This window comes from Hyperolius riggenbachi, chromosome 1, assembly GCF_040937935.1.
Source record: "Hyperolius riggenbachi isolate aHypRig1 chromosome 1, aHypRig1.pri, whole genome shotgun sequence".
In the NCBI taxonomy this organism is placed as follows: Eukaryota; Metazoa; Chordata; class Amphibia; order Anura; family Hyperoliidae; genus Hyperolius; species Hyperolius riggenbachi.
Genome location: NC_090646.1, coordinates 428,272,823 through 428,524,915, shown reverse-complemented (window position 1 = coordinate 428,524,915; position 252,093 = coordinate 428,272,823). Strand labels below are relative to the sequence as shown.

General features: G+C 43.0%; 1 protein-coding gene across 2 annotated transcripts; it reads left to right on the top strand.

The window, feature by feature from the left end:
* Positions 1–28,442: 28,442 nt before the first annotated feature.
* On the top strand, positions 28,443–209,428 carry AGTPBP1 (ATP/GTP binding carboxypeptidase 1). Of its 2 annotated transcripts, none has more exons than XM_068237116.1 (26): positions 28,443–28,594; positions 38,468–38,532; positions 93,081–93,211; positions 102,537–102,604; positions 106,182–106,245; positions 113,835–113,981; positions 116,301–116,432; positions 122,781–122,874; positions 125,903–125,940; positions 127,498–127,706; positions 128,845–129,022; positions 138,945–139,042; positions 142,999–143,115; positions 147,403–148,106; positions 154,957–155,040; positions 157,662–157,748; positions 157,827–157,975; positions 160,279–160,366; positions 166,537–166,681; positions 168,317–168,470; positions 170,930–171,110; positions 172,623–172,752; positions 175,985–176,116; positions 177,351–177,527; positions 191,896–192,056; positions 209,127–209,428. In XM_068237116.1, exons 2-26 carry the CDS (start codon positions 38,501–38,503, stop codon positions 209,329–209,331), a joined length of 3,705 nt encoding a protein of 1,234 aa, XP_068093217.1. In that variant the 5' UTR covers positions 28,443–28,594; positions 38,468–38,500; the 3' UTR covers positions 209,332–209,428. The 2 variants fall into 2 exon arrangements, with proteins under 2 accessions (XP_068093217.1, XP_068093227.1); XM_068237126.1 differs by lacking the exon at positions 28,443–28,594 and adding an exon at positions 63,912–63,970 and having other exon boundaries at positions 38,484–38,532.
* Positions 209,429–252,093: the final 42,665 nt, after the last annotated feature.

The window sequence follows — 252,093 nt, the reverse complement described above, 5'->3', positions numbered from 1 at the left end:
ATATCTACCCATATATGGGCTCTATCTCACAGAACCGTACAGGTCAGGGCAGATTTATTAACATTTTCAGGTCTGTCTCGATTTACCCAGCGCCCTGATACCAGACATGAGGGGTGGGACCCCTGTGGTATCATCAGGGCCTTTTCAAACTGCCTAACTGGCAGTCCTTACCTCAGAATGTTCTGAAACTTCCTCAGAACCAGCACCGGGGCTCATGCTACACTTCCCCCACGTTTGGTGAAGCTGCCATCTCAGGAACCCCAGAAATATGACAGATCTGGGAAGTTATGGATTTGCTATGAGACTCAGGTTATTCCCAGGCAAAGGCTCTTTGAAGTTTGGAGCAGCCAGCGAGGTGTCGCCTCCCCTGCTGGGAATGAGCCAGTGGGTCTGGCTTTTAGCCCAACTAGATTGCTCCTGCCATGGTGCTTGTCACCTTATACCTGATGGATGGGCCATCAACACAGCTTGAAGCCAGGGACTCTCTGGGGCAGATTAGGCTCAGGCTCATTAGCATATCAAAAGAGCCATCCAGCCTTTGGAATGGTGCTCTCTTTGCTAAGAAAAGGACTTCAGCTGTCCCTACACACTCAACCCAGATTGTACCGTTTTGAAGCGCAATCGATGCAGGAATCGAGTGCGATCGTTCTTTTCTTCACGGGCGGTTCCAGGACGCGCCTGCGTCCCCGCAATCGTCCGTGACAGCCCTCCCCCTTGTCCGTGGCTTAGCCACTCATCCGCAAGATGTGTGGCGGCGCCGCTAACCTGGCTGACGGGCCTCGAGTTGCCGGTACGGCGGGAAAACCTATTGGAGCCTGTGGCTCGGTTCCCCTGGACCGGTCGCGGTCTGCTACCCTCAGGGTTGACCCAACATGGACCGTTCTGGACAGGGCGTTTGCGCCACTGCAGTCGGACGTGGTGTCTGCCGGGACTGCTGACAACGGGCAGTGGGTTGGTTAGGTCAACAGCCAGCCCACGCAGGGTTCCCCTGCTGAGTGGCTGTGGACCTAAGGGAACCCCGCGGGAATCCCTGGACCTTCCCAGCTCCTGACAGACGGCACATGCCCTGCAGTAGTTGGCTACATCCCTGTTCATCCGGGGCCAATAAAACTGTTTCCGAATACCGGCGAGTGTCTTGCGGACACCCGAGTGCCCTGTCAGAGGATTACCATGTGCGGATTTCAGCACATGTCCCCTGAACGCACTCGGGACCACAAGCCATTTGGTATTCGCGTGGGATCTACCTGTAGGGGGCTGTACAGACTCACTGTACAGTCTCCCACCTTCCCAGTACACCTTGAAAGCGGCCCCGTCTGCGAGGGGCTCAGCGGCTTGCTGCCTGAGCACCTCCAGGCTTGGGTCACTTTGTAGTGCGGCTGAGAATATGGCGCTGTCAGTTTCAGCCAACTGGCTCATGTCACACGAGGCCAGCGGTCTCATCCCTGCGGTCAGAGGAGGGGGAGGAGGCCGGAACCCCCTCCACCTGTTCTGAGCTCGGGTTCTGAGCAGTGCAGCTGCGCGGTACTGCTAGCACAGGTACACTGTCAGAATGGCACAGACGGGCATTATTCAAATCATCATTGCATGCAGTAATGACATTGACAGGTATAGACATTTTTTCATTACAGACAGGTTGTACAAGAAACTCAGGTACAGTTACAGCATCATCACAACAGACAGCCTGTACATCAAACTCAGGTGCCTTTGAAGCAGGCACTATTGAACCTGGTACCCTTGAACTGGGCACATTCAACCCACCTCCCCCTGGTGCTCCCCCAAGTGTATAAAGTACCTGGTGGTGGGTGGAGAGTCCGTCTCCTTCCGTGAGCGACAAGGCGGTCGTGGCAGGTTCATAGTAGGACACAAGCTTGCCCAAATCAGTCCCCAGCAACACAGGGACTGGGAGATCCTTCATAACCCCAACAACCCTTTCGTGGACCCCTCCCACTCCCCAATCCAGCTTCCCTCTTGCGTGGGCTATGTGGAAAAGGGTGCCCTCTACTCCAGTAAGGGCAAGGGATCGGCTGGAGCTGATGCTCTCCCTTGGCACAAGATGTGAGTGAACTAACGTGATGTCAGCTCCGGTGTCTCGAAATCCGGTGACAACTTTGCCGTTCACTCTAACAAGTTGCTGCTGGTCCGTTCGGTCGCGGATTTCCTGTCCGCGTGCAAACAGGACAAAATCTGATGATCCAGGCTGTGGTTCGCTGGCGGGTTGCCTCTGCTGTGGGTGAGGTACAGGTGATGCAGATGATCCAGGTGCTGGTGGTGTCTGTCTCCGCTCCGGACAGTCGAATTTCATGTGTCCGGGCTGGCGGCAGTAGTGACAGGTGACCTCTCCAGGCGCTGCGGGCCTGGGTGCAGCAGCTGCGCTGGGTGGCCTCTGTGGCGGACGGCTCACAGGGGCAGGAGGGTCTGCCGAGGTATTGGGCTGACCTCCTCTCCAGCTGGATGGGACAGTTCTGCGGGTATCAGCCACCCGGGTAGTTGCAAAAGTCTCAGCAAGGTCTGCAGCGACAGTGGCTGAAGCCGGCCTGCGTTCTAACACAAACTGTCGTACATCAGCAGGGCAAATGTTCAGAAATTGTTCGAGGACTATCAAGTCCTCCAGGACGCCATAAGACCCTTTGGTGAGGCCTAGCGTCCACTGGCGGAGTGTGGTAAGCAAGCTGCTGACCACATCTCGGTACGAATCAGAAGGCTTTTTCTGCCAGGCCCTGAACTTTTTCCGATAGGCTTCTGGCGTCAGCTGGTACTTAGTAATGATAGCGTCTTTTATAGCAGCATAATCATTATCCTTCTCCGCAGGCAATTCTGCGAAGGCATCAAGCGCTTTGTAGCGCAGCAAAGGTGTCAGATGTCTGGCCCACTGGTCTTGGGACAGACGATACTGACGGCATGCTTTTTCGAAAGATCGCAAAAACAAGTCAATGTCTGTGTCTTTCTCGATATTAGCAAATTTAAATTTTTCACTTACGGGTGCTGCAGCTCCTTCAGCAGGGAGGCTGGGCGGTGAACTCCCGCTGGCCTGTTGCACTTTTGCCATGTTTAGCTCATGCTGTCGTTGGCGCTCCCGTTCTCGCTCAGCAGCATCCCTCTCCGTGTGGCGTTCTGCAGCAGCAGCAGCAGCCTTGCGTTCCGCAGATTGGCGTTCCCGCTCCTCGCGGGCTTCCATGTACTGCATGTACTTGTCCAGGTCAGTCTCCATCAGCTTTTGTAATGCCTGCTGCATTACCGGGTCAGCACCCCTGGACAGTCCAGTACTGGCCAGTTCCGGGCGAGTATTTTCAGAAACTTTGGGGTTGGGGTCCACACTGACATTCTCCTGCGTAACTGTTGATGCAGGGCCCTCAGGATGCACAACCTCTGTACGGTCAGGAGTCTCAGTCTCTGGTTCCCCTTGCCTTGAGTCAGATGGGTCAGCGTCTACCTCAGCAGACACATCCAGCTCCTGCAGTTGCTGGGTATCCCATTGAAACAATTCCGTTACCAGGTCCCCTTGTTTCTTGCGGCCGACATCAATGCCTCTCTCTTGGCAAAGATTTTGCAGGTCCGCCAGGCACATTTTCTTGTAGTTCCCGGACATTTCCACGCCAAATAAAATAAAACTTTTGGGGAGGGGTACTGGCTACACAGTCTCTCTGTATATATAAAAAATATATTGCCTTCCAGCTACACCAACGAATTAGTTCGTTTCTCGATAGCGCTAGCGCTATCGCAGATACTTTCAGCACAACACAGGTCCCAACCGCTGCCTAACACTGTCACAGGAGCCCTCGTGGCTGACCGCACTTAGCCTTCTAAACGGTGCCAGCGCACAGATCGTGCGAACTCTGGTCGCAGTCAATGCGCAGGAACCGTTAAGAATTAGCCGCAGACAACTCAGAAGGGAGCCTGTGAGACACGGGTGATTACCACTTCACCCACTGGTTCAGAGTAAACTGCCACCACCGCGGATACTATGGGACCGTGGAACCCACTAACTGACTGACTAATCCTGCGAATAAAACGGTTAAACACACGATATTCTGTCTAGCCAACAACAAACAAACAGTAGCGTATCTTCAGAGACCCGGGATCAGTTCTGTGTGTGCTGATAAGCAGGGTAGCAGACAGTGAATGACTTGGAGAAAGTCGTTTATTCACGCAATATAAATAATTAATATATACAGACAATTATGAAAATCAACAATTATTAAAACAGTAATAGCCAGTATGAAAAATAAAAGAAGGGAGAAAAATACTTAGTTCCTGGAAAGATGTCCTTATTGTGGGAAGAATCATAAAGTTCTTGGTTTCAAAGTCCAGAGTTCAGAGTTCAGACCAGGTGGATGCCAGCATATCCTCAAGCTGGCATCTGATGAGTGCAAGATGGTTCAGTGTGGAGGACCCTGAGTTTGGGTCCTCAGCCATTCTTAGGCCCCTGCTTCAGTAGGAGGGAGTGAGGGCGGGGAGCCATACACCCCCTTCAAAGATGAGATGAGCCCTCCCCTTGTACTGGGGCTAGAAATCATATCTACCCATATATGGGCTCTATCTCACAGAACCGTACAGGTCAGGGCAGATTTATTAACATTTTCAGGTCTGTCTCGATTTACCCAGCGCCCTGATACCAGACATGAGGGGTGGGACCCCTGTGGTATCATCAGGGCCTTTTCAAACTGCCTAACTGGCAGTCCTTACCTCAGAATGTTCTGAAACTTCCTCAGAACCAGCACCGGGGCTCATGCTACACTTCCCCCACGTTTGGTGAAGCTGCCATCTCAGGAACCCCAGAAATATGACAGATCTGGGAAGTTATGGATTTGCTATGAGACTCAGGTTATTCCCAGGCAAAGGCTCTTTGAAGTTTGGAGCAGCCAGCGAGGTGTCGCCTCCCCTGCTGGGAATGAGCCAGTGGGTCTGGCTTTTAGCCCAACTAGATTGCTCCTGCCATGGTGCTTGTCACCTTATACCTGATGGATGGGCCATCAACACAGCTTGAAGCCAGGGACTCTCTGGGGCAGATTAGGCTCAGGCTCATTAGCATATCAAAAGAGCCATCCAGCCTTTGGAATGGTGCTCTCTTTGCTAAGAAAAGGACTTCAGCTGTCCCTACACACTCAACCCAGATTGTACCGTTTTGAAGCGCAATCGATGCAGGAATCGAGTGCGATCGTTCTTTTCTTCACGGGCGGTTCCAGGACGCGCCTGCGTCCCCGCAATCGTCCGTGACAGCCAGTATGAGTGCTCTACACACATCTGGCAGTGGCACCCATGTCCCCTCTCTCTCATCTACCTGTCTCCCTGCAAGGCTGCCTCCCTTCCAACAGAGCGATCCATCTCAGCTCTGCTTCCAGGACCCCGCTGCCCGCTGAGAGAGGGGGGCGTGTCGCTCCTGGCCCCGCCCCTTTTGCGATCCGAATCACTCATTTTGATGATTCGGATTATCGACTCATAAAATAGATTCGAATCGTTCATGATCCGGACAACACTAGCTGGTAGCGCATTTGCGCGGAAGCTGAGCTGCGAGGGCTGTTGCTGTCATTTTCATGCGCATGTGACAGTTACTCTGTGCTGAATGACCAAGCAGCTACCACGCATAGATAAAATTAACCCATTGCAGCTAGTCGGCTCAGCTTATTAGCAATCATCTTCAGACGAAAAGACCGTAATCATTTCCTTTTCAGTAATTTGTTGCGATGAAAAGTCGGCAGCCGACCTCTGTTACATTTCTGTTACATTTCTAATGCTGGGTACACACTATGAATGATCCAGAAAATTGGGCATGCTTGTTTTCCTGATTCAATAAAATTAGCTTTCCGAGCATTTTCCATTCACTTTAATAGGAAAGCGATCGAAAAAGCTCGGAAATCGATCGGAAAGCAAATCGGACATGTTGGAATTAATCGATCTGACAGGAAATCGGCCAGAAAATCTCATAGTGTGTACCCAGCATAATGGCTTCAGTCTGCTCTTTCTACAGGATGAAACATGCTTATCCACTTACAGGATGAAACAGCCTTCTCCACAGCTTAGGCCATACATCTACCAATTTTATGGCCCGATCGATCATCCAATTTGCTAATTTTATTGAATCATGAAAACAAGCATGCCCAATTTTCTGGATCATTCATGTTCCACACGGCTCTCTTATTTTAGCAAATAAACGACTAAGTGACCATTGCTTGTCACATGAAGAGGGGCCTCAACAATAGTACAGGAGTCGGAATAACCACATCAGTGTCACAAAAGAATATGGATACTCTAGACCAGGGGTCAGGAAACTTTTTGGCTGAGAGTAGGGCTGCTCAAATCCGGATCCAGGAGATGCCCGGATAGTTGCTATCCGGATATCTCCCAGTAAACCTGTGCGAGGTGCGCGGGGGGTCAATCTTACCTGTCTGATGTCTTCTTCCGTCCCTCGGACGTCCCTCCCACGATGTGCTCCAAGCGCGTCACGTGATTACAAACACTCCCTCCTTCAACCCGGAAGGAGGAAGTGTTTGTAATCACGTGACCGCCGCTTGGACCGCATCGTGGGAGATGCCGAGGGACGGACCGAAGAATACGTCAGACAGGTAAGATTCCCCCACACACACACACACACACACAGGTAACTGGGAGATATCCGGATAGAACTATCCAGATGTCTCCTGGATCCGGATTTGAGCAGCCCTGGCTGAGAGAGCCATAAACGCCACATATTTTAAAATGTAATTCTGTGAGAGCCATACAATATGTTTCAAACTGGCACAGTGCGCATGCGCAACAGAGGGCTCAAGCCCCTGTTGCTATGGTGATGTGTATACAGTTAATGCGCCAGGCAGCGGAAGTGTCAGACATCTTCAGCTTCTCTTGGGTTTCTGCAACATCAACAATTTTCCCGAGAGCCAGACAGAAGAAATACAGACTAAGGCCTAGTGCACACACCAGAGTGGTTCGGTCGCGTTTTCTGATCCGATTGCGGATGTGGAAATGCTAGGGTAATGTATTTCAATGGGGTGGTGCACACCAGAGTGGGAGGCGTTTTGCAGAAATGCATACTCCCGGGCTGCTGCAGATTTTGGATTGCGGAGGCGTTTCTGCCTCCAATGTAAAGTATAGGAAAACCGCTCCGGTAGTTCAGAGCGGTTTTGCAGGCGTTTTTGTTACAGAAGCTGTTCAGTAACAGCTTTACTGTAACAATATCTGAAATCTACTACACCAAAACCGCTTCCCAAAACCTCAAAATGCTATGTGAAACACTACAGAAAAATAAGAAAAAGCATTTCAAAATCTGCTAGCATTTTGCGGATCTGCTAGCGGGTTTTGGTGTGCACCAGGCCTAACAGCTTGTACAATTAGCTGGCTGACTTGGGGGTTGATTCACTTTGTAGGACGAGAACCCCGCACTTTGGCCCAATAGGCTGCCTGTCAAGTGACAGGCAGCCTATTCTACAAAGTCAATGGACCTGACAGGGTCCAAAGTGGGATAATTGGAGCAGCTGTTCTTTTTGGGGTAGCGCGAGTAAGGTAGTAGTGCATGCTACAGCAGTAGCGTGCACTACTCTGAAAATTTTACTTGCACTGCCACACTAAAGCTGCACTGCTTGAGCAGTGTAGCTTAGTGAATGAACCCCTACTGATTTGTCTGTGAGCCAGATGTAGCCTTCAAAAGAGTCACATCTGGCTCCCGAGCCATAGGTTCCCTGCCCCCACTCTAGGCTGACTAAAGCTGGCCATACACTGGCCCGATTTGCGCCCGTTTTGACAGCAGATTCGATCACTGGGATCGAATCTGCTGCCAATCGTTCACGCTACACGCCGAATTTCGATCCATTTCGTTCGATCCCGTCGATCGCGCCGTGCGGAAAATAACCGTCGATCGCCCACGGGTAAAGAGCGCATCGCTAGCGGCGTTCGAGTGCCCGACGACCGACGCAATAGAGCCCGCATACATTACCTGCTCCGCCGGCGCGACTCCAGTCCCCCGGTCACCGCTGCTCTGTCTGCGCTCTGGTCTCCAGGTCCGGCATGCCTCACTTCTTCTAGCCCGGCAGGAAGTTTAAACAGTAGAGCGCCCTCTACTGTTTAAACTTCCTCCCGGGCTAGAAGAAGTGAGGCATGCCGGACCTGGAGACCAGAGCGCAGACAGAGCAGCGGTGACCGGGGGACTGGAGTCGCGCCGGCGGAGCAGGTAATGTATGCGGGCGGGCGGGGGCAGCAGCACCACCACAACAGATTGTGAACGGTTTCAGGTTGAAATCGGTTCACAATCTGCAGTAAAGGCAGCCATACGATCACTCTCTGATCAGATTCGATCAGAGAGGGATCTATCTGTTGGTCGAATCTGATGGCAAATCGACCAGTGTATGGCCACCTTAAGTGTTCCTACTTCAATGACATTTTATTGTTTTAGTTGTTCCCAGGAGATTGGTCAATTTATGTGTAATTATGGGTAAAAGACCCCCAACATGTAACTAAATTTAGGTCAGGGTGTATGAAATATTTGTGTAATGACTGGTGTGGGGCTAAAGGGATCCATTCTAAGGAGGCCACTGGATCAGAGTAACTGGCATAACATAAAACCACTAGTCTTTTTGGGAGACCAAATGCCCTACATTTTTAAAGCATCCCTGAACGGGGGGGGGGGGGGGGAATAATGAATTAAACCCATGGTGGGCTATATTAGCTCTTTCCTTTACCCAAAAAATACTAGTATGTGTGTGTAGGGGTGGGGGATAAATCTATACATTGCAAAGTGAGAAGTTATAAAATAGTAGAAACATCAAGAAATTATTGATATTTGCCATGTAATTCATTCATGTTGTTTTAAGATCCACAATGATCCAACACGTGTTCATCCTTTTTACTGGCAGTCAAGAAAAAAATCTAGCTACAACTGCTATTACCTCTAACCACTCCCACCAGGGGTGTAGCAATAGACCCTGCAAGGGATGTAGCCGTAGGGGGGCCCCATGGGGGATAAGTTTCTATTCCCTGTCCTGAGAGACTGACAACTAAGGGCACAGAGAGAAAAAGCTTTCTGCTCTCTACACAATTGTTCTAATGACTGCATCTGCTCAGCCACTGATAAGAAATTATACAAAGTTTTGTAGACAAAGGCCTCAATTCACTAAGGTCATGCTGGAGATAATAAGGCAAGAGAAAACTGACCTCCACACAGTGAGAGAGTTATCTTATCTTTTCATTCCTTAAGTTACCTCCTCTGTAGTTAAATTACCTCCTCTCTAGTTAAAGGGGCACTATGGCCAAATTCTTCTTTTTATGTCCCTTTAACATAAATATTTCTATGTGCAGCATTGTTAATGACATGTATGGTGGCTGTTCAAATTTTTTTTTTACTCTGGCACTACCCATTTATTGTCAAGGAGGCACGTCAGAAGATTTACCTTACTGACGCCAAATCAGCATAATCCATTGTGTGGTAGGAGGCATCTAAGTGTTGTCTGTTTTGCCGGTTTTTCCTCCCCCTTCTGGTTTTCTCAGCGAGGATTATTCCAACTGTAACTTCAGTTACTGAGCTATGTGTACAGCTACAGCGCAGGACGAGATAAAGCAGAACACAGCAATAGCGCGCGTGTCTGCTAGTTGCCGCCGCCGCCGCTGTATGCGCACTTGAAAAGACTAGTGCTGGTTACCACAGTAACGGACAACAATAGGAAAAAGGGACGAAGATATCCGTACGGCTGGGGGTAAAGTGGTTAAGGATTGAAGAGTTAACTTAAAGAGAACCTGTACTGAGTAAAAATATTTAAAATAAACACATGAGGTAACTTGAAATGAACATTACATAGTTACCTTGCCATCACTTCCTCTCAGAAGCTCACAATTTTCTTCTGACAATAATCTCTTCCAGTTCTGACAACATTTTGTCAGATCTGAAATATATCAGTTGCTGCCAGTAAAATATCAGTTGCTGTCAGTTATAGCTGAGAGGAAAACGTATGTACCAGGCAATGTCCATGTTTCCCTATGGCTCAAGTGGGCGATGTTACAGTTTAACTGTGTGCTGACCAGAAAACTGTTATGGGTAATGGCTATTTTCAAAATGGAGGACGGAAAATTTCCTTGATCATAGTGAACAAATAGGACGCAGGACAGGAGAAAGACACTGAGGAGTAGACTACATGTAAGGTAAGTATGACTTGTGTATGCCTATTTTGACTTTTATTTTCAGTACAGGTTTTCTTTAAAGACAGAAGAGTTAACTTTAGGTTTGCCTGAGGTAAAATGTTTCCTGAATAGGACATGCCTTATCACCATGGCGATAACTATAGAAACGTTATTAAAGACAGGAGATAAACTTAGTGAATTGAGGCCATAGATTTGTATACAGTCCATATGACGGAAGACTGAGAGGGGCGGGGAGAAGCAGCATTCGGCGGAGATTGACTCCAGTAGAGACAGAGCTACAGCGCAAAGCTCTGCCTCTTACAGGAACCGCTCTCCAATTTTTGCCCGGGGGATATTAAAATCTTGTTCTGCCGCGGAAATGCGGCGTTCCAGCTCTACTCATATTGCTTAACATAAATAGCTAGTAAAAAGAAGAATGTATTTTGGCTTCAGACTCTCTTTAACCCCTAACTTTAACCTCCCCCTCCTTAACTCATAACACCCCTCCCCCCCCCCCCCCGCATAATGCCTAACCTTGGGGAGGTGGTTAAGGTTAGGTGTTGAGGGGGGCAGAGAGCATAAGGTAAGGAGTTAAGGGGGAGAGGTCAGGGTTAGAAGTTAAGGAGGGGGGCTTAAGGGGGGAGGTTAAAGAGACTCTCAAGCGAGAATAAATCCTGCGCGGTTCGCCTGCGGGGAAACTCTCCGAAATTCGGCCCGGTTTCCGCAGTAATGGAAACGGGCACTTAGAGACACAGGATCAGCAGGAGAGTCAGGCAACTGCTATTATTTTAAAAGGAAAAATCCATATCCTCAGTTTAGGTTCCCTTTAAGGAGGGGAAGGGGGAGGTTAGGGGGGAAGTTAAGGGTTAAGGTTAGGAGTTAAGGAGGGGAAAGGTTAAGGTTGGGGGGGAGGTTAAGGGTTACTAATTTTACTAAACTATTTTTTTCCTGTTACTTTCCTTATGTACTGACATTTATTATGTAAGTATAATGTGTTCATTCTGCACAGCCACTGCACCTCCATTGAAAGAGATTCCAGGCTGTTATCTGAGACACTGACACTGAAGGGATTGAAACATTGTATATACCTGCTGACACTGAAGGGATTGAAACATTGTAGATACCCGCTGACACTGAAGGTATTGAAACATTGTGTACACTTGCTGACACTGAAGGGATTGAAACATTTGTATACACTTTTCCTAAAGGTATCCATACACTGGTCGATTTGACATCAGATTCGACCAACAGATAGATCCCTCTCTGATCGAATCTGATCAGAGAGGGGTCGTATGGCTACCTTTACTGCAAACAGATTGTGAATCGATTTCAGCCTGAAACTGATCACAATCTGTGGTGGTGCTGCCGCTGCCCCCCTATCCCCCCCCCGCATACATTACCTGCTCCGCCGGCGCGTGTCCCCGCTGTCTTCTCCGCTGGGCTCCGGGTTCCGGCTGGCTTCACTTCTTTCTGTCCGGGGAAGTTTAGGGCACTCTACTGTTTAAACTTCCTGCCGGGACAGGAAGAAGTGAAGCCTGCTGGACTCGGAGCCCAGCGAGGAGACGCTGTGACAGTGGGGATACGCGCCGGCCGGATCAGGTAATGAATTGCCGCTGTATTGTGTCAGTAGTCGGGCATTTGAACGTCGCTATCGACGCACTCCCGACCTGCCGGCGATCGAGAAAAGTCTTCCGCACGGACGGCTTGACGGGAATCGACGGGACCGATTGATTTCGGATGGAAATCAATCGTTTGCGTTTGTGCAACGATTCCACAGCAGATTCAACCACAGTGATCGAATCTGCTGTATATCGGCGGGAAAATCGTAATTATTTGAAGGTTGACTTTTTTTGTTTTAAAAACACTTTTCTTTTATTGGTCGGATGAAATATGCTAATTTTTTGAGATAAGAATTTTGGGTTTTCATAAGCTGTATGCCAAAATCATCAATATTAAAACAATAAAAAGGCTTGAACTACTTCAGTTGTGTGTAATGAATCTAAAATATATGAAAGTCTAAGGTTTATCAGTACATTACAGAAAATAATGAACTTTATCACAATATGCTAATTTTTTGAGAAGGACCTGTATATGTACAAAAATACAGTGATAAACTACATGGTTAAGCACTCATGTGAAGTATAAAGAACCACATTTAAATCAATGAGCAAGCCACAAAGGAGTGTGGAGGCGGGGAAGCTTTGAATAATGGTGCTAGCCAGTAGTGGGTAATGTCCATAGACACATATGAAGCAATATAGTCCAAGAGAATGTCAACAGAGAGAGAGGAGCACTATCACCGCTAACTTACACAGACGCGGCGTTTGGGATCAAAAGCCTTTTTAATGGGGTAGCAGGCTGAAGTAGGCAACTGGAGCAAGTAGAATGCGGTGAAGTCCTGGCGTGATACCGCTGTAATCTGTTTAAATAGCACCCAATGCGCAGATGGGGGAGCGCCGTCACACCGGGGCCGGCCCAGTGATGGAATGACGTCACGCGACGTGCATCGCTGCGCCATTGCGTCACATGTGGACGCCAACCATCTCCAAGGCGCGGCCAGCCAATGTGGGGAGTATAAGCTCCATCCACAAGATGGCCGCCACGTCAGTCATGGGAATGGGAGGTGCCGCATAACTTATACACATAGCGGGGATAAAGGAAAAAGGCGAACAGTTGCATAAGAGTCCCCGCTGGTGGTATATGCTGGTGTGTTCTAGATCGACGGTGTGAGGGCGTCAAATGTCTGAAAAATGAACAAACAAAAATATACATAAGTACCACAAATATATACAATATGTACAAAAGCCAGAACATAACAGTTTAATGCAAAGTTATGGCTTAGATTGCGATAGGTATAACTATCCAGCAATGAGAGCGCCCCCTAGCAGAAAACCAGGATACAGCAGTAAAAAGATTATAAGAAACAATTCAAAACAGTCTCCTCATTTAAACCATGTGGAATGGATACAAGGTATCCAGTTTATATATCCAAAATAACTCTCTTTGGAATAGTTTATTCTCAAAGTCCCCACCTCAGGGGTTGATTTTTACAATTTCAATAATTTGGAATCTCAATTGAGAAACATTGTGTACTGCTTCCAAAAAATGCCTTGCTAGGGTAGATGTGAGGTCACCACCTCTGATGTCACTGCGATGTTCGCTTATTCTGCACCTAATCTCCCTAGTGGTCTGGCCTACATATGCCAGGCCACAGGGGCGAGTTATCAAATAGATAACACCCTTGGAAGACCAATTCGCAACATTTTTAAAGGGAATCCAGACACCACTACGTGGATGGGCAAATTAATCACCCTGTGAAACAAAATTGCATTGTGTGCAATGGCCACAGGGAAACATGCCCTGTGGTCTATCTGTATTGGTAAGCCAATTACCTGTAGGCCGTTGCTGGGGAGTACTTTGCGCATGCATGAGGGTGACACGGATGTTCTTAGATCTGCGATAGGCACAGATAGGTTGTTCTCCAAAGGTGTCCTTCAAGGTTGGGTCACTGCCCAGGATATGCCAATGTTCATGAACGACTGTGGCAACCTGTTGGGATAAAGAAGAGAAGGTAAATACCATGGGGATCCGAGAGGAATTGTCCTTGGGTTGGAAGGAAAGTAAATCCCACCTATTCAATCTTGATGCACGATCAAGGGCATCTTTTAATGAATCATCGCTGTACCCCCGTTTTTTTAAATTCTCGTACATTTTACCAGCTTCCCTAAAGAAAACCCATCGTCAGAAGAAATACGACGAATCCGAACAAACTGACTGTATGGTAAACCCCTCTTAAGTCTGGTCAGCCAGCTGATAGGTAAGTATTGCGATCAGTTGGTTTTCTAAAAGGGCTGGTATGTAAGGTACAATCCTTGAGACTCACCATAACATCCAGGAAATGGATTGCTGATGGATCGTATTCAAGGGAAAATTTGATGGTGGGTACTGCACTATCCAGGTCTTGCTTGAATCTCAAAAGGTCACTCTCGGTCCCTTGCCAAATAAAAAATAACACAAACACTGGTCCACATGACAGCCCAGGGGCCCCAGGTCTCTCTCACTCACTGGGGCCCCCAAACCACCATGCGACACCTAGAGGGAAGTGCGGGCAAGCCCTGGACCTCTCACCTCCAGGGAACTCACCCCACCACCTCTAAACTGAATGCCAACTGCAACAAACACAATTGCTAACTTCCAGTCAGAGCAATATCCTGCCTCTATCTGGCCAGCAGACGCTTGTCAGCCAATCAGGTGCACTGTCATACACCCTTTGCCTGCTGTACCATACCTAGCAGGAATTACATAGATTAGCATTCAGGTGGGAGGCTTCGGTTGGACGCAATCGTGAATTGCGTCGTTTAACAGGGACGCCCCGTGTAGGCACATCTCCCACACGGTCCCCTCCCTAACCACTCACCTGTCAACCGCATCATAGAAGCTGCAAAAAATAAAATTTAAAATCACAAACACTGGTCCACATGACAGCCCAGGGGCCCCAGGTCTCTCTCACTCACTGGGGCCCCCAAACCACCATGCGACACCTAGAGGGAAGTGCGGGCAAGCCCTGGACCTCTCACCTCCAGGGAACTCACCCCACCACCTCTAAACTGAATGCCAACTGCAACAAACACAATTGCTAACTTCCAGTCAGAGCAATATCCTGCCTCTATCTGGCCAGCAGACGCTTGTCAGCCAATCAGGTGCACTGTCATACACCCTTTGCCTGCTGTACCATACCTAGCAGGAATTACATAGATTAGCATTCAGGTGGGAGGCTTCGGTTGGACGCAATCGTGAATTGCGTCGTTTAACAGGGACGCCCCGTGTAGGCACATCTCCCACACGGTCCCCTCTCTAACCACTCACCTGTCAACCGCATCGTAGAAGCTGCAAAAAATAAAATTTAAAATCACAAACACTGGTCCACATGACAGCTCAGGGGCCCCAGGTCTCTCTCACTCACTGGGGCCCCCAAACCACCATGCGACACCTAGAGGGAAGTGCGGGCAAGCCTTGGACCTCTCACCTCCAGGGAACTCACCCCACCACCTCTAAACTGAATGCCAACTGCAACAAACACAATTGCTAACTTCCAGTCAGAGCAATATCCTGCCTCTATCTGGCCAGCAGACGCTTGTCAGCCAATCAGGTGCACTGTCATACACCCTTTGCCTGCTGTACCATACCTAGCAGAAATTACATAGATTAGCATTCAGGTGGGAGGCTTCGGTTGGACGCAATCGTGAATTGCGTCGTTTAACAGGGACGCCCCATGTAGGCACATCTCCCACACGGTCCCCTCCCTAACCACTCACCTGTCAACCGCATCGTAGAAGCTGCAAAAAATAAAATTTAAAATCACAAACACTGGTCCACATGACAAATAAAAAATATGTCATCAATATAACGCATGTATAATAGAACCTGTGAAAGGTAAAGTGGTTGTGAATACACAAATCGTTTTTCAAAGTCGTCCATGAACAGATTGGCATACCCTGGGGCCATGTTACTGCCCATGGCAGTGCCCTTGCACTGTAAGTAGAATTTACCCTCAAAAGAGAAATATCTTTTGTCAACACAATCTGCAATAGGTCAAGCAGAAACTTCAGCATAGGTGACTCAAATGTCATGGTACTTAAAACTTGTTCAATCACCCTGATCCCACAATCATGTGGAATGGAAGTGTACAAGCTGGACACATCCATTGTACAGAGCAGGATTGGTCTGTTGATTGGACCAATTTCTGCTATTCTGGCCAAAAAAGACATGGTGTCAAGAATAAATGACTGCATACCTGCTACTTTGGGTCTGAAGACTTGGTCTTGTAAAAGTGGTTGGAAGACAGATTCACTGCCTGCCACAATGGGGCGTCCAGGTGGATTAATTAAAGACTTGTGGATCTTTGGAAGTATATAAAATTACGGAGTCAACGGGAAATCGGTAATCAAAAAATCCGCTAGACGTTTGCTGATTGTGTTGTCATCTTGTGCAGTGATAATCAATGAGTCTATTTTTCGTTTAATTTGAGACAAGGGATCTTGGTCTAGCCTCAGATAAACATCGTTATCGTTTAATTGTCTTGAAACTTCACTCCTATAGTCAACACTGTGGCACCCCCATTATATGCAGGCTTGACCACTAAGCCAGGATCATTACATAAGGACTGCAAAGCTTCTTGTTCAGAACGTGTGAGATTATGCTGCAGCTGTGTGGTCAAGCCTAGAGATGATAAGTTAGAAACATCACGTTGAACCAAGTTAATAAATGTCTCTACAGATAGAAAAGTGGTTGGAGGGGTCCACTTACTCTTAGACCTGCACATGCTGGTATCAACTTCTGGTGGAAAATGTGAGGAAAAGGAAACTGAACGGAACTGCGGTTGGTTTGCAAAAAATGCCTTGGTGCGAAGTGTCCTAAAAAAACAGAACAGGTCAGTATCGGGTTCCAATCGGGAACCTGTATGGCTAGGGACAAAACCAAGTCCTTTTGACAGTACCTTATTTTCAGTATCTGTAAGTATCCTAGATGATAGGTTAACCACTTCCCGACCGCCTAACGCACAGCGGCGGCCGGGAAGTGGAGCCCTTAAGGACCAGCTCACCCACAGAGGCGGCGGTCCTTGTAAGGGCATGGGCGGAGCGATCGCGTCATCCGTGACGCGATCCTCCGCCGGCGCCTGTCACCGCTCGCCCGCCGCAACATCCCGCCGGCTATACGGAAGCGCCGGCGGGATGTTAACCCCGCGATCGCCGCATACAAAGTGTATAATACACTTTGTAATGTTTACAAAGTGTATTATACAGGCTGCCTCCTGCCCTGGTGGTCCCAGTGTCCGAGGGACCACCAGGGCAGGCTGCAGCCACCCTATGTCGCACCCAAGCACACTGATTTCTCCCCCCCTGCCCCAGATCGCCCACAGCACCCCTCAGACCCCCCTCTGCCCACCCCCCAGACCTCTGTTTGCACCCAATCACCCCCCTAATCACCCATCAATCACTCCCTGTCACTATCTGTCAACGCTATTTTTTTTTATCCCCCCCCTGCCCACTGCCCCCTCCTGATCACCCCCCCCACCCCTCAGATTCTCCCCAGACCCCCCCCCCCCCCGTGTACTGTATGCATCTATCCCCCCTGATCACCTGTCAATCAACTGTCAATCACCCATCAATCACCCCCTGTCACTGCCACCCATCAATCAGCCCCTAACCTGCCCCTTGCGGGCAATCTGATCACCCACCCACACCAATAGATCGCCCGCAGACCCGACATCAGATCACCACCCAAACGCAGTGTTTACATCTATTCTCTCCTCTAAACACCCACTAATTACCCATCAATCACCCCCTATCACCACCTGTCACTGTTACCCATCAGATCAGACCCTATTCTGCCCCTTGCGGGCACCCAATCACCCGCCTACATGCTCAGATTGCCCTCAGACCCCCCCTTATCAATTCGCCAGTGCAATATTTACATCTGTTCTTCCCTGTAATAACCCACTGATCACCTGTCAATCACCTGTCAATCACCCATCAATCACCCCCTGTCACTGCCACCCATCAATCACCCCCTGTCACTGCCACCCATCAATCAGCCTCTAACCTGCCCCTTGCGGGCAATCTGATCACCCACCCACACCAATAGATCGCCCGCAGATCCGACATCAGATCACCACCCAAACGCAGTGTTTACATCTATTCTCTCCTCTAAACACCCACTAATTACCCATCAATCACCCCCTATCACCACCTGTCACTGTTACCCATCAGATCAGACCCTAATCTGCCCCTTGCGGGCACCCAATCACCCGCCTACACGCTCAGATTGCCTTCAGACCCCCCCCCCCCCTTATCAATTCGCCAGGGCATTATTTACATCTGTCCTTTCCTGTAATAACCCACTGATCACCTGTCAATCACCCCCTGTCACTGCCACACATCAATCACCCCCTGTCACTGCCACCCATCAATCAGCCCCTAACCTGCCCCTTGCGGGCAATCTGATCACCCACCCACACCAATAGATCGCCCGCAGATCCGACATCAGATCACCACCCAAGCGCAGTATTTACATCTATTGTCTCCTCTAAATACCCACTAATTACCCATCAATCACCCCCTATCACCACCTGTCACTGTTACCCATCAGATCATACCCTAATTTGCCCCTTGCGGGCACCCAATCACCCGCCTACACGCTCAGATTGCCCTCAGACCCCCCCCCCCCTTATCAATTCGCCAGTGCATTAGTTACATCTGTTCTTCCCTGTAATAACCCACTGATCACCTGTCAATCACCCATCAATCACCCCCTGTCACTGCCACCCATCAATCACCCCCTGGCACTGCCACCCATCAATCACCCCTTGTCACTGCCACTCATCAATCAGCACCTAACCTGCCCCTTGCGGGCAATCTGATCACCCACCCACACCAATAGTTCGCCCGCAGATCCGACGTCAGATCACCTCCCAAGTGCAGTGTTTATATCTGTTCTCTACCCTAAACACCCAATAATTACCCATCAATCACCCCCTGTCACTGCTACCTATCAGATTAGACCCCTATCTGCCCCTAGGGCACTCAATCACCCGCCCACACCCTCAGAATGCCCTCAGGCCCCAGCCCTGATCACCTCGCCAGTGCATTGCTTGCAGCACGGTGGCGTAATGGTTAGCTCTCTCGCCTTGCAGCGCTGGGTCCCTGGTTCGAATCCCAGCCAGGGCACTATCTGCAAAGAGTTTGTATGTTCTCTCCGTGCCTGCGTGGGTTTCCTCCGGGCACTCCGGTTTCCTCCCACATTCCAAAAACATACGGATAAGTTAATTGGCTTCCCCTAAAAAATTGGCCCTAGACTACTACAGTACTTACACTACATAATATAGACATATGGCAATGGTAGGGATTAGATTGTGAGCTCCTTTGAGGGACAGTTAGTGACAAGATATATATATACACTGTACAGCGCTGCGTAATATGTCGGCGCTATATAAATACTAAATAATAATAATAATAATAATAATCTATTCCCCCCTCTAATCACACCTTGAGACACCCATCAATCACCTCCTGTCACTTCCTAGCACACCTACCCATCAGATCAGGCCCTAATTTGCCCCGTGTGGGCTCCTGATCACTCGGCCAAACCCTCAGATCCCCCTCAGACCCCCTTCCGATCACCTCCCCAGTGCATTGATTGCATCTATTTTCCCCTCTAACCACCCCCTGAGACACCCATCAATCACCTCCTGTCACCCCCCCTAGCACTCCTATCCATCAGATCAGGCCCAATACAACCTGTCATCTAAAAGGCCACCCTGCATATGACCGTTTCCACAAAATTCGCCCCCTCATAGACCACCTGTCATCAAAATTTGCAGATGCTTATACCCCTGAACAGTCATTTTGAGACATTTGGTTTCCAGACTACTCACGGTTTTGGGCCCGTAAAATGCCAGGGCGGTATAGGAACCCCAGAAACTGACCCCATTTTAGAAAAAAGACACCCCAATGTATTCTGTTAGGTGTATGACGAGTTCATAGAAGATTTTATTTTTTGTCAAAAGTTAGCGGAAATTGATTTTTTTTTTTTTCACAAAGTGTCATTTTTCACTAACTTGTGACAAAAAATAAAGTCTTCTATGAACTCGCCATACACCTAACGGAATACCTTGGGGTGTCTTCTTTCTAAAATGGGGTCACTTGTGGGGTTCCTATACTGCCCTGGCATTTTAGGGGCCCTAAACCGTGAGGAGTAGTCTAGAAAACAAATGCCTCAAAATGACCTGCGATTAGGACGTTGGGCCCCTTAGCGCACCTAGGCTGCAAAAAAGTGTCACACATGTGGTATCGCCGTACTCAGGAGAAGTAGTATAATATGTTTTGGGGTGTATTTTTACACATACCCATGCTGGGTGAGAGAAATCTCTCTGTAAATGGACAATTGTGTGTAAAAAAAATCAAACAATTGTCATTTACAGAGGTATTTCTCCCACCCAGCATGGGTATGTGTAAAAATATACCCCAAAACACATTATACTACTTCTCCCGAGTACGGCGATACCACATGATTGGCACTTTTTTGCAGCCTAAATGCGCTAAGGGGCCCAAAGTCCAATGAGTACCTTTAGGATTTCACAGGTCATTTTTGTTTCAAGACTACTCCTCACGGTTTAGGGCCCCTAAAATGCCAGGGCAGTATAGGGACCCCACAAATGACCCCATTTTAGAAAGAAGACACCCCAAGGTATTCTGTTAGGAGTATGGTGAGTTCATAGAAGATTTTATTTTTTGGCACAAGTTAGCGGAAAATGACACTTTGTAAAAAAAAACAATTAAAATCAATTTCCGCTAACTTGTGACAAAAAAATAAAAACTTCTATGAACTCACCATACTCCTAACGGAATACCTTGGGGTGTCTTCTTTCTAAAATGGGGTCATTAGTGGGGTTCCTATACTGCCCTGGCATTCTAGGGGCCCTAAACCGTGAGGAGTAGTCTTGAAACAAAAATGACCTGTGAAATCCTAAAGGTACTCATTGGACTTTGGGCCCCTTAGCGCAGTTAGGCTGCAAAAAAGTGCCAATCATGTGGTATCGCCGTACTCGGGAGAAGTAGTATAATGTGTTTTGGGGTGTATTTTTACACATACCCATGCTGGGTGGGAAAAATACCTCTATAAATGACAATCTTTTGATTTTTTTACACACAATTGTCCATTTACAGAGTTATTTCTCCCACCCAGCATGGGTATGTGTAAAATACACCCCAAAACACATTGTACTACGTCTCCCGAGTACGGCGATACCACATGTGTGGCACTTTTTTGCACCCTAACTGCGCTAAGGGGCCCAAAGTCCAATGAGTACCTTTAGGATTTCACAGGTCATTTTGAGAAATTTTGTTTCAAGACTACTCCTCACGGTTTAGGGCCCCTAAAATGCCAGGACAGTATAGGAACCCCACAAATGACTCCATTTTAGAAAGAAGACACCCCAAGGTATTCTGTTAGTAGTACGGTGAGTTCATAGAAGATTTTATTTTTTGTCACAAGTTAGCGGAAATTGATTTTTATTGGTTTTTTTCACAAAGTGTCATGAGCACCTTTAGGCTTTACATGGGTGCTTACAAATTAGCACCCCCCAAAATACGAGGACAGTAAACACACCCCACAAATGACCCCATTTTGGAAAGTAGACACTTCAAGGTATTCAGAGAGTGGCATGGTGAGTCCGTGGCAGATTTCATTTTTTTTTTGTCGCAAGTTAGAAAAAAATGGAAACTTTTTTTTTTTTTTGTCACAAAGTGTCATTTTCCGCTTACTTGTGACAAAAATTAATATCTTCTATGAACTCACTATGCCTCTCAGTGAATACTTTGGGATGTCTTCTTTCCAAAATGGGGTCATTTGGGGGGTATTTATACTATCCTGGAATTCTAGCCCCTCATGAAACATGTCAGGTGGTCAGAAAAGTCATAGATGCTTGAAAATGGGAAAATTCACTTTTTGCACCATAGTTTGTAAACGCTATAACTTTTACCCAAACCAATAAATATACACTGAATGGGGTTTTTTTTTTATCAAAAACATGTTTGTCCACATTTTTCGCTCTGCATGTATACAGAAATTTTACTTTATTTGAAAAATGTCAGCACAGAAAGTTAAAAAAATCATTTTTTTTGCCAAAATTCATGTCTTTTTTGATGAATATAATAAAAAGTAAAAATCGCAGGAGCAATCAAATAGCACCAAAAGAAAGCTTTATTAGTGACAAGAAAAGGAGCCAAAATTCATTTAGGTGGTAGGTTGTATGATCGAGCAATAAACCGTGAAAGCTGCAGTGGTCTGAATGGAATTGAAAAAAAGTGGCCGGTCCTTAAGGGGTGTAAAGCCCACGGTCCTCAAGTGGTTAATCACTAGGTTGTCGTTTGGGTCTGGCTCTTGGTTATGCGAGCATCCACAGGAGCATCTCTTCCCCCACCTCTTTTGCTTTGTCCTAAAAAAGTGCTGGAGGTAGAAGAGCCCTCTCCTGAACTATTGTCAGAAACTGGATTGGAGTTTGGATTAAACTTGGGCCTTTGGTCTTGGGAAAATCTATTATAACGTCTGTTTTCACGCCAGGAGTATACCCTGTCTTCCTGATAGTCAATAGTATCTCGTGGGAATGCCCAAGAATTAACCCTTACAAGACAGAGGTGATGCACATTACATACAATTAAATCAGATAAAACCATCTCAATTATTTAAAAAAGGCTGACATTTTGTTGCTGTCATTGAAACCCAAACTACCCAGGGCATTGGTCATGGATATCAAAGAGGCCTCCTTATGTAATAATAAGTCATCCCTTGAACCCCCTCTAGGCATATCAGAGATTTTTATAAGGCCAGCTACCTCCAAGCAGTCTGCACTACCCCCATGTTCGGAATTTACGTGATCAATCATACGGCGTGCACCTATCCTGCTCCTGATTGATCTTTCATGTTGCAAAATCGGTCCTTGAGTGGCTGAGTGGTCTTCCCTATGTAGAATCTCCCACAGGGGCACCAAACGCAATACACCACATATCTGGACCTACAATTAATACATTCCTTAACATGCCATGCAATTCCTCCTACCTGGACCACTTTACCTTTCCTAAGGCCAGAAACCCACTAGGAGTGATTTCTAATCACTAGAGATTTGAAAAAGCTCTTGCTAATACAATGCTATGGGGGATTTTTATAAAATCACATTGCCCAAGTGGGATCACACCCATAGTATTACATTAGCAAGAGTTTTCAAATCACAAAGCACTCAGAAAATCGCTCCTAGTGGGTTTCTGGCCTAACAGATCTACAAGCTGAACAATGACCACACGGGAAGTAAATTATATATACTGCATTTTTTTCTGGATATCTCCTACCCAGCCCTTACCTTATTTTTTTTCTTATCTACCAATAGGAAAGATGATTACCCAGCTCACTGTGGATCAATAACATGTACAAATTTATCATTAAGGTATTCCAGCGCACATCCCATTAAAAGATAATGACATGCAAGTCCATTAAACTTTCAGGCTTCCAATGTTCCTTGTCTTGCCATTTCCTGATACCTCCAGTCTCCGCCCTATCGATTTTGTCACTGCCTCGTGACTCATCAGGGGCCCCTGATCTTGAATAGATACATTGTGGTAGAAAGACAAGGAACATTGGAAGCCTGAACGTTTAATGGACTTGCATGTCATTAACTTTTAAGGGATGTGTGCTGGAATCCTGTAATGATATATATGATATGTGTAATGATCTGCTCTGCTGTCTGCACAGACAGGCAGCTTTTTGACGATTTTTCAGGTCTGTATGCTGCAGGTCCCTGGAAAGGAGAGTTTCAGCGTTGCTGTTCTGGTGAGGGATTTGCATTCACTTATCTGGCAATTGATGGCTCTGCCTCTCTTGAAGGCTTGCAGTATAAATACCATTTCCTCCCAGTATTCCCTGCTGGTCATAAAGGTTTGGTTCTGCTGGACTTACCTTGAGTGACAGCCCCTCTGCAAATTGCTAAATATTGTCTTAGAATTGTTATCCTTGGGAGTGCACTAGCATTCTTTCTAGCACAGTCAGGTTGTTTATTATCTGTATTGCCTAGTTCTGTCTCATCTTTTGCGATTGCACTTTCTCCAATGGCGGCTGACAGTGAATCTGTGTCTGTTGGGATCGCATTCGCCCTAGCGGTAGAGGTGGTGGATCTCTCGGTACTCTGTCTTGGAGTGAAGCCAGAGCAGCGATTGCTACTGGTTACTCCTTCTGTCTGTCTTGTCTTATCCGTGCGATGGTATTGTCGCCAGCGGTGGCTGACAGTGAATCGTTCTGTCCTGTTCCTAGATCGCATTCGCCCTAGCATTAGAGGCGGTGGATCTCTCTTGTCTGAACCTTGGAGTTTAACCTTAGCTGCGGTTGCTACTGGCTACTCCTTCTGTCTGTTTTGTCCGGATTGAATGCTTGCTGTTGTCTGGGTGAGGCAACCGATTAGCAAGCGTTCCCGTTCTTTGTTTGTTTTCTTTTTTCGTGTTTCATTTGTTAGTCAGGGTTGGTACGCTTTGTCACTATTGCGCTTAACGTGTGGTGACCGCGTGTAGCTAGTCCTGTCTGTTCCTTCGTGTTGGATTATAGTTTGTTATTGGTTCTGTCTTTATTCTTCCTATGATCTGTCTTTACTCAGTCTTGTGTCTCTATTAGCAATCCCCATTCTTGCGATTGCTTTCCCACTTGGTCTTCGCTGTTGTGTGTCCACCATCGCCAGGTGGCGACTAGATTGGTGGCCATACATACATTCTGTCTCTGTGCTCACTCTCTCCCTCGAGAGGCTATCTTGCCCTGTATTGCTTCACTTCGTACAATTTTTACCTGGCATCTGTGGCAGTGCAGACGGTTTATTCCTCTGCACTCCACAGCTCCATCTGCCGGTTGGAATTCCTCTCTACAGGTGCATTTGCACCAAAGCTGGGTTCCCTTATTAAAACGCTTGTGGAGGGTTTCCGTAGTGTCAGCGCACAGGTTGTGCGCTGACCACGGAGATAATTCCACATTCGTTACAATATGGTTATGGCCTAAACCAGATTGGAGCGCACTCCTGAGAACAACTCTTTGTCTTTGGCTTTATTTTAATTTTATTAATATTGCTGTAGCGCTTTGATATTGATTGGTGGAACATGTACAAATTGCATGGCAAATATCAATATTTTATTGATCTTTCTTCTATTTTTTAACTTCTCACTTTGCAGTGTATTGATTTTTTCTCCTTACTAGTATTTATTTTTTTGGGGGGTGGGGGAGGGGGGGGGGGGGGGGTATAGCTCCTCTTAAGAAAGAGGTACTGTAAACTAGCCCACCATGTGCTTTATTAATTTTTTTTTGTCTCCGGTTCAGGGGTACTATAAAAATGTAGGATATTAGTCTCCCTAAAAAGACTAGTGGTTTTTATGTTATGCCAGTTTACTCTGACACAGTACCCTCCTTAGAATGAATCCCTTCTCAGTGCCATACCAGTCATTAGGCAAACAAATATTCCATACACCCTGATCTGAATTGTGCAAATTTTGGCATTCTTATGCCTTTATTTAAAGGGAACATACACATGCATCGACCAATCTCCTGGGAGAAACTAACACAACAAAATGTCAACTAATAGTCATCCAAGTAGGACCACTTTGTCAACCTGGAGTATCCATATTCTTTTGTGACACGGATGTGGTTTCTCCGACTCCTGTACTAGTGCTGTGGCCCCTCTTCCTGTGACAAGCATCGGTCACTTAGTAGTTTATTTACTAAGGTAAGAGAGCAGCAGGAAACATTGGTGAACATAAATAATCCATAAAATCAGGAATTTATTTTTTTAAGTGTGCTGCTGCTTGGCAAAAAAAGTTACAATCCATGCCTAAGTTCTAGTAGTACAGATCCCTAAAAGATTAGTGAATTTGAATTTCTGCTATTGCTGTCACATGCACACACCCACAGCTAGAACTTATTGTTGAAAAGTCCAGGCTAGCCTAGATTTCTAAAAAAAATGTTCAGATTGTGGGTGCTGCCCATGAATATAGTCACACAACTGCTAATTTACCAACCTTCCAGGAATTCAACCATGTCCTAAAATGACACAGGTGCATTGTCACAAAGCAACTGGAAGTGACGGTGCCGGGAAAGCCTGGCATGTAGTGGCTCATGTCGGGAAAGTACCTTGGTGACTTTGGCAGTGGACGGTGGGTGACGGCAAAGAAAACGGCAGATCTCTGAGGGGAGCCAGCAGTGCTGTGGTGCTGAAAGACAGCTCCATGCCACAAAACCTCACTCTCCATCACCTGGCACATAGCAGTAACACTTTTTTTTTGCTATACACATTTATTCCCTTTGTGTGTATTGGAACGAAGCATAAAAAGGGAGGAAAAAAAGCAAATTGGACATACACGTTTATTCCCTTTGTGTGTATTGGAACAAAACATAAAAAGGGAGGGAAAAAAGCAAATTGGACATAATGTATAGAAAGGTAGTATAGTTTTTAGATAGATAGTATAGTTGCCCCCAATAAAGGTAGCATAGTTGCCCCCAATAAAGGTAGCATAGTTGCCCCTGTATAGATAGTTAGTATAGCTGCCCCCAGTATAGGTAGTATAGTTTTTTTTTTTTTTTTTTAGCTTTCTTGGCCCCTGTTGCATGCAACAGAGGTCCCGGGTAAGCAAGGCTATTAGCCCCATGCACGGAAAAAGCGTGAGTGCCCTAAAGCACCCCCACAAAACGTGCATGAGTAGCCACAGGCCCCACAATGCTGCAGGGCCCTTCCGGTTGTTCCCCGAAGGGAACCTTCCCCCTTTGCCTTCGGCTCAGGGGGTGGCATCCTCCAACACCCGAGGGGTTGGAGGATCCTGGGGTCCTCCGAGGAGGACCCCTACTGCGCCCAGTGGTTACCCAAAGGGCCTGGCCATGTGGCATCCGTGTCCACATGGTCCGGGTGGCTCCCCCGAGGGGGAGCCGGGTGGGAACCGAAGTCCCCGGTGCCAGTAAGCTGGCCCCGACCTTGCGGCCGGAGTGATAAAAATTCCGCACTCTCCCTAGCCAAAAGGCCGGGGAGCTGCGTTAGTTGGCGATGCATATGGGCAGTACAGACCAAAGCACCCTACTTCCGCCTGAGATCTGCCACATCTCAGGTTTTTTCAGGTGCACCTGGAGCGCCACTTCCAGGGACAGTACGCCTAAGCAAAGCCCTCAGCCATTCAGCCTCGACCATGGTATAGATCCATTCAATCAACTCCTGGGAATTACGACCAGGAAGGACACCCTGCCACAGTGCCATCCTTCCAGGTCCCCCCAAAAATTTCAAGAACAGATACTACACTTGATCGTATAGGTAGTATAGTTGTCCCAGTATAGATAGATTGTTTACCTTATTTAAACCAGCTGTGTATACTTCCTAGCATACACGCAATGGGAGCCGCCGCTGTCCTCTCTTTAGGGGCCTTGCGGGTCATAATTAAGATCCGAAACAGTCTGTATGCATGTTGGATTATTATGGCTCTGTACAAATTAACAAGCTGACACATCATTGCATTCCAGCGGTTCTGGAGGTGTGTTTAGCTTCTAAGGGTACAATGGTTAATTTGCATATATTCAGCAGTGATGCCCTGGGAGACATCTCAAGCTCACTCCAACCTGAATTATCGCAAATTCTTTCTGTTTTAAGAAAGCAAACTTTTGTTTTTCTTAACATCTTAGTAAGGGGGCCTTTTAGGTCCATTGTAGTCCCTTACACACTCCAATGAGTTCTGGGTCACTATGAGCTTGCTGGTTAGTCTGTACCGACAGGAAGAGGGGAAGCCATACTGGTAAATGGTCTAAGAAAAGACTGGCTGGAGCAGGGGGAAGACAGATTACAATTTGGAAGTGAAAGGGGGAATAGGCTTGGATTGAGTGTACTTCCATGGATGAAAAGCAATGGTTAATTTGCATATATTTAGCAGTGATGCACTGGGAGACATCTCAAGCTCACCCCAACCTGAATTATCGCAAATTCTTTCTGTTTTAGGAAAGCAAACTTTTGTTTTTCTTAACATCTTAGTAAGGGGGCCTTTTAGGTCAATTGTAGTCCCTTACACACTCCAATGAGTTCTGGGTCACTATGAGCTTGCTGGTTAGTCTGTACCGACAGGAAGAGGGGAAGCCATACTGGTAAATGGTCTAAGAAAAGACTGGCTGGAGCAGGGGGAAGACAGATTACAATTTGGAAATGAAAGGGGGAATAGGCTTGGATTGAGTGTACTTCCATGGATGAAAAGCAAAAAGGGTGGGGCAAGGGGAAGGGAGCTGAATGGACAGTGCTGTCTGGAAAAGAATGATGCTATAACTCCAGCATGTGACTGTAAGCCTGCATATCAGGGTGCATTGGGAGAGACAGTGTCTGAGGGTTCTGATATAACCCAGGAAAGAACTGCAAATGTTAGCAGTCTTAACAGTCCAGTCGCTAAAGCACATACATTTTCCAATGCTCACTGGAGGGGTCCTCCTAACTGTGAAACACTAACTTTGCAGTAAATCCATAGAGAAAGCTGAACTAGGTGCATTAATTAAAACCAGACTACACAGTCAGAAGAGTAGAAGGGCCAGTTTTGGCGGACGCAGGGTTAATACGGACATAAGTCATCCTCATCAGCTGTTCTCACTGCAGCGACTACAACTGCCCCCTTCTCTCGCTTCCGCACCGCCACCAACCAGAGAGCTTGGTTCCGCCCAGCGAACGTCTCATTCACGCCTTGCAATGTCTGCCCCTCCTCTTCAGACAGGCAGGCTGTGCTCAATCATACTGCTCGTCACCTCCCCTTATTCAGTAGTTGCGTAGACACGCCCAGTTGCCCATCACCGGATCCTAGCAGCTCCCCAGCTCCGCCCTCGTTTCCATCTGCTGCTGCTGCTGCTGTCTGTATGCTGTGCTAGAAGGAGCAGCCTGGTGCAGCCGGAGGCGAGGTGCAAGGATCAGGTAATGAGGCCTGGAGGTGTGGGGTGAATGGTGACCGCACTGTCCTCCTCGCAGGGTGGCGATGACTTGCTAGCTGCTGTTAAGGTGGTGTGGCTCTGTTGTGGGTGATACTGCGCTTGCCCCAGCCTGCACCTGCCTTATGTGGCTGATTTGTGTGTTTATGCTGTTCTGGCATGTACATGTCATTGTGCCGACTGAAACAAGGTTGTCATAGAGACACAAAGCGTCCTCCTCATTTAGTGGTGGTTTTCGTGTTGGAGAAATGATGTCATTGTTCAGCAATGCTACTCATACATAAAATATAAAGGAATCTCATCTGCAGATCATTATATGATGCATAGTTAAAATGATGCAGGATTATTTGTTAAATGTCAGTGCAGATGTTCAGAGGGTCCTGTTTATGCTGTGTGCCTAGTACACACAATGCAATATGCCGGCAGATGGACGGTCGAACCAATTATTTCCGACAGGTACGGTCTGATTTCCAATTTTTTTTTCCTGATCGATTTTGTATAAAAGTTATTGGTCAGATCTGATTCTTATCGTGCCTACTTCAAGCTCTTGTACACTAGGAATGAGTTATAATATGTTTGAATGCTAGTTGCACTGTTATGTATCAACTAACTCAATGGGCTATATTCACAAAGCCTTACCGCATGCGGTAAAATAGTATGTGCAAAATATCACCCAAAAGTTTGCCATTGTGTAATTCTCAAAGATTTATCTCCTTAATTTACTGCGTGCGGTAAATGTACGGTAAAAAGTGTCTACATTTTCTCCACTTTGAAATTCTTAACTGAATAAATGTGCGGATAATTGGAGATAAATAAGGATTTTTTATCACCTATAGAGGGCAGGTGATAATTTTCACTTCTCTTCTGTTGGCCTTTAGGATAGAGCCTTTTGAGCTTTGTTTGCTTGATTTATGTCAAGTTTACATGAGAGACAGAGAAGACGAGTGTATCTAATCTCCAGGCGTGCTTTCAGACCTTGTACAGTCATTTAACCCCCTTGCCGTTCCAATTATGTCGGCAAGGGGGCGGCGCAGCACTTTTAAAAAAATATTTTTTTTAAAAAAAATTTTAAGATCCTGTAGCTAGCCTAGCGCTAGCTACATGATAGCCGCTGAGCAGCGGCATCCCCCACCCACTCCGATCGCCTCTGGCGATCTGCGCAAGCAGGAAATCCCGTTCAGAACGAGATTTCCTGCTTGGCTTCTTCCGTCGCCATGGCGACGATCACGATGACGTCACCAACGTCATGGATGTTGGGACGTCAGAGGGAGTCCCGATCCACCCCTCAGCGCTGCCTGGCACTGATTGCCCAGGCTGCGCAAGGGGTCTGAAGGGGGGCAGCGCGGCACAGCGTGAATCGGCTAGTAGCGGCGGTGCTCGCATACTACACGCAGCTAGCAAAGTGCTAGCTACGTGTAGAAAAAAAAATTGTGAAAATCGGCCCAGCAGGGCCAGAGCAATCCTCCTGCGCAGGTTACCCCGAGCTCAGCTCGGGATAACCGTCAAGGAGGTTTAATGATATTATAGATGCCAAGGAGGAAATTCCTCTCTGATCTAAAAGATAAGCAACAGAATAATAACCTTTAAAAAAATTATTTGTTACAGCTGATATAAATCCTGCAATAAATCTCCAGTATGTCTACTTCCTGCTTTTATGGAAGCAGACATATTGTTAACATCCTGTGTTTACAAATTAGCTGCTCTGCTGAGGCACCCAGATGGCACAGCTGAGAGCTCAAATTACAGTTGTGATTAGTCACAGATGACGGGGAATTAGACAGGCTTAACTCTCTAAATTCACACAGGGTGAATTTCTATACGTTTTCCCTCTGTCTTGTGTAAGAGTTCAGGTCCACTGTTAATGTGACAGGCTATCCTGGGTCATTTCTGTGTAATGGGTGGCAAGCATATGGGCTGCCTTATAGTGGTCAAAAAAGCTTTATTTCCTCACATATTACCGACCAATTACCGCAAAGTTACCGAGACCGTGATAGAAAGCGTTCTGACCAATTGCATGACGGCCTGGTACAACAGCTGCACAAAGGCTACTAGAGAAGCCCTGCAGCGAGTTGTTAAAACAGCAGAAGCCATTATTGGCACTGAACTACCATCACTGGAACTTTTGTATAATACTCGCAGCGTGAGAAGGGCCAAAAACATTATCAAGGACAACACTTACCCTGGAAATGCCTTGTTTGAGCTCCTTCCATCAGGTAAACGTTTTAGATTAATCCGCACACACACAAACAGACTGAAAGACAGCTTTTTCCCATCCGCCATAAACTTGATGAACTTTGAAAAAAGTCGGTAATTATCACTGGAGGTAAATTTGCGACCAAAAAAAAAAGTTACTGCAAGTTATTGTGAATAGAGCCCAATGTGTATTTGCATTGTATAAGCAGAAGCACACCAGCTGATTCCTTGTTATTGTTAAATTATGTTTAAAATTTCAGTTTTTCTCAATTAAAAAAATGTATTGAAACAAAAAAGATATTGGAAAATCGATCAGAAATCAGATCGGATCTGTCTGAAATAATCAATTTGACTGTCAATCTGATGGGAAAAATGCATTGTGTGTTCCAGGCACAATGCAATTTCACACCATGCAATTTCCCATGGCGTTTCTGGGGTGAATCGATAATTTCCAACAGGTCTGATCTGTTTTCTGATTGTTTTTCTAATTGATTTTTCAATAATTTCTGCACAAAATCAATCAGAAAAATGATTGGAAATCAGATCCGACCTGTTGGAAATTACTGATTGTTGGGCCAGATTAGACCTGTTGAAAATTACTGACTGGAAATTTGATGGGAAATTGCATGGTTTGTACTAGGGTTGTGCGAAATGAAAAGGTTTTAAGTTAAGGAACAATTATGTTAGGAGCCACTCCTCACAATGTTTACTTGACAGACAGCTATGTAATGTAACACGATTGTTAGGATGTTAGGAAACCAATCATTAACCATGCGGTCAATCCACCCAAAACTGATTTTATACTTATCGGTGGAAGTTTGAGGGATGTATCAGCCATTGGCTTGTCAGAACTCTCTTTTTGGCCTGGTGCACACCAAAACCCGCTAGCAGATCCGCAAAATGCTAGCAGATTTTGAAACGCTTTTTCTTATTTTTCTGTAGCGTTTCAGCTAGCATTTTGCGGTTTTCTGAAGCGTTTTTGGTGTAGTAGATTTCATATATTGTTACAGTAAAGCTGTTACTGAACAGCTTCTGTAACAAAAACGCCTGCAAAACCGCTCTGAACTGCTGTTTTTCAGAGCGGTTTGCGTTTTTCCTATACTTTACATTGGAGGCAGAAACTCCTCCGCAATCCAAAAAATGCCTAACCCTGGGAGTATGCGTTTCAGCGAAACGCCTCCCGCTCAGGTGTGCACCACCCCATTGAGATACATTGACCAAGCGTATAACGCTCAAAAAGCTACTCGGTGTGCACCAGCCCTATCTTTGGTTTCAGAGAGACTCATGAGTATCACTCCTAAAGCTGCATTCTTTAAAATGTACAATCAACTCAGTAATGCAACTTTGTTTAACTACACATTATTTGAATTTTTGGAGTTAGACAAAAATTATCACTGCAGTGCATCAACATGCAGATTTACCAAATCTAAAAGGAAACCTTTTCATTAAGCAGACCTGAACTCAGAACTTCCTCTCTGCTCTAAAATATACAGAACAGCATAATAACCTTAGAGGCCTAACTCACAGTGCGACGTTAAAGTCGCACGTTAGAAAATGTTTTAACGTGGACTAACGCACAGCAAAGTCTGTGCAACATTCACAGTGCACACGTTGCGTTGTGTGTAACGTGTAGCAATATTTAGAAAGTGCTGCATGCTGTGCGTTCAGCAATAAATCTGCTGCGTTGTGTGTGTTGTACATGCTCAGTAATTTTTTTTTAATGTAACGCATGTGCCGTTTTCGTTCCATCACTGTGCAATGAAAACGGCGCACCAAACGCAGGGCTAAAGAGTGTACTATAACGTCCAAGTTATAGTCTTTCAATGCGTTGCATTAGGGGCACGTTATGCGACCTTAACGTCGCATCAAACGCACCATCCAAAGAGGCCTAAAGGACAACTGTAATGGGGGGGGGGGGGGTATGGAGGCTGCCATATTAATTTCCTTTTAAACAATACTAGTTGCCTGGTAGTCCTGCTGATCCTCTGCCTCTATACTTTTAGCTATAGACCCTGAACAAGCATGCAGCTTATCACGAAGCAGTGCTTTTCAGCGCAGGTAGATTTGGGCACAGCCGGCCCCACCATTGACTGTAATAGGAATTACAGCTACAGTGATGTCAAAAACTATTTGCCCCCTTCCTGATTTCTTATTCTTTTGCATGTTTGTCACTTAACCCTCCTGGCGGTCTAATGTTTTCCGCCAGGAGGAGGCGCAGCAGTTTTTTTTTTTGTTGTTTTTTTTTTTAAATCGGCTCGCTACATGATAGCTGGCCCCTCGCCCGCTTTGATCAGGAAATCCCGTTCAAGCGACGGATAGCGGCAATCGAGCGCGGGCCGGCGGCTATCGGTGTGCTGACGCAGCTAGCAAAGTGCTAGCTGCGTTCAGCAAAAAAAAAATTAAGCAAATCGGCCCAGAAGAGCCTGAGAAAACCTCCTGCGCGGCTTACCGCCAGGCAGGTTAAGGCTGCTTACACACTAAGACGTTACAGGCGCACGTTAGTGCGCCTGTAACGCTCCCCCAACGCACAGCAATGTAACACAAGTGGGCTGTTCACACAGCCCACGTTGCGTTACATGTAACGCTGCACGTTCTGCCGAAAGTGCAGCTTGCTACGGCGTTAGAGCGGCTATAGCCGCGTTAGACTGTTTGCACATGCTCAGTGGGGGGCGGGGAGATGCAGCTACAGTAGCCGCGCACATGGCTACTTAATATTCACTGCACTGGCGGCCGCTGATTGGCTGGCGGGACCATGTGATGCGGAATGTCTCGCTCCGCATCGCGTGGTCCCGGCGGCCAATCAGCGCCACTCTGGGAGACCTTATACGGATAACGCGGCTCACTCTACCGTCCTCTCACGCACCACCATACGTTGCGTTAGGTGCACGTTATGCGACCTTAACGTAGCACCTAACGCAACGTCTTGGTGTGCAAGTAGCCTAAATGTTTCTGCTCATCAAAAACCGTTAACTATTAGTCAAAGATAACATAATTGAACACAAAATGCAGTTTTAAATGATGGTTTTGATTATTTAGTGAGAAAAAAACTCTAAATCTACATGGCCCTGTGTGAAAAAGTGATTGCCCCCCTTATTAAAAAAATACTGTGGTTTATCACACCTGAGTTCAATTTCTGTAGTCACCCCCAGGCCTGATTACTGCCACACCTGTTTCAATCAAGAAATCCCTTAAATAGGAGCTATCTGACACAGAGAAGTAGACCAAAAGCACCTCAAAAGCTAGACATCATGCCAAGATCCAAAGAAATTCAGAAACAAATGAGAACAAAAGTAATTGAGATGTATCAGTCTGGTAAAGGTTAAAAAGCCATTTCTAAAGCTTTGGGACTCCAGCGAACCACAGTGAGAGCCATTATCCACAAATGGCAAAAACATGGAACAGTGATGAACCTTCCCAGGAGTGGCCGGCCGACCAAAATTACCCCTAGAGCGCAGAGAAAACTCATCCGAGAGGCCACAAAAGACCCCAGGACAACATCTAAAGAACTGCAGGCCTCACTTGCCTCAATTAAGGTCAGTGTTCACGACTCCACCATAAGAAAGAGACTGGGCAAAAATGGCCTGCATGGCAGATATCCAAGGTGCAAACCACTTTTAAGCAAAAAGAACATTAAGGCTCGTCTCAATTTTGCTAAAAAAACATCTCAATGATTGCCAAGACTTTGGGGAAAATACCTTGTGGACCGACGAGACAAAAGTTGAACTTTTTGGAAGGTACGTGTCCCGTTACATCTGGCGTAGAAGTAACACAGCATTTCAGCAAAAGAACATCATACCAACAGTAAAATATGGTGGTGGTAGTGTGATGGTCTGAGGTTGTTTTGCTGCTTCAGGACCTGGAAGGCTTGCTGTGATAGATGGAACCATGAATTCTACTGTCTACCAAAAAATCCTGAATGAGAATGTCCGGCCATCTGTTCGTCAACTCAAGCTGAAGCGATCTTGGGTGCTGCAGCAGGACAATGACCCAAAACACACCAGCAAATCCATCTCTGAATGGCTGAAGAAAAACAAAATGAAGACTTTGGAGTGGCCTAGTCAAAGTCCTGACCTGAATCCTATTGAGATGTTGTGGCATGACCTTAAAAAGGCGGTTCATGCTAGAAAACACTCAAATTAAGCTGAATTACAACAATTCTGAAAAGATTAGTGGGCCAAAATTCCTCCAGAGCGCTGTAAAAGACTCGTTGCAAGTTATTGCAAACGCTTGATTGCAGTTATTGCTGCTAAGGGAGGCCCAACCAGTTATTAGGTTCAGGGGGCAATTTCTTTTTCACACAGGGCCTTGTAGGTTTTGAGTTTTTTTTTCTCACTAAATAATAAAAAACATCATTTAAAACTGCATTTTGTGTTCAATTATGTTATCTTTGACTAATAGTTAACAGTTTTTGATAAGCAGAAACATTTAAGTGTGACAAACATGCAAAAGAATAAGAAATCAGGAAGGGGGCAGATAGTGTTTCACATCACTGTAAAGCGCGCTCCGTGAGTAACGTCGGCGCCGTCAGAAGACGGAGCCGAAGTTGCTTTTAAAACACAATAATTCGGCCTCCAGCAATAGCTGGAAGCCAAATTTTATCATTCCCCACAATCCATGGCGGCCTGGAGGGGGAATAATAATTAAAATGGCCCGGACTTGTGCAGAAGCAGGATCAGCCATATACTGGCTGTATCCTGCGTCCAAGTCTACCGGCGCCGATTTCAAATGTATGCGCATATCAGGTGTTTCTGACAATTTATTTTCAGATTAGACCAGATTAGCTGCATGCTTGTTTCTGGTGTGATTCACACACTATTGCAGCCTGATAGATTAACAGGACAGCCAGGCATCTGGTATTGTTTAAAAGGAAATAAATATGGCAGCCTCCATACTCTTCTCACTACAGTTGTCCTTTAAAGAATATTTCTTTGCTACAGCTAATAGAAATCTTGAAATACATCTGCAGTGTATCTACTTCCTGATTTCATGGAAGCAGACATATTGTTAACATCAAGTGTTTACAAATTAGCTGCTGTGCCTTAGGCAGATCAGTTTCCTGAGCTGACACAGCTGAGATCAAATTACACTGGTGATTAGTCACATATGAGGGGGTATTAGACAGGCTGAACTCTCTCAATACATACGTGGTGCATTTCTCTGTTTTCCTTCTGTCCTGTGCAAGGGTACAGGTCCACCTTAAATTGTATGTTGTAGAAATAACGTTTGTTGTTCTGCCTTTTAAAGCCCACTTCCAGGAATTTGGCTAACAGTACCAAGACAGCCATTAACTTATTTCAAATGTAATCCTTGCAACTATGTGGCAACTCTTGTTCTACCACCAAGGTGGAGCAAGCATCCTCTCTATAAGGTCTATACTAGACTAAGGTCTATAAGTCATAGAGGCAGCATCCACTGCTACAAAGTCAGTGGAACGGTCACATAACTGAAGTTTACAATTGGAAAAGCTAACTTAATATTTTTATAAGCTCCTCAAGTTATTGGCTGTATGGGTTGCTGAAGGTGCGTTGTTGTTGATCCAGAACCCCATCAAGTCTAGTACCTGCACTTATGCGTAGTAGTAGACATGTCATGTCCCTCTTTAATGTTCTTCTTTAAAGGGAACCAGAGAGGATCAAGTATACATACCTTGGGATTCCTCCAGCCCCATACGCACGGATCGCTCCCACGCCGCCGTTATCCGCTGCCTGGATCTGCCGATACCGGGTCCCGTCATTACCGCCAGTCGGCCGGCGGACGCGGCCAATTCTCTGCATCACAGGGGGCGCCCTCTATACAGTTACGCGTGTGGCTGCCTACTGCGCAGCCGCATGCGTACGGGTATGGAGGGAGCCCCTGTGATGCGGACAATTGGCCGCTTCCGCCGGAAGAGACTGGCCCGGTACCGGCGGATCCAGGAAGCGGAGGATGGCGGTGTGGGAGCGATCCAGGCTTATGGGGCTGGAAGAAGCCCCAGGTATGTATAAAAGCCTTTTATATTTTAAAAATGCATTCCTCTCTGGTTCCCTTTAAGTTCTGCAGTGATGCAAAGACTAGAAGCTGTTGACCCTGGAGAGGGAAGGGGGCTCAGTTTTGGGCGCTAGTCTAGTTTAGGGGACCCAGCAGGAAACCTCATGGGTAAATTCCGCTAACTTGATTTGGTGGATGGCACTCTCTTGAACCTTTAGGTTTCAGATAGGTTGTAGCAAAATATGCCCACACTATTTGGCCAAACGCTTCATGCTGTACTGTAGAAGGTGCTGTGATGGGAGAACTGTTCCCTATTAGGTTTCCTGAGGCATCCCCTAAAGTAGACTAGCCCCCAGTTCTGATACTTATAATCCTCCACCTCCCTTGAGTAATGGGACATCCACTGGCATTTCGGGAGAGGTTTAGACACTATTCTAGATAAGGGGACCCAGCAGGAAACCTCATAGGTAGAGTCTGCTAAAGTGATTGGGTTAGTGGCGCCCTCTGAAAGGGATAGGTTTCAAATAGATTGTAGTAACCTATGCCCACACTATTCGGCCAATTACACTGCTTAGTGCTGTATATGGTGCTGTGATTGGAGAATAAAACCCTATGAGGTTTCCTGCTGGGTCCTCTAAACTAGACTAGTGCTGAGGTTCCCTCCATTCTCTGTTATGTTTTGGGTTGAATGATTATCAGGACCAATGCCCATATGTAATGCTAGGAATAGGACGTTTAAAGTGTACCTGAGCCGAAGCTCAGGTACAAAATAAGATACCTAAAGAGAGGGAAGCCTCAGGATCCTATTGAGCTTTCCCTCACTGTTCTGATGTCCCTCGTTGATGAGTGTGGCCCTCTGAAAGATTAGCGAGAAGGCATTGTCGCTAAGCATATTGAGGCCACGCAGCTTCTCTGATTCATGGCTGCGGAAGCCCACCCGCGCATGTGCAGTAAGCATGAACCGCGGGCTCTGTGCTATCATGCATGCATGGGCGGGCTTGCACGTCTACTGCACAGCCATAAATGAAGAGGAGCTGCGTGGCCCCTTTATGGGGGGAGACTGCGGACCCCTTACCCTTAACTTTTTGCCAGCCATTTTTATTTTTTACGTGCACTGCAGTGCCATGTTATTTTGTGCCTCCCCAGCCTGCCACTGTGCCTCCCACAGCCTAATGCAGGGGGTTCTTGATATTTACCTGATCTAGATGCTCTACTATTAGCCTGGTATAGCCGGCTGCAGCAGTCGTGCCCAAAGTTATTGTACACAAGATAACTCGTTCATGTGCTAATGGGTTCAAATTATTTATTTCGATAAAAACAAATGAAATTCACACTTAACTTATAACATGGTATGTCCAATCAAGGTACATACAAAAAAGCCATGTGAGCTTAAGAGGTCCTGCCATACAGAAGCAGAACCTTTGAAAATGTTTGAGGACGAAACCAGTCGGGTATTGCTTCAGTGTAGGAGGAGCACGCCCTGGGTTATGCATTCAAACAAGCTCATATTTTTGTGCTTATCTCAGCTTTCTCAATTTAAATATTAGACATGTTGTCTTTGTTCAGTTATACGGTTTTAATGAACTGCAAATCATTACATTCTATTTATTTGCATGTTATACATCCCACTTTTTTTTTCTGGAATGGAGGTTGTACATTTGTCATATGACCTAAAACAGGTTGTCTTATTGCTATCTAGGGAATGCAATGGTGAAATAAACACGTCTTCAAGATGAATAAAGTAAAAGTCCCCTCTGAAAAATGGTGAGTGTCGCATTTTATTTTTTGCTCTGAGATCAGGCTGATTATCAGGTCATGAGTAAAGATGGTCTTGCAAATTCTATATCACTTGTAATTTTTTATTTTATTTTTCACTCCAAGGTGCATACACTACATTGTCAGCAAGTCATTGATTGTCTCTACACACAATAGGTTATATCTGCACAGAATAGGTTATATTTTTCATGGAAATTTTTGGCACAGTTTGGCCTTGCATAAATTTGTTCATATTTATTTCTTCCCGGCTCTCTTTAAAGAGACTCCGTAACAAAAATTGCATCCTGTTTTTTATCATCCTACAAGTTCCAAAAGCTATTCTAATGTGCTCTGGCTTACTGCAGCACATTCTACTATCACCATCTCTGTAATAAATCAACTTATCTCTCTCTTGTCAGATTTGTCAGGCCTGTGTCTGGAAGGCTGCCAAGTTCTTCAGTGTTGTGGTTCTGCTATGAACTCCCCCATCCAGGCCCCTCTCTGCACACTCCACCAATGTAGAAAAAGGCACTCCACAGGCTTCAAACTTGCGTTTGTGTTTATTGAGCAAGACACACTACATGTTACGAGTCAACTGACCCTTCCTCCCAGGGTCAGTTCCAGGGTGAGGAAGGGTCAGTTGACTCGTAACATGTATCTTGCTCAATAAACACAAACGCAAGTTTGAAGCCTGTGGAGTGCCTTCTTCTACATTGGTGGAGTATACATTTGGCAGGAGTGGTGGACCTGCAGAGAAAGAGCACCGGCATTTGCTACCTACATCAGGTTAGCTGGATCTGAGCACCAAGGTGGATTATTCATTGATTGTTTGCACCCTCTCTGCACACTGCCTGTGTGATATTTAGATTAGTGCAGCTTCTCTCTGTTCTGTTATCTTTTACAAGCTGGATAAATCCTCCTCTGAGCTGGCTGGGCTTTCACATACTGAGGAATTACATACAGGCACAGCTGTCTGCACTCTTCAGGAAGAAATAGCCTGACACTTCAGTGGAAGATCGCTGCAGGGGGAAAGAAACACACAAATGATCTCTTGAGATTCAAAAGGAAGGCTGTATACAGCCTGCTTGTGTATGGATGTATTTTCTATGTGTGGACATACTGTACATCAATCTACTTCCTGTTTTGGTGGCCATTTTGTTTGTTTATAAACAAACTTTTAAAAACTGTTTTTAACCACTTTTAATGCGGCGGGGAGCGGTGAAATTGTGACAGAGGGTAATAGATGTCCCCTAACGCACTGGTATGTTTTCTTTTGTGCGATTTTTAACAATACAGATTCTCTTTAAATAAAATGATAATGCGAGTAACAACAAGTCAGACAGGGTTGCGCTGCTCTGTGCACTTTGTGTATTACAGGCTGCTTGCTATGCAGGGCTGTAGAGTTGGAGTCGGAGCAATTTTGGGATACCTGGAGTCAGTTGGTGGTTTTATAAACTGAGGAGACGGATGATTTTTGTCCCCACTCCATAGCCCTGCAAGGGCTGTGGAGTTGAGGCGTCTGAGCAATTCTGGGTACTTTGAGCCAAAATCGGTGGTCTCTTAAACTGAGGAGTTGGAGTTGGATGATTTTTGTACTAACTCCACTTTGTTGTAGCTATGACTCCAGGTCTGCACTCATCAGGTATACACTTCAACTTTCCCTACATTTGTCACTGTAATTACAATGTGTACCAACTCTGTATCCTGTACCAATGTCTATATTTTGTGTGCACCATTTTATTATTATGTACCCCATGTTTGTTTCTTACTCTGTGCAGCGCCACAGAATATGTTGGTGCTTTATAAATCAATAATAATAAAATAGACACCTTGACTTCCTTTGTATTTTCTCTTTAGGAAAAGCCTACACTTTAATACATTATCATGATCTGTCTTTCTTATAATTGCATTTTTTTGCCGTTTTTCTAGCAACACACTACTTTCTGTTGTACAGTATTGTTATCATAATTCTTGTTCAAATAATACAATGGGAATGGTACCACAGGTTATATAACACTACTTTCATTCAGATTACTTCGAAGACTTAAAGAGAGTCTGAAGCGAGAATAGATCTCGCTTCAGACCTCATAGCTAGCAGGGGCATGCGTGCCCCTGCTAAAACGCCGCTATAGCGCGGCTTAACGGGGGTCCCTGTCCCCCCAAACCCCCTCCGAGCAGCGGGGGAGCGCTTCCTGGTTGGGGCAGGGCTAACCGCCGCAGCCCTGCCCCATGCGCGTCTATCAGACGCGTACCTCCGCCTCTCCCCCGCCCCTCTCAGTCTTCCTTCACTGAGAGGGGCGGGGGAGAGGCGGCGATGCGCGTCTGATAGACGCGACTGGAGGCAGGGCTGCAGCCGTTAGCCCTGCCTCCAGGAAGATCAGGTCCAGCGACCTTTTTTCCGACCCAGGTTTGCGGGGGGTGGGTTGGGGGTGAAGGGACCCCCGTTAAGCCGCGGGATAGCGGCGTTTTAGCAGGGGCACACGTGCCCCTGCTATATATAAGACCTGAAGCGAGATTTAGTCTCGCTTCAGTGTCTCTTTAAGGGACCATTAAAAGGCTATGGCTTTGTGGTACTGTTGATCTCCCTCATGCACGCATATATACAGTAAAATATATGTACACGCATGCGGCAGTGTAGTGGTTAGCACCCTTGCTTTGCAGTATGGGGTCCCCGGTTTGAATCCCAGCCAGGGCAGTATTTGCATGGTGTTGTATAGTTCTATGACTGTGGTAGGGATAACATTGTGAGCCCCTCTGAGGGACAGTTTCCTGTGTAAAGCAATGCTGAAGATGTCAGTGCTTTATAAATATTACGCTTATTTTACCTTCCCTCTGGATGCTCTTTGCTCATCCCTATGAGGTTTGGTCCGGTCTCTGAAGCTTGCTGTACAGTGGAAATAGTATTATTATTATTATTATTATTATTATTATTTATTGTATTTATAAAGCGCCAACATATTACGCAGCGCTGAACATTAATTTAGGTAATAGTAAATAGTAGCAGGTACATGATCATGACAGCCAGATAAATTTATAGCAAGTGTTGCATTTGCCAATCAAATTTTGATACTCTGGGAAAGCAATCAGATTTCAGACCACAAAAGAAATATCACCTTATAAGCGATTTTACACCTGCTGAGGTTTAAAACACTTTGTAACATTGATGGGTAACTGGAAAGCGGACACAACTGCATTAGTGGGCTCAGGCCCTTATAAATTGTTTAGTCAGTGTTTGCCCATGGTAAAATCTTACCTTATCCCAATTTACATTCTTAAAGAGGAACTGTGACGAAAATAGCATAATGTTGGCTATTTTTTCTTACTGGAATTATTTGCATCTCATTGGCCATCTCCGCTCTGCATGATCCAGCTGTGGAGACTGCAAGGGGCAGGGCATATACTGAGCTCTCTGAAGAGAGTGTAGGCTATAACCCTCACAGTGCAGGACATTGCTGATAAAAGTGCTTTTAATGCCTGGTACGCACCATGCAATTTCTCATCAGATCGATGATTTGGATCAATAATTTCCATCATGTCTGATTTTGCTCTCGATCAAGAATGGGATCAATTTTTATCATTACTGCACAAAATCAATCCTGTTTACGATCGGTAGCAGATCGGGCCTCTTGGAAATTACCCGTCGGATCTGATGGGGAAATTGCATGATGTGTACCAGGCATGAGGTATAGTTTAAAGAGAACCCGAGGCGGCATGAAAATATAAAAATAAAATACTACCTGCTCCTGGCCGCCTCCCGGATGCATCTGCGCCGCTCTCTGTGGCCCATTCATCCTCTGCAGCTGGTGTAACGTCCTATCACCGGCAGAGGAAATCCAAGATAGCCGCGACCGAGAACTGCTTTTTGGGTCACGGCTTTGTTTGCTGATTGGAGGATGCTAGCGTAGGTGGGGGAGCGAGGCAATGGAGGAGGAGAGAGCGAGGCAATGGAGGAGGAGGAGAGGGAGCAGGTGATTGATGGCTGGAAGGGGGAAAAGGAGGCTAGCGACAATCAGCTTGTCGCTAGCTTTCAGGGGGCACAGCAGAGCCCAGGGGGGACTGACAGCGGCACCAGAAGGACACAGGCATGTCATTGGCAGAGGAGGACTGGGAAGGGGGGAGATTTCGCCCCAGGCTGCATCTGATTTAATTTAGGGCTGGTATATTGCCTAGCGCATTCACGTTTTTGGCAATGTGAACCACTAGGCTAGCTGGCTGAGGGAAATAAGCGCCCAATTATAGAGCAATTAGAGGGTGGGCAAGCTGGTAAACATACATAGCATGATGGAGAGCAGAGGCCTGCCTGCAGGGTAACTGGGAAAAAACTGTCTGATCTCTCACCATTGTTAAAACAACTACATGTGCACAACTACATAAGGTATTGTGTAGGCTGAAAAGTTTTCGACAGTCCCTAGACCCCATAAGGGCTGCTTGCAGACAGTCCCTAGACTCAAGAAAGGCTGCTTTTCGACTTGTGTGAGAGACTGGTAGGGACAGCAGTCATATTGCAGGCAAGTAGCCTCTGTGTGATGTGGCTGCAATACAGAATTACAGATAAGGTCTTTGCGCCATCTCGGGCTATTCTAAAGGTGCATACACACATCAGACTATAGTCTTTGGAAAATGAAAGCTCACGGACCAATCTTACCACCCTTCATGTAGTATGAGAGCCATACTCTACACAGTCTTTTCTATGGAGCTGAACTCCACATCAGAAAAAAAATCTTTGCAAGATGCTGCACACACAGATGCTGTACAGACACAAAAGATCAGTATCTGCAAAAGTTCTGTTCCTGCCAAAAATCCATTCCTGCAAATTGCAATGATAGTCTGAGATCTGCAGATCATCATACACACATGATTTAATTGACATTCATCTGCAGATCAAGCAATCATCTGCAGATCTGAAAATCCATCCTGGTGGATCTGATCTGCAGATGAATGTCAGTCAAATCAAGGTCCAGGCTGTATCTTAATGTAGTTGGCGGGATAAATCCTGTTAAAATGCTACTATTACCCAAATTACTTTGTCCTTCATCAGTCCCTGGTGTATATCTTCCTTCCATTTTTTTAAGCGGTTACGCTCAATTATACTTCTTTTTATTTGGTACAATAAATGCGTTCGTATCATGCACCCCTTGTTGATTATTCCTAATGGTATGGGGGGGGGGGGGTGTCTATCACTCCTGTCTATACAACACTATAATATAGCGACGCAGGTGCAACATATTGCATCCTGGTTTACTGCAGGCAATTTGTACAATCCTGAGGCACTGGGATACAGCCTGAACCTACATAAGGACAGTGTTGCCTTAAATCTGTTGCGTGGAAGGGTATCTCCAACAGTGCCTACTAACACCATCTTATTTCAGGCACATAAAATGGAAGCGTGTAAACAGCCTCTACTCTCTCAAAAGCTATGACCCACGCACCCATCTCTGGAATAGTGTACAGATATCGGAATTAGCAACGATACTAGATTCACACTTTTGGCAGCGCAGTGGAGTGATGTTTCTAGGTCAGATTATAGACCAGGGTAAACTGATAACTCATTGTTATCTTCAATTGCAGCATGTGGTGCATCACCAATTTGGAGATGCCCCGAACAAATTGTAGCTCACCCCATTTTGGCTTTGATAGCGGAAGGCCCGGCTCAACACCTGATTGGTGATGTCTATAAAGTAGTGTTCAGTGATAAAGCTATAGAACGAACAGAGGTTGCCAAAATCAAGTGGGTCAGGGAGGATCTGGACATAGACGAGGAAGATTGGGATGATGCATTGGCAGCGGTAAAGAAAGTGTCAGTCAATGGTAAAGAGAGTGCCACTCAGCTATATATCCTTAATCAAGCGTACCTGATTCCTGCAAGCGTAGCTAAATAAAAACCTGTTGCAAGTGGGGACTGTCCTAAATGTGGAGTGCACTCTCCTTCTTTCTATCATTTGATCTAGCAGTGCCCTTCGGTGGCTGTTCCCAGGTAGTCCTATTTTTTTGCATGATAAAATGGGATGTCCAGTAACCTTGGACCCTTTAATATGTGTTTTTAAGTATTATTACTGACGAAGAAATGCACTCTAGTACTAAGAAATTCTTACACAAGACCCTGTTCAAAGCCAGGCAAGAAATTGCGCTGGGCTGGCTTTCTCCTGCGCCCCCCATTGTTATCTAGATGGATTAAATGATTAGAGACTAATCTTCCCTATAAAAATTTGGTCTATGTCCATAGGAAATGGGTCCCCCAATTCCACTTGATTTGGCATAGAGGGAAAGAGCGTACTTAGTCAATGGGAACTTTTTTTTCTCTAATTGTCATCCGGGACAACCCGAGATCCGGTCCCGCCCAGGATCTGGGGAAACACCAATCCAAGAAGTTTAAAAGCCCCCGCCCTCCCTCAATCCTCAGTTCATCTGTGTTTCCGCAGCGGAAACACCTATAGAAGCAAGCTCCGTTGAAAATGTATTGTTTTTTTGGTACTCACCAGAGGGTGGGTGTTTTTCTATGAAGTAAAGAGGACCAGGTCAATGGATAGCGTTTGCGGAGGTGGGCGCTCAGCTGCAGGTTCCTCTGCGTCTAGGGAGGTAGCGACCGAGTGGCATTTTTAGTCGGCATACCTTCCCTCTCCTCGCCAGACGCTGACTCTGCAAGGCGTATCCGGCACCAGGCTTCAGCGGCTTCCGGGATGACGTCAGGCGCAAGAGGAGGAGAGAGCGCGCACTGAGGTCACGTGGCCGCATGAGGGGAGGATCACGGAGAACTAATTGTCATCCGGGACAACCCGAGATCCGGTCCCGCCCAGGATCTGGGGAAACACCAATCCAAGAAGTTTAAAAGCCCCCGCCCTCCCTCAATCCTCAGTTCATCTGTGTTTCCGCAGCGGAAACACCTATAGAAGCAAGCTCCGTTGAAAATGTATTGTTTTTTTGGTACTCACCAGAGGGTGGGTGTTTTTCTATGAAGTGCAGAGGACCAGGTCAGTGGATAGCGTTTGCGGAGGTGGGCGCTCAGCTGCAGGTTCCTCTGCGTCTAGGGAGGTAGCGACCGAGTGGCATTTTTAGTCGGCATACCTTCCCTCTCCTCGCCAGACGCTGACTCTGCAAGGCGTATCCGGCACCAGGCTTCAGCGGCTTCCGGGATGACGTCAGGCGCAAGAGGAGGAGAGAGCGCGCACTGAGGTCACGTGGCCGCATGAGGGGAGGATCACGGAGAACCAGGAAGTAAAGGCAGCGTGTTCCTGGCGTCTCCCCCAGCGTTCTGTGTTAGCGGAGGCATGTCGCAGCAGCAGCCGCAGCCGCCACAACAGCAGCAGCAGCAGTCGGAGGTAGCAGGGCCGACAGCCAAGTCCTCCACACAAACGCAGCCATCCGGGTCAGGGGTGGTAAGTCCTCCAGTGGAGGGTGATGTCTTATGTATATTTATATCACCTTGGATGACTTCTCAGTTATGTGCCTATTGTTGTATGTTTTATTGCAGGCAAGAACTGAATCTAAATCTAATGTTCCGCCCAAGTATAAAAGATGTGGGTTGTGTAACACTAAGATCACTCCAGATGCCCCTAGAAATGTTTGTCAAGCATGCACAGATTCTATTGTAGTGTCTGAGACTTCTAACATTTTAAAGGGAGTTATGGAGGCAGTCAATAAGAATATGCAGGAGACATTAGATAAATTTAAAGAATCTTTTGTCCCACCCCCCTCTGATCCCCCTTCCAGGTCCTTCTGCAGTATTTTCTAGGGTTGGGGTACAGCCTCCTTCCATGCCTGATATTTTAGGAGCTGAGGAGGAGGGGGATGATATTTCTGGGTCAGGCTCTTTAGAAGAGGGGGAACAACCCAGGTCAGAGGACTCGGAGAAAGAGGATTTAGTTAAGGCCCCTAGATTTCTCTTTTCTCCAGATGAATCTTCAGAATTATTAAAGGCTGTGTACTCCACAGAACAAATTAAAGAGAACCCGAGGTGTGTTTAAATAATGTTATCTGCATACAGAGGCTGGATCTGCCTATACAGCCCAGCCTCTGTTGCTATCCCAAACCCCACTAAGGTCCCCCTGCACTCTGCAATCCCTCATAAATCACAGCCGTGCTGTGAGGCTGTGTTTACATCTGTAGTGTCAGTCTCAGCTGCTCCCCCGCCTCCTGCATAGCTCCGGTCCCTGCCCCGTCCCTTCCCTCCAATCAGCAGGGAGGGAAGGGATGCAGGCGGGGACTGGAGTTCTGCAGGAGGTGGGGACAGCAGCAGACTGACACTATAGAGATAAACACAGCCAGCTCTGACAAGCTGTTTGTCAGCAGCGTGGCTGTGATTTATGAGGGATTGCAGAGTGCAGGGGGACCTTAGGGGGGTTTGGGATAGCAACAGAGGCTGGGCTGTATAGGCAGATACAGCCTCTGTATGCAGATAATATTCTTCAAACCCACCTCGGGTTCTCTTTAAGGAGTCTGTTCCAGAGATTACACCTCAGGATCAGGTATATTCAGGTCTGGGCCAGTCCACGGGAAGAGTGTTTCCCATTCATAAAACTTTTTAGGAAATTATTATCTCCCAATGGCAGAATCCGGAAAGACCTTTATTTATAACTAAGTCTTCTAAAAGGAAGTTTCCCTTTTCCCGGTCGGAAATTGATAAATGGACGAAATGTCCAAGGCTTGATGCCTCCTTATCTAAATACTCCAAAGATTCCGATTTATCTTTTGAGGACTCGGGTGTCCTCAAGGATGTAATGGACAAAAAAGTTGATTCCCTCCTAAAGAAAGCTTGGGAATCGGCAGCTTTTGGCTTCATCCCAGGGATTTCAGCCACCTGCATTTCGCGTAACTTAAGAATTTGGATGGATAATTTGATTGAGCAGATCTCTAAAGGGGCTCCTCTTAAAGATTATGCAGCTTCCCCTCCTGTGGTGCTTAAGGCAGTAGCTTTTTTGGCCGATGCAGTCACGGAACCCATACGGGTATCTGCACGTACCACGGCATTGATTAACTCTGCCCGGCGAGCAATATGGCTGAAAACCTGGGAGGGGGACCAGACATCTAGAAACAGACTTTGTTCTATCCCTTTTGAAGGTAATCTGTTATTTGGATCGGGTCTAGAAGATATCTTAGCCCGCTCGGCAGAGAGAGGTAAACAATTCCCTAATAAAAAGAAAAATCCCAGAACTAAAAGACCTTTTGTTCCTAAAAAACAGGGAGAGGAGCAGGTAAAGAATAGGAATGTGCAGAGGAAATGGTCCTTTCCAAAGGGAAGGGGTAAAGGAGGTTTCGTTCTTGGCAAGACGGAACCCCCCAAACAGAATAAATGACGCTTTACCAGTAGGGGGAAGACTGATTTATTTTCGGTTAGAATGGGAGAAGTTGGATCCCAATCCTTTTGTTTTGCGTATTATAAAAGAAGGTTATTGTCTTCAGTTTTCAGTAAAGCCCCCCCTAAGAAGGTTTGTGAATTCGTTTCCAAAAGACCCGGAAAAGGCCAGAGGTCTGGAAATAGAAATTCAGAAACTTCAGGAAAAGAGAGTAATCATTCCAGTTCCCCAGGAAGAGAGATTCCAGGGGTACTACTCCCATGTCTTTCTGGTGAGGAAAACCAGCGGGGAGTTTCGTTTCATTTTGAATCTATCAATCCATTTCTGATTTACAAGAAATTCAGGATGGAGAGCATTTATTCAGTAAGGGGTCTATTGCAGGGGAAGGATTTCTTTGTCTCAATAGACCTCCAGGACGTCTACCTGCACATCCCGATTTTTTACAAACATCAGAAGTTTCTAAGGTTTGCAGTTCGAACTCCTTCCCATGTTCAACACTTCCAGTTTCAGGCACTCCCATTTGGCATAGCATCAGCCCCACGGGTATTTACGAAAGTCCTGGCAGAGATTATGAAGGATTTAAGGATCCAGGGAATCTCGATAGTTCCATACCTGGACGATCTATTAGTTTTTGCAGAGACGAGATCTGGTGTGTTCACACCGGGATATTGTCATCAGGACACTAACTCAAGCAGGGTGGATTGTCAATTACGACAAGTCAGCTCTGCAGCTGGTTCAGCAAATTACGTTTCTGGGCTGCAGGATAGACTCAATAGAGAGGAAGATACTTCTTCCTCCAAACAAGATTCTGAAAATCCAATCCGAGGTGAATTCCCTGATGGTTCGAGAGAGATCCTCTCTTCGTCAGATCATGAGAGTCCTCGGTCTATTTTCAGCATCCATCCCTGCAGTGACGTGGGCTCAGTCTCACGGCAGAGCTCTACAGTCCCTGCTGCTTTCCAATTGGGACAAATCAGACTATTCCCTGGATCTACTGATTTGTATCCCCGACTCAGTAAAGTCCAGTCTACTCTGGTGGTTGGACAGTCAGAATCTGAGCGAAGGTCGTTTTTGGAGGCAGATACATCCAGTAAAGATCTTTACAGATGCAAGTTCCTGGGGTTGGGGTGCAACAGCCAGGGGGAATCACGCTCAGGGGAGTTGGCCTCAGGCAGTCAGCAAAAAATCATCCAATTTTAGAGAACTGATGGCAGTACAGAAGGCCCTTCTATCTTTTCAGTCCCTGATAGAGGGGAATCATGTCCTTGTATTTTCAGACAACGTCAGGACGGTGGCTTATCTTTCAAAACGGGGAGGGAGGAACGAGATCATTCGATCTCATGACTCTCTGTTCAGAAATTCTGAGCTGGGCAGAACCTCGCATTCTGTCCTTGTCAGCGATCCATATAAAGGGGTCACTCAATGTACAGGCGGATTTCTTAAGCCGCCAACAGATAAACCAGTCCGAATGGGAACTCCATCCAGAGGTTTTTCAAAGTCTGGTGGAGAGATTCGGATTACCGGAGATAGATCTATTCGCATCCCCAAAGAATGCGAAGGTAGAATGGTTCTTTTACCTTCACAGATGCAGCAGGTCTCTGGGATTGGATGCGCTAAATCTTCCTTGGGAATTTGTTCTGGGGTATGCCTTCCCTCCAACAAACCTAATTCCCCAGGTTCTTCTAAAACTTCAAAGAGAAGGAGGGAACCTAATTCTGATAGCGCCCCAATGGCCAAAAAGGCCATGGTATGCGACATTACTGAAAATGACAGTTCAGCCTCCATGGCCCCTCCCACTTCGTCCGGATCTGTTAATCCAGGGGCCTCTAATCCATCCCAGTCCAGATTTGTTCAAACTGGCAGCCTGGATCCTGAGAGGGTAATTTTGAGACAGAAGGGACTGTCAGAGAAAGTTATTGAAACCTTAATGAAATGTAGGAAACCTGTTACCCAAAGCATTTATCGTAAGGTCTGGAAGGTCTATTTAGCATGGTGTGAGTCTAAGGTGAGGGATCAGCATTTAACCAGTTCTGTGCTGGAATTTCTCCAGGACGGATTTGAGATGAATTTAGCTCCCAGCACTCTCAAGGTCCAGTGTTCGGCGCTATCTATATTGTTGGATAGACATTTGGCACAAGAAGAATTAGTGAAAAAAATTTTTCAGAGCGTTACAAAGATCGACTCCAGTTAAGTTAAAGATTTTTCCACAATGGGATCTGTCTTTAGTGCTGAACAGCCTGACAGGTAGTCCCTTCGAACCCATAGAGAATATTGATATGACATTTTTGACACTCAAATTGGCCTTTTTGATTGCTATAACGTCGGCCAGGCATCTAGGTGATCTTCAGGCATTATCCATTAAGGACCCATTCCTCATTATCTGTCCTGACAGTGTGAGACTCAGGTTAGATCCATCTTATTTACCTAAGGTAGCATCTGAATTTCACAGGTCTCAGGAAATCATTCTTCCTTCATTTTGTGATGGGCCAGCTGGGGTTAAAGAGGAATCTTTCCATTGTTTGGATGTTAGGAGATCTTTATTAGTTTAACTTTCTAGAACTAGAGAGTTTAGAAAATCTAGTAGTCTATTGGTCCTATTCTCAGGGAAGAATAGAGGTCAGCAAGCGTCCAGACAGACAATCGCAAGATGGATCAGGCAGACCATTACCTTAGCCTATGAGGGTAGTGATAGTCCCGTTCCTAATAACATTAAAGCTCACTCAACTCGCTCTTTATCCACATCATGGGCGGAGAGGGCAGGAGCCACCATTCACCAGATTTGTCAAGCGGCAACATGGTCGAACGCATCTACCTTTATCAAGCATTACAGAGTGGATGTTTTATCTCAACAAGACCAGTCGTTTGGCAGAAAGGTGCTTCAGGCGGTGGTCCCTCCCTAGGTGAGTCTTTAGCGAAGACTTCTTGTCTATCTCTCGGGTTGTCCTGGATGACGATTAGAGAAATACTCCTATTAGACCTACCGGTAATGGAGTTTCTGGTTGTTATCCGGGACAACGTCTATAACCCTTCCCTTTCCTATCCAGCACCTTTCTGCTAATCAGGAGCACAGGGAATTTTTAGTCACTTAGAGGTGTCTAGTTCTTCCTTCATCTTGGTGTTTCTAGGCTACTTACTTTCAGACGCACTGAGGATTGAGGGAGGGCGGGGGCTTTTAAACTTCTTGGATTGGTGTTTCCCCAGATCCTGGGCGGGACCGGATCTCGGGTTGACCCGGATGACAACCAGAAACTCCATTACCGGTAGGTCTAATAGGAGTATTTTTGTAAAAAGCCAGATACCTAAGGAGAGGGAAGGCTCTGGGTCCTAATGAGCCTTCCCTCTCCTCTCCTGATGCCCGTTCCCGTGCTGGCTTCCGTAGCAGTATTTGACTAAATTAGTCAAATACTGCTCTCTCAGCTGCCGAAGGGAGGCTTCGGAAGTCTTCATGAGCCCGGGTGCTCCAGCGCCCTCGCGCAGTATGGAATCATTTGTCTTTAGGAGGACTCTTCTCCCGAAGACCTCCAAAGGGGATTTAAATGGGGGAGCCAGTGCTGCAACAAGGGCACCAGGATAGGTGTGGGAAGGCTCATTACAACCCAGAGCCTTCCCTCTCCTTAGGTAAGTAGCTGGTTTCTTTTTTTTTTTTTTTTTTTTCAGACCCCCATTAGCTTTAAGGTAGCCTGCATTTCCAGCTGTAGTTGTACTCACTGCTGTAGAGTAACATGTTGTGCAATGAACCAAGATACCTCCTCATTATTGAATGAAAGCTCACTGTTTATCCATCTCTAAAGTTAGCCAATAAATGGTATCATCCCGATTCAAAACTCCATTATTGAACACTAAAAGTGGTATGCAGTTATTCTTAATTGTGTGGTTAATAAGTTATAATCGTAGTATATACACCACATGTGTTCAGTTGTTTGCATTCTGATATGGTTATTTGTGGTACCTGTTGTATCCTTGTGTAAAATGATATATATTTTAACACTACTGAATGTAAGATGCCATAGGTGGTATGTCGAGGTTCTATGCACTATGCTCGACTAAGCCATGTTTATATGCTGTGACCTTTTCTACTCAATAAACATCCTTTTTGTTTAAAAACATGTTTTTTTTAAATCCTTGTTTTATTTAGCATCTGAACTCTGATAGGTTTCCACTGTTCCACTGTGGTCCATTTTTTTAACTGGTCATGATTAGCCATTTGCTCAGCCCAGAATGCATATGATCTGGCTTCCTGGAATAAAATCAATTACAGAAAACCTGTTCGTTCCTTCACCATATTAATAAGCAATCTAGACCTAGAAAGCCATCTTTTCTGTGAGAAAATATGGGCCCTACTTTTTGCCCTATTAAAGGACTTCTGAAGTTAGAGGAATATGGAGGCTGACCTATTTATTTCCTTTTAAACCATGCAAATTGCCTGGCAATCCTGCTGATCATCTTCCACTTATACATTTAGCCATAGACCCTAAACATGCTTGCAGATGTTCTGCAGATTCAGAACCGAACTCTGAATGGATTGCTGGTTTTGAATTCAGATGTGGTATTCAGACACTACTGATACCTGAAAGATCAGCATGATAGGCAGGCAGCTGCTATTTTATAATCACACACTAAGTCCTTAGGGACCAGCCCTATAGGTATGAAGTATAAGAGTAGATAGCTCTAAATTGTTAAACTCAATGGTAACAGGGGCACCTGGTCTGGTGTCAACTAATAAGGTTCAAACAATATACAGTGTATAGACCTATATAAAAGTGGAGGTCCTTGCTTATCCCCCAACACTCAAATTTGTCTACGGTGTGGTGTAGCTATTCCACAATTAGGTCAGAACCTTATTGTAACAGGAGACAGTTGTACTGCCTGTACTCAGTCGGCTGCCCACTAGACATCCAATCGGTGATGCCCAATAGTCGAGTACATACTGTCACCTGAATGCAACTTAGGAACATAAAAGAGAAGTACTAGTGCTATTTACAAAGTGCTTGTATAATGAGAGTCTCATTATAGAGGCACTTTGCACTAGAGATGACCCGAACGGTTCGCACGCAAACTTATTCACGCGAACTTCGCTGGTTCGCGATCGAACGTGAACTATATGCGAGTTCGACCCGTCCCCTATAGTACATCATTAGGGTCAACTTTGACCCTCTACATCGCAGTCAGCAGGCACAGGGTAGCCAATCAGGCTACACTCCCTCCTGGAGCCCCCCTCCCCCCTTATAAAAGGCAGGCAGCGTCAGCCATTTCACTCACTCGTGTGGCTGCAGTAATTGGAGCAGGGAGAGAACCTGCTGACATAGGGAAAGCTTAGTTAGGCTCTTGTGTTAGGCTTGTTAGGGTTCTCCTTCTTGCTGATACGTATTGCTAAAAAGCACTCCTCATCCTCAGCAGCTCTTTTGAGAGCTAATGTTCTTGTGATCTATTTTTTTTTTTTTTTTTGTGTCCGCAGACACTTGTGTTGCATATACAGCTCTGTCAGTCTTGGTAATTCCTACTGTGCCACTGCCAGGCCCAGCACATTCAGTGACTACCTGTGTGTAACAGCTGCACATTTGTAATACCAATCACTGCATACCCACCTGTTCACTGCTAGCAGAGGCCGCTATACTAATTTTTCTGGTGAGTGTACATGCCTGCCTAATTTTTCTGGCTGCACTGCAGCTGCAACGACTACACAAAAGGCATGTACATGTGTCAATTCCCCTTCGTGATCGTTACCTTGCCGCAGTGAAGGGGCTTGCGTATCACAATGAAACAATGACTGCCGGCTATATGAGTGTCTCGGGGGGCACACCCAAGATAATAAGGTCGTTGCTTCATTGTGGACAGACCAAATTCGATCAGCTGGACAGTCACTGTTGGTGTGTCATTGAGCTACCTCAGCCCGGCGACCATATGGGCTTGAAAACCGCCATGGCCTTCACTCTCGCCATGGTATGCACCAGTCCAGCATGGCCATCACTACACAAACAGCTGTTTGCGGTGCGTTACACAGTGAGTTTGGTGTGTCAATGTGAAGCAGTACTCTAGTTACACTCCCTGATTGATGTATACACCTGCAAGATGTTTTAAAGCACTTTAAAGGGAAGGTTCAGGGAGGGGATTAAAAAAAAAAAAATTTCCACTTACCTGGGGCTTCCTCCAGCCCGTGGCAGGCAGGAGGTGCCCTCGCCGCCGCTCTGCAGGCTCCCGGTGGTCTCCGGTACCCGACCCGACCTGGCCAGGCCGGCGGCCAGGTCGGGCTCTTCTGCGCTCCATTTCCTGGCACTTCTGCGTCCCACGCCGGCGCGCTGACGTCATCGGACGTCCGCCGGGCTGTACTGCGCAAGCGCAGAACTACTGCGCCTGCGCAGTACAGCCCGGCGGACGTCCGATGACGTCAGCGCGCCGGCGTGGGACGCAGAAGTGCCAGGAAATGGAGCGCAGAAGAGCCCGACCTGGCCGCTGACCTGGCCAGGTCGGGTCGGGCACCGGGAGCCTGCGGAGCGGCGGCGAGGGCACCTCCTGCCTGCCACGGGCTGGAGGAAGCCCCAGGTAAGTGGAAATTTATTTTTATTTTTTTAATCCCCTCCCTGAACCTTCCCTTTAAGCCTCCAATTTAGCATGCAATGTGACTTCTGCCCTTAAAACGCTGCTGTGCGTCAAATCCAGATTTTTCCCTGGGACTTTTGGCGTGTATCCCACTCCTCCATGCAAAAACTCAGACGTTAGACCCCTTGAAACATCTTTTCCATCACTTTTTTGGCCAGCATAAATGTTTCTAGTTTTCAAAGTTCGCCTCCCCATTGAAGTCTATTGCGGTTCGTAAAAGTTCGCGCGAACCAGGGCAGTGGAGTTGGAGTCAGTCGGGGCAATTTTGGGCACCCGGAGTTGGAGTCGTTGATTTCATAAACGGAGGAGTCAGATGATTTTTGTACAAAATCCACAGCCCTGTTAAGTATTAGACTAAGGAGTTTGAGTCGAGGAGTCGGAGTCTGAGCTATTTTGGGTACCTGGAGTCCGAGTTGGAGTCAGTCGTGGTTTCATAAACCGAGTAGTCGGAAGATTTTTGTACCGACTCCACAGCCCTGACGAGAACCGAACTTTTGGTGAAGGTTCGCGTTCGAGGTTCGCGAACCGAAAATCTGAGGTTCGAGCCATCTTTAAATAGCACTAGCACTTCTCTTTTATGTTCCTCAGTTGCATTCAGGTGACAGTATGTACTCGACTATTGGGCATCACCGATTGGATGTCTATTGGGCAGCCGACTGAGTACAGCCAGTACAACTGTCTCCTGTTACAACAAGGTACGACCTAATTGTGAAATAGCTACACCACACCGTAGACAAATTTGAGTGTTGGGGGATAAGCAAGGACCTCCACTTTTATATAGGTCTACTGTATATTGTTTGAACCTTATTAGGTGACACCAGACTAGGTGCCCCTGTTACCATTGAGTTTAACAATTTTTAGAGCTATCTACTCTTAAGGTGGCCATACACTGGCCCGATTCGCGGCCGTGTCGACAGCAGATTCGATCCTGGGATCGAATCTGCTGCCAATCGTTCGCGCTAAACGCACTCGCCGATCCGATTTCCTCCCGAAATCGGATCGGTCCGTCGATCGCGCCGTGCGCTGGCTCCCGGGCGTCTTCTCCGCATCTTCTCCGCGCTGCACCCGCTCCATCCCGGCGCTTCCTGTCACTGCAGTGACCAGGAAGTTCAAATAGAGGGCGCTCTATTTGAACTTCCTGGTCACGGAGTGACACAGGAAGCGCCGGGATGGAGCGGGTGCAGCGTGAAGAAGATACGGAGAAGATGCCCGGGAGCCAGCATCAGGTAATGTATGCGTGGGGGGGGGGGGGGGGGGGGCAGGCGGCAGCGGCGGCTCCACAGATTGTGATCGGTTTCAGGCTGAAATCGATTCACAATCTGTTTGCAGTAAAGGCAGCCATACGATCCCTCTCCGATCAGATTCGATCAGATAGGGATCTGTCAGCTGGTCGATCTAATGGCAAATCGACCAGTGTATGGCTACCTTTATACTTCATACCTATAGGGCTGTTCCCTAAGGACTTAGTGTGTGATTATATTATTTCCCGGGTATATGATCTTGGCTAGTGTGTGAACTGGTATTTTATACAAGGAAATAAATATGGAACCCAGCATATACTTCTCATTTCAGGTGTCCTTTAATAACATTGGTGCCATGGCTCATTTTTACCATTTTACCTGGTTAATTATCAACTAGATGCCAAGCTTATCTCGACCACATAGCCTCTGTTAGTAAATATTCATTAGAAATTCCCAGATTAGGGGTTGAACTATTTAGCTATATGGAGCTAAGATTAGGATGTGTGAACTTCGAGTTTTGAGGTTGGATATCCTTGAAGGACAACTGTAATGAGGGATATGATGGCTGCCATATTTATTTCCTTTTAAGTAATACCAGTTGCCTGGCAGCCCTGCTGCTCCTCTGACCCTAATACTTTTAGCCATAGACCCTGAACAAGCATGCAGCAGATCAGATGTTTCTGACATTATTGTCAGAGCTGACAAGATTGTCAGCTTGTTTCGGGTGTTATTCAAACACTACTGCAGCCTAATAGACCAACAGGGCTTCCAGGCAACTGGTATTGTTTAAAAAGATATAAATATGGCAGCCTCCATATCCCTTTCACTTCACTTGTCCTTTAAGATATCCCTTTTAAATCAAAACCTTGGTAATATACTGGCACTTCAATGAAATGTGAGGTGAAGATAACTCAGCCGTTGTCATAACAGACAGCAATCTTGATGTGGAAAATAACTCTGTAAGCAGCAGACTGTAATGAACTGATAAGCATCCTTTATTAAAGAGAAAAAATGCAGTCATTGTTCCAGGAAAAATCATAAAATGAGAGAGGAGGAATGTCTTCTTGCAGGTTGAAGAAAGCTGCAATCCACTTATAGTACAATGGTTTGTGGTTTTGTATTTTCTGCAGATCATGACACTGCACATGCCCTAGCCCAGCACAACTTCAGCCTTCACAAAGAATATTGCAGAAACATACTGTAATGTTCATAGCAGTTGTTTCTCATATGGGAAAAAAAACAGTACAGTTAAAGCTGTATTACTTGCAGTTTTTTAGCAAAATGATATGATTGGCTGCATCAATGTTATATTACATGTTATACTGGTCGTGTGGCAATCGCGTAATTCTTTTGGGCCGTGTTCATGGTGGTGCGTTGCAAATGTGTGTAACAGGCTCTTTGTAAGGCAGTTTACCGCACTGCAATACACCACCTATGCAGTGTTTACAGTGCAATGGAAACATTCCGTTATAACGCGGCCCAAGCATCGTAATCTCTACACACGCATGATTACAGGAAAAGTGAAGCATACTTTTCATTGACTGTATGCACATACCTATTACATGTGTGGTAAGCTTGTACAATAAAGATTGTATCATCAGTGGATACCTTAAATTTGGATGAAACTCAAATTTCATCAATGGTGTAAAGCATTAAACACAATATAAAATGGGTAGCTAAAAACATGTGACTGGTTTCCAAGTTATTGGAAGGGTTAATACTCAAACTTTTCAGCTCACTCAACTAATTAATAGAATTGCCCTTGCCCTCCAATGTTATTAGCTTGTGTTGAAGTGTCCTAAGCTGTGTAAACTATACAGAAAGGTTTCTACAGTATCTAGGGGTAGACAGAGACCCTTCTCTCCTTTATTTGCTCACTGATTACTTAAAGTGCTCCTGAGATGAACAGTAGTGCACTATTTATACGTAAGGGCTTCCTCCAGCCCCATGCAGCCTGAGCCTACCTTGCCATCCTCCTGGGCTTCTCCACTGTCCTGTGGTCAGCTTCTGAAATTTTGCAATTCGCAGGCTGTACGGCGACTGGCAAAATTTTTAGAAGCTGACCACAGGACAATGGAGAAGCCCTCGGCCTGCATGGGGCTGGAGGATGCCCCAGGTAAGTATGAATGGTGCACTACTGTTCATCTCCGGTGCCCTTTAATTGCAAATCAGTTTGATAGATTGTCCTGAAATTGATTATCAATTAGCTTTAGTAAAGGTAAGTGAGCTACGATTTCATATAAATTTACTTAGCTAGTATTAGAAGGAGAGCAGCGGAGATCTTTTAGGATCTGATGGGCTCTGAAAGGTAAAGAAGTTGGAAAGAACAATTTTAAACGCTGCAACTTTTCTTTTGTGCCAAGAATTCTAGAATTGGCCCCCTGTCACTCTTCACTCCCAGTACCGGCATATATTGATATCGTATCTTTCTTAGCTTGCATCATTTTATCATATCCTAGAGTTAATCAGACTCTATGATGGGGAATTAATTTCAATCCGTTTTTCTGTTTATCTCTGCTAATAAGGCAGATATGAAAAAAATGGCCAAGCATTTTAGAAATCTTGATTCATGGTTTGTGAGGAGTGTCCTACGATAGTGAATAACTCTGGTGAGGGAAAGGAGGATAGACCAGTGGCTCATTTCTTTCCCACGATGCTTGGCTAAATTAGTAAATGGTTCTGCCAGATGAAATTACTTGGATCGGTGTATGTTCTTCTGTGTGAGAAAGTTGTTTTTCCCCCCACACAGATGTCCAGCTGTATACAGTGAATACTGTACTGTATAATCTCGTTATAGTAAACTCTGATATAGTCTATCTCTGGATGTAGTAAACTCAGTCCTCATGTCCCAGCAAATGCATCTGTATAAGTATATGATGTATGACCAATTCTGATAGAGTAAACTACTTTTCCCGGTCCCTTGGAGTGTATTACTGTATTGTCATAGCATTTGCGTAGATATTGCTGAAACCTAGCTACATCAGTTGACCTTAAAATGCATGCTTGTTTACCTATGAAACTTGCCTCATCCAGGAAAACTTACACAATTTGTATGAGGACCAGTCAGTTTGTCTGGATGTTTACGTAATACTTAAAAACTGACCTTGATTTGTTTAAAACGGCAGCAGTAAGGTTAGCGAACATACAGCTGTGACAGTTATGAGTTATAGTCAGTTGCTTGTTTGTACAGTGAGAAGAATATTCTGATTTATTATAATTAGACACAGTGCGGTTGTGAGTAAATGACTGCATGTGCACAATGTCTAATTCACTAACCTTTCAGCATTGTTAGGAACAAGCAATCTGCAGTGAGTTCCTGTAGAATTAGACCTGGTCAAGTCTAAGTAGCCAGTGCGCAATCCCTCTGCGGGTCACCACTCCACACACGATATCAATATAGTAAATAGGAAGGAGGCACTCAATTGGCTTTTAAACTTGCGTTTTATCAAATCCCAGTAATACACAACATGTTTTGGGGCATATCCCCTTCCTCAGGTGTACATACATTGAATATCACACATCGAATAAATACATACTCCTAATCACCACACCTTTGATTGGACCACCTCCAACTTGTCAGCTGATCACTGACATCACATTTGGACTCTGTGATGTCAGTGATCAGCTGACTTGTCAGCTGACAAGATGAAGGTGGTCCAATCAAGGGTGTGGTGTTTAGGAGTATGTATTTATTTACTGTGTGACACTCAATGTATACACACCTGAGGAAGGGGATATGCCCCGAAACATGTTGTGTACTACTGGGATTTGATAAAATGTTTTGAAAGCCAATTGCGTGCCTCCTTTGTATTTACTATATTTCAGCATTGTTAGCTCTATAATAATATATTTGCAGTCCCTCATTTATTTATAGTAAACCACATTCACCAACCAAAGCCCATGACTAGACCTAATTACACTTTTAGCTTAAATGTTGCATTTTTGTTACAAAACTCGGTTACAAAATGTGAGGAAACGCGGAAAAGCCGCCGCAAAGTGCTCAGAGTGAGGCGGCTTTTTCCGCGTCCAACATGGCCGCACAACGCGAAGAAACCGCCGCATGGGCAGAGCGGTGGAGTCCGCGTTGGATGCGGCAGATTGCGCGCATAGCAATACTACTGACATTGTGGTTGGACGCGGGGAAGCCGCCGCTTGCTTGGAGAGCAGTGCGGTGGCCCCCGCGCCCGAATCAGCGGATACATTGCAAAACATGTCTGGTGTGGCTGGGACTGCTAATCCACACAGGTTCAGAAGGACGCGCGCGCGCGCTGAGAGGCAGAGCTTATATGACAGCCAGAGAAGAGTCAGCTGACCAAGCTGGTCAGCTGACATTTTTACCACCTTCCATTGGTCCAGCACTTAGGGGTGGCACTGGAGAGCGCTATAGTATATATACTGGGTGCTGGTCATTTCTCTGGTGTCTGGCGTCGCGATCACTATGTGGTAGCACTCAGACCTTGTCTGTTTCTGTGTTCTAGCATAGTTTCCAAAGGTGTTGATGATCAAGGAGCTCACACCTTAGCATTAGGATTATTGAACTGTATTATTTGTTATGACCTTTTTGCCTGCCTGACTATTCCTCTGAACTCTGATTCTGTACATTGCTATTTCTGAAATCCTGTTGCCAAACTCTGCTCGTTCCTGGACTCTGTAGTTGCCTCCTGATTCTGTACCTTGCTATTCTGATACTTCGTTGCCAAACTCTGCCTGTTCATTGGTTTCCGTATCTGTCTCCTGAATCTGTACCTTATCTGTCTGTGTGTTAACGACCTGGCTTGCCCGACCTCGAGAACTGGCCTTACTGTTAGAGGCAGTTCCCAGACCTGTTAGTGACACCCTCTCACTGGTGTCACTCACGCTCTGTCCTTCCTACTTTCAGCCTAGCCCCTCCTCCGGGGGAGTCTAGGCCAACGGAAGGAACATACTTCTGTTCAGTACTCCTTACTGCTTCTGTACCTCCTCCTGAGGTGCAGTACTCAAAGTATTACTGTTGCACCAACACTCGCATATCTCAGGTGTCCAGAGGTTAGTAGAAATATCTGATTATCGGTGATACTGCAGATCATCAATAATTGGGTATATTCTGTATTCTCGGTGATACTGCAGTTCACCGGTAATCAGACCCTCTCTGTGTTACACCGATCGTTACACAAAACACCAGTTTTGTTGGGTAATGTGCTTTTTGTAATTACTTAGGACTACTAGCCCAGAGATTCTTCAGAAAATCAACCCTCAGAGGGCAGTTTATAAAAGAATCAGGATTTAAGGTGTAACTTATGCTTTAATGCTCTGATTTCACTGCAATTAGTGCACTTTTCATGGAATTTGTAGTAGAATTCATTCAGCTGCATTATTGAATGGCCTCCATATGTAGTGGGGGGAGAATGCACTCCTACAAAATTATGTGCTCACACCCGTCCGGCAGCACTTTAGACATGCATCAAGATCCAAAGAAGAGAGGTCAGCATCATCTATTCAGCGTAATCACCATTTTATTTAATAGACAAGCATGATGACAACGTTTTGGAGCTGTTTGCCCCTTTCTCAAGTTGTGCTGAATAGACCTATTTTGAGCATGACTTGAGAAAGGGGCAAACAGCCCCCAAAAGTTATCGTGCTTGACTATTGAATAAAAAAGTTCTTACATTGACTTCATGGTGCCAATCTCACTTCTTTGGTTATGGAATGGCTTCCTACATCCAGCAGTATGTCAGCAGAAATAGAGATGGCATGACTGTAGTGTTAGGGCCGGTTTCCACTACTACACTCAGATTGGATGCAGAAAAACTGACTCCAATGAATGCCTATGGCAAAATCTACATCAGAAAAATCGCATTTAGTGGAAACCGGCCCATAGGCTTTCATTGGAGTCAGTTTTTCTGCATCCATTCTGCATCCAATCTGCATGTAGTACTTCAGCCAGTAGTAATGGTGCCCATACACGGTAAAATAAAAAAAATCAATTTTCCTGTTTATTCGATCAAAATGATATTGAATTTTTTGATCAAGAAAAACAAACTATTATTTTTTTTCCATAAAAATCCGATTGGACATGTTGGAAAGATCTTTATATTCAATCTAATGGAATAATTAAACTAAATTATCTAATCGAAAAAAAAATGAAAACATGTTACCATGTATGGGCACCATAAGCCTTATTGCTGCTTTTTACACTTAACGTTCTATATCTTTAGAGAACAGTGATGCAGCAACAGGAAGAGGAACATTGTGGTAAACTCTGTTATGGCTGTTACTAGTAATTTATACTGTAAACAACATTAACATAAAACATGGAGATGATGCCTTGTAAATACATATTGCTGCGTCTCTGTACAAATTATTGGATTGGATTTCTGTTTTGGTTGGTTGATGGGCAATGGCAATAACTGCTTGATGGTCATTATGTCAAATTGCTGTATGTAGCACAGTTCAGGGGGCAGGAGCACAGAAATATTAACATGTATTGCACCATTGACTGTTGCCTATTTAAATTTCTTTTTTGCCTGTTATCTGTTAGTCAGTTATTTATTATTCAGTATTTATATAGTGCCAACATCTTCAGCAGCACTTTACAGAGTACATATAGTCTTTAAAGGGGAACTGAAGTAAGAGGTATACGGAGGCTGCCATATTTATTTATTTCCTTTTAAGCAATTTTTATTTATTTATTTGTTGTATTTATAAAGCGCCAACATATTACGCAGCGCTGGACATTAATTTAGGTTACAGACAATATTTAGGGGTGACAAACAGCAATATGACAATACAGGAATACAAGAAAACCAGATCACACAGCACAGTATGCGTACAAGGTAATGCTTAGTCAGTCACTGGAGGGGAGCATGGAGATTAGGCAAGTTAGGTTCACTCAAATGCATAGCATGGGTGCACAGTAATAGAGGTGCATGATCAGGTAGGACACAATGTTGCCTGGCAGCCCTGCTGATCCTCTGCCTCTAATACTATTAGCCATAGCCCCTGAACAAGCATGCAGCAGATAAGGTGTTTCAGACTTTAAAGTCAGATCTGATAAGACTAGCTGCATGCTTGTTTCTGGTGTTATTCAGATACTACTGCAGAGAAATAGACCAGCAGGGCTGCCAGGCAACTGATATTGATTAAAAGGAAATAAAATAGGGCAGCCTCCGTATACCTCTTACTTCAGTTCCCCTTTAACTGTCCCTCAGAGGAGCTCACAATCTAATCCCTACCATAGTCATTTGTCCATTGTAGTCTATGGCCTATTTTAGTGGTTAAACCAGTTTAAGCGGACCCAAACCGAACATTTTTTTTAATTAAAAATATTTAGTTGCACCACTCTAACACATTCAAAGATAAATAAGACTCCTTCAAAACTATGAGCATTTCAGTGCATGCTTTTCACCCTTCTCTTTTCATAACTAGGGTTATACTGGGTGCAGCCACTAGCAATTCCTCCATTGCTACTCCACCAGTTTGCCGGAAAAATCCCGGCAATATGAAAGGAAGGGAGGGGTTCCTCCAATAAATGTAAACTATTTTATATTTGTCATCATGCAGCTGAAGAAAGGCTGCTATTTATTATAATTTAGAAAATACATTTTATTTCTGAAATCTTGTATTTTTAATTTGGGTCCACTTTAAGTTATGTGTATGTTTTTTTTGGATGTGGGAGGAAACCGGAGCGACCAAAGGAAACCCACGCAGACACGGGGGGAAAATAAAAACTCTGTGGAGATAGTGCCCTAGCTGGGATTCGAACCAGAGACCCAGTCCTGCATTTTGAGGCAAAATGTTAAATATAACCTGTATCACATCTACCTGGCATTGTGAATAATTCTATTTGCATTCCATGTCATCCATGGCATCCTTTGGCACTGAGATTGCCTCTGCGTATAGGAAAATGAATGTGGCCATTTATAACGCTTGCTGCTGGCTGAGAAGATGTTTGCTCTTTGCGTCATACAGGAGCAGGGTTTTCCTCTTGTTAGTGTCTGCAGCATTTAGATCCAAGACACTGTTTATATACTGGCATGGCGAGAGACAAAGAACCTGTTTAATAGAGTTTAGATTCACCCATCAGCCTTTTCTAGATGCTGGTCGTGTCTTGATTTGTTATACATTGCTTTTAAATTATCTGGCACAAAACCCTTACCAGCTTTAGAGTCTCTTACAAGGAAATGGTAAGATAAACTCTCTTAAGTGGCTGTCGTAACAATATAATATAGATAACCGTGAATATGGGAATTTATTATAAACAGTTGTTTTGCTATTGTTTTAGACTTTGCTCCAAAGAAACATTTTCAAATAAGGCAGTAGAATGAATTCACAAAAGTCCAGGTAAATATTCATCAGTGTCCTGTGTAGAAGGTAATACCTTATGAAAGGGAACCTGCGCCACACTGCGTTGCATACTGTTGTTGATCGCTTAATCGCTCAGTGGAAAATCGTGTAAAGTATGGACATATTGATATTTTTAGCCATAGACCTTGAACAAACAGGCACATCAGACTGGGTTAGCAGCAGGGTTGTCTTAGGTGTGTGATTCAGACACTAGTGATGCTAGGACGATGAACAGGACTGTCTGGCAACTGGTATTGTCTAAAAGAAAATAGAAATGGCAGCCTCCGAAGCTAATGGATAAGACAGCATCTTTGCGCAACTAGTGCAGATGTGGATATATCTCAGAGGAGAAAATATTGTGTAGTTGTAAGGAAATGGATTGCTTATTTAGGTCATTTTTCATTTAAGGCAATCCTGCAGAGGTTTGCATGACACCAGAGTGGTGGCAAGGCTGTATACTGTACAACCTTATCACCTGAGCAGCACAGGGTGCTGCTACTAATGAGGTGCTACTAAACACTTGTGAGTCCCAGTGTTTGCTGTACTCCCCACGTTTAGAAGCACAGCCCCACTACTTTTGCTCTTTGAAACACCGCTTGCCTCTGCCATGCCCATCGTTGCCCTTTGGTAACCTCACTACCTGGCCTTTGTCCAATACAGGCCAGTCAGGTGGGGAGGGTTGAGGGTTTTGATGGTTAAGCCTATTGTCTGACTTTGGGTCTATTAAGCCTGGTGCACACCAAAAGCAGATCCGCAAAATGCTAGCAGATTTTGAAACGCTTTTTCTTATTTTTCTGTAGCGTTTTAGCTAGCATTTTGCGTTTTTGTGAAGCGTTTTTTGTGTAGTAGATTTCATATATTGTTACAGTAAAGCTGTTACTGAACAGCTTCTGTAACAAAAACGCCTGGCAAACCACTCTGAACTGCCTTTTTTCATCTGTTTGCGTTTTTCCTATACTTTACATTGGAGGCAGAAACGCCTCCGCAATCCAAAATCTGCAGCAGCCCAGGAGTATGCATTTCTGCAAAACGCCTCCCGCTCTGGTGTGCACCACCCCATTGAAATACATTACCCAAGCGTTTCCACATCCGCAATCGGATCTGAAAACGCGACCGAACCGCTCTGGTGTGCACTAGGCCTTAGAGCTCCTTTAGTTACTGCAACCAGTACTGCTGAGGTAGCATGTTTGCATGGTATTCAGCTTTAGCTTGGGTAATTACCCATCATTCGCATTGCCAGGAGAAGGACATGTACAGGAAAGGAAATGCATATCTGTGAGAACAGCATTCATACCAACATGCACGCTTGCTTTTTCTGGCAGAAGCGGCATGCTCTTTTGGCAATCTGTTGGGTACTTTTTCAGTCATTGTGGGCATTTCTCCTCCTGGAAAATTACCAATGCGAAATAAACATTACCTGATGTTCCAGTCCAACATGCGGTAAAAACATATTTTCATGCTCGCCTACCCCCCTCCCCAGCACCATAACACGTTCTGCTGAGCACCTTCTCAACAGACAAACCTAGTGTTCCTCTATAGGCTTTTTAGATTTTAAGCCTCTGGCAGCCCCCTAGTATCTCCAGCTTGATCATGCGCCCTCAATGTTGGAAATCCCTCTGATGGGCTAGAACAGATTTGATCTACCGTATATTCCGGTGTATACGATGACTGGGCGTATAATACGACTCCCAACTTTTCTAGTTATAATATACATTTTGGCATCTACTCGCTTTATAAGACTGCCCCTCTTGACTGTTGGACATTTTGTATACTGTACTGTATGTACTGGTGCTATACTTTATAAACCGGTACAGATACTGGTGCTGTACTGGATGTGGTACCAAGTATACAACAACCAGCCAATCACAGCAAGAGATGCACCTTACCAGTGAATGGCTGGTTGTTGTGTACAAAGCCTGCTTGGATTGGTCAGCTATCCCTGTCTCCAAGACTATTAGAACCGTAGCACAAATGCTCCTCTTTCACCCGTCTGGCCCACCTTTGTATACTATTATCTCCTTCTCTGCATCTCAGATCTCACACATGCATGCCTGTGCCGCTTCACTGCAGTCCTCAGGAGCGAGATCTGAGAGGCAGAGAAGGAGGTATGGTAATAGGATACAAGTACAGGCCAGACGAGTGAAAGTTCTTTTTTTTTTTTTTTCTCCCCAGTACCCTGGGCGTCCCGGATGCCTACAGCTTGCTCCGCCCTTCACTTACACCTTCCCGGTGAGCTGCCCCCTCATCTCATCATCAGCACCGCGTTAAGTCACTTATTTCCAAGAATCCTGGTAAATGGATTTTCTTCTACCATACTTGTGCAGCACCGGCCTTGCTGCTTTCATACAGACTCCGCATACGGCGGGGTTTAGCTCCCCCCACCATATGCAGCAACCGCATGTTCTTCAGTCCGGCTCGGAAGTTTCAGTACCCGCCCTAGACATCGGGCATATAAGACGACCCACGAGTTTTGAGAAGATTTTCCTGGGTTAAAATGTATCTTGTATGCAAGAAAGTACAGTATTTTTACCAAAGACATTGTACTATTGATACTAAATACATTCAAAGAGGCAAGGTCCTGTTTCTTGTTATGTGCCCCTGTACCTCCTAACTTGTATGTTAACTCAAATTTCTCTATTGTGCAGCGCTGTGTAAGGGCTAGTTCACACTGGGCACTTTGGTAGCGTTTTGCTCTTCGCCGGCGATCAGCAAAATGCTGTTTTTCACTGTACAGGAAAGTTATTTTAGAGTGATTGCGTTTAGTGATTCTTTAACATTGAAATGCAATCGATCCAAATTCCCTCCAAAAATGTTGCATGCACCATGTTTGAGATTTCAGCAAATCACCAATCACTGGCGACCTACAGTGTGTACACTACCATTGACTTGCATTAGCAGCAGCGCTTTGCTGATTGCTGGTGATCAGCAAAGCTCTGCCAAAGCGCCTAGTGGGAACTAGCCCTAACAGGTTGTTGATTTATAAATGCAATGATTTATAAATACAATGAAGAATAATAATAGCAAACACCCAAAAGATCCCTTTCGATGCATGCGTCATGGATGAAAAAAACTCCACTAACCAGCAGTCTCGACCAAACAAGACAAAAATTGCCGGCAGTACTCACAGTGGTGAAGGCCAAATATTTGCGTGCTATGCTGGCTTAAAGACTGGTTTCCATGGCTTCCCCAAGGTTTATATACTTTCAATTACTGTATTTTAGCATTTACTATAGAGTTGATGGTATGTATTTAGCCACTTGAGGACCAGAGGTTTATACCTCCCTAGTGACCAGGCCATTTTTACAATTTGCCACTTCACAACTTTAATGGTTTATTGCTCGGTCATACAACTTGGCACCAAAATGAATTTTACCTCCTTTTCTTCTCGCAAATCGAGCTTTCTTTTGGTGCTATTTTATTTTATTTGATTGCTATTTTTTTTTTTTTATCCACCCCTCTCTCCCCTTCCCCCAAATTGGCCCTACACCACGTTTCATACACTATACTACACTACATACACATGGGCATAGGACTATGGCAGGGATCAGATTGTGAGCCCCTCCGAGGGACGGTTAAGTGACGAGGTTATTCTCTGTACAGCGCTGCGTAAGATGTCAGCGCTATATAAATACATTTATTTAAATCAATACAAAAGCCAGCCTGTCAGCGGCTGATCAGCGCTGGGTTGATCGCTCGGCTCCGCTGTTTACAGTGACAAAATCTTGCTTCTTGTGAGATGATGCACATATGTGTCGCAAAGGAATGAGAAAGCCACTCTCTCACCGCACTCCTGGTGGTTAGATTGGGGTATAGTACTGTATTAGATAGGCCTATTTTTAACATTGAGTTAAGCAACCTGAAAACAAACTCATCCGGCATCAGCCAATCCGTTTCGGTGCCGGATAACCGAGACTCTACCGCACCATCAAATGATGGTAACATGTGGTAAATATACATCCAGCAATTTAGGTGTAATCATAGGTATATAGGAATGTAGTGGCTCACTACAGGGTAATTTTTAATGTAAGATTAATGTATTTGCCTTTACTACTTTACATTCTTTATGCTGTCATTTATTTAGTTAATATACATTCAATGTATTACTGATGGCTGAACTCTATTTTAAAAGGACCCTTTGGTGTGAGACCAATGAAGGCTGCCATATTTATTTCCTTTTAATACCAGTTGCCTGACAGTCCCGCTGATCTTTCTAGTCAGTAGGGTCTAAATCACCACACCATGTAGCTAGTCTTGTAATGTTTGTCATAGACACCTTATCTGCATGCTTGTTCAGGGTCTATGGCCGAAAGTTATAGAGAGGATCAGCAGGACAGCCACGTAATGTGCATTATTTAAAAGGAAGTCAACTTGTCAGCCTCCACAGGGCAGCCATCAGGGGGGGACAACTGACACTGCATTTAGGGGCCCAGGGCTTCTGGGGGCCCTAAGGCCCGCCAAAGTGCTGGAAGGGCCTCATGTGCTGGCTGCAGGCCTGTGGCTCACTCGCCAGCACACCGCATTCCAGCATTGAGAGAAGTGGGACATCAGTGCTTGAACATGGGAAGCAGATGAGTGAGCCCGCTACAGTGGACTTTCTATACTGGGGCACCACCTATATCTGGCTACAGGCTACCTATACTGGGCCACCACTTATACCTGGCTACCTATACTGGGGCTGGAACCACCTATATTTAGCTACCTATACTAGGGCACCACCTATACCTGGCTACCTATACAGGGGCACCACCTATACTTGGCTACCTTTACTGAGGGCACCACCTGTACCTGGCTACCTATACTGGGGCACCACCTATACTTGTCTACTTATACTAGGGGGCCTATAGCTTGCTACCTATACTGGGGGCACCTGTACCTGGCTAACCAATACTGGTGCACCACCCATACCAGGCTACTTATACTGGGGGTAACTATACCCAGGCTACCTATACCGGGCACCACCTATAGTTGAATACCTATACTGGGGCACCTGTATCTTGCTGGCTTATACTGGAACACCAGCTATACCTGGCTACCTATACTGGGAGCTTCTACACCAGGCTACCTATACTGGGGCACCACCTATAGCTGGCTACTTTTACTGGGGGAACCTATACCTGGCTACCTATACTGGGGACACCTATGCCTGGATACCTATACTGGGAGCACCTATGCCTGGCTAGGGCAGGGGGACGAGCTGAGACAGAAGGGGTCAAGAAGTAACACAGGGGGATAAAAGAGGCACAGGGGGAACAGAGGTGGACAAAAGAGGCACAGGGAGAAGAGATGAGAAGGGAACATGAGGTCACACAGAGGAACACAAAAGCGGCACAAACTGAGGTGAGAGAGGGGGACAAGAGGCACAGTAAGAAAAGAGGACAAAAGAGAATGGATAAAGGATAAGAACGGACCTACAAGTCCCTATCTCATTTGTTAAATGGGTACTACCTGTAATTTACTAGTATTTGGCTCCACCTACAACATGCCATGGTCACACCCACTTGTTGCCGCATCACGCTGTACATGCCGCTTTCTTCAGTGTCGGAGCCATGGACATTTTTCGCACCAGAGCACTTCACGCACGGACATGGGGGTGGGGTGGCTAGTGGGCGGGCACAGCAACCAATAGGGGGGCCCAGGCCTGATGATGCGTGAGGGGCCCCAAAATTTCTGATGGCAGCCCTGAGCCTCCATATTCCTCTCGCCTTTGGCTCCCTTTAACTTCGGTCATAGTCCCTTTTAGGTGTCCTGCCACTTTCTCTCCGCACAGTAAAGGCTGATGGAAAGGGTGTCTGGTTCCCAGAATGTTCTCAGGAAAATCTTTGGGAGAGTCTAGTATTGATAGTATGTACTTCAGCTGTAGTGTCTTTTGGGGGTTGTAAATAATTTTGGCAAGCTTTCCCTAGTGTTTCATTCGTTACCTAGCCCAAATCTCCAGGCATCGGTAATTGATGGCTGCCAAATTAAACTGAGTTGACAGACTTGGAGCCTCTTTACTGTGTGCATTCAGACCTGAAAATCCTATTGGACACAATTTTTTGGTCTGGTGGAAATTGCAGGGGCACATGATTATCAATTTCATTTAGCATATGTTTGGGGTTTTAGACTTTTTTTTTTTTTTTGAGTACACACAAAAAGAAAGGATGTACACAAATAAAAGGTTAACACATTATGACAAAAGCAGCGGTAATGGTAGAAAATACACCATGTTATACATTAACAGTTGAACCACGATACAGTCCAATACTGGCAAGAATTTGATCGCTGACAAGTCAGGATCAACCTAATCCTGTGCCGCAACCAATTACACCAAAGTTGTTTTTTTGTTTGTTTTTATTCCCAGCTGCACCCCTATGTGCATAAATGGCCTTTTCTAGTTTCAATGAATTGTTAAGATGTAAAACCCACACAGTTGGGGAAGGGGAGGGATGTACTTTTTCATATTTTTGTAGAATCAATTTCCGGGCCACAAACAGAGATCTAATTACTGCTATTTCAACATGATCAGATACAGTGCCATCCTCAAAAGTACCCAACACACAAACCAGGATAGATTGAGGAACGGTTACATGAGCCTTTATCTATAATATATAAAACCCCCACCCAATATCTCCTAAATGTGGGGCAATTCCAAAGCATATGAATGAGATCTCCGTGATCCCTAGCACATCTAGGACACTCAGGGTAATAAGCAGGCCAAGGTGATAAACCGCTTTGGAGTATGAGTCCTATACATAATCTGAATTTGGGTACATTTTTGGGTTGCATTAACCGACATAAGAGGAACTGCTTGTAATGCCTCTAACCAGTCGTCTTCAGAAAGGTCTGGAATATATTTTTCCCAAGAATCTTTACATTTCATGGGAAATTTCCTAAGCAAATCTGTACGGAGCATATTGTAGCAAATGGAGATAAGGCCCTGCTTAGTAGAGGCTTGGGCAACCAAATTAAACACTGGTGATTAGGCCTGAACAATTTGAGGAAAAGATTGAATTGCACGATCTCTGTCAGAAATTGCGATTTCGATTTACGATTTTCAATACACAATGATGGATCAGCACACTGGTGAGTATGAGTTCCTCCAGTATAGGTAGCCACCTATAGGTGCCCCCAGTATAGTTTAGCCAGCTATAGGTGCACAGTATAGGTTAGCCAGTGTATATGTGCACAGTATAGGTTAGCCAGTGTATATGTGCACAGTATAGGTTAGCCAGTGTATATGTGCACAGTATAGGTTAGCCAGTGTATATGTGCACAGTATAGGTTAGCCAGTGTATATGTGCACAGTATAGGTTAGCCAGTGTATATGTGCACAGTATAGGTAAGCCAGTGTATATGTGCACAGTATAGGCAAGGCAGTGTATATGTGCACAGTATAGGCAAGGCAGTGTATATGTTCACAGTATAGGCAAGGCAGTGTATATGTGCACAGTATAGGCAAGGCAGTGTATATGTGCACAGTATAGGCAAGGCAGTGTATATGTGCACAGTATAGGCAAGGCCGTGTATATGTGCACAGTATAGGCAAGGCAGTGTATATGTGCACAGTATAGGCAAGGCAGTGTATATGTGCACAGTATAGGTAAGGCAGTGTATATGTGCACAGTATAGGTAAGGCAGTGTATATGTGCACAGTATAGGTAAGGCAGTGTATATGTGCACAGTATAGGTAAGGCAGTGTATATGTGCACAGTATAGGTAAGGCAGTGTATATGTGCACAGTATAGGTAAGGCAGTGTATATGTGCACAGTATAGGTAAGGCAGTGTATATGTGCACAGTATAGGTAAGGCAGTGTATATGTGCACAGTATAGGTAAGGCAGTGTATATGTGCACAGTATAGGTAAGGCAGTGTATATGTGCACAGTATAGGTAAGGCAGTGTATATGTGCACAGTTTAGGTAAGGCAGTGTATATGTGCACAGTATAGGTTAGGCAGTGTATATGTGCACAGTATAGGTTAGGCAGTGTATATGTGCACAGTATAGGTTAGGCAGTGTATATGTGCACAGTATAGGTTAGGCAGTGTATATGTGCACAGTATAGGTTAGGCAGTGTATATGTGCACAGTATAGGTTAGGCAGTGTATATGTGCACAGTATAGGTTAAGCAGTGTATATGTGCACAGTATAGGTTAGGCAGTGTATATGTGCACAGTATAGGTTAGGCAGTGTATATGTGCACAGTATAGGTTAGGCAGTGTATATGTGCACAGTATAGGTTAGGCAGTGTATATGTGCACAGTATAGGTTAGGCAGTGTATATGTGCACAGTATAGGTTAGGCAGTGTATATGTGCACAGTATAGGTTAGGCAGTGTATATGTGCACAGTATAGGTTAGGCAGTGTATATGTGCACAGTATAGGTTAGGCAGTGTATATGTGCACAGTATAGGTTAGGCAGTGTGTATGTGCACAGTATAGGTTAGGCAGTGTGTATGTGCTGCAGCCTCCAGATCCCCTCGCTTCTGAATTTTCCCTGCTCCGCTGCCTTCCCCCTCCTCTGCTCGCAGCCCCCTTCTCCAGTAAGTTCCCATTACAGTCGGGCTCACCGCATTGCACGCTGTGCGGTGAACCGCAGGGAAGAGGCAACAAGTGTTGCCTAGTAACTGTGGTTGCCAGGAAGTGATATCACACTTCCTGGCACAGGCCCTGAACACTCGCCGCCTCTTCCCTGCGGCTAACCGTGCAGTGTGCAATGCGGTGAGCCCGACTGTAATGGGAACTTACTGGCGAAGGGGACCGTAAGCGTAGGAGGGGGAAGGGAGCGGAGCAGACCATGTGGCAGCGGCAAAAACCGTCGCTAGTCGCCACTTTGATGATCCCAAGATTGTCATCGCTTTGATCGCGATTTCAGTTTTAAACCGAAAATCGTTCAGCCCTACTGGTGATGCATTAAATTTAAATGTGTAGGTCTCGGCCGGTTTCCTCACAGCATGTTTAAGTCTCAACAATTGGAATTGGAATATGCCCTTTGGAGTCAATGGTAGGATCTTTGCTAACTTATCTAAGGGGAGCATCCTATCGTTGACAAACAAGTTATCCAGTCTGGTCAGGCTCATACTGGCCCAGCTATCTCCAAAATCGAAACTATTCAACTCCGGCAGGACAATATTGTGCCATATTGGTGTATAAACAGTAAGGTTGGATCCACACTATAAGCGCTTTTGTGAGCGCTTGTGATTGCTGACTGCTTGTGATTGCTGAGTGCTTGCTGAGCGCTTTTTCCCATTCACTTTCATTAAAATCACGGTAAAAAACATAAAAATCACATAAAATACACACAATAAAAAGAATATAGATTTTACATGATTTTTACTGTGAAAGTGAATAAGAAAAAGCACTCAGCAGGCACTCAGCAATCACAAGCGCTCACAAAAACGCTTATAGTGTGGATCCAGGCTAAATAATTGTATATGTTACAGAAACCGAACCTTATGCCAGTCCTTGTGCATCAGAACCAGTGTGGGCATTCTATGGTTGAACTCGATGTTCTTTGGTTGAACTCGATGGACGTATGTCTTTTTTTCAACCAAAATAAGTATGTAACTATATAGGCAAAGCTTTGCCAGCCTCCATTGGACTTAGTGCCCATCCACTGGTTAAGTAAATCCCTGGTCGACTCGGCTAAATCAGTCTGCTCCCAGCCTCCCAGATGCTGCAACTGAGCAGACAGAAAATACACCCATGAATTAGGAACTGCCAATCCTCCCTCATCTTTGGGTTATTGCAAGATTTTCAATGTATTCCTAGGCCGTTTCTTATTCCAAATCAGCTCTCTGAACATTTTATCAAATATTTTGAAAAGTTTCACCGGTAACCACACTGCAAAATTGTGCAAAAAATATAAAATCTGAGGCATAAGTACCCTCTTTACTAGATTTAGGCTGCTTTTACAGTAAGACGTTACAGGTGCACGTTAGTGCAGCCTGTAACGCAGCCCACCACATATCGATGAAAAATCAATGGGCTGTTCACAGTGCCCACGTTACATTGTAACGCTTCACGTTATTTCAAAGTGCTGCATGCTGTGCGTTCTACGCGGCTAAGCTGCGTTAGACTGTTTGCACATGCTCAGTAGTATTGGAGGATTAGGTCTCCTCCTCCTCGGCCAGGCACATGGCTAATTAATATTCACGGCAAGATGTGACGTTTACTTCCTGGAGCGCCGCTCTGTGCAGCGATTGGCCGGCGGGACCACGTGATGCCGCATGCGTCCAAGAGTACGCATCACGGCATCACAGGACGTATGAAGAGCCGCTTAACGTGGCTCGATCTGACGTCCAGCTTCTACTACACTATGCGTTGCGTTAGATGCACGTTATGTGACCTTAACGTAGCATCTGACGCAACGTCTTGGTGTGAAAGTAGCCTTACTCTGGCCACAATGGACAGAGGGAGTTTTAGGGCTTTAGACTTGAATTAGTCATAGAAGCAGAGACTTGCTCTAACACACCAAAGGGCCTGCACATTGTCAGAGAGAAACCTATTTGCTTTTAGCTCTTATTTCGGTACTGCATGTTAAATTAATTGCTATAGCAGCAGTTGTTGCCATCTACTTGCTAAAGTGGTCACTAATGTAATCTGTGCTTTAAATTCATCTTCCTGCTTATTTAACAAGGAGATGACAATGAGTCTGGTTTATTAGCAGTGGGCATCCACTGGAAACATTAGCTGAGTGCCAGGCACTTGTTTGTGTGCACAGGAAATGCTGTTGGTGTAATTACAGTTGTCATTGTCTAGTTCCATAAAAGAGATTACCAGTGGTGTCAGCAAAGAATGTGTCAGTTCCATTTTATTTGACAGTTCTGGCACTATCACGTGCCGACCAGCACAGATTCCAACACAATCTAGCTGGTATTGCTCATGGAAATTCTGACTGAAACACCATATTCAGTCATATTCAGGTTTCTTGACAGCATACACTTCTCTTCCTAAATATGGTATTGGATAACTTTAGCTCCCAAAAAGATATTTTTAACCCTGTTTTACTCTTTTTTTTATAATTATGCCGATATCTCAATGTAGGCTCAGTGACTGCTATCTCTGGGGAATGGACTTCTGCTATGGCTCAGTTTATATAAACAGTCATACTTTATTTTTGGTGCAACATGCTGAAAATGGAAATTTTGCTCTGTCATGTTTTTTTCTCTGTTTTTTTTTACCCATTTTAAAGTTTACTTATTAAAGGAAAAGTCTTGTGTTTTGACTGTACGGGATAATGTATATGGGCTTTTGACAGTCTATAGACAAGAGTTTATAGTAAATAAACTTCTGTTTAAACAGTGAAGATAAAGTCTGCAAAGGGAAACCTATCGAACCATTGTTGCTGAATGCTATCCTAAAATGCACATAATGTAGATCATATGGCGATGAGACCAATCCAAAGGGAAAGAAAATGTTTTAAGTTAAAAAGCATGCAGATCAGATGCTTGAAGCCTGACTAGGTTAGCCCAGCCCACATACGTGTTTTAGGTGTGTGATTCAGACACTACTGATGCCAGGAAGATCGACAGGACTGCCAAGCAACTGGTATTGTTTAAAAGAAAATAAATAAGGCAGCCCCATATGCCTCTCACTTCTAATGTTCTATACATTTTCAGTGATATTCTTTATTCCCATGTGTGAGGATATCACTCACGTCCTGTCTGTACAGGAAGTAAGGAGACCTCTCCAAGTGAGACAGGCTGTAACACAATCCTCACCCGTTTTTTTTTTCCCCAGCCGCTATTGGACTGCCCAACTACTCTTCATTACTGTCCCTCATTTTCAGTCCTCTGGAGAATTAGTTTTTTATTTTAAAGCCACAAGCTTAATTGAAGTCATAGGAACAGAAAGTAAAAGAACATTTATCTTGAATTGGTGCACAAACAGTGATAACACTCTCTCAATTTTTTTTAAAACTCTTTTCAAGCTATACAATCTAAAAACAGGCTCTGCCATGTACACCAGCAGAGACCTCATAGTTACATAGTTAGTTTGGTTGAAAACAAATAAAAAATATAAGAAAAATATAAGAAAAAAATATATAATAAATGAAATAAATAAAAAAAAAAAACATCCTGAACCTGCACATATCACAATTGATCCAGGGGTAGGCGAAAAACTTTACAAGGCCTGGACCAATTAGCCTTAAAGGGCAAATGAAGTGAGACAAAAATGGAGGCTGCCGTATTTATTTACTTTTAAGCAATTCCAGTTGCCTGACTATCCAGCTGATTCTTTGCCTTTAATACTTTGCGACCCTGAACAAGCATGCAGCATATCGGGTGATTCTGACGACATTGTCAGATCTGACAATATTAGCTGCTTGTTTTTGGTGCTATTCAGACAATACTGCAGCCACATAAATCAGCAGGGCTGCCAGGCAACTGGTATTGTTAAAATAGAAATAGATATGACAGCCACCATATACCTCAATTCAGTTGTCCTTTAAATGAAAAATTCCTTACAGACTCCAAATGGCAGTCAGATAAATCCCTGGATCAACTCTTACAGGAATTACCTAACAATTATAGCGGTGGATGCCCTTCAATGCAAGGAAAGCATCCAAGCCCTCTTTAAATGCAGATATAGTTTGCCCTAACTACGGTACTTCCTGAAACTACCTTGTAAAATAAAATATGGTGGTTAGGAAGAAGTAGCTACCTAGGGCCATGTATTGTGTGACCGTTTTACATCCACTTCAGGTATGCTTTAATATTAATGGACCAAAAATTGTTATGATTGGATGCTTACACATCCCAGGTAGGCCACTGTTTCTCTAAGTATGACTAACGATCCAATATCCTAACTGACACTAACGATCCAATATTTTTCATCCAATCTAACCAAATCTATGTAGTAGAAGAGTAAACTGAGTGTATATGTTGAATAGATACTATAGGCAGTCCCTTATATTACATAGAAATGGTAAGCTAGGATGAAAAATATTGGATCATTAGTGGCCACCCTAAGGTATGTGTTCTTGGCAGAGTGCCAAGTACGTAGGGCCTCAGCAGTTTCATGGCTACCTACAGAACCTTATTGTAATTGCATAAGTTCACAATCTTCTAGGGTTGTTTATAGTAAAGATTATCCATTATTTTATCATCTTATTATTAGCTGCACACTCATATACAGTATAAATGATATAACTTGCTACTCTACGGTAGTTTTAGACCTTTGCAGATGGATACTGGTTCTCATGTGGATGCTGGGATGAGTGTAGTGCTCCCATGCAGTTACCACACTACCCCTCAGAACATTTGGCTGTGCATATTGTGTGTATTCATTTGAATAGTTGTTTATAGTGTAGAGATGACCCATTGTGCTATTATATTACATTTTTTTCACCCAGTTTTTATTTCTTTTACAGCCTTTTAAAAAAAATGTTTTCTCCTTCAGAGACTGAAAGCTGGTGCACACCAAGAGCGGTTCTGAGCGTTTTTTAATAACTCTTGCACTTGGCTAATGTATTCCAATGGGATGGTGCACACCAGAGCGATTCGTTTTTTTTCCCCCAAACGCAAACTCTGGTCCTGCAGCATTTTTGCTAATTTCTGAGGTGATTCAGACTCAATGTTAAGTATAAGAAAGTGGAAAATCGCTCTGAAAAGAGCTAGATCAGAGCGATTTTCCAAGCGTTTTTGTTACAAAAGCTCTACTGAAACAAAATATTAAAAACACTACACCAAAACGCTCCAAAAATTGCTAGGCATGCTTAGAAAATCAGCTAGGCACATGCCTAGAATCACCTTAAAAAAATCACTTCAAAAAGCGCTACGTGTTTGCTTTTACGCTAGCGCTTTTTGGTGTGCACTGGTCCTAACATTGTATAGGATTTGTTTTTTGTTTTTCACATACCTAACAGGACATCCATCTCTGGTGTCACCTCTGTATAGGAAAATACAAAGAATCAGTCACAGGCTGGCAGCTTCACACCCCAAATGATATTGTAATGCTGGAGAGGCATACTTTGAGTCAGCGTGTGTGCTCCATGTAGCTGGGTAATGGCAGAAGCTCCACAGATGGACACAGGAGTAATGAACAAGGGAGCAAGATTGCCCAGAGCAACTGCAACTCTGGGCCGCCTATCAGGCTAGATGCTATATGATACAATACACAACAGACGTAGTCTTTAACAGGCTTAGGTCTTACACGTTAGATCAGATGGCAGTGGTACAGTGGACTAGGCGGAATCGGAGTTGGTAACAGGCTAAGGTCATACACATTAATTCAGAAAAATAAACTGCTCAACTAACGGATAAATATATATTCGCAGATCTGCATATATATTTATCAAGAAACTAGATGAAGCACAAGTAATGACAATTAAGACAAACGACAGACAGACGGAATGCTTTGCCAAACTAGTCGCTGCTCCAGCGACGGCAACATTCATACTGCGCTAGACAACACTAACAGGTAGGAGCATAACTAATGGCAACCGCTGCTTTAGTTACATCCTCAAAAACAAGGCAAGAACAAGGCAAAAATGAATACTACCAGTCACCAACGTGGTGCTGGCAGAATCCAAACTATCAGGATCAGAAGGACTTTACTGACCCCCGCAGGTCAGCAAACATCCAGCAGGCATGAAAATACAGAGAAAGGCATTATACAATTTTACAATAATAACTTTCACAGCATGGACCCAACGACAACAACCCAACGCTGAACGCTGTCGGGTGGGGTCTGAAATGGGAGGCAGACTTTTATGTCTGCATCAGCCAATAGATGCAGGCATGCAAATTCCCACACAGCTGAATGGTAATTACGCAATCCTGAGCCAGCTTGATCACAAGATGCCAGCTGAAAGACTCTCATAACAAATGCATACAATACTATGCAACGACATGCATGTAGGAAATTCGGGGATATCTGGCTAAAGTTCAACTTCAGCAAGCAAAGGGAAGAGCTATGAGAGCATCCTGAGGTGCTCTGAATTGCAGAGGGATTGCAAATGACAATGAGACCTATTGCGCAACTGAATGCAAGCAGATAAGTCAGAACTGCCGATTGCAGTCCCACTGCAACCGACAGAACATTCTACAGGAGAGATCCTGGCAGATATTCTTTATTTTTCTCTTACGACTTTTTACCATTTCTAGCACTAGACTTGCTTGCCCTAGAGCTCTATGACTTTTGTAAGCGGCGGTTAAAGTCTGTGTTAGAAGTAATTTCCTGCTCCTGCGTTAATAAATACTTGGCACATCTGCGAGTCTTGGCCTTGCTCTCACATGAGGCACATTCTGCTGCTGCTGTTGCTAACTAGGTATTTGGCAGTGTTTGCCAAGAACGCAGTGTAAATGTCTTCCTGGAGGGTATCATATGATAGCTGTCAGTATCCTGACTTTGGAGACTGTGCATCTCATTTAACATACATAAAAACATGATGTACCTATTGAAGTGTTGAATTCTGCACATATATGCAACTGGGGTCTGACAATCAGGAAATCTGTATTGCTGAGCATGGGGTAAAAGGCCAAGGTGGGGCAATTGCAGCAAATATGCCTAAGAAGTGTAAATCTGGCACCTAGCTTTTTTTTCTACGTTTTAAATTGCTATAGTTATTTTCTCTGGCACTTTACAATAAAGCCTGATTTGAAGGGGAAAAAAAACCTTTCAAATAAGAGAGCAGACTAAATAAACTGAAGTCCAGACCTAAAAAATGGCTATTTCCAGTTTACTACTGATTCCTTCATTGTACAGACATATACGTAATAAGTAGTGTTTTTCTGGGGCAAACTTTGGAATCTCTGGAGAACCTTGTCCAGACCCTGAAATATCTTGTGATACTGGCTATATATCCAGTGGAGTCTGTGGAAGTTTGCATGGGCAATAAAACTGTAATACTGGCTCAGGTTGTTGGGACGTTTAGGTGTTGAAGCAGGGGCGTAGCTAGAAATGACTGGGCCCCATAGCAAAAAAAAATTTAGGGCCCCCCCCCCTTCCAACCCCACAGACCTCGGACCTCCCACCCAAACATTTTGTGGGGAAATCTGATTTCCCCACAAAACGCAACCAGATTGTCGGCAGATTTCCACACAATATGCAACCAGATTGTTGGCAGATTTCCACACAATATGCAACCAGATTGTTGGCAGATTTCCCCACAAAACGCAACCAGATTGTTGGCAGATTTACCCAAAAATTGCAACCAGATTGGCAGCAGATTTCCCCCAAAAAATGCAACCAAATTGGCAGCAGATTTCCCAAAAAAATGCAACCAGATTGGCATCAGATTTCCCCAAAAAATGCAACAAGATTGTGGGCAGATTTTCCTACAAAATGCAACCAGATTGTCTGCAGATTTCCCCATAAAATGCAATCAGATTATCGCTAGATTTCCCGACAAAATGCAATCAGATTGTGGCAAAATTTCACCAACAAAATGCAATCAGATTGTCGCCAGATTTCCCCACAAAATGCAGTATATGTAGCCAGGTCTATAGTGGGATAACATTAATTACCTGGAGGGAGGGTGGTTGGGCAGGCTGGCACGCTTTTTGCAGTGCAGGCACTGCACTGGGTAGGCAGTTAGGTAGCTGGGTGGGAGGGTAGGCAGATAGGTAGCTATGTGGCAGGGCAGGCAGATAAGTAGATGGGTAGGCAGTTAGGTAGAAGGGTAGGCAGATAGGTAGCTGGGTGGCAGGGTAGGCAGTTAGGTAGCTGTGTGACAGGGTAGGCAGATAGCTAGCTGTGTGGCAGGGTAGGCAATTAGGTAGCTGGGTGGAAGGGTAGGCAGATAGGTCGCTGGGTGGCAGGGTAGGCAGTTAGGTAGCTGGGTGGAAGGGTGGGCAGTAAGGTAGCTGGGTGGGCAGTTAGGTAGCTGGGTGGGCAGTTAGGTAGCTGGGTGGGCAGTTAGGTAGCCTCGGTTAGGCAGCCGGGTGGGCGGTTAGGCGGCTCCGGTTAGGCAGCCTTGGGCAGTTAGGCAGCTGGGTGGTCGGTTAGGGCTGGGTGGGTCGGTTAGGCAGCGGGGTGGGTGGCTGGGTGGGCGGTTAGGCAGCTGGGTGGGTTGCTGGGTGGGCGGTTAGGCAGCTGGATGGGTGGGTAGGTGGGTGGGTGGGTGGTTAGGCAGCTGGATGGGTGGGTGGGTGATTAGGCAGGTGGGTGGGTGGATAATTAGGCAGCTGGGTGGATAATTAGGCAGCTGATGGCTGGGTGGGTAATTAGGCAGCTGGGTGGGTGGGCTTTGTGCTGGTAATTAGGCAGCTGGGTGGGTGGGTGGATAATTAGGCAGCTGATGGCTGGGTGGGTAATTAGGCAGCTGGGTGGGTGGGCTTTGTGCTGGTAATTAGGCAGCTGGGTGGGTGGGTGGGTGGGTGGTTAGGCAGCTGGATGGGTGGGTAGGTGGGTGGGTGGTTAGGCAGCTGGATGGGTGGGTGGGTGATTAGGCAGGTGGGTGGGTGGATAATTAGGCAGCTGGGTGGGTGGATAATTAGGCAGCTGATGGCTGGGTGGGTAATTAGGCAGCTGGGTGGGTGGGCTTTGTGCTGGTAATTAGGCAGCTGGGTGGGTGGATAATTAGGCAGCTGATGGCTGGGTGGGTAATTAGGCAGCTGGGTGGGTGGGCTTTGTGCTGGTAATTAGGCAGCTGGGTGGGTGGGTAATTAGGCAGCTGGGTGGGTGGGTAATTAGGCAGCTGGGTGGGTGGGTAATTAGGCAACTGGGTTGGTGGGTAATTAGGCAGCTGGGTGGGTGGGTAATTAGGCAGCTGGGTGGGGGGGTAATTAGGCAGCTGGGTGGGTAATTGGGTGGGTGGGTAATTAGGCAGCTGGGTAGGTGCTGGTAAGTAGTCAGCTGGGTGGGTAATTAGGCGGCTGGTTGGGTGGCTAATTAGGCAGCTGGGTGGGTGGCTAATTAGGCGGGTGGGTGGCTAGTGGGGTAGGGGCCCGACTCCTATCCCCCCCTGCCTCACCTGGGGTCCGGAGTCCCCCCTCCTTTTACGAGCGGCGGCGGGAAGTGCGGCATATTCAGCAGGCTCCGGCGGGGTAATCAGCCGCTAGAGGTCCAGCTGCCTCCAGGCTACGGTGTCTCCTCTGTATGCCGCGCGCAATAAACCAGGAAGCAGTGCGCGCGGCATACAGAGGAGACACCGTAGCCTGGAGGCAGCTGGACCTCTAGCGGCTGATTACCCCCGCCGGAGCCTGCTGAATATGCCGCACCTCCCGCCGCCGCTCGTAAAAGGAGGGGGGGCGGGCCGCCGAGATGAGGGAGCCGGGCGGGGGCCCGGCACGGCAGTATAATAAAAAAATTAAAAAAATAAAAAGTACTCTCAGGCAGCTGCGGGCCCCCTGTGACTTAGGGCTGCCGCGGGGCCCCGTAGCACAGCTATGGCTGCTCTCCCCATTGCTACGCCACTGTGTTGAAGTGCAAAGTCTGTTCGAGCAAGACCGCTAAATTCGACACAGTGCTGCGCAGATTTACGGCTACAGTGGAGCTCGGTGACTAATATGGCTACCAGTAGTAGACAAAGCCTAAATCACGTGTCATCCAACTACAACTCGGTGGGGGAACTTTTTTTTTTTTTACTCCACCCAGGGATTTTAGTAACAGAGTGGGCTGTCTTTCGACGTCACCCTGTGCCTAAATTTGACCGCTGCGTTTTTACATGCATGCCTTTTTCGTGGGCTCTTCCTGCGGGAAGCTTGCTTCGGTTAAAAGGCTACTAGAGTAAAGCTCGCCTGTAGAAATGGAGGTTACAGGCATGTAGTGGCAGGAGTCCTGATGCCCTCTCCCACCATTCACGGTCATCCCTGCCCCCCCCCCCCCCCCCCCCTGTGTGTAAACAGCTCTGCAAGATAGCCAAGTGGTGCACTACTGCGCAGGTTCTGGCCCAGCCTGGCGCTCCTGTGTTCGTCCTGCACAAGCGCGGCTACGCGTCTTTACGTATTACTAAACCTTCTTGCAAGAAGTATTTTAACCATCAGGCAACATTCATTTTCTTAGTGAGCAAGAACCTCGCTTTATAATTGCTAATAGCTTTATTTAGCTTGCTATATACATAAGTGTGATGAATAAATGAGGTGTATGCGATCATAAGCCTAATTAGCATGTGTCTGGAGGAATGCCCGAATCTAGCCACCTGTGTGATTTTACTGAAACTCTTTGAGCTGTGATAGCTGTTGGGGATTATTTTGCAGGAAACAGCGGATGTGTTTGTTATAGAGTAAAGCCTCGTACACACTTATGACGCATGTCACCCGGCTGGGGCATTGCGTTTGCAATGCAAATATATTGTCCATTGCAGCAAAAAACAGTAGCAGTATGGAAGTAGCTGCACGTACACCTAAAACGCATGGCTGCAACATGCACATGTGCCATCTTATATTACGCTAATGCTAAGGATCAGTGGGAATTGAAGCAGCTGACCAGGTTATTAGCTCGGTTCTTGACAATCACTGATAGGGTGCAGATAAAGCTGCATCCATCCACCACACATGGAAAAGTAGCATGAGGGCTGGTTTAGGAATTTATGAACTAAACTGGAGTTTTGCGTTTTATCTTTTGGCCAGCCACACACCATGAGCAGCTCTGTGGCTTCCCTTTTCTTCCCTCTGTGGCTGAACAATGCAACATGAGCAAAGACCCTCAGAAGCCTGAAAACTGGAAAACATTGGTTAGCACCACACGTCTTAACCATTCCACTTTCCTCACTTGCAATCGTGGTCCTGCTTTTATACTGCCAGCACTATACAATGCAGCAGGGACCATTTGGCTTATGTTAGCCATACAAGAATTGATAACATCCTGATCCAGCAAGCTGTTTACGGCACTTGCAAGTGTGGAGTACTAGAGAGGAATTCTGATCAAGAATCCATTTAATAGCGGTTTGGCTGCTTAATGCAGTAGAACAGGATGCTGCAATTGCTTCCCTGCTGCCCAACCCCTGGCCACTTGACTGAGATTTTCCAATGGTCAAACTGAGAATTTTCAGTTTTTATTAATAAAATGCCTAAAAGTTAGTTTCTTAATTGTTTAAACACACTTAATGAATCTTTATTAAAATAGTACTGCAGGGTTTTTAACATATATGTTTGCCTGGAATTAAAGAGAAACTTTAACCAAGGATTGAACTTCATCCCAATTAGTAGCTGATACTCCTTTCCCATGAGACATCTTTATCTTTCCTGGAATCGATCATCAGGGACATCTGTATGGCTGATATTGGGTTGAAAACCCTCCCACAGTGTGATGTCAGGACCATGGTCCAGACCAGGGCTGTGGAATCGGTACAACAATCTTCCGACTCCACTTTGACTCCTCAGTTTTTGAAACCACCAACTCCGACTCCGTGTACCCAAAATGGCTGCGACCCCTTGACTCCAACTCCTTAGTCTAATACTTACCAGGGCTGTGGATTTTGTACAAAATCATCCGCCTCCTCAGTTTATGAAATCTCCGATTCCGGGTACTCAAAATTGCTCCGACTCCTCGACTCGAGCCCTGGTCCTGACACTTTACTGTGTAACCTCGTTGCATTGTGGAAAGGAACGGCTGTGTTCAAGTGCCAAGCAAGACATTTCTCCCTCTGCAGAATGTTCGTTTATTGAGAATACTCTACACAGTGAAGCACTTGTCAGTACGAAAGATGTTGCCACCCATTGTACATTTCAAAATGTAAATAGGGGTGAAGAAAGATTTTACAGTGGGCCAACACTGTATATGCAGTATATATGCGCATATAAGCTGACCGGTGTATAAGCCGAGGTACCCACTTTTCCCTCAGAAACCAGGAAAAAGTAATTGACTCGCATATAAGCCCCCTCCACAATATAGCCCTTTCCACAGTTACTAGATGTGCCCCCAGTACAAGACAGCCCCCTCCCCATAGCCAGATGAGCCCTGGGATCATACAGCTGTGTCTCAAGAAGCCACTAGATGGCATCATGGATATGAGACACAGTGATTGCAAGACAGGAAGAATCCCTGATCATTGCACCGCTGACACGTGGCTTGCATGCTGCACTCCACAAGCCAGGAGGGGGGGGGGGGGGCACAGGTAGTCTTGAGCAGCACACTCTGCACACCATGTCTCAGAGGATGTAGGGCACAGACACAGCAGGGCTGAAGCTGGTAAGAACAGGATCACTAGTGCACAATCCTTACACTCCTTTGCCAGTAACAAAACCTGTTCCACCATCTGTTTTGCACCACTGACTCACATATAAATCGTGGGGTTAACTTTTCAGGCCATTTTTTATGATGAAAATTTAGGCTTATGTGAGTGTATGCAGTAATTTATAAATGAATATTGTAAAAAAAAAAAAAAAAAAAAAAAAAGGACTTGCGTATTACACTGTCCTGAAGAGTTTGGCAGTTCCTTGTTTACAGCCTAGTTTCTCAACATGCGGTACGCGTACCCCAGGGGGTACTTCTGGTGGTTCCAGGGGGTACTCAGACTTGCTATACTTAACCAAGAATAACAAATTTAGAGTTTTAGAAAATGATAAATCCCATTTAAACAACACCAAATTAGTATTTTAGCTAAATAAAAGCAATAGTAAATGCTTGGAAATTGTTTAGAACCAATTATCATGTAATATGATACATACATACATTTGTCAAGGGGTACTTGCGATAATGTTTACTATGCTAGGGGGTACTTGCCGAGTAAAGGGTTTTAAAAGGGGTACATACTAATAAAATGTTGAGAAACACTGGTTTACAGGATACCCGAACTGAAATTTGACATAATGAGATAGACATGTTTATGTACAGTGCCTAGCACACAAATAACTATGCTGTGTTCCTTTTTTTTCTTTCTCTGCCTGAAAGAGCTAAATATAAGGTATGCAAGTGGCTGACTCAGTCCTCACTCAGACAGGAAGTGACTACAGTGTGGCCCTCACTGATGAGAAATTCCAACTATAAAACACTTTCCTAGCAGAAAATAGCTTCTGAAAGCAGGAAAGAGTTAAAAAAGAGGAATTTTTTATCAGTGAGGGTCACGCTGTAGTCACTTCCTGTCTGAGTCAGGACTGAGTCAGCCACTTACATACCTCATATTTAACTCTTTCAGGCAGAGAAAGGAAAAAAAAGGAACACAGCATAGTTATTTGTGTGCTAGGCACTGTACATACACATGTCTATCTCATTATGTCACATTTCAGTTCAGGTATCCTTTAAGCTTTGAATTTGCTACTGACCTTCAAATTCAGACTTACCTTGTCCATACAGAATCAGGTACAATAGATCAGTCTAAACAGTTCTGATACTGAGAAGTACTGATTCCTCTGGACTGACAGTTTTAAAACTTTGTCAGGGTCATTGATATTGTATGACAGTTTGGCTCTACACTTTGGTGGCCTTAAAGAGGAACTCCAGTGAAAATAATGTAGTAAAAAAAGTGCTTCATTTTTTTACCATAATTATGTATAAATGATTTAGTCAGTGTTTGCTCATTGTAAAATCTTTCCTCTCCCCGATTTACATTCTGACATTTATTACATGGTGACATTTTTACTGTGGGCAGGTTATGTAGCTGCTCCTAGCTGTTTTGGCTGTTAGAGACAGCTGTAAACAGCTAATTCCTGTCTGTGAACCTTGTTACATTGTAACAAACTGCCAAAAGTACCGCGGTCCCAGAGCTTCTTGTGGGAGGGGTTTCAGCACAAAATCAGTCATACAGCGCCCCCTGATGGTCTGTTTGTGAAAAGCATTATATTTCTCATGTAAAAGGGGGTATCAGCTACTGATTGGGATAAAGTTCAATTCTAGGTTGGAGTTTCTCTTTAAACTACAGAAAGCTGAATGTTGTTCCTCATGTCATGTCTAGTACAAACTGTGCTGTGAACTGTTATTATTGATTGAAACAGTGGGCGTTCAGTATATGCTGAGAATGCTCTGACCCTGTAACTGGCCCTGAAAATTTCATGTTGATTGTGCGTGAGTTTCCATACCAAGAGAACACTGTGGACTGCAATGCTTCTAGGAATGAACAAACCATGTAAAAAGAATCCGATGTGCGGAAAGTTTATTTCTGATATATTAAATGTCCCTGGATGGTATCCACTGTTATGAATTGCCTGCTGTTGCATTGTTTGCATATACAGTAAAACCCTTTGATAGTAAACTTCAAGGGATCTGGCCAAGTCGTTTACTGTACCAGGGTTTGTTATACATTGTATATTCATGGTTGGGGCCTGGGGGACGGAGTTCAATATAGCAAGAGGCTTACTATCATATCATATAATTTTTTTATGCCTTATATGGAGCCATAATCTTCCGTGGCACGGATAGAGGAAGAAACAAACAAGGTTACATGATATATAGATGTGCAGATGTTGGTATACATGACAATACAGATATTGGTACAAAAAACAGAAGTAGAAGACCATAGGGCTTAGGATAGTAATAGAGACTAATGAATAGTGATTAACAAAATACAGAATTTTACATTGCGTACATCCTACTTCTTTTCAGTTATAGTGTCTTGTTACAGCGAAGCTCATAATTACATTAGCAAGTTTCCCCAATGCCACTATTTTGTCCCCACCATTGTTTCCTGTCAGCAGTGCTCTCCATTTAATATGCAGAGCCACAAGTGAGCAAAGAAGCTACAGCATGGTACAGCTACCTATTTGGTGCGCTTGTTCCTGCCTATCCACTTCTGATGTCCATCTCAAGGGCTGTGATATAACATATGAATGCAGGATTAACTCAAGAAGGGGGCTGTGGGAACCCGCTTGTCAAAATAAATGGCTATGTCTCGCTTGTGCTTACTCTCTGTGGCACTGTACATGTGGGATGGAGAGCAATTGTCATGACAGTGTAGAGTGTGACAGATGGAATCCACATACTCACCGACTATGGCAACGTGACAGAGCTACAACCATGCTGTCATAAAAGTACTTCTTCATGGGAGCAGCACTGAGTGTCCGCCTCACAACAAATAAAGCCAGTTGTACTCTGCAGTGCCTTCATTCTTCCAGCAGGAGCAGTTAACAATTAGATGAAAGCTCTTTCTCAGTTCTTTGTTCACATAAGGCCCTGGGAGGCACTGTGGAATAAAATCTGCAAGGAATTGAATGAGAAAATCAAGGAGTGTATGATCACCTTAAAGAGAATCTGTACTGTGAAAATCTTACATAAACGTACCAGCCTGTTTATGCAGGAGAACAGAGGCACCAAAAGGATAAAAGGAAGCTAAATGAGCTTAAAAACCAAATTCTTGGTAAATAGAGGAGGTAGTGGTGGACTTACCTCCTCCAAGTAGACACACAACGACTGTAGTAAAGACAGTCAATATATTTTATTTATGAACTCCAAATATGCAACACGTTTCGCAGGTTTGATCCCGCTTCATCAGGCAATAACGGAGCAACAGCATATGTGGTCAGTAGAAGAGCCAGGCACCTCTGGCTCACAGAGGTGCCTGGCTCTTCTACTGACCACATATGCTGTTGCTCCGTTGTTATTGCCTGATGAAGCGGGATCAAACCTGCGAAACGCGTTGCATATTTGGAGTTCATAAATAAAATATATTGACTGTCTTTACTACAGTCGTTGTGTGTCTACTTGGAGGAGGTAAGTCCACCACTACCTCCTCTATTTACCAGGGAATTTGGTTTTTAAGCTCATTTAGCTTCCTTTTATCCTTTTGGCGCCTCTGTTCTCCTGCATAATATTGAGTCCACCCTGGGTGGAGGGTTGAACCCTCTTTTTTCTCATCTACAGAGAGCAACTTCTTCTTCCTGAGTGGGGTCAGGAAAATCTCCCCACCTGCCTTTACAGTGGTTGCCTAATGGTAACCCTGGTTTGTGAGTATTATTATTTACTCTAACTAGTAACCATTTACCAGTACATATTACACTATTGGGTCTCTTGGTGTTCCTTGTTTGTACCAGCCTGTTTGTTGTCCTCTCCTAGCCCCCTCTGTGACATTTTTACCGCACCCGCTGCTTTCTTGGTTTTAAAATCACTGTTTCATTAATTGTTTTTGTAAACAATAAAGATGGCCACCAAACAGGATATATGTCATCAGAGCAGGTTCCCGTTTGCAGTGGCTCCTCTCAACCCTGATTTGAATGCTGGAACGTTACTCCACTCGTTGCCTTAGCTGCTTGTTTGAGCTCTGCACTGATCTTTCTGCACTCACAGCTGTTCACAAGTTCACAGCTCTGTGAGCCTTGCAAAGAGACTGGCTGTGAGCAGAGACCTTGCCTGTGACTCATACACACAGCACACAGGAGAGCATAGGGGGGGGGGGGGGCGTGCATAACTTCTCCCTATCACAGCAGAGGCAGTGCATTCCTCTCTGGGTCGACAAAGCTTGACAAAGAAAAGAAGATTATATACTGTATATTACAGAGACAGTGCAACTAGAAAAGGCTGCAGTAATCCAGACCACATTAGAACAGGTATAGGAACTTACAGGATAGAAGAAATAAGGCTGAAAATGTTGTTAGTCTCTTTAAAGCATTGCTTTATATTAATTGTATGATTTTTCTGCAAGTTGTTTTTTTTTTCATGGTGCAAGCTGAACTTTAAATACCACTCCACGTTTGAACTAAAACAAAGTCACTAATGCAGAAAATGGTTCCCATTCCCAGAAAGAACCTTTTTTGTAACAGTTAGGGAGGGCTCACATGAGTGATTGGGAAATGCAAATTTCCCACACAATTTTGCAATTATGCGCATTTGTCTGTATTTCAACACGTTTTTTTCTTACAGTAGTAAATAAATTGTAAATTAGAAATCACGTGGCATGCAATAAAATAGTGCATGTCATGAGTTTTATTAAAATGCAAAAGAATTAAATTACCGAATTGCAGATGCTTCCTGAAATCATGGAAGGCCTATAGGAATAAATTGTGTGTATTGGCATTGTGTGAAGACACATTTGATTTAGTCTAGTGTGAGCCCTGCCATATATAGTAGCACCATGCCACAAAAAAGGACTTAATTTCAAAACATCATACCTCCACTATGTGTAGTCTATGAATCTTGGTCAAGCTGCAGTAAATCAATCAATCAAGGTTTTTGTAGACTTCACTGAATTTATTGGAATTTCTCACAGAACTGTTCAGGCTAGGAGGCAACACTGGCATGTTCTCGTTCCCTTAGCTTTAGCTCACAAAAACCTTGATGCAGTTGTAAATATCGGTGTGTCTTTTGGTATTAGCTTCTGGCTTGCGCATGATTATGTTCAGTATTAGCACAAGGACAACTGTGCTGGGCTGATAAGCCTTTATAGCTAATGCAGCAGCTCCAAGGACCTGGAGCAGGTGACGATAGCTCAGGATATCAGAATCCATTAATACACTCTCCTGAAAAGCTCTGAGAACTTTCCTCTGGCAGACTTCCCTCACCAGGAACATAGTTGATCTCGCTCCAGAACACATACTTACGTGCAACAGAAGCCTTTGCTAAGAGTACATAATCCCAGTGTTTCCTGTGTTTTTATCAAAATAAATTGAGCTTCATGGTATTAAAATGACGTGAGTGCAATAGTTGCTGTAGAAGAACACCTTTCTTCCAGGTACTAGACCAAACAGGAATTAAGTGTCTTGGGAATATTGAATTCTTGACTGTGAACTATACATAATTTATTTTTTTTACATCTTTATATGGATGAGTTAAAACCACCATCACATTTTTATTCCTACGTCTATATTAAGGTTTCATATTGAAGACATGTGGCATGAATGTCTTCCATAGGCTTGTCTAGTCTAATTTTGTTGAGTGATTTGACATGCGCCAAAGTACCTGGTCAAGAACCTAAACAGTGGCCACTTCCTACACTGCAATTTCAAAATTACATCCCACACTGTAGGGGAGCCACACATTTTCCACCAGTGCTGAGATCCACAGGACCCTGACATTGGGACACCTACCAAGATGTTTTTTGTAGTTTTTTTTATTTAAGGCAAAGCAAATCCGAAAGTAATTCATTTTCATTGCTTGACTCTAAGTAGGCAACTGATCTCCATGTTCCAGTAGCTCATCTCATCTAGTATGTGTTTTGAAATCAGCAAAGCTTATTTAGATTGCCCTTACAATATTAAAGCCCCTTTCCTTGCTCAATTTTTATTAAAAATGCCCCCCTCCTAATAGTGGTGTAACTTAGAAGTAAATCTTAAAAACTCTGGCTGCCCAGGACACTCCTGAAGATTGCGACCGTATTCTTCTTCATGTACAAGCCCAGCCATGCTTGCGCAGCTACGGCTAACTACACAGGCGCAGTACAACCATGGTTGTGCATGAAGAGGACCACGGTCATGCTCAGATCCAGAGGCATCCTCCTTCAGGATGTATCTGGCTTTTAACCTTAGGTTCACCTCCGGTACACTTTAAAGGGAGACCATCAGCACAGAATTTAGGCAACTGGCTTTGTTTATTAGAGAATGAATATAGCAGCTTCTTTATTCTTCTCATTTAAAGGGACTCCGAGCAGTGCAGAAACTATGGAAAGATGCATATCATTTTAAAGCTCTGTTTCTCCTCTTTCCAATGATATATATAAACCGTCACCCTACGCCTTTTAGTTTTCGCTATTTTCGCGATTGAAATTGCCACGGCCGCAATTTCAATCACGAAAATAAAGAAAACTAAAAGGCGTAGGGCAACGATTTAGGGGTCGCCAGAAAGAGGAGAAAGAGAGCTTTAAAATGATATCCATCTTTCCATAGTTACATTGTATTACACAGGCTGACTTTTTCTGCTGAATGGAGCTGCTGACACTGGGGAAAGTGTCGTCCTGTGTAATACAAGTAACTATGGAAAGATGGATATCCTTTTAAAGCTCTCTTTCTCCTCTTTCTGGCGACACCTAAATCGTCGCTCTACGCCTTTTAGTTTTCTTTATTTTCGAGATTGAAATCGCGGCCGCGGCAATTTCAATTGCGAAAATAGCGAAAACTAAAAGGCGTAGGGCGGCGGTTTATATATCATTGGAAAGAGGAGAAAGAGAGCTTTAAAATGATATGCATCTTTCCATAGTTTCTGCACTGCTCGGAGTCCCTTTAACCACTTGAGGACCCACCCTTTACCCCCCCTTAAGGACCAGCGCTGTTTTAGCTGATCTGTGCTGGGTGGGCTCTGCAGCCCCCAGCACAGATCAGGGTGCAGGCTGAGCGACCAGATCGCCCCCCTTTTTTCCCCACTAGGGGGATGATGTGCTGGGGGGGTCTGATCGCTCCTGCCTGCCGGGTGTTGCGGGGGGCACCTCAAAGCCCCCCTCCGCGGCGAAATCCCCCCCTCCCTCTCCTACCTGGCCCCCCCTGGTGATCGGGGCTGCACAGGACGCTATCCGTCCTGTGCAGCCAGTGACAGGCTGTCCCCTGTCACATGGCGGCGATCCCCGGCCGCTGATTGGCCGGGGATCGCCGATCTGCCTTACGGCGCTGCTGCGCAGCAGCGCCGTACAATGTAAACAAAGTGGATTATTTCCGCTTGTGTTTACATTTAGCCTGCGAGCCGCCTTCGGCGGCCCGCAGGCTATTCACGGAGCCCCCCGCCGTGAATTGACAGGAAGCAGCCGCTCGCGCGAGCGGCTGCTTCCTGATTAAGCAGCCTGCAGCTGGCAACGCAATACTGCGTCGCTGGTCCTGCAGCTGCCACTTTGCCGACGCACGGTATAAGCGTGCGGTCGGCAAGTGGTTAAGGTTTCCTTTAGGGCCTCTTCAAACTGGGGCGGTATGGTATTTTTACCGCACCCCACTGCAGGGCAAAGTCTATGTACCCTTTAATACCGTTGCTGAGCGGTGCGGCAGACGTGACATTTTCGCCGGAACCCCCGACGCGAGGGCAAACCTATGTTACCGTGTGGTTCTGTGGTGACCTGACGTGGCATGCGGTGCACCAGATGTCATGCGAGTCTATGGCGATGCGTGTGTTGAAATGCTCGCTGCCAGTTTTATGCATCGCACATGTGCAAAAGTGTATTTTAGCAATAAGCGTCCGCGCACGTGATTGCTTCTGCCACAGGTAGTGAGTGTCACTTCCTGCTTCAAGGCCTGTTTGTGGCAGTGCGGTGCAGCCCCTGCCAATTCACAGTGTGAAACTGGCCTAATATGACCAATGGGGAAGGGACAAATGAAAGACAAACTAGGGCTGGACAGAGGCTTTAACTATATGCAACATGTTTTTAACTCATTAATTTTTTTTTTTTCATTGCCTTGTAGCCTTCCCAACAATTCCCGCATTATGAGCCTCTTATCACAGCTAGAAAGAATCAACTCGGAATCGCCGGCCTTGGATCCTGATAATACAAGATTTGTTACTGCAAAAATTCTCCACTTGGCACAGACTCAAGGTACAATATGATTTCAACTATGCAAGATAAGCACAGGTTTGAGAATCAATGTCTATATTTATGATTGTGTTCAGTTTCTTATAATACTAATGCATCTTACATACTCTTGACTTTATTTCTGGTTCCCGCTTGGAGCTTTTTGTGCTTTTCAGCATTGTTAATACTCTACTGATATTTTTTATTATGTGGAAATCTTGTGGAGTAAAGCAGTTTCTTGTTATGTCATAAAACACTGTAAATGACTTAATATAAAACTGGTTCTAAACCGTGCAGAGAAAGCCAAAAAATAAGTATGAAAATACGCTTTAGGCATCTGCTCATCTGTACCTAAAGTCAGGGAGACATGATCAACTTGATATATTTTTAAGCCTCTGATTTGTATTTCTCCTAACTGTCCTCTGTTTATGTATCGTCCCTCTTTCGGAGGCAAATCCCCATTCCATTTTCCTCCTCTGTCTTTCTTTTGGGCCTGATGTATAGAGTTGCAGAAATGTGTTTACCTATTACAAAGTTTTTAGATTGTGACAAAGGTTATGGACTTTCTCTGAAGTATTGCCTTGCTTATCTCCATATCTAATATACTAAGGGCCCGTTTCCACAAGCTGCAAAATCACATCACATTGCATCAAAACTGAAGCCAATGCATGTCAATGGAGTAGATTCCATTTCATGCGAATTATGCGATGTGACCCAGTTAAAGAACAGGATTCCTGCTGCAAATATCTGCAATATGCATCTGATTCCCGTAGGCAGTAACAAACGGCTGCATCTGAAATCCGGAAGTCACCCACAGGTAGTTACAGCGAGACGCAATCAAATTTGGGCAGTGGAAATTGGCCTTCCAAGGCAGTTGCACGGCATGCTACAACTGCCAATCCCATTTCGACCTCGCGTCCAGTTTAATTTCTTACTAAATAACCTAAACATGTATTGCCTGTTGTATACTGCATCCTTCCCCACCTTTTGTACCCCCCTCTCCCCCCAATTTCTTTAGATTGTAAGCTCGCAAGGGAAGGGCTCTCACCCTCTTTTGTCTTAGTTTTTGTTGGTCATTTCATAGCTTGATCTCTGTTATACATTTTATTCATCATGTTACGTCATTCATGGGAATCATCAGTTCTGTATTTTGTACCAGTGTCCAGATTTGATGTATATCATTGTCTGTATCATTATGTACCCCTTGTTTGTTTTCCTACTTTGTACTGCGCCACGGAATATGTTCGTGCTTTATAAATAATAATAATTCTTTATTATTGTGACTGGAGAAGTGATGAAGGTGTAACTGGAGTTATAGTGGACTTGTATTTTGCCCAAATATGTTTATACCAAAAAAGGGTTTAATTCTTATGCAAAACTTGGGGATACACCACTATATAACCATAGTTGTATTCACTGTGCATTGTTCAGCATAGTTACAACTACTTGTAAACCTGCATGCCCTGTGCAGTCATATGTAATTTTGTACTATTATGTTCTAACATTTGTGATGGAGGATTGGTTTGTAATTTTTCTTCTAAGGATAGTTTTGATCCCTTTTTATATTGTTAAAGTAAAATGGTATGGTGATAATAATCGTCTTGCCCTTTTTAAAGTCCCACTTTCGACAGTTTTTTAAACTTATAGTTTTATTTGGAGAGAAGCCAGTTTAATTTACCAGTATGGTTTTTGAGGTGTGGAAGAAAACCAGCGTGCCTAATGGAAACTAAGCTCATGCAGAGAACCTGCTATGCTCATAGGGAGAATCTGCTAGACATATATACACTTACCTAAAGGATTATTAGGAACACCATACTAATACAGGTTCTGACCCCCTTTCGCCTTCAGAACTGCCTTAATTCTACGTGGCAATGATTCAACAAGGTGCTAAAAGCATTCTTTAGAAATGTTGGCCCATATTGATAAGATAGCATCTTGCACTTGATGGAAATTTGTGTGATGCACATCTAGGGCACAAAGCTCCCATTACATCACATCCCAAAGATGCTCTATTGGGTTGAGATCTGGTGACTGTGGGGGCCATTTTAGTACAGTGAACTCATTGTCATGTTCAAGAAAACAATTTGAAATGATTTGAGCTTTTTGACATGGTGCATTATCCTGCTGAATGTAGCCATCAGAGGATGGGGTACATGGTGGTCATGAAGGAATGGATATGGTCAGAAACAATGCTCAGGTAGCCCGTGACATTTAAATGATGCCCAATTGGCACTAAGGGGCCTAAAGTGTGCCAAGAAAACATCCCTCACACCATTACACCACCATCAGCCTGCACAGTGGTAACAAGGCATGATGGATCCATGTTCTCATTCTTTTTACGCCAAATTGTGACTCTATTGAGACTCGTCAGACCAGGCAACATTTTTCCAGTCTTCAACTGTCCAATTTTGGTGAGGTCATGCAAATTGTAGCTTCTTTTTCTTATTTGTCGCGGATATGAGTGGTACCCAGTGGGGTCTTCTGCTGTTGTAGCCCATCCGCCTCAAGGTTGTGCGTATTGTGGCTTCACAAATGCTTGGCTGCATACCTCGGTTGTAATGAGTGGTTATTTCAGTCAACGTTGCTCTTCTATCAGCTTGAATCAGTCATCCCATTCTCCTCTGACCTCTAGCATAAACAAGGCATTTTCGCCCACAGGACTGTCACATACTGGATGTTTTTCCCTTTTTCACACCATTCTTTGTAAACCCTAGAAATGGTTGTGCGTGAAAATCCAAGTAACTGAGCAATTGTAAAATATTCAGGCCGGCCCGTCTGGCAACAACAACCATGCCACTCTCAAAATTGCTTAAATCACCTTTCTTTCCCATTCTGACATTCAGTTTGGAGTTCAGGAGATTGTCTTAATAGGACCACACCCCTAAATGCATTAAAGCAACTGCCATGTGATTGGTTGATTGGATAATTGCATTATTGAGAAATTGAACAGGTGTTCCTAATAATCCTTTAGGTGAGTGTATACACGGCCGGTGAGCGAATGGCAGCTTACCCTGCTACTCAAATCCCCGGCGGTGTTAAATACTATTCCCCCTGTGAGTTGTAGCAACTAGGAGGAAAAAGTATTTTGGGGTGCGGCATCCACCAGAAGCCTGAATTACGCTTGCGCGAGCTGTGTAGTATAGCATAAGTGCTATTGCGGTGCCCAGTGTCTGAGCTCTGCACCAAGACAACCTGCTTTGAGAATTATGATATCATGTTGTTCTTGGAATTTGCTTCACCTGCTTAATGTCCTGAAATGTAGAACTGATTTTCTAATACTTCATCTTAGTGTATTCTGAATCTAGTTCTTTGTACTCCACAATTAATGGGCACAAAATGCATGCTGGGTGCATTAAGGACTAATCAGGGATGCCTTTTTTGATCTCCATTGCCAATCCACCTCATTCCAGCAATGATTGTGGTTCTACTATGTCTTGTACATTACATAGCCAGCCTCCTTCAGCTCCTGGGTTCCAGGCTAAGGATGTTATGAGGTTGGGCCCAGTACACATGTTGCTGGAGACTGGCCAACAGAGCATCGTGATTGTCATTAAAATTAGGTGAGATACTACTTGCATAGATGGGTGGAGGGACCTCTTTACCGGAGAGGTATTATGGAAGGGTGCGCTGTGAAAAAGTGCATTCTGACAATGCACTGTTGCATGCATTTTGAGTGCAAACTCTGAGCTGTCCCATTCAGTATACTTGAATGGGCAAGCACTGCAACAAAGTGCAACCCAGGTGCCGTGGGCTTGTATATAACTCGCAACTGCCTGCTTTGCAGAGCAAACTAGAGAGTGCTCATTGCTCAGACCCTTACATACTGTAAATAATGAAAGCTTTTGGAACAGTTCTTAAAATTCAGCCCATTTTCACACGTACGTCTTTAGAACTACTCAGAGCCCCGAGTAGTTCCAAAGGCTGATGGAGAAGTACCCAAGAGCTATTCCACTAAGCAGGTCAAATAACATCAAGCATGGATGGCGGGATAAACCGAGGATCAGGAGGGCTCTAGTATCTTGAGGCTTCCCTGTACTTGGGTATGTATAAAACCTGAAGTATTTTTCCTCACTTCAAGTTCCCCTTTGACGTGCACTTTAAAAAACCAATGTGGGATACAATAGCTGCTTGAGGATTCTGGTTTTTGTATAATGTGCCATGTTATCCCTCCATTTCCTTCACCTTGCTCCCTTGGCATAGGATTCAGAGTCATTGAGAAATACAGCATGTGATTTTGGCTGAAATACAGCTTTGTCCATAGCTATTGGGATTCATTGATTTGTTCAGCTGCAGTTAGTAAACAAGGAACAGCTTGTCAGTGTGTCACTTGAAGTAGAACAGTTTCCTCAGAGCCTTTCGGGTCCGGAATGACAAAGTTTGTGTTACAGGCAACATTCATAACATCTTGTAATAAGCATTATACGTTGCTGTAAACATCACATGTAGTGGAAAAATCATCACAGCTAAAAATAATGTAACTTGCAATGGATGGGAGACTATGTGCCATTCCCAGTTGGTGTGGCTTGGCATTTGTCAGCACTTGTCAGTGTGTCAGAGCTCTGGAAATGATCAGCCCTATAGGCTCTGCAGTGCACCTTGTTGAGTTAATGGCTATGAGCAGATTTCAGAAGGACATCCGTATGCCACTTATAATGGAAGGTGAGTGGCACAGGCAGGTAAATATATATTTTTGTATTAATTGCGTTGATTTTATAGTTAAAGATCTGCTAACTTATTAATAATCCATTTATATTTATATAAACGTCTAACACTTTAGCATTTCGTAGGTAATGCATTCATATTACATATGACTATGCTTCGTAACATCTAAAGAAAATACATACAACAGTTTATTTTATTGTTTATTTTCCATAGCGTCACTGTTTGTTTACATTGTAATGTGCCACATGTCCGAAGCAAAGGGCACATATTAGTAATGTTATTCATTTCTTCACAAATTGGGCATCTAAAGCCAACCTGTAGAGAGAAAACTGATACAAGAGAGAATTGTATCTATTCTATAGTCTTTATTCTAAGTAGAACGTACCTGGGATCCCACAGTATCATTTTGGTTTTTAAAGATTACTCATCTAGGTTTAAAGTTTTGAGTGTAGAATTATTAACCACTTTCCTGCCTCTGCCACGCATATCTATTTGGCTGTAGTAGTGTCTGGATCACACACCTGAAACAAGCATGCAGCTAATTCAGTCAGATTTCAGCCAAACCTCTGATCTGCATGCTTGTTCAGGGACTATGGCTAAAAGTATAATGCTGGGGATACACGGTACGTTTCTGTACCGTGTATCGGCCAGCTGATAATATTCAGCTGGCCCGATCAAGCCGCTCGACCCCCGCCCGCTCGATCCCCGCTGATAAGGAAGCGCCGGCGGGTACGAGCGGTAATCGATCCACGGGGACACGGCGGGAGTCGATCCGGCGGTGAATCGGCCGCCGGATCGACCTGTGTATTGCCAGCATTGAGGCAGAGGATCAGCAGGACAGCCAGACAATTTGATTTGTTTTCAAGGAAATAAGTATGTCAGCCTCCATATCCCTCAATATACAAAAGATGGTCAGCGGGCCTCAGTGGTATCTCTATTGACTTGGAGTCACAACTCTGGCAGGAGGTCCATCAAGCCTCCAAAAACAGTATTACTTCCAACAAGTCAAGTGTGGGCTCCTGGAAGTGGGAAATGAAATGCTGTGATACAGCATAGCAATCCAGCACAACGTAATCGGGCCTGATGCCCATTAAGTGCTCACTTGGGCCCACAATGGGCTTCAGGCCCGAAATGTAAAAAAAACTCCAGAACCACTGGAATGAAATGATGACTGAGACTGTTTCGGATTGTTTGATCCTCACCAGTGCATGGCATGGATTAATTTGGCTCTATGGAGTAGGGCTTGTAACACTGAGAGGTACAGACTAACCAGCAAGCTCATGGTAACCCAGAACTCATTGGTCTGTGTGAGGGGCTACAATAGTCCTAAATGCCCCCTTACTAAAATGCTAAGAAAAACAAAAGTTTGCGTTCTTAAAACAGAAAAAAATTGCGATAATTCAGTTTGGAGTGAGCTTGAGATGTCTCCTAGTGCATCACTGCTGAATATATGCAAATCAACCATAGTTAATAGTGCTCCTATGGGGTACTTACCTCAGAAGGGGTAAGCCTCTGGATCCTAATGAGGCTTCCCCCATCCTCCTACGTCCCTCCATTCCAGCGCTAATAATTCAAACATATTACATTGCTGATTTTCTTTGAATGATAATAGGTATAAGGAGACTGCAAAACTCCATTGTTTACAGACAGCTGTCACAGAGACCCTTGTCCACACCTCCCTTTGCCTTGCTAATATTAGCACTGTACAGTACTATGCTAATCATCAAGTTCACTAACATCAGCTTATTAGGTGTTTTAATGATCATAGAACCAGTTCAGTAGTGTCAGATGTTAGCAGGGCAAGCATCTAGGGTGAGAAACGTGTGCATATAGGGTTTTTCCAGCATCAAACACTAAGGCTCTACTGTCTTACATCCAATAGGAGTTAAATCAAGAATCCAATATATTTACTAAAGTGCTAGAGACAGACCTTAAAGCTTTATTATTATTATTGATTTATATAGCGACAACCTCTTCCGTGGTGCTCTACAACATCATACATGGTATAACAATACAAGATACATAAATAATACTGCAGTTAATACAAGACAATGGTGGATTACAGCTGATGCATTGAACAAATCCACTATGGATTTTTTCACAGGTGTGGGAGGTATGTACACCCATTACATAGCCTTGTGAGAAAAAAGGGGAAGAGAGCCCTGGCCATAAGGCCTTACAGTCTAAAGGTATAAGGGATACGACCGTAGGTAAAGGGAAGCTGTGTGTGAGATGGTAGAAATGGTGGTCAGTGGCTGAACTATCCTAGGTAGGAGAGCATGCTAACCTGAGGAGGTGAGTTTTCAGATTTCGCCTGAAAAGGGTAAGTGTGGGTGAGGGGCAGATGTGTTGAGGGAAAGTGTTCCAGAGGAAAGGAGAGGATCGAGAGAAGTCTTGTAAGCTGGAGTGAGAAGAGGTGACCAGAGAAGAAGAGAATATTGCTAGTAGAGTGGAGATTACATGGAGGATGGTATCTGGAAAAAAAGTTTATTTAGATAAGGAGCTAGGTTGTGGAGAGCTTTGTAGGCGAGAGTAAGGATTTTAAATAGTATGTCTTTCTGAAAAGGCATACTGAAAAATAAGATTTCCTTTAATAGGAAACATAGTGTGCAGTACTTGCTTTTGGCCTTCTTCTTAGTTTATGCTTAGTCTAATACAGGCATGTCCAAAGTGCGGTCTTGGGGGCCAAATGCGGGCCCACCAAGCCTTTTCTGGTGGCTCCCGAAGCTCTCTACAGTTGTTTATTCCATGTGGCCTATGTGGCCATAGCTGTTGTGCCACATGCACGGGACACCATGTATCGTTGCCTTTAAGTTATCTGTCACCACGGTAGCAGTAGAAGCCACTGTTTAGCCACTGCCACTACGCCAGCAGCAGTCAGCAGCAACAACCACTGATTAGCAGCTGCCATTGTGCCAGTAGTACTATGCTTGCATGTTGAAAGGAACATTATTGTTACCGTGTGTATATGGGTTATTTCCTGTGGAAATGTTTTATTTGACAAAATGTCACAGATAGTGTACCTAACAGCAATCAATACTTTTTTTTTTTTTATTTCGCTAGATCGGCACCTTAGCACTCAAGAACGGCGATATGGTCTTGACCTAAACAGTGTTTGACTATCCCTAGTTAGAATATCCAGCAAGAGATTGAAAAGCTTTGCATGAAAAGCCCTCTTGTTAAAGTCTTCTAATCAAAAGCTGCCAGTTTATTGAACAAAAAGTTAAGCAGTATACTTGTCAACCTCAATGGGAATATATGCTACACGGAAGTGTTTAAGTTTTGTACTAAAATAGAATAAGGTTACATTCACAGTGAAAAAACAAACGCAAAGCAATAGAACGAAAAAGTTGCACCACGTAATGCGACCTTTTGGTTGCATACAGTGAAAAATACAGGCTATGAAAAGTATGCTTTACTGTTTGTAAGGGATAAAAATTCAGGTAGGAAGATTGCAGGAAGTGGCCACCCTGTGGGCTTCTTCTAACCAGGTATTTGAGATTAATTGATGAACGTATAAAACATGCTTTGTAGATGAGTGAAATTACAGCATTTTAAATGCAACCAAACAAGTGTTTTGGCTTCTGTTTACTTTTAAGGAGAGACAGAGCTGCATTCATTTCCTTTTCAACTGCCTCATTTGCATAGATAAAAGCACTGGTTTATTTACCATTGCAGTGGAAGAAATAAAAGGGACCTCAGGCAGGTCTTAGCAGTATTATTACTATATGTACACTGTTTATTTAATCATGTCACATGTCAGCTCAGGTATGCTTTAAAACCACTACACATTCAGATCTCAATTTAGGCTCTAGGAAGCATTTGTGGTTTGTGTTTTATTAAACAGCGCTAAAGTAGACTTGGTTTTAAAAAATTATTTATAAACCCCCAAAAAACCTGAGTTTTCATTTTGATTTGGGACCGGCTGGTACTTTTTATACTTTGAAAGAAACCTCAAGTGAAAATCATATATAAAGGCTGCCATATTTATTTCCTTTTTAAAACAATACCAGTTGCCTGGCTGTCTTGCTGATCCTCTGCCTTTATTACTTGTAGCCATAGAATCTGGACAAGGATACAGATCAAGTGTTTCGGATTTAAGTCTGACTAGATTAGCTGCATGGTTGTTTTAGTTGTATGATGCAGACACTACTGCAACCAAAGCGAGCAGTAGGCCTGCCAGGCAACTGGTACTGTTTAATACCAGTTCCCTGGCAGGCCTGCTGGATCTCTTTTGTTGCAGCAGTGTCTAAATCACACATCTGAAACAAGCATGCGGCTAATCCAGTCAGACTTAAATCCTAAACACTTGATCTGTATCCTTGTTCAGATTCTATGGCTACAAGTATAAAAGGCAGAGGATCAGCAGGACAGCCAAGCAACTGGTTTTGTTTTAAAATGAAATAAATATGGCAGCCCCATATCCCTCTCACTTCAGGTTCCTTTTTAACTTCTGTCTATGATAGAATTGGTCTTTCCCTACTTCCTGATGTACTGAAAAATGTCTGCTAAAGGCACGCATGTACATGGATTGCTATAAAGCGCAATGTAAATGCAATATGCTAATGCTTATGTCTAATGCTTGAGAAACTGCTGTGTAACACAAACCCTGCTGAGCATAAGCCCCAGGGTGCATGGTTTTTTTCTGAGGGTATTTAATGAATTGCGTTTTCTCTTCTACATGCAGAAAAAACAAGAAAGGAGATGACTGCTAAAGGATCCACTGGTATAGAAGTAATACTGTTCACACTGGAGGTGAGCATATACATACCGCAATGAAGTGAAACTATGATGTTATAAAAGGGCCAAATGTAATGTTCTTACATTTTTTATCTGATGACTTTAGTTTTCAGCCAGCTGCAAATTTTCAAATGAACTTGCAGTTAAATGGCACTTTTTTATGACCTTTAAACCTTTATGTATAGAGCCCACTGGGGAACGCTCCTGCAATTGTGTAAGTGCTTTGTGCAGTAATCCTCTGCGTGTTTTCCGGCTGCAATTGGTAATGCTGTGCAATCTGCTGCTGGCAATTGTACAACGTTGTTGTTGTTTAGTGCAAGATAGTTTTAAGTACCTGCCGGTTCTCCTGCTGTAATTTTAATTATATTTTTTTTTCTATTAGGAATTTATCTTTTTTTGCTGTATTAACCCCCCCTGGCGGTATGATTATTTCTGGATTTTAGGGACTTTTTAAAACCTTTCAGACCTTAAAATCAGGAACAAATCATGCCGGCAGAGTCTCTGCAGCAGCCCCAGCACTTACGCACCTCCTTGGGCTCCAGCGCTGCCGCATTCTCCGGGTGGTGCTGCAACTCTGTGGTGAGATCGATGATGGCAATCTCACCAGAGTGATTCAGAGCCTCGGAGGACAGGAAGGAGAATGGCTACAGACGCCTGGATCCCCCAGGAGGTGAGTAAAAACTCCCGCTGCACACTATACTCTGCGTACAGCTCCCGGCAGCTAGCCCGAGCGTGGCTTGGGATTACCACCAGGGAGGTTAAGTGACCTATGTGTGTTGTCGCAGCTGACAAAAGATTGTATCACCTATCTGAGCAGTGAATCCCTCAGTCAAAGTTGACTGCTAAATATCGGCCTGTACTTCTGTAATTTATGACCGTTGTCATATAGGGCAGTAAAACAATCAGCTGAAAAAATAAAGCAAGTGTAATGCCTGGTACGTACCATGCAATTTCCCGTCAGATAGGTTGAATTGATTATTTCCAACAGGTCTGATCTGATTTCGCAGGGAGCCGGGAATCCAGGAACAGAAGCAAGCACTGTCACCAAGGCATCCCATATATAGATAGATAGATAGATAGATAGATAGATAGATAGATAGATAGATAGATAGATAGATATAGAGATATATATATATATAGATATATATAGATATAGATAGATATATATATATATATATATATATATATATATATATATATATATATATAGCCCTTTTGTTCCTGTTAATACTAGTGTGTTTCAAAAATCAAACTAGTTTTGCCTTTGGGCAAAGTTTGTCTCTTCTCAAACGTCCTCTTAATTTAATAGATGCAGTATAATCTCGTTATAATAAACTCCACTATAGTAAACATTTGGGAATAGTAAACTACCTCTCCCGGTCCCGACCAATCATCATTATAAGTCTATGGGAGCAACGCCTGGTATAGTAAACTCTGATATAATAAAACTTCTGTTATAGTAAATATGTTTTTTGCCCCCCTAAGTGATGCTCACTCTGGATACAGTAAACAGTGGGCGGTGCATGTGTCATATAACAGTGTAAAACCCATTGTCTGCTGCTCTCTTCAGCCTGCTTGCAGGTGAGTTGATGCCGATAATATTTGTAAGACAAGAAGAATGGCACCAGTGCTAGATGTACAGTACTGTACACATAAGCAGCCTGGGGAGATTGAGGAATACTGTGAACATAAACAAAAGATGATGCAGTGTTACCACTTTGATAAAAGTATCGTCACAGTCCTCCCATATAGTTGTACGCACTCCCAGGTATCTCTTCCTGGCACTCCTGGTAGCTTGTAGAGCGGAGTACAGGCTACTTTCACTTGTAGTACAGATCAGACTGGGCCTACTCTCTGCAAAACTGAGTGTGAAGAGTAGAGACCCACCTTATTATGATTGGCTGCATTTTGAAGAGAGGCTTCATCATTTGCTCAAGTGTGAGCAGAAAGTTTTGCAGGACACGTTCTACAAGTCCCGCCCACGGAGGTATCGGAGCCACTCACAGGAAGCGAGTGGCTGCCTCTATTCAGTGATGGCTGCAATGTTTACCAGCAATTTGTTCAGCCGGGTTATGCAGCCCTAAGCTAATACTTAACCTTATAGTCCATCAAATGTGCAAGTGCTTGTAATGTACCTCCACTGGGAGGACAGAGTTGCTCCTTTGCAGCAGAGAATGTAACAGGGCATGCTGGGCTATTTCTAGGACATTTTCTGATATTGTAAACTTCTGATATAGTAAACCACTTTTCCTGGTCCCTTGGAATTAACTATAACGAGATTATACTCTAATCACAAAATATAATCTGTGCAGTTTTAGAAAATCAAAATTTGGGGGAAAATCACTTCTTGTTTATGGACATCATCATGTGATGACATACATGGGTCCTGATTCACTAACCTACGGTAAGATTCCCATACACAGGGAGCGCACTATCGCCTTGTGCTAAGTGTATGTGCAGCCATGGCTAAAAAAAAAAATGTTGTCTCCCTTGCATTTATGTCTCAATTGTTGCAATTTCGAATGATTTGGTATTGCCGCATTTATTTTAATTGCACTGGAAAAATGCAAAAAAAAGTGCAGGAAAAAATAAGACATTCCATACACACAGTCAAAAATGGCCAGGTCAAAATTATTGGCACCCTCAAACTACCAGTAATACTTGGTAGCACACCCTTTGGAAGAAATAACTGATGTTAGACACAGGCATGTGCGCTTAGGGGACATAAGTGTTTTGTTTTATAGCCCCCCCCCCCCCCATGAATGAACTGTACTTATGCCTCTGATGATGAGCATGTACCATCCAGTTAAAAATGGGGAAGGGGGGGGGGGGGGTAGTGGTGGACTTGCCTCCCCACAGAAGACTGGACAGATATGAATCAGTAAAAAATACAAAACCTTTATTTCATACTCCAAAATATTTTGGTGGAAGAGAATGTACAAAGACGCTCCTGGAGCATAGACACACCAGGTAAAATAAAATATATTTTATACTATTTGGCGCACCTGTTCCCTATCAGATACGTTTATCCACCCTTGGTGGAAGAGTTCTTTTCTTTTTTCTACTATGGAGAGCAACTTCTTAGTCTGAGTGGGGACAGGCGAATCTCCCCACCTGCATATACAGTGGTTGCCTTGGAGGTAACCCCCTTTGTGAGTATACTTCTGTATTCACACCATTTATATAATTACAATTCATACTACACCATTGTGGGCTCTCGATTGTCTTTCCCACCCACCCTTTTGTATATGTACCATCCAGGACAAGGCAGAACATAGCGCAGCAGATATATTTAACTGAACTTATTGTAACACAAAATTGCCTGTTAATATAAAGATAGGCAAAGCTTTGTTGAGGTGAGTACTGTTGTGGTAAGTTAAATCCAGCTCCTTACCAGATAGAAATTATTAAGAAGACCTATTTCTGTTTTGTAAGCTTTAATGTGGATATTGTATATTTTGTTATATTGCTTTTTCTAAACAACTTATCTTGCTTGTGCTTAATTTATGCGGGAGGAATTAATTGGTGCCCTTTAAAGAAATCCTCTCAGAATGCTTAATTTTCCATGGTAACACACTCTTCACCTTTGCAGAATACCAAGGACCTCCAGACAATACTAAACATTGCAAATATTCTCAATGAATTGATGTCAGCTGGTAAGTTTCTATATTCACTTCCTATAAATCTATAAATCTTATTTTTAGAAACTAAGAGAGATTTGGTTTCAGTGAGGTTATATTTATGCCTTGCCAATAACATTTTTTTCTACCAATGAAATGGGATTTTAAAGTAAAGGACAGCTCTCCTTTTACACTTCTCTGAATAAAGCTGAAAAGGAGCTATCACTAGACTGTTTTTAAAAAGAAAAATATACATTTCTAAACCACCGTATATATTGGACTATAAGTCTAGAAATTTAGGTCTAACTTATTGAAGTAAATCATAGAGGGCGACTTGTACATAGTTCAGACCGAAATTTCTTGTAGTCCTGTAAAGTTCAGGTTCTACTGTGACAATTTGCACTACTAAACCCTGCCCTTTCCCACCGTACTATCTCCATATTTTTTTTTTAACCCAAGAAGTAAAGTTTATTCAAAATATCAAGGTAGTAATACAACACTGCCGGTGCGTGGCAGAATTCAAATACAAAGTATAGGGTGTTTAAGTACAGTACAATGTTATACATTTAGTTAATCCATTTAAGTCTTCCTTGCAGATAGTGTGTCACATGAAACAGGGGAAGAAAATTGGTTTGTTATATTGTGGGTTACATCAAGGCAGTCAATATATGAAAACGTATACGTAACTATTACATTAGCATACTCGCAACATATCTGGATGTAGTGTTTATCTGTTTATCCACCTATCCCAGATTAGGTGAAATTTGTTGGGGGCTTTCCTATGTATATAAATGAGTTTTTTGTAGGGTGTTATGTTATCTATTCGCCTTTTCCAATCAGAGAGTGTGGGTGAATTTGGCGATAACCATTTAAGTGAGATTTCCTGCCTAGCGTGAAAAAGAGACTGACTTAGAAATAGCTTGTCATTTGCTTGGGTATCTTCATCCGTAATGAGTCCCAGGAGACAGAGTGCGGGGTCTAAAGTGACTGGGCAGCCCATTTTGTCATGTAGAAACGCTACTACCTGAGTCCAGTAGGTAGCAACAGGCGGACATTCCCAGATTAAGTGGAAGAAGGTTGGGTTGGGTGTATGACATTTGGGGCAAGTATTTGAGCAATTTATGTCAAACTTGGCCATCTTTCCAGGTGTGAGATATGCCTGGTGGATAATATAGAGTTGAGTGAGCCTATCTCGCACACATGGGGAGGCAAGTCTTACTGCTGAAAGAATATCCTCCCAGTCATCATCTTCTATAGTTAGGCCACATTCCACCCATTTATCTCTTGAAGGGGCATTGTAGGTGTCAGCTTTGTGATGTATTAAGGTTGAGTAAAGGGTGCCAATCATGTGCTTAGCTTGTCCATTTTTGATCAAACTCACAATTTCAGAGGTGGAGATGGAGACTTGGACAGATCCAAATTGGGCATTGTATGCGTGGTGCAGTTGTGCATACCTAAATGCATAATGGTGGGGGAGTGCATATTTAACCACTAGGTCAGCGAAAGGAAGTATCTTACCCCTATGAAGTATCTGGCCCAGAAAAAGTATACCTTTAGAGCTCCAGATGTGCGAGTCAGGGATTTTAGAGAATTCTGGAAGTTTGGGGTTTTCCCAAAGTGGAGTATTTGTTTCGTAATCTGCGTTGGAGTAGTATTTAAGAGCCCAACGCCACACCCTAGTTGCTTGTTCTAGTAGGGTATTGCCAGGTGCCTGGCTTGTGAGGGTGGTCCTCATTAGGTTTAGTGCTAAGGAGTTTCGGCAGGGGTCAATATCGTAGCCATATAGTTCTGGATTATATGAAACGTCAGAGGTGAACCATGCAGCCATCTGTTGTAGTTGAGCTGCCATATAGTACTTCTGGAAAGAGGGAAGAGCCACGCCTCCCTCACCATTAGGGTTTTGCATGATTAGATATTTAAGTTTGGCTCTGCCATTACCCCAGATCAGACTGAGCAAGACAGAGCGTACTTTCTTAAAAAAGTGTTGAGTAATGTAAATGGGAGAGTGGTGGATGATATAAAGGATTTTAGGTAGGAGTACCATTTTAACCAGGTTCACTCTGCCAGCCACTGACAGCGGCAATTTAGCCCAGGTTCTACTTTTGTCTCTGACAAGTTGGAGTAGCGGTATCACCTCGTTTGTTAAGTATTTTTTAGGGTCGATATGGATGGTTACACCAAGGTATTTAAAGGAATTTACTATCTGCAGCCGAGAGACTGGCGGAGAGTCAGGGTCAGATGGGGCATCAATTAGTAGAACTACCGATTTGTTTTGGTTTAATTGTAGACCGGAGTAGTATCCAGACTCATGGATAGTTTCTAGTGCCAGTGAAAGAGAGGGACCCGGGTCCGCCAGGTACAGGATTGTGTCATCCGCATACATGGATATTTTTTCTTGGGTATGTTGAGTAAACAGGCCCTCTATGCCGGAGTGCGTACGGATGCGACAGGCCAGAGGTTCCGCCGCAAGGGCATATAGGAGAGGGGAGAGTGGGCATCCCTGCCGAGTGCCACGTTCCAACCCAAAAGATTCAGACACCCATGAATTGGTGCATATTTTAGCTCGGGGGTCTGTGTATAGTATAGTGACCCATCTCATGAATCTATCCCCAAATCCAAATCTGGATAGGGTGGCTTGTAGATATGGCCACTCCACAGTATCAAAGGCCTTGGCCATATCTAAAGAGGCGACGGCACGTTGACCTGTGTTTAAGTGTTTACACTGCAGATTTGCCATCAACCTGCGGATATTTATGGCGGTGTTCTTACCTGGCATGAAGCCAGTTTGGTCTGGGTGGATTAGGGACAGTATAACTTCATTTAGGCGGGTGGCTAGCATTTTGGCTAAAATTTTGGCATCTACAGGGAGAAGGGATATAGGCCTATAGGATTCGCATAATAAAGGATTTTTCCCTGGTTTGGGTAGAACCACAATTAATGCTTCGCGCATGGAGGGCGGTAGTGTTCCCTTTGTGTATGCTTCAGTGTACATTTCAAGGAGAGCGGGGGCTAGTTCTTCAGAGAATTTTTTATAGACCTCGACAGGGATGCCGTCCAACCCGGGTGCTTTTTTGTTGGGGAAGCTGGCTATAGCCTTTTCAATTTCTGCAACTGTAAATGGTTCCTCTAGTTGTATTCTTTGCTCGGGTGTGAGCTTAGGGATATTTATTTCTGATAAGTAGATCTCTGAATCACTTTGACTAGCTGGGGACTTTGACTTATACAGCTCAGTGTAGTATTCCTTAAAGACCCGGTTAACTTTGTCAGGGCCCCTCTCTTCCACTCCCACAGCATTGAGAATGGAGGATATCACTGGAGGGGATGTATAGCTTTTAGCCATGTTAGCTAATAGTGTGCCTGTTCGCTCTCCCTGCTCATAGAATGCCTGTTTTTTAAAAAAGATAGAGGCCTTCGCCCTCTCCTCACTGTAACCAGCGAGTTTGCGCATTAAGCTTTGCCATTCCTCATAGAGGGTTGGCGTTGGCTTCCGCAAGTAACTTTGCTCAGCTACCAGCAGCTGTGCTTGTGTATTCTTTTCATTTTGGGAGTTAACTCTTTTATATGTTGCCACAGCTCGCATCAGGGTTCCCCGCAAATAGGCTTTCAGTGTGTCCCAAACCAACCCCCGATTATCTTCATCCCTATGCGTGTGTAGGAATTGGGATATGTCCCTGGTTATTTTGTCATCTGATTTAATAAGATCAAGCCAGAATGGGTTGAATTTCCATATTCTAGGTGGAGAGGATATGCCCCAGTTTAATGTCGCCTGTAGCGGTGAGTGGTCCGATACCAGCCGTGGCAAAATCTTTATGTCTACTACTTTAGAGAGAATATCAGGGGAAGCGAGGATGTGATCTAGTCTGGAGAGGGTTTTATATGTAGCTGATGTGCAGGTGTAACCTGGGTTGTTGAGGTGCATATGTCTCCATATATCTAGCATGTTGATTTCTCCTAGGAGTAAGGAGAATGATGTTTCTTTGTCTGCTTGGGGCGGGAGCCTGTCATATTTCGGATTCTGTACAGCGTTAAAGTCTCCCATCCACACCGCAGGGATCTTGGGGTATTGTAACATGAAGGTTAAGCCTTCTTTGATCAAAGTGGCCGTATAAGGAGGGGGGATATAAAATGCCAGGATTAGGAGGGGGTTATCAGCAATTCTACAATTGATAAATATATACCTTCCATAGGTATCAATTATAACCTTTTCTGGGTGAAATTGCAGATTTCTATTTACCAACACTGATACTCCGCGCGACATCTGAGAGAAGGTGGAGTGGTATGTCCAACCTGTCCACGCACGTCTGAGACTAAGAATTTTACTGCCAGTAATGAGTTTCCTGGAGTGCAGTTATGCCTGGCTTTTGCTTTGCGAGATATGTTAATACCGCTTGCCGTTTGATTTGGTTATTCAAACCCCGTACATTCCACGTGATCAGTGTTAGCTTAGAAGCCATTGCAATTGCGATATCAAATGGACTGGTTTATGAAAAAATTTATACCCAATTTTTAAACATGTTTTGTAATAGTACTTAAAGAGATAGCAGCTTGACAATACACCAGCAGTGAATAACTTTACATACCCGTACCCTCTCCCTCCCTGCCCTGCTAGAACCGTTAGCAGGGCCTTATACCCATAACTTGTAAGCAAAAGCCTACCAAAGGGTGCAATAGAGCTGCACTTCCTCAGGTGGCTGGGGTAACAACACAACAGAAGCACAAGGTAAGGGAAACCTTGCATCCGATTAATTGCTGAAACTTAAAAGCTTAGAGCTTCCGTGCTGAACACTATTATATTTAGGTACATTGGCGTCACCCAGTGCCTCAGTACCTAGGTGTATGTCAACAATAACAAGTACCGTATGTAATCAGTAGCAGTTTTGCATAAGAAAAATATTAAACATTGTCATGAGTATCTAGAATATGCGGCATCTGTTCCGTTAAGGCATTTTAAACAGTTCGTTGGACAAACCTGTGCTGGAATAGGAGTGTCTATCCGGTTGGGGTCAGGGTATATGCGTATTGTCCCAACCAAAGATCCACTGACCAGTTAAGGGTTAGCCATATCATGCATTAGAGTCTGAGCTTTTGCAGCAGCAGTGAGGGCGTATTTCTGAAATCGCCGCTTATGGGCAGCATGCGTCTAGCTCAGGTGTCTTATCTGTTTAACTGAGAAGGGTCCATTCCAAATTCCTCATACGTATGCTCAGTCAAACATAGTCTCCTTTAACTGCAGGATATCTAGCTGCTTGCGTTGCAGGGCCCAGTTGACAGATTAGCCCTGGTCAGTTAGATTGTAAGAGTAGGGACTATATGTAGTGGTAATAAAAGGGTTGAGAGTTACCTTGTCCAAGGATGAGATTTACGAACAGGTGCTGGAAACAACTTTTAGAAGTAAGTGTGGAAGACCTTAGGGTGCTTCTCCCAGTGGCGGGGAAGCTCTCTTCTGTGGGTCGGCCTCAATCCACTTGAACACCTCGCGGGGATCAGTGAAGAAGTGGGTGCTCTTTCCTTCGATGACACGCAGCTTTGCCGGGTACATCATGGAATACGGAATGTTGAGTTCCCTCAGGCGTTTCTTAGCGGCATAAAAATGAGCTCGTTGTTTTTGTACCTCGGTTGAGAAGTCGGGGTAAAACGAAATTCTGGCATTCTGGTGCTTAATCTCTCCTTTCTGCCTGGCTGCTTTAAGAATGGCATCTCTGTCACGGTAGTTTAAAACTTTAAATATAAAAGTTCTGGGAGTAGCTCCTGGTGCCGGCACCCGTGGGGAGATCCGGTGAGCCCTCTCAATAACAAAGACAGAGGAGAAGGTATCTTTTCCAAATAGATCGAGGAGCAGCCTCTCAATAAATTGTTCAGGGTTGTTACCTTCGGCCTTCTCAGGCAGCCCCACCACGCGGAGATTCGACCGCCTGTTGCGGTTTTCAAAGTCGTCCTGCCTGGCTAGTATTGCGGTGATCTGCTGTTGTGCGGTAATGACCGCCGGTTGAAGGGGCCTTGTGGTGTCTTCTAGAGTGCTAATACGCCCTTCTGCGTCCGAGACCCGTGAGCGGAGGTTCTGGAGGTCTTGTCTCACTAAGGAGACGTCCGTGCGCACCTCCTCTAGCTTGACTGTTATGGCCGCCAGGCTCGCCTGACAGGCAGCGACCCCTTCCAGAATCTGTTCCATCGGGCTGGGTTCTGGTGCGGACTGCAAGGAGTCGTCATCCATCAGTGCCTCCGGGATACTAGTGGTGTCCGAGCATTCGGCGCCATCTTGGGAGGCGTGCTGGAAGCGTTTTAGCTTTGCCACCGCTTCTGATGCCCGTCTTGTCATAATCGGGGATGATGGCGGAGATTGACGGGTGGGTTTCCCCGTAACTTGGGAGGTCTTTTGAGACGCCAGGGTGTTATTCAGGGTATTTTTAAAGATTTTCAGCACGGAGCTCTTCTCGGATGCTTCCTCACCTCATGGACTTCCGGTCACGCCCCGTACTATCTCCATATTAGTGTGTATTCCTGGCGCTGCCCAAAGTGTCTGACAGCGTCAGTGCAGGCAGAGCAGACTAGCAGGTACCTCGTGTTGCTGTATAAAGATCTGCTCAAACAGTATTGTTAAACTACAGCTCTAGTGCTTCTAAAAGTATACATATTCAAAGTGTTAAAAAAAAAAGTGTTCAATGTGCATAATAAATGCAGGGGACGCTGTAGTCTAGAGCTGCACCTATATGCCAGAGCTGTATTCAGGGTTTTACACACCTTTTTACTGCCTGTGTGTCTCTGCATTTACCCTGCACTTTTGGCCCTTTTAGTAGCTTGTTGAGTATTCTGTATAATACAGTAAAACTTTAAAAAAATGCTGGTTGAACAGACCTCATATTTTGTCATGGGCAGATCAACCATCAGAGAGATCTCTCTCTGATGGAATCTGATCGAGAGAGATCTGTTGCCCGCCCATACACCACAGGCAGATTCCCGAATCTCAGAAAATTGTGACGCCGCATCTGCCGCCTCGCCTCCCCTGAGTCCACCCTAATGTAAAATCTGCCCCGTGCAGTATACTTTACCTGTCCACTGCTGGCTCCGTACTCCGTCCACATACATGCACCCCACGAGGTTGCCGGCGTAACATCGGTGTGTGACGTCACACACGCACCCAAAAATACACCGGCAACCACTTGGGGTGAAAGTATGTGGACGGAGACAGCGACGGTAACTGGGGGGGTGGGGACAATTTTACACTAGGGGGCAGCAAAAGGGGTTCTGTTGCATTCGTCCTGATTTCGCACACCATTACCACCATGCACCCAATCATTGAGCATGTTGGCCCTACGTACTGCAGCATGTCCATTTCGGCCTGAATTGCATCCTTGATCAGGCATGCTCTTGGCTGCACCTATTTTTATACAATTGTAACAATCAAATCGGATGGTTGATCAGCTGCCAAGTTGCCTCATGTATGGCCAACTTTATTCTCGAGTCATCAAACAATTCTTTCTTGAGTCAAAAAATTAAGCTCTAGAGGGTCACACATTTGGGTCAACTTATACACGAAGCCAACCTATATCTGAGTATATACGTTATATATAAAATGGACCTATACTGTATTAGACTGTTAAAAATATATCTTAACTTGTCTTTTCTAGGTGGAGGGAGAAGAATAAATATAGTGATATCTAAAGGTGGGACACAAATCATACTTCAGCTGCTCCTAAGTGCCAGTAAGGACTCTCCTCCTAATGAGGAGCTAATGGTGCTTCTTCACAGCTTGCTGGCAAAGATAGGACCAAAAGGTTTGTCTTGTGTTTATATTTTCATGCAAAAAAAAAAAAAAAAAAGCCCATACCCAGAGTGTAAAGCTGGTGGGACAAATTTCCCTAGAATGTCATTGTATCTTGTAGCATTAACAATTTCCGGTACTTATCCGTTAGCCGGGCGCATGCGGCAGGTGGCGCTGATTCCATTCATACTTACTTCACGTAACAAAAGTGTGAATGTAACCGCCGCAAGTGGCGCTAATTGCATTAATAGTTAAAGCGGAATATAACCCTGCATTTCAACTTTGCTCCAAAACATTATTTACAGTATATTATATGCAACCACCATTTTTTTTTTTACTAGACCAGCATTGGAAGGGTTACACAGGGCTTTAAAGTTCCTGGAGATTTCTGCAGACGCATCCGAAGCTGAAATAGATACATTTTGTTTACATAAATGTATCTAAGTGTTGAATGTGACTCATCTCTCTCTGACTGAGAAGGAGCTTGGAGGGCAGCCAAAGAGTGTGTAACATTTATCAATAGATACATTCAACTAAATAGAATGTAACAATCTGAACTTCTGCATATCTCTCCACGGAACTTTAAACCTCTGTGTTTAACCCTTCCAATGCTGGTCTAGTAAAAAAAAATGCCTTTTGCATATAATATGCTGTAAATAATATTTTAGAGCAAAGTTGAAATGCAGGGTTATATTCCGCTTTAACGTAACAAAAGTGTGTTAATGTAAACGATGTAATTGTGTTTGAAGTGGCCAAATGTATTGTAAAGTGTGAGTTAATGGAATTAAAATGAAGCTGGCGGCAATGTAACAGATGAAGCCGCCGACTTCGGCTCTCGCTCTCCTCCCCCTTTGCCTTCTCTTCTATACAATACTGGCAGCTGGTGGGGACATGCGTGTCCCCCCAGAGTCATTTGTCACGGCATGAAATCCTGGTTGTTTGCTTGCGACGAACGACTCTAGGGGGACACGCGCCCCCCCCGGCAGCAAGTATTGTATAGAAGAGAGAGGGCAAAGGGGGAGGAGAGCGAGAGCCGAAGCCGACGGCTTCATCTGTTACATTGCCGCCGGCTTCATTTTAATTCCATTAACTCGCACTTTACAATACATTTGGCCGCAGCGAGACGTCCACTTCAAACACAATTACATCGTTTACATTAACACACTTTTGTTACATTAATGAATGCAATTAGCGCCACCTGCAGCGGTTACATTCACACTTTTGTTATGTGAACTATGTATAAATTAAATTAGCACCACCTGCCGAATGCACCCGGCTAACGGACAAGTACCCAATTTCCTTTACTGCAGCTAAATAGGATCTATTCTAGACCATATAGTTGCTCTACCACTAATCTTTACAGTTGACACTATGCATGCAAGTAATATAATCCAGACTTCCACCAAAACACAGATTCATGTTCTTTCAGACCCCCAATCTGGGCATCGTTATTGAACACTCAGGAACAAGCCTTCCACTGTTAAGTCCATTGGGGTTGTCCTTTACAATACTTCAGCCCATAATTGGTGTTGTCTATTAATATATTTAAAGAGCATTTAATAAAAGTATCCCCTTAGTTATGTCTGTTCTTGTAGTTAATCTTCAACTACTGTTTTCTTCCTTTGCGCAGTGCAAACACAACTCATTTTGTATTTGTTTTGGTTTTATCCAACCATCCACGGATTTCTACCCATGAATAATCTCCAAACAGCAGAATAAAACAGCTGTATTTTGAAATAAAAAATGCTAGTCAAAGGAAATTCTGGGCACTTAGTTAGTGCAGGTTATTACTGATTAATAAGATCTCATTCAAAATTGAAATCCATGCTTCTGATGCATTCAAACTGCATTAAAAAAGGCAGTTCAGATACAAGAATAAATGTCTGTGTACACAAGCCCTACACAACAATTGCTTTTCAAAATGGCGTTTTCTGTTCTCCCACCTGTGCTTGTTTAATGAGTGTGCTAGCTGTTATGTTACTAAACAGATGATTCTGTAATAGCCATATCGCTTATATTGTTGGGGTGTCTGCCTAAAGTGTAATTTAAGTGGCTCATCCTGCAGATGCCTACCGGTACTACACCCAAAACTGTGAAGAGGCTGTATTTCAGCTTGTGAATTCATAGAGTGAGTGATTTCCGTTATTAGTGATTTTTACCACTACAGATCAAATTTGGAAATGTACAGCTGTAGTAAATAAACATGAGATATAATAGCAAGATTAAAAATAAGCCATATACAAATGTAACCGTATAAATTACCCATATTCTCTTTTTCTTTAAACCTTATGGTGAGATAACAACATATTTTGTGTGTGTTTTTACCCCACAGATAAGAAGTTTGGTGTAAAGGCAAGAGTTAGTGGAGCACTGAACATATCACTAAATCTGGTGAAACAAAACTTGCAATCTCCAAAGGTGCTACTTCCATGTCTTCAAGTGTTACGGGTGTACTGTATGAACTGTAAGTTGTATTTTGTTTAGTCAACATGGCTGTGTTCTGTTTGTGCACACTTTCTTTCAATCAGTGCTTAGTTGAAATGAACCCACTTTGTTTGTTGGCTATACATTGAGGATGAATTCTGAAGCAGAGGCAATAAGACTGTTAACACCTGATAATAATTTCCATTAATGGCTCAATTGATGTACACACCAAAACCTATTTATTTACACCACCTCCTACCTCTATTGCTTTAGCTTAAATGGCAGGTCTATGCAGCAGGTCCATGCTAATCTAAGTGAGGATCAGTAGGGGAACAGAGTTTTTTAAATGACATTTTAAATGAACTTGTTTTGAATTTGTTTTTACCAAAAGTTTGATCTCCACAGAGTCCACATGTAATTTTTGACACATGGGGGATATTAGAGCAAGGAGTCATGGGCTCCAAGATGAGTCAGATTCCCTCATTACCTTTAAGGGAACCTGAAGTAAGGGGCATTTTGGAAGGCAACCTATTTATTTCCTTTTAAACAGTACCAGTTGCCTGGTTTCCTGCTGATGTTTCTGGCTGCAGTAGTCTCTGAATCACACACCTGTAGTAAGCATGTGGCAATTCCAGTCAGATTTCAGTCAGAAGTACCGCTTGTTCAGGGTCTATGTCTAAATGTATTTCAGGCAGAGGATCAGCAGGACATCTAAGTTATTTGCATTGTTTAAAAGGAAAGAAATATGCTTCCATATTCCTTTCTCTTCAGATTTCCTTTAAGCCTCCTACACACAAACATGTTGCCCCTCGAGGATCAGTACCCGATCCCTTAGGTGACATTGCAGGACCGAGAGAAGCTAGAGAACAATGCTGTCTGCCGTAGTGATCCGCTAGCAGAGTGGATGTGGGGTAGGGGGCAGATTTTTATCTAGCCAGTGTACAGGGCTTTACTCTCCTTACCCCTTTCTATTTTTACTGATTGGTCCATATAAAATTGTCTTTCAATATAGAGAACTTCAGACAACCATAACGTAAGTGCTGGGAAAGGGTTCACTAAATGCTGAAATATTACATCGGTGTGGCTTCAGTTATTAAACAATAGATTGCCTTTTTTCTACTTAAAGATAAACTCCAACCTAGAATTGAACTTTATCCCAATCAGTAGCTGATACCCCCTTTTACATGAGAAATATGATTTTCACAAACAGACCATCAGGGGGCGCTGTATGACTGATTTTGTGCTGAAACCCCTCCCACAAGAAGCTCTGAGTACCGTGTACTCTGGGCAAACTGCCACATTGTAACAAGGTTCACAGACAGGAATTAGCTGTTTACAGCTGTCTCTAACAGCCAAAACAGCTAGAAACAGCTACATAACCTGCCCACAGTAAAAATGTCACCATGTAATAAATGTCAGTATGTAAATCGGGGAGAGGAAAGATTTTACAATGAGCAAACACTGACTAAATCATTTATACATAATTATGGTAAAAAATGAAGCACTTTTTTTACTACATTATTTTCACTGGAGTTCCTCTTTAAAGAGCACCCGATTCGAAGCTCTGTACAAAATGAGATACTTACCTAAAGAGAGGAAGCCACAGGATCCTATTAAGGCTTCCCTCGGTGCTCTGTTTTTCCCCAGCGCTGTACGTGTACCCCAAAAGATTAGCAGCAAGGCATTGTCGCTAATCCTATCGGGGCTGTGCACCCTCTTTTACTTCAGCGTTGCCACACAAGCACGCACGAGCAGTAAGCCAAAGTCGCGGACTCTATGCTACTGTGTATGCGCGGCCATGCTCGCGTGGCTACTGCACAGCCATGCTGGTAACAGGATCCTGAGGCTTTCCTCGCTTCAGATTAATATCTTATTTTGAACCCAAGCTTCGGCCCAGGATCACATACAAAAAGACTTTTCTTCATATTCTATATTTTGGTTACATTTCTCACTCACAAGCCATGCCAGTGAGCTTAGAAGCTCTGTGCTTTCCTTGTGCCCAGGAGTAGAACAAGAAGAGCCTTGTTGCACATTACGTCTGCTTAATATAGTTCATGTTTTTACCTCTACACAGGGTCACAGCACAGCAAGCAGTTCTGTCTGGCTCTACCAGAACTATCTGGTTTGTTAGCAAACAGAATGCTGAGAGAGATGACTTGTCATTATAAAACTGAAATCTTTCCTCTTTATTTTTTAAGATCACTTACAATTGGATTAAGCGTTCAAATTCCTCCATTTACTGCAGTAGTTAGTTTTCCCCTCACTTTCCATTTTTAAATTACAAATTCGACTTTATAAAATGGAAGGCATTTGCCACCTTTACATAGTGTTGCCCACCTAGATCTTTCTCAGTAATGTACAAATCTTCATAACATACCCTGGCAGTATATAAATGTGCCCATACGCCTATCGATTTTTTTTTTCTTATCGACTTTCAGTAGATTTCAACAAACCTTTAAGAAAACTATGCCACAACATGTCAGCAAGATCAATCATCAGAGCGATTTTTGTCCAAAATCAATGTAATTGGTCTATCGTACCATTCAGAAGGTATCGATCAATGTTGCGTTGGCAGATCAACAGCCCAAAATTCGATAGATTTTATTTAGTAGATTTACTTCTGAAACCTATTAAAAATGTGTTTGCAGTGTGTGAAAGGATTCAATCAGATTGTTCTCTCTGATCTGATTCTGATCTTAGAGGTATCTATCTCTTGACAATGTCTAGTACGGTATGGCTAATGTGCTCCCAGGGCAGATTTAAAGAAAAAATACTTTCCTGATAGGGAAACCTTCTGGATCCTTCAGAGGCTTCTCATTTCCTCCTGGAGACCACCGTTGCCGCACACTGACCACCGAAACACACACCAGAGCTTGTCTGATATGTTCTCGCAGCCACGTTTCCCACTGTGTACGAGCGCGGACATACTGTGCCTGTGCAAGTACAGCCGTCCCTGCACAGTAAGCTAAAGTCGCTCTGTGCTACTGTGCAGGTGTGGTCTGGCGCAAAGGGGAGTGTGTTCCCAATCCAAAAGGAACACTCCAGCGAAAAAAGTAAGACATTAAAAATCTGACAGAACTGACATGCTTTGGACAAGTCCATCTCCTCATGGGGGATTCTCAGGGTTTTCTTTGTTTTTAGTTTAACTACCAAAACCGTAAGATACCAGACTCGCACACTGTTTTGGCAGGTCTACTTGGCAACTGCCATTCAAGGGATCCTAAACTGACAGGAATATGTTTCCTTTTAAACAATACTAGTTGCCTTGCAATCCTGCTGATCTCTTTGGCTGCAGTAGTGGGTGAATCACAGACCTGAAACAAGTATGCAGCTAATCCAGTCTGACTTCAGTCAGAGCACCTGATCTGCATGCTTGTTTTGGGGCTGTGGCTGAAAGCATTAGAGACACAGGATCAGCAGGAGAGCCAAGCAACTGGTATTATTTTAAAAGGAAAAATTCATGTCCTTCTCAGTTTAGGTTCCCTTCCAGGAAAGGCTATTGACATCAAAGAAAACCACAAGAATCCACCACTAGGAGATGGACTAGTCCAAAACCCGTCGGTTCTGTCAGATTTTAACTGCCTACTTTTTTTTGCTGGAGTGGTCCTTTAGAGAGTCCTAGGCAGCGGCGGTGGTCTGTAGGAGGACGCTCCATCTTCTTAGGCAAGTTTTTAGCGTTTTTGTTTTAATCTGCATTGGGTTCCCAGATACAAAGACATCCATGAACCTACTCTGATCTCACCAGATCTACATCAAATGCAGTGATAGAAGTTAATGCTATATACAGTACGTCTGTGATGCAAGGGTCTTAAATGTGAAGCACTTATTTTCTTATACAGTATAAACGAAGCTTCACAACATATCGCCTGCCATGATTGCTTTATTGACTTTATGCTAAGTGTGCAAGCCTATAGCAAAGAATCCTACCTAATAAAAGGCAAGTGTCCCTGCTTCTTGTCCCTGTGTCAGTGCTTTTGCGCTACTGTGCATGTTCTGCACTGACAGCTGTTGGGACAGGACGCATGACGGACCAGGGGGCGGTCCGGGCGGTTGAGCGCGTGCGGCGGGTGGGCCGGTGCGCGCCTGCTGTGGTCGGGTGCGTGTGCAGCGATGACATACTTGGAGCCCGTTGAAACGGGCTTAGGTCACTAGTAAATCCAATATTTAACCACTTCCCCACCACCGGGTATTTCCCCTTGAAAACTAGAGCAATTTTCAATTCATTCATTTACCAATAACTTTATCACCACTTATGACACCTAAATGATCTATACATCGCTTTTTTTGCCACAAATTAGACTTTCTTTGGGTGGTATTTTTGGTAAGCATTATTTTATTTTATCTGCATTGTAAAGGGAGTAATGAGGGGAAAAAAATCATTCTCAGTTTTTTTTTAGTTTCAACAACATTTTATTTATGAAAAAAAAAAAAGATACAATACAAAGTGTGCACTAAGTAATCCCCACACAGGGGGCTTATGATCAGGAAAAAGGACATATCAGGCATCATCTGTAAAGTGCACACAGTGAAATACATATATACATCAAAATAAACATAACAAAAAAGCTAAACTGTCAAAGGTTCAAACAGGAGGTAAACCAGCACAGAAGACAATGCCAGATCAAGGGGAGAATCCAAATATACCAAAAAGAAGTGCTGCTTTAAATCTTTGAAAAAGGCCCAAAAGTCCCAAGTCTTAGAAAATTGAAGCATACGGACTTCAACCAGGTTAAACATCCTTTCATAAATCATAAGGCGGTGAACTCTGGAGACAACCAAGTTAATATCGAGCACAAAAGATTTCCATTTGGAAGCAAGATAGGAACGGGCCGAGTTAGCAATATGTTGGATAAGGTGGTGGACCGGATGCTTAATTATGCTAGGTTTATCACCCAAAAGTAATACAGAGGGACTGAGGAGAAGCGACTGTCCAATCACCTTTGATATTAACGTATTAACCTGGCCCCAAAATGAGTATACCACTGGACATTCCCACTACATGTGGTAAAAGTCACCTTCGCAATCTCTGAAATATAAGTTAGAACTTTGAGGTTATATATGAGAGACTTTAACTGGAGTCAGGTGTGCCCGATGGAGGAGCTTAAGATTGGTCTATTTCTCAGTTTATTTAGTCATGATAGTTTTAAAATAAAATGTGCTGCGATAGATAAAACAGAGATGTTTCATTTTTCCCGGTTATTACAATGTTTAAATTGTGTCCATAGAACAATGTTTCACAACAATATTTTATTTGGAAATGTGTATTTTTCTGTTTTTAGGTTTTTTTTTTTATACTACCGGTATGTATAGCAATAATTACAAGCCCTAAATTGCAAAAATACTAGTGATAAACCTTAAAGTGAACCTTAACCTTGGGGGGGGGGAAGTTTCACTTACCTTTGTCCAACACGCACGCACACGCACGCACACGCACAAACACACACACACACACACACACACACACACACACACACACACCTGTAAGACTGTAAATTGCTTACCAGATATGACATCTGGGTCACTGTACAGTGATCATTAGTGACAGCTGGCACGCATATCATCAGTATACTTTGGTGGATGTTCCCTTGATCTGCTGCCATTCATGCATACTTTATTACTCAGATAGGAGCGACTTTAGACAAAACAAACTTAAACTTATATTTACTAACATTGTGAATTTAAAGCCTAGTACACACAATACAATTTTCCATCAGATCGAAGGATAATCTAATAAGAACATGCATTGTGTGTAGCCTTCAAAAGGGCAACTGATTTTCCATTGATAACAACCCAAAATCGCGTTATCGATCATGATCGGACCGGTTGGAAATTATCGGGTTTATCTGATGAAAAATTGTACCATGTGTACTCAGCTTTAAATCTTTCGCCTAATCCAGTCTCCCCTGTGAGTGCTCTAGTGACTGCTTTGGAGCTGCTTTCTGTCCATCAGAATGAACTTTACACTTGGCAATGTTTACATGTCTGTATAGACATTTTCCATGGATGGTTGTTGAATGGTGCTTTGAATATTCAATGATTGAGTGTCTGTACCCAGCTTAAATGAAAGTGTGCTTTGTATGTGTAAATATACGATTAATTTGATAAAGTTTACTTTGTACAGTGCCACGGAATATGTTGGCGCTTTAATTAATCAATAATAATAGTTATCCACAGAATTTTGACCAGTATGCCTTATTTCACGTTGTATGTGGAATTCTATTGTGAGAGCTCCACACGGTGGCTAATTGTGGTAATAGCAGTTCATTCGTTTGATCCAGTCAGAAATCCACTTCGTACTGTTTTCTTACAGTCAAAACACTTTGTATGAAATATGATTGTAAAACCTACTATAGCTGACTTGTTTATGGTAATGTTTACTTTGTTCCAGCTGTGAATACTGTGTACCTTGGGAAAAATGGAGCTGTTGAGCTGCTTTACAAGATTATAGGACCATTTAGTAAGAAGAACACTGGCGTTATGAAGTGAGTTTGCTTTCTTCTACTCTTAAAATGACTGCAGAACTTTTGTATAGCACTTTTTTTCTGTAGGTCCCAAATCGCATAAGCTTGTCTCAGATTAGTACTTAGAAAAAGTCATGAGATGATAAATGTCAGACTAAACATGTGGCTTTTCAGTTTTGATTTAAACGTGTCTTTTTTTGCCTTTACACTTACTTGAACCCACTAGTGACAGCTGAACTTAGATGCATGCATGTAGCTCGCTTATTAGTTCATGGGAGAATGCTGTTAGATATAGCCTTATCACTGTGCATCTGCATGTAATTACATTTCAGCTGTCTGTGAGTTACACAGGTGCAAACCTATTTGTCTGGATCAGTAATTACTAAAGTATTAGAGAATTAGCACAATACCTGCCATATTCCGTTTTTTCAGCAGCCCATGGAGGAGACCAGCCCCTAGCCCATCTCCAATAGCTATGTAACTGTCCTATACCCTTATACACCTATGTTTTGCTGATAATACTCTCCAGACACCAGGTGCAGCACAGTTCAACCACTTAATGACAAGCAGACTTATAAAAACGTCCTGCTAGAGCCTCGGCTCCAGGACGTTTTTATAAGTCAAGCAGTGCTGCTGCCGCTGTGCGCGTGCACACTCCCGAACGCTCCCTTGCGTGCATTCCCGTGCACATGCATTCCTGTGCGTGTGCACGTGAGATTAGTGGGAAAAAACACCATAGGAAAAAATACACCTTTATTTCCACATAATATATTGTCACCATACTTTGTACTAGGGACATAATTAAAATCTTTGTATAACCAGGACAAATAGGCAGATAAAATGTGTGGGTTTTATGTACAGTAGCAATGTTTATATTAAAACTATAGGGGATGAAATTGGAGAAATAGTGTATTTTTTTCATTACTGAAAACAAATGTCAACCCCCAAAAGCCTAATTGGTGGTGAAAAAATCAAGATAAAGAACATTTCATTGTGATTAGTAGTGATTAAGCTATTGGCAAATGAAAGGGATGAGCACTGAAAGGTGAAAATTGCTCTTGTCCGTTAGGGTAAAAACTGCCTTGGGGTGAAGTGGTTAATCAGGGTCTGCGTGGTATTAGTTTGCTCCCTCCTTCTCCCCCTTTGGCTAGTTGTCTTTTTCATGGACTGTAGTGGTTTATTATACTCACTGAAGAGCCTACCATATCTATTGTGTTTTTTTATCCGCAACATAACACACATAAGGTGCGTACACACGCACTACAAAAGGAAACGACTGGTCCGCCAGACCCTCCCGCTGGGCGGTCTTTAGCCGACCGTATGCGTGTGTGTACGCGCTGTCGGTGGACTGATGAGGCTGTTTCTGAACGATCCGCTGAGCGGATCGTTCAAAAACCGCCTCATCAGTCATTCTGACAGACTGTACACACGCACTACTGTCGGGAGAACACCCGCCCAGCGAGAGGGTCTGACGGACCCGTCGTTCTTCGCTATAGTAGTGCGTGTGTACGCACCTTAAAGTTACCTCCTCTGTAGTTATTTTCACACGCAGTTAATTAACCTCCCTAGCGTTCTGGACGAGCTGAGCTCGTCCAGAGACGCTAGAGGGCACCGCTCAGGCCCCGCTGGGCCGATTTGAATAATTTTTTTTCAAAACACGCAGCAAGCACTTTGCTTGCTGCGTGTCCTACCCGACGCGAAAGAGGGCCCCCCGCAGACCCCGTGCGCAGCCTGGCCAATCGCTGCCAGGCTGAGCTTTGGGGTGGATCGGGAGTCCCTGTGACGTCATGACATCGATGACGTCACTCCGTTCGTCGCCATGGCGACAGGGGAAACCCTCAAGGAAATCCCGTTCAGAACGAGATTTCCTTATGGGCGTGATCGCCGGCGGCGATCGGAAGGGTGGGAGGGAAAGAGCTGCAAGGGGAGAATCATGGAGCTAGCGCTAGGCTAGCTACATGATATAAAACAAAAATCGGGTGAAAAAAGGCCGCAAAAATCAGAGCGCCCAGCAGGTTAACAGCCTGTCTTTAACTTTAGAATTCTGGAGTTATTTTAAGGATTAAAGAGTTAACTTAAAGACAGAGTTAACTTTAGGTTTGCCTGAGGTAAAATGTTTCCTGAATACTACATGCCTTATCACCATGGTGATAACTCTAGAAACGTTATTAAAGACAGGAGATAAGCATAGTGAATTGAGGCCATATTCTGCTAAATGCCAACCAGTGATGAGCCAAAAATTCTCCTATCATAAAAGTCTGCCCTGACTCTGCGAATTAAGTTTATCCATTTTGGCATCTAACTTCTGGTTAAGTAACATGGGATGATCTAATAGAGGTGACCTAAATCTATGATACTCAAAATATCTTGGCATGCAGAAAACCTCTTCAGCATGTAACTTCATATTAGGGTCGCTGTACCTCTGCTCAAATAAAACATACCCCAAAATGCATACATTTTCGTCATGCCTTATTAAATTGTCATGTTAACAGTTTATTGCACTTTCTCTTACCAAAGACCTTCAGCCACTAATGGCACTGTCATTAGGTCTCCCTGGAGCATTAGGGAGTCTTGCCCAAAGACTCCTGGCTGAATAACAAACAAGCCCTGGTCAGGATTCGAACCCTGGTATAAAATGTCAAGGGTGGTGTCCTTAACAGTACAAATTGTCACCTACCAGGTTTTTTTTTTTTACCCTTTTTATCTCCACTCGATGGCTTTGTCTCTTCCAATATACAAATTGCCATACAACCATGCTTGAAATTGTCACTGCAAGACAGAATACAATATAAATATATATATAAATGATACTATACGAGTGTAAATCTTCCCCCCCCCCCCCCCCCATTTAGGGCAAACAACAAAAAACAGGTGAGCTGGCTAGTAACCCACCAGGTTATTTCAGTACAGCAGCCTTAGCTTGTGAGATCTCTGGTGGGCGCAATCTTTTAAATCGCCTGTGCCAGGACTGCTAGCAATAGGATTGTTTTCTGCTGAGCTTTTGATTTGTCATGTTGTTTTTTAATATCTTTTTTTTTTTTCTTCACAGGGTCTCCTTAGATACACTTGCTGCTTTGTTAAAATCAAGTAAGTTTTTTTTTCTTTCGTAAAAATGCTCATGAAGGCATTCATCTTTTGTCACATGAAGCGGCTGTCCCCCATCCTCTGCCAAATCACCCTGGCCGAACAATAGCTTTAGTCACATTAGTATCTATTTGATTACTTTTATAAGTCTTTGTAGTGGGAGATTTCCTTGCTTCTATCCCCCTATTCATAGTACTCTACATGCAGCTGAGGAAAGCTGAGCATGCATTTTTGTATACGGTATCAGGGAGGCACCCTTGGACTATTATAGCATCTTAAATTTACCGTATATAGTATAACCGCCTGGTTCCAGAGAGATGCAGGGGACGTTTCTTTTTCCTGCATGCACATACGGTGGTTGCAGGACGGCAACCCAATCTTGTGAGTATAATCTCTCACAGATCTTTAGTCCATCTGAAATAATGAAACTGCACTATCGTGCGCCTGTTTTCCCTCAGACTACAGGCTATGGGACCCCCAATTACACTGAGGATTGTCTCGGTGTCCTGATCCACTATATATGCATTTTTGCATGGGCCTCACTGTGCTGACTGTTAATAGAATAGCCTGGTTGTTCCCAACTATTATCACAGCTCAAATCTGTTTATTTCTTAGTGGAAGGCTTTTGGTTACAAGGATCTTTATACTGGGTAAAGAAAAAAAAATGTTTTTTCTCCTAAAGAAGCCATAAAGTTAAAGCCCATGCAAGTACTGGCATCTAAATTGCTAGGAGAGTCTTCCCTAAAAAATATATGCCCTAATGCAGATCTTGCCTGCTAAAACTTTATTTGTTATAAAACCTCTCAGCAGATGCTTTTTTCAGTTCTAAGCAGACTTGTATAGCAACATTGGATTCTGCTGCCCTAATCGTTGTATAACATTCTCTCCCTTGTGTTAACTTCCTTAGCAGTAACCTCGAGTCCGGCTTGGGGAGGAAATCCACAGCTCAGCGCGTTAACCCCGAGCCTGACTCGTGGTAGCTGCCGGGAGGTATGTGCAGCGGGAGTTTGCAACTCCCCTCCCCCACAATCCAGATGATGGCAGCCACTTGTCTTCCAACCCTCGGAGGCTCTCTATCACTCTGGTGACATTGCCGTCTGTTGTCATGGTGGTGGGGATCTCACTATATGGACAGAGTGCTACCCGGGGGATGGAGAGAAAATTTCAGTGCTGGATCCAGGGGAGGTGAGAAATGTTCTGGGCTGCTGCAGATCTCTCTAGCGGCATTTTTTTTTTTTTGCACCGCTTTTAGACCCTATAATCAGGAGGTACCAGTAATCCTACCACCAGGGAGGTTAGGATGCTCATGTTAGGGACTGAGATCCTACAAGTGCTGTGGTTACATCAAAGCATGGTCATAACTAGGGATGTGCAAATATGGCCATTTCTTTTCGTCATCATATTAGGAAAAGTTTCAGGTTTTTGCACAAATGAGAATATTATATAATAGCCTGCTTTTTAAGAATTCGACATGTGCTGGTCATTTTTTTTTGCTTGTGTTCTTTTATTTTTAATATATTATCCTTCATACATTTTTATACTGTTTGTTTATTTTTTTAGGAACAAATGCTAGAAAAGCAGTAGACCGAGGATATGTACAAGGGCTTCTAACAATTTACTTGGACTGGCATCGTCATGACACTCGTCATAGACACATGTTAATAAGAAAGGGCATTCTCCAGTGCCTTAAAAATATTACAAATATTAAACTGGGTAGAAAAGCTTTCATTGATGCCAATGGTATGAAGATTCTCTACAACTCCTCACAGGTAAGCACTGGTCTTACCTTTTCCATGCAACAGAAGTATGTTTATATGGATTATACAATATGTTGCCTGTTCATGTGGCATTTACATTACACATTTATAGAAAAACATATTTTCACTTTGTGTTAAAGCACTATTCTAGGTGTGTGTTTGTTTTTGCCTTAAACAGTGTGTTAAGGGCTTAGACAGCTTTGCAGGTTTTTATTAGCATTTAGCATGTTACAGTAAAAACAAAACATCCCGAAAGGAGACACATTTTTTTTACAAATATGGTAACCCTGATAACACACACAGGAACACAACCGAGATGGGAGGCAAACTAGGGGGATCTGGATAGGCAAAAAAATCTCAAAAGCTAAGCTTCTCTTTCAATAATATACGCTAACGTCCCATCTTTCGTTCATGCCTCGGGGAAACCTGGTGCCTACTTGCCATATCCAGAAAGCCTCTCATTTCAAAAGCAAGGTTAGAAAGAAATGGACTCCGGCACTCTCCAAGCATATCTTCTTTATTAAGGCCATGAAGAACCGGTACAACTGACGCCCCTACAGTCTACAGCTGTTTCGCATATTCAACACGCCTCCTTAGGACACAAAAGCCTCTCATTTCTAATGTGTTCTCCATGTGTCTCCTCCTCTGGTTTGCTGGCTAGCCCTCTCTACGCCCTGACACCTAAAGCCTGTCATGTCTCCCTGGTGTGTATACAGAGAAATGCTTAGACACACTAGATAAATTAGTAACATTAGCATTATTGTTAATGCATCTTCCTGGGCTGTTAAAGTGTTCTGAGATTCTTTTACGTAACAACCGTGTAGTACAACCATTATATTGCAGTCCACAATCGGCAGAAGAGATCATATAAATTACGTTGCGAGACAATTGACATGTTTTATTTTTAGAGAAAGAAAAGACCTCATGTGTCTGATTATGTACACTGCAATATCTGCAAGTCTTGTATCCACATTTAAATGAGCCTTTAGAAGTGAGCCATGTTGGAGTACAGCTCTTAGAAGTTTTAAAAAGTCTGGGGAACAGGTTGGGGCCCTGTGAGACGTTAAACCCCAACATAAACATGCTTATATTGTATTCGTATAGTAGAGATCTAATGAATTCCTGTGGGTTTTTGTTTGTTATCCCCTAGGAATGTCAAGCTGTTAGGACGTTGGATCCTCTTGTTAATACATCTACTCTGATCATGAGGAAATGCTTTCCCAAGAACCGTCTTCCATTGCCAACCATCAAAAGTGCTTTCCACTTTCAGCTGTCAGTCATACCTACAAGTGGACCTGTAGCGCAGATGTATAACATGTCTCCTGAAGGTGGGTATGGGCAGGTGTGTACATGAGGTATTATTGCAACTTTCTTTTTCAGTGATGGAGAATAATCACTGCTATTTCTTGCCCATCACAGAATAAATAAGTTGTTCTCATCATTGCAGATGAGCTCCCCTGTATATTGCAAACAATAAAGGTGAAGGGAAATGGGTTTTATGGAACATTAGCAAGAGCTCAAGACACTGACAAGTTAAAGTTAGCTTAGCTTTATTGAGATGAGGAAATTGTGATTTTGAGCAACAAAAAAAACAATATTTAGATGCAGTTACTAAGGTAGGGAAGGAATAGAGACTGAAGACCATCAGGACTAGTTCACACTGCAAGTGATTCCTAGAATTTAGTGGTACTTAAAGTGTACCTTAAAGAGAACCAGAGATGAAGCACCCTCATGTATTTTACCATATATATCAATGGGAACATGACAGAGAACACCTACCCTGCTCTCTGTTTCATTTTTCTCTACTAAATCTGCCTGTTATCAGCCCTGATGAGAATCCTCAACTGAGCATTCAGTCTAGCTTTTCCCGGAATGATTATAGCTGAGTCAATCTTCTGTGATGTCTTTTCAAGCCCAAGCCTGCCCCCTTGTGGCTCTGCTTTGCTGTTAAATAGCAGCAAAGCAGAGCCACAAGGGGGCAGACTTGGGCTTGAAAAGACATCACAGAAAACTGACTCAGCTATAATCATTCCGGGAAAAGCTACACTGAATGCTCAGTTGGGGATTCTTATTATCATGGCTGATAACAGGCAGATTTAGCACAGAAGAATGAAACCGAGAGCAGGGTAGGGGTTTACTGTCATGTTCCCATTGATATATTGTAAAATACATGAGGGTGCTTTTGCCTCTGGTTCCCTTTAAGTGAATATAAAGTGTTAAGATAAACAATTGGATCTATCCTCCTACTCCTAAAAATTACTTTGAGATCTTCCACAGTTTTATGCTGTTTAAAAACGTCTTTGCTCAGTAACACAGTTTGTCCTGTCTCTCTGACTGGAGAGAAGCGGTTAGGGCTCTAACCCACTAGAAGCCTTTTCTAATCGTTAGTGATTTGAAAAAGCTCTTGCTAATGCAATGCTATGGGGGATTTTTAGAAAATCACATCATTCAAGTGGGATCACACCCATAGCATTACATTAGCAAGAGCTTTTCAAATCACAAAGCGCTCAGAAAAGCGCTCCTAGTGGGTTCCAGGCCTTAGGAGCATAGCTGAATATTAAAGATAGCCATACATCTAGTGATGATGCAGATTCAACCAAGAGACAAATCTCTCTCTAATTGAATTTGATTAGAGAGAGATCTGTCAGCCACCCATACACCGCAGGCTGTTTCCGTCCATACATGCGCCACACGTGGTTGCCGGCGTACACGTTACTCCGGGAACCACGTGGGGTGTGTGTATGGACAGAGAATGTAGCCAGGAGGCAGCAACGTCCATGGACAAGTAATGTATACTGCTTGAGTATCGGGGGGCACATTGGACATTACGGGAGACAGCGTTAGGGCTTTTGTCGCGTTCGTCCCGATATTACTCGCCGTTACCGCTGGGCACCCAATCGATCATGACGGCCCGACATCTAGCACCATGTCCGATCGACGTGCTCGGCCTGAAATTTTTATACAATGAACAGAGGCGCCAAAAGTATAAAATTAGATTACGGTAAATGAGCTTAAAAACCAACTTAAATGGCAAAAATGAAGGAGGAAGTGGTGGTCTTACCTCCCTCAAGCAGACACGACGACTGCGATTCAGACAGTCAAACACATTTGCAACAGCAGTGAAGAGGCGGCACACAAAGGGATTGCTAATTACAGCATATATTTGTGGAGCAACACTACATGTTACGAACCTTCCTAGTTCTTCAAACACATTTATTAGAAACTCCCCCAAAAAATTTTGCAATGCGTTTCGCAGGCTCAATCCCGCTTCATCTGGCAATACAGGGAGGAGTATCAAGCGATCTGCACAAGGATTCAAGTTAAGCACCTCGGCCTGAAATGTGTTGTATAGTCAAGCAGGCATGCATTTGGCGGCACCGATTTTCATCCGATTTGATTATTATCAAATTGAATGGTCGATCGGCCGCCAAGTCGATAGATGTATGGGCACCTTAACTTTCGGGTAAAGAAAGAAACACAGCATAGGTATTTGTATGCTTTCCTCTGTACATACAACTGTCGATCTCATCATGTCACTTAAGGTTAGTTTTTTTTTAATCGATTTTCATAGAACTTAACGAAAATCGATCAAAAAAAAAAAAGATTTAAAAAACAATCTCAAAATCTAAAAATCGATCAAAATTTATAGATCGGACATGTTGGTGTTGGACTACATAGAAAATGCAACAACCCCATTTGTGGACACTGTTTAACCACTTCCCGACCGCCCACTACACAGGGGCGGCGGGGAAGTGGAGCCCTGCAGGACGGCCTCACCCACAGAGGCGGCGGTCCATTTAAGGGCATGGGCGGAGCGATCGCGTCATCCGTGACGCGATCCTCCGCCGGCGCCTGTCACCGCTCGCTCGCCGCAACATCCCGCCGGCTATACGGAAGCGCCGGCGGGATGTTAACCCCGCGATCGCCGCATACAAAGTGTATAATACACTTTGTAATGTTTACAAAGTGTATTATACAGGCTGCCTCCTGCCCTGGTGGTCCCAGTGTCCGAGGGACCACCAGGGCAGGCTGCAGCCACCCTAGTCTGCACCCAAGCACACTGATTTCTCCCTCCCCTGCCCCAGATCGCCCACAGCACCCATCAGACCCCCCCCTGCCCACCCCCCAGACCCCTGTTTGCACCCAATCACCCCCCTAATCACCCATCAATCACTCCCTGTCACTATCTGTCAATGCTATTTTTTTTTTGTATCCCCCCCCTGCTCCCTGCCCCCTCCTGATCACCCCCCACCCCTCAGATTCTCCCCAGACCCCCCCCCCCAGACCACCCCCCCCCCCTGTTTACTGTATGCATCTATCCCCCTGATCACCTGTCAATCACCTGTCAATCACCCGTCAATCACCCGTCAATCACCCGTCAATCACCCCCTGTCACTGCCACCCATCAATCAGCCCCTAACCTGCCCCTTGCGGGCAATCTGATCACCCCCCCACACCAATAGATCGCCCACAGATCCGACATCAGATCACCTCCCAAATCCATTGTTTACATCTATTCTCTCCTCTAAACACCCACTAATTACCCATCAATCACCCATCAATCACCCCCTATCACCACCTGTCACTGTTACCTATCAGATCAGACCCTAATCTGCCCCTTGCGGGCACCCAATCACCTGCCTACACGCTCAGATTGCCCTCAGACCCCCCCTTATCAATTCGCCAGTGCATTAATTACATCTGTTCTTCCCTGTAATAACCCACTGATCACCTGTCAATCACCTGCCAATCACCTATCACCCAACAATCACCCCCTGTCACTGCCACCCATCAATCAGCCCCTAACCTGCCCCTTGCGGGCAATCTGATCACCCACCCACACCATTAGATCGCCCGCAAACCCGCCGTCAGATTACCTCCCAAATGTATCGTTTACATCTGTTATCTTCTCTAAACACCCACTAATTACCCATCAATCACCCATCAATCACCCCCTATCACCACCTGTCACTTTTACCTATCAGATCAGACCCTAATCTGCCCCTTGCGGGCACCCAATCACCCGCCCACACGCTCAGATTGCCCTCTGACCCCCCCCCCCCCCCCTTATCAATTCGCCAGTGCATTAATTACATCTGTCCTTCCCTGTAATAACCCACTGATCACCTGTCAATCACCTGCCAATCACCCATCAATCACCCCCTGTCACTGCCACCCAACAATCAGCCCCTAACCTGCCCCTTGCGGGCAAACTGATCACCCACCCACACCAATAGATCGCCCGCAGATCCGACATCAGATCACCACCCAAGCGCAGTGTTTCCATCTATTCTCTCCTCTAAACACCCACTAATTACCCATCAATCACCCCCTATCACCACCTGTCACTGTTACCCATCAGATCAGACCCTAATCTGCCCCTTGCGGGCACCCAATCGCCCGCCTACAATCTCAGATTGCCCTCAGACCCCCCCTTATCAATTCGCCAGTGCAATATTTACATCTGTTCTCCCCTGTAATAACCCACTGATTACCTGTCAATCACCTATCAATCACCCATCAATCACCCCCTGTCACTGACACCCATCAATCACCCGCTGTCACTGACACCCATCAATCAGCCCCTAACCTGCCCCTTGTGGGCAAACTGATCACCCACCCACACCAATAGATCGCCCGCAGATCCGACAACAGATCACCACCCAAGCGCAGTGTTTCCATCTATTCTCTACCCTAAACACCCACTAATTACCCATCAATCACCCCCTGTCACTGCTACCTATCAGATTAGACCCCTATCTGCCCCTAGGGCACTCAATCACCCGCCCACACCCTCAGAATGCCCTCAGACCCCAGCCCTGATCACCTCGCCAGTGCATTGCTTGCATCTATTCTCCCCTCTAATCACACCTTGAGACACCCATCAATCACCTCCTGTCACCCCCTAGCACACCTACCCATCAGATCAGGCCCCAATTTGCCCCGTGTGGGCTCCTGATCACTCGGCCAAACCCTCAGACCCCCTTCCGATCACCTCCCCAGTGCATTGATTGCATCTATTTTCCCCTCTAACCACCCCCTGAGACACCCATCAATCACCTCCTGTCACCCCCCTAGCACTCCTATCCATCAGATCAGGCCCAATACAACCTGTCATCTAAAAGGCCACCCTGCTTATGACCGGTTCCACAAAATTCACCCCCTCATAGACCACCTGTCATCAAAATTTGCAGATGCTTATACCCCTGAACAGTCATTTTGAGACATTTGGTTTCCAGACTACTCACGGTTTTGGGCCTGTAAAATGCCAGGGCGGTATAGGAACCCCACAAGTGACCCCATTTTAGAAAAAAAAAAGACACCCCAAGGTATTATGTTAGGTGTATGACGAGTTCATAGAAGATTTTATTTTTTGTCAAAAGTTAGCGGAAAATAATTTTTATTGGTTTTTTTTTTCACAAAGTGTCATTTTTCACTAACTTGTGACAAAAAATAAAATCTTCTATGAACTTGCCATACACCTAACGGAATACCTTGGGGTGTCTTCTTTCTAAAATGGGGTCACTTGTGGGGTTCCTATACTGCCCTGGCATTTTAGGGGCCCTAAACCGCGAGGAGTAGTCTAGAAAACAAATGCTTCAAAATGACCTGTGAATAGGACGTTGGGCCCCTTAGCGCACCTAGGCTGCAAAAAAGTGTCACACATGTGGTACCGCCGTACTCAGGAAAAGTAGTATAATGTGTTTTGGGGTGTATTTTTACACATACCCATGCTGGGTGGGAGAAATTTCTATGTAAATGGACAATTGTGTGTAAAAAAATCAAACAATTGTCATTTACAGAGATATTTCTCCCACTTAGCATGGGTATGTGTAAAAATACACCCCAAAACGCATTATACTACTTCTCCTGAGTACAGCGGTACCACATGTGTGGCACTTTTTTACACCCTAAGTACGCTAAGGGGCCCAAAGTCCAATGAGTACCTTTAGGATTTCACAGGTCATTTTGCGACATTTGGTTTCAAGACTACTCCTCACGGTTTAGGGCCCCTAAAATGCCAGGGCAGTATAGGAACCCCACAAATGACCCCATTCTAGAAAGAAGACACCCAAAGGTATTCCGTACGGAGTATGGTGAGTTCATAGAAGATTTTATTTTTTGTCACAAGTTAGCGGAAAATGACACTTTGTGAAAAAAAACTATTAAAATCAATTTCCGCTAACTTGTGACAAAAAAATAAAAACTTCTATGAACTCACCATACTCCTAACGGAATACCTTGGGGTGTCTTCTTTCTAAAATGGGGTCATTAGTGGGGTTCCTATACTGCCCTGGCATTTTAGGGGCCCTAAACCGTGAGGAGTAGTCTTGAAACAAAAATGACCTGTGAAATCCTAAAGGTACTCATTGGACTTTATGCCCCTTAGTGCAGTTAGGGTGCAAAAAAGTGCCACACATGTGGTATCGCCGTACTCGGGAGAAGTAGTACAATGTGTTTTGAGGTGTATTTTTACACATACCCATGCTGGGTGGGAGAAATACCTCTGTAAATGACAATCTTTTGATTTTTTTACACACAATTGTCCATTTACAGAGGTATTTCTCCCACCCAGCATGGGTATGTGTAAAAATACACCTCAAAACACATTGTACTGCTTCTCCCGAGTATGGCGATACCACATGTGTGGCACTTTTTTGCACCCTAACTGCGCTAAAGGGCCCAAAGTCCAATGAGTACCTTTAGGATTTCACAGGTCATTTTGAGAAATTTCGTTTCAAGACTACTCCTCACGGTTTAGGGCCCCTAAAATGCCAGGGCAGTATAGGAACCCCACAAATGACCCCATTTTAGAAAGAAGACACCCCAAGGTATTCCGTTAGGAGTATGGTGAGTTCATAGAAGTTTTTATTTTTTGTCAAAAGTTAGCGGAAATTGATTTTAATTGTGTTTTTTCACAAAGTGTCATTTTCCGCTAACTTGTGACAAAAAATAAAATCTTCTATGAACTCGCCATACTACTAACGGAATACCTTGGGGTGTCTTCTTTCTAAAATGGGGTCATTTGTGGGGTTCCTATACTGCCCTGGCATTTTAGGGGCCCTAAACCGTGAGGAGTAGTCTTGAAACGAAATTTCTCAAAATGACCTGTGAAATCTTAAAGGTACTCATTGGACTTTGGGCCCTTTAGCGCAGTTAGGGTGCAAAAAAGTGCCACACATGTGGTATCGCCGTACTCAGGAGAAGTAGTATAATGTGTTTTGTGGTGTATTTTTACACATACCCATGCTGAGTGGGAGAAATATCTCTGTAAATGGACAATTGTGTGTAAAAAAAATCAAAAGATTGTCATTTACAGAGATATTTCTCCCACCCAGCATGGGTATGTGTAAAAATACACCCCAAAACACATTATACTACTTCTCCTGAGTATGGCAATACCACATGTGTGGCACTTTTTTGCAGCCTAACTGCGCTAAGGGGTCCAAAGTCCAATGAGCACCTTTAGGCTTTACAGGGGTGCTTACAATTTAGCACCCCCCAAAATGTCAGGACAGTAAACACACCCCACAAATGATCCCATTTTGGAAAGTAGACCCTTCAAGGTATTCAGAGAGGGGCATGGTGAGTCCGTGGCAGATTTCATTTTTTTTTGTCGCAAGTTAGAAGAAATGGAAACTTTTTTTTTTTTTTTTCTCACAAAGTGTCATTTTCCGCTTACTTGTGACAAAAAATAATATCTTCTATGAACTCACTATGCCTCTCAGTGAATACTTTGGGATGTCTTCTTTCCAAAATGGGGTCATTTGGGGGGTATTTATACTATCCTGGAATTCTAGCCCCTCATGAAACATGACAGGGGGTCAGAAAAGTCAGAGATGCTTGAAAATGGGAAAATTCACTTTTTGCACCATAGTTTGTAAACGCTATAACTTTTACCCAAACCAATAAATATACACTGAATGGGGTTTTTTTTATCAAAAACATGTTTGTCCACATTTTTCGCGCTGCATGTATACAGAAATTTTACTTTATTTGAAAAATGTCAGCACAGAGTTAAAAAAATCATTTTTTTGCCAAAATTCATGTCTTTTTTGATGAATATAATAAAAAGTAAAAATCGCAGGAGCAATCAAATAGCCCCAAAAGAAAGCTGTATTAGTGACAAGAAAAGGAGCCAAAATTCATTTAGGTGGTAGGTTGTATGAGCGAGCAATAAACCGTGAAAGCTGCAGTGGTCTGAATGGAAAAAAAGTGGCCGGTCCTTAAGGGGTAGAAAGCCCTAGGTCCTCAAGTGGTTAATTGCATTATTGAGCAGCTAAATAGCGGTTATTCTGTTGCAACCATCTGTGTTACCTAGCAATGTGACTGCTTGTTTGGGTCTTCTAAAAAGTAAAGGGATCCATAAACTTTTCGATTTCAGCGATCGATCGATCTATTCTATAGAATCAGAAATCTATTCTTTCAAATCCATCGATTGTGAGCCCCTCAGAGGGACAGTTAAGTGGCAAGACAATACACTCTGTACAGCGCTGCGGAAGATGTCGTCGCTATATAAATACTAAGTAATAATAATAATAATTCCACCCCCATACTACTAACGCCACCTCCTCCTTCTTTGGCACCTAGAGGTTGGGAAAGAGACCCTTGTGTCTCGAACAATGGGAAATGGGTACATAGCAAAAGGAGGGAGACTTTTCACCTCCTTTTGAAAGGGAACACCCTTAAAGCGGAATATAACCCTGCATTTCAACTTTGCTCTAAAACATTATTTACAGCATATTCTATGCAACCAGCATTTTTTTTTTTTTTTTACTAGACTAGCATTGGAAGGATGACACACAGAGCTTTAAAGTTCCATGGAGAGAAATGCAGACGCATCCAAAGTTTAGATAGATACATTTAAGTGAACACAATGTACCAAGTGAGGAATGTGACACACACTGACTGTGCAGGAGCTGGAGGACAGCCAGAAAGTGTGTAACATTCACCACTTGTTACATTGGGCCTGATTCACAAAGCGGTGATAACTCAGTTATCACGCCTAAAAGACTTTAGGCGTGATAACCTTTGCACTAGCACTAGCAAAGTTATCACCGTTTTGTGCTCTAACTCGCGCAAAGTTTTGCGCGCGTACAGTCCCATAGGGCTTAATGGGCACTTCGCGCGAAGCACGGTGCGCTACGCGCGCAAAACTTTGCACGCGGGAGTTCGCGCGAATTCCTTCAGATCACGCCTAAACTAAGTTTAGGCGTGATAAAGGGCTTTTCACAGGCGTGCAAAGTGTTTAAACCGCTTTGTGAATCAGGCCCATTGTGTTTACTTAAATGTATCTATCTAAACTTCGGATGCGTCTGCATTTCTCTCCATGGAACTTTAAAGCTCTGTGTGTAACCCTTTCAATGCTGGTCTAGTAAAAAAAAAAATGCTGGTTGCATATAATATGCTGTAAATAATGTTTTAGAGCAAAGTTGAAATAGTGGGTTATATTCTGCTTTAACTTATGTGGTTTGGAATTTTTCTGGGTTTAATGCTCTATATTTGCAATTTCTGCCTGTCTGGCTTGCCTATCTGTCAATACAGCTTGGTACTGGGTGCATGCTTTTCTTTTATTACTTTTTTAAATATAGTAATTCATTTTTAAAACCTTTCTTCCTAAGCATTCTTTTCACACATTTCAAAAGATGCAAGTGATTTGATCAGCAAGTAGCGAGATGTCCTGCAATGAACAGTGAGATTCAATGAAGGACACCTGAAGTGAGAGGGATATGGAGGCTGCCATATTTGTTTCCTTTTAAGCAATACCAGTTGCATGGCTATTCTGCTGATCCTCTGATACTTTTAGCCATAGACACTGAACAAGCATGCAGCAGATCAGAAGTTTCTGACATTTTTGTCAGATCTGATTCTTCTGTTTCTTGTGTGATTCAGACACTACTGCAGCCAAATAGATCAGCAGAGCTGCCTGGAAACTGGTATTGTTTAAAACGAAAAATGGCAGCCTCCATATACTTCTTGCTTCAGGTTCCCTTTGATACTAACTATTTTCAAGGGAGTTGGGAGCCCCGCTGGGCGTCTGTTCCTGGTATGCCAGTAACCACAGTGACCTGAGGTTTGCGCACATCATGGCAACTCATTGATGTGTTGGGTATGTCAGCATGCAAATCAGTGATCATGACTTCACAAAGAAGAGATCACAAATCCATCACCTTTGTAAATTAGACTCCCTATCTTGTATTTAAATGTACTCTATTATGTCAATGTGATAACGTTTTTATTTTTGCACAGTTGACGATGTGGTTGATGAGAGTGATGACAATGAGGATAATGAGGCTGACACAGAAGTGGATACAGAAAACGAAGATGAGAATGAGCTAAATTTGAAGGTATATTAACAATTTTAAGTTTTTTGGACCGATTGATTTTTAGATATTAGAGATGACAGAATCTGTTCTAAAGGTGCTTACTAATACAGCTAATAGACTACCATTCCCTTCATAGTGTGATGTTGGGGCTAGGTTGTGAGCGCTGACTCTGCAGAGAAAAAATACAAATCCACTAGTGTGGATGGAGTTGGTAAATGCTTGCTCACTGTATTGATTTCCACCAGGTGCTGCACCTTCCATCTATAATCCAAATTCATCTTCCTCTGCAAGTGGCCATATACTGTGGTGGAAACATTAGCCAATACTGAACACCTTTCTGCTACCAAGCGGAAAAAGTGTTTGGCATTGGTTCCCATCGTCATGTTCTGAGCCCCCAGGTGGATATAGAACCGTAAACACAAACAATTCGGCCTCAGTTCGGCCGCCCATCTGAACCGGCCCTTAGTGATGTGCTTTGTTTAACAACATATATAAATGCATAATAATAAAAATTCTAAAATTTGTATTTATATTATATTTGTATTTTAAAATTTAGCACTTGAGAGATGCAGGCACTACGGGCGCACTCAAGAGGCCACCCTTCAGTGTTAGGGAGTCTTGCCTAAGACTTACAGAATAGGTATCGGCTTACTGAATAGGAAGAGCCAAGATTCAAACCCTGGTGTCCTATGTCAGAGGCGGTGCCCTTAACCAGTATACTATCCAGTAATACAATTAATGTAGATCCATCCAGAAGGATCTTGCCTCACTGATATTCCCTGGCCACTGTGATGATAACTTAGCTTAGGCTGTTTGGCTATGCAAAATTCTCCTCCCAGAGCATTCTGGGAGGGCAGGTATTATTTCTACTGATTTTTACTGGCTTTGGAGATTTCAGTAAACAAACCGCAGAGATCACCTGGCAGGACTAAAGATGTTGCCATCTGTGATAAATTTCAGCATGTAAATCAGGGAGAAGAAAGATTTTACACTGGACAAACACTGACTAAATAATATTGTAAAAAAATAAGCAATTTTATTTATTATGTTCTTTTCAGTACATCTCCTACTTTAATGTGTGATTCAAATATACTTCTGATTAACAGTGTTTAGCTGAGAAGTAAGGAACAATGTTTTAAATTGTATTTTGTCATTTTAGCCATGTTTCAATAATTAATTATTATACGGATCCCATTTAATCTCCATCATGTAGGGTGCTATACCCAGCAGCTGGTTGTGGGGAGCATAGGGGGAACAGCAGACTAAAGCACTATGTAAACAATCCCTGCCTAAGGGCTGGTTCACATGGAAGCTTGGGGGCGTTTACGACTCATTTGCTAAACACACCCATTCAAGTGAATGAGAGTATTTAGCATTGTGCGGTTACCGGCGATTACCGTCAATTGCGTTCCAATCCCGATTTACTGCGTCGTTTTAGCTGGCCCTAGGAGCCGCATGCGGCATCCAGGGTTGCCTAGCTGCCGTGGCTTCATGTCCCCTTGCGGGGACGAAAAACGCTGATCGTGACGGGAAGCCAATGATCGCCACACTGCCGTCCCCTGAACGAGACGTCACAGGATGACGCGGCTTCTGGCCGCCTAACGCCGCCTGTCGTCCGTCTGAGCCAGCCCTAACTTTTTTCCTTAAAAGCTAGCACTGTCAGCAGTCCATTGATCTCAGATAAGATCTCTTCTGAAAACTTGTGTGATACCTACTGGTCCAAGCTGATAGATTGCATCAACTGTTAGGGCCGGTTCACAATTGTTCTGAAAACATATCCGTGGCTCCGGTTAGCATCCGTGGCTCCGGTTTTTGGCCCGGATCAAAACCAGAGCCATGGATATCAATGTTAAAAATAGCAACCCTCTTCACTCAAATTAAAAACGGATCTGTCTGCATTCAGGGGGATACGTGTTGAAAAACTGAACAGACGGTCCAGATTTGCAGCATTTTCACGGACCCCGGATACACGGAGGGGTAGTGAAAATCAATAGGGAAACTAATCCCAATCCACTGCCCCCCGTCCTGGCTGCTGTCCCCTCCAGCATGGAGTCCCGGCCCGCCCCCACCCCCCCACGGCTGGGCATACGTTTCCACGGACTGGAAACGTATGCTGCAAAATTGTATTTTTTAGGAAAAATGGGAGTAGAGAAAAAAAGGTTCGAAAAACAGATCCGTTTAAAACAGATCTGATCGGCAAGCAGACCAGTGTGGACCTAGCCTAAAAGTGTGACTGTTGGGCATAAAATCAAAAATCAATTCTTTATTTTTATCTGCTAAACAAGTATTATTTTTATCTGCTAAACAAGTAATAAGGATGCTATCCAGGCAATCCAAAAGTTAAAATCACTATTACTTGTTGATAAATGATCATTCCCCAGTTTGTTTGACTCTTATTTGGTACGCACAAAGGAAGTTACAAGGCATGCTAGGTTGTTTTTTTTTGTTTTTTTTTGTTTTGTTTTTTGCTTCTCTACTTCCCCTCAGACTTCACTAATGCAGCCTGCTTGGCTGAAGCCTCTTTCCCTCCTGGTTTCCCCTCCCACACCTCTGTTTCCTCTCTGATTAGCCAATATTTCTCATGCTGAGTTAATGCACTTTCTATAGTGAAGGGTGATCAATGCATACATAATCAGGCAGAGGGGAGTAAGGGAGGAAATGACATCAGAATTGGCTTCAAAATAGCCACACTTAAAATGGGAAATGCTAAAAAGGCTTTTCACTTTTTTTCCCCATAGAAAATTCACTAAAGTCAAAATGTGGACAGTGCAATACATATGTTATGGAGGTAGAGCAAGTATTTATCTACTTATATATGTGTTTTTTTTTTTTATTCTGAGAATAGTATGGCTGACAGCTCCTCTTTAAAGTGTTTTCACACCCTTGGCGGATGTTGCCCATCTGGGGTCAGGACCTGATCCCCTTGGGCAACATGGCTGGGCTGCACACAGCGTCTCAGGTGTGGCGTCACATGTCGGGGGGATCGGTGGGGTGTTGGCATCGCTCAGGGGACACCAGCTGCCATATACACGCCTGATTGTTGGCTGAGGTGGTCTTTATCGGCCGCCTCAGCCGACGTAAGTCGGGTGTGTGTACAAGACTTTAAAATCAAGTAGATATCAATTATATAACAACTTTTATGCTCCACTTAAAGTGATCCAGGATCCAACTGTTTATGGAGCAAGACTTAATCATGAGTTGTAAATTTTGCCTACACCATGTTCCTTCTCTAATCTGCTTCTACTGGTCAACTGTCACCATTTATAGTCTGGTAATATCAAAAAAGGGCTATTGGGCACCGGCAAAGTGTAAGTGGGCCAATGGCAGTAGCTTAGTGAGAGATAGGGTCAGGCACAGTTTTGTGCTCACTGAATGAATGAACAGTTGGACACAGGTTCACTTTAAAGTGAACCAGAGATGAAGCACCCTCATGTATTTTACCATATATATCGGTGGGAACATTAGAGAAAACACCTATCCTGCTCTCTGTTACATTTTTTACTGTTCAACCTGCTTCTAATCAGCCCTGATAAAATCCCCGACTGAGCATTCAGTCTGGCTTTGCTCAGTAATCATTATAGCTGAGTCTGTCTGGGGATTTTATCAGGGCTGATTAGAAGCAGGCTGAACAGTGAAAAATGTAACAGAGAGCAGGGTAGGTGTTTTCTCTAATGTTCCCACTGATATATATGGTAAAATACATGAGGGTGCTTCATCTCTGGTTCACTTTAAGTGCAGTTCTAGCAGAGATTGCTGTTACTGTAGAGTTGAGTTGTAATTAAAATAAAAAATGTTTCAGTCTATTAAACAGTGAGATTGAAATAATGGTACATGTGCTTCAACAAGCTTTTTGCTTGTGTAGCCAATATCTTTATTCAATTTATTTTAGCTCCAGTATAGTTGTTGGTTGATGTGAATATACAAATTGAGTAATGCTGCTTTATTGATACCAGATTTTTTTTTGGCTTTCTTTTCAGAATGATGACATAGAGACTGACATAAGTAAACTTAAGCCTGTTCAAGATTTAGGCCGGTCAGTAGAAGACCTGAAGATGTATGAACGCTTTTTCCCAGAGCTAACAGATGATTTCCAGGTAAAGATGGAAGTATTCTTTAATGTGCAGAAATATTTCTTCTTTCCGCTAGTTAGCGAATGGTGTGATATGATATACAATGCCTCTGTGCAAGGGAAGCCCATCTGTCATTTGTGATCTTTTCTGAGGCGAAACAGTCTGTCTCTTTGCTCACAAATTATATTTTAAGATACTGCCTGTAAAATGGGAAAGCGGAAACATACATTTGTATACATATACTTACGCAATCTCCTGTTGGACAATAAAATGTATCATTTAACTTGGCACTTTTCTACTTCTAGCAGTGGCATAACTGTTACAATTCTAGTTCAGGAAATGGAGCTCAGCTGTTTTTGTAAAACTAAGTAAAAACTTAGGGGAAATGCAGTGAAAATAACGTAATGAAAAAAAAGTGCTTCATTTTACAATAATTATTTATAAATGATTTAGTCAGTGTTTGCCCATTGTAAAATCTTTCCTCTCCCTGATTTACATTATGACATTTATCAGATGGCGACATTTTTACTGCTGGCAGGTATTGTCTGTGGAAGAAGATGCTGCTTATTTGGCAGTTTTAAGCAGCTGTTATTTCCCACAATGTAACAAGGCTCCCACCCTGGTGCTGACATCACACTGTGGGAGGGGTTTCACCACAATATCAGCCATACAGAGCCCCCTGATGATCCGTTTGAGAAAAGGAATAGATTTCTCATGGGAAAGGGGGTATCAGCTACTGATTGGGATCAATTTCAATCCTTGGTTAAGGTCCCTCTTTAAATAGAGCCCGAGAATTAAAAAAAAACCTAAGCTGCGATCCAGGGGGCTGGGCAGATCAGGTAGCCACCATCCCAGCCGCTTTCCGCCGCCATGTTGGCTTGCACTGTCTCTCTTTTACTTTCGTGCCCACAACACTGGAAAGAGAGAGAGCTCTCTCTTTGTGCAGGGAGGTGGGGCATGGCAGGGGGCGTGGCCATGGAGAGAGAGCTGCCCCAATGGCAGCTCTGGAAAGCCTGCAAGAACTCCACATAATAATAAAACATAATACAAAAAAAAAAGTGGTTTTTGGCAACTGAACATGCTGGAATACATTGCCTGACTGCTATTATTACTTCCTGCTGAAGCTCACCAATGCTTGTCCTCTATTCTTCATAGGGCAGGGCAGGCTGCTGGGCTGAAAGCCTACCTACCATTGTGCTTCTCTGGGTATCTGACACCTAAAACAATCACTAGCCATTGTTCCTGGTGACAGTAAACATGTGTACAGGACATACAGTGCACTAGGAGGGATAAAATGAGTAACTGCAGCAGGTATAGTAATGCCAGCCTGTCTGTTGTTTAGTAATATTTCATGAGACTTTGTTGACCCATTGTGTGATTTTAAGTTTCTGTTTGGTGACTGAAATACATGGCATTCACCACTTATTATTCAATGCTGCTACTTTACTGCTGCAATCACAAATACCACAGGATAACAAAGAAAAAGGATTTATATGTGAATGTCAACCGAACAAAAAAAAGTAATAAAATAAAACAGATACTTACCTATGGAGCGGGAAGGCTCTGGGTCCTATGCAGGGGTCCCCAACCCCTGGTCCGTGGCCCACTGCTGGCTTGTTTTGTGTAGGGTCTACTATGGCCTCTTCTCTCAGTTTTTTTCCCCCCAGTAAAGCAGCATGCAGCAGAGTGTCAATAGGTGGCACTGTTCTCTCATTACAGTGTCAGTTATGCTCCCTCTGAACGGCCCAATGCTGACAGACTTTAGGATGGGGCTACATAACACTGGGGACACATCTAGCTACCTAACCTGGGACGGGGCTGCATAACAATGGGGGTACATCTAGCTATCTAAAATGGGGAGGAGGGCTACATAACACTGGGGGTAAATTTAGCAATCTATACTTGGGAGGGGGCTACCTAACACTTGGGGGCACATCTAGCTATCTTAAATGAGGGCAGGGAGGCTACCATATTTATTTCCTTTTAAACAATACCAGTTGCCTGGCAGTCCTCCTGATCCTGTGTCTCTAGTACTTTTAGCCATATGCACTGAACAAGCATGCAGCATATCAGGTGCTCTGACTCAGCTGACTCAGGTTTTAGTGGATTAGCCATATGCTTGTTTCAGGGTTTGACTCAAACACTACTTATGCCAGAAGATTGATGGCTGCCAGGCAACTGCAATTGTTAAGTAAATGAACATGGCAGCCTCCATATCCCTCTCACTTCGGGTGTCCTTTACCTGGGGAGGGGGCTGCCTAATACTGGGGTAACATCTGTGCCTGTGTGAGGTTGTTTTGAGGCCCAATGGTTTTCCATGCACCCGCACCATAGCCCTGTTCCCTGTCCAATTTGCTGCCCCCAATGGACTCGGGCTCCCAAAGACTTCTGAAGCCTCCTATGGCGGCAGATTGGATCGAGGTGACAGCACTGGAACGTGGGGTCTTTGAAAGTAATGGGAAGGCTCTATAGGACCCAGAGCCTTCCCTCCCCCTAGGCAAGTATCGGTTTGTTTTTTAATTCAGTTTATATTGGCTTTAACAAGTTCCAGTTAAAACAATTAATTTTGTAATCCCAGATTTACTGAGACACGTTCTGGCTTGACAACACCGGGGTTATAACGAATGCTGAAACCTGACTTTAAATTGAGACCGGCGCAAAAAAGCAAGGGAAAAAAAATCCTGGTGGAGTGGGGAAACTTCTAACCATAAAGTATACACTGACTATTTTCACTGGCAGATTTGCACACCCTGCCAGAAATCCACATTGATCGATTCATGGCAAAGATCAATGAAATTGCAATCTAACTTGAAAGATGATTTTGGCACATTGGATGTGGCGGTAGATTAACAGCTCATATCAGTGCACTCTATCAAGCAGTGCGGTTCGATAGATGTCATGGATCAATCTATTGAAAATCTGTGTGCCGTGTATGGGGGATTCAATCCCTCTTTGATCAGATTCTTATTCATGGATTGACCTGTTTGCCACATAAGCTGACTTGGCAATTGATTTAGCTGATCACTATGCTATTAGGACAGCTGAGAAACATTTATATGGCAGGTAGTATGTATGCATCTACCTTCCACAAGTACATGCATATCAGTCAGAAGATGAATGAGCGTTAACTGTTGCTCCTTGTATAGTAACCAGGCGTGGAAGACCCAGTCTAGCCTGGAAAAGGCTCACTGTAGAGGAATAGAAACATCTCTATTCTAGTGTTAGACCTAAGAATACCAGAATAGGAGTATTATTTTTCTTAAAGGACATACGAGGTGACCTTAAATAAAGTAGATTTACTGTACTTACCTGGGGCTTCTTCCAGCCTGGCGGGTCAGCGTCTTCAGTGCATGCGTGTGCATGTGCACGCATGCACAGAAGACTCTGACCCGCCAGGCTGGAAGAAGCCCCAGGTAAGTAAATCTACTTTAAAGAGAATCTGTATTGTTAAAATCGCACAAAAGTAAACATACCAGTGCGTTAGGGGACATCTCCTATTACCCTCTGTCACAATTTCGCCGCTCCTCGCCGCATTAAAAGTGGTTAAAAACAGTTTTAAAAAGTTTGTTTGTAAACAAACAAAATGGCCACCAAAACAGGAAGTAGGTTGATGTACAGCATGTCCACACATAGAAAATACATCCATACACAAGCAGGCTGTATACAGCATTCCTTTTGAATCTCAATAGATCATTTGTGTGTTTCTTCCCCCTGTTCTCATGCACTGAAGTTTCAGGCTGCTCTTTTATTCCTGCAAACAGCTTTGCCCTTGTCTGAATTTCCTCAGTATGTGAAAGCCCAGCCAGCTCAGAGGACGATTTATCCAGCTTGTAAAAGATAAGAGAAAAGAGAGAAGCTGCTCTAATCTAAATAATACACAGGCAGTGTGCAGAGAGGGGGGAGTTCATAGCAGAACCACAACACTGAAGAACTTGGCAGCCTTCCAGACACAGGCCGACAAGTCTGACAGGGGAAAGATACATTGATTTATTACAGAGACAGTGATAGTATAAAGTGCTGCAGTTAGCCAGAACACATTAGAATAGCTTTTGGAACTTGTAGGATGATAAAAAACATTACATTAAGCATAGCAGACCAATCCATTAGCTCAGACACGCCCCACTGGAGAGCTAATTATATACTTCAGAATCCAGAATGTAAAAATATCATAAAGATATTGTAGACTTTATTGAACTAAATAAAGGTTTGTTGGGTTATTTTATTAATCCAATGAATTTCAGCTTGTCCTCAACAAATCCTTCCATGTTTTTTCTGAAAGTTTTTTTTATTGTATTCTTTCTTTACTTGTAGGACTTTGAATTCATCTCAAATGAACCAGTGACTGTAGCAAATCGTGGTGGACCTATTATTGTCCCAACTGCCGGAGAAGAGCCTATATACAAACCAAGACATATCATGAAAGAACTGACCAGAAAAAGCAACAGTATTTCTTTAGAAGCTGAATGTAATAAAAGACCAAGTTTCCTGGATGTGCCAAAGAAAAACGTTAAGAGAGACCACAATGGTTCCTATCAACAGACTCAGGGAGATCTTGAGAGGTTATCATGCTGCTACTTAAACAGTGACGTTGTGAGAGATCTTGACAGACTCTCCCTGCAGAAGTCTTCCTCCTGCAACCATTACAAAAATGTCACTGCATCCGCTAAAGACAGGCCTAACCTTTTATCTCATTCCTGCAGTACACCTCCCCAGAATTCATCATGTGGTAACAGCTTGTTTGAAAAGCATTCAGTGACTCTGGGCCCTTTATGTTGTTCTGGCACCTGGCCTGATGAGGAGGAAGACACAAGTCCTTTAAGTAGTGGACAAGTATTGCAGAGTTTGCTGGATACTGAGAACCTATTGCCCCTCCATGATCCTGAACTGTACATTGAGATTGTAAAGAATACGAAATCGGTCCCGGAGTATTCAGAAGTGGCATACCCAGACTACTTTGGCCATGTGCCACCATTTTTTAAAGAACCCATATTAGAAAGACCCTATGGTGTGCAAAGGTGAGCAGTCTATTTTATTGTTTTGTGCACCTTATGAGAGTATGGACTTAAAGAGAATCTGTACTCTAATATTCTTACACTAAAAAGCATACCATTCTATTCCTTATTTTCTCCTGTGCCCCTCTGTGCTGTTTCTGCCACTCTCTGCTGCAATCCTGGCTTGTAATTAACAGTTTTAGGCAATGTTTACAAACAAACTAACCAGCTTCTAATAGGCTCAGCTAAGCATAGTGTGTGAGTATGCAGGGGGCCTGCAGAGGGTGTGTATCGCTTCTACCAATCACAAGCAGCCCTGCACATTCCACACAATCAAAGCCTTAGCCCGACAAACAGGACAGAGGAAAGATACATTGATTTATTACAGAGACAGTGTAATTAGGAAGAGCTGCAGTAAGCCCCAGCACATTAGAACAGGCATAGGAACTCATAGGATAGAAGAACTAAGGCTGAAAAAATTGTTACAGAGTCTCTTTAAATGAGGAAGTAGAACCCTGCTAAAGAACTTTTTTGTAGCAAAAATAATTTTCCATGTCAACCACATCCTTTGGCCCACCTTGCAGCAGTGGCTATTACCAGCGTGTTGGATTTCATTAATCTATACATTAGTCTGGATTTATTGCGGTAGGGATAGATTCTGGCTCCTGATAACTGGCATCTAATAAGTTTAGTATTAACAAAGCAATTACCAATAATTTTCTAAACTTCTTTTCTGATGTTGTTTCGTTGCATTTACTCCACTGATCACCTAACTAATCAGCTTCTTTAACCACCCTGGCAGTTTGATTTTTTGCGGCGCTTGGCCACGGGTGTTTTTTTTCACCAATTTTTTTTTTTTTTACCATGTAGCTAACCTAACGCTAGCTACATGATTCCCCCATCCCTGCGCTATCTATCGCACCCCTCCGATCGCCGTTGGATATCATACCTAACAGGAAATCCCGCTCTGAATGGGATTTCCTGTTAGGGCTTCCCTCATCATTATTGCGACGATCGGAATGACGTCATGACGTCAGGGGGAGTCCCAATCCACCACATAGCGCAGCCTGGCGATCGAATAAAACACACAGCTAGAAAAGTGCTAGCTGCATGTTTTAAAAAATAAATTGTAAAAAACGACCCACCAAGGGCTGAGATATCCAGCCTGGCGGTACTGGACGAGCTGTGCTCGTCCATAACGCTAGGCTGGTTAAAGGACACCTTAAATTAGGAGATGGAGACTGCCAGATTTATTTCCTTTTAAACAATATGCATTAGAAGGAATAGGAATTGGCACTAAATGTCCAATAAATTCTAATTGACCGCAGCCAACAAGAAGACAATTCCAAACTGTCCCATACAAAATCTAATGGTAAATTTCAGCACAGTTCTCCCGCAATCACTCCTGATCAGAGGAATCAAAAACAATGGGTGCTGATAGTGAGATAAAACATAACCACTGTTAACAAACCATATTATAAGGTTATCAATCAGGCATGTGCTGGATAGCCAACCGTATCCTAGCAGATAGGTTCCACAGGATCCTCGGTGACGTCTGTCTCCTCTAATGCTGGGAACACACAATGTAATTTCCCGTCCGATTGACAGGTAATCTGATGGAAAGTTGTATTGTGTGCACATGTACAAACTGGTCTTGATCGATGAAGGGATCAATTTTCCTTCTATAACTTTGCAAAATCGATCCCTTTAATTATCAAAAACGGATTGGACAGGTCAGAAATAATCGTCTGATTCCTGTCGATCGGACCAGAAGTTGCTTTGTGTGTTCCCAGCATAATGGAACAAGCAAACAGTACATATGCAATTTTGGTCATGTATCGAAATAAGGGATAGATAAATGGTATCTGAGTGCAGCCTTTTGTTAAACCGATAATAAAAGAATAAGGCACTAGCGCTCTTTCCTGCCGCAAGGGACATGCAAGTCTATGGAGACTTGTAGAATTTAAATGATACAGCGCAATGGAAGTATCCAAATCGAAGCAGTGCCATTGCAAAGGCTGCAGCATGACACCTCATGAACCATGCTTACTGCACAGCTCATACAGTAATACAATGCAATGGGCGATGCAGGCTGTGTGCACGACGGGAGCGTAGCATGCACGCATGGACCTACTGGAATCCCAGTGACGTTCTTCCAGCTCAGCAAGGATTATGTCACTAACTAGCCTGCTTAAATGACCCTGTTGCTGCACCGTGGTGCAGGCTCATATGAAGCCTTATTTCTGCGGTGCGCAACCGGCCTCAGAACAACTCTCATACGGGGACCTGGATGACGGAGTGCTCCAGGTTTAAAAGAGTGCTCTATATAAGAATCCCAGGCAAAAGGAATCCGTATCGCACTGTGGGACTCCATCCCGACCAGTCTCGCACACACCGTCCTAACCCCAACCTCCTCTGACTAAGGTTAGTGCTCTTTTGATGCCTAGCCTTCTATTTCTAACATATCCCCTAACACAAACCTTTCTGATCTTGGCATCCAACGCTAAAATATAAGCCCGACAGATACTTGGCCTTCAATTATCCTTCAGATATTTAACTTAAAATAGGAACTTCAACCCACGATTGAATGTCATCCCAATCAGTAGCTGATATCCTCTTTCCCCAGAGAAATCTTTACCTTTTCTCAAATAGATCTGTGTGGATGGTATTGTTGTGAAACCCCCTCCCACAGTGTGATGTCGTGACCATGGTCCTGACAGTTTGCTGTCTGTGACCCTTGTTGCATTGTGGGAAATCATATCTCCCTCTGTGCATTGAACTCTCTGTAAATGAACATTCCATACAGATCGCCAAGCAGGACTAAAGCTCTGGCCACCTGTGATAAAATTCAGAATGTAAATCAGGGAGAGGAAAGATTTTACACTGGACAAACACTGACTAAATAATCTATAAATGAATATTGTAAAAATATAAGTAATTGTATTTGTTTCATTATCACTATAGTTCCTCTTTAAATTTGTTCTGAGGCTTAACTATTCCTCCCTGCCCCTGCTCATAACAGAGCTATTGGGCATCGAAATTATTCACCCAATTATAACATTGCCACAAAGTTTGGGCATGCGACTAATCCTTAATGTTTGTGTTTCTAAACTTAGGATGGATTTTGCCTACAGCATGCAGCTTTGAAGTTATACTTCTACTGTTGCCTAGTGATTGTGAGAAACCGTGGATTGTTATTAAATATGGAATAGTCCAAGATATAACTATAAGTTCACTTGATGAAAACGTCACACATCATTTTGTACCTGGTTGTGCAAGGAACTGAGCTTTCCAGCTTGCTGAATTTATTCTGCAAACACAATTCACAGTAACTGGTGTGAGCTCCTATTAATGATTTAGCAAACTGGATCAGTGTAGTTAGCAAAACATCTACTCCTAATTGCTATTTCAACTGTTTCAGTCAGTATTGAGGTGGTGCAGTTATAATAATAATCTCTGGTTATCTCTCTGGTAGTGAAGCAGAGACTGCTAGGTTAGATATTAGCTAAATTAGAAATTTGACATGGCTATGTTTGTTACTACTAGTGAAAAAAAGCATGTTTCTGCAAAATATGCTTGACGTATGAAGGCAAATATGATCTTTCATTGGCCAGATTTTATATATACCTTTTGCCCAGCCTTCTTTCTGCTTAGCTCTTCATATTTTGGTCAGTCTTTTTTGTGCCAAGCCACACATTATGATTTCTAGCACGTTTACTAGTAAGCTACAGGACGTGCGGTCTAGAGTTGGAAATTAATATTTAACAATATTTAGTTAGAATTGGTTTGTACATTGATGGCAAATGTTCTGGAAAAACTTTGGTTCTGTTATTACCGGTTTATTACGGTATGTTGCTGATTCTGTCTTTTGATTCAGTTGGTCTTGCACGATTCAAAAAACAATGCCTAGGCAGGCCAATACAAATCTCTCATACTTGACAAAAGTGTTTACTGATTTTTATATATCCCCAGCCACGTACATTATTATTATTATTATTATTATTATTATTATAGATTTAGAAAGTGCCCACATAATCCATGGCGCTGTACAAAGTAAGAAACAAACACGGTACAAAACAATACAGAAAATGGTGTATACCAATATACAAAATTGGTACAAAATTCAGAATTGATCATTACTGTGACAAAAGTGTCATGATGAATAAAATGTATCACAAATCCCATAACATAAAAGGAATAACAAATTGTAAGACACAAAAGAGTGAGAGAGCCCTGCTCTTGCGAGCTTACAATCGAAAGGAACGGGGGGAACAAGTGGTGGTTTGGTAGTATACCATATTCGTACCTAGAGGTAGTGTGTTTTTAGGTTATGGTATGTAGGCTACATCCTCCATTTTTAAGACGTTCACCTGTGTTAAAACCCGTACGTCTGTGGAGGCAAGACAGTACATTCAGTGTGAAATGTGTGCAGGGAAGAAAGCAGCATTTTGCAGGTTTGAATGGAAGACTCCTTGAGGCCTGTTGCACACTACATGTGATTCCCATTTTTGTATACAATTCGATTTTTTTATCCCGATTAAAAAAAAAAAGTACTGCATGCTGCTTTTTAATCCGAATCGAAGTTTTGGATCGGATAAAAAATCGGATTCAGATGTAGTGTGCAAGAGGCCTTAGAGTGAATGGGCCCACTGATAAATATGGACTGTCACTTGTAATTCATTTTTTCATATGTGGAAAATGCCCCCCCCCCCCCCCAAATTGTGTAGTGTTTAGGTAAAGTTCATATGAGTTTAGTGATAAGGCCCATAAGCTCCAGAACCACATTAATTGAACTTGTAATGGGTTGTGAAGCTGGCAATACACAAAGGCTCCAGACCACTGGCTATCTTGGCCATGAAAGGCCATCCGGTGTGCCTAATTTTTTCTCCACCTGGCTAATCATCTATTGCTTGATTTCAGTGGCACAGTACCAGCTTATTAATGTTTACAATGTACCATGTGTATAGTACTTTTTGGGGGGGTTTTCCAATGCAGTTGTTCATATGCTTATCAATGGTTCTGTTTCCTTGCACTGCTACGAGATAAAGAACTGGGGGTGGATCTTCACGTTTGCTAAAGAAGAAAAAAGCATATGCTATAGGTCAGCTTCATGCATTAGTGGGAGTTGAACATACATTATTTAATCTGCTTTCATTTATATGTGCCTGTAATAGGAGTGTTTCTTGCTTTTCTAATAGAGATTGCTTAGATGGGTGCTTACAGCAGCTGAAAAAAGACAACATCCTTCTCCATCCCCCTTGTAGATCTATGGGCCCATATGCAATTATTTTTTTTTCTCCTGCGTTTTTTCTCCTAGGAGATAATTTTTTCATCTTGTATTTAAACTAACTTTTCAGCATTTTGGAATTGAAAAAGTACCCAAAAGTAGTTGAAAAATTATCAAAATTATTTTGAATATTTTTTTGCTTACTGGTGATTTAAAATGCATTTTATTCACAAGTTATGAAAATATCCCCTAGAAGAAAACTGAAGTGAAAAGGTGAATTGCATATATGCCCTGGGCCCATATGCAATCAACTTTTTCTCCAAAGTTTTCTCATAGTAGATCATTTTTCATCTTTTGTTTAAAATAGCTTTTTAGCACTTTGCAATTAAAAAAGTACCAACAACTAAGTGGAAAAGTAGTCAACTCTTTTCTTGCTTTCTGGTGGCTTAAAAGGCATCTTATTGATAAGTTGTGAAAATATCACCAGGAGAAAACTTAGGAGAAAAAGGGAATTGAATAAGAGCCCTGCTCTCTAAAAGTTTCTCTAAGGAAAAACCATATAGTATGAGGGATAATAACAATTCAGCAATAAAGAAGAGTTGATCGGCACTAGATGGAAGGCAGGCTGGGAGGGGCAGTTGCAATGGTCGTGCCTCCGGATACCAGCATCAAATTGAAAGAGTGTCAGTGAACAGACTCCAGGCACCAACCACAAAAGCAGTTCTAGTCACCTTTAATTCATTCCCAGCATCCCAAAAGTACATACAAAGTTAAGGCCGGACTCTGTCCATTTTTAATTTTTCATAATAAAAATTCACTTTGAGCTCAGTTCTGAGGGCTGTTTCATACAGACAAAATCTACAACTTAAAGGGGTTCTGTGGAGGCTAATAAAAACAGAAAACGAACCCTTACCTGGGGCCTCTTTTGGCCCCCTGCAGCTGTCATGTCCTGCGCCGCCCTCCTATGATCCTCAGTTCCCCGCCGCCGGTGTGGTCTAATTATTTGTCTAACTAGATGAATACAGCTCACTCCAGCACGCGTTATCAGGAGCTTAGTGCACAGGCACAGTACAAAGTTTTCTTGTACTGCGCCTGCGCAGTAAGCTCCCGATGACGCGCGGGAGCGAGCACGCGTGCGGCCATGGCTGCACAGCTGCACTTTACTTACAAGCATAATAAGACCGGGACCGGCGGCGGGGAATGGAGGATCGTAGGAGGACTGCGTGGGACATGACAGCTGCAGGGGGCCGATAGAAGCCCCAGGTAAGTGTCAGTTTTTGTTTTTAATAGCCTCCAAAGAACTCCTTTAAACTACAGTTTTCTTGCTTGTAGAGATCTGTAATGTTATTTCCTGGCAAATTTAGAAAAAAACAGAGCGGAACACAAATTAAAATGGAAAGTTAATTGGGAAAAATCAGTAATTACAAAAAGTCTTCTATGACGTTGACCTATAGAAGGTTATATATTTTTTTTTTTTTCATCAAATGGATGTGAAGTTCACTTCAAATGCTTTTATAATCTTTGGAGAGCACTTGCTACGTTTTGTTGACCTGCAGTTTCATAGCTGAACTTATTTATACATTTATGAAGGTGTTAGCAAAAATCCTCTGAAAATTGCTCTGTAATGTTTTTGCTTTGTTTTAACAGGACAAAAATTTTCCAAGACATAGAAAGAATGATTCATTCTAGTGACGTAATAGATCGGGTGATATATGATCTCGATAATCCAAGGTAAATTACTTTTCTTAAACTTTAGTACTGAATTATTGCAATTTCAGATCAGAAAGAATATTAAAATTAGGTTCCATAATGAAACCTATGGCACATTGAGAAAAGACAAAAAAAAGAGGCGTGTGCTCTGTCCTGGTTCACCTGACTATATACTGGCTGCCTAGCTGTCTGTTGACTAATTAAAATAGCATAGCAAATGCTTGTTGCATCTGCTTGCCAGAATATGCAGGGTCTAAAACTACGGTAACTCAGTGTGTTCCCTGCAGGAGTCGGCCCACACAAAATCCATTGCATCTCAACGGGGCACGTGTAGGCCTCCTATGCCCCCAGGAAATGGCGGGGAGCGGTGACATTCCACAAGCATCCACTGCCCATCTGTGCTGAATACTTACCATTTTCAAATCGTCCCCGGGTGCAAGATAATGCATGTCCTGGGAGCAACGACACCAAAATGTGAGGCAGGGGGGAAGAAAGGTGCAGAAAGGCCCCCCAAGTGCTGCCACCACTGGGGGTACCATCCGCACCTCCCCAACACCCCTGCCCCCAGAAAGAAAGAATCTCAAACTGCACATAGAGAAAAAAAAACAGAAATGAGGTGTGTGCTTTGTCCAGGTTCACCTGACTATATACTGGCTGCCTGATTTTCTATTGTCTAAGTGAAACCTATACAGGAGGTGTTTAATCTGCCAGTCTTGTGAATCGAAATAGATATTCTGCTGGACACTTGCTCCTGCTTTGTCAGAGCATTCATGTAAATGAGGCAATAGATTTTAAACCTGGTACACACAAACAATGTTGATTGGCCAATAAATGACCAACTTTACCACGACCATGTAAAATGAGAGCTTTCCTACACAACCTGTTCATGGTATTCAAAATCTGTTGGCCCTCATGCTATATGATGGTGGTAACATTGGCTGGGTATTGTCCGCTCAATATTGGATGTGTGTACTAGGCTTTAGCACCCTTAGCATGCCTTTTGGTTTACTAGGCAAACTACGGCCTGCGGGTGCTATGCAGGTGGCCCGTCGTTAAAGGGCTGCATTATGTTCCTCTTCCCTTCTCCCTCTTGCCGTTCGTGAAAAAATACGTGCAGCACATGTACGAGAAGTAACACCCAAATGCCCGTTCCAGCAGCGATCTCCATGGCAACAGCGCCGTAATAGGACCTGCAGCCATTATGTACTAGTGTGTCACATGACCTCACCATGGAAATTGCCGCTGGATCAAGGGATTGGGCGAGTTACACCCAAACATTCCTGGCCACATAAGTCCAGAGGGAGGGAAGAAAGGAGGAGACAAGGACTAATGCAGTGGGCCACATTCAAGAGGAATGCAGGCCGCTCGAAAAAAAAAAAATCTGTTCACCCCTAGGCTATAGCGGCACAGGTCCTGCTTGCCCAATATTCTAAGCTTCCATTGTTTTTAGACCAGTATTAATAAATAGCAATGTTTCTATTATCATTAGTGGTCTAGTTGTGACATTACTCAGTCTTGTTTTTGTTTTGTTTTTCTCCTGCACAATGATGCAACCTGAGTTAAAGTGGATCCGAGGTGAACTCTTACTCATTGCATAATTGTTCCTTTCCTATTGTTTATAGGGCAATTCCTCAAGCCAAATACTTTTTTGTTTTTGTGTTAATACTCTAATTCCCTATAAAGTAAATAAACCAAGCCCACAGGTTTTCAGAGAACCTTGGCAGTAGCAAGGGCTCATGGGAGCTCAGTCTGGGCAGGAGGAGGAGGAGGTGTTACTAGCCATTGATTTCAGAGGCAGAGGGGAGGAGGGGGGATTAGTTTTTTTTTTCACAGGCTGAGTGCTCTAGATACAGAGTAAGTCTGCCTCTGTGTAATGTTTACAAACAACATGGCTGCTGTCATATCACAGGAAGAAATAATCATATTCTATTAAAGCGGTTTGCAGCTAGATTTGCTGTGTAAACTATCTAAACTTTAGATAAGATATGTAGACAAGTTACTTGTTATAGTTAGTTTTTCATCTCGGATCCGCTTTAACCTCATTATTGTTAGTATTAAAGTGGACCCAAATTAAATATACAGGATTTCAGAAATAAAATCTATTTTCTAAATTATAATAATAAATAGCAGCTTTTTTTCAGCTGCATGATGACAAATATAAAATATTTTACATTTAATGGAGGAACCCCTCCCTTCCTTTCATATTGCCGGGACAGAAACTGGCAAACTAGTGGAGTAGCAGGTGTCTGGCAAAGGAGGGATTGCTAATGGCTGCCACCTGTATAACCCTAGTTATGAAAAGAGAAGGGTGAAAAGCATACACTGAAATGCTCATAGGCTTGAAGGAGTGTTTATTTATCTTTGTATGTGTCAGAGTGGTGCAACTAAATATTTTGAATTAAAGTTTGGTTTGGCACCGCTTTAAATGGTCTTTACTAAATGTATAGTCTGTTAGTGGTACATATTTCAGGAGCTGCACTAAATTGCTATGTGCTATATAACAGATTTGTTTCACTGCATCTCACATGGTTTTAGGTAGTCTCGCTCTTTATGACATTACACAGGACTTGCTATCAATGTGAGAAGGGATATTGAAGAACACAATGATTAATGCTTCTTTCCATTTTCCTAATTCTCTGCAGCTGTCCCATACCAGATGAGAATGATGTCCTGAAGTTCAATTCTAAATTTGAATCTGGGAACCTGCGGAAGGTCATTCAGATAAGAAAGTAAGAGTCCTTTATTCCTCCTGCTTCAGGAAATGTGTTCAACACGACATGAGCTGCACTGTGTGATTTATTTTCCAGAAATGAATATGATCTCATCCTGAACTCCGATATAAACAGCAATCATTATCACCAATGGTTTTACTTTGAGGTTAGTGGTATGAAGCCTGGGACTGCTTATCGCTTCAACATCATCAACTGTGAGAAGTCAAACAGCCAGTTTAATTATGGTAAGTTTAGGTGTTTGGTTTGCATAGGAAGTGTAATGAGAACCTGTACATTTGATGATTCTTCTTGTAATGTCTCTGTAGGCTGGGTCATTGCCAATGCATCCATGTTCTCTTCATTTTCTTTGATTAGCAATAATATTAACACCAACTGTCTAATATTCCATAGGTCCACCTTGTGCTATGAAAATAGCTGTGGCCTATGATCAAGGCATGGAGTCCACAGGACCTCTTAACGTGTCTTGTGGTATTTGGCAGCAGATCCTATGAAGTGAACTTGTGTCTAACTACCTATGGAGTGAGACTCAGGTTTGAGTAGTCAGTACCCACCTCTTCCTCCTTCACTGATCTACTCCCATTGCCTAACTTTCCCTAGACTGGTGCCCACTTATCCCTTTCAACACCAGCATATCGCTAGAAAGGATGACAGTGCAAGTTAATTTGTCTCAAAACTCCCAAAGTAGGGCTTGCATGGACCAGACTGTTTTTCCAGCACACTCCATGTTATTGTCATGGCATTAAAGTTCACACAGTGGGGTGCATCCTCTATCATTCCCTCTCCATGGCATAAAACAGGTTGCTTGGTAGATAGCTGAATAGTGTGTGTTTGTACAGGAATCATTCCTAAACTATGAAGCAAAGCAGTCGCAACAATTTCAGGTGTCCATAATTTTGTGTTCATATGTAGCTTTTCTTGTCTACCTTGTCTTGTCAGCTCTTTGTAGAACTATTGTTTATGATTGGGGTATTTGAACTTGGCTGAAAGTTTATTGAAGACCCTTAGGGCTGGCATAAAGGACATAAACTTGTAACCAGAAAAACAGATTGAGTTTCTTTTCCAGTTTCTCAGAAGCAGCCTGTGACTGCTGAAGTGAAGCATTAGCGTACCTGAGTCCCAGTAGCATATAGCCATTCCCTTTCTCATTATGCCCTGTCTATTTTGCAAATCTCTACAGTACCTATTTATTAATGAACAGAAAAAACATATGAACTTATGGCCCTGTTTGTAGGAGAATGGCAATAGATTTATCTATATTATTAAGAAGTCAGCGCAGATCAAAGAGGAATAAATACAGTCAATAAAACTTCACCACAGTGACATTCCAACCTCACATGGTCTCGTGGCCAACCATCACCAGAAAAGAGTAAGAGGTGCTTACCAGCTGCCAACAACCCACATTACATGGTTGTTTGTCCCACATTCAGTGGTAATCCTAACGAACCTCGAGCAGATATGGATCCAAACTTCCACCACTCCCTCACTCCAATATATAGTATGGTATCCAGGAATGCCATTATATAAACACAACAAAAAATGGCAACTCTAAAGTGTAAACCGTTTATTGTAAAAGCAACCGGTATAGACCATAAAAAACAAGATACAAACCAAGACTTACATACGGGGCTCAGGAACTGGGAACCCCTAATAAAAGCTTGTACGTGTAAGCTGTTCCACATCCAATAAGACATTAAAGGTGCCGCCTGTCTTCTTTCCGTCCGGTTTCACAATCTAGCGTCATCAGGGAATCAAGAACCCAGGCGGCTGGCACCAAATTTATAGCTTTCTAAAAGAGGAAGGGGTGGACCTGAAGATCCCCCCCCCCCCCATTAGACCTTACCAGTTGATAGTCTATCAGTAGATCAGGATAATCTATTCATCCCAGATAACCCCAAAAACATAATGTGCAGAAAGATGTTTACAATGGAATACACAGCAATTGTGCTAACTGTGTCTAAAAAAGTCTTCCAAGTGAAACAGGATTCAAGTGAAATGGATAACACATAAAAAATAAAAAATAATCCACATTACTCTATGAGAGCAAGACAAAATAAGTACATAGATAAATGCAGTGCAATACATAATGCAATTGCCCCATGCATTACACATTTATTAATGAACAGGAAAAACATGTGAACGTATGGCCCTGTTTGTAGGAGAATGGCAATAGATTTATTTATATAGTGCCAATATCTTTCATAGCGCTACAGACAGTGAAGACCAAAAACGCATACATAGCTCGTGCACAGAACATACATCAACGCAAATACAAAATATATACATAGTTCATGTTGCAGTATGATTACATCCAATACCAGCACATGCTCATTTGAAAGAACATGTACCACAGAGATGAGCAACATTACAGGTTGCCCATGTCCTTGTGAGCTTAAATTCTAGAGATTGCATGATGTCTTCCTTGTGCTTTTATTGGTTCCTATGTCAAATTATAGACTATAGGCTACTAGTACAGGTTATAATGTTGATATTGTAGTAAAGGTGGAATTATCTCCATTTTACCCACAAGGCATGCAGCCACTGATGTATTCTGTACAGGAAGCTCTGAATTCCAGGCCTTGGTGGGCCCGAGTTGGGACAGATATTTGTTATTACAAGTAAGTTTTATATACATTCTTTCTTGGTAAATCAAAGAACTTTATTTTTTTTTTTTTTCATCATAAAAGATTTTATTGAGCAGATGTTAATTACAAAAATTCAAATAAACTTGCAGTTGAAAAGCTGTGAATCTTATATATGACTACAATATATGTAAGATAACAAATGTATTACAGTAAACATTAGGAACGATAAAGAATAATGAGAATAATATTTAAATCACTCCAAAACCTAAGAACCCGGATTAGTTGTTTTAGCTAAACCTGTGACAGGTAACAGCCAACTTTGGGGTTGAAAAAGTGTCGAGGCAGGTAGCCCAACAGGCTTACGACACTTATTAGTACTGTGACTTTGTTGTTAGAGTGATAGCAACAGTTCTATAAGGGTAACTATTCATCTACATATAACCGAGGTAATAGCTACTAGGAGGAATGAAGAGCATTAGTAGAGAAAAGAGCAAGAAGTAGGATTTGATTAGAAAAAGAGAAAGAAGAGAAGAAAAAAGGTACCGACAAGGCTAAAAGTATAGGGGTATCAGTTCACCAAGTTAAAGTGGTAATTGGCTAGCGTAACTCAGCCAGTTTTTTGGGAGAACACAATTATTGTGGTCTCCTAATGTCCTGCTTCTTATTTTGTATTCCATCGAGATGTTTCTATTAACCACAGATAACACTTGGGTTATGTTGATTTGGTTTGCTGATTTCCAATTTGTCACTGTTAGGGATATAGCTGATAGTAAAACATGGGCTATTTGCGGTTGTATGGGTTTGGGTAGGAGATGGAGGTCAATCAGTAGTAGTGCCAGCTTGGGTGAGATCTTAAAGGAGCTATAGAAGTATTGTTTAATCAGGGACTCTACTTGGAGCCAAAACTTATTTATGATGGGGCAATCCCAGAGCATGTGCAGAAGCGTTCCTGTATTAGATGAGCAGTGCCAGCAAAGGGGGGAGCTATCGGGTTGGAACGAGGCCACTCTTCTTGGTGTTAAGTACCATCTAAAAACTATTTTACGGGAAGTTTCCCAGTGAGAGTTATTTTTAGAGAGTCTTAATACCTTGCCTGAGGAAATGATTAAGTCGTGTGCTGAAATAGGCGTTTGCAAATCATTGGACCAAACTAGTGCATATTTTTGTAGAGGTGAGGAATCCTGGGCGTTGATGGCCTCGTACCAAGTTGAGATTCCCCCTTTCTGTGCCTCTATATTATTTAGTGAGGTTAGGAGCTGGCTTGGTAATTGAGGAACCCTTACTTTTCTAGATTTAATTAGATCAAATATTCTGTGGTATGTAAACAGTTGTGAGTGGGGAAGGTTATATTCCCTTTGTAAATCTGCAAATGTTTTCAGTTTACTGCCAGAGAAGAGCATATTGAGAGATTTCAGGTTAACTTTATACCAAGGAAGGAGGTTAAGGTTAGAAGTGAAAAGGTTTAAAGCTGTTAATGGAATTATAGGTTTAAGAAGATCTTGAGTTTTAGGTGGGTATTTGATGAAGTGTTCCCATGCTAAGAGCAAGGATTGAATGGTAGGAAATTTAGATGGAGGGGCTTTAGCACCTAGGAGTACACCCGCCAAAACATCTCTTAGGCTAGTTTTCATTTGATACTGTTCAAATTTAACCCATGGTTTTTGTATGGAAGTGTTCCACCATTGTTTGGCTAAATCTAGAGAGGAGGCATAATAGTAAGCTTCTATGGAAGGTAGTCCCATCCCACCAAGCTTCCTAGGAGTTGTCATAACTCTATAAGGGACTCTTATGTTTTTCCCATTCCACACAAAGTGATTAATGCATTTCTTTAAATCATTTAGATAGGTTCTACGTAGCGGGATGTTAACAGTTCTTAGTATGTAAAGAATCTTGGGCAAAATGACCATTTTGAACGCCGCAATGCGGCCAGACCAACTTAACCAGATTTTGGATAAATCAGAGCAATCCTTTTTAACCTTATTCAGAAGGGGTATATAGTTACTTCCAAAGAGTTTATCTGCTTTTGCCGTCAGTTGGATACCCAAATACGAGACCTCAGTTTGTGACCAAGGGAAATGAAATTTGTTCAAGATTTTGTTCTTCAAAGCTGGGTCAACGTTCATTCCTAGGATTATTGATTTGTGTTGATTTAGCTTATAGTAGGAAGCCTCTGAGAACAATGTTAGTTCTTTTGCTAGTTGATCTAAGGAATTCAGTGGATCGGTCATAATCAGTGCAACATCATCTGCAAATAAACTTATAACGTGGTGTGCATCATTAATTTTAATTCCATTAATAAGGGGGTTGGCTCTGATCTTTTGGGCAATTGTCTCCATTATAAGAACAAAGATAATGGGAGATAGTGGGCAACCTTGCCTAGTCCCATTTGTGATATCAAATGGGTCTGAAATAAATCCTGCCGCATTTACCCTAGCAGATGGAGATGAATAAAGAGCCATAATGGCTGTATGGATCGGGCCTAGGAAGCCAAATTTAGACAGGGTGTTACTCAGAAACCTCCAATGAACTCTGTCGAACGCCTTCTCCGCATCCAAAGTTAGGAGCAGAGAGGGCGTCCGACAGAGCTCTACATGTCTAAGCAATCCCAGCATTCTCCTTGTTCCATCGGTGGCCTGTCTCCCTCTTGTGAATCCCACTTGGTCGTGGTGTAATAGAGTAGGGGTAAATTGCATAAGGAGATTTGCTAGTAGTTTGGAATAGAGCTTTATATCTGCATTCAGTAACGAAATAGGCCTAAAATTTGCGGGGTCTGATTGATCTTTGCCTGTTTTGGGTATGACAGTGATAACTGCTTCCAGGAATTCTTTTGGGATAGGGGTTCCTTCAGCAAATGAATTAAATAAAGACGTTAAGTGAGGGGTTAATGTATCATTAAAGGATCTGAGATACTCGTTTGTAAAGCCGTTGGGGCCTGGTGCTTTATTGCATTTCAGTTGATTAATAGTTTTCTTAATCTCTGATTCAGAGAATGGTCTGTTCAAGGATTCTAATTGTGTTGGGGATAATTTGGGTAAGTTTATAGAGGACAAAAAGCTATTGATAGATAATTCAGTTGGTTGTACAGTAGAGGCATCAAGCTTGATGTTATAGAGGTTAGCGTAGTAATCTCTGAATACTTTTGCAATATCTTTTGGGTTGGACACGGTTTGCTTGGTAAATGGGTGGGACATGGAGTGAATTCTGGACCTTACGCTTCTATTTTTAAGTAGTTTAGCCAGAAGCTTGCCGGGTTTGTTTCCTTGTGAGTAAAAATTTAAGTTTGCTTTTTGCAGTAAGAAGTCATAGTCATGAATTAAGTGATTCCTTAATTGGTCCCTCAGTAGAAAAAGGTCTCTTTCTAGCTCTCTAGTTGCCTTTTGTTTAAGGAGCTTCTCTTTCAAGTGTATTTGAGCTAGAAGCTCTTCATAAACTTTAGCTCTCCTCCTTTTAACTGTAGCTCCCTGTCTAAAGAACTTTATTTTTAATGTAAAGTAACATTCCATTTCACAACGGCTGTCTATTATGAATACATTCTTACGGCTTAGCTTTTTCTTTACTGCCATGTAGTAGAGATAAAGTATCTCCATAGTGTACAGCAGGACTTAAAGGGAACCTGTAACCCCCCCAAAAATAATAATAATTTGGATGCTCCCCTCAGTAGAGGGAAGCCTCTGGATAGTAGAGGCATCCCAGTCCATCCAGGAGCCCACCATTCCTGTGCTGGGTCCCTCTGAACCTATCTAACAAGCTAGGTCTTAGCTAGAAGAAACCCATTTGGCTTACTGAGTTGAATAGTTATAGAGGGACCCAGAGCTGGATTGCTGGGGTACAGGAGGATCCAGAAAGTCCCTGCTGAGGTAAAGTATTTAACTTTGTTTCACATCATTGCTTTAAAACAATACTGTCTCAGCAGTTAGCCCAGTGTAGCCCTTTCTTCGATAGTTCAAGATTTGTCTGTATCGGAGCTGAATAAACCATATCATTCACATGTGGGTGTTTATCACTATAAACCTAGTGTTCTAACCTTTAGAGAGGAACTGTCACGAAAATCTTAAAATCATAGAAATAAGAAGTACAGTGATGTGAAAAACTATTTTCCCCCTTCCTGATTTCTTATTCTTTTGCATGTTTGTCACACTTAAATGTTTCTGCTCATCAAAAAACGTTAACTATTAGTCAAAGATAACATAAATGGAACACAAAATGCAGTTTTAAATGATGGTTTTTATTATTTAGTGAGAAAAAAAACTGCAAATCTACATGGCCCTGTGTGAAAAAGTGATTGCCCCCCTTGTTAAAAAATAACTTAACTGTGGTTTATCACACCTGAGTTCAATTTCTGTAGTCACCCCCAGGCCTGATTACTGACACACCTGTTTCAATCAAGAAATCACTTAAATAGGAGCTATCTGACACAGAGAAGTAGACCAAAAGCACCCCAAAAGCTAGACATCATGCCAAGATCCAAAGAAATTAAGGAACAAATAAGAACAAAAGTACTGTAATTGAGATCTATCAGTCTGGTAAAGGTTATAAAGCCATTTCTAAAGCTTTGGGATTCCAGCGAACCACAGTTAGAGCCATTATCCACAAATGGCAGAAACATGGAACAGTGATGAACCTTCCCAGGAGTGGCCGGCCGACTAAAATTACCCCAAGAGCGCATAGAAAACTCATCCGAAAGGCCACAAAAGACCCCAGGACAACATCTAAAGAACTGCTCACTTGCCTCAATTAAGGTCAGTGTTCACGACTCCACCATAAGAAAGAGACTGGGCAAAAACGGACTGCATGGCAGATATCCAAGGCGCAAACCACTTTTAAGCAAAAAGAACATTAAGGCTCGTCTCAATTTTGCTAAAAAATAACATCTCAATGATTGGCAAGACTTTTGGGAAAATACCTTGTGGACCGACGAGACAAAAGTTGAACTTTTTGGAAGGTGCATGTCCCGTTACATCTGGCGCAGAAGTAACACAGGATTTCAGCAAAAGAACACCATACCAACCGTAAAATATGGTGGTGGTAGTGTGATGGTCTGGGGTTGTTTTGCTGCTTCAGGACCTGGAAGGCTTGCTGTGATAGATGGAACCATGAATTCTACTGTCTACCAAAAAATCCTGAAGGAGAATGTCCGGCCATCTGTTCGTCAACTCAAGCTGAAGCGATCTTGGGTGCTGCAGCAGGACAATGACCCAAAACACACCAGCAAATCCACCCCTGAATGGCTGAAGAAAAACAAAATGAAGACTTTGGAGTGGCCTAGTCAAAGTCCTGACCTGAATCCTATTGAGATGTTGTGGCATGACCTTAAAAAGGCTGTGCTAGAAAACCCTCAAATAAAGCTGAATTACAACAATTCTGCAAAGATGAGTGGGCCAAAATTCCTCCAGAGCGCTGTAAAAGACTCGTTGCAAGTTATCACAAACGCTTGATTGCAGTTATTGCTGCTAAGGGTGGCCCAACCAGTTATTAGGTTCAGGAGGCAATTTCTTTTTCACACAGGGCCATGTAGGTTTTGAGTTTTTTTTTTTTCTCACTAAATAATAAAAATCATCATTTAAAACTGCATTTTGTGTTCAATTATGTTATCTTTGACTAATAGTTAACGGTTTTTGATGAGCAGAAACATTTAAGTGTGACAAACATGCAAAAGAATAAGAAACAGGAAGGGGGCAAATAGTTTTTCACATCACTGTATTTTTCTTTCTGAGCAAAATGAGCCATAAATTACTTTTCTCCTATGTTGCTGTCACTTACAGTAAGTAGTAGAAATCTGACATTACCGACAGGTTTTGTGCTAGTCCATCTCTCCATAGGGGATTCTCAGCATAAAGAAATAAGACTGAGATTCCTGGACAGTACTATTTATAATTAGCAGTAGGGTATTGTACCGTGTTAGCCATCCGTAACAGCAAAAAAGTTTTAAATCAGGATGATACCATTTCTTGGCTAACTAAAAAGTATAAGAATAAGCAAGCTTTCGGCCTTGCAGCCTTCGTCGGGCTTACATCCTGTCTGTTTTATAATTTTGTTTGTCACACTTAAATCACAATTATGATGATGAAAGCCGTTTCTTGTCACTTACTTAATTTTCACTTCAGGTTTTCTATAATTCAACTGTTCAGCAAGCCCAATTAATAAACTATATAACATGTAAGTATGCAACATACATCAGCATTAATGTTTTTTCCATTTTACAGAAATCATTTCTCCAGGAGTTCAGTAGCTACTGGAGGTCAGAAGGGAAAGTCTTACTACACCATGACATTCACAGTCAGCTTTCCTCACAGAGATGATGTCTGCTATTTTGCATATCACTATCCTTACACATTTTCTACTCTAAAGGTGAGACATGTTGCATACCCAGGGGATAATTTGCCAACTGCATTGGTTTGTGTTAACTGTCCATCCTCATCAAATACAATGGATGTAAAAATACTGCTGTTGGTAGAAAAATATTTGGCTGCATTTGAACTAGCAGTTCAAATTTTTCTTGCCAGAATATCGACGATCTGTGTTTCCAGCTTGTTGAACAAATGCAATTTAAAAAGAATGGAAGATATATGCAGTGCAATAACTCAACATAACCTACTGGATCTTGGGGACTATAGTAAAGAGAATGAGTTTTGAATAATTGACTGGTAGAGTTAATACTAACCCTTTCCAATTATATTTTGGATAACCTATCCCCTCCCCCCCCCCCCCTTTTTTCTTGAATACTTTAAACATTTTCAGAGATTAGTGACAGTTTGAACAGAGGGCATCTGTTTTAAGCATTTTAATTTTTTTAATTGCTCCGTACATGCACAGGGGAAGTCGCTAGAGAGGGATTGTTACCCGATCCCTCAGACAATAGTATGGGGCTTATACTGTACAGACGTGTCACTAGTCTGCAGGCTAGCAACACTATCTGTTTCTATGCAGGAGTAGGGACTTGTGAGTGACATCATATGATTATAGGGTGAGCAGAGAGAACAATGCTCTCTGCCAGCGATCGGCCAGCTCTGTCTGCCCGGTGGTTTGCCCGCTGCCTCGTTAGGGGTTGCTATACACACAAAGCCTGAAATTGCCCCCTCTTGCTGCTAAGCGGATGCTTCCAGGCATCGAAATTTACTTTCATAGCCGCATATCACAGCTATTTAAAAAGTCGTGATTTGCAAAAAATGTCCCTATTGTGCTGCAAAATGCAGGTTTTATTGTAGGCGCCTATGGCTTCGCCATTTTTACCAAAAGGGCTCCTAGGCCCTTTTTTTCCTGCTTCATCCTGTCAGACAGCACAGCATGTTGTATGGGCACAACAGTGATTTATGAACTACAGTTGCAGGATGTAGAGAAAAGAGTTTGTATTAATAACAAGCCATTGAGATTTAAAAATGGGAATACGTAAAGCTGTAGAATTTTATTTTCGTTACACTAAAAAGGACGGCATGAACAATTTCTACTCTTTAACTGACAAAAGATGAAGTAATACTTCTCAGATGTCTGGATTTTATCAAAAAAACCAAGACACTAGTTTGATAGGCGTGTACTATACATTAAAAATGCACATGCTTTGTGTTGATATTGTATTGGTAATGCTGTAGATACTTAAAGGACACCTGAAGCAAGAGGGATATGTAGACTGACATATTTATTTCCTTTTAAACAATACCAGTTGCCTAGCACCCTGCTTGATCGTTCATGCATCAGAAGTGTCTGAATCACACACCTGAAACAAATATGTGGCAAATCCAGCAAAATGTCAGTCAGAGACATCTGATCTGCATGCTTGTTCTGGTTCTATGGCTATAGGTATTACTATCAAAGGATCAGCAGAACTGCAAGGCATTTTGCATAGTTTAAAAGGAAATAAATATGGCAGCCTCCATAGTCTTCTCACGTCCGCTGTCTATTGAAGGACGTTACACCTTTTTTCCTCTTACATTCACAAAAGTATGCAGAGATAAATATTCTTTTCCTCTCTTGGCTTATTTCCAAAAGATGCACCTGCAAAAACTGGAGACTCTGCATAATCCCCAGCAAATCTACTTTCGCCAAGATGTATTATGTGAAACTCTAGCTGGAAATGGATGCCCAGTCGTCACTATAACAGCTATGCCAGAGTCCAATTACTATGAGCACGTCTACCAGTTCCGTGAGTAGAAATGGTCTCAAATAATTTTGTGCCTGTTCATCCATCATTCAGGAGATCATGTTTCAGTCATATAGAATTTTCCTTCAAGGCTAAAGGCCATTTTCTTTGTCAATTCACACAACTTCAGAAAACTAATGATGGATCTTTTAATTAAATTAAAATGCATTATGCAGCTCCTGTGAACTCTTTATTACAGCAATGTCTCATGGTTACTCTGAAACTCTAGAATACACTAGAGCTTCAATTCATAATTATATTGAAAGCCATAGGCAACCTATTCTAGTGAGAAGGGCAGCGAGACTGACTGTAATATAGAGCATTGGTTGGGCCTATAAAGTTTCCTAGCTTAATAGTCTAATCTGCTGCATGACATGTACATTTCTCCCAGGGTAAAATGCACTATACACTGTTTTTTTCTTATCTATCTATCACTTATAGTAGGTATTAAGTTTGACAGATTTTGGACTAGTCCATGTCATCATGAGGGATTCTTAAATATTTATTTGCTTACAAAGCATTTACTGAACTGCAGTTACTCAGTCCAACTTCCATAACCTTGTGGAGGCGAGAAGGGAAGGCTGGCTGGTATCTTTGTATAGACCCTTTCCATGAACTGCTTTTGTAAACTATAATAGTAAAAGTATGGCAATTCTTACAATATCCCATAAGGAGATGTAGTAGTTCAAAATCTGTCAGACTTTAACTACCTACTGTAAGTGACAGCAGCATAGGAAAAAAGTAACATATAGTGCATTTTACTCTAGGAGAAATGTACATTTTTATATGCATGTATTTTACATTTTACTGGTATTTATGGTGCCACCTTTCTGCTCAGTTTTTGTACAGGTTTAATTTTTTTGTTAAATTACAAAGAGTGCTCAGTTTACCTGGTTATTTTGTAATTAGAACATTAAGTGACAGCTATAAATTTGCTCAGTATTTCTCAAAGCCCTTCATCTCCTCATTTGTTTGACTACATCCTAGAAAGGTACCATAAGTATTCATAGCTCTAGAAATGTTGGAACTGGGCCAATATGGTGTAACTGTTAAAGTCCCATCAAAGATATGATGTGAATATCCTACTGCTAATCCTGTACATCCTAAAATGGTTATCGGCAGAATAGTGTTTTATACTTTCATTAAGCAAATTTTTCCTTGGTTCTTTGATTTGATGATGGCTCAAACTCCTGCTAGTTTGCCTAAGCAGTTACCATAGGAACTAATGTTGGTTTTGGTCCCCACTGCTTACGAGCAACGCGGGTGAAATATTTTGTTGTTGATCTCCCAAAAATTAGTCAGATAAGTACATTATAGTGTACCAAAAGGTATAATTTCATATTTGGTCATACTTTTGAGAGAGATCAGTATATAAATTTGATATTAACAAGAGCAATGAGTAAACAACAAATCTCATAAGAATAGGAAATGGGTGTGTCTTTCATATCAGATATTGTTTCTTTGGTACTAACAGCATAATGGTCGAAAGTAGGTAGAAACCCTATAAGATTTGACCTTTCAATACTATATATATTTTTACTTGTCTAGTGTAGTAATCTGCTAAATGTCCCTGGCCAAGTCACAATTTTCTTTCCTTTCTCGGTGTGATCTCTTCTAATTGCTTTATATTCATAGTATGTTCTATCTTTTGTTTATGTGCTGAACTCCACATCTATGCTATAGTTATTTTGGCAACTATAGAATGCATAATGTAAATTTTGGGCTTCATGTGAGAAAGGCAAGTATAAGATAGCCTTGAAAGCACAGTGAGAGTATAGTTCTCTAGATTTCTGCTAACAGAAAATGTACTGTTTTCAAAATTAGATCTGTAATATATTAGCTGAAAGGTTGCCTCTGCCTTCCAAGTATTCGCTATTAAGCTAGAAGGTATGCTTGACTTAAATAGTAAATTGAGCGTGAGACTTCACCATACAGATTGTACCCTTGGTTTGGAGAGCAGTATTTGAACATGCGCAATGCATCACCAAAACCAGGCCTTCAGGGAACACCGCTATTGCGCTGTGTTCCCTGTCTGGCCGCAGGCCAAGTAGGAAGTGACGCGTGCTTGGCGTCACTTCCTGCTTCGGTATGCGATAGTGCACGGAGGCGTATAGTTATAGATCTAGGTATGTGTCGCCATAGACTAACATGATTTTCTGGACGATGCACCTTGCCACAGCTTGCCGCAGAATTCGCCCGGTAATGTAGTTCTGGACCTCAGTCGGGAATGTGGTGAAAAAGTCACTTGCGTCGCGCCGTAATGTAGTAGTATGAATATCTCCATAGACTTTCATTGCACGGCGGTGGGGTGCGGTAAAAATACCACACCGCCTCAGTGTGAAAGGGCCCTTTAAAATATGACAATGGTACTGGGCTTTGGAACTGTGTTTTGTGATATGAAGGCTTACTGGTAAATCGGTACTTAAGCTCTGCTATACTGTGCTTTTCTTTTTGTTTTAAAGGAAACCGGCCCTACATCTTTCTCACTTCCAGAGTACATCCTGGGGAGACTAATGCTAGCTGGGTAATGAAAGGGACCCTGGAATTCCTTATGGGGAACAGTGTGACTGCACAGAATCTGCGCGAATCCTATATTTTTAAAATTGTTCCAATGATAAACCCTGATGGTGTGATTAATGGAAAGTAAGCATCACGGTTTTCTTCTACCTGATACTGAAGTACTTGTATTTCTTTGTGTATAATGTGTGCAATTAGCAAATATTATTGACTCTTCAATACCTACTTTAAAGAGAACCTGTACTGAGTAAAATTATTTAAAATAAACACATGAGGTAACTTCAAATGAACATTACAGAGTTACCTTGCCATCAGTTCCTCTCAGAAGCTCACCATTTTCTTCTGACAATAATCCCATCCAGTTCTGACAATATTTTGTCAGATCTGAAATATATCAGTTGCTGTCAGTAAAATATCAGTTGCTGTCAGTTATAGATGAGAGGAAAACGGATGTACCAGGTAATTTCCATGTTTCCCTATGGCTCAAGTGGGCGCTGTTACAGTTTAACAGTGTGCTGACCAGAAAGCTGTTATGGGTAATGGCTATTTTCAAAATGGAGGACGGAAAATTCCCTTGATCATAGTGAACAAATAGGACGAAGGACAGGAGAAAGACACCGAGGAGCAGACTACATGGAAGGTAAGTATGACTTGTGTATGCTTATTTTGACTTTTATTTTCAGTACAGGTTTTCTTTATGTAGCATCGTGATGTGATTATATTTTCTGTTGCACTGCAGCCGAGGTAGTGTGAAAGGACCCTTATACTGGGCATACACTGATCGACACTGCCTTATCAATCGAGCCGCTGATGACTCGATTGATAATATCCGACAGGTCCGATCACCGCGCGGATCTATTCCCCGCATGATACCCGCGGGTGGACAATAGCGGAAATTGAGCGGAAGATAAGGAAGCGCCCGCGGGGACGAGCGGGAATCGATCCGGCGGCTAATCGAGCCGCCAGATCTACCCGTGTATGCCCAGAATTAGGCCTTGCAGCTGTGCTTTGGGAGTGCCAATGATCACCAGCGATTCCAAAAAAGCAGTATGTGAATTAAAGTTGCTCTTCACATGAGTCTGATGCTTCTTCCTTTCAAAGGAGGAAGTATCAGAGTAACAAGGAGCACAATATGACACACAGGGTAGTGAACTCCTAACACTCTCTTTGCGTTCGGGTGATGAACGTAGGTGGTTGGGAGTATTTTGGTGTTAAAATTCACTATACCAAATGCATGCATTAACACTAGTTCCGGGCTTTACGCTTTGTACAAATTTTAGCAAAATTTGCATCGAACTAGAAAAACAACATTTCGTTGATAGTCATGAAAGGGATATACAGGCAAATCCTATAGCTGACTTCTCCTAAAACATATAAACATTTTTCTGTAAGTGCTGTTGCCAGGGTTGCAAAGAAGTCATATTGGAACCTCTTTTCTAATTCAGAAATTATTTGTGGACTACAGACTGAAACATAGACAATTTTAGAATTAAATTATTAAATGACCCTGTAGCATTGATATATTAGTTTTGTTTTTTTTTTTTGTTTTTTTTAAGAATGTAAAATTAGACTTAAGTTTAGCTTTTTATTTTGACTTTAGACTTAGAGACTTATGCTTTACTTTTGTTTTACCTCTAGTCATCGTTGTTCTTTAAGTGGAGAAGATCTAAACAGGCAATGGCAAAACCCGAACAAGGATTTGCACCCTACAATCTACCATGCCAAGGGCCTACTGCAGTATTTAGCATTAATCAAACGGGCACCTCTGGTAAGTTACAGTTGGACAAATTAAAAGAGGAAATGCAGCCCATTAGTATGTTTGCAATAGCAACTTTAAAATAACTGGTTAAGATGTAAGTAAGTAAGTAAACAAACAAATAAATAAGTTTGAGTAAATGCATGGCAACAGTTAAACAGGCACAATGGGAAAATTATGCAGTTATAAAAGCACAATTATTGCTGGTCCTGTTTTTTTTACCTGTTTTCTGAAAAATGTTCTAATTACAGTTATATAATGACTATGGACATAAAGTGTAGACTCTCAGGTTTAATTTGAGGGCATCCATATCCAAAACATAAGGGTTTAGGAATCATAGCTCTTTAATATGTACCACCCCCCTTTTAAAGAAATAAAAATTAGTAAAAGTAACTCCAGCCCTATTTCATAGATAGGTGTAGGTAATTTCTTCATTATATCATCAGTAATGAAAGTGAATACCCAGGTGAGAGTTATATGGAGGCTGCCATATTCATTTCCTTTTAACCACTTTCCTACTAAGGGGTTTTTCCCCTTCTGGACCAGAGCAATTTTCACCTGTCAGCGCTCCTCCCATTCATTCACCAATAACTTTATAGCTACTTATCACAAGTAAATTATCTATATCTTGTTTTTTTAACACCAATTATTATTATTATTATTTATTGAATTTATAAAGCGCCAACATATTACGCAGCGCACATTAATTTAGGTTAAAGACAATATTTAGGGGTGACATACAGCAAACGCAAGGAGAAAAGCACAATATAAATGTTATTTGTCTTGTCAATATGACAATACAGGAATACAAGAAAAACCAGATCACACACCATAGTATGAGTACCAGGTAATGCTTAGTCAGTCACTGGATGGAGCATGGAGATTAGGCTAGTTAGGTTCACTCAGATGCATAGCATGGGCTCACAGTAATGGAGGTGCAAGATCAGGTAGGACAAAAAAGGAGGAGGACCCTGCCCAAATGCTTACAATCTAGAGGGAGAGGTAAGGACACGAATGGTAGGGGACCAGAGTTCAGCTGTAGGTTTAGAGCACTTGTGAGGGGTAGTAGGCTAGAGTGAAAAGGTGAGTTTTCAGGGCTTTCTTGAAGATCACCCTAATGGGTGGAGGTAGGGAGTTCCATAGTGTTGGAGCAGCTAAGAGAAGTCCTGAAGGCGTGCATGGGACTGGGTGATGCGGGGGGCGGTTAGGCGAAGTTCATTGGAAGAGCGGAGTGAGCGGCTAGGTGTGTACCTCTGAGTAAGATCGGAAATGTAGGTTGGGCAGGATTTGTAGGTCAGACACAGTATCTTGAATCTGATTCTGGACTGAATAGGAAGCCAGTGGAGGGATTCTAGGAGGGAATCTGCTGTGGTGGAGCGATGGGAGCAGTGGATAATTCTGGCTGCCGCATTCATGATGGACTGCAGTGGGGCTGTTCGTGTCATAGGGAGACCAGACAGCAGGGCATTGCAGTAATCAAGGCGGGAAATTATGAGGGCATGGATGAGATGTTTGGTGGTGGCAGAGGTCAGGAAAGGGCGAATCTTACAGATGTTACGAAGGTGGAAGTTGCAGGACTTTGTGAGGTTTTGGATGTGGGAAGTGAAGGAGAGTGCGGAGTCCAGGGTGACACCCTGGAAATTAGGCTTTCTTTGGGTGGTACATTTTGCTAAGAATTATTTTATTCTAAATGCATGGAAATGAATCATTATTTCTCAGTTTTTCGCCATCATGGTTTTAAAATAAAATGCTCTAGTTTGAATAAAACCCACACATTTTATTTGCCCATTTGTCCCGGTTATTACAACGCTTTTAAAATATTTTTCTAGTACAATGTAGGGCGACAATATTTTGTTTGGAAATAAAGGTGTATTTCTTCCATTTTGTGTCTGTTACTAATTTGTAGCGCATATATATATATATATATATATATATATATATATATATATATATATATATATATATATATATATATATACACAAATGTACAAATGTATGTATTCGTGTGTAATGTAATGTGTTGGTGTGTAATCTACTGTTTGGACACTAGATGTCCCCCGCTGTGTACTGTTCAGTACATGATGCGTGCATGTGTTTTGTCAGTGACTGCAGGCATCTCACTGATGCCAGCGTTCATTGACACAAGCATTTAGATTATTGTATGTGAACTGTGTTCCCAATTACGGATCTCCATACTAACCAGCGACGAAGGGAGCACACGTGGGAGCGAGTAGGGAGTGCGCACAGCAGCGACACAGCAGGAGACGAATGTCTATGTCCCTGGGCAGGTACTGATATACTGATGTAGATATACTGTCTCAAACCATGTAAGTAGTTAAGCAATACCAGTTGCCTGGCTGTCCTGCTGCTCCTCTGCCTCTAATACTTTCAGCCATAGACTCTAAATAAGCATGCAGCAGATCAGGAGTTTGACTATTGCCAGAACTGAAGAAGATTAGCTGCATGTTCTGCAGTAGTTCTGCGCCTGTGCAGTACAGACCTGATGACGTCGGCGGGACCACGTGTCCAGCGCCATGGAGTGCACAAGAAGCTGACCCGGAACCCGACCTAGCGAGGTCGGCTTCTGCAGCGAAGGACAACGGGAACCACCGGAGCTGCGGCGAGGGCACAGGACGGCTGCCAGGGGCTGGAGGAAGTGGATTTTGATTTTATTTTTTGCTTGGACCATTCCTTTAAGAACAGATTCAGGTTAACAAGGAACCTACAGTCCCTATCTTGTTCGTTAACCGGGGGCTACCTATACTAAGTTTTCAGTTTGAAGCAAGGTTAGAAGAGTTGTACGTGTGTGGGAGGGAAGGGGGGGCTTTGATATGCTGCCCCCCCTCATGACAGTTGCACTCTTCACTCCTTCATAACATAGGCCCTGCTTAGCAGTCAGCGACAAGGATAGGAGATATCTGATGAGGAGTGGTATTGGGTACATCTATGCTGCATTGTTCCATCAGGTCCTGTTGTGGACATGCAGATGATTGTATCAGTTGAAACACATTTTACATACTTTTTCCTGTTGCTCTGTTAAAGCATGTACAGAATAATTAAACATAGGTGCATTTGCAATGTATTACACTTAGAGAAATTAGTAAAAGGCTCATAAACATTGCTGCTTAATTTTTTAGGTTCGCATCTGCTGCTTTTTATTAACTGGGTAATTATTTATGTAAATTTTTTGCTGTATTTCCGTCCAAAAAATATAAGCTACTTCTATGTACAATGTTTTGTTTAGGTTTACTGTGATTACCATGGGCACTCCCGTAAGAAGAATGTCTTTATGTATGGCTGCAGTATTAAGGAGACTGTGTGGCACACAAATGCCAGTGCGACCTCTTGTGACATGGCAGAAGAGAGTGGATATAGAGTGAGTACCTACAAATCAGTTGTATGCACTTCACTTCATACAGATATAGTTTTCCCATGGACCTGGAGGGAGTGTTTGCTAGTTGGGCCTTAAAGTGGACCTGAGCTCTTGCACAGGACACAAGGAAAACATAGAGAAATGTTCCCTGTATGTATTTAAAGAGTTTAGCCTGTGTAATTTCCCCTGATTTGTGTCTAATCTCAAGTTGTAATTTGATCTCTCCCTGTGTCACATGACTGCCTATGGCAGATGAGGCAGATAAGGCCATTTGAAAGTATTGGCTATAAACAATATGTCTGCTTCCATGAATCAGGAAGTAGAAGCTGTGCAGATTTATTTTAGGATTTGTAGCAGCTGTAACAAAGAAATGTTTTCTGTTTAAAGGTTATTATGCTGTTGTGTATCTTTTAGAGCAGAGAGGAGTTCTGAGTGCAGGTCCACTTTAAGCCTGGTGCACACATCCAATTTTGATTGGCCAATCATTAACAGGTTTTACCACCACCATACAGTATGATAGTTTACTACCATACTATGCAAAATATTTGGCCCTCATACTACATAGAGGTGATAAAATTGGCTACTCAAAATTGAAGGTGTGCATCAGGCTTTAAATAAGACTTTCAAACAAAATTGGCTTAAAGTGCTGTTAGGGAAAAATTAATGAACTTCAGTCAACATAGTATTTACTGTGCTTTATAAGTAAAACAAAATGCAACATATTGCCTAGCTGAAGCAGCCTGATAGGAGTAAGCACTCCTCTTAGATAACACATCTGCCAAAACAGATGAGCTTGCTGGCTGGAAAGTCCTCAGCAAGTCCAGTAGCGGTCACTTAAATTTCAAGCATGTAGCACTAGCTTACCATTTGTGCAAGTTTTTTCATTTTCACTGCATCCTATGGAATTTTTGAAGGAGTTTTTGAAAACTGTATAAAGAACAAATTATTAAGATGCTGGTCTAGTTCAACTTTTTTATATTCCTGAAGTAATACATTTATTTGGCATCCATCCTTGCAATCAGAGCGATCTCTCTTTTGCATATAATTATGTTAGTCACCTACATAGATAACACATGGAAGATCTTGTAGCAAAGAATACATGTATGAAAACTGGAGAAATTGGTGTGGAATAATTTTACATGCGATTTCAACTTTCACCAACCAATATTTTATTAAGTATACAGTATATACAAATGCAGAGTTTGTTTAGTATCTGTATCTTTGCTGTTTTATTCAGACACTTCCTAAAGTTTTAAGCCAGATCGCCCCAGCGTTTTGCATGAGCAGCTGTAGTTTTGTGGTGGAGAAGTCCAAGGAATCTACGGCACGTGTGGTGGTATGGAGGGAGCTGGGAGTCCAGAGGAGTTACACAATGGAGAGCACGCTGTGTGGCTGTGACCAAGGAAAGTACAAGGTAAGGAGTAGTCAGGGCAGTGGGAACACTGTGATTCACCTGCAGACTGCTATTAATGATTGCCGTTCACTGTGGAAAAACACAAAAGACACCAACCTTAAAATGAGCCTGTCTCAGGTTTTATACTCACCAGGGGCTTCCTCTAGCCCTCTTGAGGCCACTTAGTCCCTCGCCGTCTCCCCAAGCTACTCCTGTCCCCCACTGGATGTGCGACCCAGCCACACGCACTTCCCAATCTTGCTTAGGAGCAGCCCAGGGAGACGGCGAAGGACCAAGCAGCCTCAAGGGGGCTGGGGGAAGCTCCAGGTGAGTACAACATCTGAGACTTCTTTTGTCTCGGGTGCACTATAAAGCGCTCATTAACGGAATAATTTTGGTGACCGATTATATATTTGATTGGACTACTCAGATCGCATAAAATGAAAATAGAGAGGCTGATGGGCTCACTCGATCTTGAAATGATCGCATTATGGATCAGTTCCTTAAAGAGCTGGTCAACTGGCATGACAGATTTATTTTTTGATACGATTGAAACTGATTTCAACATCAGGAATCTTTTGGAGTCTTTAATGCTGGGAATTGGTTAAATACAATCTTTTCTTTTGATCCGGATGTTCTGTTTGAAAATACCAGTTTGCTAATACTCACACCATTAATGGGAACCTTTAGAGTAATTGGAAAATGTCTTTAACATAAAAATTTAGAGTGCATCAGTCTCACTAATAACCACCACACAACCTCTTTATCATCTATTAATTTACACTGAAAATATAATATTTATAATGTAGGTTCCATATTTAGAATTTGTACAGTTGTCAATAGATTTTTGTTTGAAAAGTTACCACTAGAGGGCCATGTGCTACTCATTTTAATTTTCTTCAGTATGAAGCAATAACGGTTATAGCATTGCGTGTAAGTTAGAGGCTTGCTGTCTTCCAATTTGTCACATCAATCCCTGACATTGTATTTGTGTGCATTCTACTGTCCACACTGACCTAAACTCCTCTCTAGAATATATTAGATTAGCTGATTTAACATACAAATACATTTTTAAAGGGATACTGTATGGGGGTCGGGGGAAAATGAGTTGAACTTAGCCGAGGCTTCTAATGGTCCCCCACAGACCTCCTGTGCTCGCGCAGCCACTCACCGATGCTTCGGCCCCGCCCCCGGATCACTTCTGGAATTTCAGACTTTAAAGTCTGAAAACCACTGTGCTTGCGTTGCTGTGTCCTCGCTCCCCCTGATGTCACCAGGAGCTTACGGTGCAGGCACAGACCATACTGGGCCTGCGCAGTACGCTCCTGGTGACATCAGCGGGAGTGAGGACACGGCAATGCAGGCGCAGTGGTTTTCAGACTTTAAAGTCTGAAATTCCAGAAGTTTACCAGAGGCGGGGCCGGAGCATCGGTGAGTGGCTGCGCGGGCACAGGAGGTCTGTGGGGGACCATTAGAAGCCTCGGCTAAGTTCAACTCATTTTCCCCCGACCCCCTACAGTATCCCTTTAAGTTTATCCATTTTCTACATTGTGCAAAATGAGTTCTTGCTGGTGAATGAATTCAGGAATCTAGTGCTGAAAAGCACTAGTGCTAACAACATTTAGCTGATGTTTTGTTAGTTTTTAATGTTGGAGTCTTGGTTTGTTAAAAGTACAGCTTATTTTTAATAATTCATTTTGGTCTTGGGTACATAAATATGAGCAATATATTATAAAAAGGTGGCCTATGTCTAGCACCCAATTATAATAAATAATACAATAACGAGGACTACTGCAAGCTTTATGTCCACAAACCTGCTCAATATAAGGTTTAAAATGTCACATCTTTACTTTTCAGTTATGCATAACACACATCCTAGCTATAAATCTGAAAATACTGTTCACACATCTAGTGTTTTGCGCATGATTCTGCATTTGAGGTTTTTCTATTTTTTTTTAATTTATTATTATTATTTTGTGCATGTTTTTGCAATTTGTATGTGTTCGTATGTGAAATTTTGCATTGTGATTGCTGTTATTACTGACTTAGTTCATTTAAATGAAAATTGATCTAATTAAACCTTCGACTGCCGCAGACATCTATTGCCGTTTGTTTCCACATCCATATGCCACAGACGTGTACAAAACCTCTTCAGCATGCTGCGGACATCTTCAAGCATTTTTGATTCTTTATCTTTGACATCAAAAGGCACTTAATACAAAGTTTTGGCTTGGTGCCAACTTTCTACTTTGCATTGTTTTTTTTACAATTATTTTGAGATCTGTACATAATTCCAAGGTGCAGCTTGAAAATGGAGGGAAGTTCCTGGAACTCACTAGCCCTACTGTATAGGTGATACCTCACATCAGTGAGGGAGCATGGGTCTGACAATAGATGCAAGTCAAAAACAATAAAAAAAGAGGTCAGGCCCTGCTTCAATACACCAAAAGTCTTTAATACACAAAGAACTCGCACTGTGATGCCATAATAGCATGCATTAAAATCATAAAACCACTCTCTGAGGTAGCAAGATTGCACAGCCAGCTGTGCTCACACAGGTATCGCACTACCATTCATGCCATACACACCTGGTATCCCCATAAATATATGCCAATAACCCTACATATGCCTATAGAGCTCTAATGTTCCAGAGGAGGAGTCCCATGAAGGATAGTATTCAACCTAATCTGGTACGTAGGCAGTTTGACAGACGTGTACATTTTTTTTCTCATACGCGTGTCATGCTATAAAGACTATTTCATAATCCCCTTTTTCATAAAGCCCAGGTATTTGGAGTACCTGGAACATGGCCTGTTGGTTACTTTTAGTACTGAATCCTTGCTCACTGTTTTTTGTTGAATGACCTTCTTGTAGGCAAAGTCACAGTTGTGACACGTTTTGATTTCTTAATGGTTTTAATGCAGATTGTTCTTAAGCACAAACATACACCTACCTGCCTAAATTGGGCCTTCTACCTAAGATGTCCAGACGCTGAGAACTTACCATTGCCTACTACTTCCCCTCTAGTTTATATGGACAGCTGTAAATAATGTAATTTCATCCCTACGTAGAGAAACTAAAGGCCTGTACACATGCAAGAACAATTTTGCCTGGCAGGGATCATTACCCTGTCCAGTGACATTGACACATCAGGATAGGGTACTATCAGTGCCCTATCCTGAGGCTGACAGACACATCACTACCCTGTAGGCTTGCAAGGTGTTCTGTTGCTATGCTGGGGGTGGGAGGGGAGGGTGGATGAAGCGGTGCAGTAGTGATATAGTAGCCAGGACAGCAGACAAAGACATGCTTTTGGCTGCAGCGATCAGCCAGGACAGATCGCTGGTCAAGAGGGGTCAGGGGCTGCCGTTAACACACTGGATTCCTGGCAGAAGCAGTTGTTGCCACCTTGCTCGAGTCTCATCTGGTGTGTGTACGGAGCTTTAGAGGTAGACCCTACTGCTATCCATTAAAAAAAAAATTTCTTGTCTGCTTTTTAGCTTATTTGAGCAAACAGGAAATGGATCACTATTATTTACCAAACCTAGTATAGACCAATAACTAAATGGATTTAGTACTTATTATGAATCATGTCAGTTCCTGTTTCTTTACCTTGCATTGATGCAGACAACATGAAAATATACAATACAGTACAGTGATGATTTTACTTTTTTTTTTTTTTTTTTTGCATGTCTACAAATGTAAAGATGATCACAGGCTATCGATAGAAATGCTATAAACCCCTCTGCTGACCTAATCAGCCAGTATTTTATTCCAGCAGTTTACATTAAGGTTTATGTTACACATTGCGTATCGGTGCCTCTTGGTTGCTAAGTGGTTTAAGATTTGACAGAGACAGATTACCTTGCTAGGGAATTGTTCTTTGATCATCTTTGATGTAGTCATCTGATGGATGGATCATCATACCATTCTGATATCTCATAAATAATACAGTTGTTTAAAACAATTGCTTCATTTTACTATATCACAACCATCCATGCATTGTGTTTGTTGTGCTTATCAAAGTTTAGAAAAAAAAGACAGGAAGCACTTATTAGAGTGTGAATGAAAACACCAGTTATGTTATGGAAACCCAAAATCACCAAGATTTTTGTATAATGGTCTAAAAAAGGCGTAAAGAACACCTGAAGTGAGTGTGATATGGAAGCTGCCATATTTGTCATTTTAAACGATCTAAATTACCTGGCTGTCATGCTGAACCTGCTGATCCTCTGCCTTTAATACGTTTAGCCATACACCCTGAACAAGCATGCAGATCAGATGTTTGACTGAAGTTTTGGCTGCATTTGCCACATGCTTATTTCAGGTAACTGGTATTCTATAAAAGGAAATAAAATATGTCAGCCTCTATATCCCTCTCACTTCAGTTGTCCATTAAAACTTCTGAACCAATAACATTACTATTTCATGATCTTTAAACAGACTGTACATAATTGCATATGATCACTTCCTCTCATTTAAAATAGAAATCCCATAATGCATCACTTTAAGACAGCAGCGGAATATGCAAATTCCTTCCTTTTTTGCCTCTATGAACCAAGCGTTCATCCAGAGCCTCTGTTTCATAGCACTATTGTAGCATTTCAATACCTGGAGATTCTGAATCCCTTCTGCACTGTCCAAAGCTATTTTTTTTTAGCCCTTGCATGAAGCTTTAGAAAAAACTGCTAAAAGCAGAGTTCACATGAATAGATTGGTCATCACCAAATCCTGTTATTATGAAAATAAAACCACTGTTTCAGAACACATGTAAAACAGAATATCCAAGCAGCTCAGGGTGACCCTAAACTACTAGGAAAGTATAGAGGACCAAAAGAGACTGAAAAGCCCCCCTACTAAAAAGCAATGCTCAGTGTAGTTTGCCTTCTAAATCACTTCAGCCTATCTGGACGAGTATACTCTTTCAGTTTCAGTGATTGGGGAAGGAAAGCAAGGCTTCCCCGAACCAATCGCAGTGCCTGTTATAAATGGACATGACCCCGATCAGGGGCCATGTCCATTTATAATAAAGAACATGAATAAAAACACAAAAATGCTTTAAAGACAGGAAGAAAGAACCGAGAGCCGAATCTGGTGTAGTATGTTCAACCAATATGGGAAAAAATCAAATGAGAATATACTCACAAGTGTGGGTCACCACGCAGGCGACCACTATAACGGCAGGTGGGGAGATTTTTTTCCTGTCCCCACTCAGGTATAAAAAGTCGCTCTCTATAGAAAGGAAATGGGGATACACCCCTCCACCTAGGGTGGACAAGATATGAGTGAAATGGGTAAATAAAGGCGCCAAAATAGGTTAAATGAGTTAAAAATCGATTAAAAGGAGGGGGTGGGTGGATCCAATGATGGCAGTTGGCTGATGGTGTAATGGTTAAGGGTTCTGCCTCTGACACGGGAGACCAGGGTTCGAATCTCGGCTCTGCCTGTTCAGTAAGCCAGCACTAATTCAGTAGGAGACCTTTGGCAAGTCTCCCTTACACTGCTACTGCCAATAGAGCGCGCCCTAGTGGCTGCTGCTCTGGCGCTTTGAGTCCGCAAGGAGAAAAGCGCAATATAAATGTTATTTGTCTTGTCTTGTCTTGTCAATGATATAAGAAGGATATTTATTAGTCTCCAAAAACAGCACTGTTTTTGGAGACTAATAAATATCCTTCTTATATCATTTACGGCTTGAATTCAGCCTGGTCATTTTATGTGAGGGTAGTGGATCCACCCACCCCCTCCTTTTAATTGATTTTTAACTCATTTTATCCTATTTTGGCGCCTCTATTTACCTATTTCACTCAAAAACACAAAAATGAATCCCTTCCTGGTAAACCAGGGAGTGTATCTAGCGCAGACGCAGTACTATTCTCCACTGGAGAGAGACGGAGAGAGTGCACTGCGCATGCTCAGACTGGCCGACGTTACAGGACCCATCTACGAAGACTGAGAAGACTGAGGACGGCAGCATGGGAGCGATCCGTGCAGATGGGGCTGGAGGAAGCCCCAGGTATGTATAAAACTTGTTTCGTTGTGTCTGGTACACTTTAAGTAAGCAACTAAAGTCTCCCACAGTGCATCACTATTGAATATGCAATTTATCTCTGTCACACATTTAAAGAAATTTCGACACTTTGACTTGCTGTTGTGTAGTGAATGTAAATGAAAGTCTCTATGCAGCAGAGCTTAGGGAAATTGTAACACAGGGCAATCAGTAAAGTTATGGAGGCCCTTAAAGGGTTTTTTTAAGCGGAGCAAAGGGATGGTTCAAAAAGCCTTCCACTGAAAGTACTATCAAAGTATATAGCATGATCTTGTTATAACAATTTATTGGCAAGTCATGACTGTGAGCACATTTAAAAAGCAAAACCATAGTACATTACTATAAAAGTAGGTGGAGTCATGAAATTTAGTTCTTTGCATCCAGAATTGCTGTTTGCAATATACCTTTAATTTTGAGATTATACTTGTACTTCATTTACTTCATGTACTTCATTTGTTTCATTTATGTACAGTTATTTTAGGTGTTTCTTGATTTTCGGGGCAAGGGATGACCTACAAATATTTTCTATTTAAAGAAAACCTGAAGCTTGTGTGTGTTAGGTTTAATAAGGTATTTTGATATTTTTGGAAATATTTTGTTATTTGTTGGCTCTACTCCCCTCATTTTTCTATCCTACCATTTTTGACTGAAGCTAAAATATACTGAATGAATTGTATGTGTACTACAGATAAAAATTGAACATTGGTAACAAAGAAAAGTCTCATATTTTACCGTACAGGAAGAGTTAAAGGGTACCTTAACTGTAAAAAAAGAGTTTTACTTACCTGGGGCATCTACCAGCCCCCTGCAGCCATCCTTTGCCCTCGCAGTCACTCATGGCTCCTCTGGTCCCCCCGCTGCCAGCTAGTTTCATTTTTGCTGACTGGGAGTCGGCCGGCCGCCATGCATACGTTTTTACGTATTCCTGCTGGTGCAAGAAGCTATTGCAGACATCAAGAAGTACATTTTTACGCGTTACAGGTGTAATGCATAAAATTTTACGCATTACACCTGTAACGCTTTAAAATGTACTTGTTGATGTCTGCAATAGCTTCCTGCACTAGCAGGAATGCGTGAAAACGTACGTATGGCGGCTGGCCGACTCCCAGTCTGCATAAACTAAACTAGCTGGCAGCGGGGGACCAGAGGCGCCATGAGTGACTGCGAGGGCACAGGATGGCTGCAGGGGGGATGGTAGATGCCCCAGGTAAGTAAAACTCATTTATTTTTTTTACAGTTAAGGTTCCCTTTGAAGTTTTTTTTTTTTTTTTTAGTTATCTATGCAAAAGAGCTTCCCTGAGCTATTTGATCACTGGGTCTACAACAGTCTAGTTTTCTGGAGCACTTAAATCAGACCTAAACCCAGGACTTCCTCTCTGCTCTAAAATATAAGCAACTTCATAACATCCTTTAGAGAAGAACATTTATTTAAACCGCAGCATCTCTGTGGAGAAATTTAACCAGTAAAAGTCCGTACACACGCCGGACTGCAGGCAACGACTGGTCCGTCGTCCCCTCCCACTGGGTGGACGTTCCAGCGACAGTCCGGCGTGTGTACAGTCTGTCTGCAGAATGATACGGCTGTTTCTGAGCGATCCACCCGGTGGATCGCTCAGATACAGCCGTATCAGTCCGCCGACAGACTGTACACACGCCGGACTGTCGCTGGAACGCCCACCCAGCGGGAGGTGACGACGGACCCGTCGTTGCCTGAAGTCCTGCAGAGGGAGTGGTTAGGCACTACCAGGGGGAGTGGTTGGGGTTAGGCACCACCTGGGCGGCCGTTAGTTTTAGGCAACACTAGAGGGGGGGGTTAAGGTTAGGCACGGGGGTTTGGGGTTAAGCACCACCAGGGCAGTGGTTATGGTTAGGCACCACCGGGGGAGTGGTTAGGGTTAGGCACAGGGGGAGGTTGGGGTTAGGCACCACCAGGGGAGTGGTTAGTTTTAAGCACCACCAGGGGAGGGTTCTGTGTGAGAGTAGGGTTGGGTTAAGCTGTATTGTTGAATTGCGTAACGATTTTTAACGTTAAAATCTTTTCATTATTTCCTGTCTGTTTTTACAACGGTATTTATCATTAACCAAGTTTAACAACGATGTATATCGTTATCAGACTTCGTTATCCACCGGCACCATTACGTTATCCAGCCGGGCCCTTTTTTCACGGTGCCCTTTTTCATGCACGCAAAAGTTTGAGAAGTAAAGTGAGGGTGGGTTGGGGAAAAGGGAGTGTATAGGTTTGAGGTGTGGGAATTCCTGAGGATATGGCCTGGAGAACTGAATTCCTACACATCTGTTTTAATATTGCCTGGCATCTCTGATGAATAGGGATGTTTAGCAGACTATTTTTTCACTGTGACTTCAATCAATTATATATCCAGAGCTACAGTATTTATTTTTTATGCACAGGTGCATGACAGGTTTGTTTTTGACTGACAGTTGACAATAACTTGGAAACAATCCAAACATTGAAAATACATCATAGAACTATATAAACATTATAAATCTAAATTGAATTGTCTATTGACACAAGCCATGATGAATGAAGGAAGCACAGTCCTATTATTGCAGGAGGATGCTCCTGAGGGACAATTGTTAAGGCCATTATTGTTTATTATGGACAGCAATGACTTTGAAGAGGGAGGCCGCTTTTTGTAGACAGTCCCAGGGCAGATGATAGGGTCATTAGAACAACAAATGGGAACACTTAGCAGGTACAATCACACTGCTCATGAAATCAGTTTGACTTAATGCACTTTCTGTAGCCTGAAACAGGCCGTTCAGAAATGAAAAATATAAGAATAGACTTGAACAAGAAGGCAAACGTTGATACAGTTTGAGTCCTTTAAAATAAAGCTGTTTTTAGTTTTTTTTTCTTTCATAAACCATTAAAGTTAGGACACTCTTGTCCTAATTTAAAGGAAGCCCAAAGTATAGTTGGTGAGTAACTGTTCACTAGCCGTTTTTTACTTCTACCGCTCATGTACATATGGCTAGCTACGGATTGTAGATTGGTTCTACTGAACTATAACTGGATTAAGTATTGTAAAGGAGCAGATTGATGGCTACTTCTTGTTTTATTTGGAGGGGGATAGTTATTGTTCCCTTTCCAGAACAGGCTGTTATTTACGCAAGTACGCTTAAAATTCACGCACATACAGCTAATTATTGACTGCATGTACTTTAAGCTTTCTCTTTAGCAGATCATATAACTTGTTCTCTAAGGGTTTGCTGTCACACCTGGCACTTAGGAGATTCTAGAATTATATTATTTTCCTCCAGGCACTCCGGTTTCCCCAAAACATACAGATAAGTAAATTGGCTTCCCCCTAAATTGACCCTAGACTAAGATACATATACTACACGTTCCATACAATGGAAGTGACAAGACAATATACTTTGTACAGCGCTGCGGAAGATGTCGGCACTATGTAAAAAATAATAATAGTTATACAGTGGTCACAATATGGAAAATCGCAAAAAAATCTGTAATCCATAATACTCCAAGTAACAATTAAGTTTCTAGTGAAACAATAAATAATACAATGCTCATAGTACAATCATTAGCTGACTTGGTGCAATTCCACTAATACCCAGAGAAACACTCAGCCGACCAAATAAGTCCTATTTGGTTGAGCGCTCTAAAATCTTTTTACATCAGGCAATTCAGAAGTCAAACTGTATATAGCTGAACAGTCTTGTTGAAAGGTGCATAAATTCAGAAGTTGGTAAGCTGCAGACCGTCACCTCAGGAGAGATTCACACCACTGGTGCACCCCGCTTCCAGTTAACGACTCACCAAATCCTCTGCCCAGTCAGGGTCAGTGATCACGTGTGATGTTGGCTACCCCTCGCCTCTCTGACAAGTTCACTCCTGTGACAAGTGCACTTCTTCCTCCGGCTGTCAGCACACCACAGTAGTAATAAAATCACTCCAGGCAGCTCAGATCTCTCTTCTTCTTTCCCCATAAACCTCTGTAGCAAGCTGACAGGACAAACCAGGAGGTGTACGGGGCAGGAAGAGGAGAGATCTGCACTGACAATAACCCATTGTTCAGGGAGAACTTGTTAGTGCTGCATACAACTAAGCTATTGATTGGTCCGACACATCTTTCTGTAAACATTGCATGGTCTATGGACTTCAGCTGATACCAACCAATACTCCAATACTGGGGATGCCCGGTGTGGTCTGGCTAATTGGGTTTGACAGTTTTGGCGTGAGGATTAAAGGGGTCGTCAGGCATGTAGATGGGGGGGAGGGAGTATATGTATAGGTACATACAATGTAGTATAGGCGTATTTTGTTGGTTTTTCTGAGTGGGTGCTGTTCAGGTTTTGATAGTGATTTTATGGTCTCTTAAGTAAATACATTTTTCATAACTAAATTTGTATCAGGTTATCTTTCATGGAGGAGAAAAAATGATTTTCTATGTTTCATCACCCCGGCTTTTAACGTAGCTGTAGGGATACCAGTGGTTCCTGGGTGACTGATTTCTGTGTGTAAGGCTTGACAGGTTATGTCCTCACTCAGTCTTTATGTCCCGATGTTTTACTGCGGCTCTGAGCCCGGCCCACATCTTCACCTATAGACAAGCCCCCGCGTGAACAGGACACGTTATTTGTCTCCAGACTACGGTTACCCCCAGGTCTTAACATGCAAGGCATACAGACTGAAGTAGAGAGGAATAACCTGTTAGAGCCCTAATGAGGCTAGTAACACAGTTCTACAGTTCAGCAGTATTACACAGGGCTATTACCTGTATTCAGAGGAATGACTCAATCAGTGTCTTGTGTCAGAAGTAGCAGAGATATTGATTGCAGATTATCCAGTATCAAGAGAGAGATCAAGCAATCTACAGGCAAAGTTCAGGTAAAGAGTAAACCAGGTATAATACAGTTCAAACAAGTCTTCATGCAAAGTTATTCAACAGGCAATGAATGATCTGGGTTATGAAATAGTTCAAGCAGGTCTGCATGCAGTATTATGCAACAGGTAATAGATAATGCAAGTTATGACACAGTTCCTTTTAGTCTGCATGCAAAGTTATTCAACAGGTAACTGATGCTCCAGGTGATAAGTGAGGAAGTTTATATGAGACTGCATGCACACTGTTCAGTTGGCTGATAAGGAAAGTAGGATTATACTTATCGTCCAGTTCCAGTAGCATGCAAGGGATATCCAGTAACAGGCAAAGGTCAATCCAGGTGGCAAGCAAGGGGGAATCCAGTAACTAGCAGAGGTGGGTCCAGGTGGAAAGCTAGGGCAGTCCAGGAACTAGCAGAGGTCGATCCAAGCGGCAAGCAAGGGGTATCCAATAACAGGCAAGGTCGGTTCAGACAGCAGACAAGGATTTCCAGGAATCAGAGGTTAATCACAACAGATGAGTAGTCAAATACAAGCCAAGGTCAATATCCAGAGTATCATAAACAATTTAGTGTGCACCCTGCAACTACCCAACGCTATGCATATCATGGGAGATGACTGGGAGCACTCTGCAGGTTTAAATACAATACATCATCCAATCAGTGGCTGACCACTCTCCACACACCCAATCACACAGCAAGGCCCTGCCTAGGTGTCAGCTGTAAAGTCAGCTGACACCGCTCTGTCAGCTGTAAAGTCAGCTGACACCGCTCTGTCAGCTGACTATTGTTTACCTTTGTGGAGGGCGTACTGGGAACGTGCCCTCCGCCTATCAGAATGTGCGGCCTGTGAGCCACCAGCAGCATCATCAGCAGGGCACAAGCGCTGAGACCTGGAAGCGGCGGATTCAACAATATCAACAGGTACATTCCTTATACTGTGAATGCATTTGTATGAGCATTTGCATGTGAGTCTGCAAAGGGTTAACGGTCTTTGGTATTTTACTGGCCACACCTCCTTTAGCACCTCCCTAGTAACTTATTTAAATGTCCTAACTTGAGACGATGTGCCTAGATTTATGTGTATGATATTTTTTTTGTTTTGTTTCTCTTAGGAGAAAAAGTGAATTGCATATGGGCCATAGTTCTATCTTTGTTTACCCCCCCCCCCCCCCCCCCGAGACTTAAATACACACCTTGACTACAAATCAGATGCAAACTAAACCCTAATCTAGATAAATTAAATGCAAACTGATACACGTGATGCAGTTAGCCATAAGTATACTTAAGATGCATACACACATCAGACTATAGCCTTTGGAAAATGAAAGATCACAGACCAATCTTACCACCCTTCATGTAGTGTGAGAGCCATACCTTCACAGTCTTTTCTATGGAGCTGAACTCCCCATCAGACACAAATCTTTGCAAGATGCTGCACACAAAGATGCTGTACACACTCAAAAGATCTGTAGCTGCAAAAGATCTGTTCCTGCCAAAAATCCATTCCTGCAAATTGCAATGATAGTCTATGAGATCTGCAGATCATCATACACACATGATTTAACTGACATTCATCTGCAGATCAGATCCACCAGGATGGATTTTCAGATCTGCGGATGATTGCTTGATCTGCAGATGAATGTCAGTTAAATCATGTGTGTATGATGATCTGCAGATCTCATGGACTATCATTGCAATTTGCAGGAATGGATTTTTGGCAGGAACAGATCTTTTGCAGATACTGATCTTTTGTGTCTGTACAGCATCTGTGTGTGCAGCATCTTGCAAAGATTTTTTTCTGATGTGGAGTTCAGCTCCATAGAAAAGACTGTGTAGAGTATGTTTCGGAAAAAAAGTAGGAGGCGCCCGGTAGAACGTAACAATGTAATCACTCTATATGGTAGATATAACATCCAAGAAAAAAATGGTGTGATCCTACCGTCTAGGTGTACCCTTTCGGGAAGTATACCAACGGAATTTTTATGACTTTAGAAGTTCAGGTTTATTTTGCACAGGACAACGCGTTTCACGGTAAAAACCGCTTCCTCAGGTCAGTAACAGTGCCTTTAAAATTATAAAAAACATAGCGCTCAGATACAATCTGTTTTCTCAAAAGAAATTATTATCATACAAAACAATAACTGAATCAAAGATGCAAAACATAAATAATAATTTTATATTTTTTTGCATCTTTGATTCAGTTATTGTTTTGTATGATAATAATTTCTTTTGAGAAAACAGATTGTATCTGAGCGCTATGTTTTTTTTATAATTTTAAAGGCACTGTTACTGACCTGATGAAGCGGTTTTTACCATGAAACGCGTTGTCCTGTGCAAAATAAACCTGAACTTCTAAAGTCATAAAAATTCCGTTGGTATACTTCCCGAAAGGGTACACCTAGAAGGTAGGATCACACCATTTTTTTCTTGGATGTTATATCTACCATATAGAGTGATTACATTGTTACGTTCTACCGGGCGCCTCCTACTTTTTTCCGAAAGTTATTTGAACCTCTAGTCTGAGGGTAAGATCCATATCGGAGATTCTCCGATAGATAGATCGTTTTTCAGGAGTTGCGACCAAGGATAAAAGGCCGAGTGGGGACGGTACTTCCCCACAAGCGAGAACGAGTGGTTGCCTCATTCAGCAACCTACTCTTGTGAGTATAAACCTTTTGCACTTACTTATTATCTCCATACTGATTAACGTATTGCACCAGATCGGGCTCCCGGACCCCCTGTGCTTTTCTCTTCCACTACTTCTACTGTGTAGAGTATGGCTCTCATACTACATGAAGGGTGGTAAGATTGGTCTGTGATCTTTCATTTTCCAAAGACTATAGTCTGATGTGTGTATGAGCCTTTAGATTTGTGTACAACAGGAGATATTGGCAGCACTTCCAAATGCAGGCTGCACTCGAGCTGACCAGCTGTATAGAGGAGCAGAACCCAAAACACGGGCAGAATACACAATTTGCATTCAAAACCCGTGCAGCAAGTGGAGGACGTTGGCTTCCAAAAACTGTTTGCTCGCAGATTGTTCAGGAACTTGTTCAGTACTAGACTCTTCTTTAATAGGAAAGAATTATTCTTTGTTTATACTGTATATTCAGATAAATATAGCGCATAATAAAGGGATTACTAGATTTATTTTTTTAGATATATTTTTTAATTTTTATACTTTTAATATTTTATTAAGTGTTATGCATTTAATTTATGTATTGGCTCATTGATATTTACCGGTACTTCCCCTCTATTTCCCAGAGAATCCTCCTCATTTTTTTGTAGGGCTATAGGTAGAGGTAAGTTAGCACACTCTTGAACATTAAAATGATGATGCAATTTCGTTTTGATTTTGCTTTGTTTTTTGCTCCATTTAAGTTTATTCTGTTGGAATTTGAGGAGGGATGAGTAGTATTAACTATTGCAGATTTCCTAATTTTTCAGATGACGTTAAAAAATTTCTATTTTCTCCAGGGTTTGCAGATCGGCACAAAAGAACTTGAAGAAATGGGTGCCAAATTCTGCGTAGGATTGCTTCGCTTAAAGAGACTGACCTCCCCCATGGAATTCAGCCTTCCTCCAAGTCTTCTTGATATCGAGAATGATCTGATCGAGTCCAGCTGCAAGGTTGCAAGGTAGTATAATAAATTAGTTTTATGTTTGACTGTCAAAATATTAGACTTTGTTATAGCGTAGAAGATAATGCATCAAGCACAGCACTGTTTCTTATGTTGTCATTTCTTGTGACCTCAGCATAGTTTAAAGATGACAGATGCACATGCTGTCATACAGCTTCTTACTTCACAGGTTTGACTGTAATCATTTTGGCAACAAAGGAATTTAAGCTGAAAAGGAAATTACTTATATTATCACTCATACAAAAATAATTGCTGCATAACACTTGTGCTTCCTGGAAGAGAAGCAGCTTTATTTTTTATTTTTATTTTCTGCTTGGGGACATTGTGGATGTTTAGGATTAATGAATACATAAAATAAAGGTTACATTTATATATTAATTTGTGGTCATAAGCAACTGAGCCACATGTTTCCAGGGATAAAGGTATTGAAACCTGAGCTTCAGGCTCCGTTCCCACATAACTTCTGCATCACATGGGGCCAGCAGTAGCGGACAGCCTGCTCCGATGGTCAGCAGTGATGCAGCTGGAGCCCCCTAGGCATATGCGCTCCCACATAGGCTTTATGGGGAAAGCGTCCGCCTTGCCCAGGATCATCGTGGGCTGCACATAAGTGTACTGCGCTTACTGCCACGGATCCGTGGCAGCGTGACAAGCCATTCACTCTTTGCTTAGCAATGAGTGGACAATGGACAAAAAAAGTCCGTTCTTCGCTCTATTGAGAACAAAGCCACAGGCAGCGGTCACACGTATCCATGCACATTCTGTACACAATATTCCACGTCCAATTCCAGGTTTGGGAGTTGAATTTTTTGTTTCCTCTGTGAGTTATGCTACATACACACTTTGGTAAATGCAAGATCACAGACCAATTTTACCCCCTTCCATGTAGTATGAGAGCCAAACTCTACACAGTCTATTCTATGGAACTGAACTCCTCATCAGATAAAAATCTTTGCAAGATGCTGCACACACAGATGCTGTACACATTCAAAAGATCATTATCTGCAAAAGATCCGTTCCTGCAAATTGCATTCATAGTCTATGATATCTGCAGATCATCATACACACCTTGTTTAACAGACATTCATCTGCAGATCAGATCCACCAGGATGGATCTTCAGATCTGCAGATAATTGTCAGATATGTATCTAATTAACTTAAATCTGTTTGTGTTTTTCCCGAAACAAATTTGAGTTTTGTGTGTGTCTTGTATTAAGTGGAAAGCACACATCACACACAGAAAGTAGTAAAAATGCAGAAGACTCGCAAAACACATGAAACAGAAGAAAAACTTACCATAGGTCAACTACGATGTCATTGAAATATTTTAGATGTGTGACAAAGCAAAATTGCAATTCCACAGAACATGTCCAATTTCAGATAATTGTGAGTGAACCTAAAGCAAAATTACAGGTTAGCATAAGCAAACCATTAAAAACCTGTCTCCCGTGCACCTTATAGTTCTCCTACCTGTTCTTGGCCTAAAAATGTAGCCACACCCCCTTTTTTCAGTTCCCAGTCTAGCTAGAAAATGTTAATCTCTTGTGTGTTCTGCTATCTGTAGCCTAGTGAGACCTTTCACTTTAGAAAATACTTTTTATTCTAATTTGATTTCTAATGTAACATAATGATATGTTTAATAGGGCACTTGTCCCTGCTTTATTATATTTTGCGTTCTTTGGTTTCACATTACACGTCTGCTATTGTATTGCCTCTATTCTAAGTAATCTGTGATGGCCTCATTGATTCCCAATTGAGAAGAGTATAATTGATAGTGAGTAAGCACCAAACCCAGCACTTGAATTATTGATGTGTGGCTGTATTTATTTTGTTACTTTAATCCCAAGTAATACTTTCTATTATGGTGAAATCATTAGACCAGCAGAGAACATTACTTGTGCTGTTCGTCTTGCTGTGCCACTCTTGCGTATAAAGTTGTACTGAGTCCTGCTAGTTTTATCTGTCCCCAACAAGGCTTTGCTTAAAGTAATACTTTTATCATTTTGAGGTTTTTAGTTGTACACGTGACACCAAAAAATGTACCTTTGGTGATCTTTTTATTGTTTTTGGAAGGCTTGTTTCATTTTTAATTAGAAATGCACATGATCCAGACATATTTTCACATTATAAATAAAGGACTTTGGCGCTGTGTTTAGAGGATACTTGATGTCAGCCTAGAGCTTTTGCATGACATTGAGGGACATTCCAATTAGTTTGTGGTCATCCCTTTCCGTGCGGATTCATTCCCCCCCTCTGCCAGATAGTAGCTTTATTGCCCCCCGATCCCCCCTCCCCCCCCCCCCCCCCCGTGCCTGTTCCTTGACTTTGTTCTTTTGTACTGATGTCTTTGAAATAAAAGCAACCGGTTGCTCATTGTATCCTTTACTTTAGACGTACATCTAGCAGTGTTTTGCCATTCTCTTATATGTCTGTGGCATACATACTCACAATACTCTTGGTAGGTAGAGATCATTTAATCTCTTCATAATTCTGTAGGTGACATGAAGGGAACACAGGATCATTGACCTTTTAAAATCAATTGTACCAGTTTTAGTCAAATGAATAATCCAGTTTGGTAATGCTGGCTTGTGCTACATTTATTTAGTCAAACCGTAAACTTGCATGTAAAAAAAAAAAAATTGCCATTCAAAGGGGGATGAAACCAGACTTTGAAAACTCTTGTACCTATCACTAGGTTCAAAACTATTCGTTTAACATAGTGTCATCCCCAAACTCCACCACCACTTCCACTTTTTAATAAATATCTAGTTATGCAGTTGCCTATATATCACTGCAGTGCCTTCATACTGGAAGATGCTGAGCGGAAGGGAGCTCTGTGCTGGTTATAATCTTCTCCTCCCCGCCTTTTCCCTCATAGTGATGCATTCCCTGGCAACCCTTGGAAATGTACTGAAACTGCATGGTTGCAACTGGCCTGAACATATGCGCCTGTCACTGGGTGGGAGATAGAGCTGCGTTTCTAAGCCATTTAGATATTTATGTAATTTGTCAGGCCCCTTTGGAGCTCAGAAGACCCCTGTTTAAAGGGTGTCCTGCACTGACAATGTTGCCGACTAAACAGCATTAATAACTGTATCAATTTATTAATAACCATTTTTTGTCACATCAAGCAATGATTTCCCACCGTCTGTAATCATTTTTTCTCCTCAACTGACCTCAGTCAGTGGCATTATGGGGCTCCCTACAGAGATTAGACAGTCGCCAGACCCAGCCATTTAATCTAATATCCCTAGATATCATTACATTGGTGCAGGCTTAATCAGATTGTAGCTGAATGTGTAAAGTGCCATTGAACTGATCTGGCTTCATACAGTATAACAATTCAGATCGGATCTTCGGGCAGTGTTCACTTTACATCAGTAATGCGCACCGAGTCTCCTTGTTAGACGTTGATGAGGCGGAGTTTGAATTTTGGGTCAGTATGGGTAAATTGTAAAAAATTCTTCCACCAGGAGCCACACAGAACAGATTGGTCAAGGATTTTGATAAATGAACAGAGGAGACTGACCCAGAGCAGGCAGCTGAGAACAATGAGAACATATTCTTTGCATTGATTTCTATGTAGCTGTCCAATCACACTGACAAATGGTAGGACTTTACTGCACCCCGAGACTCCCGTGGAAACGTTCCTTGTGTGTTTCCGTCTTGTCTGCTCTTCGTCTTTGACACAGATGTGAATGATATTGCTGTTATGAAAAGAAGCCAGCAATCACTGTGAAATGATAGCGTCAAGGGGCGCTTGCGGGAATTGATCACCCCAGAAACTCTCTGCAGTTTTTAAGAGAGAATGAATTTATGTGCTTGCTGTCCCTTTGAAACTGCAGAAGTATAAAACAGCTGCCTTGTTTGTAACGGTGCCAATTCCCCATTAAGCTTTATACTGCTAAGTGTTGGACAGCATGCACATCAGGCAAATAATTAATGCACAGATTGTACTTTTGTCACTTCGCCATACAGTGCTATTTAAAAAGGTGCAACCATATTGTAGGTTAAACACACAGACTAATGCATGATGAAGTGATTACAATTAGATTCATTTTAATGGTACTTGGATGGCTTGCGTTAACAACCATTTGCGAATGTTTGTGCATTTAATTGAAAGCAGTGGAGCTATTTTCTCAGGTTCTCTTTAGCAGAATGATTAACTTGATAAGTATAGAGGAATACCTGGGCCTTATACTTGTTTTGCATTATTTTGAACGTGTAATATTGTTATGGCAAAGAAAAGCACAGTGCTTATCAGTGCTGCAACAGTCCTGACTGCACATTTGGCTACAAAGACATCAAACAATGATTGCTCTACACCCATGAGCCAGAATATAGAACTTGAAATTTAAACCAGTAATAGTTTATGAAAGAAAATGATATTGCAACAAAGCTGTTGTATAACTCTTTTGCTATTTACTGTTGCAAAGCAGGATTTGATTGCTTGCTGTGTATTGGTATAGTTCATATTTAACACTTAATCTTCTATTGTACTGTGGGATTAATGTTAGAAAAACAAAACTATGCTGCTGCTCAGGGAATCCCAAAGTATAAACACCTTTATTATTGTCAATTACAGTATCAAAAAAAATGAAAACACTGATCCTACCCTAAAAACACTTAAAAATAGTGCGGAGCGCTTCTCACAATCACCATACACAGCAACCCGCATTCACTCCATTCACTCTGGTACCGTTACCAAATGTCCTTAATCTTCAGAGTGTGGAGATAGGTATAGATGCCTGGGGATTCCAGATGGGCCAAATGCCGGCATAACACAAGCAAATTCAAGTTTCCAGCTAAACAGACCGCATATATCAGCAGCAATGGAAGGAACTCACTCACAGACGTCTTCAGATCATCCAAGTGAATTTATTTAGCAATACAGGTATACAGCAGAAGTGGAATGCAGGCATACGTCTTTAAGGGTGCTTCAGCACAGCAGGAATCTGAAATTCAAACTTGCATTTCATGGCATCTTAAACCAATCCTAGCGACTGGCTAAGTTTCATCTTAAAGTGTACCCGAGGTGACATGATGAAATAAACATGTGTATGTACAGTACTAAACATATTAATAACCAGGGTGTTTTACTTGTTTTGTTTTGCTGCCTGAAATAGTTAATTTTTAAGGCTGGAAATGACAGCGTCTGTCTTGTCAGGAGCTTGTCAGGAATATAGTAAACATCACTGATAAGCAAATTACAGCCATACAAGTTTTTTGTAACAAAATACATTTTCTACATATTTCTGAGAGCAGATGGAGTGAGAAAGGGTCAATATAGTTCATGTATTTTCATTTAGGGACGCTTAATAGACTGCAACTGAGCAGAGACAACAAAACATTCAATCGACTTTCTAAATGTTTAAATATAAAATAAAATCCTGGGATGTCTTAAAAATTCATTTTTAGGAGTAGGAGGATAAATAGAATTGTTTATCTCATCAGTTTATTTTCACCTCGGGTTCACTTTAAGAGCACTCTCTGTTACCTCACCAGCAAATGTACAAATATACAGGAAGTTAGAAGAAGCAAGAAATAAGTAGTTACAAGTGACTTGAAGTGAAGCTCTGTAGCTCATTTTTGGCTTTATGTACCAGCCTCAAGAGTTAACTTCGACATCACCCGGCAGGGGCGACCAGTCACACATCGCATCCTAGGCCTGCAATTGGCTGATAAGAGCATGTAATATGTGACGTGCAGATAGCTGCTTGCGTCTGCTCAGATGGGAAGAGACAAATATGGCTTTTCCTTCCTGAATACCCCGAATATGAGGTAGTATGTCCTAACTGTATATGTTTTCTGTTCTTGCTGACAATGTTTTCTGTTCTGTTAGGAACTCTATACCTTCCCAGACTGGCTGTCTGGTTCCAGGGCCGATAAGTTGTTCTATGTCCTTCATGAAATATAAACAAATGTTCCTAAAGCCCTTCAGTATTGTTCTTCTAGAAACCTCATTTAAAGAGACATTCTATATATCAAGTCTTTTTACTGAAACAGGTTATTTAAAGTAAATGAGGACCCAGAATTCAGAAATATAATCCTTAAGGCGGATCCGAGATGAAAAACTAACTATAACAAGTAACTTGTCTATATATGTTACCTAAAGTTTAGATAGTTTACACAGCATTTCTATCTGCAAACAGCTTCAACAGAATATGATTATTTCTTCCTGTGATACAATGACAGCAGCCATGTTCTGTTTGTCACAGGCTGCTATCAGGAGATGCTATCAGCTTGCCTCTGTGTAAATCCAGTCACCTCTCCTCCTCCCCTCTGCCTCTGAAATCAATGGCTAGTAATACCTCCCCCTCCTCCTGCCCAGACTGAGCTCCTGTAAGCCCTTGCTACTGTCTGAAAATGCCAAGGCATTGTGAAAAATGTAGGTGAGGCTTGTTTAGTTTATAGGGAATTATTAAAACAAAACAAAAAAAGTATTTGGCTCGAGGAATGCCCTATAAACTATATGAAATGAACACAATTATGCAATGAGTAAAAGTTTATCTCGGATCCACTTTAAATTCCAACAGTCCCCATGAAAGGACTTGATATGTGGATTTCTCACCTATGGTTCACACAGTACCTATGAGCCCTTTTATTGTCCACTTTTCCATGCTCTTGCTCGCACACTCTCTCTGCTCTAGGTGTCTGCCCCTGGGAGAGAGGGCAAGACCTCTTGGCCTCCTTTATATTGGCTCTCTGGGGACGCCCTACTTCTAGGCCACCGTTGCCCACCCAATCGGCATCCATGTCACGTGTACTACTTGCACGCTTGCATGTTCATAGAAAAGTAGAAATTTATTTGTACTTAACAAAGCAAAGGAGAAGTGTCAGGTGTCTACTAAAAAAAAAAAAAAAAAAAAAAGACTTTAAAGTGAATGAGCGCAGAAGTTACTCACTGTGTGCCGCTATAGCCACGTAATCCCTGCAAATACCTATTTGGCTTTATTTCACTGCCAAGATCCCACCAATACTTCAGATACATGCTCTTTAACGCCCATTGAGCACTTGTTTCTATTAGCTGCAAATAAATGCATTTTAACTCAGTGGGTCCATTACATTGTTCCATCCCAAAAACAGGTAGTGGATATTTTCCACATACAGGTTGCTCAGTGCCAAATTTGGCAATGTACACCAAAGTTCAAATCTACAACATAGGTTTTCAGTTTTCCTATGCAGAAAGTGCATGCAAACAGTCAAGTTTGAATTTTGCCTAAATTGTTTGCTAGATCAGGCCACTATCAGAAACAAAACGTAAATTGTTTGCTGGATCAGGCCACTATCAGAAACACAATGTAAATTGTTTGCTGGATCAGGCCACTATCAGAAACAAAACGTAGCAGGAGACCTAACCTTATCCCCTTCTCTATCATACTTTTAGTGCTGTCCTTGTCACTGTTGGAAAGGTTCCTTCATTTCCTGTTGGTCAGATGGCCGGAAGTGAATTATAATGCATAAAAAAACAGTTTCTGACTCTTCTTTTGAAGACTGATAAAATTTAAGTATTTTTTTTCCTGTTGCAGAGTCTGGGAAATGTATAAAGCAAGATTGATTTTTTTATTTTATTTCATTGAACAACAAAGATGTGATTTTCATCCTATATAGTATGAATGAAAAACTCCTGAGCTGTACTTTATTTTAATTCATTGCGAGTAGCCAGAGAGCTTTTTCCTCTAACCTTTAATCAGACTGCAATTGATGTCAGCAATGGGGATGATTTTCCTTTGATTTCGTTTTTAAACCACTCATAGCATCTAGATTTCTGTAATCATGAAGACTAAAATGTGCATCTGTTTCCTGTCTCCTTTTTTCTTTTTTTTTTTTTTTTTCTTTTTTTTGGTAACAATAAATATCCAATATACGTAAATAAGAAAACAATTTTCAAGTTTAAAATATATTTTGCTTATTATTATTGTTGGCAATGGTATTATGTAAGCTGGAAATTAACAGAAACTTAAGGAATGTAACATTCTGTATAGCTGATATTTATGACAGTTATGTCACTTACAGTAATTATGAACTTAGTGTACACTTGGTATAGACTCTAATGAGTTTGGCCCAAATAGCTGATAGTATAATAACGGTAATATAAACCTACTGATATTAATACTATTAATAAGTTACTGCTCATGTTAAACTCGTCCTAATCCCTTTTCTCACACTAACCCACTTCTGATGCACCTAACAGTATCCCTCCTACTACCAGTATACCTAACACTAACCAGTCTACTACCGCTACTCCATGACACAACACTTACATTAACCCTTCTACTACCACTACTCACTGCCACCTTACCTACACTATACTCACTGGCGCTTATTCTAACACTTAACATTCCTACATCTAAGGCCCCATTTACACTTAATCAGTTGGTGTGCGTTAGTGTGCTTTGGTACGCGTTAGTACGCGGTTTTTCCATAGCTGTGCATTGTGACAAAGATTTCAGTTGAAACGCATTAAGTGTGAAAGATGCCATAGGAAAACATGGGCATTACTTTGAAAATCAGTTTTCTTTCCATTTTAACTGAGAGCAACAGATTAAGTGTAAAAGGGCCCTAAGGCTCAACACACACCATACAATCTTGGTTGTTCAATCTTACCACTTTCATGTAGTATAAGAGCTTATCCAATCAATCATTCAAGGTATTTTCAATCTGTTGGCCCTTATACTACATAGATTTGGTAAATCTGTACAACCAAGATTGTATGGTGTGTGTTGAGCTTACCACTAACCTTCCCACCTACATCTAACACTACCCTTTCTGCTCCTACATCCGTACTTACCGATGCAACCTGCCTGCTTGCCAATTGTCTTACCATCATGTGAATTCTTTCCATTATTATAACTTGCGTGAATTCACCATTTGCATCAAAATTCCCCCCTTGAGTTCATCTAAAGAAAATATTGCTATGTGACATATCACTAGAAATGGCACAACTACAGGTACACCATATTATGCTGCTGCCATGGTGTACAACATATTCTGCTACAGCTATGGTGCTTCACAGCAAAGTAGGCTAGGCATTGTCTGACTTCATCATTATTTCTGTAGGTAGCAATCCTTTTTAGGAAACGTGTTTCTGAAATCTCTGCTGCGTATGTGTACTACTGATTTCGAATTACTCAGGTCTTACTCCCGGGACCTGGAAAAAGGGGTCTGGAAAACTCCATGGTGATGTAATGCCAGTTATTGTCAACAAGACTGAAGATAAGGGAGGCATATAGTTTTTCTGCTGAGATCATAAATACACTGTATTGGCAAAAAATTATTTCCATGGCTATGGGTGTATAAAATCGAGCACATAGGCATGCAGCCTACTTCTACAAACATTTTTGATAGAATGGGTTGCTATCAGGAGCTCGGTGAATTCCAGGATTGGTACTGTGATAGGCTACCACCTATGTAATAAGTACATTTCTTCACTGCTAAATATTCTATGGTGAACTTTTAGTAGTATTTATAACAACGTAGAAGCAATTAAGAACATTAGCAACACAGCCACAAAGTGGTACACCATGTAAATTTACAGAGCAGTAATGATTAGGAAAAATGGGTACTACACTTAAAACCAAAAAATAATCTATCCCAAATTTATTGACTGTAGATAAACTACAGTCATATGGAACGTTTCCTTCCTTCTGCCAAAAATGGGAACTAAAAGTGGGAGTACATAATTGAGTCAAAGCCTTTCAAACGTCCTGGGTTTTTGAAAGTGCCACACTTCAACTAATGATATATATTTTACTAACAAGGTGTGGGATGGAGCAGGGCACCCTTTTCTTATCTCATTTAGGGATATCCCAACAGTTTTGGAGGGACAGGGAGGACTTTAATAATGACTACTTGAAACTTCCACATAAATCTGTGTTGGGGATCATAGAGGAGAGCGGATGTAGGTTAGACCGGTTACTAGCCATATTAGGAACCTAGATTGCCAGGAAGTTAATAATCTGGAGATGGAAAGTATGAATTCCGCCTACTATAAATGAGTGGGTAACAGCAGATTTGGTGTTGAGGAACTTCACTGGCCTGCACAGAGCCCATGACATCAACCCAATAGAAAATCTTTAGTATGAGTTAGAATGGAGACCGCTAGCCAGGCATTCTTCTTCAACATCAGTGCCTGACCTCAGAAATGCTCTTGTGGAAGAATGGCTAAACATTCCCATAAACTCACTCCAAAACTTGTAGAAAGCCATCCCAAAAGAGTTGATGATGTTATGGCTGCAAAGGGATGGCCAACTCCATATTATAGTCTGTTGATTACAAATGGGATGTCATTAAAATATGTGTGTGTAGAAAAGCAGGGATCCCAATACCTTTGGCAATTTAGTGCACATCTATAGTTACAACATCTATAGTTACAACATTATCCAATTCATGCATACAAAAAGCCCCACATTTTTTACCTGAAAGAAAAGCTAAAGATGGTTGACTCAGGACCTTTTCCTTGCTGATACACATTTTCCCTGTTACCCTTTAGCCTGCATAGTGGTACCTCCCTCACCGGTTTGCTGTGACTGATATCCTAGAGCTTTTTTTCCCATCCTGACAACATGCAGATTAGTATGCTAAAGAGAAAGCTCCAAGTTAGCAGGTTTCTCTCTACAATCACTGCAGTCTGTGTCCTCCGTTTACCACTATGCTTTCACTCTTTAACTGGCATGCTACAGTTTTCTTCTGTATCAGGAATGAAGAGTGGAAGCCATTGTAAGGCTGCAGAGTGAAGATATGGTGGATGGAAGATGTACAGGAGGCAGCAAAGGCCGCTGTAAACTATCTCCCCAGCTAGCTCCGCTGCACATACTTTGCATATGGGTAATCACTGGCATAGAAAGAAGGTAGCAAAGGTAGTAGATCCTCCACAATGCTGTCTGCATGTCAACACAGACAAGATCTGTTTTGCAACAGGGCATGAATCTAACATCACTGCATGAACAGGGCATGAATCTAACATCAGTCTAAAAGACATAAAAAGCACAATCGTGATTTGTGCACAACACACTTGCTCACTCTCACACTCGCTCACTGTACAGCAAATCATGTTTAATTATGAATTGTTTGGGACAAGAAGGTATGATCCTTCAAAGAATGAGCTTAAAGAGGTACTTTAACACAGGATTGAATATCATCCTAATCAGTATTAGATACCTACTTTTCCGGGAGAAATCTTTATCTTTTCTCGAATAGATCATCAGGGATATCTTGTATGGCTGATAGTATGGAGAGACTGCCCCCCCCCCCCCCCCCTCAGTGTGATGTCAGGGCCATGGCCGTGACCGTTTGCAGTCTGTGAACCTGGTTGCATTGTGGGAAATGTCTATAAGTCGAAACACTGCCATCTTTGTCCCCCATGCCTTTAGTGTACCCCTCTGTCCTACCTCTGATCTCCCACTGTGTCACCTCTGTGCCCTCAGTGTACCACTGCAAAATGTCATTTTACAAGTTCAAAAACCTTTTTTTTTTTTTTTTTTTTTTTTGAATTTTGTTTTTTAAATAGATTTTCTCAAAAACGACAAACTTTTCTTTTTCAAAAAATATATTTACATTTATGTACAGTTTGTATCGGCAGGTAGTTCATAAGTTGGGGACCACCTGGATATAGTGGGATATAGTATTGTATTAGCTAGGCCTATTTTTAACATGGAGTCTCAAGCACCCAGAAAGCAGACATATCTGCATCAGCTGATCCCCATCAGTGCCGGATAACTGAGACTTTACTGTACTAAGCGTAAATGTAGTCTGGTCAGCCCCCCAGAAGGGGCAGAGTTTAGCTTCAGGTCTGCAATGTCTGGGCGTCTTGCTTTCATTGTACACCAGTGATGATTATCACAGGAACTGGCTGCATCCTCAACCTTTTCAACAGGTGTTGTTCCCTTCTATTACCAGCATTTCTTAGTGGGTATAAAAATAAAAATTTGAACTTCATTAGTTTAATATAGACTTCTGTCTGGCATTTTTAGTATTTTAAAATCTGTCGTCTTCCGCAGCCAGCACATAAATAGGGACAGTTTAAATGCGGTGCATATTTTATGAGCGAGCAGTATGTTTTCAGGAAAGAGTTATGATTTGCAATAAAAGCAAGCATGTGCAAAATGCATTAAAATGTACTTAATGTAAAAGCACTTTGAAACATACAGTACATTACTAGAGATGAAATTGCTGCATTTTGTATATCATTTTACTGTCTCCTGGCTCTGATACATGTGTACAGTCAGGGGCTGATGTACCAGTACGGAATGATTCCAATCAGATTCTCTGTTTTACCCAAACTTGGATGTTAATGAAATATGTGCTAAACACATAAAATAAGAAAAATATGTTTCACTTACTGTATTACTTTGTGTATTTATAAATGCTCTTGCCATTTGTGTGGCGAAAGCAGGTAAAAACGGCGCTGCCATATGTGCCTATAATAAAACGATGGGGAAATTTGGGTGCACGGCAACGGCCGCTAGCGGGTGCCTCAGGGCACCAAATTTTACCTTTGCTTTTAGAGAAGCTGCAAAATACGTGGGTATGAAGATACATTTTGGCGCCCGATTAGCGGCAAGAGGGGTCAAAAAGTTATCCACAAGCCAATTTTTTTTCCTGCAGGGCTTGAGTGAAAAAAAATGGCTTGCAGATAACTAAAAGTTAAAAACTTGTGGAAACTGCCTTCTTTTGCCGCTAGTCTGGCGCCTACGTTTAGCATTATTTTATTAGCGACAATACACTGTGTCGTTTCTTCCAGGGCCTTTTTTTTTTTTTACGTGTATGCAAACTGCAGACCTCCGTTGCTGTTAGATCTGTGTTCATTACCAGAGATGGTAAATTAGATGTTAATAATTTCAGCTTACAGGCAAATTGTCTGCAGCTTGGTATTGGTTTAGTTAAAACTGGCAGGACTTTTATATGATTGGTCCAGTGACAAATAAATGGCTTTAGTTGCACCAGAAGCTTTAATGTCAATTATTTGCGAATGTTTCATTATTTTTCTGAGCTCCATTTATTCCTCCAAATGATTACGTTTTCTCAGCAGATCTCGTTTTTTTATTCTTATTATTTTCCTAAGAATCTCTTCAACATTAAAAGGGCAAAGTCCCCAGACTTGGTGACTGATAACTAGAGTCTATCGTTCTCTATGGAACTATCATATATTTTTCAGCAGTGAAGAAAATAAAGCCTGTATGAGCCAGACTAAATCAGCAGGTGGAGCTCTAAGCAAACCTCACATTTTTATTTGTGATAATTTTTTGTACTCTAATAAAGAAAGTGATACAAGCTATGCATTGTTTAAGTGCTGTTCTCCTGTAAAGGTGCAAGATGATAGAAATGAATTCTGGAGCAGGGCTCTAGTGTTTCTGTTCTTAGTATCGTGGTACCACGCCTTAGGCCACATGGCAGTGATCTGTTCTGTCCAGCTATGTGTCTTTAGTTGTGATACTGTCAGTGCCTCACAGTTAATATATTAGGATTGCTTAAAACCCGTCTGTGCACAGGATTTCAGATCAATATAATGCACATTATTTGATTAGGAATAAAAATGAAGATGTAGCTTGCTGTAGAAGCTTGTCTGAGATACTTATCCGCTGAAATATTTAGAAGCACTTAAAGCTTCTCAGCAAATATATTTATCTAGCCCCACAGGAGAGCAATGAAACAGGGTGTAGAGCGCTTGTTTTATTTTTTTATCATAAGAAAACACTTTGTGTCTATAAGCTTTATTTCAGTTTACATCCCTTTTTTTTTTTTTTTTAATCTACAAAAATTTACGGTACATGCATTGCTTATGCAGTCACCAGACGCTCTTGTTACTACAGTAAGCTTATTCCAAGTTTGGCATGAAAAAATAATTTAACCTATGATGGTATAGGATCTGTCATTTAGAATAATACAGCCGTGTATTTCAGTCATGTATTTTTAAAGACCTTCTCTAAGCTCATTTCTAAGAATACCATCTTCTAGCTTAGTAACCCGGGTGCACACATTACCTTTTTGCGTCAAGTGGAACTTCTGCAGCTAAAAAAATCATGTCAAGTGGAACTTCTGTAGCTAGAATGTCAGCTTTTAAAGAGTGCATCGATGTCTGGAAATGGACTAGTTGAAGGTTATAACAGCAGCTCATACAGTTTGTGCTGAACGTCTGTGCTGAAAGAAATGGCTGACCAGAGGGCTCCTGACCATCTGGTTCAAAGTGATTATTTGACATTCTCTAATGAAGGTGCTGGTAACTGTCTCTGCATCTGAGTTACTATACAGCTCAGATGCAAAGCAAGTAATTAAACTGGCTCTATACTATACAGCTCAGATGCAGAGCCATTTACTAAACTGGTTACTAAATAACTCAGATGCAGAGCCAGTTACTAAACTGGCTCTGAATCTGAGTTACGATACAGGGCTGCTTTAAAGGGCAAGTGTACTTGTTTTGTTTTGTCAGGATTGACCTTGATTGGAGGGGAGTTACTAAGATGCTAATAACTCTGGCTTGTGTGCAAATGTAATGCAAATTGTATGCCACCTGGAATTTTGCCTGTTAGGTGCAGCTCCTGTTAGTTTAAAGAGGAATGTTTACAATAATTATGTATACATGATTTAGTCAGTGATTGTCCATTGTAAAATCTTTCCTCCTTTTACTGCTGTCAGGTGATGTCACTGGAAGGAGATGCTGCATGCTTTTTGTCAGTTGGAAACTGTTATTTCCCACAATGCAACAAGGCTCCCACAGTGTGATGTCAGGACCTCAGAGCTGTGAGGTGCTGACATCACACTGTGGGAGGAGTTTCACCACAATATCAGCCATACAGAGCTCCCTGATGATCCATTTGAGAAAAATAATATAACGTATATGTTACGGCCAGAACCTGAAGTTTGGCCACTTCTAGTTCTGGCCGGCCACTTCGGGTTCTGGCCGGCCAATGTGCGAAGTGGCCGCTGCGCTGCAGCCAATGTGAGGAATGGAATGATTCATGTAAAATGAATGTATCTCCTGGCCCCAGCGCAGCGGCCAAATGTATCGCAACCTAGTTAATTTAATGACATTAAGCCGGCGGCAATGAAACAGATGAAGCCGCCGGCTTTTGCTCTGCCTCTCTCTCCTCCCCCCCCCCCCCCTCTCTCCCCTTATCTTTTGGCCAGCCAGGGGGGACACGCGTGTCCGAGAGTCTTTCGTCGCGCCAGGAAAGCAGAGCGGGGAGGCTGCAGACATTGCTTCTGCCAGCACCCGCTCTGCAAGAACGGCAGGGAAGCCTGCCGCGACAAACGACTCTGGAGGGGACACGCGTGTCCCCACCGGCTGCCAATAGTAAGAGAAGGAGAGAGAGGCAGAGCAAAAGCCGGCGGCTTCATCTGTTTTATTGCCGCCGGCTTAATGTCATTAAATTAACTAGGTTGCGATACATTTGGCCGCTGCGCTGCGGCCAGAAGATACATTCATGTTACATGAATCATTCCATTCCTCACATTGGCCGCAGCGCAGCGGCCACTTCGCACATTGGCCGGCCAGAACCCGAAGTGGCCGGCCAGAACTAGAAGTGGCCAAACTTCGGGTTCTGGCCGTAACATATATACTGGCGTATAAGACGACTTTTTAACCCTTAAAAATCTTCTGAAAAGTCGGGGGTCGTCTTATACGCCGGGTGTCACTTGTCAGGCCTGGTCCGGGTGTCAGTGACGGGTGTCAGGCAGAGTTGTAAATACCTCATCCTCCCGTCATCTGGTGAAAAGATAGATAGATTGCGCTCTTGTTTAAAATAATTTCTTGTAATAATTTCAGGCCTGACCAGTGACAACCAGCACTCCTACTGTGGGGTAGTCTTATACGGCGAATATACCCCAACTTCTAGATTTTAACTGGAGAACTTGGGGGTCGTCTTATACACCCAGTCGCCTTATATACCATCATATACGGTATTTCTCATAGGAAAGGGGGTATCAGCTACTGATTGGGATGAAGTTCAATTCTTGGTTACGGCTTCTCTTTAAGTGACGCTTTGGAGTGATTGCATTGTGATTCTCGTTCGGGAATCACGACGCATAATCACGATCATGATTTGGGTTTAGCGTGTAAACCGGCCCTAAAACTGAATTACTAGCAGAAGCAGTTTAAAAGGGCATTCCTAGCAAATGCAGAAGTTAGTTTCTGCCTGGCAGTTTCCACTGAGATTGACTGCGTAAGCTTACTACACATTGCAAACAGCCAGCACTAGTTTAATGATTCAACATTGCGACCACCAAATCTCCCATAGTCCCAGCTCTACCTTTAGATGTCCTGTTGGATGCCAACTACCATAAGAATGGTAAAACACACTTACACTCACACTCACACACGCACTCACACATCTGTTCTATTTACATAACATATGTATTGTACTGTTCATGTTTTGATTTCAGTGCATGTTCTATAGTAAATAAGAGAAAACTGTTTTAGGCATTTTCTATCTTAACTGCCTCTGACTGAGGCCAATCCTGATGTAATTTCCTCCCTTACCCTTCTATTCCTCCTAGAAACTGCACTGTCGTATCTAGCTTGCTTTGTAAACACGTGAGCGTAGCATAGATCATATTTCAGCAGTTTCTCCCTTCTTAGTCTTGTGTCACACCGAACTGTCCTCAGCCAATCAGTGAGGGGCAGGAAAATGGGAGAGGGAAGATAACAAGCTTCCTTCCAAACCAAATAGAGCCAGGCTTACTGAGATAAGATTAACTACAGCAGTATCATGTATAATTATAGTAAAATGCTTGCAATGTAGGGTCAGGTTGTAGACTGCATAATAAACACAGAGCAGTGGATAAATGGAGTTTGATTTTATGGCTGAGTGACAATCCCACTTTAAAGCTGATCAGCAGCACTGGACTCTAATCCTGAAAGACCTGTTTGTGCCTATTGTGTAAATAATGTTACCAGTGACTTAGCAGTGCTTTCATATTTGGACACTAGGTAAAAAAAAAAAATTGTGAAACAATTCAGTAACTTTGATTTGTAGTTTTTTTTTTTTTTTTATATATTAAATTTTGTGGATTCTATATATTCTCTGCAAAAGTCGAGGGCTATTAATGACTTTGTACGACTCTTTCCAGTCCCACAACATACGTTTTGGAAGACGATGAACCACGCTTTCTGGAGGAAGTGGATTACAGTGCAGAAAGCAATGATGATGCCGACCCTGATCTACCAGACCCTGTTGCAGACTTTGATACCGCAACAGTAGAAGATGAAGGTTTATCTGATTCTGAAGCCATGCGAACTTCCTCGGTAACAGCGCCTAGCCAGAAAGAATGTTAACGGGACATGGAATCTGCAGTGAATGTTTTGGCAGATGGGACCAGCTATAGATAGGACTAGTTCTTGCCAATAACAAATAAAGGTGTTGCTGGCTTGAGGGAATGTTCTATTGAGTTTCCTTTGGATTGTGCTGTTCCCACTCTGGGCATATAAAAGTGGCTTCATTTGTTTCCCTGTTTCTATTGCATGGCTTTTATGGCAGACTCACTGCAAATAAATTCCTCAGCCTTGATTGTGTACAGGTGGCTGATGTCTTGAAGAGCCACAATCTATAATCTATTGCACAATATTGTATAGTATTTCTTGCTATAAACCTGTATTGTATGTTTCTGTGTATTTCTCTCCCCATATTTGCACTGTTCAAGTTTAACACTTGAAAACTTAGTTTCAGATTTGAGTGTACACATTATTGCATTGAATTCTGCTTGTCCGCTACACTTTTATCTGGATCTTTGTGTTGGTAATCTGTTTTTATTTATTTTTAAATCTTGTCAAAAAAGTGTTTTTCCTCTCCCAGATGTTTTTTTTTCACGGGTTTAATTAAATTTAAAGGAATGTTTTATTCAAATTTTGGACACCCCTTTCACACAAGGTGGCTTTATTACTACATGATCTGTTTTGCTTATTGGATTGTGTACTTGAATTTATATAGATGAATTTGGTGATTTTGTATTGCATGGTATGCCTTACGTTGTTGCTATAGAGGGAGTCTAAAAATGGGATCATACTTAATGGGATGGAAATAAATCCTTATTAGTTAGGAGTAGAAAATTTCCCTTGCATGTAAATATCCACTGACCCAGGAAGAGAAGTACATTTTAATTAATTACGGCGCCTATCTGCCAGATCATTGACCAGCAACTGAAGGCCTTTGATTGGCTAAAAGTCTTTACTTGTATTGGTGTTCAATTTCAGAATTGTGAATTTAAACACTGAAATACTCCTGACTACTGCGGTTTGGGCCCCTGAAGGAGCAGACTGGGTCAGGAGTTCACTGCCCAGTGTGTCACTTTGGGCTTCACATGACTGATTCTTCCTCCTGCAGGTTTGAAAGTAGGAAGCATTGAAGTCATGTAAAGCGCAATGTGATATGCAGGACAGTGAACTCCTCATGACCCTGTCCACTCATTCGGGTGCTGAACAGGGGCAGTCGGAAGTATTCTGGTGTCTGAATTCATTATACGGAATGTGAAAACCAACACTAGTCTTTACCTTCCAGGACCTCAGATAGGGAAGTGAAGAGTGTAGAATAGAGGACATAGGAGCTTTCTAAATGTAGTGATATATCTATTTTCCTTTTGTGAGTCAGCTCGATGAGTACTACTCACATTGGATGGTTACCCAATTACAAATGGTTAAATAATTTGTGGAGAAAACCCGTCTTTGCTTGGGTCTTTAAGTTTTTCTGACTGCACACCAAAGTGCAGGTTTGGGTTGACCCTTCCAGGGTCATTCAAGTAAATTGCATGCTAAGAATTTGTTTGCTCTAACAATGCAGGTACTGATTGGCATATGCTATGCTTGAAACTTCAAGGTATTGAGGATCACATAGTCCTACCCACCTCTCTCAAGCAGACCATATCCAGACCAAGCAAAGGGTAGCACACGGTACTGAGTGTTGCAATATTGGGTGGGGATGTTTCACTTGCAAGACATCTCAGCACTGTGGACCAGACAGAGATGTCATGAGATGTATTCACACATAAATATTAGTTGCTTTATGATGCCAGCTGTGTATTACACAGGCACATTGCTGTTTTATGCACAGAGTGCAGAGTCATTTTTATAGGACACACAAGTCATCATTTTTTAAATTATCTTTATTTTACAAAGTTTTTTTTATTACACAAAATATTCCCTTACAAGAATATATCAAAAACATTCAATCTCAAAGAGACTAGCTCACAAGAAGGTACATATGTGTATTCATTTCAAGAAAGAAGATACCGTAACACAGTAAAACTCCACATCTTAGTCAACTTAAATTTGCGAGGGTTGAGAAAAGAGTCCAAAATTCCCCTAGGTACCCCTCACCTCTTCTCAGGATTTCTTATTACTCCAATACCCCCTCAGGGGTTCACCTATGCCACTCCACTACTCCCCTCAGCTATCTGTAGAAATTCATTTGAATCTTTGATCTCATGCCATTGTCACCATTGCCATCTCTCTTCATGACCCTCTTGATTACCCTGTACAAAGCTAGTGAGATCTTCCATCTTCCTAACCCCCTATTAAAGGGAACCTAAACTGAGAAGGATATGGATGTTTCCTTTTAAACAATACCAGTTGCCTGGCAGTCTTGCTGATCTCTTTGGCTGCAGTAACTGAATCACACACCTGAAACAAGCATGCAACTAATCCAATCTGACTTCAGTCAGAGCACCTGATCTGCATGCTTGTTAAGCTGTGGTTAAAAGTATTAGGGACACAGGATCAGCAGGAGAGTCAGGCAACTGGTATTATTTTAAAAGGAAAAATCCATATCCTTCTCAGTTTAGGTTCCCTTTAAGTCTTCAAACCATTCCCTTACTGTAGGTAATTGGATGGACTTCCAATGTATTGCTATGAGAATCCTGGCTGCATTCACCATAAGTAATTTTTTTTAAAGCCATTTTTCATGGGGTTGCTCTGTGTTCATTTACACCAATGCCTTTAATTGATGCAGTTCAATACTGATGGCTTAGAGAAAAACCCTACAAATCTTTTTAAAGATTAAGAAAATCTTTTATGTAATATCTTAAATCTGGTACACACCTTAAAGAGAACCTGAGGTGGGTTTGAAGAATATTATCTGCATACAGAGGCTGGATCTGCCTATACAGCCCAGCCTCTGTTGCTATCCCAAACCCCCCTATGGTCCCCCTGCACTCTGCAATCCCTCATAAATCACAGCCATGCTGCTGACAAACAGCTTGTCAGAGCTGGCTGTGTTTATCTCTATAGTGTCAGTCTGCTGCTCTCCCTGCCTCCTGCAAAACTCCAGTCCCTGCCTGCATCCCTTCACTCCCTGCTGATTGGAGGGAAGGGACGGGGGCAGGGACCGGAGCTATGCAGGAGGCGGGGGAGCAGCTGAGACTGACACTACAGATGTAAACACAGCCTCACAGCATGGCTGTGATTTATGAGGGATTGCAGAGTGCAGGGGGACCTTAGTGGGGTTTGGGTTAGCAACAGAGGCTGGGCTGTATAGGCAGATCCAGCCTCTGTATGCAGATAACATTCTTTAAACACACCTCGGGTTCTCTTTAAAGAAAATCAGTAATGAAAAAAACTCCCCTGGGGGGTACTCACCTCGGGTGGGGCAAGCCTCCAGATCCTATTGAGACTTCCCCCGTCCTCCTCTGTCCCACAGTGGCTGAGAAAATCCTCCCGGAGCGACAGCAATGTAAATATTTACCTTTTGGCTCCAGCGCAGGCGCAGTATCCGCTCTTCCCACGGAGATAGGTGAAAATAGCTGATCTCCGTCGGGCCATTCTACTGCGCAGGCGCAAGTCGCCTGCGCAGTAGAGCGGACCCGACGGAGATTGGGGGAAGCCTCGATAGGGTCCAGAGGCTTCCGCCTACTGAGGTGAGTACCCCCAGGGGAACGTTTTTTTAGTGCAGGTTTTCTTTAACTACTACACCCTGTTTTGGTGGTTACCTGGCTGGCAGGGCAGAGATTTAAATCCCCGCCACAGCGCGCACCCGCAGTTTTCACCGATCTCACTGTCCAGTCGCAGCTCATTTGCTCTGCCTGTGTCTGAGGGCAGAGCTATGTGAGCCGGCAAGGAGCCGATTTAATTGGCTCCTGGCCGTGTCTATGAATGTAAGCAACTCCCATTGGCTTACATTGATAGACTCAGTCAGGAGCCAATGAAAGCGGCTCACATGACTCTGCCGTCATAGAGACGGCAGAGTGGATGTCCTCAGGATCCCAGCGTGTGGCGGTTGCGGCGGGTATATGCGGCGATTCGTCGGTATTCCGTCATTATTGTACCAGCGGTCTCTGGTCCTTAAGGGGGCAGAGACCGCTAGTACTTCAGTGGTTAAAGGTGACCGTTGGGGAAAACTAATTGTGTGCAAGAGCCTGCAATGTTTTGTGGGTGGTAGGGACGATCGCTCACCCCTCGCCCGTAATTCATTAGATGTCAGAAACTCCGCCCCCCTCTATCGGCAAGACAGCTGCGTCCATTTTCCTCAGTCTTCTGAAGCTCTGTGGCCAGAGACAGATCATACACAAGGCAAAACTAGGCAGCTGCCTAGGGCCTGTAGAGAGTCTAGGGGCCCAGTATATGCAAGCCCCCACAAAATGTAACTAAAAAAAGGCAGGTGACCATTAGCACTGGGCAAAAAGTGCTCTCTTGCATAGGGTCCCATTTTATCTTAATCCTTTCCTGTCTGTGGCCCACCAGCTTACCCCAAGCTTTGCAGCCAGCAATTAGGCCATAGCCGCCGAACTGAAAAAAACTGGGATTTTTTTTCAATAAAGCATTGGGGAAGGGTCTATTAAGGTGGCTACACAATACAATAAAATTATCAGATTTTACTTCAATTCAATAAATATGATCGGATCTCATGAAAAAAATCGAAAGCTATTTTTCATTTGACTGAAAAATCCGATCGGATTTCGTATTTGTTTTTTAGATTTTTATTGATCCGGAATGCTGGAAAATTTTCTTCAATTTTTCTAAAGGTGGTATGGTGTGTGTTAGATTGTCAATTAATTACTATATACACCCTAGCAATTTTCTCAGTTTCCAAACATTTTTATCATAATTGGGGCAAAATTGAACTTATGTGGTACATTAGTCATATATTTGAACTGTTACAATCAGTCAGAAAAACTGAGCACAATTCTTAAATTGAACAGATATTTTTTTAAAAAATTGTATGGTGTGTGGCCACCTTAATTCTGCAGAGGATGGGAACTTACAGCTTAAAGGTCCTGACACACTCTACAAAAGTCACCCCGATCAAACAACCAACATCGCAGAAACAACCAAAACAAACAGGTCTATCTGACTACGTTTTTCGCACACTGATAGTATAAACGACCAACTCATCTAAATACTGTGCGCGCAAGTGGAAGTGTGTGCATTCTGCAGATCAATCTGTCGTTTGTTGGACATTTCAAACTACTTGAGTTGAGCACATTTTCGAGGCTTAAGGTATACTGTCTCTCAAGCAAAACTCTTGAAATAAGGCAGAAGACTGATAGTAAAAAGTCTAGATTAACATTTCTGTGCAGAAGCGTATTGCTAAACATTAGATATAGCCTTCCCCATTTACTCTAAACTCTTAAAGTGTTACTGTCAGGCATAAAATAAAAAATCAAATGTTTAATTTTATCTGGTAAACAGGTAATAAGGATGCTAACCAGGCAATCCAAAAGTTATAAATCATTCTTACTTTTCTTCTCCATAAACGAATGCAGCCTAGTTGGCTGAAGCCTCTTTCCCTCCCGTTTTCCCCTACCACACCTCTGTTCCTCTGTGATTGGCCAATGTTTCTCATGCTCAGACAATGCACTTTCTACTGCAGAGCTAGGTGGGAGTGTGTAAAGACTGGGAGGAGGGTGGGAAAATGATACCTAGACAGAGAAAGGGAGGAAAATATGTCAGGATTGGCTTCAAGATCGACAGTCAAAATGGAAAATCCTAAAGGTGGCCACTAACGGTCCAATTTCTAGCGAAAAATTGTTCGAGCGATCAGAAATTCTGATCGGATGAAAAATCGTTCACTATACCATCAACTAACCAATCATTGCTTCCTATCTATCACGAGCACCAAGAAAATCCAAATTTTCGTTCGACGAAAATTCATTCGGGCGACATTTTTTTCACTCATTCATAATCGATTGTGTCCCCCAATAGAGATTATTTACAACCAATCCTATCAGAATTTCTGATCGCACAAACGATTTTTCGCTAGAAATTGGACCGTTAGTGGCCAGCTTAAGGATTTTCTCTCTTTTTTTTTTTTTTTTTTTTTACTATAGAAAATACACTAAAATCAAAATGTGGACAGTGCAATACTTATTTAAGTAGAGCAAGTATATATATATATATATATATATATATATATATATATATATATATATATATATATATATATATATATATATATATATATATATGTTTTTTTTTCCTGAGCTAGTATGGCTGACAGCGCCTCTTTAACCGATGCATTTGATATTTACCTTCTACAAACTGAGTGACAAAGAAGTCCTTTTGTATCACTAAGTTTCTTCAGACAACAGGGTGAGTTAACTTTGCAAAGAGAGAACACTTTGGATTTTCCAAGTTATATTTCAAAGTGCTGTTACATGTAAGATATAGCAGTGGAAAGTAACACCTTGTGCTAAATGGTGCCACGTTTCATTGAAGTATTTCTTAAGCACACATTTGCTGTAATTTTTTTTGGTGCCACTTCTGAGTATTCTTATAAAAAGACAGAGGCTGGAATAGGGAGGGAGTCTCCTCAGGAGTATTAGAAAACTGGATTTGGTAGGCTTCCCTTTTAATAATTGCCGATATATTAATAAACTTAGAGCTAATATTGATTACACTATGCATTAATTCAAACAACTGAGAGAAAGGAGTTCTGCACCACATCAATGCTTTGGTGATGGAGGACGAAATGGAACAGCTTGTGGCCAAGACCTCTTCAGTCCCAACTTTTACAAGAAATCTGAAATTGTGCTTGTGTGTCTTATAGCTGTTTTTGTGTGTTGTTTTGAAATATGAGGGAGTGGGAGGACTGCTACAAGCCTAACAATCTCCTTTCCTTAAGTGCACCTTATATACTTTGAAATGAACATAGATATGTCTCCAATATTTAATATTGATGTGGAAATAGAAACTGGAATTAAAGAGAATATTGACATTGTTTTGTTTCTGCCTCTTTATTTTGTAAGCATCTCTGTATATGTCCCATGACCTTAAAGGGGCCCATGTCTATTTGATATTAGGAGGACTTGTTCACAAAATATTTAAAACTGTAACTGCCCCCTTGTGTTTGGAATCTAGAATATTAAAATGAATAAAGAACACTGTCAGGTTTTTCATTCTTGATTCCTTCAAGTCTCTCAAACAATGGCCATTAATTATTTTACTTGACTAAAGGCTGGCATTTCAAATAGGACAGGCATAGTGTTACTTAATGCTGCCAATCGGCTGCATTTAATTGCAGTGGAATGGCACTTGTGGTCAGGAGGCAAAATTGACCATTAAAGGATACCAGAGCTGAAAATCTTCAGAGAAACATGTATAGTGAGCTGTTCCTTTGTCCCACTCCTTTCTATTCTAAAGCCTCCCCCCCCCCCCCCCCCCCGGCGGCATATTCCGGGTTGCTGGAGTCAGGCTCCACTGCACAGGTGCTTGCACGGCTTGTGCGAGTCCCACAGTGCACAACAGCGGTCGGGAGCCCTCTGCACATGACGTTATGTTTACGACATGCGCAGTGCGCTCCCGACCACAATCATGCGATGAGGTATGCGCGCAAGCCGGGCTAGCACCTGCGCAGTGGAGCCAGACACCAGTGACCTGGAAAAGGCCGTCAGGGGGCTTTAAGAAAGGAGGGGCACAAAGGAGAATGGGGGGAGCGGTTGCCATCAAGACAGCTCACTGTACACGCCGCCTCCCCCTGTTTCTCCAAAGTTTTACGGTGTCTGGTATCCTTTAAGTGCGCAGTTAAACCCCTGTGGAAAAGAGGTGTAGCTCCTTTTTGGTATTCAGTCACTTTCCTTTAGTACATCTTCCTTATTTGATCTATTTAATGGTTCTATGAGGGAAAGGAGCTTAAAGGATATCCAAGGTGAAAGTTACCTGATGAGATAAACTATTGTATCTATCCGCTTTCACCTAAAAATAACTTTTTTTTAGATATCCTTTGTATTGATGCTTTGTATGATTGCTTGTAGTTCAAACTGTTACAGGGTTAGTGTTAGGGTGTATATGCACAGGAGGAGCCTATTTGTGTCATATGCAAATACATTGAATTATGAATGCTTTTGAAAAAGAATAGCTCTGTTTTTTTTTACTTTTTCTAAACCATGCTAGTTGAAAACAACGTCCTGCTTGTGGCTGCGCTGCTCTGATAGAATGTAGATTTTACCAAAGCCCCTGTAATTGGTTCCATCGATCATGCTGCTCTGCCCCAGCTCACTCACCCTGCCATCAGTATGACCAGTAATCATCTTCGGTATGCTTAAACGATACCCAAAGTGACATGTGACAGGATGCAATAGACATGTGTATGTACAGTGCCTAGCACAGCATAGTTATTTGTGTGCTAGGCACTCTACATACACCTATGCAAACATTTTTCTGGTTGACATGCTGGGAATAGTAGTACATCAATCAATAGATACAGTGTCATACATGGACATCAAAGTATGGGCGCAACCGTGGTTCACTAAACAAAAAAAAAATAAAGGTATAAAGTGCCACATCAAATTATGTCCAAAAACACATATTTATTGCACATTCAATAGGACACACGTCCCCACAAGCACCAACGAGTAAATCACAAACATTGAATAAAAATTAATCTGTACAGAAATTAAAACCATGAAGCTTCCACCGGGGTCATATAAGCATACCCATCAATGTCTTGGTATAACAGTATACGTATACTCAAGACTAGCTATACGCCACTGCTCAGATATTTATAGCTGATACTTGTAGTCCGCCAACTTTTGTGGCTTTTGATGTAAATGAACAGGATGTTATTTCTCCTCGCTTTGAGATAGAGTATAGTAATATTAAATATATACTTGTGGTTTAGGAGATTCTGCAGCTGCTACCGGTGCAGTTTACGATTAGAGATGGGCTGAACCTCCGATTTTGAACTTTCGCAAACCGCAATAGACTTCAATGGGGAGGCAAACTTTGAAAACTAGAAACACTTATGCTGGCCACAAAAGTGATGGAAAAGATGTTTCAAGGGGTCTAACATCTGAGTTTTTGCATGGATGAGTGGGATAGACTCCAAAAGTCCCGGGGAAAAATCTGGATTTGATGCAAAGCAGCGTTTTAAGGGCAGAAATCACATTGAATGCTAAATTGCAGGCCTAAAGTGCTTTAAAACATCTTGCATGTGTATACATCAATCAGGGAGTGTAATTAGAGTACTGCTTCACACTGACGCACCAAACTCGCTGTGTAACGCACCGCAAACAGCTGTTTGTGTAGTGACAGCCGTGCTGGACTGGTGCGCACCATGGCAAGATTGCTCTTCCTCAGTGATATCAGGTAATGTCTGACTGCCTTATCAACTTTCGATGGTTCTTTCTCTACCATTGTTAAAGCTTACATCTATTTTTTTTAATTACATTTTCTGCTGGCTGTTCAGTACCTGTAATGAGAATCTGGGCAAGTCTGCCAGTGTGCGTGACCACGGGTAATGGTCGGGAAATCGGTTTGATTCCAGTCCGGATTGGGAGCCTGAGAACCGGCTACCACCACCACACATCCAAGTAAGTACCCATTTGCTGTATAAGTAATGTACCTGCCCTGATCGTGCTTTGCAGACCAGGCATCTGTAGTCAGATGGACCCTTGACCCAGCGCAAGACAAACCAAATCGAAAGCATTTGCCAAGAATGTGTTGTGGAGGGCAAGTCTGCCATTCATTCAACTGTGTGAAACTTTCGATGATACTTTCTCAGCACCATGGTGACCACGGGTAATGGCCGGGGAATACTGGTTCGATTCCGGTCCGGAATGAGAGCCTAAGAAACGGCTACCACCACCACACATCCAAGGAAGGCAGCAGGCACGCTGTGGGCAAAGGAGCAGGAACGGCTACCACCACCACACATCCAAGGAAGGCAGCAGGCACGCTGTGGGCAAAGGAGCAGGAACGGCTACCACCACACATCCAAGGAAGGCAGCAGGCACACTGTGGGCAAAGGAGCAGGAATGGCTACCACATATCCAAGGAAGGCAGCAGGCATGGCATGCAAGTCCCGAGGTAGTGACAAAAAATAACAATACAGGAGGACTTTCGAGGCCCTGCTGTATATGAGACGAATCAACTTTGAATCCTTTAATGAGAATCTTTTATGGAGGGCAAATCTGCCATCCATTCAAGTGAAAGGTATGCACTGACTTGACAAATACAATGTGCAGTCACACAGGTGCAGTTAACAGGTATGCACGGAGTGGTATATCACACTGCATGCAATCACGTAGTTAGGTGGGTGCACTGTGAACAGGTAGGTATATGCAGTGATGGGTATTACAATGTGGTGCACATTGTGGTGCAGGTGCTGTCTCACACAGACAGGTACCGGACAGGCACAGTGACACTGCGTGCACTCGCGTAGGTAGGTGGGTGCACTGTGAACAACAGGTGGGTGTATGCAGTGATGGGTATTATAATGGGCACCTGGCACAGTAGTTATTATACCACCAAGGGGCCAAAGGCTGACTGACTGACAGGGCTGTATATAATGCAAGTGGGCCACACACACACACACAAAAAAATAGATCACAAGAACAAGATTAGCTCTCAAAAGAGCTGTTGTGGGGTGCTTTTTTAGCAATAAGAATCAGCAAGGAGCAAGCAAACAAGCCTACAAAAGCCTAACTAAGCTTTCCCTATGAGAGTCTGCAGCAGCTATCCCTTCTCTAATTACTGCAGGCACACAAGCCTTTTATAAGTGGAGGAGTGGCTCCAGGAAGGAGTGTAGCCTGATTGGCTACCCTGTGCCTGCTGACTGTGATGTAGAGGGTCAAAGTTGACCCAAATGATGCACTATGCTGGCGAATCGAACTTCCGCAAAAGTTCCCGGTTCCCCGCGAACGCTAACCACCAAAGTTCACCGGGAACCGTTTGCCAGCGAACTGTTCGGGCCATCTCTATTTATGATTTGTGCTCCAAAGGGGGGCCGTCTTGGCTTCTGACATGTCATGAAGCTAGGTGAAGACAATTGGGCCCAAAAAGCACAGCTTCATGACATGTCAGAAGCCAGGACGGCCCCCTTTAGAGCGCAAATCGTAAACTGCACCGGTAGTAGCTGCCGAATCTCCTAAACCGCAAGTATATATTTAATATTACTATACTCTATCTCAATGCGAGGAGAAAGACTCAAAACAGCGGAGAACTGTTTACAGCAACGCCAAATAAATTGGCTGGAGATAACATCCTGTTCATTTACATCAAAAGCACAGCAGAACCTAAATAAAAGGAAGAGATGTAGACCAAACTATCTGAAGGGGAACATTCCATTTGCAAGAAATATGGTGTCCCCTATGTTACATTATTCTCTTATGTTTAAAATCAACACTGTTGAATTAATTGTACAAACAATACATTTCTTCAAATGTTCTGCTTCACTCCTGCAATAATGTAATGATTGAATGCTAAGGCTGGCATTATACAGTAGTATGAAAAAGTACTAGCCCCCATACCTGAATCCCACTATGTATGCTTATTCATAACACGGTAATTGTTTCTGATCTCTAAACAAATTTATCATCACTGCATGAGTGCAGGTGTCTGCCTAAAATTCAATTTAAGATGCAACGTGCCAGATCTTTAAAGGATAACAACCCTCAAACAGACATTTCCCCTCTTTAAAGGATAACTGAAGCAAAAGGCTGTGTCCTCCCAAAGCCCTATCAGCCCTGCGCACCGTCCACCTAATTTTGGTGAGTGCCCGGCTATCATCAGTGCTCATCCTCATGCTCCTCCTCACTCCCCACTATCAGAACAGACAATGCTGCAAACCTGAATCATGTAATTCCAACAGCATCCTCTAGAGGGAAGCAGTGCTGTACACTTGTACAGCAGACTATCTTTCTAACATTCTTTACTGCTGGCACACAGGAGAGCTGTCAGCAGCATGTGAGTTCTGCCTCTTATCCTCATTAATAATTATTGCAGTTCTATCTGGCCCCACCTCCTCCACATGCTGCTGTGGTGCCATGGGTAAGCTTTTCCTATGTCTGAGAAAACTCTACTGTTCAATATGGGGGGGGGGGGGTGAGTGTGTTTGTGTGTGTGTGTGCGTGCGTGCGTGCGTGCGTGTATATTAAAGAAAGCAAACAAAAAAGTAAAGTGTATGGGGCAATTTTGTCACACCACTGACATGGTCTGTTTTATAGAACTGCTGGTTCCTGCATACCTCAATGACGCAGTTTGCAGTCATGTGTCTTGTGCTAGCACAGCTTGCCAGGGTTCCCATGGTCTTGCCCAGGCATTCTGTTCAGTGGCTTTATGCAAATGACATACTTCAGTATGCTTCTGTTACCAAACATCAGATATATCTGCTCAGTGCAGTGAATTGAGTTAATACATGGAGTGCCCTGATGGTTGCTTCCAACTGATCTGCAATTTTGATACCAGCTAAAATTGTAATCTACAGTTTGTATGCTTGCTGCAGTGATAATGATATGCATTCAACGTTTTTAGGGGGGGGGGGGGGGCTGATGCTTTATGTTTGTGAGGTACACTCTCTTTTTACTGTACCTTCCTTTACCTTCTCACACACTGAAGGTTACATTGATTTATTATAGGAATGAGTAGGAAATTCTCTTAACATGTAAATCTCCATCTCCCAAAAAGTGAACAAAGTACTTGCAGATACAAGTAATTGCAAATCATTTACCCAATACCTGTTGTCAATCAGCTGACAATAAATTAGGGGCTAGTGACTTTAATTTTCCTGCATGACTTCCACTTCTTGAATGAGTGGTGATTTGCATGTGATTCTGTGATCTTCCCTAGTCACTGAATTACTCCCATCACCAATATCATAATTTTCATTGTAGCTACAATATCTAGTGCAAAACAAATTCCTTACTTACTATTATTGTCTCTGGGTGTATTATACCTAAACTAGAGAAGTATCCAGAATATATCCATGTAAGATTGCTGTTCTAGGCCACACAGAGATACTGTTATAGACGCTGGAAGAGAAGACACTCAGTAGGTTGAGTGGGTCTTTCACATTCATGTTAGGGTAACACTTGCCAAAAAAATGCACATAATACTTCCCAATACACAACCACAGTTCACTGGGAGCAATATGCGGTTTTCCATAGCAGGGAAAAACATGCCGACACTGTTGCTATTGCACAATTTGTGCGATTCCACTTTACCAACAGCTGTCCTCAGCCGGGTGCCAGCCAAGAATGCTAATTCGGCCGTGGTGAAACGCTGTTTTCCTGCAGCCTCAAGTGTGGCCCTACCCTCAGTGTTCCCTAGGCTCAAGAGTATGACGCTACTTGTATTTGCCCTGCACTCTTCCACAGCAGCATTTTGGACACCTCACGGCCTGGGGGGCTCATCTTCCAGGTTCATATTGTGTAGGGTATTGATGCTATCCATGGGGTTTTCTTGGCAAAGATATTGGAGTGGATTGCCATTTCCTACTCCAGTGATTTGCATTTTGTCTGATGTCTCTGCTATGACCTGTAGGCCTTGAGTGGCACTACATAGCTCCTAGCTTCACAAAGCTACAAGACTCTCTGCCAATATGTCGGTGATCCATGAGGAGCTGCGGATGTGGATGTAGTTGGAGGTGAAAGGAAAGTCCAATGCTTTTAAGAACAATCAGAAGAGGATAGAGGTGCTTGGCATGAAATGGTCCAAAGAGTAGGACATGACTAAATAGCGACTGAACATCAACAACAAAGGCTCCAAGGTCCAACATTACAAATTACAAATAAAAACAGATTTCTGAATGAAATTATTGAAGTACTACTTAAAGCTTCCATTTTTCAGTATATGATAGTAAATATGCATTATTTAGTAATGCACGTTTTTCACATTGTATGTCTGTACTTTTTGCTGTAAATATTTTGAATGTATCTGGCTAGCTGCATCTTGTAGCTTATTTTCTTGTGGTACTGACAATGATATTTAAACTGACAGTAGGCTGTCCAGACTCCTCCCCCTATTTGATTACCACCCACACACAATGTAGTTAGGAGGGATGGTCAATGAGGTACAAGCAAGTCTGAGTTGATGCAGAAATATACAAACTTTCTATGTACATTTGTCCAGGTTGAAAATAGATCAATCAAATCCCACGTCGGCTCCATTTCATTGGTCCATTTTTAAGATGAGGAAAGTTGCACTAAAATTTGCATGATTCTGCATCAACTAAGAATTATTTGCATCTCATTGACCATTTCTAGTAGACAGAGATGAGCTGGGCAGAGATGGCAGCCACTGTTCTTCTGTGAACACAGGTCACTTGACCCAGCCATCTCCTATCCTTTACTGAGAGATTGCTGTAGTTGCTGCAGTGTAGAGGCGGGGCTGGAGAGTGAAAGCTGATCACTTCCTGGAGAACAGCCCCTCTGCTTTCGAGATCCTTAGTTACTAGAAGAATCTGGGTCACATGACTGAATTTTACAAAGGGAGTTTCTCTGAAACAGCTACATCAAATATGAAAATTTTCAGAGCCCCTATTCATTTAGCATTGAAAATTGCCTGGCAGACCTGCTGATCCTCTGCCTCTAATACTTTTTAGCAGTGGTGTAGCAATAGGGGGTGCAGAGGTTGCGACTGCATCGGGGCCCGATGGGCCCTCCATCAACCGTAGTATTAGCTCTCTATTGGTCCTGTGCTGGTAACTATCACTTCTATTGATGCTTTTAATAAACTGTACCCATCCCCTTCTTGCAACTCTGACACTGTGATTGTCCTGGCAGGTTTTGGTGTGCCATATGAATTGTTATGTAAAGAGTGCGGGCGGCAATGTAAAACTTGCATAGGGGCCCATAGCCTCTTAGCTACGCCACTGCTTTTTAGCTATGCACGTTAACCACTCTGCGACTGCCTAACGCAGGCTGGCGGCCACAGAGAGGCTCTCTCGTTCCTCAGTCGGCATGGTGTCCCCGCTCTCGAGAGGATTAAGATTTGCAGGGAACGAGCGCTCGCTAGCTAGTGTGCACTGCACACAGCGGGGCTCCGTGATCAGCCTGCCAGCCGCAATCGGAGCTGACAGGCTGTATTTAACTAAAAAAAAAACGTACACAGTGCTGCGATTTAGAGCAGTGCTGTACAGGGGACAGTCTCTTCACTTAAAGGGAACCAGAGGCCCCAGAAAAAAGACTCTATACATACCTGGGGCTTCCTCCAGCCCCATACGCACGGATTGCTCCCACACCGCCGTCCTCCGCTTCCTGGATCCGCCGGTACCAGGTCCCATCACTTCCGGAGGACGCGTCCAATTGTCCGCATGAGCAGGGGCTCCCTCCATACCCTTACGCGTGCGGCTGCGCAGTATGCGCCATGCGGACAATTGGCCGCGTGCTGCCGCCGACTGGCCGACTGGCTGAAACTACGGGACCCAGAACTGGCTGATACAGGAAACGGAGGACGGCGGTGTGGGAGCGATCCGTGCGTATGGGGCTGGAGGAAGCCCCAGGTATGTATAGAATCTTTTTTGTGGGGCCTCTGGTTCCCTTTAACTGTACCTCATAACAGCTCACAATCTATTCCCTACCATAGACATATGCCTATGTATGTGTAATGTAGTGTATGGATCACAGTCTAGGTCTAATTTGGGGGTGGAGGGGGAATAAAAGTAATGGATTTTTGTTTTGTTTTTCAGCAAGATCATCTTTTATTAATAAAAAAAAATAAACATTGCAGCAGCAATCAGAAACCACCAAAAGAAAGCAGTACTTGTGATACAATTTGGGAGCTAAGTTGTATGACTGAGCAATAAACCATTAAATCTGCAAAGAGCTGAATTGTAAAAAATGACCCGGTCACTAGGGGGGTATAAACCTGTGGGTCTCAAGAGGTTAAACAATCATGTGTATCAAGTGTATCAGTAATAGCCGCATGCTTGTTTCAGGTTTGTGGTTCAGACACTACTAATGTATGAAAGATCAGCAGGATGCCAGGGAACTGGTATTGTTTAGAAGGAAATAAATATGGCAGCCTCCATACCCCTTGCACTTCAGTTGTCCTTTAAGTGAGGGCTTGTTCACACTGCAGGCGTTTTCGGGGTTTTTTTTTTTTACACGCGGGTGATTTTTAAAATTGCCCACCAAACGCTTGTGCAATGAATGTCTATGAGAAGGTTCATATCAGCGCGGGTTGTGCGCTGTCCGTTCAGTAAAGAGGTGCTTGTACCATTTTTGAGGCGATTCCGCCTCAATGTAAAGTATAAGAGAAAAGCAAAACGCTCACAAAATCGCTTTGTGTGGCAATTGCGTTCGCATTTTTAAGAATAAATACATTACTCTTTTCGGGGTCAAAGAGTTCACTTCCTGACTTTCGTCAGGGAGTGAATTACAAAACGCTCGAAAAAAACGCTTACAAAACTGCTAAGCACAATCGTTAACCCAAGCGTCAGGAATCGGAATAAAAAGACGCCTCAAAAACAGCCCAACGCGGACGAACACGCGAGCCGAGCGCACTGTGAACAAGGCCTTAGTGTTGCTAATTCTATTTTTTTTTTCTTTAAATATAAAAGTACAAAACCATATGGGAAGATTTACTTTGTGTCCTTTGTTGACTCATTAATTATCTGTATCTGCTAATGCATCACTAAGCTGTGTACTCAAATAAGTTAGAGCTTCAATTGTTGGTTTAAGACGGAAGAGTCCAAATCTGAGCATATGTCGTTTGGAGTCAGACTTGTGTTTCCTGTGCAGCTCAATGTGATTCTCCTGTTCTCACTAAAGATTTCAGACCACAGACCTTTGTTTTATAGGGGTTAGAGGAAATCTAGACTTTTGATCACCTCTGCTCTACATATTGTTCTTCAGAGATTTGTGGGAAAGACCATAGACTCATATTGAATTCTCTCCGAGTATGTGGCTTGTTTACAAATCAGATGTTTAGTCTGTAATTGAAATTTCATTTGTTATTTTGGATGACATATATATTACACAATCGCTGGCCCTTCAAAGATAATTTGAGCGATCAAAAGAACTGCATTGCACGAAATGCAATTAAGGCCAAATAGGTCTATGCTATTTTCTGTAAACTAATTTTCTCGGTCTACGTTTCAAGGGATGTGCTTCTGACGATATTCTCCTTGCTGAGCATGTTGTATTTTTAGGAGATGACTGTCTCAATCGAAACCATTGCTTTAACCCATTTCTTTTAGAAAAGCAGCATTTTTTACAGTTTTATCCTTGTCACATTTATTTGTTGCAGATGTTTTTGCTCTTTCATTAACCTGTCTGTGATGTTGGGAGCCTATTTTACTATAGAAGTTAATGTAATCCATATCATGGCACAGGGGAGTTCTTTGGCATGCTTACTCCAGTGGTCTTCCATGTTCCTTCCATAACCGACTCACTTAATGGCTTTTACACACAACCTCTTGTTCATGTTCTATAAACATCCTTCATTGAAGTAATAATGCTTCCTCCACCATTGGCAGAGTTGTATTGAAGAATTGAGAGGTGTTGGGTAAATATGTCTTCATGCCATAAGTATCTGTTTACCTAGGAAGATAAAAGACTTTGGCCTCAATTCACTAAGCTTATCTCCTGTCTTTAACGTTTATTAACTGCATGTGAAAATAACTACAGAGGAGGTTAATTAACTACAGAGGAGGTAAAATAACTACAGAGGAGGTAACTTAACTACAGAGGAGGTAACTTAAGGAATGAAGAGATAAGAAAACTCTCTCTTATGTGGAGGTAGGTTTTCTCTTGCCTTGTTATCTCCAGCATGATCTTAGTGAATTGAGGCCAATGGCCTCAATTCACTAAGCTTATCTCCTGTCTTTAATAACTCTTCTAGAGCTGTTACCATGGTGATAAGGCATGTAGTATTCGGGAAACATTTTACCTCAGGCAAACCTAAAGTTAACTCTTCTGTCTTTAAGTTAACTCTCCAATCCTTAAAATAACTCCAGAGTTAAAGACAGGCTGTTAATTAACTGCATGTGAAAATAACTACAGAGGAGGAAACTTAACTACAGAGGAGGTAAATTAACTACAGAGGAGGTAACTTAAGGAATGAAGAGATAAGATAACTCTCTCACTGTGTGGTGGTAAGGTTTCTCTTGCCTTATTATCTCCAGCATGATCTTAGTGAATTGAGGCCAGTGATTAGCCTGTACTGCAAGTCTGTTGACCTCAGTTACCTAAATGGCCAAGACAAACCTCAGTTATGAATATTTATCCATCCACATATGTAGAATAACAAAACGCCTTCAAACGATCATTAACCCTCTCAACTCAGAGCACATGCTCACAATGAGTTAGAACACGGACAGTAACAAAAGCAAAGGATTTATACTTGGCTAAAGAGAAGGAAACCTCAGGATCCTATTGAGGCTCCTGTTGCTGAGCGTGGCCTCCAGAAGATTAGCGAAGTGAGCCAGAGCCGAGGGCTCCATAGTACTGTGCATGTGCGGGGGCGGGCTCACACAGCTACTGCGTGGTCACTCTTAAGGAAGTGGATGGAGGGGGGCCACGCTCAGCAATGGGGGACAATGGAGTAGCAAGGGAAGCCTTATTAGGATCTTTAGCCTTCCCTCCCTTAAGGTAAGTATCTGATTTTGATCCTGAGCTTTGGCTCAAGATCACTTTAAAGCAAACCTGAACTGAGAGGGATATGGAGGCTGACATATTTATTTCCCTTTACACAATGTAAATTTCCTGGCTGTCCTGCAGATCCACTGCCTCTAACACTTAGACTCTGAAGGAGTATGCAGACCAGGTCCTCTGACAGAAGCCACATGCATGTTTCAGGTGTGTGATTCAGACACTACTGCAGCCAAGTAGATCAGCAGGACTGCCAGGCAAGTTGTTTTATTTCAAAGGTTAGAAATATAGCAGCCTTGATAGCATACGTATATGTGCAGCGCTGGTGAGTTGGGCGCAGGGTGAGCTGAATGATGGCTCACCCTGCTGCCGCTCAAATTTCCTGTGGCGTAAAATACCATTCCACCTCTGAGATGTAGCAACTAAGAGAACTAAGAGGGAGAAGTAATTTGGGGTTAGGCAATCACTGGTAACTGAAATTACCCATGTTCTGGGCGAGCAACTGCCCAAGTCAGGCCAGTGCTGTGCACCAAAAGCACCTGCTTGGGCCTTCATAAGCCTCTCACTTCAGATGTCCTTTAAAACTGATCCCTACTCTATGTATGCCAGTCATCACACAGGCAAACACTTCATGCTGTACAAAACTAAGTGTCAAGCTGAGGTAATAAGCCAGTAATGAGTGGTACAATTTGTTGCTCGCTGGACAACACTGTAACCAAGCAGCTTGGGGTGACCCAAAACCACAAGAAGAGTATAGGGAACTAAAAGAGACCGAAAAAGCTTCCTACTAAAAAGCAATGCTTAGTTTGGTTTGCCTTCTTAAAACAGAAGGAATTTACAATAATTCAGCTTTAAGTGAACATCTGTGGTTACCCACAATGAACCACCACTGAATATGCAAATTATCTCTTTATGCACCTGAAAGACAGGTTAGCATCCAGGACCATTGGTGTCTATTAAGCCTGTAGCTTTAAATTTTACAGAGCAACATCAACCCCACATGCAGAAAGTCCGAAACAGGCTGTGTACATGTGGGGTTGATGTGGATCTGTAAAATGTAAAGCTATAGGCTTGCTATACACCAGGATGCTAGCCTGGCTTTCAGGGGCATAAAGAGATAATTTGCATATTCCCTGGACAAGGACACTCATAAAGAGATTTATGTGCATGCGTGTGTTCTCCTTGTTTAAAGGTTAAGAACCAGAATTGCTTCCACTTGAAACTCACACCATTGAAAATACTGTGGGCAATGTTACTTAGTTAACCATTCATTATACAAGGTCTTTCTTTGAACATCACTGTAGCCTCTAAATATATTTATAATGATATCTATATTTTTAAAGGTCACCCCAACTGACCCGCAAAATGCTCAACTAAATATGTCAGTCTATGCATTATGGGGTCCTGATACCTGTAGGTTTCCCTGTTTGGTTGGGTTTCCCCTCCACTTTGCCGCCCTGCCCCCATTCCTTGCTCTGACTTGAGCCAGTTGAATGGAAGCCAAAGAAGCAACGCATGCTTTGTCCCACTCCGTGTTCCATGTATGTCCCATTCTGGCTCTGTATAGCAGCTGCAGCCGATAGTGTTCTGGGCATGCACACTTCAGAGGTGCTTCTTGAGCATGGCCAGCAGGATAGGCATATCTACACTTGTTTGTGTGTTTGTGTATGTGTCTTAGTAGCCATTGTGATCTGGCTTCAGATTGTAGCTCTCTTGCCCATATATCAGCACAGCCCATTTATTTAATGGTGTGAGTGGTAAAATCTGTTGCTCCCTGAGAAAGTGATTTATATGCATGAATTTGTTCCCTTTATTTAAATCTTAACAAAACCTGAACCAGACATCTTAAATTTCAGGTTCTAGAGCAGTGATGGCTAACCTTGGCACTCCAGCTGTGTCAAAACTACAAATCCCATCATACCTCTGCCTCCTCGAGTTATGCTTAGAGCTGTCAGAGTATTGCAATGCCTCAAGGGACTTGTAGTTCCACCACAGCTGGAGTGCTGAGGTTAGCCATCACTGTTCTAGAGTGTTAAGTGTTCGTTTGGATGCTGATAGGTTAAGGGTAGTGGCTGGATAGTGTGCTGGTTAAGGGCTCTGCCTCTGACACAGAAGACCAGGGTTTGAATCCCAGCTTTTCCTGTTCAATAAGCCAGCACCTATTCAGTAAGAGACCTTGGGCAAGACTCCCTAACACTGCTACTGCCCATAGGGTGCGTCTTCGTGGCTGCAGCTCTAACGCTTGGAGTCCGCCAGGAGAAAAGCGTGATATAAATGTTGTCTTGTTTTTGTCTAAAATAGGAATCAATTTTAATGCAGAAACCTCACTATGGTGAATAGGCTCATTTGCAGAAAAGAGTTTAGTAAGCGAGAAATCCTAGAGCACTCACTTCAGTTGTCCTTTAGGTCGCATTTACAGTGGAAAGTTATGGTCGCACGTGTCGCACGTTATAAAGTCTTATAACGCAGCTTACCACACTGCAATGCTAATCCTATGGGCTGTTCACAGTGCAACGTTAAAGTCGCGTAAAAAAATGTTGCGTTGTGGTAACTCACTGCTTGCAGTGCGTTACCTCTTAACGTAGGCATGTTGCGACTTTAACGTTGCATTAAACCACAACATCCCACTGTGAATACAGCCTTAATCATTGCAGTGCACAGACCTGACTAAAGGGATTATATGTTTGGGGTTGTTTTTAGTGTTTTTCTTCAGCGTAAGTCGAGTTTCACTTGAACAATTTTTGTATTGTACCAAAATTGTCTTCGGATCCTCCATATGTCTGTAATTTCAATGCCTTATGCCATATGGACAATGTATTGTTTTTATTTAAAGGACTTTTAATTTAGTTCTGAAACCTCCATGCAGGAAACACACAAAAACATTTATTGCATTATGTGGTTTTTTAATCTCAGCACAGAACTGTAGTATGCCAAGTGCTTGTGTTTGCACATGTGCTCTTTATATAGTTTGGTGTTAAGATTTACAGTATTATGCCCAAGCTAACCATAAATCTTTGGTAAGCAAGAAAGTTTATTTTACTGCATACTTAGAAAACCTGATTTTTCAATTTTAATTCTTTGTAAAAGTTTTGGGCATACCATGTATTACAAATATTCCTTCCATATATCTCACCTGCAGACCGGGTTGGATAATTAATGGTTACTAAAATTCAGCAGGTGAGTGCTTTATTTACTGTACACATTTCCTTCCTCATGTCGAACCATTAAATGTCCCTAGAAATAAACAAAAGTGCTCAGACTGGATTGAAAGAAAGGAGACCACCTCAAGGAAAAATGGAGAAATTCTGATATTAAATATAATCACGTCTTTGACTAAAGCCAACTTTTCATAAAAAAAGGGCACCCATGTAGGAAACTATAATAAAAATCCAAAACTTGCAGCCAGTGTACAGATTAAATAATAGGACTTTATTGAGGACAAAACAACATTATTAAGCATAAAATAAAACAGCACGTAGGGGGTCTGGTAAAGATAGCGATAGATCAAATTAAAATACACATAGCTAAGTACATAAACAGGCAATAAATCACAATTGCACAATAGTGCACAAGAACACGCGTACATCAAAAAAGGGCGTCGGGAAAAAAGGGAGCGTGGTGTAAACGATAAGCAGTATTATCGTTTATAAAAATATTGTGTAGAATTTCGCTTACAAATAGTGTTTTAAGAATTTATAAATCATTAAATAATGTGTATGAAATTGGCAATTCCTAAAACGTTAATCTTCCCTGTTTCTAAACTGAAACTTATAATTACGTTTGTTAAAAAAACAGTATTATTTGTTTAAACATTATAATTATATATTGTTATGAATAATGTTGATTTATCGTTTATTATTATAATAAAATGTGAAAATATTGTTTATAACAATGATATTAATATAAGGACATTCATAATATCTGTTGATTAGTATTATTAAAATTGTACTAAAACTATACCTAACCCTACTCTCACATAGAACCCTCCCTGTACCTATCCCTAACCTCTAGACCCCCTGGTGGTGCCTAAACCTAAGACCCCCATGGTGGTGCCTAAACCTAAGACCCCCTGGTGGTGCCTAAACCTAAGACCCCCCTGGTGGTGCCTAAACCTAAGACCCCCCTGGTGGTGCCTAAACCTAAGACCCCCCTGGGGGTGCCTAAACCTAAGACCCCCCTGGTGGTGCCTAAAACTAACCACCCCAAAACCCTCCCTGTACCTATCCCTAACCCCTACTGGTGGTGCCTAAACCTAAGACCCCCCTGGTGGTGCCTAAAACTGACCACCCCAAAGCCCTCCCTGTACCTAACCCCTAGACCCCCTGGTGGTGCCTAAACCTAAGACCCCCCTGGTGGTGCCTAAGCCTAAGACCCCCCTGGTGGTGCCTAAACCTAAGACCCCCTGGGGGTGCCTAAACCTAAGACCCCCCTGGGGGTGCCTAAACCTAAGACCCCCCTGGTGGTGCCTAAACCTAAGACCCCCTATGAATAATAATGTTTTACAAACATTAATAAATGAAAAATGTAAATAAAAAAATTTAAATATTTTTTTTTGGGTGGATAATAATGTTTTAGAAATGTTTTACAAATAGTATTTGTAAAAAATATATTGCAATTTACGTTACGTAGTGATCGCTTTATTTTGTGAATAATAATGTTTTAAAACAGTAAGGGTTAAAATGTTAAATAATGTTTTAATTAAATAGGATAAATATGTTTAGTATTTTTATAAACGTTCTTCGTCACAGGCTCATTTTCTAAACGTAAATCATCACAAGCACAGTTATAAAACATTAAAAATCTCCGGGCGCTGTTTGTTAAATGTTAATAATCTCCGGCGCCCTTTTTTCCCTGTTCGGCGCCCATTAAACGATATTTATAATGGGAGTGAATGGGGCGCCCTTTTTGTCCACTTGTCTCATGCGCCCAAATCTCCTGCTTCCCAAGAACACTCCTACCTCAATAGGCATGTAAGATAATTCAGCAAAAGCCCATGGCCTGGTAACCTGTATAAGCAAATCTGATCTCTTGAAAAAGCAGGGGGGTCTCAGGCACTTTAATACCCGATCACAGGTAATCTCTTTTTCACTCCATATTACACTATAATGCTTACTTGGAAGTGCTTAAAGGGACATTGTTGTTGTTATACAGGAGGTATACATTTGCATATATAAGTTGCCAGGCGCTGAGCTGCTGCTAAATTATCTTATACTAGTGACTTAGCCCGTTTAAAAACGGGCTAGGTCTGTCACTAATACCGCCACGCATTTGCGTGCGCACCGGATGCGCGCCCGCCGCACGCACCAGATGTGCGCGCACGCCCGCCGCACGCACCTGCCGCTAGTGCACACGCACACCTGCCCCTTCTGACTCCATCCTCCTCCGGCTCTCCGCAGTGTCTCTGCGTCTGTCCCTGCACATGCGCAGTGCAAAAAAGCACTGACACAGGGACGGACGCAGGGACATTAGGGTTTTATTATATAGGATGCCTATTGAGGCAGGATTGTTCTTGTGCAATTGTGATGTATTGCCTGTTTATGTACCTAGTTATGTGTATGGTAATTTGATCTTTTGCTATCTTTACCAGACCCCCTACGTGCTGTTTTGTTTTTAAGTGTTTTTTTTTCTTGTCCTCATTAAAGTCATATTATTTAATCTACACACTGGTTGCAAGTTTTGGATCTTTATTATAGTTTCCTACATGGATGCCCTTTGCTTTTTTGTATGTTGATTCATTTATCATCCGTAGAGGCACTTATCAGGGTGTAAGTTTTGTTTGTTTGGCTCATTCGGTTTTCAGTTAATGCCAACTTTTCAGATAGGAAGAGGCAGGCTTGCTGATGTTCCCACCTATCAAGCTCTGATTCTCTTAAAGTGGACCTGAACTCAGACCTCCTCTTTGCTCTAAAAGATACACAACAGCATAATAACCTTTTATCAAAAAAAAATAAAATTCTTTGTTACACCTGATACAAATCTTAAAATAAATCTTTACTGTTTCTACTTCTTGATTAATGGAAGCAGACATATTGTTAACCTCCTGTGCTTTCAACTTTATCTGTGACACAGGGGAGAGATCAGATTACAGCTTGTGATTAGACAGAAATGAGGGGGAATAAAACAGGCTAACCTCTCTAAATACATACAAGGTGCATTTCTCTGTGTATTTCTTCAGCCCTGTGCAAGAGTTCAGGTCCACTTTTATGTATGCGCTACTGTGCTCAAAACAGGGAGATTGTGAGAATCTTTCAACGCCATTGGTATATCTTGACAAATGATCCCAAATTGGGGACACTGGTCACACCAGAACCCAGAGTCGCTTTTAGACGAGCACCATCCCTCTGGGACCTTATAGTGAGGAGTCATTTCAGGGGGTTAGAGACCACACGCCCCATTGTATTGTCACTGGGACATACAGCTGTGGTGGATGTACTACTTGTCGTTTTTTTATCCATTGCAAGGGAGGTGATACTTCCCAATGGACATCGCTGGCGTTTACAATATTATGTGAATTGTAACACCCCTTTTGTGGTGTACCTCCTCCTGTGCCAGTGTCGGACATTCTACATTGGCAAGAGTGGACGAGATTTGAAAACCAGGATTGGTGAATATCTTACCAGCATTAAGAGTATTACATCTACCACACCAGTGGCAAGACATTTTAAGTCAGCTCACAGTGGGGATTGTCACCATTGAATCCCGCCCATGTCTGTTAATGTAAAGTACATAGTACATAAAATATAATGAAAAAGTAACAACAACGAACATCTTGAAGAACAAGTAGAGAGAAAATACTTATTGTAGCTTTTATTTAAAATATATTCTTCCTTGTCAAAACTATCTTACAACACCTCTGAAATAATGTAATCTTGGAAGAGAAGGTATTTTTTCCCCCCAAAACTCTGAAAGTCAAATTCCCTCAGGAAAGGTGCAGAAATCACATGGATGGAATCCAGATCTGCCACATGGTCTGCGCCCAGACTAGATAGTTGAGAAATATTTTGATTGGAGCCAAAAGTCCTGCCCACAAGTGAATGTGAGAACAAGTGATGAAATCCTCCGTATCTCACTAATTATAATTACATTTTATCTGGTAATGGCCTGCAAGCCTAATGTTTCCTCAACATTGTTACTCAACTTAAAGTGGAGCTGTAAGCCATACTATCTCAGGAAAAAACACATATGTAAGTAGATACATACTTGCTCTACTTACATAAAATATGTATTGCACTGTCCACACTTTGATTTTATAGATTTTTCTATAGTAAAAAAAAGAAAATCCTTTTTAGAATTTTCCATTTTGTCTGTATCTATCTTGAAGCCAATCCTGACATCATTCCCTCCCTTATGCTCGCTCTCTCTCTCTCTCTCTCTCTCTCTCTCTCTCTCTCTCTCTCTCTCTCTCTCTCTCTCTCTCTCTCTCTCTCTCTCTATATATATATATATATATATATTATAAAACTGTCCTGAGCCCTTATATATACAATTAGTTTTACTTTTTAGTCTAATCCATTTTCTGCGTATGCTCTAAGTACACGAATTAGCACACAGGGGTTGGGTCTGCATATACTGCCCAACCTCTGTTGCTATACTGATCCCCCACAGGCTCCCCTGCGCTCTGCTGTGCCCCCCTTAAATCATACGCCGAGTTGTCGACACACAGCCGGCTGTTTACCTTTTATCTGTCGCTTTCGCCGCTCCCCGGCCTCCTTCATAGCACCGGTCTCCGCCCGCGTCCCTTACCTCCCCGCTGATTGGAGGGAAGGGATGCGGGCGGGGACCGGAGCTATGGAGGAGGCGGGGGAGCGGCAAGAGACTGACAGATAGAAGGTAAACAGCCGGCTGTGACACGCTGCGTGTCGACAGCATGGCGTATGATTTATGGGGGGTAAGGAAAGTGCAGGGGGGCCTGTGGGGGGATCAGTATAGTAACAGAGGCTGGGCAGTATATGCAGACCCAGCCTCTGTGTGCAATTAGCGTTCTTAGAACCCCCCTCGGGTTCTCTTTAAAACAGAAAGAATTTGCGATAATTCAGGTTGGAGTGAGCTCTGAGATGTCTCCCAGTGCATCACTGCTAAATATAGTCCTTTGCACACTCCAATGCGTTCTGGTTCACCATGAGCTTGCTGGTTAGTCTGTACCTCTGCGTATGTATATTAATGTATATCTGTTTCTTATGAATTCATGTCTGCAGTTGTTATTACCAAATTATCAACTTTGGGGTAGTGGTCCATTGATGTTGACCATATCAGAAGCAATTTATGGAGTCTGTGCAATGTATTTATGATATACATTTAAATTTAATGTATTTATTAGTCTAATTATTGATTTTTTTTTTCTGAATATAAGGTTTAGAGTGCAAAAATCAGGAAAAAAGAGCTTGCATACAACTTACTTGGAGTGCGGAGGACCTGGTGGTGCTGTATAGCGGCAGGTGGCCATATCGCTGCAACACAAGAAGAGGAATGTGCTGCCAGGACCCGGAGCCAGGGGGAGAGCATTAGGGTGGCAGGCGCAGGTAATATACCGGTAGCATCCCTGCACACTCTACATGACATTATTCAGTATCTTTGGAATAGAAGACACACCCACTTCCCCCCTCCCCCCCAAGTTTTAAGTGAGAAAAAGTGTGTCTTATATTCAGAAAAATTCGGTTCATGAGGTTAACCAATGTATTAATTTTTATCCCATTATTTAATTTATTGATTAACTGAATTATTTATGCTTTGATGTGGTGGCTGGATAGTGTAATGGTTAAGTGCTCTGCTTCTGACACAAGAGACCTGGGTTTGAATCTCGGCTCTTCCTGTTCAGTAAGCCAGCACCTATTCAGTAGGAGACCTTAGGCAAGATTCCCTAACACTGCTAAAAGTGCGATATAAATGTTCTATGTTTGTTAGTACACCATAGATTTATTTATTTATAGATTTATTTACAAATTTACTTGTGCAATTATTTGATCTGATTTATCTATTTATTTTATCTTTACTGGAAAAGATATAAAATATTACAAAAACAGACTATGTCCACGCAGGCAGTATGTTGTATACCTGCAACAATTGACCAGACATCAAATATAAGGTTATAGTTAAAGGTGGATTAAAGTACATGCAGAAGGACCTGTGCACAGTAAAGTCTGTGTACAAGTCAAGGCAAAACAAATAACATTTATATGGCACTTTTCTCCTGGTGGACTCACAGTGCGTGAGTTGCAGCCACTAGGATGCACTTAGCAGTAGTGGTGTTAGGGACTCTAGTCCAAGGATTCCTTACTGAATAGGTGCTGGCTTACTGAACAGGAAGAGCTGATATTTGAACAGAGCCCTTATTACACTATACTGCCACAGCCCAGCCACTGTATAGGGGAAGTACACCAACAAGAGACATGCTAGGGGAATAAGATCACATAAATACAACAACATGACTTAAAACAATTTAACTAGACTCCAACGAACCCCTGGCCCCGCCAGGCCACCAAGCACCAACTAAAAACATAGCTAAAACAAGAAGTAGGAATTTGAGTCAAACGTTACAACAATCAGGAAAGAAGAGAGAGGATCAGGTGTACTGTGATTGTATCCAAATATCCCATATCATATGGTATTTATTATCTGCACCTCTGCGCTGACATACAGACTCATGAAATGGGAGAATTACTGTAACTACTCTAACCCACACCGAGGGCTGAATCCAAAATTGCCGAGGAACTTTGCGAGCAATGTTTAGTGTATTGAGTAGGAAGATTTTTTTATATTTATTACGAGAGCCATGGGAACTTTATTTAGGAGACACCGTTTAGGGTTGAATACTACTGAGCATCCCATTCTGTCTTCACCACATCCCACAAACTGCACTACTTGTTGCCAGTAAATGTTCACTTCAGGGAAGGACCATATCATATGCTAGAAGGTACCCTGTGAAACAGCACATTTGGGACAGAGAGGTGAGTAAAGCCTTGTAACCCACGAGGCAATATTTGTGGCGATGTTACCCGACGTCGGAGAACATCGGTTAACATGATTGTGTTAAACCATGTCACCCCATGCATCGTTATGCAACAGACATAACAGATCGGAAAGATCCGCACAAAGTACCACAATCACTTACTTCCCCTTTGCACCTGTCATGTAGTCGCGTGACGTTGCAAGCATCATCAAGGGCACATCGCTGGACTCGTCGGACAGTGAGTACGTAGTTTAACCTGGGTGGAATTTGGATAGACGAACAGGGATAAGATAAGCTCTATGAAGAACATAGAGGCTAAGCACTCTGTCTGGGACCTTAGAAGCGCCCTCGAAAGCCTCCTCCCTTTATTTATCAGAGATCTCTCCAAGGTCCTGCTCCCACTGTTACTTCTTAGCATAGGCTCTATGTGTAGCCCTACAACCTGGATTGCACTATACAGGGCTGAGATTAACTGGCTAGAGGAGGATCCTGTCACTAGACTAAGTATTATTACTAGTAATTAGTAGCAAGGTTAAGAGGGATGATAAGGAATTGGGAACTGAGGACATGACATAACTGTACATAGTTAAATCTCATTGAGGCTGGTAGGTGAAAGCTGGCAGATACTTGGTCAAAAAGGACAATGGCTTCAGAGTCCATGACCTGGTGCGGGTAGAGCATCCCTCTGCTGATCCACAGGCAAGCATTAGTAAGTTCATGTTGTTCAGGAAGACTCCAGTTCTCCCAGAGAGGAGTAAGTTTGAGTGGTGAGTCTAACCTCATGTGTTTATGGGCAGTGTCCCTGACTTTTAAGGGTCTGGTAAAGTGTAGTAGGAAAGGGTTCAAGGTGATAAGCCTGTTTGGCACCTAAGGTACCGCTATTCCCCCAAAATGCTAAAATTATCTGATTTATTTTAAAAAAATGTTTATAAGATAATTAACTAGGAAAATATGGTAAATTCAGGCATTTGCACTGTTTTTAGATATTAGATATTTTTATACATTATTTTGATTTTAGACACTGTGTACCCTGACTCGAAGAAGTGGGTAAGACCCGTGAAACGCGTTGTCCTTTTAAGTGTCCAATAAAAATGTTAATAACCTCACCCCTCATTAATAAACTTACCCCTCATTCAAGGTAAGATTGATTATTTTAACAATCTTCATCATAGATTTTTGTTGGCGTTCCTCTTCACACGTACCCCTTATTAAAAAATTGAGCCTGCATGTTCGGATAGCTGCATTTGATAACAAGCAGGGCAGAAGGATAAATATTGTAAAACTATAGTAAATAAAGGGTGGAAGCTAGTGGTGGTTTATACTACATCCTTACTGATATTTACTGGATTAAGCCTTAGGCAATATAATTGGGATTAGGCAAAACAAACGAACACACACACACACAAAAACAAACAAACAAACAATGCTTCTACCCATTGACCACAATTTCTGATTTTGGCTTCAATTCCATTTTTACATTTCTGTGCTATAAATGTTTGCTTGTGTAATAGGAATCAAACCAGGGATTATACATTTAAATTCGACTAAGATTTGTAATAAGTAGCTTCCCATGCTTTAATATTTATATACCAACCAATATTAAATTAGCCACAAATATGATTAACAGACTGCATTATGAGAGCCGTATGTAACTGTATACATGGAAATATAATTTCCTTCAATTTTTCTGCCATAAAACTGTGTAAACAATGGTTTGATATACGTAAAAACTCTTTTTAACTGGCTACTGACCTTTGTGTTGATTATGTTGTACATGTTGTATATTTTAATGAATGCTTTTAATTTTGGTAAATACTTCTTTTCTGGTGATGTGGCTAAATACAAATAAAATAAAGGATAAAGAAATCTTTATTTAAATATGTACAATAAATTATAATGACTATTCCATATTGTGCTATTTTATGTGGTTATTAGGTGACGCACTCAATCTTCGCCTTCATTTAGGGAAATTAGTTTGTGAGGGAGCTTTTCTAGTGAGCTGCATTGGCCTATTCCCTAGAGCTTACAAGCCTTCTGCAGCCGTCCATGTTAGAGAATACCTTATTAGGACCCAGGGTGTACTAAAGGTGGGCTTAGGGGGTACTTGAACTTGTAATAGTCATTCTGAGACTGAGATTGAGAGGTTATTTCGGGTAAAGTTAAAAAACTCAACATTTCCTAAAGGCAGATAAGCTAAGGCAAGGAGGGTTGTAATGGGGAAGTGGGAGAGTACCTAGCAAAAACAAAAAAAAAAGTGAATGGAAAAAACAGATTCAAATAATAAAATCAATGAAACAATGACATAGTAAAGCCTTGAAAAAGAAGACTGAAGAAAGGTGGATAAGAAAACTGCTTAGTCCTCTCTTGCACGCCAGATGAAATTGCCTGACAGGAACACCAAACACTATGGCTAAAGGGAAGGCTGTGTCTTGGAAATGTCAAGTAAGGGATTGCAATGTCAAGAAAGGGTTTACCTTGTGGGCCCTGGACCACTGCGGTAGCCATGAAGGCCTTCCAGGAGCACCGAACACTATGGCTAAAGAATAGTGAAAACTGTTTGACCAAGGACACATCAAGCAAGGGATTTCAATGCCAAGAAAGTGATTGTCTTTTGGGGTTACGTATGGTGGGGACTTTGTGGGCTCCAAGCCGCTAGGGTAGTCATAGAGGCCTGACAGGAACACCGAACACGATGGGTAAAGCAAAACGAAGGCTTTGTGACCTGGCCACGTCAAGTCAAGCACGGGTTTGCATCATCAGGAAAGGGATTGCCTGCTGGAGTATATAAGCATCGATGGTGGATGATTTTCATCTCATCTCCTTGACCTCTTGGGTGAGTTCCCTTTTCCTCTCTGGGACATTTGGAATATACTGTCTGATGGTAAGTGACTCGTCATGGCTAGGATTACTAGCCCTGTTTCACTATGTATATTGCATTTCATGCTTTGATTCCTGTCACTGCTATTTATTTATATCTTTGCTGTTTAGCCATATTTCACACATATATTTTGTGTGAAATTGCTGGGAATACATTCTGTATTATTACTAGAGATGGCCCAAACCTCCGATTTTCGGTTCGCGAACCTCCGTGAAAGTTCGGCTCATGCAAACTTTCCCGTACCGCAATAGACTTCAATGGGGATGCGAACTTTGAAAAATAGAAAAAATTATGCTGCCCACAAAAGTGATGGAAAAGATGTTTCAAGGGGTCTAACACCTGGAGGGGAGCATGGCGGAGTGAGATAAACGCCAAAAGTCCCGGGGAAAAATCTGGATTTGACGCAAAGCAGCGTTTTAAGGGCAGAAATCACATTGAATGCTAAATTGCAGGCCTAAAGTGCTTTAAAACATCTTGCATGTGTATACATCAATCAGGGAGTGTAATTAGAGTACTGCTTCACACTGACACACCAAACTCACTGTGCAACACACCACAAACAGCTGTTTGTGTAGTGACGGCCGTGCTGGACTGGTGCGCACCATGGCGAGAGTGCAGGCCGTGGCGGTTTTCAAGCCCATATGGTCGCCCGGGCTGTGGTAGCTCAATGATAGAACAACAGTGACTGTCAGGTTGGTATATGCAGTAATGGGTATTACAATGTGCACCTGTCACACACAGACAGGTAGCGGACAGGCATAGTGACACTGCGCGCACTCACGTAGGTGGGTGGGTGCACAGTGAACAACAGGTAGGTATATGCAGTGATGAGGTGGGTGCACTCAACACAACAGGTAGATATATGCAGTGATGAGGTGGATGCACTCAACACAACAGGTAAGTATATGCAGTGATGAGGTGGATGCACTCAACACAACAGGTAGGTATATGCAGTGATGAGGTGAGTGCACTCAACACAACAGGTAGGTAGATGCAGTGATGAGGTGGGTGCACTCAAGACAACAGGTAGGTATATGCAGTGATGAGGTGGATGCACTCAACACAACAGGTAGGTATATGCAGTAATGAGTATTACAATGTGCACCTGTCACACACAGACAGGTACCAGACAGGCAGAGTGACTCTGCGTGCACACACGTAGGTAGGTGGGTGCACTGTGAACAACAGGTAGGTAGGTATATGCAGTAATGGGTATTACAATGTGCACCTGTCACACACACAGGTAGTCACTGAATGTGCTGGGCCTGGCAGTGACACACACACAGTATGAATTATCAAGGCTGTCTATGCAACACAAGTGTCAGTGGGACACACACACACAAAAAAAAAGATCACAAGAACAAGATTAGCTCTCAAAAGAGCTGTTGTGGGGTGCCTTTTAGCAATAAGAATCAGCAAGGAGCAAGCTAACAAGCCTACAAGAGCCTAACTAATCTTTCCCTATGAGAGAGTCTGCAGCAGCTTTCCCTTCTCTCACTATTGCAGGGACACGAGTGGGAGTGAGTGAAAAGCCTTATGCTGCCTGCCTTTTATAAGGGGGGGGGGGGCTCCAGGAGGGAGTGTAGCCTTATTGGCTACAATGTGCCTGCTGACTGTGATGTAGAGGGTCAAAGTTGACCCTAATGGTGCATTATACGGGCGAACCGAACTTCCGAAAAAACCACCAACGTTCCCCGGGAACCGTTCGCCGGCAAACCATTCGGGCCATCTCTAATTATTACTAAAAGTTAATTTGGAGTTCTTCATTATCCTGGCTGCAGTGATTCACATTATATTTTTAAGGGCATATGCAAGTATTCGTTATATACAAGTTGCAGTGCATTACTCAGGCCCGCCATCAGGGGGGGACATCCATGAGTCCCGTCATGGGCCCGGGGCCTGCACTGGGGCCCCATCCCCGCCGCCCAGGCGCGGCCCTGGCAGGTGCTGTGGGTGCATGCAGGGCCGCCCGTCCGCCGCTCAACCCCTCTGGCCGCTGCTCCCTCCCTCCATCTATCCCTCTAGCCGCCGCGTCAGACCTCAATCAGGCGGTGACAATAATGCGGGCGCTAGGACCCAGCGCCCGTAGTGATATGCGGAAGTGACATCACTTCCGCATATAGAGCGGGTGCGTCCGGCGCCCGCTCTTACTGGTCGGGTCACCGCTGATCTTGAGGTCTGACGCTGGGCTGCTGGCTGCACGGTAGGGGAAGCGGCGGCGGCTGGGGGGGCTCCCTGTCACTCACTAGCTAAAGGGGCTCCCTGTCTCTCACTGCCTAAAGGGCTCCCTGTCACTCACTAGCTAAAGGGCCTCCCTGTCACTCACTCACTAGCTAAAGGGCCTCCCTGTCACTCACTCACTACCTAAAGGGCCTCCCTGTCACTCACTCACTACCTAAAGGGGCTCCCTGTCACTTACTCACTACCTAAAGGGGCTCCCTGTCACTCACTCACTACCTAAAGGGGCTCCCTGTCACTCACTCACTACCTAAAGGGGCTCCCTGTCACTCACTCACTACCTAAAGGGGCTCCCTGTCGCTCACTGACTAAAGGGCTCCATGTCACTCACTACCTAACCTGGGGGTCCCTGTCAGAATCCAGGTGAGAGGTGTCTACCATAATAAGGGGGCATTCTGCCTATTTATGTGAAATGCTGTCTATTTATGTGCCTCATGACTGCTGAATTTGTCTTGTTGGGGGCCTAATGATTGAATTTTTACTTGTTGGGGGCCTCATGATTTGTTGGGAGCCTCAAGATTGCTGAATTTGTCTTGTTGGGGGCCTCATGATTTGTTGGGGGCCTCATGATTGCTGAATTTGTCTTGTTGGGGGCCTCACGATTGCTGAATTTGTCTTGTTGGGGGCCTCATGATTGCTGAATTTGTCTTGTTGGGGGCCTCATGATTGCTGAATTTGTCTTGTTGGGGGCCTCATGGTTTGTTGGAGGCCTCATGATTGCTGAATTTGTCTTGTTGGGGACCTCACGATTGCTGAATTTGTCTTGTTGGGGGCCTCATGATTGCTGAATTTGTCTTGTTGGGGGCCTCATGGTTTGTTGGAGGCCTCATGATTGCTGAATTTGTCTTGTTGGGGGTCACATGATTGCTAACTGCGAGACTATGGGAAAAGCTGAATCATTACCATATGAGACAATAGCATTAAACCTACTTTTTTAGCTTTTTTAAACCGAAAATAAAACTGGGAGGTTATAAAAAAAATGATGGAGCACTTCCTCCTTCCGGCTTGGAGGAAGTGCTCGATGTCGAGGCTTGCAACGCGTCCATTCGGACACTTGCACCTCGTTGAAACGCTGGGCGGAGAGCGGCGTTCTGGGTAATTAACCCCGCCGCATCTAGCCGCTCAGCTGTGGCAATTAGAGCTAATTTGAATCATGAATATCCACCGTGGTTATTCGTGATTAATCTGTGGACAGCAAGCCTCCAACTAGCGCTGCCAACATGTAATGGCTACGCACATTTCTCAGTTTGTGGGGGGGGGGGGGGGCGGACTGATGATTTGTGAGGGGCCCCAAAATTTCTGATGGCGGCCCTGGCATTACTTTATTGTTTACCCCTACAAAGAGTGATTATTGATTTGTTGATTTCTCATCCTATGATATAAAAATATTTTTTCATGCATTCACCCTCACTTCATATGCCTCCCCCCCTTCCCCATTCCCTTTGCTTTTTACTTGCACTTTGTTATGCTAGGCATACACGGTAAGATTTTCTCTTATCAATCGAGCCGCTGATGGCTCGATTGATAATGTCTGACATGTCCGATCACCGCGCGGATCGATTCCCCGCTCGATACCCACGGGCGGACAATAGCGGAAATCGAGCGGAAGATAAGGAAGCGCCCGCGGGGACGAGCGGGAATCGATCCGGGCGGCCGCGGGGATGAGCGGGGACGCGGCGGGAGTCGAGCCGGCGGCTAATCGACCGCCGGATCGCTCCGTGTATTCCTAGCATTATACTCTTTATGTTCATTGTTCCATTCTTATCATTAGAGTTGCATCAGGTAATGGATGCAGCAAGAATTGTATATAGAGGCCATTTATAAGTTATTTCAAACTTTTTTCTTTTGTTTTTTTTCTGCCTTAACATTTTTTTTTATTTTTTTTTTACGTTTCAGTTTTTGAACTATTTAGAATATAGTATAAAATTACTTTTTTCCCACTCAGTTGGAAAATGAATGAAGAAGTTTGCTTTTTTGTGGCTTGTTAGGATATATATTTTTTCAATATATTAAAGGCATAAGAACAAAACAGAAAATTAACAACACACATTATAACATTGTGATGTGATATTTGGCATAAAATGTACATAATTATTATGGTATTTTTCAAACATTTTTATTTCATAAATTATTCTTAGAGGGCTATTTATCTAAAGATAAATTACGGATTGTCCTTTCTTTGTTCTCCACTTTAAAAAAAAAAAAAAACCCTCCAAGAGCACTGTATTTATTAAGGAAAAATGTGACTTTGGTAGTAATCAGTGCTTTTCTTTCGCAAGCTTTGGAAAAACCTTTACACTTTGCTGAAGAAAGAAATATTGCATCTACTCCTTATAAATAGTGAACATATAAACTTGTGAAATCACTGTTGGTGTTGAATTCAGCTTTTAGGCTTTGTTCACATCTAAAATCAAAATCGCAAACACCAGCGTTTTGCGATTTTGTGAGTGATTTTTATCCCCCTGCCGGCGCTTACCTGCGTGCTACGATTTTGTGTGCAGCGCTTTTCAAAGCGCTTTTGCAGAGCGATTCTATTTTTTCACTTCCTGACTCAACTCTTTGACCCAGAAAAAAATAAATACAATGTATTTATTCTTAAAAGCGCAAACGCAATCGTCGCACAAAGCGATTTTGTGCTTTTCCTATACCTTCCATTGTAGCAGAATCACCCTAAAAATGGTACATGCAGCACTTTGCTGGACGGAAAGCTGTCGAAATGCTCAGATATGAACTATCCCATAAGGATTCATTGCACTAGCAATTTTAGGGCATTTTTTTTAAATCGCCGGCACAAAAAAAAAAAAAAAAAAAGGCGAAACGCCCTAGGTATGAATGAGCCCTTAGAAAAACGCTAATCCCAGATTAAGAAAATGCATACATAATGTGCCTTACTTTTTAAAAAATAGAGGAGAACTTCAAAAAATGTATTGTATGGGACATATGCAGGTCTAAAACTATTGACCCTTTTTATCTCTTTCACGCTCTCAGAAGCCATTTTCTGCTAGGAAAATGTTTTATAATTTCTTATCAGTGAGGGTTACACTGTAGTCTGACTCAGTCCTGACCCACACAGGAACTGCCACTTACATACCTGATGTTTAACTCTTTCAGGCAGAGGAAGAAAAAAAAAGCGACACAGCCGGGTTATTGTGTGCTAGGCACTTTACATACAGATGTCTATCTCATCATGTCACATGTCACCTCGGGTATCCTTTAAACAATTGGCCTTTGCATCAGGCCAGGTAAGCCAACCACATCTACTTAATTTGTTTTTATTTTTATTTATTTTTCTTGGCCTCTCTACCCTTTAGTTGTTACATATAAATATTTGCCAGTGCAAAGCATTTTCTCATGAAAAATTAAATGTCTGCTAAACATGAATGTTCTTTGGTAAACTTGTTACCAAGTGGGGGAAATATTGTCCATATACTTTTGCAACTCAAAATCAGTGAATTAAAAAGGCAAACCAACAGCCAAGAGCAATGTTTCTAACAAAGTACTTTGTATGATTCTTTTGCAAGTTCAGCCGTGGTTTTTTTGTGTGAAGGTCCCACCAGAACCAGTGGTGTCTGGGAAAACATGTGGTTCCCTCTATCCAGTTGCAGTTACCACTAAAATAGATGCCTGATCAGCATCCCCATCATCAGTTGTTGGCTGCAGCCTTCTCAGAGTCTGCATCATGGTGATGCCAAGCAGCTGCACTACCTGCTTTTGGCACATTCACCTCTACTCAGGACATTAGATTCAGGTGCTTCAGGTCATGTGACCGGTCATGTGACTGAGGTGAGGTCTAAACTGCAGAAGCCTCATTTAACTCAAAACAGTAATATTGGGCCCGCCGTCGAAAGCTACAATTTACAAAGTTTCACAAGAGATAATAAATAACACATGCCAGCCTATGCATAAGTAATGTAGCCAAGTGTTCTTATGAAATCACATTCTTGATGAATGTAGTATTTTGCCTATAAAAATTCCTGTTTTCATGTTGTCCAATAATCAAACCTCAAAACACTTTCTGGCTTGCATTTCAATAAACAGAAGATCTTTATCTCTGAAAACAAAGGAAACTAATGAATCTACACAATGCAACATGTTCTGTAGTGCCTTCTTATTACTGTGCCCCTATTACTGCCAGTGTGACATGAGAAATAGCTCTGCTCATTACTCAGGTGTGACTTTTATATGCAATATTGTACAGGGCGAGCACAGCCAGTAACATGTCTCCTCAGACATTATGTTTGGCTTCCTCTGCAAGCTCAGTGTTTTGTGTCTTGTTCCATTTTACTTCCATTTTCAGTACTTTTACAACAACACACTCTTTAGGAGCCCCGCTCCATTCCCTGGGACCCCAGTTCACTTCTGGCTCATTCTCAAAGCTTTCTCTCAGGCCCGTTCACATCTAAAATCGCAAAATGGAAGCACTTTTACTGCGATTAGCACGGTAAAAATCACTGGACACTTCCGCGATTTCAGAGTGATCGTGGTCAGTGCTTTATAAGTGGCTGAACGGAGTAATGGTTAAGGGCTCTGCCTCTGACACAAGAGACCTGGGTTTGAATCTCGGCTCTGCCTGTTCAGTAAGCCAGCACCTATTTCAGTAGGAGACCTTAGGCAAGTCTCCCTAACACCGCTACTGCCTATAGAGCGCGTCCTAGTGGCTGCAGCTCTGGCGCTTTGAGTCCGCCAGGAGAAAAGCGCGATATAAGTGTTCTGTGTTTGTTTGTTTGTTTATAAGCACTGTACCATGATCGCTCCAGAATCAACCCCGAAAATGCTGCAGGTAACATGTTTATGCCCGTGATCGGCTTCAATCGCGGCAGTGAGAACACTGTCAAAGAGTAACAAAGCGCTAGCGCTTTAGTGATTAGCAGGAATTGCCCGCTAATTACTTAGGTGTGAATGGGCCCTTATACCATTTGTTAGCTGCACTCATCACAACATTCCCCTCAGACATGAAATACTGGTCTTCAGTTAAAGGAGAACTGTAGTTAGAGGTATAAGGAGGCTGCCATATTGATTTTCTTGTAAGCAATACCAGTTGCCTGGCTGTCCTGCTGATCCTCTGCCTCTAATACTTTTAGCCATAGACCCTGAACAAGCATGCAGCAGATCAGGTGTTTCTGACATTTTTGTCAGATCTGACAAGATTAGCTGCATGCTCCTTTCTGGTGTGATTCACACTGCTGCAGGCAAATAGCTCAGCATGGCAGCCAGGCAACTGGTATTGCTTAAAAGGAAATCAATATGGCAGCCTTCATATCACTCTCACTACAGTTCCCCTTTAACAGTTGCAAATTAGTGAACTTTATCCCCTTGCAGCACAGGTATTGCAATTCCCAGACAGATAGCTGGATGGAGGAGAGGCTTCAGTAATCTTGTAATCTTAAATAAAGCATCTTTATAGTTCTACAATAGGTCCTAGCGGTGGAAAAAGGTGTGTGTTGCTGCCACCGCTGCTCCCAGTGATAGATGCTGGTGGGGGGGGGGGGGGGGGGGGGGGAGGGCTAAGAGGAGAGCCTGAGGTGAGGGGGGGGGGAACTGTCCCCCACCCCCGCTGATGTCCAATGTTCTCCCCTCACCCCTCCTGCCCCCCAAAACAGCCCTGAGTGGGCCCCAGAGGGACCCCGGCCCCCTCCCGTGGCTGCATGGCTTACAGACCCTATTGTTACGCCCCTGGTGGACATCCACACAATAAGAAGGGGAAAGATCATTCAAATGTTTTCAGCACTAGCCCCAGGTTATCTCGTGTCATCATCTGTGATTGCAAAACATGAAGTAGGGCTATATTACTTAATTAAAGGACCACTGTTGCAAAAATCTTAAAATGTAAAATATATGTAAACATATATAGATAAGAAGTACGCTTCTTCCAGAGTAAAATGAGCCATAAATTACTTTTCTTCTATGTTGCTGTCACTTTTACAATAAGTAGTAGAACTCTGACAGAACCAACAGGTTTTGGACTAGCCCATCTTTTCATGGGGGATGCTCAGGGTTTTCTTTATTTTCAAAAGCACTTGGTGAATGGCAGTTGCTCTGTCCAACTGCCAAAAAGTGTGCAGCAAGCATGGAGGCTAGCCAGCATCTTTGTATAATTTGTTTTCAAGCAGTGTATTTATAAAGAAAAAAGGCTATGCTGAGAATCCCCCCTCAAGAAATGGACCAGACCAAAACCTGTCGGTAATGTCAGATTTTTACTACCTACTGTAAGTGACAGCAACATAGCAGAAAAGTAATGTAGTGCACCCATAGGTGTAGCTATGTTAGATGGATCCTGCTCTTTTCCAACTCTGGTGACACCCACAGCCTCCAGTGATGCACATAAACCAGCTGTATAATGCTAAACAATTGTATTATATTCGGAGACCCAGTAATAAAGATCAAAGTAACAGCTCACCTTCTAGCAATATATTCTAACAGATGGGTCATAGCATCTGAACTCCCAGTTATGGCAATAATGGAATACAAACAAGTTGCTTGCAAAGGAATGCAATAGAGAATGACACCTCCAAAGTCTCTGGTAAGGGTTTGGCTCAAAGAGGCACCAGAAAATCCAGAATATGTCAAATCCCAAAATCACAGTAGATTAATAAGTGCACTGTAAATGACACATGTATAATCAGTCTGCTATAATCAAACTCAGATATACATTTACGCTAATTTCTCTAAACACTGGCCAATGTTAATCTAAGTAGTAGGCCAGCAGTTGGAGCTCATTTAATCAAACAGTATTTGTAATCTACAAGGAACTTCACTGAGGAGAGCAGCAGCAGGGAAATGACACAAGATGGATTATTAGATATACTGTATATAAATGATAGGCCTCTTCTGATAGGGTTAGACGCCTCAGAGCAGATTATTAGGCCAATATGACAGTTTTTGTCTCTAGGCCTAACTATAAACTGCATTGCATAAGACCCTGGAAGGCCTAACAATGTGAAAGTCACAATCCAGAATGAATCACTCACTCAAAGCTGACTCTGTTAACCAGCAGGGCTGCAATGCAGGCAGATGATAGGACATACCAATAAACTGGATTCACTATCATCCGGTCACTGTAGTAATAAAGTAGCTAGCTTACAGTTCCTTCAGATGAGGCAGAATGAAACAGTCATGTGAAGTAGTTTGTCTCACTCCTTCAGAAAGGATGCAGTCTCAGGACACTGTGGAGAAAGAATTTCACATCCAGATAGCTCAGCAGCTCTGAGTAAAGCTCTCTTCTTCAGAGCTCTACCAGTTCTTTCTGTGCTATCAGGAGAGATACTTCAGATCTGTGTGTGGAACACTGTGTAATCCCTCAGATCTCTCAACTCGGGCTCCCTCTCCCATTTTTTTTTAGCAAATTCTCTGTTCTCTGAGCTAAGACATTCTTTCATTGGCTACAAAATCTCCACAGCATAAAGGCTGCTCTTCTATTGGTGAGAATAATTCTCCACCTAGATGTAGGAGGGAAAACTGCAAACAGAAATCTATGCAATTAACTGTTTCAGTGCTGATTTCACAGAACTACAAATCCCAGATATGATTACACAAAGAATATACTTTGTACAGGTACTGAATAGCCAGGTACTGTTGGCAGGATGGCTATAGTAATGTACAGTGGCGGCTCCAGCTTCAGATTTTTGGGGGGGCTCAAAGGGGGCACGAGGGCTGGCAGGCCGGGCTTGGGGGGGGGGGGGGGGTTTGCGCCGCGGCGAAAATTTGGGCGTGGTCATGATGTCATGTGGGCGGGGCTAACTTTAATGTAGTTGTACCAGCTAATGTAGTTACATGAAAAAAAAAAGTTACATAAGAATCAGCTTTTCAGCAGTTAATGCACGCAATGACAGACTGCGTTTCTGCAGTAAATGCACATAAAGGGACAGCTTTTCACCAGTTAATGCACGTAATGACAGACTGCGTTTCCGCAGTAAATGCACATAAGAGCCTGCTTTTCACCAGTTAATGCACGTAATGACAGACAGTTTCCCCATTAAATGCACATAAGAGCCTGCTTTTCACCAGTTAATGCATGTAATGACAGACAGTTTCCCCATTAAATGCACATAAGAGCCTGCTTTTCACCAGTTAATGCATGTAATGACAGACAGTTTCCCCATTAAATGCACATAAGAGCCTGCTTTTCACCAGTTAATGCATGTAATGACAGACAGTTTCCCCATTAAATGCACATAAGAGACAGCTTTTCACCAGTTAATTCACATAATGACAGACTGCGTTTCCGCAGTAAATGCACATAAGGGACAGCTTTTCACCAGTTAATGCAGATAATGACAGACTGCGTTTCCGCAGTAAATGCACATAAGGGACAACTTTTCACCAGTTCATGCACATAATGACAGACAGCATTTCCCCAGTAAATGCACATAAGAGACAACTTTTCACCAGTTAATTCACATAATGACAGACTGCGTTTCCGCAGTAAATGCACATAAGGGACAACTTTTCACCAGTTCATGCACATAATGACAGACAGCATTTCCCCAGTAAATGCACATAAGAGACAACTTTTCACCAGTAAATGCACATAATGACAGACAGACAGTGTCCCCAGCATAGGTAGCCAGGTGTATAGATGTCCCCAGTATATGTAGCCAGGCATATAGCTGTCCCCAGTATATGTAGTCAGGCTGGTGGTGGTGGGCTGGGGGCCCCAGGGCACCTCAAGCCTGACTGGTGGTGGGCTGGAGGCCTCATGCCTGCGTGGCTGGTGGGCTGGGGTCCCAGGGAAGCTCAGGCCTGGCTAGTGGTGGTGGGCTGGGGGCCCCAGGGCAGCTCAGGCCTAGTTGGTGGTGGTGGGCTGGGGGCCCCAGGGCAGCTCAGGCCTGGCTGGTGGTGGTGGGCTGGGGGCCCCAGGGCAGCTCAGTGGGTAGGAGGAGGGTGCCAGTGGGTGGGGAGGAGGGTACCTGTGGGTGGAAAGGAGGGTGCCACTGGGTGGGGAGGAGGGTGCCAGTGGGTGGGGAGGAGGGTGCCAGTGGGCAGGAGGAGGGTGTCAGTGGGTGGGGAGGAGGGTACCTGTGGGTGGAAAAAAGGGTGACACTGGGTGTGGGAGAAAGGTGCCAGTGGGTAGGAGGATAGTCTCAGTGGGTAGGAGGAGGGTGCCAGTGGGTTGGGAAGAGGGTGCCAGTGGGTAGGGGGGTCGTCAGTGGAGGGGGCAGAATGCCCATGGGTGGGGAGGAAGGTGCCCCTGTGTGTGAGGAGATTGCCCTGGGGAGAGAAGACAGGAAGAAAATGATCGAGGC

Bases quoted from the DNA above. Each gene is read 5' to 3' on its own strand.
- AGTPBP1 (XM_068237116.1), top strand. From the start codon at position 38,501: ATGAATAAAGTAAAAGTCCCCTCTGAAAAATG. The intron at 127,707-128,844 runs GTAAGCACTGGT...GTTATCCCCTAG, and splicing joins TTCTCTACAACTCCTCACAG to GAATGTCAAGCTGTTAGGAC. The intron at 143,116-147,402 runs GTAAAGATGGAA...CTTTACTTGTAG, and splicing joins AGCTAACAGATGATTTCCAG to GACTTTGAATTCATCTCAAA.